Source organism: Eretmochelys imbricata, chromosome 6, assembly GCF_965152235.1.
Source record: "Eretmochelys imbricata isolate rEreImb1 chromosome 6, rEreImb1.hap1, whole genome shotgun sequence".
NCBI lineage: Eukaryota > Metazoa > Chordata > Testudines > Cheloniidae > Eretmochelys > Eretmochelys imbricata.
The window spans coordinates 22,472,916-22,742,135 of record NC_135577.1 but is presented as its reverse complement, the minus strand read 5'-3'; the positions used below and the strand labels follow the sequence as shown (position 1 = coordinate 22,742,135).

The 269,220-nt window shown below is 45.5% G+C and overlaps 4 protein-coding genes across 7 annotated transcripts; 2 read left to right on the top strand and 2 right to left on the bottom strand.

The window, feature by feature from the left end:
• The first annotated feature begins 35,201 nt into the window (after positions 1 to 35,201).
• CEND1 (cell cycle exit and neuronal differentiation 1) lies at positions 35,202 to 35,597 on the top strand. Its single transcript, XM_077818929.1, has one exon. It carries the CDS (start codon positions 35,202 to 35,204, stop codon positions 35,595 to 35,597), a length of 396 nt encoding a protein of 131 aa, XP_077675055.1.
• Positions 35,598 to 70,126: 34,529 nt separating this feature from the next.
• Positions 70,127 to 84,958, top strand: GATD1 (glutamine amidotransferase class 1 domain containing 1). 3 transcript variants are annotated; one of them, XM_077818228.1, is made up of 9 exons: positions 70,379 to 71,059; positions 71,183 to 71,252; positions 71,831 to 71,907; positions 75,782 to 75,887; positions 77,206 to 77,313; positions 77,988 to 78,082; positions 80,602 to 80,695; positions 82,570 to 82,681; positions 84,005 to 84,958. In XM_077818228.1, the coding sequence occupies exons 1-9, from the start codon at positions 71,006 to 71,008 to the stop codon at positions 84,012 to 84,014; spliced, it is 726 nt and encodes a 241-aa protein (XP_077674354.1). In that variant the 5' UTR covers positions 70,379 to 71,005; the 3' UTR covers positions 84,015 to 84,958. The 3 variants fall into 3 exon arrangements, with proteins under 3 accessions (XP_077674357.1, XP_077674354.1, XP_077674356.1); XM_077818230.1 differs by having other exon boundaries at positions 70,380 to 71,059; positions 84,008 to 84,958; XM_077818231.1 differs by lacking the exons at positions 70,379 to 71,059; positions 71,183 to 71,252 and adding an exon at positions 70,127 to 70,319.
• Positions 84,959 to 127,935: 42,977 nt separating this feature from the next.
• On the bottom strand, positions 127,936 to 140,012 carry TALDO1 (transaldolase 1). 2 transcript variants are annotated; one of them, XM_077818226.1, is made up of 8 exons: positions 139,769 to 140,004; positions 133,193 to 133,316; positions 132,182 to 132,289; positions 131,241 to 131,372; positions 130,736 to 130,911; positions 130,368 to 130,565; positions 128,953 to 129,098; positions 127,936 to 128,166 (listed from the first exon to the last, which is right to left on the bottom strand). In XM_077818226.1, the coding sequence occupies exons 1-8, from the start codon at positions 139,863 to 139,865 to the stop codon at positions 128,134 to 128,136; spliced, it is 1,014 nt and encodes a 337-aa protein (XP_077674352.1). In that variant the 5' UTR covers positions 139,866 to 140,004; the 3' UTR covers positions 127,936 to 128,133. The 2 variants fall into 2 exon arrangements, with proteins under 2 accessions (XP_077674352.1, XP_077674353.1); XM_077818227.1 differs by lacking the exon at positions 127,936 to 128,166 and having other exon boundaries at positions 128,965 to 129,098; positions 130,266 to 130,565; positions 139,769 to 140,012.
• Positions 140,013 to 149,899: 9,887 nt separating this feature from the next.
• On the bottom strand, positions 149,900 to 258,555 carry EPS8L2 (EPS8 signaling adaptor L2). Its single transcript, XM_077819875.1, has 21 exons — positions 258,310 to 258,555; positions 228,454 to 228,517; positions 226,649 to 226,704; positions 191,916 to 191,980; positions 182,185 to 182,346; positions 180,976 to 181,125; positions 179,743 to 179,822; positions 177,798 to 177,943; positions 172,151 to 172,230; positions 171,434 to 171,560; positions 170,958 to 171,046; positions 165,399 to 165,473; positions 164,383 to 164,531; positions 163,956 to 164,082; positions 162,622 to 162,737; positions 158,950 to 159,061; positions 157,451 to 157,570; positions 154,597 to 154,729; positions 152,226 to 152,409; positions 151,082 to 151,211; positions 149,900 to 150,725 (listed from the first exon to the last, which is right to left on the bottom strand). The coding sequence occupies exons 2-21, from the start codon at positions 228,495 to 228,497 to the stop codon at positions 150,654 to 150,656; spliced, it is 2,217 nt and encodes a 738-aa protein (XP_077676001.1). The 5' UTR covers positions 228,498 to 228,517; positions 258,310 to 258,555; the 3' UTR covers positions 149,900 to 150,653.
• Between the last annotated feature and the right edge of the window lie 10,665 nt (positions 258,556 to 269,220).

Here is a 269,220-nt window from a genome sequence, read left to right as displayed (position 1 = left end):
ACCCAGCAAAGCATGTGTCTGGCACCATCATTGTACCAGTGTGTGAGCGCTCCAGCTTTCAGCAGTGTGTTCTGTCTGTTGGATGGAGTGGCTTGGGGCAGGGCCTGAGACTGGTACAGGGGAGGGAAGACTCTTTAAAATGTATTTAATGCTGTATGTTAAAAGTGTGTCACTTTCCTGTTTCCCTGGAGATTATCTCCGGTCACTCCAGCAGTGGAGGCCTGGAATGCAGAAATGCTGATGTGTTTTTTTTCTGCATGGGAAAGAGATCTATTTCCCACAATCCCTTGATTTTATTTCCTGATGATTCTGCCAGCGACTGCTGTTCTGTTTGGGAACTTGATTTGAGATTGCAACACTGGCTGGCTCAGGGGCTCAAACAGAAGCACACTACTGTGTTGAAGCTGAATGCTCCGAAAAGGATTACCTGTTGCAAGAGGGAGGTCAGTGTCTGTGATAATTAGACCTACAAATGGATTCCCTGGAACAACCTCTTGAAGATTCCAAGGGTGTTTTAAACCTCGGATACTGGTGTTTCTGTAGAATATGCCTGTGTGTGTGCATAGAATGCCCAGCCTGTTGCTTTTGTAGGATATGCCTGCTGTTGTCCCTTTCTGATATGATCTGCACCTGCAGGTTTGTTTGGGGTGCACCATGAGTCCTTTTAGTTTTGTTTCTTTCCATCTCAGAAACAGGAAGGCTAAAATTTTCAGAAGTGGCCTCTGATTTTGGCTGTGCCCAATCTCAGGTGCTTTGGGCCTGAGGCTTTTGGAAGAGCTGAGCACCCCAAATTCTAATTGAAGTGAGTAGTGTTTGGTGCCTCTGAAAATCTGGCTAATGACATCTCAAAGTAGGCACCTAAAATCAGGCTACTTTTGGAAATGTTGGTCCTAAGTTTATAACTCATAGACCTGGCTGGGATCCTGACAGCCAAGACTTTGGCTTGGGACCCCATCAACAAAAGCCAGTGTTTAGACCTAGAAATTTTGAGTATTTCCCTTGCAGAGGTCTGAGTAGCTAAGAGATGGTGGAAAAAACACGGACACAGAAATAATTTAGTCTCTCAAAATGCAGACTTACCCAGACAGAGCTGTGAGGAGCATCCTGCAGGCTAAGCTGTCTGGTAATTGCGATGCTCCTAGGAGATCTGACACTGTCCTCGCCATTTGGTGTTCCTGTAGTCAGCAGGAAAAGAGTCTCCATGGTAGGGGAAGATGAAAAGCATGATGTGTGGACCAGTTCTAGTGATCAGCAAGAACTTAAGTTTTGAGGTGGTGCTTTGACATGGATTTCTGCTCCCTTTAACTGCTTTGTTGTGGCCCATGATCGAGGGTGCCTGTGGCTTTTCCAAATAGCTTTTGGGAGCGCTAGTTGCTGATTACCTAGCTGTGTATGCATGCGGAATCTCTCGCCACACGATACTCTGCTTCGGGTGCTTTGTTGGAACGGGGACCCATGGATGTCCCAGTGTCTGCCCGAAGCCTCGCAGTAGAGGCCACGGGGTTTGGCCCATCAGGACACAATTACAAAATCCAAAGGCAAACGTGAGGCCATTGGCTCCAAAAACCTCTATGAGCCAAGATCTGTAGTCTGAGTCTACTGCTCCTTCGTTCCACCACAGTGACCTTTTGCGGAGCATGCAGCACTAGGAGTCTGTCAGGCTGCCTTTGCCATCCAGCTGTGCCTGTGGCTCACCCCACAAGGCCTGTCTACACTGGAGAAATTGTCTAACCAGTTCTGCTAGACTTTTTTTTTTTTTTTCTGAAATAGCTGAGAACTATTGCATAGCTCTAGACTGAAGCAGTTAAGGCAGCCTGACCCAGTTGGAAGGCCAAGTGGTCAAGGCTGTTGCTCTGATTGGGTTTTAAAACCGATTTAGCTGTGCCAGCTTGAAACCACTTACCAAATCTGCCCAATGTAGACAGGCCCTTAATGCCAAGCTTTGTAAGATCCTTGCTGTTCAATGAATCATTGAAGGCCAGAATCCCACGTCAAGTGGAAAAACAAAGCAGAGGTCACAGCATTACAGTGGCTGAATGCTTCAGTTTCCATCATCTGTGGCCACTGCAACAGTCATTGTAGCTTCCTTGTATACAGTTCATCTGCATGATGTGCCCTGAGCAAAGGCATCTTGACCACAGATTACAGCCTCCTTTGTCAATCGACTTTTTAGACTAGACGATAGAATCAGGTGAGGTTGTTTGTAACTGACCCTAAGGGAAGGGAGTGAGTGTGGTGTAGTGGTTAGATCACACGAATGGGAGATGGGAATTCTGGAATCCACCTGGCTCTGCTGCTAACTCAGTGCCTCAGTGAGATGGGGAAAATCCTACTTGTCTACCTCGCAGAAATGGCAAGGCTTAATCCATTTGCATTTGTCTCTTGAGATCATCAGCTGGAAGGTACTACAGAATGCAGCTTATGGGTATTATAAGAAGGGTTGACTGTTTTTCAGATATGGAATGGACAGCACCTTCGGGCCCAATTAAATAATATGGATTAACGTGTCTTGGGGAAACCTGGCCGGATGCAAGAATGGTAATGTGATAGCCAGAATGGAGCCATGCTAATTTACATCAGCTGAGGATCTGGTCTTTACTTTGCAATTAACATGCACAAGGCAGAAATAATATTTTAAAAAGAAATCTGCAATATGTAACCACTGCTCCTTCTGGATGTACGGGTTGCTTGCAATAGGTTCTCTAAGTCACCGTAATGAGACCAGATGGGATGTTCCACTCTAGCCTGATGTTCACTTGTCCTTAGTCTCATCCATTCCTAACCAATCAGATGTACAGCGTGTGAAATCTCTTGCATTCCTGCAACATTCAGGGAGAGCAGAGCAAACTGTTGCCCAGCCTGCAAATAGTGCTGATGCTTTTGGGAACCTAAGGCTGTTTATGGGCTTCTGTAGGATGTGTGTGCTGTTGTCCCCAATGGACTTTGTGAGGCGTGTGACACGTTAAACTTGTGTTTTGTTGTTGTGCACTCACCAAACAGGGAGCCATTGGCTTGATTGGTTTTTACAGCAGCCCCATGAGTGCTGGTTAATAACAAACTGAGGCCATCGTACATGGCATGTGAGCAGGAACTGGAAGAGGCACAGAGAAAATTGGAGAGGGGGGCAGTCATGGGGCTTGAGTCTGGTGGTGGTAGAAAAGGGTTTTTTTTGGAGAGTAGGGGATGGGGAGTGGCTACAGAAGGGTTCTGATGATCAGTGGCACTTGGTACCTGCCATTCCCATTAACTCCGCCCAAGGTTGAAGGTTCAGCACTAGAGCTGGTTAGAATGGGCTTTTTGCCCATGGAAAATGTAGACCTTTTTAGGGGAAAAACCAAAATATTTTGGTTTGTAAATGTTGCCATGGTGCCTCATGTGAGTCCTAGTTTGAGTGCCTGGTGCTCCCATTGTCCTGTAGAGACTAGGCGTCTTGGTCACACTGCATCTCCCAAGATGCACAGCAGTCTCTCCTCAAGGTGAGGAGATTTGAGTGCATCATAGGAGCCCTGGACCAGGGTACATCATGGGAGATGTAGTATGGCTGAAGAGCCAGACTCACCGGGGAGAAGGGGGACATGAGGAAATCAAACTACAGCTCCATGAGGCACCATGGCAGCATACCCGAACTGAAATGTTTTCTTCTTTGGATGAAATAGTTAGATTGGAGGGCATTTATTTTATTTTTTACAAAATGATTAAATTTTCCATGGACACTTAGTGAAAAACTTTGTTTTTGTGGTTTGGGTGGGTTGTGTTGTGTGTGTTTTTTCCATCAAAAACAAAAAAACAACAACTTTTGACCAGCCCTATTCAGCCTCTCTGAAAATGAGGCCCATAGAAGCTGGGGGAGTCCATGAAAGCTTCTGATGGAAAGAGGGGAGTAGTGAATACAAGGGCGCTGGGAGAGAGAAGTAAAGTGCGGGGATTGTGTGGAAGGGACCTGATGGGGGTTGGCAGAGAGAATGAGGAGGAAGTATGTAACGTGGCACAGGGGAGCGGAAACAAGAGGGGATCTGCAGAAGAGACCCAGCACAGGGAGGAGGAGGACTGGCTATACTTCAGGTACCAGACATGGGAGCGGAGGTGTATAGAAAGGACTAAAAAGATCTGACTGTGAAGAAGCCTTTGCTATAGCACCCCAGGGTTTGATCCTGCCAACACTGGGGAGTGGCAAAGCTTGTGTTGACTGGTCCAGGCTTGAGGGTCAGATGCCCTGTGTTCTTTCCTGCTCCTGGATGTTTTGCCTTTGGTTTCTGTAGGTGCAGGAGCAGCCCCTTTATCTTCCATCAGACGGTGCAGTACCCAGTTACCATACTGACACGAGCTCTGCAGACAAACAGGAACGGAGTGGAGGCCCAATGCTGTTTCAGCGAGCACAACTTCCACATGAGGGGGACACCTCTAGGAAGCTCTGCTTTGGTGCTGATTGATCCTAGGGACCGGAGCATGACAGGAAGCAACAGGGGCAGGTACAAAGGCTTTCACCAAATGGACCCCTCAAAGGATAATCTGTCTTCCCCTTGCACGTGTGTGGGGGAAGCAGGCGGGCACAAGAGAAGGGAATGTTTTCCCGTACAACTTTAGCATGGGGTGAACTATGCTATCAATGTAGGTTTGTGTGCAGCGAAAGACCTTTTTCCTCGAGTTACTCTTACGTCATAATCTACTATGAATATTTTGGGGGTCACTGATAGGTGGTCTCGCCCACGAGCGAGAGGGTCTGGATTTCTATTCAGTGTATTGCTACCTTACGTGGATTGTGTAATCTGTGCTATGATTGACTGTTACCTATGCTCATCCCTGACTGAGCCTGGAGTCCGCTGTCGGAATCCACCTCATCACAGAAAGGACCTGTGTGTGTTTGGATTCACTTTTCTCCCTCCTACAGCTTGATTCTCCCTGACTCATGCTTTGGTGTGGAAGGGGGCCTGCCCTTCTCCCATTTTCATGGCTTTTGGGGACCATGTTGAGCCTCAGGAGAAGGTGACTAACGTGACACCTGGAATGATACCCTGGGCTCCGTGAGCTTTCCACCCTGCAGGCTTGGCCTCCACTAAGGTGACAGTAAAAAATGAGCTCCAAAGCTGCCTTTGAGGAACGCTGTGGCTGGCCCCAGAAGAATTTACTAAGCCAGGCACAAAATGCGTTCTGGTTCAGAGTAGAATTGATTTCTCTCAGGAACGGGAGCAGACTCCCGTTTCCATGGAAACAGGACTTCACTCCCTCCTACCCTACTGTATGTGCCATGCACTAAGCTCGTTGAGGCAAGCCCATTTGTTTCCTAAGAATCAGGGACTGCAACAAAATGTCCTGTACCTTGTGTGTGCAGTTGTGCCTGAGGGACGGCAGAAGTGCTGCTGCCCTTGGTATCTGGAGCAAATATTTTGAATGAGGGTGTGCGAAGCAGGCCGGGGATACTTGGAGTCCTCTCCCCCCACACCCATGTGCTCCATTCTCTGACAAGCTGTTCAAGAGTCTGTATGCTTCTGATCTGGAGCACAAGGCCTCTGGAGAGACACTGCTTCCTCTGGACAGTTCAGTTTGTTTAGAGTCAGCCTGTGGCTGCTCTAGAGTTGCAATTCTGGAAGGGAAGCAGGGAGTCCTGAGACTATCATTTAAAGGCGCAACTGTATCACAGCCTTTTCTGGAGACTAATATCAGTGGGTCTTTAATTTCTTCAGAGAAAAAATTTGTTCCCACACAAATTTGGCCCTGTCACACTCTTCATTCCTGGATCCTACAAACACTGGAAAATGCCCATTGATGAAGGTACAATTAAAGAAAACCACTGTCACACAAAGCCAGTGTTTTGTGTGTCCCTGTTTGTGTGTGGTCACCTTTCCTGAAAAGTGCTAGACATCCCACCGTTGCTTCGGACAGTTTGGGAGGCAAGGGGTGGTCTGAGCATTGGCCCAAGAACCAGGAATTTAACAACTGTAATCTCAGCTCTGACACTTCCCTCCCTTGGTGATCTTGGTCAGGTCACTTAAACTTGCTGCCTCCCCTTTTCCATTGGTAAAATAGATCATTTCTCCTACCCCACAGGATGTTGAGACTGAATTAGCTTCTGTTTAGAAAGTACTGCCTACAAGCGCTAAGTGTTGCTGTTCCTAGACTAGACTGAGAAGAGGCAGGCTTGGGATTTACTATAGTGGAGGGATCTGTAAAAAGCTGGAAAAACATGATTGTTCTTGACAAAAACTAGACACTCAGCAAATCAGGAATAGGCCGGATGGTCACTTGGGTGCAGGGCACAAATTGGGAGGCCTCATTCAAAGCCTGCTGCAGTCCCTGGAGAGACTCCCACCGACGACAATGGGCTTTGGATCAAACCCATGTGGGAGAAAGGAAGGGATATTTTCCTTGCTGAAATAAAGTAATGACATGAGCAAATCCAAGGAGAGGATGTGCCAGACAAGCGTGCCTTTGGTTAGAAACTTTTCCTTTGGCCCTGCTTGTGCCTGGAAGGTTCTCCTATCCCTTGCAGTGATCCAAGCACAGGGCACACATCCACTTCATGCACATTAGATGCATCCAATGAACGGGAGGTGCAAGGGTATGTGCAAGAGCAGAATTGGCCGGCTGTGTGCGGGTACAACCTGCATGCAAGTTTTGTGCATGTGTCAGGGTTTGCACAGCTCTGCACTGTATTTACTGTGTGTGTGTGTGTTTGATGTCTTCTCTTTTTGTTCTATGATATTTCTCCCCCCACCCCCTGCCCCTTGGAAGGGAAAGCTGAACACGTGATCCTTCCAAAGCCCACTGAAGTCCATGAGAGTCCTTCCATTGTCTTGACTGGGCATTGCACAGCACCAAGGGGACTAGCAGCATAAAATCCCCCTTCTGTTTGCATCACCCGTCTTTCCTCCCCAAATGTGGCCCTCTGTGTGATGTCCCAGTTCTTGCAGTGATGAAGTGAATGATCCCTGCTGTACAGTGCACTGTTGGTGTCTGTGGTTTGGTGTCTGAGGTTCTATCTGCTGCTCCTGAGGCATTAAGGGAGCCAAGCTATGAAATCAGGCTTCTTTGTCGTTCCCCAATTTGCTAATATTTGCTGTTCTATGCTAGGTACTTGTCAAGTCTTGGCATTCCCAATGCTGGCATGATTCCGTGCTGTTCTGAGTGTGCCCTGGGACCTTCTACTAATGAAACGCTCATCTTCTCATTTCCAGTTCTCTTTATTTTCTTGATGTAGTTCTTGAGCAGTAGCTCATCAGAACATGGAAAAGACCAATAGATCCCCGTGTAACCGATCCCATTCAGCAACACTAATCACGGTTAACAGTGTTTTGACTGACTGGACTATTTTCTGTGTAGATTTATTATTTATTTCTTGGTGTTAAAAGGGGGAGACCCACATTCCATCCTTTAAAACCCAGCTGGTTCAGTTCCATGTTCTGTGTAGTAATGTTTGACCATTACATGTGTGTTTAAACTTTTTTGCTGTTCTCTTCAATGCATACAGTCCTTGACTGTTGGTGATTTTTCAATAACACCGTATAACATTGTATCCCGTTGCTGTAGGGTCCTGGGCAATACCTGTACTGTTTAAAAACTGCTGCTTTAAAGGGGGGGGGTATTTTTTTTCCTATTTGAAGAGTTTTTAAAAATATTGTAATTTTTTTGTGTATTGTCTTGTAAAATAAATATTCTAAATATAACTATATTTCCTCTGTTGCTTCGGGGGGGATGTGCCATCTGTCTGCTTATCTGGCCCATTTGCCGTAGTATCTGAGTGTTTCCAGTTGGTAATCAGCTTTGAGGCACACCTCTGAGGTAGGAAAGTATATTCTCATTTAACAGATAGGGAAGTGAGGCATGGGGGTAGTAGAGCCAGGAGCTGATACCAAATCTTCTGAGTCCCAGCTCAGTGCCCCATTTGCTAGCCCACCTTTCGTATCCCGATTGGTGCTACCTTTTAATAAGGTGTTTGTATTTCTTTTTATGCTGTTTCTTTTGTTTCGTGTGTGTGTGTGTGTGTGTGTGTGTGTGTGTCCAGGAAGGCCAACTGGGGGATACAGAAGTAGGGATTTGAACAACTGTAGCTAATAGAAATGTTTGGGACATACCTGCTGTGCGAGGAGTGTGGTGCCTCTGTCTAGTTCGTTATAGAGGTTTGGCCATATCACAATCATTCCACAGGTCATAGAATAGAATCCTAGAATATCAAGGTTGGAAGGGACCTCAGGAGGTCATCTAGTCCAACCCCCTGCTCAAAGCAGGACCAATCCCCAGCTAAATCATCCCAGCCAGGCTTTTGTCAAGGCTGACCTTAAAAACCTCAAAGGAAGGAGATTCCACCACCTCCCTAGGTAACCCATACCAGTGCTTCACCACCCTCTTAGTGAAAAAGTTTTTCCTAATATTCAACCTAAACCTACCCCACTGCAACTTGAAACCATTACTGCTTGTTCTATCATCTGGTACCACTGAGAACAGTCTAGATCCATCGTCTTTGGAACCCCCTTTCAGGTAGTTGAAAGCAGCTATCAAATCCCCCCTCATTCTTCTCTTCTGCAGACTAAATAATCCCAGTTCCCTCAGCCTCTCCTTGTAAATCATGTGCTCCAGCCCTCTAATGATTTTTCTTGCCCTCTGATAGACTCTTTCCAAATTTTCCACATCCTTCTTGTAGTATGGGGCCCAAAACTGGACACACTACTCCAATGAGCCCTCACCAATGCCTCACGTCCCTCAATCTGTTGGCAATGCTCCTACTTATACAGCCCAAAATGCTATTAGCCTTCTTGGCAACAAGGGCACGCCGTTGACGCATATCCAGCTTCTCGTCCACCTCAACCCCTAGGTCCTTTTCTGCAGAACTGCTGCCTCACCACTCGGTCCCTAGTCTGTAGCAGTGCATGGAATTCTTCCTAGGTTCCTAAGTGCAGGTAGGTATGATCTTAGTTGATGCTAGGGAGGAGACTAGGTGGAGAGGGAGTGTTGTCTAGTGGACAGGACACAAGCCTGGGTGTTAGGGGAGACTGGTTCTGTTCTTGCCTCTGCCCCTGATCTAGTGTGTGACCCTGGGCAAGGTATAGCTGTGCCTCTGTTTCCCCCTCAAACCTCTTGCCTGTCTTGTCTACAAGGATTGTAAATTCGTCAGGGCAGAGGCCGTCTCTCACTGTGCATAGCACCTTGCACAATGGGCCCTGACCTCAGCTGGGGCATCTCCGTACTACCCTAATATTACTAATAAAAGGGGATGCTGTTGATCATGGGCCAAATTCTGGTCTCTGTTACCCTGGTGTAAATTGAGAATCGCTTCATTTGAAAAAAAAAAAGTGGGACTGTAACTGGGATCAGAAGCTGAACCCAAAAATGAGATGCATTAGCCTTGCCCAGTAGTGCACTGTTAGGGGGTGCTTTGGGTCAAGAATCCGGGGGGGGGGGGAGGGGCAAAAGTCAGGCTAAAGGGGAAAGGAGGCAGGACAAGGAAAACAGGAGTCTTTGCAGATCCATGATTGGAGAGGATTAAGCCTAGAGATGACCTACTGGTAGTAATAATAATACCACCACACTGGAATAGCAGGAGGTGGTGCAGTTTGTGACAAGTGCATTTCCAAACCTACGCAGGGATATTCCGCATAGCCCTGCCCTGCACGCAGCATGCCTCCAGGTGGCGCTATAGTCCCTCACCTTCAAGAGAACTAAAAATCCACTAGAAAAAATGACATCTCCCTTGTCACCCTGGCCATGAAGTTACTGTAACCCACTGTGTGTGTGTGTGTGGGGCAGGGCAGGCCGTAAACACGTGTGATGTGGTGCCTTACAAAACTGTACCGCGTGAAACAAGATTTGTTCCGCTTCTACGGAAACATGACGGTCTCCAGAGAGATGGGACCATGTCCCAGATGGCGGCCTGTGCTTCCCCTGTGGGAGACTCCCTCGCCATCACCTTGCCTCCCGGTGGGACTGTGACATAGTACGACTGTGACACCCAAGGCAAATCAGCTTCTTAATTTTAAGGCCCTGAGCCTTCTCCTCCTATTTACCCTAGTGGAAATCAGGAGTAGCTTCTAGAAGCCAGCGGGGCTACAGCGGCATGAGGCCAGAGTCCAATCTCTCTCCCTCCTCTTGTGATGGCCTCTGCAGCTCTCCCCTAAAGCAGCCAAGCCACCTTGTACATTCTCTGACAAAAATTCCCTCCTTCTGTCCCTTGTCTGTGTGGCTGTCATCTTCTGGCCAGCTGCAGAATAGCAGGTTTGCAATCCTAGCCCCTTGGCAGAGGGTAGGGATTTCAGGTTTCTCTAGCTGGGGAAGGGGCATAACTATAGCAGTCTAATAATACAGCTGTAGATATATGGGTATAAATCCTTGTGTGGACACTTAATCAGGAATTAAGTTGGTATAACTTTACCTGGTTAATTAGACGGCTTCAACAAACAGCTAAATTGCCCTGTTGGCAAGCCTTTCTATTCAGCCCATCCTTGTACCAGCTGGGCACATGTTACAGAAACGTCAAGCAAATTCCACCCCACGATTGGTAGGAGTCACTCCTCCCAATGGCTGAGGCTCCAGAAGTGACATCCGGTGAAGTGGGCTGCAGCCTACGAAAGCTTATGCTCAAATAAATTTGTTCGTCTCTAAGGTTCCACAAGTACTCCTGTTCTTTTTTTTTACAGACTAACACAGCTGCTACTCTGAAACCTGTCATTAATTAAAAGCTACAGTGAGCCAAGGATGGCAATGGCCAAATTCCCATTATCTTCAGTGGAGCAGGATTAAGCTCCACCTAGCCTCATGCAGCTCATAGCAATTTGCCAAGGTGCTAGAACGTTTAAAAACAGCCTTCCGCTGTCTGAATGGTGCCTGAAAAATGCACTCTGCACAAGCTACTGTGGGAACACTGTAATGCCTTGTGTTCTCTCCGACAACCACATCTATATAGCTGTTGTCCCTTCTAACATGGTGAAGGCAGGGCTGCTTCCCCGCCCCCCGAAGCAGGACCATGTCAAAACTGAGTTTCCTGGTTAGAAGCAGCAGGAGTCCTATGCAGGCAAGAGGCAGGTGCTTTTACAGATTGATCAGCCATAGTGCATGCGGAGGGGAAGGAGGGGGTCACCATTCTCCAGGACCCCAACCCCCTAGTACCCGCCACCCCTCCCCACCTTGCTTCTAACCAATCATCTGAGATTTTGTGCCTCATTCTGCTGTGAATGTAGATTTCATAGACCATAATTAAGATACATTTTAAGCTCAGGGGGCTTTCTCCTTTGCTGACCTTGAGGGGAGTACTGGCTTCGCCTTGCCCCTTCTCGATCTGAATCAGTACTCCTGGGCTCCACCCTGCTTTGCTGTTTTGCACTTAGCAAGCACTGTATTAGCAAGGCATGACCCACTTATGGCTACTCTCAGAACAGCCGGAAATGGATCCAATTTATAGAGGCTCTTCCATACTTCATGGTACAAGGATGGATTTTCTAAATGCAAATGAAGCAAACACTGTTCAAACTATTCTCCCTCTCGTGTTCAGCACTCAATCTTCCTCTTAGATTTATCAATAACAATATTTATAACAAACTCCAAAACAGAGTAAGAAAACTGCAAGCCAAATGAACTTGCTCACTATATTCTATAGGTATCTCCTATGAAAGAGCGAGAGAGAATGAATACTGGGCACTAACCACCATAGATCTATGCACAGGCAGGCCAACAAGGGGCCATTGATGGGCCTGACAGATTCTCAGATATTCTAAGGCTCCTTTATGCTGAAAAGGAGCCTGAAAGGGGATAGAAATGTGCCCCTGTTGATACTTCCAGCTGATGTAGAGCTAGTATAAGGGCTCTATACTGGGACCAGAACTGGTCAAGAGTCATGGCCAGGTTGCACTGCACTACAGCTCATCTCTGCTTCCTGCACGCTGGGGCTGCTCTAACTTACCCGGGGAGCCAGGCAGGCCCCAGAATACAGTGGGTACAAAGATGGCTTAAAAGCATCTTCATCCACCTCTCCACCCCTGTGCCTGGCCCAAGTGTAGGAATGGAGGATGGGAATCCAGCACGATACAATGTAGATTCAGCAAACACATTCTCTTTGTTGAGGGCTGGGGTTTCACTTTCAAGCCACTGATGTTTTATATGTTTCTAGTAGGTTTCATTTATGTGGGTTTGTACGTTCAGTAAAATATACTGCAGGAGTTGATGCTTTATATTGAAGTCAATGGAGCAATGCTGCTTTAGCATTACAGAACTGAGGATCTGGTGCACCTCATTCACTCTTTGTCCATCATCTCGTGGCCCTTTTCCTTGCTGTTCCACTACTCAGCTGCCCTGTATAAGAGGAGAAAACAGTATGAACTTGAAAGTAAAGTTTTAAACAGCCTCAGTTGCCCCTGGAGCTGCCTGACACCGTGCGGTGGTTAACGAAAGACTTTAAAGTGATGGTTTTGTTTTATGACTTGATTTCAGTGGTGTCTATGCCTGGGATGAGTTTTGTCCATTTTGAGGGTGAGCACTTTGGAAGGAGAAGGAAATGTTCCCTGATGCTTATCTGAGATGGCAGGCACTATTCCTGCTGGAGCTCCCCTATTGGCTGAGAAAGAGTGACACCAGTGAACAAGGAAGCCAAGTAGAACCAGTAAGCAGCAGAGTTTCCATTTCCCAGCTGCTGGGAGCGACCAGTTCTGTGCATTATTCGTCTGGAATACAGCAAGACCCACGTTTTCCAGTTGGGCTGCCTGTGGTTAATTGCCTAAATCTGTATGTACGTGTCTCATGCAGTGAGCTGACACTCCAAGATGTTGAGCACTTGTGGTTCCCGTTGAAATGTTGACCCAGCTCTTTAAGACTCCCACCATGCTCCATGCCATCACATCACAGCAGGAATCCCATGCTCAGTTTCATGCTTATTAAAGCAAACAACCACAGTATCCCCACACAACGCACTGTGTGCCAGGGCCCCGGGAGCTTTTTAAATTAACACAGTGAGAATCAATTGTCAGGGTAAGGAACTAGCAGCCTTACTGAATCCAGCGGGCCTGGCTGGAGGTCTAGGAAAGGACTAGCAAAATGCTCAGCAGAGTGTCTTGTGGAAAACCCGGAACTGGTTTGTTCTGGACTCTCTGCTTTTGCCAGGAAGGTGGGAACAGGCTACTCCCCGCAAAACTTGTATTACTGCACGTGGGTCAGGCTCAGGCTCTCGGGGTGAAGGGGGTGAGGGTGAGGGAGTTGGGTTAAGAGGCCTGGACACAGAATAAATCCAGCATGAGGAGTGCACAGCAATCCCACGTGATTTCTTCTTCCTTCCCCAGAGTAAACAAAAACACATGCACCTGCACAGATGTGCAATGGGGGGTTACTCGCACACGCATGTGGTGAGCTTTGATCCATCCTTCCTTAACAAATGGACTTCTACACACACAGCCACTCCCTTGGCAATCTTTCTTCCCTTGATACCCCCACCCCCACGCACGCTGTCCCTCTGGAATCCAGTTTTATATGACAATCCATATTGCAATGCATCCCCCGCCCCCAGCATGCATACATGCTTGGGAATCCATTTTTTGGGGATGGGGAGATCCAGTTTTGATAATCTGGATTAACCTCCCTTTCCCCTTCTCTCACACACACACATTCACCATGAGGGGTCCTGTTTTACTGAGCAATCCAGAATAACACTCCCCATGTACCCTCCACCACCACCACACCTCGGTGCTCTTCCTCACGAGGAATCCAGTTTGCTGCAAGCACGCTCAGGATTCCAAACGGAGAGAGAGAATGCAGCAGATGCTGCTCCTCATGGCAGGCAGGAGCTCAGTGCTGTGCTCTGGGGAGAGTCCCCAGCCACAGAGCCCGTCCCAGCTGTGAGCAATCAGCTGGTCTGAGAGAGAAAAGGATTCCTGGGGCAGTGACCCAGATTCCACTTTCCTGGGGGAGTAATGAGGACCCAGGAGACTGACATGACCCACTCTTAACCTCCCCTTTCGCCCCCCTCTTGGCCAGTCCTCAGTATCCTTTCTTCCTCCAGCATCCTGGCCCCTCTCTCCTGATTGCACCGCCCACTCTCCCTCCCATCTCCTCTCCTCAGCTTTATGCGGACTGCAGCGATGCATTGTGGGAAACTCCCAGTGTGGGGTTTTTTTTTTTTTTTTTGCCTCTTCCGTCCTCCCTCCCTCCTCTCTGCAGAACATCCAGCTTCCAAGGTGTGACTTGTGCGAACAACAGTCTGGGGAGAGAAGGTAGGGGCTGCTGCTTTTCTTACCTGCCCTTCCATACATACCAGACCCAAGGAGGGAAAGAGGAGCACACAGGCCTGAGTCTGTGGAAGGCTGTGTGGGTGGGTGGGTGAATAGTGGTTGCATGCAGGTGAATAGAGAGAGAGAGAGATCTGGATCTGCCTGTTAAAGGTGTGTGTGCTCATTTCTGCAGCTCTCTGTGTGAGAGAGGTCATGGGACTGCCATGCCAAATGTGTTTGGACTGCCAGTAATTGTCTCTATTGATGCATTGGTCTCTGCCCACACAAGCAGGGCAGTCTGGCCAAAACAACAGTGAATGCAGAGGAGAGCTCACTTTGAATGCCTTCTGTTCAAAAGCCCGCTCTCCTGTGTCATGCCTTGCTCCCTGAAGGTCAGATAGTGAGGGGGAAACATTCACACAAGTGTAAGCACTGCATGTGCCTAAAATCCAGATGGACAAACTGCATGGCTCTGTGTCACTTGCTTATTTCCTTTGCTTGCTTGGTTTGCAGGAGGTACCGCTGTTGCATAATTATTGCTGCGGATGCTCCTGAGAATCTCCGCTGTGATTTCTGGGGGGGCACGTTTAGAATTCATCCTAAAACCGGATTAGAAAGGGAGAGCGGCAGCAGCATGCTGGAAATACAGAAGTGGTTTTAACGAAATAAAACCACAGATGGCTAGATTAGGAAATCCATTTCTTTTTGAAACTGCATCATCAGCTAAAATCTTTTCACTAGAAACGGGGCCTTTAAAAAACAAATCGCCAGCCTTTGTTTTGGATTCTAGCTGTACATTTTTTTTTTCAGTCTTGAATGGATTATTTTGTTCGTTCTCATTTACATTCTGCATTGACGGTTTCATTTCTCTGTTTAATTAGTCATTAATCCTGCAGGCAGGATGCTAAACAAACAAGTACACTTTGAAATTCCCATCAACCCAATTAGTTGCTATTGACATTTTCCTGCTCAAAGGATTTGTCATCTTTTTCGGGGGTGGGTGGGGGGTGGAGGGAATCCTTTGGATTCTTCCCCCTCCACTTCCCCCCCAATCCCCGCCCCCCCCCCCCGTATTGTGCTAGAAACAGCTGTGTGTCAGAGTCTGCCAAAGAAAAGGAGATGGACTACAGATATACAGGTTTCAGAGTAGCAGCCTGTTAGTCTGTATTCGCAAAAAGAAAAGGAGGACTTGTGGCACCTTAGAGACTAACCAATTTATTTGAGCATAAGCTTTCATGAGCTACAGCTCACTTCATCGGATGCATTCAGTGGAAAATAAATATAAACATCTCCCCTAAAACACTCCAGAAACTGTACATTAGGAATCAGATGGTAAGAATAATGTGTGTTTAAAGAGAGTGACATTTCCCTACAATGATCAATGTACCGGTGCCTCTTTGCAGCCAAAAGGCTAGGTGATTCCAACTTTGTCTGTGTCCTTGCTACGTCCCCCTCATTTGTTATAACCCACTACGACAGCTTAAAGAGAGCTATATGGTCTGTAGCTGTCGTAGTGGGTTATAACAAATGAGGGGGACATAGCAAGGACACAGACAAAGTTGAAATCACCTAGCCTTTTGGCTGTAAAGAGGCACCGATATATTGATCATTGTAGGCACCGATACATTGATCACTCTCTTTAAACAAAAAGAAAAGGAGTACTTGTGGCACCTTAGAGACTAACAGATTTATGCTCAGATAAATTTGTTAGTCTCTAAGGTGCCACAAGTCCTCCTTTTCTTTTTGCAAATTACAGACTAACACGGCTACTACTCTGAAACCTCTGTTTAAACACACATTATTCTTACCATCTGATTCCTAATGTACAGTTTCTGGAGTGTTTTAGGGGAGATGTTTATATCTATTCAGATGCTTTTGCTTCCTCTTTTTGTCTGTGTATCTTCACAAAAGACGTGTGAATATGCCTGTTGATTTGGTCTCTTTGCTCCTAATTAAGCTGTATATACATATCCGTGTGATCCTGGTTCTGATGCAGCCCAGGGGTAGGTAGGTAGGGTGACCAGATAGCAAGTGTAAAAAATAAGGACAGGGGGTGACAGGTAAATAGGTGCCTATCTAAGAAAAAGCCCCCAAAATCGGGACTGTCCCTATAAAATCGGGACTTCTGGTCACCCTATAGGTAGGGGACAGTTGTTATCCATGACTCGATGCCATCCTGTGCAAACTTCTCCAGCACAGAGGTAGCAGGGGGCAAGAGCATGGGTCTGCCCTCGGCTTTTCCATCTAAAGGGGTGGGGTTGGTGTAGAGATAGCATAAGGAGACAGAGGAGGCATTGAGATGACTTGATCTGTTTGGCCCTCAGTATTCACCATCTAGAAGTTTGACCTTCATGGTTTTGACCTTCAATATTTTCTTTCTTCCTTTCTGGGTGAGGGGCATGGGCCAGGCTCCCACACGATTATTCTTTTAACCCCGTTGTATGGTAGAGAAGTGCCAAGGACAATCCCATGCTCTCATAGACATGCACATTCTTTGGGAGTCTTGTTTCTTTATTACCACGCACTCCTCTGGCTGTCTGCAAGGGCCACAGTTCGGCTCGCATTCTGGCACGATGGCATCTATTCTGTTTGGTCAAGCCTCTGGCTGGGAGTTGGGAAAATCAGTGCAGCCAGGAGCGGGGATGTTTTATAGACAAGTGTTTGTTGTGTGGGTTATAATTAACATAGAGTGAAGAGGCAATGGAGGCTGGTAATGTGCTCTTCAGTAGAGCCTTTATTGGCATTAGCACTGTGTCAGAGAGAGAGAGTGCAAATCTTTTGTTGCTTAGCTTGGTAAATCACAGGTGTGCATCGCCCAGGGCCCTCCCCGGGGCATGTGTGCTGTTCTCAGCTATCAGTCCCAGCCTCAATCTCAATCTGTATCCGCAGTGCATTCATTGATTTCAAATGTAGAGCGACGGATTTAGGCCTGTGTCTGTAATCCACAGAGTGTAAAATTTGGTATCTTGTTTTGTGCATTCAAAATCGCTCGTCTAATCTTTCTGTCTGCCATAGCACAGCTAATCGGGGAATTGCTCATGACACAGACTGGGAATTATAAAGTCCAGAACTCAATTAGGGGAGAACAGAAGGGACTAGTTATTAGGAACATTAATAAGCTAAACAGAGCTGTCAGAGGCATTTTGTATTATTATTATTATTATTATTTTCCAGTATCCGAGATTATCCTTCCCCTTTCTCTTGCCTGTGATTCACTGTACTTGAGAGGGAGAAGAGTCTGCTGATTTACAATCAAGAAGCAGACTTGGGGGCTAGGAAAAGTGTTGTCAATCCCCTGGAAATCACAATCCCCATTCAGGGTTGAGCACACAGGAAAAATCTCATGAGATCAGTCAGAGAAGTGGCATACAGGTGATACTGCAAGCCTGACACGTAGATCGTAATGCACTTGGCAGTTTGTTCAACAAAAACTGAATCCCATTCTTGCTGAGTTTTGCCATTGATTTCAAAGGGAGCAGGATTCCAATTTCTGGGGCACCCACAAGGGTGTGGGAACAATTCATATAGTGGGGGTGCTGAGAGCCAGTGAACCCTGTAAACACTGTATCTGATCAAAACCAAGCACCCTCAGTTCTAGCACCTATGGACACCCACCATCTTGGCTGATGCACCAGAGACCTCCCAGAGCTAGCAGGAGTGTTTACAGCTGAAGCTAAAAAGCCAGACACTGTAGCAGGGAGCCGTAATACATTCATATGCTCTGTGAACCGAATGCTGGTGGGGATGCGTAACACACACTGACCCTGGCTGGTCGGTTACAATTGCATCAGCACTGCAAACCCATTACTGAGCAGAAAGTCTCAAGGGATTGCCCCCATCAGGCTCATGTATTGTAAGAGAGGCTGGTTATTCCCTTCTGAAGCTGCCAAAGGAGACTCCGAAGCAGGTAACATAGACACTGGTGAGCAGAGGTGAGCTTTTCCTGGGACTCTCTGAGCACCTAGCTTCCTGCACTGAGCAGGCAGCCCTTGTGGAAACACTGAGTGGAGTCAGACGCAATATGGCATGAGGCTAAAAACATGAAGGGGGAATCATAGGCTATAAAGGAGGCTTTGCAATTGACATTGATCTATGGTTGAAAGAACATAAAGGGCCTCTAATGTGCAACAGCAAAGAAACGCTGTTGAGGTAACTCCTAAATGGGCTTTAAGACACTGGTGGCTTCTCCATCCTCCTCTGTCAATTATACCTTTATGCAGATCTCCTAAAAATCAAGAGCACGTCCTCAGAAACATTAGCAGCCTTGTTCTCCAGGCGTGCAAGCCTCAGAGGCTAGCGTCGTCTGACTGGCTCTGGGGAGTGCTGGGGAAATGGTTGGGTGTCATCAAAGAAATAAAGAGGGTACGTCTGTTAAATGTGCAGGAGCAATCACAGTGCACAATGAAGCCTGCCAGGTAACAAGGGAACAGGAAAAGCTCTGGGGGATGAGAATATTGTCAGGATGTGGGGATGGCTCAATGGTCTAAGCCTCCGGTTTCCATTACCCAGGCTGTGACCAGAGGTGCAGGGCCCATCCAGTTCCTCCAGTGTCCCAGGTAAATAAATGGAGATCCCTGAGAGTGAAGCCTTCAAGGTGAGATGGTAAGAACAAAGGTTCCATCTCTGCCTTGACCATGAAGGTCTTCATAGCAGTTTTCATATCAGAGTGTGATCTGGTAAAACTTCCGTCCCCTCCTCACCCATACTGCTGTGTAGCATGGTGGTAGTCTGGACTGCAGTAGCTCTGTTGAAGGGATCCATTGTATGTCCATATGCCACATTTCTGGGGTTGATATCCCTGTGGTAAATATTCTTGGTCATGTGCCTTTGACTGCCTTACCTGCACTCTGCCTGCTAATCCATCTCCTCCGGGATTACTTCCAACATTCCAGATCCCTGCACTCTCTAAGACCGCCACAATTTTCAAACAAATCAACCTGGACACCGTTTCCTTCTTTCCTCAAAATACTACAGTGATTCAAGGCCCAGAGGAGCAATATTCAGTCCTGGTCCAGGGACAGGTTTAAGGTCCAATATCTCATGACCCTGAAGGTCTAGAAACCAGAGATTTATGCCATTAGAAAGGGAGATTTCCAGCTTTCCAAGGTGAGATGAAGCCACTGATTCTATTTGTGAGAGGCTCCAGGATATCAGATTTTAAAGTGATGACTTTTTTAAGCATAGGTTTCAGAGTAGCAGCCGTGTTAGTCTGTATTCACAAAAAGAAAAGGAGGACTTGTGGCACATTAGAGACTAACAAATTTATTTGAGCATAAGCTTTCATGAGCTACAGCTCACTTCATCGGATGCATTCAGTGGAAAATACAGTGGGGAGATTTATATACACAGAGAACATGAAACAATGGGTGTTACCATACACACTGTAAGGAGAGTGATCACTTAAGATGAGCTATTACCAGCAGGAGAGCGGGGGTGGGGTGGGGTGCGGTGCCACAAGTACTCCTATTTTTAAGCATAGAAAACTTATGGGGGATTTTTACATCCACATTGCATAAATGACTCCCCAAGTACATGGCAGCAGTGAATTGGGTCCCTTCTGTAGAATTTGGAACATGCTTAAGGATTCTGCATGGTGAATGGTGCTATAGAAATCTAAAATATTGGGTTGGTTGAGGTTTTGTTATCGTCACTTTCCTTCCTACACCTGTGGAAAAAAAAGTAAGTTGAGCTGAGGCCGCTTTTTGGCATAACTAGCCACATGGCAAATATACATTTCGTGTCCTTGGGAGACCTGGAGGGACTATTTACTGCTGATATGATAGGAAATATCCAGCTTGTGTTTCCTGTTCCAGTCTCCCAAATGGCAGAGTATTAAAGAAGTGAAACCCTGAGTCTTCTCCTCAGATTAGCAGAGCTAGACTAAGAGCTTCTTTATTGCTTCTTGACGCAAGGCTATAACAAGATGGTGGAGGTGGAATTCTGCTTTTCTATACACAAAGAGCACCCAAATATGTCAGTCAGAAGAAACTATATTTTAGAATTTAAAAAAACACGCACACAAAACCATCAAACCAAGAAAACAACAGAAGTAAAATCTCCATGAGAGCACAGTGTGTCCCTCTTCTGTACAGACTGTAGCCATTCTGAAAACAAAATGGCTATTGTTTCAACTCACAGAGAGAGTGCTTGAATATAAGGGTAACCACACTTGGTCAGCATATAAGAACATGAGAACATAAGAATAGCCAAACTGGGTCAGACAACAGTCCATGTAACCCAGTATCCTGTCTTCTGACACTGGCCAATGCCAGATGCTTCAAAGGGAATGAACAAAACACGGCAATTATCAAGTGATCCATCCCCTGTCATCCAGTCCCTGTCATCTCATCTGGAAGTGAGAGGCTTAGGGATACCCAGAGCATGGGGTTGCATCCCTGACCATCTTGGCTAATAGCCATTGATGGACCTGTCCACCATGAACTTATCTCGTTCTTTTATGAACCCAGTTATACTTTTGGCCTTCGCAATATGTCCTGGTAATGAGTTCCACAGGTTAACTACATGTTGTGGGAAGAAGTGCTTCCTTTTCTTTATTTTAAACCTGCTGCCTATTCATTTCATTGAGTGACCCCTGGTTTTTGTTTTATGTGAATGGGTAAATAAAACTTCCCCATTCATTTTCTCCACACTGTTCAGGATTTTATAGACCTCTACCATACCCCCTCTTAGTCGTCTCTTTTCCAAGCAGAACAGCCCCAGTCTTTTTAATCTCTCCTCAGATGGAAGCTGTTCCAGACCCTTAATTATTTCTGTTGCCCTTCTCTGTACATTTTCCAATTCCAGTATATCTTTGAGGTGGGTTGACCAGAACTGCACGCAGTATTCAGGGTGTGGGCATACCATGGCTTTATATAGTGGCATTATTATTTACTGTCTTATTATCTATCCCTTTCCTAATGGTTCCTAACATTGTGTTAGCTTTTTTGCTGTACATTGAGCAGATGTTTGCAGAGACCTATCTGCAGTAGCAACATACAGCATACATCCGTGATGAGACCTTGTATCTGTGAATGCCCCAGGCAGCCCCTGCTGAAATGGCAGCCCGTGCTATAAAAGGGCAGCTACTTCCAAGCTGGACATGAACTAATGAGGGTGCTCATTGCACCAATGCTGTTCTAATGACCTTGGGTCTGCTCTCAATGGGCCTGCATTATGAAGTGGGTGGAAAAGCATACTCAAAAGTGCTGCATCACCAGACCTGGGACCGCTGACCTGACAGACTTAAAGCAGCATGCTTCCCCATAGACTTCCAGTGGATTGAAATTGAGCTGCTCAGAGATAACATGCTAGGAGTCGAGTTGGCTCAAAGGGTCTCCCCAGCTGCCAATCCATGAAGGCTCAACAGTGATGTCAGCTACTCCTTGGGTTGGGGGAAAATCCCCCTCAGAAATGGCTGCAGAAAGGGAAGTCAGCTTTATGTAACAGCCCGAGCCCTTTCCCTTGCCAGGGCCCTGCCTGACTGCCATGTATGGAAATCAGCCTGACGTGAGGGTAGGGCAAATGGCCTGCACTGTCACTGAACATCCTCAGTGCATCAATCCAGGATATAAAAGCATTGGTAACTCCCTGTGGCAGAGGGAATAAGAAGCAAGGACAGAAAGGTCCTGCAGGAAGCCATCCTAGGAACCACTAAGCTCTGGCAGGAAGTAAACATGCTCATTTTTATCACAGTTAACAACACAGCACCTCAGGAAGGAAGGAGGTAAGTTTGAACCCGGTGTGTTTACTGTACTAGGAGCAGGGTAGGAACTCCGCCTCCTCCCAGTTAGCAGGGATTATTCATTCATACATACACTTAAGGAAACTAGGTTTGCACAATCAGAACATTTCTAGTGTGATTAAGCAACTCAACTTTCGCATTGACAGAGAAGTTGCTTTAGAAGGACCTGGCTGTACGATATTCAAATGTAAAAACTCCTCTGGCAGGTTCTTATTGGGGTCTGAACTAAGGATCTCCAGGACCAAAAGCATGAATCACTCCGGCTTGAGTGTATATAGGACAAACTCCCCGGACTGGTAGCTGTGGTAACCTCTGTGAGCCAGCCACTACATGACAGGTTTCAGAGTAACAGCCGTGTTAGTCTGTATTCGCAAAAAGAAAAGGAGGACTTGTGGCACCTTAGAGACTAACCAATTTATTTGAGCATGAGCTTTCGTGAGCTACAGCTCAGTGAGCTGTAGCTCACGAAAGCTCATGCTCAAATAAATTGGTTAGTCTCTAAGGTGCCACAAGTACTCCTTTTCTTTTAGCCACTACATGGGGACTCATAACAATGGTGGGGGCCCCGGGGAAGATGCTGGGATTGCATGGGGCAACTATATACTAAACAAAGTCCCTTTCAGAGTTTGAGAGTCTGGCGTGAGTGTCCCAATGCAGCATTATTGTTAGCGCAACTGTGACATGGAGGTTTCTTTGGTGAATCTCTCTCTTTGGCTAGGACATGAAATGGCTGTCACTTATTAAAGCAATTGCTAACATCCAACATTCAATATGGCAAGATTCAAAGAACTCGCTTGAGATGTCAAGGAAGGGGGTGGATGGCAATGGCAGATTGGCAAAGGGAACCATAAATAGCTCTTCAGAGAAAACTGCGTCAGCAGTGTTTGCTGTGTCTCCCGTCCTGGTACTGCTGATTGTGAGCCTCACCCAACCAACTTGGGTAAGGCTGGCAAATACACAGCTGTAAGTGTGTGCAGGATAGGCATGTGCTGCTGAGGCCTTTAAAAGAGAGCTGTGAACAGAGACATCTGACGTATGTTATATTTCAATTTATTGCTTTTACTGTCCAAAGGACAGGAGGTCATTAAAAATGGATGGGGGTTTAAGCAACCTCCTTTTGGGAAGATGGGCCATTAACCAGTGCATTAAATGCAAACTCTTTACATGCAGTTTTTATCATATTTACAGTAACTCAACATCACCACACAAACATTAACGGCGTAATCCTCAGAAATACCCTTGTGAGACAGGTAAGGGTTAGTTTCTCTGGTTTGTAGCTCCCCCCATCAGTGCAGTATCTGAGCACCTGTTGACCTTCAATGTATTTATCCTCACAACAGTCCCATGAGGTGGGGAAGTGTCCAATCCCCTTTTGCAAACGGGGACCTGAGCCACAGAGCGACTAAGTGTCTTCCCCATAGTCACACAGGAAGTCTGTGACACAGTAGGAATCTGAACCTGTGTCTCTCCAGTTGCAGGCTAGTACCTCAATCACTGGACCATCCTTCCTCTCTGTGGCACAGAGATTTTAAGTGACTTTCCCAAGGCCGTGACGGATGTCCATGCTAGACCCAGTTTGTTCCTGGAGCCCTGTCTTCTGCTCAGTCCTCTCAGCTGTCACCTATGGGCTAAGATAAGAATAACAAGGTCCCAAACTACCCCTATTGAAGCTAATGGCAAATTTCCCATTAACTTCAATGGGAGCAGAGTTAAGCCCTCACTTGCCTTTGGCCCTTTTCAGCCATATTAAATTCAGGCCTTCTCTCTTCTGGGGATGACTCCCTGATTTCAGCAAGCCATGGCCAGCAGCTAGTGTAGCTGAATCAGTCAAACCCCTGGTTTTCCACAATGGCCAGCACAGGTGAATTACAGCATGGTGTAAATTGTGGCTTTCTGGAGCTGTTAGGGGCACGCACCTGTGCGGCTGGTTACTAATCACTACAACCAAGGCTAATCCCCAGTGCAAACAAAGCCTCCAAGAGGAATCGCTATTGAGGCATGGTTGAGGTGAGGGAATCCTCTTTCTATAGGCAGAGCAAAGGTCTATTTGTTTTGCACACAGGGTAATGGACACAGTGGGGAATGAGGCCATCTCTTTTTCCACCGAGCACAGCTGCTGCGTGAGCTCAGCTCCTGCACAAATCAATTACTCTGCTCATTTCTCCCCAGTGCAATGCGATCCGTCTGTCCCCCTTCTCTGTGTAACGGATGTTCACATTGCCTTAAGGAACGGGAGGGGCACCACACAGTGCTAAGGACAGTTTCAAGGATGCTGAGGGAGGGCATGCGGGCAGAACACTTGGCATCTAAGCCTGGGCTGGGTGGGATCACAATCCTCTCCTAAAAACCCTGAGGGATGAGCACATGAATGCAAGATGACGACACGAGGGGAGACCATGAAACAGCATGGACTGAAATGACAGCAAGATGCAGATGACACCCAGCCTGGAGTTATCTTTACATCAGATGCAAACACCAATGTCTCCCAGCTCTCCAGCGGCCCAGATGGGAGCAGGACTGAGGGGGAGATGCTGGGCCAAGGGCAGCACTTCAAAGAACTCATCGTCTCCAGCACAGCACTGTCTGGTAAGGACCCTGCTTCAGTGAGGATGTGCCCTCAGACCTCTGACCACCAAGAGAACCTCAGTGGTCACCTGGTCATCTCATTGCTTCTGCACACCCAACGAGCCACACCTGCAAAATCTGTCCTTTCCCATCTACAGCTCGCAGTCTGAGGTGAACAGTTAGATGACTGACTGATAATGACATGCTTGGCACCTGTCAGCTGTAGCTCTCAAAATGTTTTACAAATGTGGGTGTACATCATTATCCCCATTTTGCAGTGGGGGAAACTGAGGTACAGAGAAATGAAGTGACTTGCCCAAAGTCCCACAGTGACTTCATGGCGGGGCTGGGACTAGAACTCAGGTGTTCAGACTTTTATGCTGTTGCCCTACCTATTTGACCCCTAGTGACATACGAGCAAAGGTGTCTGCAGGAGGGAAGGAATAACGTCACAAGGTGAAGGAAAAAGGAGGCAGATTCTTGGAAAAACACCAGTTGCTTTGGTTTCTCATGATATGATCAATCTCTGTCTTTTCCCAGAAGGGCCCTGGAGCTTTTTGACACAGCCTTGTGTCACCAAATCTCTAGTTCCTGGCACTGTGTAAAGCTTGGTGTTATCATGGAAATGTTTGCTGGGGGCTCCATTTGCTGGGTTCACATCCCCAAGTTTTGGGATGAGCTTAAGTTTTGATCCAACTGTAAAATCTCAAAGCAAAACTCAGTGGAAGCCTTGAACACACCATCGTTTCTCAGAAGTCACGTGTGCTTGCCAGATTCACATGGTTTCTCTTTGAAATCTTAACTCTGCCCCAGGTTAGTTTGAAATTGGGTCGGGTTTGCCTGAAAGGTCAGTGACCCTCTATTTCCCTTTCAGCCAGCCTGAGCTTAGTCTCCTATTTGCTACAAAACTGAACCCAGGTAGTTTCAGATTTCGTTGCAAACATTTGGCCCAGGTTCACTTGCTCCCCTCACATGGCAAAATGAAACAGCATCGCCCCCCGGCACAGCACTTGGTTCAAATCACTTTAGAGACATCTAGTGTTGCAAGGAGGGCCACGTTTTGTTCGCTATATTCCTCAGTACCTTCTGCAGTTATATTGATCAAATGCTATAAACAGTTTTCAGTCTTCCACTGGCTCCTCAGAAAATACCTCTTTGATGATGGTAATAATTCATCATGATTGCTATTTATTGTTTGTATTACTGTAGCACTTAGGAGTCCTCTGCTTTGTACTTCTATGGTATCTTCCATCTGCGGTTCTTAAAGCCTTTATACACATCAGAGTTAGCCTTGCCAAACCCCAGTGAGGTAGGTAGTAGTATTCTCATTTTTCACGTGGGGGAAACTGAGACAGAGAGGTTACGTGATTTGCTGACAGTCACACCGGAAGTCAGTGGCAGAGAGAGGTTTCCCCAGTTACTGGCCCATTCCCTAACAACTCGACCATGCTTTGCTTTTTAGCTCATGAGCAACCTATCTTTTCTTGCAAAGCTGACATGACGTCTGCAGGAAGTTGTTCTCTTTGGGGTGCTTTTTCAAAGGGGATGAGTCCCAACCTCCCTGCTGTGGGAACAAAATCTGAATACTTTCACATTAAATCCCCTGACTTGCACCTACCAAGTGGAGCAAGTACTTGGATTTTTGGGTACCAACTTTTGCATGTGCAAATGTCATCCTCAAAATTGAGACAGCCCATTTGAAAATGTGGCCCTTTGTGTCATAGAAGGTTAGCTTTGATTTAGATGATGGCGACTGATTTTCAAAGCCACCTACAGGATTTGGGAAGCCATTGAAATTAATTGACATTGGGCATCTATATTCCCCATGGCAACTGAAAAACGCAGCCTAAATTGGTATAAGAGTGAAGGACGTGGCAATGGCTTACTTATTTTGAAAACTACATATTGGTAACCGAGCTATTGTGAGGAGAATAAAGCTCTGTTCTCGGTAATCAGGCTATCGCATAAGCCATAGATATAGATGGCCCAATACTGCTGAGCACTCTCAATTGTCATTGACTTCAAACAATGAGAAATAAGCAATTTCAATGGGAGTTGTCAATGCTCACAAACTCCATGGAGACCCTCAAGGTTAGGGCCATAGTATTATGTATTTACCTATTTCCCTAAGAGATCACCACCTTCCCTGAACCATGCCGCCCCAGCTGAGGGCTGGAGCCCCATTGACATGAATGAGAAGGGGCTACTGGCTGGGCATTCTCCAGGGGGAGCCCTGCACTTCTGTCATTTCTTCCACTCCTCTTTGTCTGAAAAAGCCAAATCCAATGATCTTCAGGACATGTCTTCTTTCCCAGGCATTTGGAAACAGGCTGTAAAGGCAAGAAACTTGGTGAGGAAGGAGGGTGAGTTGAGTGGGTAAGTGGCCTTATCCATTGGCTGTGGGTCACACTGAATGGTATTACCATGTTTCTGTAATGGTTGATGGTTATTCTGGGGTACTTTAATGTGATGTTGAGGATACTTGCAGTGCACTTTTCTAGAATGTGTCTAAATCCAGATAAATAAATCATTGTACAGCTCACACTCATGCTAGAGAATTCCTGATGCTATGGAGAGCAATACGTTTGGGGAAAGATTCTTGATGTAAGCAATCTGGGTGAAATAATGAGGCGTGGTTCTGCGTCACAGCGTCTCTTAAGCCTATGCCCAGGGAGCAGCCACACTTGCTCGCAGCTGCGCTTAAAGGCACAATGTAGCTCATAGGTAGCATTAATAACAAAACAATATCAGACACTCATACAGCACCCTTCATCCCAAGCTATGGTCCACCTGACCCTGCTGTGTGTAGCCCAGGGGGACAGCAGTCCTCCCCACATTGCACCATAGGGGATCAAGGCCTTGATAGTGCAGTCAGCTGCTGCACAGGGTACTACATAGTATTGGAAGAAAGGGGTATTTTGGTGCCACTTAAGCCCTATTTTCAAAGCTTAAGTGGTGCATGGCTCTCTGCACAGAAGTGAATTTCACTTTTAAGGCTCAGACTTCCTACTTCAGGTCTTTAGCGAAGGGTAAAGGTGCTGGCTGAAGAGGGTGCCCCTTGGGTGTTAAATATTGGGATTTTCTGGAACTGTAGGTTCAGATCTTAGCAGCATTGATTTAGCATTTCATCCTTCCATGGAAGATAACTTGATTTCCATGCATCTTAATATAGGGATTTTAGGGCTAGATCTGCAAAACCTAGGTCCTGCCTACTCTGCATGAAGACTGATGATCCTATGAGACTTTATAGGAAGAGTACGGGTTTGCCCTGTTGTGCTTAGCCCAGGTTCCCTCCTTTTTCCAGTGCTGTACCACACACTGTGCATTGGTTGGCTGCTGTGTTTCAGAGGTACTGTGTGTACCCAGGCCCCGATCCTGGATTGTGCAGTGTGCAGACAAACTGGTGCACCAACACATCACACAATGCAGAGTGAGGGCCGTAGCTGATCTACTATTCGGAATGAAGGTTATTGTTCTATTATTAATACCAGTGAACTAAATTGTGCCTTTAGATGCAGCCCTGAGCAGCCTCCCAGGAAAAGCCACAAGGGACTGTGACTCAGAGACACCCCACTAAGGCACAATTCCTCCCCGGCTTCTTCCCTCTGGGATCATGATTTATTGCTGGTCTATATGGGCAGGAAATTACTATATTGAACAGGAGGTTGGACTAGATGACCTCCTGAGGTCCCTTCCAACCCTGATATTCTATGATTCTATATTCCTTCAGTGCTGACTCAGTTACTCTGGCCAGTGAATGGGGGTTTGGCACCAAGGCCTCACTCATTCCTTGCCCACCTGCTCCAGGGCATGACGAAAAGGTTTAGTAGCTTCTGACTCCCATGTGCCTGAAACTGAGGTCTGGGAAGCCCAAGTAGGGAGGTAAGGTGGGGGCTCTTACTCCCTTGTGCTGGTGCATAATCCGAGTCAGCGCCAAAGATGATTTTTAAGGATTCCATTCGATTATTAATAGCCCACTGCAATGGCTATACTCTCTCTCCCATGCTAATGTGACACCATAGCCTACACTAATATGGAAGTTGGGGCTATATGGAATTGTGGTGTATTGAAAATTGTAGGTGATCATTTTCAATTTCAGGAGGTTTTCCTGGTCCTGCTTACAGATAGGGGGCTCTGTAGGGAAGTGTGTGATCTGGGCCTAGCAGCGATTAGTCAGCAGCCTGCTTTGTCTCTCTCTGTTTTAGAGTTCTCATGTGTTGTTCTGAATGCTAAGGCCTGGTCTACACTTAATTAAATCAACCTAACTATACCACTCAGGACTGCGAAAAAAATTGTGCCCTGAGCACCACTAGAATGACCTAACCCCTGGTGTAGATGTGGTTGAGTTGGTGGAAGGATTCTTCCATTGACCTAGCTACAGCCTCTCTGAGAGGTGGATTAACTATGTCAACAGAAAAATCCCTTCCATCAAGGTAGGAAGCATCTACACAACAGTGCTATAGTGTAGACGTAACCTAAGAAATAAAGTAGTGTTACATTGCAACCTTCCTGCAAGCGTATTTTATGTTTAGCTAATTTCTCTGGTTGTATGCTGTGATTATAGCAAGAATGGAAACAAAATCCATGCATTTAGCAATGTACTACCAGGGAGTCCACACAACCTGTACTCCATTCACACAGCCCCATCAGCACACTGCAACAGAAATCCCCACATGAGCCTGAGCACGTTAGATATTGCAGTGTCTCCTCTTCCCTGCAATTACGCCTGCCTTTATTTCGAACCTGAAATCAGCAAGGAGAGGATAATAAGGCTTGGGGGTGGAGGGTTGAGAAACAGGCCTTTTATAATTCTGGCACATTACAGTAAAGCAAATGGTGACTCATCCATTCTGTTTGGTGCAGGATGGATGCATCTTTCATCTGCGCAGGCAGGGGAGGCAGGAATAGATTTAGTTTCTAATCCTCTGGGGGCTCAGATGTAATTCTGTGAGCAGGTGGGGTGCTGGGGAGAGCTTCATTCCCGATACGGGCCCTGTTCTATTGGCTGGGGTTGGTGGTTACATCAGTAGCACTGCATGACTTCTACTGCACTGACCTTGGAGAAGCTGCAGCATCAAGGACTGATGCTGAAGACTTTCCAGAGAGGCAGAAATTTGGAAGCGTTTTGTTTTTTCTTTGTCATCGGTGTCATTATCTCATTTCCCTCTTTGCAGACCCGTTTCCCAAAGAAAGAGCTGGGAAGCTGCATTCTTGGCAGGCCAGCCCCCTTGAAACAGCTCTGGTTGTTAAACAAAGAAGTAATAAGGAGAGAACCCCGTGCCTTTTGTGCAACCTGTTCGCAAGCACAGTCAGCTGTGTAGGAGGCAGAGAGAGAGAGAGAGAGAGAGAGATGGAAGGAGGAGGAATGGGCGGAGAAGCAGAGAGAGAGAGAAATAAATGTCTATAATAAGGGATAAGGAAAAAAAAGGAAGATGGAGGAACAGGTAGTTGGAGAGAAACAATCTGGCAGGGGGGAAAGAAGAAAGCCAAAGGCAGCTTAAGAGATAAAGGCCCCGAGTTTTTCTCCTTTAGGTTCTTGCTTAAATTTAAGCCCATTGACTTCAGCTGGACAGCACAGCTGCTTAAAGTGAAGCAGGTGCTGAAGTGCTTTGCTGGAGTGGGAACAAAAGAGGAGGAGAGCGAGCTAGTTGGAAGGATTCAGAGAGGGTTTAAGCCAGCTCAGAGGATGGCAGGGAGCCTGCTACCCAGAAGGTTGGAGAGCATTAAAGAAGGGGGGTTAAATTCTTTGCTGGTGAGCAAGGAGCACGTGGAGGGCTGGTGTTCTAGGCTTGGAGAGAGAAGGGTAGCCCAGGTGCCTGTAAGTGAATACGCAGCTGACTCCTCTACAAACTACCCACCCTGTCTGCTCTGCCACAGCCATCACCTGGGGTCCCTGCCCTCTGCAGGGATAAAGGGCGTTTCAATCTCCCAGCTGCTCCACTCACCCAGCTGAGCCCAAGGTCTGAAATGACACAGGGCAGTTCTGTGATGTGGGGCCTTCTAGCATATTGTGAAGACAGAGTGAAAAATGTCTGCAGGTTGCCTTAGTCAAGGAGAGGGCGACAGGAATAACAAGAGTGAATATTTTATTCATATTACGTATAGTACAGTAATGCCTCCAGGGTCCAGCTGAGGTCAGGGGCCCATTGTACTAGGCCCAAGTGAGACTCAGACATCGCAAAGAGCTTACAGTCTAAATAGACAAGGCAGATAAAGGGTGGAAGACAGGACAGACGGGGCACTGAAGCACAGAGATTAGGTGATTTACCCCAGGTCACACAGGGAATGGGGCAGAGCTGGGGACTGAATACAGGTCTCCTGAGTCCCAGTCCAGTCAGCCTCATGATACTTTTCAAACATTGTCAAATGAATGACCCTCTTCTTTGCTGAAATTCAAGAGTGGAGCGATTCCAAAGGGCCCTAGTGAGAGTGACTCTGTTGACTGAAACCATCACATAGTCACGTCCCTTGGTGCTAGTCATTCCACGCAGGCTGGTTTTCCAGCAGGAGAGTAGGTTTCTCTCTTTGTAATGAGTGCAGCTGGTTAGAACATTTCTAACTGCATGTCTTTTTGTTGAAATATGCTGTTCTGTCAAAGCCAAAATGTGTCATGGAAACGGATAGATTTCAGCATTGTTTTTGACCAGAGGTTCCAGGGCTCTCTGGTCACAGAGACAGAGAGAGAGACCCGAACTGAAAAACTGAGCTTTTCAATCCAAATTAGCCACTTCAACACAATTCTGTTCTGCAAAAACATTTGCAAAGCTTTGAGGTCCTTGTTTTCCAATCTACCTGAGGGCGGGGTGCATCAGGTGAGTGGTTCTGGCCTTTTGAGTTCGGAGTGGAAATCTTAACTTTTATATTTTCAATAGTACGAGTGATCATCATTTGCTCGTTTTGTGTCTAGAACAACATTTAATATTGTGGGCTAGCTCCTCCGACAACGTCAATCTGTGTAGATCAATTACAGTTAGAGAAACTATGCCAATTGACGACACCAGGTGAGGATCCGGCCCATATATAACTGTTAGTCCAGTTTGGTAGCTGGATTTGATATACACTGAAAGATTATTGCGTTTTATTCCTTGATTAAGGAGCCTGGGACTAGAGTGGGTTGGGAAATTAATAGAAGAACACCAATTATTCTGAACGTGGCTGGAACGGCTGTGGAGACTGACAGTTGCATATGGAGCCTTTCACTTCTGTATCACCACCAGCGTGGAAACAAGCAGAGTGGCCGTGGCCAACAATTGTACCATCTCATGGCCGCTTGTTGACTTTATATGAAGTGCGTTTGGGGGTTTCACTCTAGTTCCTGTAGGCCGGGTGTCCACAGCATGGCTAAGAGCCTTAGCAGGGCCTCATGATTGAATTTGCATGAAGCCTGCATTACATATGAACCAACTGTGCTGACCACACAAGTGGCCCTTCTAGATCTGAGCTGAGGTAGGGCAGGGTGGGAGAAGGTTACATTGCTGCAGCCTGTGCTGTACTTATTCCTTGGAAAAATAGATGTCCGACTCCAGGGCCGTCACTCTGGCATCTTTCATAGCGCATTGAATTCACTTCAGAAATGGCACTTGTGTTGATGCTACATTCTTGGTGTTGTATTTTTAGCTACTTGCATCCTTTGTTTTTGCTTATACTATGGTTAGACCTCAGAATTCGGATCTGCATTCAGATCCAGATCTTAAATGGCCCAAAATTTTTGTGGGGTTGATTCAGCCCGTTATAAGAACACAGGGATTGCAGGACCAGAGCAGTGGTCCATCTAAACCGGGCCCCCTGGACATTTCATGAAACTAAAAAGGCAGCAAATGTAAGAATGATAAAAGGAATTTTTTTTTTTCACAATGCAGAATTAGTCTGTGGAACTCATTGCCATACGACATCATTGAGCCCATGAGTTTAGCAGGATTCAAAAATGGATACAGATAACAAGAATATCCAGAGTAAGGATTATGAAAAAGAGGGGGGAAATGGAAGGGATAAAAGCCCTCATGTTCTAGGGCATAAACCAACCTCTAATTTAGGGGGGGGGACAAGAAGAAATTTCTTTTATGGACAGTTTATTGTTTTATCGGCCATTTTAGGGTCTCTCGCACCTTCCTCTGAAGTAGCTGGTACTTGCCATTGTCAGAAACAGGATTCTGGACTTAGATGGAGTACCAGTATGGCAATTCCTATATTCATATGTCTCTGACAGCAGCCAGTACCAAATACTTCAGAGGTTGGTGAAAGTTTGACCCCACTGGTCAGTGTATATTATGTGTCCCCCTCCGTGCCTGATCCACAGAGGGTATGGGTCTATTACAGGCTTCTGCTTGAGAAGTTTGCTTTTTAGCTCAAGCTGTAGACTTCTGCTTTCAGCTCCGGAGCTCCCTGGTTCAGTCCCTGGTGTTGGCCAAGTCGATGGTTGTCTGGGATTTGAGATGCTCAGTGGGCTTTGGCTGCACAGGAGAAGCTGCTTCTCTCTGGAAGAAGCATGTAAGCAGCTGGTGTTATGCCTCCTGCTCTGTACCTGATCCACTGAGAATGTGTGCCTGTTATAGAATTCAAGCTACAAAGACCCAGACATGCCTGGTTCAATGTCTGGTGTTGGGCAAAATGATGGCCACTACACAAGAAACCGCATAGTGGACAGCTATGGAATAGGAGGTTTCTACCTAAAACCAGATGACAAGTAGTTGGCTTATTTCCCTTTGTTGAACCGAGCCCCTGCACCCCCCCCCATGTAGCTTTATTCCAACCCAGCCTCACTTTGGGGTGGGGGGGACGAGGGGAGAGGTAAAGTGCTAATTATTCTAAATGTTTCCCAGAGAGGGGGAAGCACATTGAACATTGCACAGAAATGTCACCACTTGCTGCAACCCCTTATAAACAGGAGAATTAGAGGGTTTTTAACCCCCCCACAAACCATCATTCGATGAGATTTTTGAAGTCGGTGGGTCATCTCGGAACAAAAGTGCAACAAACGAAGCCCTCTGGCTGGGGAGGTTTCCATGCGAGCCTCCTCTTCTAAGCTGTTAATAAGCTCATATTTCACTTAGCTGGCAGAAAGCTCTCCACAGGACCCTGGAAGCGCTGAAGGTCAGCAGGGAGATAATGAAGAAGGCTGCTCAGATCTGACGGTTGCCTCCTGTTTACTCATTATTTCCCAGATGCATCACTGACACCAGACATCCCCAGTGCAGCTCTGGCAGAGAGCTGGCTGGCAGCAGCTTCTCTTTTCTTTCCATCACATGGAAGCTGTAACACCAGCCTGAGTCCCTGTTGATCCCTCTCATGCTCCATCCACTTGTCATTTATGCCTCATGGGTCGGGCAGTACCAAATTCGTGGCCGTAAAAAACGTGTCATGGACCGTGAAATGTGATGTCCCACCGCGAAATCTGGTCATTTGTGCCCTTTTACTCCATACTATACAGATTTTATAGGGGAGACCAGTGTTTCTCAAATTGGGGGGTTCTGACCCAAAAGGGAGTTGTAGGGGGGTTGCAAGGTTATTTTAAGGAGTCACGGTATTGCCACCCTTACTTCTGCGCTGCCTTCAGAGCTGGGCAGCCAGAGAGTGGCGGCTGTTGGCTGGGCGCCCAGCTCTGGCAGGCAGTGCAGAAGTAAAGGGTAGCAATACCATACCAGGCCTTCCTTACTTCTGCGCTGCTGCTGGCGACGGCTCTGCCTTCAGAGCTGGGCTCCCGGCCAGCAGCCGCCGCTCTCCAGCTGCCCAGCTCTGAAGGCAGCAGAGCCATCGCCAGCAGCAGCGCAGAAGTAAGGGTAGAAGTACCGCAATCTGCCCCCTACAAAATACCTACAACCCCCCACAACTGCTTTTCGCATCAGGACCCCTGCAATTACAAAACTGTGACATTTCAGATTTAAATAGCTGACATCATGAAATGTACTGGTTTTAAAATCCTATGACTCTGAAATTGACCAAAATGGTTAGCTGTTTTTTTCCTGGCAGGACTAACTATTATCAAGACCATCCCTGACAGGTGTTTGTCTAACCTGCTCTTAAAAACCTCCAATGATGGAGATTCCACAACCTCCCTAGGCAATTTATTCCAGTGCTTCACCACCCTGACAGGAAGTTTTTCCTGAAGTCCAACCTAAGGTACCCCTGCTGCAATTTAAGCCCATTGCTTCTACCCTCAGAGGTTGGGAACAATTTTTCTCCCTTCTCCTTGAGAACAGTAAGTTCTCAAGTAGCATTTTTCTTCCTTTGCCTATCTGTAAATTTCGCTGATTATAGATGGAAATATTTTTGTAGTCCGTTTGTATGTATGTGGTGAAATCAATGTTTATTGACCTTTACTGATAAAAGATCTAATCCTTCAAAGCCCACATATACTAAAAGGACAATCACTGCCCCGATCTGTACAGCTTGTCTACAGTTCCACTGCAACCTACAAGTAGAGTGGCTCTGACTGTAAAACGTGCTCTCGGTGGCTCTTGTATCTATCACTCTGTGCATCCTCTTCACTCACCTCTCATTTTCTGTTTGTTCTTCCAGGTTCCGTGTCATGTCCTGGTGAAATATTGGCAGAGTGAGAAGGTTGCTGGGACGACGGCTACCAGGGGATCCATTTGAGGTCAATTCATCAGCCTGCCTACACCAGGTGAAAGCAACGTGGGTACATATAGCTGGTAGTAATATCCTGAGAGCCGGCCCTGTGAAGGTCAGGCCACCCCCACCCCCCGACTGCACTCATAGGGATGGAATCTAAAGGAAGCACCCGAAGTGGAAGCAAACCTGATGCCAAGGCCGCCAGCTCAGGAAAGCCAGAGAAGCCCAACCCCGGGCCTGCTATGAACGCAGACAAGAAGGAAACCCCCTCCAAGGAGCAGCCCGCCCCTGTGGCCACAACGAAGAAGGCAGCCAGCGAGGCAGCTGCACTGAATAACCACAGCAATCTGAAATCCAGCCCTGCGGCCCCGGAGGTGCAAGAGGCCACCGGCCAGTCCCCTGACTCTGAGCACAAGGAAAACGGCGCAGAGGAATCCTCAGGCAGTGTCTTCGACAACGTGAAGCCACTGGCCATTGTTGGAGGTGTGGTGGTGGCTGCCATTGCTATAATTCTGGGAGTGGCATTCCTAGCCCGGAAAAAATGAAGACCGAGAAAGGGTTGGGGGAGAGAAATATAATCAACTGTACAGTTCCTTTTGAAACACATGCATGCAGTAAATTCTATACATATCTATACATATATAGAGAGAGCGCTAGATAGGGTAACTACAGCACCAACAACTACTCCAAAAGTCTTGTTCCAAAGGAGCTGTGCCAGTTTGACCAGTATGGGTACTCCGTGCACTCAATATGCGCTTTCATGTAATATAACTTGGCTTGTACAACCATGTATAGATTACAGCTTCTCCTGATCAGTGTAAATGCCAGTGTCCCCTCCCCCACGCTCCTCCCCAGGAGACTCCCCACTTTCCCATAGTCCCAGCATTTCCAAGCAGAGGTGTTCTACATCCCATCCTGAGACCCTGCTCTATTTATTTTGATTTTTTTTAAATTGGGTTGTGGTAGAGAAGAGGAAAGGGAGAAAAGGAACAGTAATAAGACCCAGTTCATCAATTATTGTGGTTTATTATTAATATCATACCCCAGCTTGTGCTGGGCGCTTTGCAGACATGTAAGATGGCAGCTCCGAGCTTCTGGCCTAATATGTACATTATGTTCCTAATGCTTATCACCCAACCTTTAAAAACAAACAGACAAGACAGGAGTAACCTATAGCCGGAGGTGAGCTGACTGTGTGATATAGAAGAGTGTGGATCATATGGCGTTATGTCTGAGATGCAAACCAGTAGCTACAGTGAAGCTCAAGGGGCAAATATGTCTCACTGAGCTCTACAGTGCAGTTTGCAGCCCATGGAGACAACATACAAGGCTTGGAGTCCCATCCCATCTTTAGTCATACAGAGGACAGTTTCAATCTGCTCCATTTTATGTATATTGGGGGCAGCCCCAGGCACCCAGCCATTTGCCAATGCAGATAAGGCCATTGGGACAGAGTTTGGGCATTCCTGCCCTAGAGGGTGAGAGACTGTTTTGGACATAATACAGTATTTGATAAACTTAAACTGGCCTCAGCAGAGCACTTAGGGCTCAATCCAAACTGCACTGATGTCCGCTGGAGGTTTTCCGTTGACTTCAGTGGGCTTTGGCTCAGGCCCTTAATCCTGGTGCTTTTCCATAAAAGGTTGATCTCTCCTTGCATGCGGCAAAGGTAGAAGAAAAGGCAGGCAAGAACTGGGCTTTAAGGGCAAGTAGCACATGGAGCACTATGGGAATGATATACATGATCCCCTTTATGCTGGGAAAACCATGTGCAAAAGTGATGAAAACAGATTTTGTTTGGAGAGATCTTCTACCGCCTGATTTGAGTCTACCAGGAAAATGTGAAATGCCCATGTCTTGAAAGTGGAAACAATTTCCCAAAGCTTGGAAACAGCCTGGTTTCTTTGCTGGGGCGCAGGGAAGGAGGTGAGATCTAAAACCAGATCGTGGGTAGGAAGGGAGAAGTAAGGGAGGGGATAGATGGAGGCTCCATTTACTACATTCACTGAAGCCTTTCCCATGACACTGTGAAGATGGGACACCCAACTCTTCTGAGGATGAGTGACCTTTCCAGACTCAGAACTTCCATTACGACCCCTATTTGCTGCTGCTGCTATTGTATGGAAAGGATTCTTTATCCAATGTTTTGTTTTAAACAGAGCCAGAATTGAAACAGAATAACCCAAAGAGTCATTGGAACTCAGCAGTAGTACTTGCTAACTGGTGAGTGATACACAGGAGTGTCACAGTTTTGCAGCGATGATTGGCAAAGATACTTTTCAAAAGCCAGAGAAACCGGTCCAAATTCAGAGGAAATGTAGAAGCGGGGTGTAAGTTACATGTCTGGAAGGGAGCCTGAGCACCTAGGCATATAAACCAGTATAAGGGCTAGATGAAGCATCAATTATGCCAAGTCTCTTAGTTTCTTACACCAGATATCTTGCATCTTCCACTGACACATCTAGTATTGGCCACTCTTGGTTGACAGGATACTGGACTGAATGGACCACATATCTGATCCAGTCTGGCAATTCCTAGATGTCTAACTCAGAGTCCTTTAAGAATTTGTCCTACTGAGTGCATGTGGATCAACAGAATATTTGGGCACAGTTTATTTACAAATTCCCTTCTCTTCCTGCAGTTAGATTTTTCACCATCTTTTCTATGAGGCTCTTAAAATATTCTCAGACATATGTGGCCTCTTTGGGTATAAAATTCTATCTCCTGGTTTCCAAACTATTATGTGCTTCCGAGTTTTAACCTGCATATGTTCTTTTCCATTGCACAGACTGATGCAATCTGATCAGGTTTGCCCCATTGTTGAAACAAGTGCTAACAACCACCATGCTTAAACTTGATAGGTGCTAGCACTGTTTCACCTGTATTGTGGACAGGATTTATAACTCCACCTTGTAATACACTCCCTCCTGTACTGAGAAGGCTATGGGAAAACCTTAGTAAGAATAGGTTAACTACATCATGGGGGATTCCTTGTTATTATCTACCCAGAAGGCTGTTTGGCTGCTTGTTTCTTTAATAACCTTTCCTTGTTGGGGAGCTAATGTGTCCCCATGATGTTTTGCAGATGATGAGATGTTAATTTATAATTGTAAGCTGGGGTGAGGATAGGGTGAAAAGAGGGAAGTGCAAAGTATTGACCCCTGAGATGGAGAAGAAATCATAACTGTCTAGCCTGTCTCCTGCCAAGGCAGGGTCAGTGACTCCTAGAACTTATGAAGCAGAGATTTGATTTCTAGTTTCAAGTGTAAGTTACTTCAAGAGATGCTTCCCTATTTGTTGCCCTCCCATTTAGTTCTGGCAGATGTGTTTTCCAGTGGAGTGTGTGATAAAAATCACAGATCTAGCTCCTTTCTGTTCTGAACTAACCAGGGTAGACAGAAATTCAAGGAGGAAAAGGAAACATTGGATGCTTCGCAGGAGCCCTCCTCTCTTTCTCTTTTTAAAAGTATTTTAACTTGATTGCATTCATCTTTGGAAAACTGAGAAAAAAAGTTCTGAGCTGGGAGGGGCCTAACTGCAAAACTTCCATCCAGATTTGAACTGTTCCCCAAAGCAATAAGATACGTGATTTGGATGCAGGGCCATCTCTAGTTCTAAGCCAATAATTTCCTCCTGAAATAGGCCAGGGAGGTTATTGAGACACGGGAGACGGTGATGGTGGGAGGACTAGAACTCGTCATCTTGAAAAATAACCTTGCCCTCAATCATATTTATGGCCGTGAAGAAATAGGTTAGGTCTCTAGGGGAATCATTCACTTACTGTAATTGCTCGGTACTGTGGTCCACTGTCATGACTCATTCTCCAGAACCCAGCACATTTGCTGGTCTGAAAACACCCATTTTTGTGTGGATGTGTACAAACCCACCGCCTGCTTGAAGAATATTACATGTATATATTACAGTTTACTGCAGTCTTTGTAAAGCTACACAACCCATATTTTTTGTAAAGAAAAATATTGAGACCACCCTTTATTTGTGCACCTGCATTCACACAAAGTGTCCATGTTTTCGTTTTTGTACCATTTGCATTCTGCCCAAAGCAACGTTTTTGGTCACGGTTTCTTACCACTAAGAGAATGTCTGGCTAGGAAACTCCCGAATGTATAGCGTCCCCATTGTGCTACAAGCTAATAATTACTGTCTCCCCACCTTCCCCAAATAGTCACGTGGGCTACTTTGCTTTTAAAAAGGTACTTCCTCTTTTCAAGTATTTTGGAATGTGTCGTGTTGTGTTGTAGTGGAATTAGTGCTGATTTGAGTCTGGTATATCACAAGGAGGTGCCATGCAAGCTTCCTAAACACAGGGTTTCGGTGCCCTTCAGTCCTGACTTGCAACTACCTTTGAGCAGATGCTGTCTGTTATACCTTTGTGCTGCACTGCATGGTGGTTTCCTGTTGAGCACAGAAGGCCAGTGAGAACTAGACTGAGAAGAGCAAATGATCTCTCTGTTGGAACCTACGACAGATTGAAACCCCATTTGTCATGAGGCAAAAGGCTAACGAATGAACTTGCTGTGCTAAATAAATAGTTGTCCTGTTTTGTGGCAGCACTGAGCACATGCCTTTATTTGCTTGATGTTTTGTGTTGTGTTTGCTGTGATATGAGGTCCTCTTAGTGACGTCTCCTCAATGAGAATGAATTAAAGCTTGAAACGGGTAAGATTCCGGCTTGGGGGTTTGTAGGGATCTAGATTGCTAGTTTACTCTTATTGATGCTGTTTATAAATTAGAAATTTGATAGATTAACTATACAAACACTGCAGTGGAAAATGCAGCTTATCTTTAAAACAACAGATTCAATTACTACATTTGTTCTATTTTGAAGAAGCCACCCCTCTCGACCTAATGCAAGTTACATGTCTGGAAGGGGTTTCCCCTGTCCCTAGCTCTGTAAAGCTGACATTGGCCACCTTTCCTCTGGTGGGGCCTTCTTTTGATTCCAATGGGCTTTGGATCAGGCCCAGGCCTCTTAATAGTTCTGCTGTGGGATAGAATCACATCTGAGTGTGAGGGATGCTCCAACAGCGTTTTCAGCATCGTGAGAATGTGTTCTGCTTTCTATCTCATGTAGGCCCTGATTCACCAAAAGCACTTAAGCACATACTTAACTTTAAGTAAACCCGCTGCCCTTCAATGTTACATGCCTAAGTGCTCTGCTGAATCAGGGCTTTGGGGGCTGATCCAAAAAACATGAAGGGGAGTCTTTCCACTAATTTCAGTAGGCTGTGGATTAGGCCGTTAGAGCTACTTTCCCATTTTCTCTTCTTCTTCTTCTTCTTTATTTGTATTGTGGTAATGCCTGGCATGGTCCCTCTGTGCTGGGTTAATTTCGCTCACAGGGAATGGGGAAAACAATCATTAGGTTTGATCTTAAAGGGTTCCACGTGTGGAGCTCTCACATACTTCAGGTTCTATCCTTTGATCTCATGGACCGCCAGGGAAACCATAAGCAGAGACTATGAAGAGTGTCCTTCTCACACGGTGCATCCAAACCTACTGCTCCATTTACATCTAGTGAATTACTCCTAGCCCCAAAATATAATGTATTTTAAAACAATTCTTAAATAATTTAAGGACTTGGATCATCAAGAAATGACTTTTCTTGGCCCATTGATTTTCAAAACTCTTCCAACCCAATCTTGATTTTAGTTTAATCCTTCACCAAAGTCCATCTGTTGCACATACTGCTTATTACTTTTAACAGCATGTCCAATTGTATTAAGGGCATTGAGTGTAGGCTGATAAACGTTAGCTATTATGTTTAGTTTGTGGCAGATGATGAGGTGATACCTAAATTAGACTATCAAATGACATAAATTATATTTAATGTTCCTCTCCTCAGGCTAGACTGTCATAGCCTTGATCACACTCAGCAGCACCTTATTTCCCATTGACTTCAGAGGGACTAATCATGTAAGGTACTATGTAGCCTAAAGATATTGTAATCTGGCCCATAGACAGGAGACCCACTGAAGGCCACATGTGTCATTCAGTCCAACGTCTTCACAGGACTACTCACTATGTCATTCCATAATGATGGTGCTTTGACCATGTGCCATTGAGACGATCATTTCATTGCACAATTTTCTCATGCAGTTAAGAACTTTTCCTCATTAGCTGCAGGTTTTTGCCCTTTTTCCAGCCATCATCGGAGAATAAATTCTGCACTTCCATTAACTGTTAGGTATTCATAGGCTATGACCAAGTTCCCTCCATCACTCCAAAACTCATTTCTAGTTTATATGGGCCAGATCCTCAGCTGGAATAAATTGGCATATCCCCATTGACTTGAATGGTGTTACACTGATTTACGTCAGCTGAGAATCTGATCTGGGACATTTGTTTCCTTACACTTAATGGCTTATCCTCCAATTTTGGAATAATACTTGCTTCCCTTCTTTGCATTTTATTTAGCATTCCTATAATCTTCCCAAGCAATTTTCCAAGTGTGCTCTCGCCAGGGCTATGCGGAAACCAGATTTATGTGACTGTCACAAATGCAGGAGTAGATTTTTAACAGTCCAAAGAATAGCAAAAGTTATGCCATTTAATATATAGATGGCATACTCAGGGGCTATATGTCCCAGGCGGGGAAGGAGGTGCACAAGCTTTTAATCTGCTATAGTTACCCAAGTCACAAGTAAATATTACGGCCCAAGTCTGCAAAGTGACGAGTTTCCTCAATTTCCATTGAAGTCAATGGAAGTTGGGGACATTCAGCACCTCACAGTATTAGACCCTTAATTTGCTAGTCTCATTCTAGTCCTCATTATTGCACATCAGTGACTCACTACATGATTGGCACTCTGTTCAAGGGAGGCCCCCAACTGAAGCACTGAGGAATGATTGCAGGTCAGGGTTGAGAGGCACTGGCAAAGCTGCGTGAGGGAAGCTACCACAGTATTTGCATGCACTTTGCATGGCTCAAGCCAGTGCTATTGATCCTTCAGTTATCTGAGTGCAGAGATGAAAGAAATTAAATATATTTCGTTGGACAAAAGACTTGAGGCCTGATTTTGAACTAGGTCCATGGCATGGATCATAGTGGGCCTTGGAAATCTGCTAATGTGCATGGCACATGCTGTATTTCCCCCGCCACAAAAGAACAGGTTTGAAGTCGGTGCATCAGCTGGGCACAGAAAAGTTTGCAAGCTTTGTTTCCATGTTGGTGGGCTGTTCAGATTGTGTTGTCCCATGGGGCTAGGTTAGTGTGAAGATGCGCTCATCACATGGCAAGTTCACATTGCCTTGAAACGGCAGCTTTCCCAATCAGATGAATCTCAGAGCAGGCAAACACTATGGAAGACCACAGGTTACTGGTCTTAGCTATTCACAGATGTGGCTCTACCTTCCACTGCTGCATTGCCCCCATCTTAAAATCTCCATTGAGTGCAAACGCTGTCAGTGACTCACCTGATATGTAGTGATGTGACCGAGTTTACCACGAGCAGTGAGAGCAGAATCTGCTGTTCTACACTACTTTTCAATGATAAAATAGAACTGGTTAAGATCTACAACATATTCACATGCCATGCCTGTTCCTACTTCCCCCACGTGAACTAGCTCCTACCCTGGAGTCTGCAATCTTCCCTGCATAGCCATCTTCCCATTCCACCCCATCTTGGTTTTCACAGTTGGATCTGGCCCACTTAGGGATCTGGGCCAGGATCCCAAGAATCAAAGTTTTTGCCTTGATCTGCCCTTGCACGTTGATGCTACGGTGCAACAATGCCCAGCAGTGAGAAAGAAACTTTCTGCCTATCTTCATCAAGCCCTGCAGTATGTGCCAGACTCTAACGCTGTAGCTTCAAACAGTCCAAAGTTTCTAGGGCAAATCAACAAGGACAGCATATTTCCCCACCTCCTTTCTTTTTTTAAAAAAGGAAATTGTTTGACTTTATTAAGTTTTGAGCAGCCCCTCTTAACCCTGGTGCCTTTTCCTGAATCACTGGTTAGGAACCTTTCTAAAGAAATCTCTAAAACATGCAATTCCAGCTATCCAAAGACACTCCACCATCTGCTAAGGTAGGTTTAGGTTCTTTATGAGGTATCGGAGAAACTAAAGGTATATAAAGGAAACTTGCTGGTCTGATTAAAGGGGATTTTTTTTTAAACTAGTAATTCTTAAGAGCCTGATCCAAAGCCCATTGAAGTCAATGGAAAGAGTCCAGCACATTACTGGGTGAAGCCACGTTAGTTTGCAACCATATTTGAAGTCAGTGGGAGTCTTTCCATTGGCTTTGGATCAAGCCCTAAAAGTTTTCCAACTAATAGTAATTATCAGAGTGACACCTTGATTTTTTTTCCCTATACAGACCTACTGGTCACGCACATAATTACCTGTGTTTAACATACAGGTTTGATTTTTTTTTTGCTTTCAGAGACAGTATGCTGCTGGGTACGTTTCCCAGGGAAAATGGACACCTACCTACACACAAAAGCTATACAGCTAATTTATACCTTTTTGAATTTATAATCTTGTCTATGCTTCTATGGACACTTTGTATGGGCTGCAGCTCAAATCCTAAAATAGTAAAGAATTTTTCCTTTCCCATATAGTATTCTCTTTACTTTGACTTTAAAAAAAAAAGCGTATAAATGCAATAATGCAGGTAGACTAGAAATACTAGATTGAAAATTAAAGTAGTTTAGCTTGTCCCATTGTGACTTACAGTGTTGTATGACACCCAACGCTGTATCCTAGCATTCTCAAGGCTTCCTACGTAGCTGAATCTAGTATTAGCTTTGAAACCCATTGTGTGAATGGTGGGTGGGTGGATTGGAAATGTGTACTCTCTACACACTGTATGTTACTCACATCAGAAGCTGTATGGCCACTCCATATGCTGTGAAACTGTAAATGATTCCAAATACACCTGTAACTCTTATCAGGATTGTGTGAAATAAATTATATATATATATATACACATACTGTATAATGCTAACGTGACCATCTTTGTGTATTTGGGTATGTGAGTGAAACCAGCCATTCCTTCTCTCGCTCCTGAGTGATAAATACCCATCTCTAGGGTTAATATTGTTAGTCATGCCTAAAGACCCCCAACTGAGCTCAGGGGCCCATAGTGCAAGGTGCTATATATACATATTGTATGAGACTGCCCTGAAGCACTTACAATCTACATAAGACAGATGGACAGAGGAAGCATTCTTAGCCCCATTTTATAATTAAGGAACTGAGGTGCAGACCCCAAAATCACAACAGAAATCCATGAACCCAAGTCTCCCGCATCACTGTCTGTTGCCTTAACTAAAAGGCCATCTTTCCCCTCCTGCTAGTAGCTGTTTGTCAGGGTTCCTTTCCCACTCTGAACTCTAGGGTACAGATGTGGGGACCCACATGAATGACTCCCTAAGCTTATTCTTACCAGCTTAGGTTAAAAACTTCCCCAAGGTACAAACTTTGCCTCGTCCTTGAACAGTATGCTGCCACCACCAAGCGTTTTAAACAAAGAACAGGGAAAGAGACCACTTGGAGACGTCTTCCCGCAAAATATCCCCCCAAGCCCTACACACCCCTTTTCCTGGGGAGGCTTGAGAATAATATCTTAACCAATTGGTTACAAAATCATCAAAGACCCAAACCCCTCGGTCTTGGAACAATGGAAAAATCAGTCAGGTTCTTAAAAGAGGGATTTTATTTGAAAAAAAAAAGGTAAAAATCATCTCTGTAAAATCAGGATGGAAATTACTTTATAGGGTATTCAGAGTCAAAACACAGAGGATTCCCCTCTGGGCAAAACCTTAAAGTTACAGAAAACAGGAATAAACCTCCCTCTTAGCACGGAAAATTCACATAAAACAAAAGATAAACTAATCCACCTTGCCTGGCTTATCTATACTGGTTGCAATATTGGAGACTTGGATTAGGATGGGTTGGAGAAGGTGGATTTCTGTCTGGCCTCTCTCAGTCCCAAGAGAGAACAACCACGTACACAAAGAGCACAAAACAAAAGCCTTCCCAAAGCTTCGAAAGTATCTTGTCCTCTTATTGGTCCTTTGGGTCAGGTGCCAGTCAGGTTACCTGAGCTTCTTAACCCTTTACAGGTAACAGGATGTTGCCTCTGGCCAGAGGAATTTTATAGCACTGTATACAGAAAGGTGATTACCCTTCCCTTTATATTTATGACACTGTTAAATCTTGACTTTTTACCCACCTGCAGTGTGAAGTTTTCCTGAGCATATAATCGAATTTCCTTCAAGCTTGGTTGTAGCACCTTCACCTCTCTCACCTTACTGCCACTGATGAAAAATTACTCACCTGAGTTGTCCCCTTGATTTCACTCTGATTACTCCCAGGAGTAGCTGCTCACCAACGGAAGCAAGGAGTTCACAATCTGGCCCACAGGAAGCAAAGAGAGAACTTCAGAAGCTTAAGTCATTATTGATGAGACTAACATCATCCATGGCAGCATCAGGAGGCACCAAAGAACCTTGATCGGGAGCCTCTGTAAAAATCTAATTGCTTTTGGGCAGGAGTCTACCAGAAGAGGGAAATCAGGTACTGGATTCCCCTGGGACCAGGTGAAAGGCCGAGGGATAATCTTTGGCTGGAGAAGCCTTATTAAATTCAACATGTAAGAGGAGCCTTGCTGAGCACTCCAAAACTTCAGCTATAAGGAAGCCTTTATTATTTACAAGCTTGTCTGCCACTAAGTCACATTCTTCCTGTGTGGGGCTGAATCTTGCTTATGAAAAGCCATTTACCTGGTGTTTGACTGGAGTGGGGGGAAGCCTGGCTTTACCCACCATCCCTGGTTAGAGAGTATAAGCCAATATGGACACTTAGCCAAAGAGGAGGTGACTTGCCCTTTGATTATCCAGCTTGAACAGTCTACTACCTGCAGTAGGGTGGGGGATAACATTGTCAAAGAGGAAATAGAAATGCAGCCCTCACATGGCTACTTGCAGAGTAACAGAAGCAACATGACTTCAGTGGAGCTAGGAGTTAAAAGTAAAGATAATGTAGTGGGAGGCAGTGTTTCAACCTGGAAGGTTCGCTTATAGTTTGGAGGAGATGGGATGGGGGACAGACTCCTGCACAAATTATCCCCTTTAGCCTGGGGTAAGCCAGGATTGTGCCTCCTGCAGAGAGGAGGCGGAGTGAAGGTCTGGGGAATCCGTTCAGTTGTTTTCTCATTTAAACGAAAATGCTTTCTTAGAAGCAACATCACTTAGCGAACAAACTGCGGGTGAGTGCCTTTCCTAGGAGGGCTCTTGTTTGTCCCTGAGAATGCTAGTGAGTATGTTTATTATGGAAATATATATATGCTGAGTCTGTGTGCTATATTGAGCATACACAATACACCGAGTGCTGACAGTGTATAGGCATATGGAGTGGGGCGTACAGTGATCTGGGGAATCCTCCTCTTGGTGCCTTTGTTGAAAATGCCTTTGATCTCAGGAGAGCGTGTGGCAGAGGCTAAAGAAATGTGCTGCTCAGAAGTATGTTTTAGAAGGAATAAAAGACCTCTCTGGGAGGGGTGATTTATCAATATCCATAGAGAAAGTGAACTCCATTTGAGACCGAGAAATCCTCCCTTTAGCTTTGTGGCTGAACGTTAATAAAGGAACCCCCAAGAATCAAATTGAAACCAATGTCGCTCGTAACCATGTTTGAAAATGCAAGGCCTTCTTATGAACTACAGGAGTAGATAAGGTTCTAGAGTAAACAGTTCTTGCTGCAGCATACATTAGTGTGCAACTTCGCAGAGCCACTGTTCCAGCTGGGATCCATCCGTGGCCGTGGAAAGTCACGTTAACTAAGCACTTTATTCTAGAAACAGGGTTCCAGGGTTTTTCATATAATTCACAGGAGCTGTTATTTAGAAATCAAAGCTGTTTCATCAGAGGAAATGGGCCAGATCTTGGTCCCTGCTCTGGTGACTTTGTGGTGATCCACTGGCACATTAGCAGTCACCAAGCCAGCTTAAATGTCTACTCAAGGACTTCCCCAGCATGAGGAAATTTCAAGATGGTGTTAAGACTGATACAGCAGCCCCCATTTTTCCCTTGGAAAAGTTGCGTAGCTTCTATGTTCAGTCAATTCCCAGCTGCTGTAACAGCTCTGGCGGGACTGTTACAAGATGTGTAACTTGGAGCAGACCTTATGCTACTCCAAATTGCACCTTGGGACCAGCCCAGTGCCTAGTGCCCCAGAATTGGGATGGGAGATAAAGATGCCTGAAAACCACTTTCGTGCTCATTTCCAGATCTGTCTCAGTTGCTGCCACACTAGTCCTAAAGGTCTGACCAAATCTGTTATTTAAAAGACCTCCAGGGCATACTGCAAGGCTCCTCTGTTTTCCCAAACTTTTGTCTGAGAGGTTGGCTGCATGGACCGTGCTTAATTTTATTTTGGGAGTTGGGTGGGTGTTCCACTTAAAACTGACATTTTGTCAACAAATTGCATATTCTGCTCCTAAGTGAAATGCAAGGGCTTGGAGCGGTTCGAAATCTCATGGAAAATCAAATGTTTCAACAGACAGAGAGTCTGCATCTTTAGAATGACACTGCTGTCTAGTCTTGTTGAGGTGGCCACAAACGTTCTCAATGCTACAGTGAAAGGCTGGAAAGCAGGAGTCAACTAGGATCTGATCTGGACAGTTGCTCCACCGGTGTATGACTTCAGGGTAATTTCTTCCCTGTACCTCAAGCCTTGTCTATACTTGAGTTTCAGCAACCACTGCCCAGCAATCAGTGTAGCTACATTGATGCAAACTGAAAGTGTAAGCAAGTAAAGCCAGTTTACACCAGTTACCCTGCCTGAAACTAGAATCAGCTCAGCTGGTGAAATTGCGATTTTCCTTGTCTATGCCTGAGGTTTACACCTGAGCAGGATGCTAGCTACCGGCTACTGAATCAGCGCTAATCCTAAATACAGTCCTTAATGCAAAACTGAATAGAAAGCAAGGGCTCATTGGAAAATCAGATTCTGAACTGAGCTATTCTGGATAGGTATCTCTTTAAAAAGTGTTCTCCACAGGTATTTCTCCTCAAAGATACATACGGGGCAGAAAACGCTTCTCTCTCAATTCAGGCTGCTTCTGTCTCCTCCATCTATTGACTTTCCTCAGTGTACCACACTTCTCAGTGTCACTGAACATAGCTTTTCATACATATGATTGAAGATCTCTCTGTACTTCTCCTGAATACATGACTGGCTGCTGTGCACTGGTAGAGGGAAGGAGATGGCCTAAAAACACAGGAGTAGGGATGGGTTGAGGACTACCCAAACCAAAGTTCTGAATATCTGTGTTACAGGCTGGCTAGTCCTTTAATGGGAGTTGGGCCCAGCCGCACCTATGATCCATCAGCTACCTTTCCAGTCGATCCCAATCATCTAGGGATCAGATGGCCCTGTTTAATTAGTAGACCCAATTAGGAAGGGGTCATGGTATAGCTACAGAGAGCTGTGAGCTCAGGAGGTGGAGATGCTGCAGAAGGTTGGTTAGCTCTTCTGGTAGGCCCTTGAGAAGGGTAACTGCCAGGCAGGTAGCCTGGAGGAGGACAGAGGCTAGCTTGCTTGCTTGCTTACTCACTTCTGTGACTGGCCCTGGAAGAAGACCCTTACAGTAGAAAAGCCTTGAGAGTCAGTGCTCTGTGGGAGAGTAGGAAGGAACTGACAGCTGAGTCCAGAAGGGGCAGAAAACCCTTTTGTTTGTGTTGCTCTTGGTACTATTGTCAAAGTTTGTTACCCGAACCTTGTTGAGTGGTGCTGATAAACTCTCCTATGCAGTAATACCTTCCCTGTGGGGAAAACTGAGACAGGGTGAACAATGCCATGGTGAGCCATGAGGGGGGTGCTGCAGAGACCAGCCCTGCCACAAGTTGGTGGAGAACGTGAGCACAGATCTAGCCCCTGCAGAAGGGAGCAAACTAGGATGGCAACACTGCCACACTCAGCTAGCACTAAATTTGCACTGTTTATTCACAGTGTAACTAAATTACTGGCTTTGGATCATCGTAATTCAAGGAAAAAGTAGTTTGTTTGTTTGGGGGGTTTTTTTGAGGAAACCATAAACTGTTACTCAGCTCCCGCAGCTTTCATCCTTCCTTTTCTTTTCTTCTTTTTCACACTTCCTAAATAGGAGTTAGAAACAATAACAACAACCAACGTTAATATCACACCTTGTTGTGTATCACCTTTTTTTGTTTAATATTTAGTTGACTCTAATTTCATCTCTTCCTTTTTCTGATGTCTGTTCTAACACAGCAGTTCTTCACCTTTTTTCATTTGCAGACCCCTAAACAATTTCAAACGGCAGTGCGGACCCCTTTGGAAACGTATTGTCTGTATATATAGTTGAGTTGAATAGTTCAGTCAGTTTTCAGTCTAAGTCTTTTGCAGACCTCTTAGACATAGTCCATGAACCCCCTGGGGTCCGCAAACCTCAGGTTGAAAACCAGTGTTCTAACAGATCATTAGACCAATTCCATTCTGCACAGTAGAAAAGTTCCACAGAGGAGCACAAAGCAGTCCAAAGCCAACAACCCCCTTTGCACCAGCTGATGGGGGGTATAAACAGGTGTGAATTCAATCACGGTCACTTTGGGCATCTAAGCACCTGACTTTCAGGCACAGTTGTGTACTTAAAAGTCTAAGTAACAGTAACTCTGCCCAGAATGATCCAAGTGAAGGATGGACCTAAAACGGCTGGCTTTTGCCCTTACTGCAATATCATTGTCTTTAGAGGGGGTTAACAGGATATAAATCAGGGATAATTTGACCCTTAAAGTCTAGCCTTAGAATGTACTAATCTCACAGCTAAATCTACCTCTAGTGATAGCTGTAGATCTATTTGGAATTGACGTAGGGGAAGCCCTGGAGCGCTGTAGCGCCAAGTTTAGCTGTTCTAGGTCACCAGCCCATTGCCTGGGGAGTCGACTGAGTACTATGGTGCTCCTGCTATTCATGGCTAGTAGAAAGGACCTTTGGGGACATCTGCAGCAAGGTGCACATTTGAGTAGCCCAGAAACTGCTCAGAGTTGTGCCAGGGGCCACACAGTTCCCGAGCCAGGCCCAGAATAGAAGAAGTGCCAATGTTCTGTACATTCCCTCCCGTCCACCCACACTCAGGTCCTGAGCCAAGGGCAGTTCAGCTCGGGAACTGGGTTCAATAATTGCCCTACTAGTAAAGTCACAGATACTGCTGTGTGCTCCTCAGCCCATCTGTGCCTGATCCACAGGGAACATGGATCTGCTAGCGCTCTTAGCTAGCAAGTGTTAGCTCAACCTATAGCAGCTCTCCCTTTAGCTCTGCAGGTCCCTGGCTCAGTCACCAGTGTGTCAGCCCAGATGGTGGCCGTCACCCCTGTAGTAGACTGCAGGTTCTGGATTCTATCGTTTACCCTGGAAATGTCTTAGCTATAAAAACCGAAAAATGTAGGTAATTTTTTCATGACATTGAAAGGGGCTCATCCTATTAGAAAGCATAGTTCTCAATGTAGCTACAAAATCAAGTCCATCATCAGCCAACGGATACAGGAAGGATAAAATCCATTACTTTGTCATTTCAAGATGGCTTTTCTATGAGCTAAAGCCGTGTGTATAATGATTTTGGATCACAGCAGTAATAAACGCAGCACTCCTGTCTTGTAGAGGAGCTATATACCTAAGCATGGATATATCAGACATGGTATGCTGGACAGTGACTGTATGGTGTAGATGCTGCCTAATGCATGCACCTCTGGCACCTAGCAAGCCTCATCGCTCCTAATCACCCAACAGCTGTAAATTAACTGGTATTATCACCCTGTTGGAAGGACATTATTGTGATTACACAATGGATATTCTTCCACACCATAAAATAATTCCTAGAGAAGTCTTTGAACATGCTATTATTCCTGGCACAGTAACATTCTGGTTTCTTTGATTACTTACTTTAAAGCTCTCTTTTTTTAAATTTCCACAGCTAAAACTGATCGCATGATGTGTAACACTTGTAGCACACTAGGCACTTACCATTTATAGAACCACATGAGTAACGCATACACCAAGCCCCAAAAAATGCATGCAGCAATAACAGCACCTAAAATGTACTTTCCAGCTGAAAACAACAACAACAAAAAAGACAAGGAAACGATTAGCTGCAGATTGGCCTTTCCACACACCTGTAAATACAAACCCCAACCTGTGTAGTATACGGCAATAAATTGCCAGTGTCAAAACTTGCTCTTTTTTAAGCATTTTTGCCTGCGCTTCATCCCCTTCCTTTCCAGGCCTGGCCAAATGCCTCTTTCAAGCCAGGAGAAATGTGTGAACTTTATACTGGGAGAGATCAGAATCTGGTCGTACACCATTATTATTTATATTACAATACTACCTAAAGACCCTAACCAAAACTAGGGCCCGACTGGGCTGAGCCCTGTGCACATACACAGTAACAGACCATCCTGGCCCCGAAGAGTTTGCAATCTAAACTGACAAGACAAAAGGTGGGAGAAAGGAAGCATTATTCCCATTTTATAGCTGGGGAACTGAGACACAGAGTAAGGCCTGGTCTACACTAAAAAGTTAGGTTGAAGGAAGCGGCCTTAAGTCAACCTGTTTATGTACGTGTCTACACTAGCAGGTCCTTTATGCCGACCTAAGTTGCCTCTAATGTTGACATCTGTAATCCACCTCTGCGAGAGGCGTAGCACTTAATTTGATTTTCATGGGTCGACTGCAAGGTAGTGCAGACACAGCATTGCGTAATTCGATTTAATTGGCCTCCAGGTGGTGTCCCACAATGCTCATCTGTGACCGCTCTGGAGATCATTCTCAACTCTGCTGCACTGCAGCCAGGTACACAGGAAACAGCCCCTCCCTTGCTAAACCCCAGGAATTTTTGATTTCCCATTTCCTGTTTGATCAGGATTGGGAACATGCAAGCTTGAGCACAGCTGATCATGGAGACTACATGCCCCAAACGCGCTCCAGCCTGGTCTGCACAGGAGGTGGTGGGTCTCATCCGTGTGTGGGGAGAAGAGTCTGTGCAGGCAGAGCTCCGATCCAGCAGAAGAAAGGCTGACATCTGTGCAAAGATCACTCATGGAATGGGGGAGAAGGGCTACATGAGGGACACACTGCAGTGCCGTGTGAAAATAAAAACTTAACCAAGCACACCAGAAGGCAAGGGAGGCGAACATTTGTTCTGGTGCTGAACGCCGGCTTGGTTCTACAACGAGCTGCATGCGATTCTCGGGGGTGACCCTACTAGCACCCCCACAAGCAACATGGCTACCTCACAGTTGTGTGAGTCTAGGGACAACAGGGAAGATGATATGGTAGATGAGGAAGAGGAGGGGGAGGAGAATGGGAGACTGGCGAGCAGTGGATCTGTTCTCCCTGAGATCTAGGAAATATTTTTAACCCTGGATCCCTGTGGGTCACAGGACATCACGGTGGCCGACCGTGATGCCAGGGAAGGCACCTCGGGTGAGCATACAGTTACAATCAAAGTCCAGTTAAACTTTAGCGGGCACACACATTCGGTGGTATTGTATGTTTAGTGTGAAGAAAAAGCGAGGTGCTGTGGCTCTCTGCTTACAAGAGGCTGCTCCAGCTACGCAGAGGATGGCCCCTGGAAAAGACTGTTTATGTGGACTTGGATAGCCTGGGAATCCTCCATGGATATCTCGAGGAAACTTTCATGGAGGTACTCTGCAATCCTTTGCAGAAGGTTCCTGGGCAGGGCAGTCTTATTTATTTCACCGTGGCAGGACACTTTCCCACACAACTCCTGAATTAATTCTGCTGGCATCATTGAGGTACACAGCATAACAACATAAGGACCGGGTCTATACCCAGACGCTTGCAGCATCTCCTTCATTTCCACCTCTGTTACCCTCAGGAGACTGATATCACATAGGGTCCCCTAGGGGAAATGGGGGAAGTTCTCATTAAAAGTGCTCTTACGAGAAAAAAAAGGGCATGTAGACCCCCACACACATTCCGGATCGCCAAACCACATGGCCGCTAATGTGGCTTTACTGTGCTCGGCATGGGTTGGCAAGCTGTTTAAAGTGGCTGATAGGGAACTCGGGCTCCATGTGTGAGATTCCGCAATTTGGGATTGAAAACGTTCCCCCCCATGCCCCGTTTGTAAACAGCTTCCCGTGGGAAGGGCCATTGTTTGACTAGCTACCTCTGCTTCCAACACAAGCCTGCCATAAACTTCATTAAAAGTGCGGTCACCCATGACCCGGGGGGCAGGGGCACACTCACCATGGCTGGAACAGCAAAACGGCGCAGTGAACAGTTACGGATTCTGATTACGTTATGGCTTGCACCTAGTGTAATAAGGATTTTTTTTTTTTTAATGAAAACGGCCTTACTATGGAAACATTTTATATTACATGACTGACAGCTGGAAATGTGTCCTTCAGTGTGTCAACACCTGAAAGCAGACTTTCGCTGATTAGAAGGAGGAGAAAGAGAATGCGGGAGGACATGTTCACTGAGATAATGAAGGCTTCTGGGACGGCTGACACAGAGCTGAGAGCATGGAGGATTTCACTGTCCAAGAAGTTAGACGTTGACATGGAGAGCAGGAAAGCTTCCAATGAGCAAGAGCGTGCAGCACAGGATGAAATGCTTCGGATTATGAGGGACCAAGCAGACATGTTGAGGCATCTGGTTGAACTGCAGGAACAGAAGCAGGAGGGTAGAGTCCCTCTGCAGACCCTGGTGGACAGCCAGCCAGCATCGCCTGGCGCAGAATCATCCTCCCCAAAGTGTTCCATGAGGGGTGGGTGAAAAGTCCATTATCCCTTCCACTTAACACAGGGGGAGGGTACAAGGAACAGAAGGTGCACATTCACAGATCTTTGATGGTCTGGAATGTGGTGTTATGTTACACAGCTGAACTGTTCTTCCCGTTCCAACTTTACAACCCCCTTTCTCCAAGGTTACCTTTTTTTTCTGTTCTCCCTCTTTACTTATGTTTGTTAAATAAAGTAAATGGATTGGAGAAATAAATGTTCTTTATTGAGTAGAAGCAGTGGGCTTGGTGGGGGGGCTGGCTTTACAGGGACAGTGATACAAGGCAGGCGAAGGTTTGGGAAAGCACAATGCAGACAAGCAGCTCACATTACTGTGACTCATTATTGAAATGGCTTTTCAGAGCCTCACAGATATGCAGCACCCCTTGCTGTGCTCTACTTATTGCCCTGGTATCTGGCTGCTCAAAAATGGATGCTATGTGATCTGTCTCAACTGCCCACCCCTGCGGAAAATTTCCCCCCTTTTTTTCACAGATATTATGGAGCACAGAGCAGGCAGCTATAACCATGGGGATGTTCTCTTCACTAAGGTCCAACCTTGTCAATAAACTTCTCCAGCGCCCTTTTAAATGACCAAAAGCACATTCAACCACCATTTTGCACTTGCAGAGCCTATATTTGAACCGTTCTTTACTGCTGTCCAGACAGCCAGTGTATGGCTTCATGAGCCATGAGAGCAAGGGTTAGGCTGGGTCCCCTAGGATAACTACAAGCATCTCAACATCGTCAATGTTCATTTTGTGGTCTGGAAAGAAAGTCCCAGATTGCAGCTTTTTGAACAGACCCGAGTTCCTAAAGATGCACGTGTCATGAGCCTTCCCCAACCATCCTACGTTGATGTTGGTGAAACGTCCCTTGTGATCCACCAGCACTTGCAACACCATTGAATAGTATCCCTTTCGGTTTATGTACTCTTCGGCAAGGTGGTCTGGTGGCAAGATGGGAAAATGTGTGCCATCTATTGCCCCACCGCAATTAGGGAACCCCATTGCAGCAAAACCATTCACTATGTCCTGCACATTTCCCAGACTCACTACTCTTCATAGCAGAAGTCAATTAATGGCCCTGCACACTTGGAACACAGTAGTTCCCACAGTTGATTTACCTACTCCAAATTGATTCCCTAATGACCAGTAACTGTCTGCCATTGCAAGCTTCCAAATAACGATTGCCACTCGCTTCTCCACTGTCAGAGCAGCTCTCATTTTTGTGTTGCTGAACTGCAGGTCAGGGGAAAGCTCTGCACAAAGTTCCTGGAAGGTGGCCTTATGCATTCAAAAGTTCTGCAGCCACTGCTTATCATCCCATACCTGCAAAACGATGTGGTCCCACCAGTCAGTGTTTGTTTCATGGGACCAGAAACAGTGCTCAACAGAGTGCAGCTGCTCTGTGACTGCCCGCAGCAACTGTGAATTCTTTTTTCTCAATGGCTTGCAGCAAGGCTGCTTGCGGGACATCGCTATGTTCTGCATGGCGGGACCTACTTCGGCTCTGGAAATACTGCAGGAGAAGGCGCGAGGTGTTTAAAACGCTCACAGCAAGAGTGCACAACTGAGCAGGCTTCATGCTTCTGGGTTTATGGCGTACGCACGGCGGTTTTAAGGCGCAAAAACCACTGGGTTGTTTGCCGTTGATAAGAGGGAGGGAGCACAGCGCATCAAGGGATGTCAAGCAATGTTCCCATTTGCCCCTGCAACAATGTTTTGGTCCCATGAAGCATTGCACAAACTTCTCAAAACACACTGTGGCAAGTTGCACTTTGGGATAGCTACCCACAATGCACTGCTTTGTGCATTGACACAGGCGCTGCTAGTGAGGACGCACTTAATCGAGACAATGAGCATAGTGTGGCCACGCACAATCGACTTAATTAATTCGGAGGCTTGAGGTCGAATTAGATAAAGTCAACTTAATTTTGCAGTGTAGACAAGCCCTAAGTGACTTGCCCAAGGTCACACAGGGAGTCTATGACAGAGCTGGAGGCTGAATCCTGATGCCCTTAGTCCCAGTTTAGTGCCTTCTCTTAAGTAGAGGAAGGATGGCCTTGTAGTCATCTCAAAATGCTTTCCAAAGCTATCGGTTAGATATGAGTAGTATAGTGACCATGCAGGCAAGTGGGGCTGCCATGATGCCCTTGGCCATGGCTCCCAGACACAACCTTGGCTACAAGAACCTGTGCTAGTAACCGGAGGGATTGCAGAACTCGGTTTAGCATTTTGAATGATGGCATCCCCAGCACCTACACATTACTACCCACACTGCAGGCCCAGCACAGGGTGTGAGCTCTGTCCTGACTTGGGACTTGAATCCATTACTGTTTGGCCTAAAGGAGTGAGTGCTCCCAGCAGAGCTTGGCGCTGTCTATTGTACATTGTTCTACACAAAAGATTACATGAAAGCACTGTTAAGCAGGCAAAAGTCAATAAATGCAGAGTCAAGGTTGGGCTGAGCCAGAACCCTCAGCACATATGCATTACAGCTTGGACTCTAATTACCACACAATCTCATTGATATATTATTTGACACAGATTCACAAGGTCTAGTCTATGTCCCAGCTTGTCACCAGTCTCTTAGGAGTGACCTTTTTAGTGTGCTGGATTCCAAGGGTCCACAAGGGCAGGCCTGCAGCCTTCACATCTCCAGAACTGGGCATTTGGGCACGAGCTATCCCTATCTCTCCCTGTGGCTCCCTGCAGTGAATCCAGCCAAGCCAGATTCCTGCGGCAGGTTTGTGCTGTACTCCTTCAAGGTAAAATGCTGTCAGTGAGTATTTGCAGCTACACCAGGCAGCCTTTTCAAAACAAGGTAACAATTTATTTGTCACCTGGCACATAGAATCTGAAAGTCCTGAGATTAGGATAGAGAAGCAAAGGTAAAGACAAAGGGTTTTCAGTTGCAGCACAGACATACCCCTAGTGCTCTGTCTCAAGTACCTAGCCTGCTCTCCCATGTCCTAAGGAGAAAATGAATTCTTTCCCCCCAAATAGATAGTGATGCCTAGATAAGTACAGTCATACAGATAACTCATAAAATATTTCAGAAAATTGCCACATTTGTCTCATATACATCTATGAACACATCCAGTAACTAGATATATTTTGCTATATAGAGCTTGAGTTTGTTACACTAAGGCCCCTTTACACCACCCTGGCAGCATAAAGGGCCTTAAGCCCGGTCTACACTACAGAGTTAAGTTGACTCAAGTTAGCTTATGTCGACCTAACTCTGTAAGTGTCCACACTAAAATGTTGCTCCTGCCAATGCATAGCGGGCGAGTTACAGACTTAGTAACTCCACCTCCACAAGAGACATAACGCGTAGTATCAGTGTAGACACCGCGTTACTTACTTTGACTTTAGTGGCCTCCAGGAGGTATCCCACAATGCTTCACTGTGACCACTCTGGTCACCATCTTGAACTCTGTTGCCCAGTGGCCAGGTACACAGGTTTATGACCCTCCTCTCTAAAGCCCCGTGAATTTTTGCAATTCTGTTTTCTGTTTGCTCAGCATAGAGAACTCACCTAGCGACTACCCAGCTGACCAGGCCAGCTCTATGCTGCAGACATGCCCCTGCCTGGAGTACACAGGAGGTGGTGGATCTCCCGGGTCTGTGGGGAGAAGAAGCTGTGCAGGCAAAGCTCTGATCCAGCCATAGAAACATTGATCTGTATGAGCAGATCGCTTGGGACATGGGTAAAAGAGCTACAAGAGAGACCCATAGCAGTGCCACGTGAAAGCCAAGGAACTGTGGCAGGCATACCAAAAGGCAAGGGAACAGAGCAGCAGACATGCTGCTTTTACAAAGAGCAGCAAGCCATCCTCGGCAGAGACCTCCCCACCACCCCCAAGAGCCCCGTGAATACTTGGGAGGAGCCAGAGTCACAGGTCCCTGGCGTGAACAGTAAGGACGAGGTATTGGACAAGGAGGAGAAGGAGTATGGGGGGCCAGGTAACTGGGGGATCCCAGTGTTTTTATTCCAGAGCAGTCCAGCCAGTCCCTACAGTGCAGCATGGGAGAGCCTGACGCAGGGGCAGGAGCCTCTAGTAAGTATGCAATTTGCTTTGATATTGCAGGGACACATCTGTTCATTACTCTTTTTCTTAATCATACTAGAAGAGGCAGTGAAATAGCAACTCTACTTCTATTGGTTATCTGCTTCTCATTCCCCTGTACAGTTAGGCACAGGGGGCCGTGCAGAACAGTTTATTTATGTGCACTGGGATGTTCTGTGAATCCTCCATAGAGATCTTGAGGAAAGTTTCCTGAAAGTAGTCTGCAATCCTCTGCCGAAGGTTTCTGGTTTCTTCTGCCGCGGTAGGACTCTTTATCACACCACTCAGCAATTACTCCAGCAGGCACCATTGCACCACTCATGCTAGCAGCATATAGCCCCGGTCTGCAGCCAGAAGTGTGCAAGGGCTGTTACCCTCAGGAGTGAAATACCAGCTAAAGTCACCACTCCCAGAGGAAAATGGTGCCAGTATTCAGTTCATTTGCCCTATTTGCAGATACTCATTCTTGTGAACTAACCCCGCCATTATTGTCCCAACTCACTCCCTCTCCCCTCTGGGCCATATTAACCATGACTGGGACTGTAGCTGTGCTCTATGAATCCCAAGAAGAAGTGAGAATGTGGTGCTTGCAACTTGTGTGGCTTAAGAAGAGTGAGTTCAGTATTCCAAGTTTCCACGTATCTTGTACAATTGTGAATGTATTCACCGCTGTGCATTGTATCTCTTGCAACGGAAATGTGGTCTTGAGGGCTCTCCATCCACACCAGCAGAGTGGGCTCAGCAAGACAAGAGGTAGAAGGAAGAGGATGCATGACATGTTTCAAGAGATCCTACAAGCCTTTTGGTGCTTGGGCTACTGAGCACGGGGTTTGGAGGCTCACCCTTGTGGACAGAATAGACAGGGATAGTGCGGAGAGCACAGGAAAAGGGGAGAGACGTACAGCAGGAGATGCTAGCGCAGGGGTGGGCAAACTATGGCCCGTGGGCTGGATCCGGCCCACAAGCCATTTTAAGCCAGCCCGCTAGCTCCTGCTGGGGAATGGGATCAGGGGCCACACCACGCAGCTCAGCCCCACTCCAGCATTCCAGCCAGTTTGCTAAAGTTTGTCTTTATTTTGCTGTTCTCCCACCTACCATACCATTATAGCCCTGGTAGCTGGCTGCTCAAAATCAGCAGACAGCCATTTCACCGCCACCTCGGTGGAAACTTTCCCCCTTTGCTTCACAGATATTATGAAGCACACAGCAGGCAACTATAACCATGGGGACTCTTTTTTTTACGGAGGTCTCATCTTGTGAGTAGACAGCACCAGCGGCCTTTCAAATGTCCAGAGGCTCATTCTGCATCTGCTGAGTGTGTAGTTGCTGCTGGCAAGGTGGCTGGTGTATGGCTTCATAAGCCACAGGAGTGAAGAGTAGGCTGAGTCTTCCAGGATCACTAGTGGCATTTCAGCATCCCCCAGTGGTAATACTTTGGCCTGAAAAGAAAGTCCCTCCTTGCAGCTTTCTGAACAGGCCTGTGTTCTTAAAGATGTGTGACTCATGCACCTTCCCTGACCGTCCCGGTGATCCCCAGCGCTTGCAGAACCACAGAAAAGTAGCTCTTTCAGTTGATGTACTCTGTGGCAAGGTGATCTGGTGCCAAAATAGGGACATGCATGTCATCTATTGCTACACTGCAGTTCAGGAACCTCATTACTGCAAAACCATCCACTGTGTCCTGCACATTGCCCAGAGTCACACTCCTTCATAGCAGGACATGATTAATGGCCCAGCCCACTTACATCACAGCAACCCCCACAGTGGATTTCCCAACTCCAAACTGATTCCTGACTGATCGGTACGAATCTGGCACTGCAAGCTTCCACACAGCGATCGCCACTCATTTCTCCACTGTCAGTGCAGCTGTCATTCTGGAGTCGCTGCACTGGAGAGCTGGGGAAAGCTCTGCACATGCATCCAGGAATGCAGATTTGCACATCCAATAGTTCTGCAGCCACTGCTCATCATCCCATACATGCATAATGAGGCAATCCCACCAGTCAGTGCTTGTTTCTTAGGCTCAGAACCGATGCTCCACTGTCTGCAACTGCTCTGTGAATGTCAACCACCTTGAATTGTTTCTTTCTATGTCCCACAGCAAGTTAGCCTCCAAGTAACTGTTATGTTCCCAGTGACTCCTCTGATGGCTCTGCAAATACTGAAGGATCAGGTGCCGACACTCGCAACACTCATCACAACAGTGCAGAGCTGTGCCAGATTCATGCTTCTTACACGGGATAGCGGATGTGCGGGTTTGTGGGGCTTTTGAAAAGAGGCACGAAACATTATGGGATGCAGATAAAATTATAGGACGGAGAAAACTGCATCATGGAACATTGACCCATATTCCTAGTCACCCCTGCATGACTCATTTCCCCCTATGAAGCATTGCAAACCCTTCCCTAAACACCCTGTGTTAGCTGGTGGCAAGTTACACAGTGGAAGAGCCACCCATGGTGCACGGCTCTCTGCACCAATCAATGCAAGCACTGGTAGGGAGGACGCAGACCGCTGACACAAGGAGCATAGTGTGGCCATGCAAAAGCAATTTAATTCATGCAGCAGCTGTACACTGATGTAACTTAGGTCAACTTAATTTTGTAGTGTAGACTCGCCCTTAGTATAACTGAGAATTCAGGCCATAAAATATAATACTTGGTGTGACGGGTTCGGTCACAGAGACCCCCTTGGTACTGCCACCTGACGTGCTGAATTTACCTCTGAGCCCATTTTTCCTGGCAGCTTGGAACTCCACAACCCTGCCTCGTTGAGCCAGACACACAAGCCTGCTGCAACACAGACCCAGGTCTGGTCCACGCACCCAAAGCTGCAGACTTTAACCAAAAACTGCTCAGCAGGTCACCTATCTCCAGCACCCAGACACCCAGTTCCCAATGGGATCCAAACCCCAAATAAATCTGTTTTACTCTTTATAAAGCTTATACAGGGTAAATTCATAAATTGTCCGCCCTCTATAACACTGATATAACACTATGCACAACTGTTTGCTCTCCCAGGTATTAATCACTTGCTCTGCGTTTATCAATAAACAAAAGTGATTTTATTAAGTATAAAAAGTAGGATTTAAGTGGTTCCAAGTAATAACAGACAGAACAAAGTAAGTTACCACGCAAAATAAAACAAAACACGCAAGTCTAATCCTAATACATTAAGAAACTGATTACAGGTAAATCTCACCTTCAGAGATGTTCCAATAAGCTTCTTTCACGGACTAAAATAACGAGGAGTCCTTGTGGCACCTTAGAGACTAACAAATTTATTTGGGCATAAGCTTTCGTGGGCTATAACCCACTTCATCAGATGCACGGAGTGAAAAATACAGTAGGCAGGTATAAATATACAGCACATGAAAAGATGGGAGTCGCCTTACCAAGTTGGGGGTCAGTGCTAACAGAGGCCAATTCAATCAGGATGGATCAGGCCTTGTTAGCACTGACCCCCAAGAACTACTCGTTGTTTTTGCTGATAGAGACTAACATGGCTACCCCTCTGAAACCTTTCACAGACTAGACTCCTTCCTAGCCTGGGTCCAATCCTTTCCCCTGGCACAGTCCTTGTTAATTCCAGCAGGTATCTTAGGTGAAAAGCAGGGGCTTTCTCATGACTGGGAGCTCTTTGTTCTGCTCCACCCCCTTTTATAGCTTTGGCACAAGGCGGGAATCTTTTGTCTCTTCGGGTCCCCACCCCTCCTTCTAAATGGAAAAGTACCAAATTTAAGATGGATTCCAATATCATGTGACCTGGTCACATGTCCTGTGAGACCTCATTCTTCATTACCCATGGTCTGGTACACAGGAAGGTTTGCAAGTAAACAGAACCATTTACAACCAATTGTCCTTGTCAATGGGAGCCATCAAGATTCTAAATCACCATTAATGGCCCACACTTTGCATAATTACAATAGGACCTCAGAGTTATACTTCATATTTCTAGCTTCAGATACAAGGATGATACATGCATACAAATAGGAGGAATATATTCAGTAGGTTATAACCATTGTTATATCGTACAAGAGACTTTTGCATAAAGCATATTCCAGTTACATCATATTCACACTCATGAGCATATTTCCATAAAACATTATGGAGTGCAATGTCACACTTCGTATTTGTTTAGTTCTTCACATCTTCAAAACACTGTACAAATACTAAGAGTGAAATTCACCCTACTGTGGCACAAGAAACTAAGTGATACATAACCCTTGTTTTAGCCCTCTGAACGGGTGAATTCCCCCTTATCAGATTAATCCTCACCACGGTGCTATCAGATAGTTAGCAAGAAGGGACCTGAATGATCCAAAGCTTATGGAAGAAGTTTAGATTTTGCACTAATGGTTTTACCTTGTTCAAAGAATTCATCCCTCTTTACTCGCTGGAGTGTGGGGAAACTCACGAAATGCATTCTATGTGTGGGCTGAAATTGACCTCCTGTGTGGGGGATAACACACAATACACAAAGCTTAATAACTTCACTGAGTCATGTTTTCCAACTGTTCCTTTTAATCACTGGACTCAAAGGTCTATATGACTAACAGTTTTCAGAGTAGCAGCCGTGTTATTCTGTATCCGCAAAAAGAAAAGGAGGATTTGTGGCACCTTAGAGACTAATTTCAGAGTAACAGCCGTGTTAGTCTGTCTTCGCAAAAAGAAAAGGAGTACTTGTGGCACCTTAGAGACTAACAAATTTATTTGAGCATGAGCTTTCGTGAGCTACAGCTCACTTCATCGGATGCATACCGTGGAAACTGCAGAAGACATTATATACACACAGAGACCATGAAACAATACCTCCTCCCACCCCACTGTCCTGCTGGTAATAGCTTATCTAAAGTGATCATCAAGTTGGGCCATTTCCAGCACAAATCCAGGTTTTCTCACCCTCCGCCCCGCCCCACACAAACTCACTCTCCTGCTGGTAATAGCCCATCCAAAGTGACCACTCTCTTCACAATGTGTATGATAATCAAGGTGGGCCATTTGCTGCACAAACCTGCCCATCCGATGAAGTGAGCTGTAGCTCACGAAAGCTCATGCTCAAATAAATTGGTTAGTCTCTAAGGTGCCATAAGTACTCCTTTTCTTATTGTGAAGAGAGTGGTCACTTTGGATGGGCTATTACCAGCAGGAGAGTGAGTTTGTGTGTGGGGGGGCGGAGGGTGAGAAAACCTGGATTTGTGCTGGAAATGGCCCAACTTGATGATCACTTTAGATAAGCTATTACCAGCAGGACAGTGGGGTGGGAGGAGGTATTGTTTCATGGTCTCTGTGTGTATATAATGTCTTCTGCAGTTTCCACGGTATGCATCCGATGAAGTGAGCTGTAGCTCACGAAAGCTCATGCTCAAATAAATTGGTTAGTCTCTAAGGTGCCACAAGTACTCCTTTTCTTTTAGAGACTAACAAATTTATTTGCACATAAGCTTTCGTGAGCTACAGCTCACTTCATCGGATGCATGACTAACAGTGTGCTCAGCTTCCCCCAGAGAAAGGCTGATAGATAGCATTGCAGATGGCTATTATCTTGCTGGCTATATTTGCAAGAATAACTTGTTGAAGTGCAAATTTAAGCAGAAATTAAAAGTATGGGAAGGAATCCTTCCTATTTACCCCTCCTTTCTGGATACACAATGGCAGTGGCTAATGGGATAAGTGCAGAATGAGGCTTTCTGCTAAAGCATCAAGTATTGACCACTGCCAGAGGCAGGATACTGGATTTAATAGACCAATGTGCTCACCCTGTAGGGCAAATACTATACAATTGGTTTTATTCCCATTATTTTCAGAGGTTGACAAAACCTGGGATCTGAACTCACCCTGGAACTTTTGGAAAGTGTGAATTCAGATTCAGACTGGCCCCAAATCTTTATAATGAACTGAGGCAGGCTCAGCTCTAAACTTTGCGGCTTAGACCTGTCTCTGTAAACTCTTGAATAATAAATGCCTTTTACTTTGTTCCTTCTTCCAGTTGAATCAAAACGAACAATTATTTTATAAAAAAAATTAAATATTATGGGGTGCTCGGTTGCAAAGATATGATATAAATAAACACACATACATTCAGTTCTTGAGTGCTGAAGGAAATTGTCTTTTGACCTTGTGCCTCACAACACTACCACACGATATGGAGTCTAATATTTCTAGATTTCTAGTCCTGCTGGATTATTTTCTGAAATGAAAATATTAAGATTTAAAAGGTTCTTTCTTTCAGAAATCCAGATGCTACCCTTATGATTATTTTCTTACATGAAATAACCCTTTCACTGCTATCCCCAGCTCCAGCCACTGTTTGGCAGAAGAATGTGACATGACACACTGAAAGTGGATGACATACTGAAAGCGACGTACTGAGCTGCACTGCAGCTGTGTTTTGCTCAATGTGCCTGTTGAGGCAGCACCCAATTGCTTAAATAAAGCCATAACATCAAAACAACAATAAAAGGAATGGCCTCTCTGACATGGTACAGTAGTAGGTATGTTTCACAGTCATCTAGATACTTACAGAATGGCTTTACTCACAGTTTCTAACCAGCCAAATCCAGCATAGAGAAATCTAAATGTTGACCTAGAGCTTATTGGAAAGAGAAATCAACAGCAGATCATCTCCAGAACCAGCCAGTCATATGATCCAATAAAACTGATGCATTGGCACCCAGTGAACAATGGAACATCACAGACTGTGACATCACTGTGTGATTTAACCTCTTAGCAACTGGGGCTAACTAGATGCTGAACGAAAAGGAGTACTTGTGGCACCTTAGAGACTAACCAATTTATTTGACGAATGCTTATGCTCAAATAAATTGGTTAGTCTCTAAGGTGCCACAGTATTCCTTTTCTTTTTGCGAATACAGACTAACACGGCTGTTACTCTGAAACCTGTCGTAGATGCTGAACGAGTCTTTTTTTCAGAGAGACTAGGTGGGTGAGATAATATCTCTTATTGGACCAACTTCTATTGGTGAAAGAGACAAGCTTTTGAGCTTGAGATCTTCTTCAGGGCTGGGATGAACACAGCTACAATCACACCACAAACAAATTGTTTTTTTATACCCACCATGTAAACCATTACAGGACCATCTGTATTTTAGGCAGGTGAAGGGCTATATATGACTAATCAGTAGGAAAAAAGGCAGGGGAATCTAGGACTGTGGCCACCTTCATTTCATTGATAAATCTAGTCAGGCCACAATCTGATGTATCAGTTTGCACTCTGATTTTTGATTTTTAAAATCAGTAGATTAGCAAAGGATCAACTGAGCAGAAACAATGTGCCAGACTGTCTGCTCCATTAAGGCCACTCTGTCCTGTGGCCCATGCACAAAGCAACTGTCAAGCCAGCTTAATTGGTGGAAGATGACCTCCGTCTCAGATCCAGGCACAGTGAGCAGTCTGGAGTAGAGGGGAAGGAGTCTCCAGGGCATCTCTACGCTTTGGCAATTCCTGTCTTTCCCAACAGCTCCTTGAGGCTATAGTAGCTGGGTGTAACATAGAGCAGCCCTTTACTCTGGGACCTGCCCAGTGACCAGACAGCCCCAGGATCAGGGGACTGAAAGTCCCCTTTAAAGCCATTTTTGCCCCTGCAGTCCATGCTGAGCTGAGGGCAATTTAGCAGAACCAGAGCTTATCTGGCTCTATTTTACCAAACTGTGTGCTGGTTGTGAGATTGACACAAATTAGAAATTAGCATAAAACCCACCAAACTCATTTCACTTGTAGCCCAAGGCAAGATTTATGCACAAGGGTCAGATCATCAACTGGTATAAATTGATGGAAGTCAATGGAGCAATACTGATTGGGGATCTGGCCACATATCTAGTGGGCTCAAAGGCCAGTGTGTTAGGAATTAATGATCTTTTGTTTCAGAGGTGCTTAGCACCTGCAACTATAACTAAAATCCATGAGAGATGCAGGTGCTCAATGCCTCCACAAAATTAAGCTATAAGGAAGTATGTGAGAGAGAGAAGAGGTGAGAAAGTTAGGTGGGCTGGGAACCCTAGCCTAGTGGAAAGATATATATATGGCCATCAAGGAGGTAATGCAATAATTTAGGAATTAAATAATGATTGCAAAATTGTAAAGTAAAGAAACACAAAGAAAGAGTAAACTGAATTCAGACACGAGGATACTCCCTGCAAAGTCCCACTGGCAAACAAAAATTACATTTAGTGGCAGTTCAGGTTGCATCAAGACATATTCCACCCACCCAAAACCTTAAAAAAATGGAAATAAGAAGTAAGAAAAAGAGTTGTGCATTCTTTCCACTTTCGTATTTTGTACAGCACTATCAACACCATACTCCAATGAGGCTTTCAGGGTCCATCTTCAACAGATACGCATAACAAGCAACATGTATACCAACTTCATGAAACTTGTTTTTCTATCAAAGGCTCAGCACATCTGACTGTTGCACATTTCATGCCTTTGAGAAGCTATTATGCCTTAATACTGTTGAGAGGACTGTTAAGGTTTTGTGTTTAAGGGTTATAACCCTCTTAGGAAAAGAAGCAAACACGCCACATATCAGTCCTATAATGTCACAGAATGTGTCTGTGGCTACATCATGTTAGTGAATCCTGCTTTACAACTGGAAGCAGAAAATAATATATAACATTACAAAACAGGCTTCCTCAAATAAACAAAATAATAAAAGAAAATGATGTTGTCTCTCTCTCTCTCTTTTTCTTTTAAGCCCATGTGTATTGACACTGATGCTTTTATTTGCTCATGGAATATAGATGAGAATAAGCCTCATGCATGAACATAAATAATACTGAAAAAAAATGCAAATCTGGAAACTGTTACTGCACACGATTTATAGAAATTAGATTTTCTTTGGTGAGATATGCCACCAAAAAAAAAAAAGATTTTTACAATAAATGAACATCTTCCTCAAAGACTAACAAGTCATTAAAAATTAAAAGCATACAGTACACAAGTGAGGCAATACAGCAGTAGATATGAAGAATGGGAAATATGGTTCTAGGACAAATATTTGTTTAATTAGTTTACAATTCTGATGTTTGTTTTATTGGCTCAATGTAATCACTCAAGTCCTGGGTCCATAAATTTCAGTCTTCACCCTTTCAGCTGCCATAGCAACTTGATAGGTTAGTTCTCTGAGATCTTTTATAATCTCATTATTGTGAAATGTTGATAGCAGCTGCAGCTTCTTAAAGGATGCAGGGAGAGCAAAATGGCTGTTCCTTTCTGTCCCTGTCCCGCCACCCTCCCCTCCAAGAGGTTAATTGGAATATATTAGGAATAAAATACGAGTCAAATTCCAATAAATGAAAAATAGCTTTGGGTCAAGAAAGTGATATTGTTTCCTCCTTGCCTGAGTGTGTGAGATGCACTGCATGATTGACATGATAAAAGATGATAGAGTAATGGTTGCTACGTGCCTTATGGTGCATAATAAGGTATTTGAGTTCAGTCAGATTTGGTGTCCACCATTTAAACAGGACTATTCCAGACTTTCCAAACCTGAGTCTGGAGAATATCAGCACCAGGAGAATTTCAAATTAAAAGCAAATGATTCTTCAAATTCAAGTACGCAATCCTGAAAGAATTTTGCTCTTGAGGTTAGAGCAAGGGAATGGGAATCCCACACTTGTGGGTTCAATTGCTAGCTGTATCTCTTTCGGTGAGACACTTAGGTTAAATACTTTCATATGTGGGTGTCTAAAGGTAGATGTCTAAATCCATATTTAGACATTTAAATAATGTTTCTGATTTTTGAAGAGGCCAAGCACCCACAACTTCCACACAGTTGCAGAAGGGAAAAACTCCAGAGGGTTTGAAACAAGGCTGGCCCTTGGTGTTTTGCTGCCCAAGGTGGAAAACGTTTTTGGTGCCCCCCGAGTGAAGCAGATAAGCAAAAAACAAAAACAAAGTGGACAAGCGGGGGACAAGCAATGTAGCGCCCTGGAGGTCGATTTGTAGCCCCCCTGAAGTTGGAATCCAGAAGGACTGCCCTGATCACCTGCCTCTAAGGCTTTGAAATGGAGAATGCAAATACCTTGGTGATCAGCAATGCTGGGAGAAGACATACAGAGTTAATGACAATTTTTAAAGGGCTTTTAGCAAAGTATCTTAGCTTTGGATTTTAAAACTTGATGCCTAAAGTTAGGCACCTAAATCCATATTTAAACTTTAGGCACCTATATAATTGGCCTGATTTTCAGAGGAATTGACCATCTATAGCTCCTAATGACTTAAACTGGAGTTGTGGATGCTTGGTACTTCAGAAAATCTGGCCCCAGGACACTTATTTAGAGGCCTAAATATGGATTTAGGTGCCTAGCCTTAAGCACCTATGTTTGAAAATGTAAGCTTATGTTATTACAGGGGTGCAGGTAGTGCTGCCTACAGATAAGATTATCTGATACTTTCTATTTTAAGACCCTCTTTAAAATTACTTATAACTTTGCCAAATTTTAACTGTTTGGGCTGAAATTTTCCTGCTGGGTGTCTGCCTCGGGCTGAATTTATTTCTGGAAATTTTCAGCAAAAATAGTTTAGCTGTTTCCAAAGAAAAGGCTAGGGAAAATACCTTGTTTTGTCCATGTTAAAAAATCCTAACAATCATTTCACTGAGAAGCTCTAGCACCTCTTATGTTTTGAAGTAGAAACTGGATGTGGGAAGGGGAGTAGCTCATATCAGATATGTACTTTTTGCCATTCCTGTGAAAGTATGCCCAAAATTCGACCAAGTGAAGCGGCTCTCAAAATCTCAGTTTGCACCTGCCTCCTAGAGACTTTAGAGTTTGCTAAATTCTCTGCAGATTCCATCTGCACCGACTATGCTCCAGACTCCCCATTACAGCTTCTACCTATGATGGGACTCTGCTTGCGGCTGCACCAATCTGTCCCCACACAATGACTGAGCATGCTCCTACCAAGGACTGTAGATGCTCACCAGGATTGTGGCTGCAAATTGCTGTGGCTACTCTTGGCAGCTAAAGGTTGATAATGGTGCTGGGCAGAGGAACTGAGAGTCAGCCTTTCCTGTTCTTGAGCGTGTTTCCCCTTCCGATGTCCCCCCCCCCCCCCAGGCAGTGAAGGAGGAAGTTGTCTGACAGTAGGGTGACCAGATGTCCCGATTTTATAGGGACAGTCCTGATATTCTGGGCTTTTTCTTACATAGGTGCCTATTACCCCCCACCCGGTCCTGATTTTTCATATAAGCTATCTGGTCACCCTGTCTGACAGGAACGCAGAGGGGAGAGGAGCTGGGCCTAGTGTTAGGGGGAAGACTGGGCTGAGAAGCCAAGGGGTGGACTGGAACTGGGATTTGGAACCACAATATTGGGAGTGGGATGAGAAGCCAGGATACAGTGGGGGTTTGGGATGAGCAGCTGGATTAAGAGGTGGGGCTGAGGTGTGGAAGGACTGGAACAAGAGGCCCAGAAAAGGCAGCTGCGGGGAGACTGGGACAAGGATCCATGGGGCGTGGATTCTACAGGGTGGAGTTACTGTTTTTTCACTTTGCTTTTTTAAAACCTAGGAAATTACATAACAAACAAAACAAGAACAGCCCCACTTAAAAAGAACATTAAATTTGCAAAATCAAGCCCCTGCAAGTTGGGAAATGCAAAAATTAAGAAACGGAGGACTTGTGGCACCTTAGAGACTAACAAATTTATAAATTGGTTAGTCTCTAAGGTGCCACAAGTCCTCCTTTTCTTTTTGCGGATACAGACTAACACTGCTGCTACTCTGAAACCTGCCAAAATTAAGATTATCGTTGTGCAGCCTTAATTTTGTCCCCTAGCGTGTTTGCCTTAGGCTACTGAACTCATTAATTACATGATCACTGGGTTTTTGTTCCCCCCCAGGACCCCAACCCCTGAGCGCACAGGCTGCCCCTGCTCTGGGGCTGAACCAGAGTTGTGTAGTGATGTACGGGGTATGTGTGTGTGAGTGAGTGTGAGTAAAGGTTCACTTGCGTGAGGAGCGGCTGTGACACGTCCATTGTGAGTGGGGCTCACTATGGCAAGGGGGCTCCCGCCTTTGTATGGCCCCCACACCTTAGGCCACAGCTCCCCCTGCCCAAGCCCCACAAAACCCTGCCAATGACACCCTCTTGTCTCCCTCCCCCCGGCCAATGACACCCCCTCTCGGCCCCGCCCCTTTGCCCCGTGGGCCCAGGCGCTGACGGGGGCGGGAACAGCCGTGCGGAGCCGAGCGAGGCCCCCTCCCCCTCCCCTAACGGGTGCCGCCGCCGCGGCGCCTGCGCGGTGCGGCCCGGCAACCGTCACTGGGGCCGTCGCCCGGGTCCGTCCGTATGAGGAGGCAGCCGCCGCCGCCGGGCCCCGCCAGCGCCATGTCGGAGCGGCCCGGCAAGCCCGCCTGCCTCATCATCGCCAGCGCGGCCTCCGGGGGTGAGTCGCGGCCTGGGCCGCCCCTGCCCCACTGGGCCCCCCCCGCCGCGGCCCCGCACGGTGCGGCGCGGCCCCGGAAGGGGACCGAGAGCTGGGCCGCCCCTGCGGAGGGAGGGGGGCCGCCCCGACGCCGGTTTTCTCTGCCCCGGCCTCCTTCAGCCCCGCCGCGGGACCCGCCTCTGGCCCGCCCGCCTTGGCCGCGCCCGTCGCAGCGCGGTGACCGCGGGATCGGCCGGAGCAGGGGCGCGCTGCTGCGAGGGCCGGGGGGGGTCAGGGCCCGGCTCTGCCGCCTCCTTCCCAGGCCGGAAACCGCCTTCAGGCCGCTGGCGAGTGTGGCCCGTGGGGTACTTGCCCAGGGGGAGCCCGCGGCGCTCGCTGTCCCCGCGCTGCGCTGGGATGGGGGCAGGGGCAGCGGCGGGGTCCGGCCAGCCCCCGAGTCCCCCACCTTGTGTTCATGAGGGGATCCAGGCTGTCCAGGAGTAAATGAAGATGCTGGGTGGCAGACCTGGCTGGCAAACTGAGCTTGCCCACGCAGCCTGATTGGAGAGCGATTTGTATGAATCGCTTCCAGCAGAAGAAAGACAGGAACGACGCTAATGCTTCAGAGGAAGGTTGGTTTGGTAGTTCAGGTGCTGAAATAAGGCTCATGAGATGGGTTCAATAATCGGCTGGGTCAGACGTGCTGTATGACCGGGTCCACCCTGATTCAATTGGCCTCGATAGTACTGACCCCCCACTTGGTAAGGCAACACCCATCTTTTCACGTGCTGTATATTTATACCTACCTACTGTATTTTTCACTTCATGCATCTGATGAAGTGGGTTTTAGCCTACGAAAGCTTATGCTCAAATAATTTTGTTAGTCTCTAAAGTGCCACAAGGACTCCTCATTGTTCTTCTCTGTGAAAGAAGCTTATTGGAACCTCTCTGAAGGTGAGATATACCTGAGTTCATTAAAGTTTGTGAAAGGCTCAGCTACTGTGCTGATGCAGATTGTAAAAATACCTCACTGTCTAGAACTGGCTTTGAGCAGAACTTAGTATTTCTATAATTAGAAATACTTGTACAGGCATGATCCTTTCCCATAGTTCTTTATCCTGCTACGTCAGATGCCAGGGAGTCATTCTTTTAGAAATTTCTGAAGATGGCACAGTCAGTGCTGTTCCTTTTTTGGAGACTGTTTCAACTAATTTTTCATTGGTCTGGGACTTCGAATTTTGCTGCTCTCTCTAATTCCTTGAACACTGACTCTGCCTGTACTGTTCCTATTTCTCAAAGCATTACATTTGCTAATGCTGTTATTAGAATACTAACATCAAATATAGAGTGTGAAAATATGATGCATTATCTTTGTGAATATTTCTCCTTGCGTTTTTAAAAATGCCCCTAGGCCATGGGAGCTTTTAAGTGACCCGAAGATTCATTTAATGCTAGTTGGTGAAATATGTACAGTGTAGCTGGGTTTAAGGTATGATGATTCTTTCTTTAAGTTGTCCAACTCTGTTTTCCAGGTGTGTCTGCCCAATCCTTTCTTCATTCTTTTACACTGGCTAGTGCTGCTTTTAATCTACAAGTTGCCACTCCAGGGGTAAGTGTGAGAGAACAGGAATTGACATCAGTACATACTATGATGATCTGAAAACAACCAGTTCTGCATTAATGTATAAACTAGTAATAATGAAAAAGTATGGTAACCCTTCGTTGAGAGAATTCTAATAATCTTTACAGATGAAGGCCCTTGATCTTTAAACTCTTACATACATGCTTAACTTCAGTGAGAATACTCATGTGCATAGAGGTAAACCTATGCATAAGTGTTTGTAGGGTTGGGATCTATGCTGGTACACTTGAAGAGATTCTGTATTGCAGTTCTTATTTAATAATAATTATAAAGTCCTTTTGATTTTTACGTTCTAAAGCGGGGTGGGCAAACTACGGCCCGGGGGCTGCATCCGGCCCTCTGGACATTTTAATCTGGCCCTCGAGCTTCAGCCGGGGAGCAGAGTCCAGGGCTTGCCCTGCTTCAGCCAGGGAGCAGGGTTGGGGGCTTGCCCCTCTCCGCGCGGCCGCTGAAAGCAGCGGCATGATCCCCCTGTGGTACCTATGCGTAGGGGCAGCCAGGGGGCTCTGCACACTGCCCCTGGCCCAAGTGCTGCCCCCGCAGCTCCCAGTGGCTGGGAACCACGGCCAATGGGAGCTGCAGGGGTGGCACCTGCGGACGGGGCAGTCCGCAGAGCTGCTTTGCCGCGTCTCCGCATAGGAGTCAGAGGGGGGACATGCCACTGCTTCTGGGAGCTGCTTGAGGTAAGCGCCACCTGGAGCCTGCGCCCCTGACTCCCTCCTGTGCTCCAACCCTCTGCCCCAGCCCTGATCCCCCTCCTGTCCTCCGACCCCCTCTGCCCCAGCTCGGAGCACCCTCCTGTGCGCCCCAGCCCCACCCTGGAGCCCGCATCGCCAACTGGAGCCCTCACCCCCTTCCGCACCCCAGTCCCCAATTTCACAAGCATTCATGGCTTGCCATACAATTTCCATACCCAGATGTGGCCCTTGAGCCAAAAAGTTTGTCCACCGCTGTTCTAAAGGATGTTTCCTGAAATACTGCAAGAATTTTAAAGGGGATTTACAAAGGGAAAAAAACATGGAGATTGTGTTCTCTTTTGCTTCTTTATGTTGTATAAGGGAGGTTTGAAAAGTCAACTTCCTTTTCCCCTTCTCATCCCCTCAAAAAACCCCATTAAAATCTTTTGTTGCTTGTTTTGTGTATGACATTTTGGTCTTTCCTGCTCTGGAAGATTCTGACTAGAGAACTAGGAAAATGATGACATCATAAGAATCAAGATAGTAAAAATTGAGCAATAGAAATGGGAAGGGGTTTTTATCAAACTTTAAAAAACTGTTTGACCCAGATTCTCTGCTGCACCTAGTTTCTGCTTAGTACGGCCAGGGGAAGCCCTCAGGGAACCTGTTGCATCTCCCTGATTCTCAGGGTTGAACTGTGCCTGTCCTGGTGTAACTTAGAGCAACGGCAGCTCTAACTCGCATTACCTGGCAACAGTCCACTGTGTTTACTAACCCAGCTGGGTACAGCCATATGATACCAGCTCTGGCTATGCTCCTCTGCTTCTGTCCCTAACCTGGGGCGACAGGAGTGAGTGAGTGTGTGTGTTTGTTTGTGTTTAGCATAGGAGGCAGGTATACCAGGTTTGCACCAGCTGAGAGTTCCTGTGCAACAGAGGAATTCTCAGTTGTCAGATCTGGCTGTTTTCTAGATGGCGCACAGCGATTGGAATTCCTACAGAAAATCTGACCCTTTGTGGTTTTTGCTAACACTTTGACCATGTTAGTCATTGAAGTTAAAGGACGTCTTCATTAAAGATTCTTCACTTTCATTTAAGGTGTTAAAACCTTTAATAAAAACATTGTGTATGCCTGCGCAGGAGCAAGGCCTTAAGTTCTGATATTCAGTCTAATATTTCCCTAGCTCAGTTGTGTGAATTATTGGAAAAACAAACATGCATGTGATTGATTGCAAAGTACCCACTCAAATGGATCATAAAAGGACAAATAAGCAACTTTTACATTTAGTGTGGCAAAAAAGTACCAATGTAACACTTCCGTTCAGTTGCAAACAATGAAAAGTTGCTTTCCTGCAAAGTTAGTAAGAAAATGACTCACTTTCATTCTGCACTGAGATTTTTGTCTTATTGCCTCAGATACAAACAATTAAACCAAAATAAAATGTGCTGATCCAACTATCTCTAAATGCATGTATAAAAACTAATAACACAGAACTGATTAATATTAAACTAAAGGGACGCTTTCCCCAATACTGTTCCATCCCTGTGCTATGTTTACCTTGCTCATCAGGCAAAACCTGGAGTGGATAGTTGAGCCTTATGTAATGTCCTTTGGGCTTATTTAAAAATTTTGTATTCATATAACTTATTTTGATTAGCAAGTTTTTCAGAAATTTCTAGATGGGTTTACCGTAAAATACATCAAAATGGATAACTACATACGTCAGGAGATTGATACTAGGAAGTAAATCTGCTCACCTCTGGGTCAGTAGTTCAAATTTACTGCAGGCTAACAGCTTAAAAATTACCATCTGACAAATGTTTGATGTTTTCTCTGTTTCTAACAGGCTGGAATTCAAATTTCTGACATCACTCTTGAGAGATTAGTAGTTGTTAAGTCTAGTTGCTTGTTGTGGCTTCCTCCCAACAAACAAATGCAACATGTACAATTGTAGTTTAAACATAATTTTCCAATAGTTTTAAAAGCATATAAACATGACTCACTACAAAAATTAAAAAGACCCAATTGTGTAGAAATTCATGGAAGAGTTTTTGTTCTGTAATAGACAGAATAGATTGAAAAAGACTTTTCATGGAAAAATTCACATAATTTGTCAAATTGACAAATATACAGACATAGTACTGGGAGAAGCCTTTGTCTCTGGATCACCAGTTAAAATCCTGTCCAGGACAGAAGTGACTGAAAATTATTACCATTTTATTACTGAAACAAGTTCATTTCTAAAAGGTCACACAAATCTGCCTCACAGTTTGGCACTAAACAGTGCTCTAATTTGTGCCTCTAAAAGGCCAGGGATTAACTTGGCCCTGGAAGATGAAATATCCTCTTCTCAAATAGAGGCCAGGTCTACACTAATAATACTTTGCCAGTATACCAGGTTTTGCCAGTATAGCTTATTTCAGCCACCCTGAGCAAAATAAACAATACTGGCAAAAACATGTCTACATTAGAGGCTTTTGCTGGCATAGCACTCCTGACAGATACATCTGTTCCAACAAAGGTAGTTTAGACAGGGGTGAAAGTAATATTAAATTCTTACCAGTACGGAGGCCTGTTGCTGGGCCCATGGAAGGGGCAGAGCCTCAGGCAGAAGAGGCAGGGCTGGGGGTCAACCTCCCACAGCTAGCCCATCTGGGCTGTGCCACCTGGGGCTCCAGCTGCTGCCACGGTAGCGGCGGCGGTGACTGGGAGCTCTGGGCCCTTTTAAATCGCCGGTCCTGGGGCAGCTGCCCCTTTTGCCCCTTCCCACTCCTCCCCTCACCTCCCATTGGTGACCCTGCTGGTAGGGTCCCTACCGGCAGGGCCGCTGACGGGGGCAAAAGGGGCAGCGATGTTAAAGCGCTGCCGTGGCTGCGTACAGGCCGGTATCGGCTTCTTACCGGTATACGATACCGGCCTACTTTCACCTCTGAGTATAGATCTCATGTTAGATATGGCTTCTTGATTTCAGGATTAAGTCATCTTGGAGAGAGAAATACCTTTTCTGTGGACAAAGAAAGAACTTTTGGTTGCAATGAGCACTAAAGTCCCTGTTTAAAAAAAAAAAAAAAAGAAAGAAAAAAAAGAAACTCCACACTTAAACAAACTAGACAAAAAACTGTGCACTGAGATTAATCACTGTCTTTGAACAATGATTCAACTAGGGGAAGTTAATTGACTTTGCTGATGTGAATGAGAGCAACATGCGTTGGATACAGGACTTCCGTATGAAATCTTATGCAAATCCTGCAAAGTTGGAGTCAATTGATGGTGAGTATCTTACATGTCTTCCCCTCTATATTGTGAAAACAAATGCTTCTGACTGTTAAATCTTTGGGAAGAAGAGAGCAAAAAAAGTAATGTTTTTGGAGTCTGTCTTTATGCATAATGGGCATCACTGTTGTCTTCCCACCCTAATTGCTCAGGCTATTCCCCCTTATAGCTTCCTGGAGAAGCTGCATCATCTGTTCCAAACAGACTGCGTAAGTAATCACTGAGACACAAACTACAGGACGAGATGCAACTATAAAATGTATTTTCTTCTGTTTTTATTGACATGTGTACTGAGCACTGTTCAGGCAGAATATGCCTAACAGAGTACCTTCCCCCAAGCACTTACAATAGCAAGGCATGTGGATGCAATCCAGTAGAATACAGGAAAATTATTGTGTGTTGTAGCTAGATGAACTGGGTCTTAAGAAAATTTAGTAAGGAAGAGTGGGAAAAGGCTTATCGTATGCTAAATGATAGGGTTGTTCATGAAAGAAGGTGCAAAGTCAGGAGTGGGCAAAGAAGTCAAAAGGATCAATAAGAAGAGAAGCTCAGACACTGTGGAAGGAGCATGAGGGGCTGTAAAGTCAGACTGAGGAACTGATGTAGGGAAGAAGTGAGATGGGGCAGAGCCTTGTTGGAAATGAGGACCAGGAGCTTGAATTTGTCTTTCTTATCATGGATGTTGCCATGCATTTCAGCCAAGATATGGGGTCTGTCTAGGTATTGCAGTGGGCCTCTACTCCCTAGTGGAGATTGGGAAGAAGCATTAGGCTTGAGATGTCTTTCCCTTGATTGAATCAAAGTTGTGCTAAAAAATTCTCGCTCTTAAACAGAGGTGGGTGGGGTTTTTTTTTGCATCTTAATGTTTTTCCTAGCATGTCATGAGCAAGCAGTCAGAATGTTAGACTGATAAAAAGCCAATATTTTGGCGAGATACATTTGCTCCTGGAGAAAGGGTATACTAAACTAGGCATACTGTTAACTGTGGGGTCGATTAAAGGGCTTCTGCTATAGTAGAAGGAAGAACGGTAAATCTTTGGCTTGTTAGGAATATCTCTTTAGAAGCTTCTGATCTTTGTAGGCCTATATACCACAATATAGCTTTCTCCTTCCTGAGCGCTGGACTTTATAATAGGTATTTTATTTTTATTTAATTTCTTTGGTTTGTTTTTTTACATATTGTAGTATGTGACTGACTTCTTTTGTGGAGTATTTTTTGCTTTGTCAAATAAATTTTGAAAAGAAATCATGCTCAGATACTTTTGCCCGTTAATGTTTATAGTCCAAACTTGTATTATTCTCTCTTCCTGACTAGGTGCTAGATACCATGCCCTGTTGATTCCTAACTGTCCTGGGGCTTTGACTGACCTTGCAAACAGTGGATACCTAGCTAGGATATTGCAGCACTTCAGCAATGAGAACAGTAGGTAAACCCTATTGGGGATCTTTATTTTGTTTTAATAAAATCCAGAGTCTGTACGTAATTCATTACTTCATTGCTGGTCCATACAAAAGTCTATTTATCTTGCAGTGAACACTTGTAGGCATTGTAATGGAAGAAGTGGTGATGTGGCTAGCAAACTTCAAATTATTTACACAGCTGGAAGAGTGCAGCAGCATCAGAACTTTAAAAAATAACAAAACCTTCCTTGTGGAAAGAGATTAAAAATAAGATCTTTTGAGAGAGAGAAGAGAATTCCTCTGCCTTACCAATGTCCAAAACTGGAGTGATGCTCCCTGTGAGTCAGATGGAACTCTTAGTTCATAGCCAGTTACACAGTATTATAGAGTCCTCTTCAATAAGATCCTGATCCTGCAAAGATCCTCGCATGTGTACTTTAATTTAAGCACTTGAGCGTGAATAGTCCTGTTGGAACTACCTGTGTTAAGCACATGTGTAACTCTGAAGGATTGGGCCCTAATCTTGTAAATTGGTGCACAGAGAAAACAGTAAAGCCAGAGTCAATGCAAACAATGTCTCATAACATTATTTTCAGAAAGGTAATATACAGTAACTTAAAGGATATTATTTTGGCTGTTGTAACTTTCAGGGTATTTATAATTAAATTTAATTTCTTAAATCTGTTTGTTTTTTAGAGCCTATTTGTGCTGTGGGACATGGAGTTGCTGCTTTATGTTGTGCCACAAATGAGGATAAATCCTGGGTATTTCAGGGATACAGCCTGACAGGGGTAGGTACCGTGAAGCAAACTTCTCCCAAAGTGAGGATTTCACTGTGCGTGGGGCAGTGTAATTCAGTGTGGTAGTGCCAGGGATTTTGGCGTCATCATAGGTCTTAAGAGACTTTGGTCCAAATCAAAATAATCAATCTGATAAGTTCAACAACTTGTTACTCAGGAGCTGAAGGTCTGTCATTGGCAAAGGGTGCTGTAGGCCAGAATGGTGAGCTGTGTAGGGGCCCATGACTGCATATGAGGGCTCTGCTGTAATTCAGCCTTGTTCTGGTGAGTGCTGTCAGTCTCAGTATTTTATAAGTACCAAATGAAGGTGATAAAACCTCTAAACAAATTTGCCATAGTGTGTCTGGCTGATAGTTCATGGCTTTAAACGTCCCTAGATACTATGGTTATTCAATTTGGTGCCATAACACTGCTTGTGAATTTTATTTCTATGAATGATTTTTAAATGTTAAAGGAATCTAATTCAGAAAAGAGCTATTTGTACAAACTAAAAGAAATTCAAACTCAGGCTGCTGCTATTGATCTCTTATCCTGTTGTGCCGCTAGTCTGTAATGTCTCAGATCACCCACAGACTGTCACGGATTTATGCAGGATCTATACTCATTTATCAATAAAATGCATAATAAACATTCTTAATGCAACTTTTGTAGTTGAAAATTTACACACAGAGTCAGGAAATTTAAAGTTATGGTTTCCACAGAAGGTGTAACACAGACTCCTTGTGCATATGTATTTGATATCACAGCATATGCTGATACTTTTAATGTAATATGTGCATTGTGGCCTAGTTATGGTCATTAAAGATGCAGATTTGTTTAAATTGATGATGCAGTTGTACACTGAAATGTGCAATCAGACACAAACACCGTGTCCTGCACGGAATCCAAGTAACTGGGCTCTGCGGTATGGAGATCACGACTAGGTGACATTTCAGTGGGCTTAATCTCTTGCATGTTATTTACTGGATTCAGGCATATATTTTCTGCTGTTAAATTAGTTGTCAGTATCATGCTCTTGTGTGAATGGAGAAGTGGGAAGTTCCTTTATATCATGGTTGAATGGGCGGACCCCAAAAGCAGCACAGTGGAGAGCTATCTTTTTACATCCCTTTAGCCAGCACTGCAGGTAAAAGTGCCACAGCAGTAGCTAACAGAAGGTAGATCGCTCATGGGACAGGGCAAAAGGGCTTGTCCAATAATCTAGGTTTTTCATTTAAGAAAAAATGTCTTATGTGTGATGATTTTGTATGCATGAATGGTTGAGTGTGAATAAGGAACTGAAGGTCAGGCTGTGTTTTATTTGAAAGGTAATTTTTCTCACATTTGCACTGAGGTCTTGGATTGGTTCTGTGACCCCCAATGTCATGGTTTGAGAATTGTTAATATACCTGCCTGCCCATAGTGGGTTACTTTCTCGTTAGTGTGGTGTATTTGTTTTAACTTTATGAAGTTCTAGGTTTCAAAAATATTCTCATGTGGGTTCCATTAAGATACAAAATGATAGGAAAACTAACTTACCCGTGTGAGTAAGCAAGCAGATGTAATGTACAATGTGTCAGATTGGAATAGCACCAGGCTTTGTGGTGTTACAAATCATGAGGTGGTGTTCAATGCCTTTTAGCCAGAATTACAGAATCCCAGCTAAACATCCTAGTGAAGAATTTCACTGTAGCTATAAAATGGCCCCAAGCATTTCTAGCTTTTTACAAAACAGAGTCTGTAATTCCATTCTGACTTATCATGCTTTGTGGGTACAAAGCTTTGCTTATCTCTTCATGTAGGTGATTATGCTGGATTTAATGCTGATGGAGGTCAAGTAACAAACTTTTATCAGAGAGAGCTTGCTGTTACCATTATTGCAAAACAACTTGAAAGTAATCGATTGGAAATTTAATTAAGTGGAATTATATTTATAATTAGAGAGCTTGAGGGTGCATTGGTATAATGCAGTTCTCAGTCAACTATTGTTTTCTCAGAAGCTTCTCTCCTGGTTTCTGGGCATGATGTTCTACTCTTTCCCTGACACTGGAAGACTGTTTTCACCTCTCATTATTTAAGATTTGCAGAGACTGCAGAATCAGAGAAAGGGAGAAGAGCAGAAAAACCCAGGACATCCTCTAGGGACATTGCTTTGCTATTCTGATTAAGTGTGAGGTTCTCAGATGGTGCCAGCACCAAATCCTAAAATAGAAGCCCCAAATTCTTAGTCATGTACTGTTAGTGCCACTATGAGGTACTTGTGTGCTTAACCTTCCTATGCAGACTGAGATTGACTCCCATGAGAATTTCCAGTTTGCGCCCTAATTTGGATATCTGTAGGAAATTGGATATTTTGGGGGTTTTTTTTAAGTACTCCAAAAATAACTTCAGTTGCATGTTTTTATTAAAATTTTTGGAAGAAGGAAGTGGGTAGAAGAATAGATTGTGACAGAATATTTTCCTCATTGGTTTTGCTTGGATCTATCTTAGGTAAAAGCTAAGCAGACTTATCTCGTTCTCCTGTTTTTCAGCCCTCTGTGTATGAGCTGATAAGGCAGCCCAGTTTTGCCAGTTTGTCCATTATTGTGGAGGACTTTGTGAAAGATTCTGGAGCTACCTTTAGTGGTACGTCACTTTCTGATTGTTAGCCCTTCATGTCTTATGAATGATTGGTGGTGGTGAAATAGCTTTTATTCCTTTGCCACACATGTGAGAAGGACCATTGCAGAATCTGCTCTGTTACACTCTGTTAAATTACAATGCAACACATGCTAAAAGACCCTGGAAAGTTAAAAATGTTTTAAATCCAAATTACTTACCAACGTTAGTAATAATATCTAGCAGGCTGGATTGTGACAGAGCCCTATGTGACTGCACAGGAAAGTTAGTACCATAGCATCCACCTACACAGCCGTATTAACACCCCTCTGATCTTGGGTCCAGTTTACATTATTCAAGCTTAGTTATGTATAAAATTGGTTTATTGACTGTTTTGATTTATTGCTTGTGGGCTGTCTTTGAACAAAATACCAAATCAGTTTTATCATTAAATAATATAGTCTTTTTTCCAAGTAATATGTTTTTGTGAATTGCAATGTAACAATTTGACTTTCAGTTGCAAAGCCTCAACTTCTGTAATTTGTGAGCACCAAAATGCATTAACACACAAAATTCTGAGCTGAGTCTGCCACTCTATCTTGAATGCTGTAATTCTGCTTCGTTATTGCTGAAGGCTCAGAAGAGTGTTTCGTTTTGCTGAATATGCCATATTTATTGTTATACCCAAGATCCATGGGGAGAATGAAATAATACACTGTAGAAGGTTCCAGTCCTCTGTTACAATTAAGCATCTGTCACATTCACCTTTGGTATCTGAAACTAGGGAAGAAGCAGGAGAGAGAGAGGTATAATTTTTTGAATTCTATACATGAAAAATAATTGAGAAACCCACAATATTTAAGCCACTGGGTTTATTTGTAAACAAAACTGCCAAGCTTTGGGCTGATGCAGTTGAAACAGCTGAGTTAGAAATTGTACAAAAGGGATTTATAATGGAAACAGTGACAGACCCTTAAAGAACAAACACTGCGTGCACTCTTTAACAAGAAAAAAAGAGATGCCAATGTCTCTTTGAACTGCCATGTACAATATGGTTATTTTTTTTCCATTGCTGCTGCTAATCAAGCTTTTTGTGTGTTTAAATAGCAGCTTTCCCCTTTCTAATTAGCTGCCTCTTCCAGATTAGTTCAGTAATGATATTCCAGCATCTGATGTCACAGTCACTTCCATGGTGATTACTTGTGATGTCATACAGATTTGGCTGAAGCTTTTACTGAGTGGATTGAGCAGCAGGAGGAGTATGTTCCGAGATAAGCCATTTATTCCTATCCACGCATTTGGATTATCATCATCAGTTGTCAGGTAGGGGGTGGAATACAGAAAAAGAATGACAGGTTAATGGAATTTCATAAAATAGTACTTTAAAAAGTTTGATCAAGGACAAAAGACCAAAGTGGTTGGTGAAATACCAACATGTTACTAATGAATACCAGTATATCAGGGTATTTTCACTGGACAGAAAATCTGTATCATTGCAGGCTCTTTGTAAGGCAGTGATTGCTAACCTTGGTTTCTTACATGAGGGGTATTTATAATGCATTGCATGGGTGAATGGAAGTTAAAGAAATGCACTTCAAAATTTGTTTCCCAGGATAGCCTCGTGAAATACATAGGGAACTTGGTAGAGGACTGGTACAAATAAAGGGCCAATCTGACAATCATTCCATGCAGGGAATTCTTGTTGAAATCCTCAGGAAGCTTTGATGGTAGGTCAGGTTTATCTCTACCTTGTAAACAGCTCAGCATATCAGTTAGTCACCAAACACTATGTCTATTTGAAATAGTTAACCTCTGTACTGCAGTCTCATTGGATGTGTGAAATCGAAATTATGAAGCAGTGTCCACTGACATCAGTATTTGAATATTTTTCTCTGATTCAGCCAGCAAGCCAGATGCTGTACACATAGTTCTGGACAGGCACCTTGTTACAGGACAGAATGAGAATTCCACTGTTGTAGCTGTCCAGAACCTTATTCTTCTCTTCAATGGCAGGTGAGGAAATATGCGTAAAGCACCATGGGAATGGATTCTTTGATCAGAAATATTTACGTTTCAGGAATAACTCTGAATAGTGCCACAAAGAAGACCATTTTTCTGATATAACAGGAGAAGTACGAGTCTTTTTAAATTGCAATTTGCTTAACTACATGTTTTGTCTCTTGTGTCTTTTAATTTCCTTTTACTAACAGCATTTTTGACTTACAGTTATTGGGTTTGAAATGCACAGCTACACACACAGACTGATAAAGGGAAATATGGAATTTGGGATCACTCAGTCTTTTCATTAGGATAAATTAATCTTTTATGTGTAAATTCTTAGTGTCACAGTTTCAGGGGAACATCATCTGTATTCTTCTCCCCCCACCCCCACCCCCCATGGTCCGCTCCAGGAGTTCCCAGTTGGGTATCGCATTTCCAGCTGCCACTTGTGTCTGGGCAGGGACCCTTGTACCACTGCCTTCTGACCAGGGGGTTTTAAGGCTGCATAGCTCCCCCACCTGACACTGTGATATCACGAGCTAGCCAGTATGTCTAAAAGCCAACACCTGTGCTTTGCTTTCCCTCTGAGGGCTATGAATGGTATATTGACAGCAATTAGAAATTATCACACAGCTCTTGCTAAGCAAGCACCTTTATTATTAAGGTAAAAGCATTACAGTCAAAACATAATAAAAACAATACACAGATTTAAACATACCAGGAGTCACCCAGGGACCCTTGTAGACCAAAATCATTCCAATCCTTTCACAAGGGTTGGGGGTTCCCCATGGAGAGAAGCTCCTGTCCATTTGCTGAATCAGAAAGAAACCCAGTGTTGGTTCAAGCTCATCCTTTTATACCAAAAGCCATTTCTTTGTCTCTTAGTCTCTGGAAAACTCATTATAAACCAGGATATGCAAACCACCATTGGGACAGTACTTTTCTAAAGTTTAGTCTCAGTGACTCCACTAAATCACCACCCACTATCCTTAGTTTCCGTAGGAGTAGAACACAATCATGCATAAACGATTTGTAAATTTACTACAATGTCCTGCAAAATACTGCATGGGATTGCAATATCTGTCACACTTAGTACACTTTGAGCTATGATAAGTTAGTATTTGGGCAACTCCATATATTTTGTATAGTAGGAATGAACAGATTTCAGATATTTGTTGTTTATAGGTTGGTGGTTTAATTTGTTTCTTGGATTTGCCAATATGAAAGACGGCTAATAAGAAAAATCTGAGTGGGATTAGTTGAATATTGGTGAGAAGTTCCTTTCCAGCTGTGGGCTAGCTAGCCATGTCATGCTGTTGGATGTGTTTCATTCAGCAGGAAATGAAGGAGCAGGCCTCCTTGTAGCTGGGATAGATGAAGAGCCAGAGAGACTGAAGACTTTGTCTGTGAATGGGATGTCTTGCTGATGGAGAGGGCCATCAGCACTTCTGTTGACTCTGTGATCGTGAAGAGGAAGTACCAATGTACGTGCAGAGTGGATAAAACTTGTGAACAAGAAAGCATTTACGTGTATCACTCCTTAAAGATGATCCTGAAATAGTCTCACTTCACTTTCTGGTAGTGAAACTTTTCTTTCAGAATTTCTCCCCCCTGCCCTTGAAAAAAGAAGTTTCCTACATTTTACATGGGAAAACATCCTAAAAAGAGCATTTATATTTATAATACCAACACTTCTCCTTGCGCTAAAGGGCGGAGACCCCACTCTAGGGCGATATAATGTCAGCCCTTAGTTGGGAACCTTGTAATTCAGCTCCATAGCAAAACAGTTCTGGAATGCTCTCAATTTAGGTCCATTCATTTATCAGCTGGTGCCTGTGGTTCAGATCTCAAACTCCACAATTAATGCTGCATTGAATTGCAGTTTGAAATCTATTCTAGCCCTCTGTCCAATGAGTCATAAAGTTGGCTCCAGACTCTCTAAATGGATTTTTGAAAGTGAGACAAATTTGAGATATAAAGGAAAATGCTTAGATAAATCCTGCATGAGTGCAACTGAACAACTGAGTCTGAAGCAGCTCACCTTGGCGATACCATTGACATAATGTGCTCTTTTCTCATTGTGCACTTCTGTAAAAAAATCTGCTCAAAGGTTGTTTTAAAGGACCCTCTAAAAAGTCCTTTGCAGTACTGTTGTGTGCAGCATGTATTATGAATTTGTATTGTTTGGATTGTTAGAAATATTGATCTCTGGCAAATACAGTGCAATTGTCTGTTCTTGGAATTAATTTTATTACAGAAGTAAAAATGAATTTACTTGGACCAAATAGATTTCATCCTGTATGTAGTTTCTTAGCAGATCAATGACTCATTCTCTTTGCATTTCATATTGAGCATATCATTTGTTCCTTTCCATCCATTTAAAAAATGAAAGGGGACAGTCAGACCACAAAGAAGGGTTTTCCCTCCACCTTAGTCCTAACTATGCGAAAGCTGTTGCCGGAAGGTGGATGCATTCATGGGTGGCTTTTTTTTTTATGACTGAAATTGAGACCACCCTTTTCTGCAGTATTCTCTAGGGAGCCGAACTCATAAAGTTTCTCCTGGTTATGTTCTTCCTTAAAGGGAGCATCAGATGCTGTAATCATAGTCATCTGGCAGACCAGCCTTGTTCCCTTTTCTGAGGGGAAATGTTTATTAGCTGTACTTCCTCTCAAAACTGCTGTGTGAGCTTAAATAATTTGCCATGGGGTTTCTAGGATTTCTGGCTGCGTTATAAACTGAATCCCTGTTTTCAGATTTGCACTTGTGATGGAAATGTTGGTTAAATCTTCATCCCTGTCAGCTTCTGTCAAGGATTTTCTTTTAGTTTTTTCTCTGCTGCCAGAACATACGTCTCAGCTGCAGTTTCAGTGGACCATCCAGTGAAATGATGTGGAACATCTATTTCAGTAGCATGTAGAGGCTCAGACAGAGGCCATGTCTAGACTACAAAATTAAGCCGACCTAAATTACATCAGCATACAGTCGTTGTAGTAATTATATCGCTTGTGCATGTTTACACTTTGCTACTTAATGTCAGCGGTGCATGTCCTCACCAGCAGCACTTGCACCAATTGAACTATCCTTGTGGGACAGCTTCTGAAAGCCAGCAACAGTTGATGTAAGCAACACAGTGTCTACACTCACACTGTGTCAGCCTAACTACATCAACATTGACTCTACGCCTCTCGTGAAGGTAGAGTTAAGTTGATGTAGCAGGCCAGTTACGTCTGTGGGAGCAAAATTTTAGTGTAGATGTTTACATAGGTCAATGTCAGCTGTTTTGTGTCTACCTAACTCTGCAGAATAGACCAGGACTGAGATTGGGGCCCCACTGTGCCGGGTGACATACTCTCACAGAGTAAGAGATAGGTTCTGCCCCAAAGAATTTACAGTCTAAATAGACAAAAACAAAGCCCTATCCACTAGACCAGAGGTTCTAAAACTGGGAGGCGGGCCCCTAGGAGGGGGGTGTGCATGAGCAGCTTTCGTGGGGAAAAAAATTTACTGTGCACACTTTACCCACAGCAGTGAATAATTAGCAAAGCTGATTCCTCCAGACATCATAGTTCCTCAGATGGCGCTGTGCATATTGATGGATTTCTGTTAACCTTGTATTATACAAAGTCGTTGCCATCTGTATGTTAATCTGTTTGCTACAACACGGCATGCACGTTTCATTGTAAGCATCGACCACAATCACTGTTTTGCTTTTGCTCTTATTACAATGGATCGTTGGCTCTGTTTGGATCAAAGCCTTAATGCTTTTAATATTTAAATGAGAGCTGCATATTAGGTGTGGTGGTGGTGTTTTTTTTATTGATATGTGTATTGTATACTTGTGTGGTGAGAGGAGGGGGCATAAACTACTACAGACACAAAGAAGGGCGCGATCAAACAAGTTTGAGAAATACTGCGCCAGCCTACGCCGCCTCCCATCTCTCTCTAGAATGTTCCCAGCTTTGATAGTCCATATTCCTGCCTCTTCCTTCATTCCCCCACCCCCATTTAAAAGCAGTTGAGAGAAATCTAGTTCTCCAAGGGCAGGAAACTGAAAGTTGCTCTCAAGACTGCCAATCTTTTCTGCTTTTATTTTTCTGAATTGAAACATTTAGGGGCCAGGAGAGAAGACTTGTAATTTCACCAAGTCTGATTTCACCCAAAATTAGAGTCCCAAGTACTATTTTTTCCCCAATGGCAGCTTGAACTACAAGTGTGATGGCAATAACTTGTGGTTTTGAAAGCAGAAAGTGAAACATAATTTAATTCAAAATAGTTTTTGATTGGATTTGGGTAATAAACTGGTTCTATTTCAAGCTGTGCCTTGGGCTTCCTACCTGATTTTGTGCAAACTTATTAACATCTCCGTTCCCCATCTGGAACAAGGGACTTGTTGCCATCTCATGGGAGTGCTGAGGCTTGATTCCTAATTGGCAATGTGTTTGGTGAACCTTGGATTGAAGATGCTAGATGAGCTCAAAGTATTAAAAAGGTAACTCTCCATCATAACACTTTCTGTTGTAACTGCTTATGTATTTCTTTTGCCTCTTGTGACTATCTACTAAACCTTGTATGCACCTGTACAAAGAAGTTTTCCAGGTTAATCATTGTAAAAAATATGTATATGTTAAATGTACTACCTAATATTTTTGATGGGACTAGATGAAGAGGTGTCTTCCCTATTTTTCATTATTCCCTCTTGTGTGCCCTTTTTCTTTCTGATCTAAATAGTCCCCATACTGGAGCCATTTTTATTGCAAAACAGGGAGTAGGCATTTCGTGCCCTAGCAAGAAGTGGCCCGATAGGTGATGCATAATGTCTGTTTGCACTGTCTGATGAAAAAAGAACATTGGCTGTTTGTTAGTGACCTGATTTCTAAAAGCAAAGCAAGTAAGTGATTTTGAAAGGAAACCCTCACCCTAATGTACATGGTGGACGAGCAAGTGACAGCCTTAGAAATTATAGTGACAAATAGTGAACAACTGATGCTGATGCTGTTTTTAAAAAATATAGTTTTCATACAATGTGAACAGTTTAAACTCAGGGCTGGTCTACACTAGAAAGGTTGACCCATCTACATTGCTCAGGGGTGTGAAAAATTCACACCTCTTGAGGGATGTAGTTAAGCTGATGGACGGCCCAGTGTAGACAGTGCTAGGTTGACGGAAGAATTCTTCCGTCAACCTCGCTACCGCCTCTCAGGGAGGTGGATTTACTACTACAGTGATGGAAGAACCCCTCCTGTCACTAGTGAGTGTCTACACTGGGGTGGAAAGAATGTCAGGCTGTCTTACAAAACCTGTCCAGAGAGCATGTTAGCTTTGGGAGGAGCCTTCCTGTTCTTTGGTCACTGGATAAAAGTGCAAGGACACTTGTGTCTGCTGAGTGGAGCAATGAAAGGGGTAACAGGATGAAAAAGGGGGTAAAGGTAACTCTACAAAGGAAGTTGTAGATAATGTTTGCTTCAGACTTTTTTAAATTTTGGAAGAAATCCTGGACTGAGAGAACATTGCAGTGATTTCAGACGGTGAAATATATTTGATTTATATAGAAATGGGGCTCCTGTATCATTGCATTACTAAAGTACGTTGGGGTGAACATTGTTACGAAAGTTAGTGCCATCTATCCCCTCCTCTCCCTCACACATGCCAGAGCACAGAGAGCTGATGTCACTTTTAATCGGCTTCTGTCTCATGACACGCTATCTGGTCCCCTCGCCCGGACTGGCTGATAGTCTCAAAGTTACAGTTTTCATAATCAAAGAACTATTGGAAAATGTTTTCAACACATCAATACGTCTCTTGAATTTGCTTCTCAAATGCATATATATGTTATGTTCTTGGCACCAAAACTACTGTCATGTTTAACACTCCCTTCATTTTGAAATTAGTTAAATGCAAACAAAGTTGAAGTACCGGCACAGAGAAAAAAATGAAAGGTTAAGTCATTGTTATGTGCCCAGCTGTTGGAGCATCTCTCAGCTGTCACTCATTTAGTCCCAAAGTTAATCACGTTCCACACAAATTTGACATCCGCCTCATTTTATTGTTGAAAGTGTATTTACATCAGACATGAATAATCATGAAACTGAGGTTGTGGAAAGAGTCTCTAAAAAAAAAATCCCATGACATTTTAAGTTTCCTGTCTGAATAATTTTTGTCCCTTTTTGAATCTGCCACACATTGTGTTATGCAGAGTATTGTTCTGTGTTTGGGTCTTGGCAGATTGAGAAGTATGCATAGTAGGCATCTCAGCTCTCGCATCCAAGCAGACCTTTATTATGTGTGTCAAGTTTCCCTCAGTGGAGACTTAAGTTTGTCCCTATGCTTCACAAATGGCAAGTGTACTTTTAATGTTGTAAAATGTCATAAAACCGTGCCAGTGTCACTCTAAAGAAAAGGCTCTCACATTCTGAACATTTCTGCTGTTTTTTCTTTCTTATTTCTTAGAGTGGGTCTTGTTCTTACACTTGGACTTCACCAAATTGAGAGGTGGATACTACATAATAACCTTCAGTGTGTATTTCCTCCTTTTTCTCAGTTTAAAATTAGACTTGTAATGCCTCTTAAAATCCAGTTTTCTTTTGGCTTAATGGCATAGTAAAACACAGCTGCAGACATTGTAGCAGCTCTGCAAATGTAGCAGATACTTCCTTTGGCCAAGGCAGTGCCTCACCTGAACACAGAAGCTTTTATGATTCCACTGCAATGGTAGTTGAGACATCTGCTAACACTGTAACTGGCCCTTTGTGGGGTGAAGAAAACTGAAATCTTCCATAGCCATTTTATTGCTTCTTTGGATCTGGTATGGGGTTAGTTATCAAGTGGCTTTAGAATTCTGGCCATAATGAGAGTATTCTGGCTACTACAGGTGTGGAATATGCCCAGGGAATACACAGCCCTGACGGGGTTCTTTCATACGAACATTATATTTCATAAATGCATTGTCACCCTGCAGGAAGTACATTTCTGGATCATGAGTCATTTAGCTTTCACCCTGTAACATTGCCAGATGCTTGTATCAATTGTTTAAAATTCCTGTTCTCTTTTCTCTGATTTATCATTTGTAATACACTGGTCTCCCAATATGTTAGGCCCTATATAAACATATAGGAAGGCACTGTCCCTGCCACAAGGAGTTTACAATTTAACATGACACTGAAGGGTGAGAGAAATGATCAAACTGGGAATTGGCCATGGGTAAAATTATCAAAAGCTCCCAAGTCACTTAAGAGTTGAAGTTCATTTTCAAAAAGTGACTCAGGGCTTCTCTACACCCACAAGTTGTACTGCTCTCTAGCGTGGAGACAGTCGGACCAGAATAGAGGAGCTTTATACCAATATAGCTGTTTCTGTATGAGAATAGCTTAAGCTCTCCTGGTATAAGGCACTTTTATACTGGTATAACTCCAGCCACACTCGAGGTTGTACCGGTAAACTGGAATCACAGGAAACTATATCAGTTAACTATTCCAGTTAAGGGAGCGATTTTTTTTTATGCCACTACAAAGACTGGATAGACCAGGCTTTGGGCACTGGGGCACCCAAGTGCCTAAGTCACTTTTGAAAATGGGACTTTGGTGCTTTTGAAAAGTTTACCCTATGCTTTAATACAATCCCAGGTTATATTTTAATTATAAACTCTCCCAGTCTGCCCCTTCTGCCTAAACCCTTTTTAATTGGATTATTTCTTGTAGGTGGTACGTTAGAAGTGCCTCTTCAGGAAGGATTTAAATAGAGTGTAGTGGCCTTACAGAGCAGCTGAGGAAGTGTGCTCTGCACAGGGTGACATGGCAGAGAACTGGTCGTGGGAGTAAACAAATGGAGCACTGAGGCTGGCATTGGTGGAACGGAGAGCTCTAGAATAAGAGAGAGAGGTGGCTGCATAAAAAGGGGTAGGTTAATGCCGAGCCTTGATTAAAGAACTTCGTATTTGAAATGGTGGAGGAGGGGAGGCCAGGGAAGGATTACAAGAGGTGGTGACAGGATGGGGGTGCGGGGGGGAAGGAAGCTGATCTTACCAGCTGTGATTTGTGGGAACTGGAGGTGCGTGATGCCCCCCTCGTGGAGCAGGAGGTTTCAATAATTGAGGGAGAGATACTGACTTCATGAAGCAATTGACTTAAGATACTGTAATGGCTTGTCATTAAGAATTGTTGAGATATGAGGCCTTGTCTTCACAGGACAGTAAAAGGTGTGTTAACTTGAGTTGACTAACTTGAGATAAAATGCTAGCAAAGACGGCAGTCTGTAGTTTCCACCTAAGTTAGAAGGTCACGTTAAAGAATGCTGCTGTAAAAATCATTTTCCTAGCCTGTTGCTTTGACTGTGTCACTCCTCTCTGTTCAGCTCTCCATTGCCTCTCTGTCCCCCCTCTATCACAGGAAACGGAAGTTGCTTGTCTTCACTTTCAAGGCCTATCCCTAGACCTATCCACTTTTAATCACAATCAAGATGTCAACTCCTTTGATTAGCCAATGATGCCAACCTCCATTGCCCACTTACTACAATTTTTCAGATGCACCTTCTGCTTTCTCCCGTGCCGGCCTTCACACTTGGGAAGAACTCCCCATAAACATCCACAAAGTTACTGATTATCCTCCCTCAAATCCCTCCTTAAAGCTCTCCTTTACCATGGTGCTTACAAAAGACTTGACAAGGGGTAGGCCACTTGTGTGCTGATACCCCTGCCTGTCATACTGACCAGAATAGCCTCATTGTTTCCTCATACTCCCCCATCTGTCTCTCTACCCATTTGTGGTCTCTTGCCTTATATTTTGCTAGTAAACTCTTTGTGGGGAGGGACTGTCTTTTTGTTCTCTTTGTATAGCACCTGGCACAATGGGGTACTGATCTATAATTAGGGCTCCTAGGCCCTATGGTAATACAAATAATAATTACAAAGTGTCTTGTCTTCTCGAGGATTTTACCTTGAGTTAGCTAACTCAAATCAAGAATGCACCTTTTTTTCATCGTGGAGACAAGGCCTGAGAAGTTCCTCATAGAAATGGTGGATACAAGCAGGTAATCAGACAGAGGGTCATTGAGAAATATTGTGGGGCTTATGGTCCAGGCTCAGAGGCCAGCCCATGATGCTACAGCTGAGAGGTTTGGAGCTAACAGATTTTCTGGAGCCCTGAACTCAGGTTAGATTCTTGTTGTCTGTGGAGGTGGGGCTGGGAGTGAGCAGTTGGAATGAGTGAAGAGAAACAGAAGGCCGGCAACTTGGTACAGGGCTGGAGTGGCTCACTTGAGATTTCTGCAAAAGAGTGCTGTCTGTGTGTGGTTTGTTCGTACCACTCATCAAAGAAACTGAACCCTGTGTACATTTTATCAATAAACAGACTACAGCTAGAAAATACCCTGACCCTGATTCTCATCCACATGGGCTTGTCTTTAGGCGACCTGTTGGCCCTAGAGCTGACAATACTGTATACATGAAGTAGCTCATGCTGTCAGGGTGGGACTCTGGGGTCTGTAGATGCAGCACATGCTAGTGTAATTGTCTCACTGTGGCACAGCTGAATTCACATTGCTTGAAAAATGGAATATGTGATGGACAAAGCAGTTGCCCACTCTTTCCTTTGCGAGCCTGTGGCTTGGAGTATCTTGGTTTTATATTTTCTGCAGCTGATAACTCTCTCTCTTTCTCTCTTTGCATTTTGATACAATCATGGATCCCTTGATATGTATGTTGATGTTTTTTAAAACTTCTGATTTTTTAAAATGTTCTCATGGAGAAAAGGGGGAAAATCCCCAAACTGATCAACTCATAATACCTGAGTCCCTACACAACATGCAGGGTGGACCAATAGGGATGGGAGGAAAACCATGTTAGCAAGGTTTATCCATCGCTGAGTTCCTAGCTCTCATCCTCTTACTGAAAAACAATTTACAAATAAAAATTAAATTGTCAGTGGATGACTGTAATCTTTATCAATCTGGATGAAAATAGACCTAGCTATATTCTCTGTAAAAGCCTGCCTTGTAAGGTTTTTGAGTGAGAGAGAGAGAAATAAATGATATCAGTGAGCCTCACTGATTTCTTTCCAAAATGAGTAGGTACTCGTTGAACTCACTGCAAAATCCAACAGCTTTGAAGATCTTTCTTGCTTTGGTCCAAGCTTACATGTATTTTGTATAAGCTTATGTAGCCCTGCATGTTAATTTCACCATTGGTTCTCCAGCTCTTCTTAAGCATATCACTTCAGAAAAGAGTATCTTTCATAAAGCACCTTCCTTCCTAACAGCTAAATCTTGGTTCTACTTGGTACTCAAAATACTACATGCCCACCAGGAAGTGCTCCAGACCACTAAGCCCTGGATTGTAGTTCGAGAGCAGCTTGTTTATATAAGATGTTTCCTGTAAGTCATCAGTTCTTAGAGGTTAAGACTGAAGGTTTGTCTTCACGGCAGTGTTAGCTTGAGGTATAACTCAAGTATTGCTCCCAACCTGAGAGCTGTCCTCACACACAAATCTCTAGCTTGTTAGGTGATACTTTAAACCCTAGCTAGCTGGTCCGTTAGGGGGTGTAGTTTGAAGCTCTAGTGCGTCTGTTGCTCAAGCTAGCAATGCATTGGGGATGCAACTCAAGTTAACACAATTCATTAGATGCTAATCCAATCTTCTGTGTAGCTTGAGTGTTTTTTCACAGTGTGGTTGCACTTACTTGAGCTAGGCGAACTTCAGAGGAATAACTTAAGCTATCTGTTGCAGTGAAGACAAGTCCTTAAGCAAACCACATCTAAAAGTCACAAGCATCCGGTGTTTTCCACATTCTTTTTTTAATCAGTGTCATAGTGGATCCTAGAAACACCCATACACTTGATTGTGGACTTAGTGCCACCAGTGGTACCCGTACCAAACTCAGAAATGCTGCAATAAGCAATCTGCTCAGCATCGGATTCCCACAAATTTTGATGTTGCTCTCTCTCGGAATTTTCAGTTGTGTCCTTCAAGTGCAGTAATCTTCCCAACCATCTGACTTCCTTAAATGCCCTTTGCAGTGATAGTCTCATATTCTTAGGGATACATTCCTGTATGGCACCCCCACAAAGGACTTCTTCACCAGCAGAAAGACGACACACACCACTGTGCAGCCCAGCACTATCCCAACCACTAAGGCAGTGTAGTTGGTACCTGCAGGGAGGAGGGAGAGGAGGCAGATGTGATAAATGTATTCAGGAGCCTCTAGGGGAGAACCATCAGAGATTTTAAGTGCTGGAAGCTGCTGTTTCACCCTGTGAAATCTTCTAAACACCAAAGTGCTAACCACTGGTTTATTTTGATACCCTGTCTCTATCTCGAAAAGAAACATGAAGAGGCAAAAATCCAATAAGCTGCCAACAAGCTCTAGTGTTCAAATGGTATTTTTGGGTGCATTGTGGTATTCATGAAAGTGAGGCACCAGTGTTAGCTTGAGGTATAACTCAAGTGTTGCTCCCAACCTGACAGCTGTCTGCACACAAAAATCTCTAGCTTGAGTTAGGTGGTACTTTAAACCCTAACTAGCTGGTCTGTCAGAGGGTGTAGGTTGAAGCTCTCGTGTAGGTGGAAGCTCTTTTCTTTTGAGAAGAGGCTGCTCTCCTTTTATAGATGTTCGTTGCTGTTGTTGAGGCACCTTTTTGTTTTGGCCCAGTTAGAATTTTCCCTAATAAGGTTGTCCCATGCCCTCACACACATGCAATAAGGCCTTCCATACCCCACCAATGGATATCATTATTTGTATTAACATCTCTCTATATTTAAAGATGTACAGGTTTACCTGGAGTATCCAAAGCAGCAGCTAAAGGAAAAGGATGTTAATATGGCAGTTTGTGCTTCATTGGTAGTGGGTGGCATGTAAGTTTTGCCATCTCACTACATCGACGGTCTGGAGCCATACCAAACTCTGCTGCTGCTTCTCAGGTGGCTAAGAAAGGGGTGGCTTTTCTTCAGTAATTGATGGAATGATCCCTATATATCCCTTCCTTACCTCTATAGTGCTACCGGGAGGCTTCAGGACTGTTATCTGGCTACAGCATCCCCTGTAGCTTGAGTACTGATGTACTCAGCATTGATTACTATGGCTTGTAGAAGCTTTTTGTCAGATAAGATGACTGATATGGGGAGTATTTGGTACTTGGTACTGCTCTGCTCAGTGGTATAGAGTCAGCTAGCCCATTCCCCTCTGAGTTTTATATTTTCACGTTCTGACCTTGCAGCATCACGGACTTATCTAGTATCTTGATGAGATTACGCAACATTGTGATGCTACCGATGAACACAAAATCACAATGCTGCAATGCTCAAAACAATCCGGGGGACTCTTTGCCGTGTAAACCTGATTCACACATTGATGGACATCGGGATGATCCCATTTTTGTTAAAAAAACAAAACAAAACAAAAAACAAAACTAAAATGAGGAATATCTAATATTTTACAAGAGGCAAGCTCCCTCCAATTTTGAGGGGTTGTCTGCACTATTGCCTATGGCTCTCCCATTACTGTGGAGATTACGATGCCTAAAGATTGCACAGCTTGGAAGTCTAAACGTAGAGTGACCGCTAACTCAGACAGGTCCAAATGCCACTATTCTATATTCTGGGCATAAGCCCACTCTGCCATTTTTGTAAAATCATGTTCTTGGCGATCATTGCAGTCCTCAAAAACCAAAGTCTTTGTGGTGGCGTGAAACCCTGTGCAAAAGGTGCACTCCTAGAGCGAGCTGCTGCTTGTTTCTGTTACATAAGGGCTATGAGATCTACAGTCCTATATTCTCAGTGGTGAGGTTGGTGCTTTGGGATAATACACCAACTGCCCCCAGCCTTCCCTCTAGCAGCCTGTTTTAGAAGAGACTATTAAGAGACAAATGCCTCAGAAATTGAATGACCTCTTACCACTGGAAGGGCCCTTGGTGATCCGGATTGGCCCAGCAGTGATCCGATGGATCTTTGTTTCTAGTATCTTCCATGGCGAATCATTGCTTTGGAAGGACCTGCACCGTGAAGGGCATAGCCTGGACCTGCTCAAGCTGCGACACAGCTTCACGTCACAAGTTACAAACACCTAGAAACAAGGACAGCTGGCTTTAAGTCCTAGCAGCCTACGCCAACTCTCAGTCAGCAATGTAGCTCCAAGCCTCCTCTACCACAGCCTGGGAATTTTGACTATTCATGGTTCTGTGGCAGAATTTTCCCCTTGGATACACACTGCAGTTTTGCCATTTGTGTCACTCACTCTCCTGCATACTCCTGTATTTTGGGTGTGTATGAAACAAAGACCATTTTTGTGAAAAGGTTGTCCCGTTTTTCAACCAATGCTGCTGCAGATGTTTCTGTGCGGCACTGTTTGTGCCTGTATTTCTGTGCATGTGCAGGGTGGGGAGTGACTTGTAGGCATAGAGGAGTTAATTTTCAGGAGCTGGATGGAGGAGAGTTTCTTTCATGTTTTACATCCTCTGTGGGAGGAGGAAGCTAGAAACCAGGTCACACATTTTTCAGAAGTGTATGGGGTGTGAGAACTTACATTAGCACCATGCATGTATGGCTGTGTGCCTGCGGGAGCTCTCTGGGTATGTAGGAAGAGGCATGGATGTGTATTCTTTTTCTCTGTGTCAGTGAGGGAACTATCTCTGTATTAATTTGTAGGAGGTGGATGGGAGAAGGTGTGTCCTTCATGTTTCTAATGTGTCCATTCTGGAGGAACCTTTATACCCTATTTGCCCAGTATCAAGGCCTGTGGAACACCCTGGGTTCTCATCCCAATATCTCCCAAGAGCCCAGGGGTGTGGCAGTACTGAGCTGTCAGCTGTAGTCATATAAGAAGGAGCAAAGTGGTGAATCACCTCAGGAACGGTGTCGGCTACTGAGGAGAGCCTGAGGCTGTACACCTTGTCCTTGGAATCTTCCAGAATCACTTCTTTGGCTGCCTTGTAATTCAAGCATCTGCAAGGAAAAAGTACCATGAATAACTTTGCGACCAGTGTGGTCATTAACAATTGGTACCTCAAACCAGGGATTAATCAGTCTTGACTTTTCTATTTCTATATACATATGCAGGGAATGCACAGCCCAGATTCTGTGCTGTGCAGCTGAGAGGTGTGTCCGCCAGCCAGGGAGCTGTATTCTCTAGCTCAGAGGTGGGCAAACTGTGGCCCGCGGGACCGTCCTGCCTGGCCCTTGAGCTCCTCGCCGGGGAGGCTAGCCAGGGAGCTCCTGGCTGGCCCCTCCCTTGCTGTCTCCCCCTCCCCCGCAGTCATGCCGCCGGGCAGTGGGTCTTTGAGCTCCTGCTGCTCTGAGCGGCATGGTAAGGGGTGGGTGGGGGTTGGATAAGGGGCAGGAGGTCCTGGGGGGGTGGGGCAGTTAGGAGACAGAGAGCAGGGGGCGGTTGGATACGGCGGAGGTTTGTGGGGGCAGTCAGGGGATGGGGAACAGGGGTGGTTGGATAGGGGTGGGGTCATGGGAGGCCTGTCGGGGGCGGGGGTGTGGATGGGGTCGGGGGGGCAGACAGGGAGCGGGGGGGGTGGCTGGGGCGGGGGGCAGTCAGGGACAGGGAGCAGGGGGGTTGGATGGGGGTGGGGTCCCAGAGGGGCTGTTAGGGGCGGGGGGTCCAGGGAGGGGGCAGATGGGGGGGGTTGGATGGGTTGGGGGTTTTGAGAGGGGCTGTCAGGAGGTGGGAGGGGGCGGGGACCAGGCTGTTTGGGGAGGCATAGCTTTCCCTACCCAGCCCTCCATACAGTTTCGCACCCCGATGTGCCCCTCATGCCAAAAAGTTTGCCCATCCCTGCTCTAGCTTGTTGCATTCTGGCCAGAGTACTGGCTTGCTCTAACCTTCAACATCTGGTTACAGACTGTCAGGGACCATCTGCCAGCTGCAGATACACTCTAGTCACACCCATACTGCCCTGATACATCCCCCGTGCCAATGGGAGTACAGGCTTCATATGTCATGGGGGGACCAATATTAGGGCAAGAGGGGAGGAGTGCTGTCTGCCTGGCCCTGTCAGTCCTTAGCACCTCTACTGAGCCTGACAGTGCCAACAGTGAAGGTGGTTTTTGGTGGTACAGATGGAAGTGGACTGAGACAACCAACTCTTCTCACAAAGGCCACTGATAGACCTCGGAGATGGTCATGAAGGCACTTAGTGACTTAGGCTGGATTTGAACTAGTGATGTGGAGGTGAAAGGCTCTTACCCTTTTTGTATGATGAAGATGCCATTGGAAGAGTCCTGGCTGCCTAGCACCTGACAGGATTGCACCACCAACTGGGCATCAGCCAGGTCGCTCTTGGCCGACACGCTGATAAATAACTGGTCATTGACACTGGCATTAATGGAAGCCCCCTGTTCTAATGACCTCATCCCACCTGCAGTCTGTGTGCTGAATCTAATATCAAAGCTGAAGTTGCCAAAGCCTTTATCTGTGGGGCCCACAAAAGGGCAGTAGTTGCTGCCAGCTCCCTCCTCCTGTTTGGTGTATTTGCAGCTCACTGGGATGGCCAGGGTTTTCTTGAATGGACTGGACAATGCTCCTTGGTGTTCACCAATTATTTTGTTGGTGAAGATGAAGAAAGGTGGATCTTCCTGCAAAAACAGGAAGGGACAGAGATGTCAGAGTAAGAGTGAGGGGTTGAATGTTAATGCCCCAAAGACTTGGGGGAACACTTTCTCTGATGCAGAAGGGATTTCCCCAGGGAATTCCCATTAGCGTTTACAGAAATCTCAACAGCATTCATGGTGTAGAGGGTTTCAGAGGAAGGATGGTCTCATGGCTACGGCGCTGGGCTAGGATTCAATCTGGAGTTCTGGGCTCTGCCACAAGTTTTCTGTGTGACCTTGGGCAAGTCATTTAAACTCTGTGCCCTAGTCCCCCCTGCCCCTTGTATAATAGGAATAATACTACTCCAGTTCTTTCAGATTTTGTCTGTCTTGTCTATTTACGCTGTATGTTCTTTAGGACAGGGACTGCCTCTGTGTCTGTGTCTGTGTGTGTACGTGTACACACACCCATACAGAACCTAGTGCAATCCAGCCAGCAGCTGGGGGGTCTGACATATGTCGTTTTGCTGGTTATGCGCTTTGTCTCTCCAGTGCTTACTGGCTTGGCCGTGGCTAGTGCTTCTGCTGGTGCAGAAGCTTTGTTTGGTACCAGTGTAGCAGACTTAACTCCATGCACCCATGGACTATTGCTGTATTCCACCAAATCCTCTCCCCACCCTGGGCTACTCACCCATGGTGAACACAGATATCAGACAATTGTAAACCCCCAGCAGAGTGCTCTGGCAATCAGTACCTTCACCCTGGTTCCACACACATCAAGTGGGATCTTGACCAGAAGGTGCGTGCTGTTGCTGCTGATCAGGCATTCAGGGTTATTCTTCTGAAGATCACTTTCCTGCACATCTCCTAAACTAGATCGGGGAACAGAGAGCTGCATTCGATCCTCAAGACACAGCAGAACTGAGAAAAGGAGGTGCCAAACAAGGAGAGAAAAAGCTTTCAAAAGGGAGAAAGTCCACTGCTGAAACAAGGAGGAGGGCGTAGCAGTTTTCATTTATGAGATCCACTGCGTTCTTCTGCTGTCAATAGGCATTCACAATTTTTTAAAAATGGGAACAGAGGTGCACTAAATAGTGGAGGACTTTAGATTCTGTTAAAGTTTCATTCTTTAATTGTTCTGAAGGCGATGCAATGGGCCACACCTCAGCTGCTGGAAATCAGTGTCGTTTTGCTGAAGTCAATGGAACCATGCTAATTCACACTAACTGAGGATGTGGGCCATTTAATCTACTTCAGTACTATTAAACAGAGGGAAACTTTAGCATGATTCTCTCAGTCTCCCCCTTTCTTGACTCTCTGCACTGGTTCTTTGACATTAAGGACTGGCTAACCTCGGCCCAGTGTCGTTTTTGGAGACATTCCACATTTTCAGGAAAGGAAGAAATATTTCTCTGCTGGGTTTTTTGTTTGTTTTTTTTTTAATGGCAGCTGTATGAAGGTGCTTGGAGGTTTGGGCTATTACACTTTGTCCTGGGGATGGGCTAGTGATCTTCTTCCTTGGGAACAGAACGCAAAATAGGAATAGCCATATTGAATCAGCAGTGGGCCCTCTAGTCTTGTATCCTGGCAGTTCTGCCTTTCCCCCAGCACTGTTGTGGTAGGTGGCCTCTTCCCAGAAAGCCTAGTGGGACTGAAACCAATACCATGTACCAGCAACTCTATTCCCTCAATGGATTGTGCTCAGCCCCTTTCCTCGGGACGCAATGGGGGGAGGTTTCCTGCACCGTCTTCCTTCCTTCCTTGCACATCAACACAGGGCTGGGCACAATCTAGCAAAATCTGAGCTTTCTGCAAACATGAGAGAAAGGTGAAACCTCGGATTTTGGATTACTACTTTTAAATAGACAGAGCAGCTGTCTGTGGCCTGGAGCATCTATAGGAAAGGCAGACTGGGATTTTTCAAACACCCCACAAGCTGGCGCTCTTGCACCACAAAAACCTCTACATTTATAGTCAGCCAGTGCCGTACTTGATTAATAAAAGATGAAATGCAGAAGCAAAGTGTTAGGGGTTGCAAGTAAACTTCTCTCTACTAATTCCTAGCGTGTTAAATGCTACTTTTATTTACCTGTGCCCTGTGGGTAATCAGCAGCTTCTGCAAGAGAGGAAGATGAAAAACCTATTAAAGAACCCCCTTTGGCAATAGTATGCAATAGATATTCATTTGCAATTAATATTAAACTCAGTTGGTGAGCGGGGGGTTGCAGACACAGCTGGCCCTTGCCATGTGCTATGGCTGCTGCTGCATTAAGTCCCACTTTCCAGAACCACAGGGAAGAGGAGGGCAGGCTCACTAGCCATGAAGTCAACTGCCTACGCTTTTCTTATGCCCACCTTTCAAACCTTCAGCCAGTGACAGAAGCCTTGGCTTCCCTACCCCAGTGCCCTATAATAACATGTACCCAGCCCCGCTGACACTCCCCCGCCCCCCCCCCCCCCGCTGACACAGTTAGCCTGCATGCGTCGCCTTAATGGCAAGCCCCCCCAACCCTGACCTACCCAGCTAAACTGCTAAATACGCCCTCTCCCGTGGGTTACATATGTCTGCCTGCCTGCCACCCGCACCTCTTTCTGTGCACAAAACCTAGAGCCAGCATATCTGGGCTAGTCACTCGCTCGCAACCCTTGTGGGTAAGGGGCCAGGTCAGCAGTTTAGTTTAGTTTGATGAGTTCCTAGTTTTATGGTGAATCAGCTTGAAGGTTATACAGATCTCCTGCTGTCCTAGACAAACGTGCAACCAGCAATGAGGTGGTCACGGCACTAGGGGAAAGGAGTTCACTGGAGCGACAAGTCACCTGGAGCTAAGGAATGTGATTTTACACTGACCCAGGGGAGAAAGCTCCTATTCATCCCTGCAATGTAACATCACACTGAACATCCAGCGGTGTCTTATGATTGAAATGGGCTCAAGCTGCAGCAAGCTCAGGATATACCGTGCTTCCTGTGAAATCTGCATTTCTGCATGTAGAACTGACCCAGACTGCTGCCCTAATGACGAGGGATTTGCAATTATCACACAGACTGATGGGAAAATATGAGAGATGACAGAAAACAACCCTTCTCAGATACTCACTCTGCACAATCCAAATGCATCTGAGCTCAGACTGTAATCTAGACACCAAAGAAGAAGCAAAGAGGATAAAGTCACATGCCAAGCAGAGCAGGTCAGACCTTAAGCCACCCTAGTTACCCTGAAATTAATGCAGAACAGCTGTGCTCACAATGGCCTTTGACAGTTCTCACCCAGACAATGTGCTGGCCACAAAACATACAGGAACCTGGCGCAATCTCACAGGGTTCGTGCTCTCCCAGGTGATATTCACAGACACAGTGCAGAGATCGTCTGCCATCCACAGACCCAATGTGTGCAGCCCATAAGGACCCAGAACCTGCAAGTCCGCCATCCTGCAGGAAAAGATCAAGGGGTTGCGTTTCAAGCCCTGAGGATCATCCAAATGTGAGCCTGGCACTGAGCTGAGAGGGCAGATCACGTCAGCGCAGATAATGACATAGATGCAGTATTGATTGTCATCAGGCTGGATTTATTAATTCAGCTGCACACCTGTACCTTCTATGCAGGGTCATGAATAATGCTGTGCAAGACCTGTCTGCACTGGTACTGCCGATATCCTACAGGTCACTATCATGGGCATAAAATACCAGGTGTGCCTAGTTTATCTTGCAGCCCAGGCACTGGGTAAGGTATGGTTTGCTTTTCAATAAGTGCTAGAGAATATAATTTTTAGCGGCCTTTCGAAGGCATTCAGAGTAAAGTTACAGAACCCAACAGTCCTCTGCAGAACGGAATAAAAAAAGAATGGGAGCTTCCACTGCAGTCAACGCTGGCTGATCCACTGCCCCAGCTCTGCCCACACAGCACCTATAATCCCGCAGGGTAAGACATGCCGTTATATGCAATCCAATTGCTGCCACAGCAGATGCAGAACAAGAAAGAGAGAGCTCTAACAGCGTGTTACTAACGGGCCTGATGAAGAACTAATAGTCTGGGCAACACGCCACAAGAAACGTACCCAGGAAATTTAGGGCCTGATCTAAAGCCCCCTGAAGTCAGTGGAGAGACTCCCATTGACCAGTGGGCTTTGGATCAGGCCCTACAGTTGCATAATGTCTGTCTATGCTCAACCGATAGGAAATACAAAGGTGATCAATTTATTGTCAGTGTATTGGATCAGTAATGGTTAGAGAAGGAAAAGGCCAATTAGATCATCCTTCTAAATTGTCGGCCAGGGCACAATATAGTCCCTGTATTAAGTAGACATCAGATATTGAACTGATACTGCATGTTGTCCTACAGGCATTACAAACCAGAAATCAAGTTGGCGCATAAGTGCATGACATTTATTTATCCTCTCATTGCAGAACAACTGGTGCTGTGGAAGGTACCAAGTTGCTAGCCTTGGAGAATGAAGTCCTCCTCTACTACCCACAGAACAGGTGGCTGCAGTGCAGTTTTCCCCAGTCTGAGCCATGCTTTAACATGCGTTAACTCACAACACGAAATTCTGGTGCAGACCTGCCACACACATTGGTTTGCTGATTGTGGCTGCAGATCCTGTAAGGTTCTGGTGCCTGCTGAGCCAGTGGGACTTAAGGACACTCAGTGCCTTGCAGGATCAAGCTCTGAATGAGCATCATGTTAGCAATGATGAAGCCTGCAAGGACTGGCATTGTGTTCTCTGGGCTTGGTAGGCCTTGGTCCTGTTGTGGGGTTCAGTTTAACTGTGCGGCCTCTCTTCCATTTCAGTCACCTTTCTCCTGCGCTGACAGCCATCACTGTGAAGGAAACGTCCTCATAGGGCAGCACACTGATCCTGTCCCCATCGCTTGGTGTTGGGCTGATAAATATTGGCCTTCTAATTCCAAAGGCACAGTCATCTACTGGCTTCTCCACTGGGAAACAAAACAGGAGCATGTTGTCTTAAAGCCAGTTCCTTTCGTCTACTGAGACCCTTTTTATCCCCCTCCCTACACACACACATCCCAATAATACCTGTGATGGCTTATAGGGGAGGACATCTACGTCTTCCCAACCCCCATCCTCAAAGGTATATTCCCTTACTATATCATGGGAGCTGTCAGAGTAGCAGCCATGTTAATCTGTATCTGCAAAAAGAAAAGGAGGACTTGTGGCACCTTAGAGACTAACAAATGTATTTGAGCATAAGCTTTTGTGAGCTACAGCTCACTTCATCGGATGCATTCAGTGGAAAATACAGTGGGGAGATTTATATACACAGAGAACATGAAACAATGGGTGTTACCATACACACTGTAATGAGAGTGATCAGGTAAGGTGAGCTATTACCAGCAGGAGAGCGGGGGGGGGAATACCTTTTGTAGTGATAATCAAGGTGGGCCATTTCCAGCAGTTGACAAGAACCGTCTGAGGAACAGCGGGGGGGGGGGGCGGGGGGGGGACCCATGGAAAAGAAGCCCTGGAGGAATTCCACCATGATTTCAACAATTTCCATCCCACCATCAACCTCAGCCTGGACCAGTCCACACAAGAGATCCACTTCCTGGACACTACGGTGCTAATAAGCGATGGTCACATAAACGCCACCCTATACCGGAAATCTACTGACCGCTATGCTTACCTACGTGCCTCCAGCTTTCATCCAGACCACACCACACGATCCATTGTCTACAGTCAAGCTCTACGTTACAACCGCATTTGCTCCAACCCCTCAGACAGAGACAAACACCTACAAGATCTCTATCAAGCGTTCTTACAACTACAATACCCACCTGCTGAAGTGAAGAAACAGATTGACAGAGCCAGAAGAGTACCCAGAAGTCAGCTACTACAGGACAGGCCCAACAAAGAAAATAACAGAACGCCACTAGCCGTCACCTTCAGCCCCCAACTAAAACCTCTCCAACGCATCATCAAGGATCTACAAGCTATCCTGAAGGACGACCCATCACTCTCACAGATCTTGGGAGACAGGCCAGTCCTTGCTTACAGACAGCCCCCCAGCCTGAAGCAAATACTCACCAGCAACCACACACCACACAACAGAACCACTAACCCAGGAACCTATCCTTGCAACAAAGCCCGTTGCCAACTGTGTCTACATATCTATTCAGGGGACACCATCATAGGGCCTGATCACATCAGCCACACTATCAGAGGCTCGTTCACCTGCACATCCACCAATGTGATATATGCCATCATGTGCCAGCAATGCCCCTCTGCCATGTACATTGGCCAAACTGGACAGTCTCTACATAAAAGAATAAATGGACACAAATCAGACGTCAAGAATAATAACATTCAAAAACCAGTCGGAGAACACTTCAATCTCTTTGGTCACTCGATTACAGACCTAAAAGTGGCAATTCTTCAAAAAAAAAACTTCAAAAACAGACTCCGAGAGACTGCTGAATTGGAATTAATTTGCAAACTGAATACAATTAACTTAGGCTTGAATAAAGATTGGGAGTGGATGTGTCATTACACAAAGTAAAACTATTTCCGCATGTTTATTTCCTCCCCCACTGTTCCTCAGCGTTCTTGTCAACTGCTGGAAATGGCCCACCTTGATTACCACTACAAAAGGTATTTTCTCCCCCGCTCTCCTGCTGGTAATAGCTCACCTTAAGTGATCACTCTGAGCTATAGCTCACGAAAGCTTATGCTCAAATAAATTGGTTAGTCTCTAAGGTGCCACAAGTACTCCTTTTCTCTTGTTACAGTGTGTATGGTAACACCCATTGTTTCATGTTCTCTGTGTATATAAATCTCCCCACTGTATTTTCCACTGAATGCATCCGATGAAGTGAGCTGTAGCTCACAAGAGCTTATGCTCAAATACATTTGTTAGTCTCTAAGGTGCCACAAGTCCTCCTTTTCTTTTTATATCATGGGAGTTAGGCACCTAAATGCCTTTGAGGACCTGGGACCCCCTACCTACAGTAATACAGCCATCTCCAGTGTCCTCCTTTCATTCTCCATCCTGATGGGCATCCTGGCTCATCTGAATATAATTCAGGATGAACACCAGAGGATACCTCTGACAGAGGATATAGGCTGACAGGAATGCTGAGCTATTGCTCCAAGTTATAACAGAAATAGTTTTATTTCTATTTCAGTTATTTTAGTACACAGTTGATCTCCCGAAGATCCAGTAACTGATTTGATGTTTGTTCCTCCAATCATTAAACTAGTTTGTGGGATGAATGGCACATTTTGATTCCCCCCACTCCCTGCACATACACATATATATTTTCTCCTCTTGTTTAGAAAACTGAAGTGGGCAAACCTGTGACAATGCACCATCAGGTGTTAATAGTAACATATAATGTCATAGGTAGAAGGTGATGACATCATAACCGATTACTACAATAACTAAGATACCATGAATGTAAAATTTTGATACCACAGCTCTGCTAATAGTTCTGATGTCATACAAAGAAGGTGTGACATCACATTGTGAGGTAGGCAGAAGGAACCAATCGTTAGGGAGACAAATTCTGCTTCCGTATAAGATTTCCCAATAAGTCAATGTTTGTCTGAGAAAATTCCCAATAGATAGACACAGGAATGGCGTATAAATATTTATTTTTTTCATAATTTTGATAAGTCATGGAAGTTAATTGGGGAAGAAGTTCCCTGGGCTGACACTTCAGTCCTTATAGTGCACATACTTGGGACTGGCACTGTTACCTGTTAAGGTGAACTGAAGTGGGACAGAACTTAGGGCTTCATTCCAGCCCTGTCCTGAAGCATTGTATGGATGAATCTCATGCATCCCATCCTCAAATTTCAGGACCACCGTTTTCCTGGGGAAATCCTCCACCATCAGCTCCACTGGGTAGGTGCCTTCGGAGCCCATTCCGTCGTACATAAGGGTGCATCCATCCTGAAGCCAAAAGAAAGATCAGTCAGAAGCTGTGCAGGTTACAGGGCCTCAATTTTATCCTTCGATGCCAATCTCAGCTCACTGTCTCAAACCCATATTTCGCAATCTACACGATGGATTGGAGCAGGAGCACTGTGGCTTCAGCGCCTTGTGTTCAGCTCTGCAATGGAGCCCAATTCAAAGACATGCGGACTAGAGCAGGAGGCCCAAAAACAAGGCTCCCAGTGTGAATTCGGACAGGTGAGAACCTGATGGAGTGGTTAGATGTTGGGTGCTGTGCAGCTGGCATTAGAGTAAATGCTTTGGGGTGGGAAGAATCTTTGTGTTCTATTTGTACAGGGCCTATCACAATAGGGTCCTGTTCCATGGCTGGGGCTATTTGGTGCACTGTAATAAAAAATTAATAATAGTAATAATAATAATAGGAGCGCCTCAGGCAGGATCTCCTAAGCAAAGGACTTGACTACTTTTTATTGAGTATATTAAAAGGCTAGTGCTATTTCCTGATGGGCTTTTTTTTTTTAATCATATTACTATCAAATATTTAACTGCCTGAGAACTGCAATTAAAATAGCATTTTAAAATGTGCATGTAGATAAAAAACAAATATTAGGTTATCAGATTATTATTGTATTTTTTGTTTTTATTTTTATTTTTGTTTTGCAAAAACACTCAAAGGCCCCCGTCAAGATCAGGGCCTTGTTGTAGTAGGTACTGCACGTGTTGTAGGTAGGAAGGCACAGCCACCTGCTTCTGCTTGGTACTTGTCACTTGAATGAAGATACCAAGAAAATCTTCCCCAGTTCCAGCTTTACATTTTCGCCACACTTTGCCAGAATTGGCATGGAGATCTCTGGGACATATTTCTGCTCTCCAGATGTTTACAGGGGTGCCTCTTAGACTTGCCAAATGAGCTGCCACATTGAGATGTTGTCTCTGTTCAGAACGTGGACTCATCCAGCTGAGAGATGGAGAAGACCAACATGCACTTGGTGTGTTCCAACAGGAACAATACCTATTGCTGTTAGAAGGAGTGAACAGGCTCAGAAAGAAAACTAAACGGGATCTGCTCTGAAATCTCAAACCAAGCCTCTTTTGAGATTTAAACAAAGTTAAGGAAGGACCCAGGAGAACTGAGTATGGTTAAGGCACTGTGGTAGGACCCACAAAATTGGGGTTCAATTCCTGGTTCTGTCACCGGACTCCCAGAATGACCTTGGACAAGTCTCTTAGAGCCAGATTTGTCAAAAGTACTTAGTCATCTAAAGTTGTAGACGGATGCCTAGTAAGGTTTTCAACAGTGATTTCAAGTGACTCGGCAGTGGTTGTGTGCCGTCTCTGTGTGCAGGGCATGCCCTACATTTCCCCAAAAACGGGGTCCAACTGGCAGCCCTGAGGACAATCCTGTCTGGCCCCCCAAAGTGCATTGTAGAACAAAATGGTGTCCTCTGCTCAGCATGACTTCCCATCCCATGCACCATTCATGTGAGGTCGTAGCGCATGGAGAACGCTATTTTGGACTCCCAATAAAGCATGTAGATGCTGGAACTAGGGGTGTGTGTGTGTGTGGGGGGGTGCTGCTGCACCCTGTGGCTTGAAGTAGTTTCCATTATATACAGGGTTTACAGTTTGGTTCAATGGCTCTCAGCTCCCCCACTACACAAATGGTTCCAGCGCCCCTGCTAGGGCATGCAAATGTAGCATTGCATGCCTTCCTGAAATGTCACGGCACTCCACTGCTGAGCATTTTGAAAATCCCATCTATCGGCACCACTGGGCATCTAAACACCTCTAAAAACCTGGCCCTTAATCTCTCGGCACCTCAGCTCCCCAGGTGTAAAACAGGGATGATGACAAGGCTTCCTTTGCCTGGGTTGTCTATTTAGATCACACACTTTGGAGCAGGGACTGTCTCTTACTCTGTGTGTGTACAGCACCCAGCAGCATGGGGCCCTGACATAGGCTGAGGCCTTTCAGTGCTACTGTGCCTAAGGCAGTAATGATAATGTTTTGGCTAAGTGTGACAGCAGGAGCTGGCCTTTTAAGAGCAGGAGCTCCACTAGTGTTTGGTTTTCTCATGGGACTTGGGATGGAGTCCCCAGGTGATGCCACTGTTCAAAGCGAGCAAGCTGATTGAGCAGGCTCATGGACTGGGGTCATGTGACTGCAGGCTAGAGGCAGGGCCTGCTATAAAAGCAGATGCCTTCCTTTCACCCTCAGTATGTGTAGGGGTGAAGTAGGGTCAGTGGTGGGGCTTGCAATAGAGTCTAGGCAGTATTGCTAACCCCAAACATTCAAAAATCCTGAGATTGGTTTAAAAGTTATAATTCTGGGGTGTTGTTAATTTCCCTTCTGGCTTGTGAGCCTGCAAGGTGCTTCCTTCACATTGCCGAGCGCTTCTGCACAGCTATGAAGGCTAGAAATTTACCCTTTTTTTTAAAAAAAAAAATGAAAACTGAGAGTCTCCCCTAATCACATGATTCCAGGGGGCTGGGGCTTCCGAAAAACCACCAAATACTGTGAGAGTTAGCAGCACTGCAGGAAGCCTGGGAAATGGCTGGGAGCGTCTTCCAGGCTGATTTCAGAAGGACCCAGGGGGCTGGAGGAAGAGATAGGGGCAGTATTATGCAGTGTGGGGTTGAGACCTGAGTGGATGCCTGTAGGTAGTGGCCTAGGCTGGGGTTTCCTGTATTGGTGGGAAGAAGCCCTTTTTCGTCCTGTCCTGAGTCAACAGGACTGGGAAGGTCTGGGGAACAGCAAGAGGCTGGGCAGAAGATTGCTTTTTGGTGGACTTCTTGCCCCATCTCAGATGGGGTGGACTTTGTGACTTAGCTAGGTCACCTCCCTGCTCCAAGTGCACTGAAGATAGCAGCCTATAAGACAACCCAAGGTGCTGGCAGAGGGAAACTGAGGTAGCAATGAACGAAGGTAAGGGAACTTGTTACAATGAGTACTCAAACTTCAAGTAAATCCTGCTCACCCTGCACATTCTTGACTCCTCTCAAGATGGACGGCTTGTCTGTTAGTAAGAGGAGTTGGAGTTGACCATTTATATTGTCTAAGCTGAGACAAACCTGTGTGGTTTTTGTTGCTTGCCTATTACTAACTACTGTGGGCTTTTACTACTGGTTAAACAAGGTTTCAGCTGCATTTGTGTAAGGCTGTAATGACATCTCACTACTGACCACTGCAAATTCTGTTATAAGTATATGACGTAACTGGTCCCACTATTGCCTGGTTGCTTCTGCTGCTGGGTGTGAGAGCACAGGACCTACATACTTGCCTCATCCAAATGCAGAAAAGGGTACTTCTTGCAGAAAGCACAGGCAAGCTCCTCTCGATGCCCATATCGGCACCTCACTACATCCCCATCTTGGTCTGAGACGCTCAGATTATACAATGTAGCACAGTTTTGGGGAACTCTGTGAAAACAAACACCATGGTTTTGAAGAACTCTCTCTAGCTGATTTTGTATTTAGTTCTCCATTGAGCCCTTTCTTTCTTGCATGGCTGCTTGTGTTGGGTTTTTGGGTTTGGTTTTTTGAAAGTGAACGCTTTCAATGACCCTTTTTCAAAAATGGTCCCCGTTATCTGACTAGCTGTAGTTACGTGTGCTTGAATGTGTGATGTTGATGTGCACTGTTAAATACTTGCCACTTCAACTCCCTCCCCCAGAAGTGGCTGCATTTCAGGGTGACTGGCATGATAGCTCTGTGTATAGTTTATAGAAAAACTTAGTAAAGCTCTTTGGGATCCTTTGAAATGGAAAGTATTATATGAATATGAGCTATCAACATTCTAGGTTTATGTGCCAGCCTGTCTGCCTTCATTTTACAGTTGGGAAAACCGAGGCACAGGGAGGTGAAGTGACTTGCTCAAGGTCATGCAGCAGGCTAGTGACAGAGCTGGAAATAGAACCCAGGTCTCCTGAGTACCCGTCCAGTGCTCTATTAACTAGGCCACCCTGCCTCACTATGAGCACTGGTGCCTTCTATGGGGTGAAATATCAGATTTGATCAGGTATGTCATGTCTCCCTCTACTGGCTAAATACTGCTCCCTATTCTCCAGTGCTGACATATCTACCGTGTGTGTGCGCATATGTGTGAAATCTTGCCACTAGTGCTTCAGCCTACAGAGGATACGCACCCTAATGCTACTACACAAATGTGAGAGCTTTGTGGAGTATTGGCAGCTTGTCATGATTAATGCTGCTGCCAGTGTCCTGTGCTGAGATCAGAATTTCTAACCCTACTGTGTGTTTATAGGAAGGGGCGTGTCACAGTTCAGGGCAACTGCACCTGTATTCCCCCTCCATGGTCTACCAAAGGCACCCACTCCAGGCTCCCTGCTCCTCAGCTGTCATCTCTCTTGGGCAGAGACTTGCCTCTCCCCTCTTGACTGAGGGTTTTCAGGGCTACACAGTTCTCTGCCTACACTGGTATCCCCAGCAAGTCAGGCTGCCTGAGTAGACCAGTGTCTGTGCTTTGGTTTCTCTTCAATGGCTATGAACAGTGTAGTTGCCAGTAGTTCTGAATAACCACACAGCTCTTTCTAAGCAAGCATATTTATTCTTAAGGTGAAAGCATACAAAGAAAACATACTAAAAACAATAAATATGGATGCCAAAAAGCTTACCAGAGATCACCCCAACTCCAACCTTGGGCTTGGGTACATATCAGTCCTTCGATACCCACAGCTGAGTTTTTGCTGTGGTACAAGTTCATAACTGTCTCAGATTCAGAACAGAACAGGCTGAACTATCCATGATTTTCCTTTATACAGCTTGGGCCTCTGATCTTGGCTTGATGTAACGGGATCAGCAGACAAAGGCCCACACCTCAGGGCATAGCTTCAAAAGACTGAATTTTCCATAACAGAAGGTGGGGGATTGCATTAACTTCACCTGAGATATTTTGTAGAAAATCCATTTCACACGCATTATCCCAAAAGTCCACTTGTGCCTGGCACACTGTTCAATACAGTCCTTTGAACATCCAGGCCTTATATCCTATCACCTGCCTAGAGAGCTTACATGCAATCCTGGCCCATAATGATACATAAACTTTGCTTTTAGTACAATGGACCCCAAAGAGGCCTCAACTTAATTCCATAAGTTATTTCCAGGGATATGGCAGGAAACTGCCTTTTCTGTCACAGGGCACAGCTGAGTACAGCATTCATTAGCTGGACTCTGCTCTTCTTATTACCTCTTGTAGCTGACATGCTGTGTACTGAATGGAAGGGAGTTACCTGAGAGGAGGCGGCAGCGGCGTCTGCGGAGCGGTGTTTGTCGATCCTGTATCAGAGCGAGCACCCAGGGTATAAGTCATCACAATCTCAAACTGGACACTGGAGTTGTTATCCTCATTGGGAGGGAGCACAGTCTGGGACCAGCAGCAGCTGGAGAGTCTAGAGGAACACACGGGAATGCACAAGAGGGAATATTTGAAAGCATCTGCATGATTAGCTGTAAATCAAACAAGAGTTTGACTTGGCCATTCCTGAGAAGTGATTTTTTTCCAACTACTACTGTGTCCAAACTCTTCCTCATCATCATCATTGAACCCCTAGAAAAGCTGTCTAGATTCGAGAAAACCAATGTAAAATCTAGTTCAACGATGTTTCCATTTCCTGTTAGGGCAAATTCTCTACAACCCTACTGACTTCAGTGGGTTAAAATATGTGCAAAATTTGACCCTTCCTTTGAAAAGGAGATTTGACCTACTTTAATATTGTTTGAGTGTAGTGAGTTCTCTAGATTCACTATAGTTTCTTTTCTTATTGCATTCCCATGTCTCACTGCTGAGATGGTGCGAGCTGCTTTTGTGATGGGTCCTACAAAAACCCATCTTTCTCTGCGGCCTCTTCAGCAGCAATGCACTAACAGGGCAGTTCTGGGAACAGCAGAAGTTAACAGGATGGGGTACAAACTAAGTTGTTTTGAGGTGAGATGGCTGCGGCATATGCTGGCTCCACAACAGATTGGCTATGTTAATTTCAGCTTCATTGTAAATGAAGGGAAAAGAAACTAGGGATCTTTTGACAAATGAAAAGGGATGTGATGTTTTTGTTTTGTTTGAGTTCCCTAGAGAGAGGATTAAAATCAGCTGAGCGCTCAGTTCAGTGCTACTTTAAAAATACTCAGCTATGCCCATTTTCTTCCTACGATACTAGGGCCTGATCCTGCAAGCTGCTAAGGCCCAGATATTTAAAGGTATTTAGGCTTTGCTCTGCTTTTGAAAAATTGGACTTTGCCATCTAAGTCTCTTAGGTCCGAGGATCTGGACCTTTCGCCGTGCAACGCTGAATGGAGAAATGTCCAAATACCTTTTAAAAATCTGGGCCTAAGAGCCCGCAACCCTCACTGAGGGTTGGGAACCCAGCACTTTGCATGGAATGCTTAGCACTTCACAGCATCAGGCCCCTAGCACATAACTGCATTAGAAATACTGGTCTCAGCGCAAGACATTTCCTGGGGAATTAATATGTGATGGGCTGAGTGGTACTTCGTTTCATTTCAAGCTATCCTGACTTCCAGGCAGCCATTAGCCACCAGGAAGTGCTTTGGGCCCAGGGCTATTAAATGGCCATTACTTAGACTTCATCCGTATTAGAGGCGATATCTATTTAGAGGAGGATCATTTTTTATAATTTTATTTCTTTATTTAGCATCGTCTGCTATCAATTAGCTAGGGAGTCTGTCTGCGTTATTGTTTTAGAGTAGCCTTATCATATAATAGCTTTACTTTATTATTATTATTATTATTATTGCTGGTGAAAGAGGCCAGCTCTGGAGGAGGATGTCTGCTGAGTCCCAGAACAGGCAACAGCATGGGCAACAGCAGGGCAAGCATCTCCCAGTGGTACCCTGTCATCGAGTCCCATCGGTGCCTAAGGAGGTTGGAGCAGGAGAGGGAGCGCCCTTGGCCACACCCAAAGAAGCAGGGGTGGGTGGGAGCGTGGGGGGTGTGCTGGGGACCCAAGCCAGGGAGTGGAGGGGGAGCTGTGCTGTCTTCAGTTCTCCCTCACTGTATCCCTTGCCTGCGGCCCATTGCTTCCCTGGGTGGCTGGTTCAGTCTCTAGATACTTGCTGATTCTTGGCATCCGAGCTAAGGCTGCTCGTTAGAGCCAGCTGTGGTAGTGGGGCTGGGGCTCCTTGACGCGAGGGCAATATCGCTGAAGGCCTGGCCTGAGATCATGAGCTTGCTTCATGTGGGTCCCGGCATGCCATTGGTCAATAGTGACTTGCAGACGCTGGACCCTTGTACTGCTAGGGCACTGGCAAAGTGGCTGTTGACCACCACTTGAGCACTGTTGTTTTGGGTGTCTCACACTCCTTTAACACTGAGGATCTGGAAACCCCTGTCTGGGGGCTGGAGGCAGTTAGTAAGCCATTTAGATTTGTCCGGTGTTAGGAGCCTTTCAGGGTGTTTCCTGGGGGGCGGAGGGGAGCAAGTGCTCTGACACTGGATTGGAGAGAGCAGGTGATTCTGAACTGGAAATGGTTAATTTTGGTCTTGGACATTTGGAAAGCAGCTGGGAGTCTGGGGTGTGGAGATGAGAATGCTAAGATGTCACCCAAGGTTAGATCAATAGTCAACGATATCCTTCCAAGGTACATTTTTTTTGTTCCTTCTGTATTTCTCATAGATTCTAAGGCCAGAAAGGACTATCAGTCCGCCTAGTCTGGCCTTCTGTGCAACGCAGGCCAGAGAACTTCACCCTGCCCCTCCTGTACTGAACGCAGTCACTTATTTGGCTAAAGCCCATCTTCCAGGAAGGTACCAACTCCTGATTTGAAGATGACCGAAGGGGAGGGGGTGGGGAGAAGCCTAGGGCTAGCTCCCCAGTTGCTGTAAGTCTGTGCAGCTCCACTGACTTTAGCAGAGGCAGGATGACTGAAACCAGTGGAGGATCTGGCCCGCGCTGTCGGAACCCCTGTTACATGCAAATCACCCCACCTCGCTCTTTAATCCTGCCACACAGTTGTACCGAGAAGAAGTGATACACATTTGGCAGGTTTCAGAGTAACAGCCGTGTTAGTCTGTATTCGCAAAAAGAAAAGGAGTACTTGTGGCACCTTAGAGACTAACCAGTTTATTTGAGCATGAGCTTTCGTGAGCTACAGCTCACTTCATCAGATACATACCGTGGAAACTGCAGCAGACTTTTTTTGGCATTAATCCCTGCCTGAGAGCCCCTCACACCAATTTCCAGAGAAGCTGTCTGCTTCAGCTAGTCCTCATTAAGATAGTTACTAGGGACCTTGACTTAAACTTTACTTCAAATACGAGCGACGTTAAACAGAGGTGGTCCAAGTGCCAAACCCTTCCAGAGTAGCTAAAATAAAAAGTCAGGACAAGAAACACAGTGAATCTGAACAGCCAACAGTACCCATCATGCCTTGGGACAAATATGCAAATGACAATGGGCCTGCCTTGGAACAGCTAATCAGTATAATGCCCCTTGTGGCTGCAGTTAGCTGTCACTCTGTGGGAGTAGAGTGGCAGTTTCATGGGAATCCCATGGGCGGATCATATTGTCAGTTGTCCAAGAGACCCTGTAAGTGAATGTGCAGTAGTGACCTTTGTTGCCTTGTGGTCACTGTGCCGCAATTCGGTGTCTCCGGGGATATAGGATTTGCCATTCTGAGACTGGGGAGCAGTGCCTGATGCACCAGAAGAAGGTAGTTTGGGGAAGGAAGGAGGAGGCATAGTGCTTGATATCACTGTAGTAGAATGCTGTGCACTGCTGTTTGTATTACAATAGCACCTCCAGGCCCCAGCTGAGATCAGAGCCCCGTTGTGCTTGGCTCTGTACATGAACCTAGTAGGAGAAGGGCTTACCGTTTAAATAGGCAAGATGGATGGTGGGAGAAAGGGAGTATTATCACTTCCATTTAACTGGTGAGGAACTGAGGAATGGAGAGGGGCTAGACTCATAAAGACACTGAGGTGTGGTGGTGCTCAGCGTCGCCATGCCAAACTTTTAGGCCCCTGGAAAATCACTGGGATTCACAAAGGGGGTTAGGCGCCCAGGCTCCCTATGCAATGACAGGGGACTGATAGAATGGGATTGATAAAAGCCAGCATGCTAGGGTGCTCCTTGCCTAAGATAACCCATGGGAAGAGTGCTAAGCCCTGTCCCTCTCACAGAGATAGGTACCCTAAGTCCTGACTGCCAGGAGGCACCTCCCTCTACTTGGGATTCTCAGTTGCAAACCCTCACTTGGAGATAGGGGCCTGTTTTTGCAAGAAGCCAGACAGGTGCAGTGGGCCCAGGGGAGGCCCTCCCTTGTAACTTTTAGCCCAGTGGTTAGGGTACTCACTTAGGATGTGAGAGACCCCTAGTTCAAGTCCCCCCTTCACCTGAGGGGGAGAAGGGATTTGAACAAAAAGTCTCCCGCCTCTCAGGCGGGTGCTCTAACCTCTGAGGTATTCTGATATAGCCTCCCTCGACTGTTGAAGCTTTTCCACTGAGTGGCAGAATGATTGGACCACACAGAGAGAGAGAGAGAGAGAGAGCAAGCTTGAGAAGGACTCTGTAGCCTGCTGATCAGAGCACTCACCTGCAGCATGGGATATGCACAATCCAGTCCCCTGCTCCAATGACTGTTTACATTATTTATTCAAAGTGGAATGGCTTCAACAGGAGAGACTGAGGGAGCGGTACTATATCCTTCATCATCTTTGTTGCCCTTCACTGAACCTTTTCTAGTTCCACTATATCCTTTTGAGGTGGGGCTCAAAACACAGTATTCAAGGTGTGGGCTTTGGGCACCATGGATTTATATAGTATTTTCTACCCCCTTCTAATAGTTCCTGCCAAACTGTTTGCCTTTTTTACTACTGATGCTATGCATTGAGTGGAAGTTTTCAGAGAACTATCTACAGCAGTGGTGGGTAACCTGCGGCCCATCGGGGTGATCTGCTGGTGGGCCATGAGACAGTATTTACATTGACAGTGCACAGGCATGGCCGCCCGCAGCTCCCATTGGCCGGGAACGGCGAACCATGGCCACTGGGAGCTGCGGGCAGCCGTGCCTGCAGACGATCAATGTAAATATTGTCTCACAGCCCGCCAGCAGATTACCCTGATGGGCTGCACTGCCCACCACTGATCTACAGTGATCCCAAGATCTTTCTTGGGTGATAACAGCTAATTTAGAACCCATCATTGTATATGTATAATTGGAATTATTTTTTCCAATGTGCATTACTTTGCACTTTTCAGTGTTGAATTTCATCTGCTATGTTGTAGCCTGGTAGCCCAGTTGTCTGAGATCCCTCTGTAACTCAGTCTGCTTTGAACTTCACTATCTTTGCATCGTCTGCAAGCTTTGCCACTTCACCATTGACCCCCTTTTCCAGATCATTAATTAATATTTTGAACAGCACAGATTCTTGGGGGACCATGCTGTTCACCTCGCCATTTATTCCTTTCCTTTGTTTCCTGTCTTTCAACCAGTTACTGATTCCTAAGAGGGCCTTCCCTCTTATCCCATGGCTACCTAGTTTCCTTAAGAGTCTTTGGTGAGGGACCTTTTCAAAGGCTTTCTGAAAATCCAGATACACTATATCAACTGGATCACCCATATCCATGTGCTTTTTGACTCCCTCAAAGAATTCTAATAGATTGGTGAGACATGATTTCCCTTTTCAAAAGACGCGTTGACTCTTCCCTCGACATATCATGTTCAAGTATGTGTCTGATAATTCTGTTCTGTACTATAGTTTCAATCAATTTGCCTGATACTAAAGTTAGGCTTACTGGCCTGTAATTGTCAAGATCTCCTTTGGACCCTTTTTTTAAAAAAATTGGTGGTACATTAGCTATCCTCCAATCGTCTGGTACAGAGGCCGATTTAAGTTACATACCACAGTTAGTAGTTCTGCAATTTCATATCTGAGTTCTTTCAGAACTCTTGGGTGAATACCAGCTGGTCCTGGTGACTTATTACTATTATTACTACTTATTATTGTTAAATTAATCAGTTTGTTCCAAAACCTCTTCTACTGACACATCAGTTTGGGACAATACTTCAGGCTCGCTGCGCCAAAAATAGCTCTGATGTGGCTATCTCCCCCCACATCCTCTGCAAGGAAGGCAAAGGCTGTTCCTGACTAGCATCGCAAACCCACCTCCCCACCACAATCATCACCCTTGTTTGCAGTCTGAGCAGAGAAGCGAACGGCTGGATTTGGCTTTTCCAACCCTCGAAGGGTTGCCTGCAGGTCTGGCTGAGGCATGCTAGTGGGGCAGTGCGTGAGGCAGCTGGAGCTTCCATGCTCTGTGCCTGTCAGCCAAGCACTTTTCACCAGGGCCACATTCACTGAAGAGGTTAACAAACACCACCCACCTTACCTCATGGGGAAGGATCCTGGGGAAGCAGGGAAGATGGCCGCCTCTCCCTCTAGCTGGCACGGGACTGTGGAGTTCTGAAAACCTGCGGCGGGGATCCTGGAAGTGCAGTTCATAGCCCTGCAAATCCCATCTTCGGTACTGGAACAAGGAGAAGCAATCCCTCGGTAATATAAAAGTACCTGACAATGGCATGTGAACAATTAATACCACATCCCCTGGCAGCATGAGAGACTCTTACAGCACTTCATTCCTTTGCTTCCAATCTCAGAGGAATGTTTGCAGAGTGGGATCCCTGCCCTATGTGCAATTAGCCAGCTATGAATTCAGAGATCTGCTATAGCTGCCATGTAGCTGAATTTTGGCTAGCAGCAGGTTGTAGATTCAGGGCTGAATTTTCCAAGCCAGAGGGCAGAGACTGGCATGTGCAAATATCAATAACTGGTTGCATCTGGGGCAAACGCACAGGCATTTGGCCTGCAAGATGCCCACCTGGCTGTTGGCATGGGCTGGTGCCCAATGCACGCCTGCACTTGTGGTAGCAAATGCAATTGCCCATGCAAATGGGCTTCTACCTTTTGGAGATCTGGCGCACACTATACAGTCAAATGTTCATGAGATCTTTAAAGCAGAGGCCCCAAAGTGTGGGGCACACCCCCTAGGGGGGCACGGAGGAACATCGGGGTGGGGGTACAGCCGGGAAGGAGCACCACCCAGCCCTTCTCCGCCCCCAGTTCTGCTCTAGTCCCTCCCGCAGCCGCGCCTCCGGCTCCCAGCCCTGCGCCTGGCCCAGTCCCCAGCCTTGGTGTGGCTCCGCTCCTGGCCCCATGCCAGCCCCCAGCCACAGCCGCTGGCCACAGCTCCATTTCAGGCCCAGGGCTGAGGCTGGGGGAAAGGCCGGGAGCAGATCCACACCTGGCCGCAGGCCCGGCCGCCAACCCCAGACCCATCCCCCTTGCTCCTGTCTGTATCCCCCCCAAGCTGTGGCCCCATTCCTGGCCCCAGCTCCGGGGGGGTGGGGATGGGGAAGGGTGAGGGGGCAAGAACCTCAAAAGTTTGGGGATCACTGCTTTAAAGTCATGCCATGTGCACTGGAAAGGTTGATACATGTTCTGCAAAATCATCCTGCAACTATGAATAATCCCCTCTGGTCACACACTTACCCCATCCCCTCCACAAGCCCAGTGGGCACTGAGGCTGAGGACCTGGTCCAGTATATTCACTGGTGCTTCATGCATAATGTGATTTCTCTTGGTTTCTGTGCTTCATAAGCACAGGCATCAGTTAATATACCCACTGCAGCAGGAGATGTGACAGAGCCCTGCACTATTTAAAACATAGGGTTGGATGCTCAGCTGTTGGAAAATGGCTTTGCTTCACTGAGACCCATTTTCATCTGGCCTAGAGCTTGTAACTCTTAAATAGTTCAGCTCTTTTCTCCTTTAAAATGACCCCTCCTGCTCTTGTGAGCCCTTTAACACGGTCAAGATGGTGGCTGTGTCTCTTCCAGACTGGAAGAAGAGAATAAAATAACACTCATGAAAATATAAATCAGTCAGGAATGCTTCCATCCTGTTCAATGTTCCCAGATGTTTTTTTCTAGCAGCTTATGTGACATGTGGGCGTGTAGCTGGGTGAAATTCTGGAGGATTGAGGTGAGCCTATTTTTTTCCCCCTGTAAACGGCGCTGTACACAAGTATAAGACAAGGTGTAGAAGTGGAACAGAGGGACTCCTTTAGGATCGGTAACTAGACTGATGGGTAAATAAAGAAGACAAAGACTCCGTTGGCTCAATAGAAGAAGCCTGTAGTAACGAGAGCTGGCTAAAGACAAATTGGGGCATGCCAGGACTGTGTGAGAGAGCCTTGGGAAGATGGGACCTAATCCACATGCTCTTTTTTAGGGCTGGGAGAATTTGATTAAGTTCTAGATCTAGCTGCAAAATTCGGCAAAGCGGATTTGAACCCTGCCATGGCGCACTCATCATTACATTACATCACAGCACTACATTGTGGTGACAGTACCCCAGCCCAGCCGAGTCTGTGCTCTGGGGTTGGGCGCCAGGAGCAGAGGGTTCTCCTTGAGTTTCCTCATATGGTCAGCCCAGACGGGCTGGGAGACTCTTGAGTCTGGATTCCTAAGTAGTTGCTACATTCTTCCGACTCAAAACACTTCAGAGCTGTGGGAGCAGCACAATGCAGCTCTGTAATTAGACTTCCAGGGGCTGGGTCTTTTAAATCTATTGCATCATTTGCCTAAAAACTGCAGTCTTACCAGGTGTGCAGCCTGCTCCTGCCACCCATGCTCTGGGAATGGAAGACATCAGCTGACATTACATACTTTGTAGCACAGTATTCGCTGCATAACTATTACAATTACGGATGGGGCTTTTGAAATCCAGACCCTAGCAATGTGTATCAAAGGGGATGAAATCTCAATGGAACTTGAGCTCCTAAGTCATTTTGGGTGCTCTTGAAAATCCCACCCTAAAGCTCTATGTACCAGCAAAACACAGGGTTTGATTAGGCAGCCAGTTAAATAGTAACATCATAGTATAAAGTCCAGGGAACTCACACTGGGCTTCCGTTTAGTAACAAAAGATGCAAAATGCACTAAATGAGAAGAAACCCACCTGTGTTGTGTTGTCCTCCTGGAAGGAGGACTGCAGGCTCAGGGAGGATCCCAGGTAAGAGAAATCCACGGAGAGAACCCTTCCAAAGGACAACACAGTTATCCAGAGGGAAAAGGACTCACACCTTCCCAGAATCTCCATGCTCTGTGCTGTTCGCGTGCTGGCCAGAGATATCGAGCATACAGCTCCCAGATGAAAACGACAGGGATCAAATGCCTCTGGTGAAGAGTATCACTGCTGTGAAAGCAGGAGGAGAGAAAGGGGTCTGGCAGGTGAGCTTATGGCAGCATCTCTGATCCATGGACCTTAACAGCTGTTTCCTCATCACAGAGCTATTTAAGGGCTCGAGCTCAGCTCCAGCACATGGAGGCTTTCGAGTTCTGATTGGAGCAGAGGTGGTGCACGCAGCTGTGGGAAGTGGGGAAAGGAGACTGGATGCCAGCCAAGCTCAACTTATGATTTTGTTTACTTGTAAATGAGAGACGATCCAGACAGCCCCAGGCTGCACCAGGGCTCAACAAAAGAGTCCTGGTGCTGTCTATGGTCATTATCAAAAGGCAGGCTAAAGATTTTTGTGTGTGCTGTATGATGGATGTAGCTCATGCAGCGGTGGCTTTCATGTGCCCTGGTACTTCAAAGGAGGGAGGAGGCAGAGAGAGGACACAGTCCATGGTGTTTATTCCCTTACAGTGCCAGTTCCACAGTGCACGTGGTACATTGGAATAAGTATATAACAAATCTGAGAGCAGCTTCCAGAAATCCACACTAGTAGAAGAGGGCCTGGAGTTTTGTAGGGAAAAAGAAAAGAATTGACTAGAGATGAGCCCAACCCAGATGCTAGAAATGTGGCTCTAGGGCCAAACATCACAGCTCATGTTTAGCTTCACAACAGGCATGTACGGGTTAGCTGTCATGGTCATTTGATTACCTGCCATATGATACAGTGACTTTGAAAAAGCTAAATTAATTGTAATGGAAAAAACATTCCTCACACTGTTTGAAAGGACAGCAGCAATCCATCTGCAGGCTGCAGGTCAGATTTGTCACTTGAGATTTTTCTGTTCAATGTCTATTTCCTAATTCTGTTTGAAAGAAGGACTTAGTCACGTCCATGTGAATCCCCCATCCTACTTTACAATTACATTAACCCTTCTCATTCTGAAGAGCTGCATGTGATTCGATAAATGGACCCAGTGTTCAGCAAGTTTAAATTGTAATCACTACATTGACTTCCATGGAGTTCTACCAGTTTTCACCAGCTGAGCCCAGGGAATGTTACCAAGGCCATTCAGTGCTCCTATTTACCCTGTCCTACAATGCAAGGATGGTCAATGAAATAGAAATGCAATACGCTGTAAACAGGGAAGAAAGAGGGAGGGGACCGGATTGCTAAAGTTTATGGGTAACAGGATTTCTCTCTCGATTACTTGAACTCTGGCCCAGTTTGACAATGACCAAATGTTGATTCTACATGATGACTCTGGTCTAGATGAAACACATGGGTGATTTTAGTCCTGTTCTCAGTGGTAAGATGCCATACAAACCATGATGCTAGCTGGTCCTGGCAGCAGAGAACCAAAGCATGGGGTGGATGTGGAGAAAGGACTACCCTTTTGTCCCTAGAGATGATCAAGAACGAAGAGCATTGTTGTGGCAGGGCCAGGAAACTTGCATTGCAGCTGTTCATGCTGTACCTCTTCTGCAGCGAGAGGCTGTCAGGCCCCAGGGCTCAATCCCATTTTAAATTCATTTATACGTTTCTTTAAAACCATGTAAGTAACCTGTGGAACCCACTGGGACAGGAACACCAAACAGGGCCTGATCCCCAGCTCAGTGTAATCAGTGGTACGATTCCTGTTAACATCAGTGGGGTTCAGATCAGGCCCATGGTGAGCTAGGTTCAGAGATGGATTACCCTGTTTTATGGGCATGAATAAAAGCTTCTTACCAGAGGAGGTAAGCTGATTGCTTGTGGAGGGCTCAGAAGGGAACTCTTTCTTCTCTCCTTGATACTGCTGCAAAAATGTCCATGTGCTTTATACAGAACATTACTGGAGACAGGATACTAGATTAGCTGGACCAGTGGTCTCTTCTAGTGCAGCAATGTCTCTATCCTTAGTGACTTCAGAGGTAACAAAAAGGCCTTATCTTGTATGCCTTGCATCCCCAAACCTCCCACTGCGTTCAAGGGTGTTAAGGCCGGTCAGATTGCATTGTGATAGTGTTCCACTTTGCCCATTGGTAGGAACTGATGGTGTCTTACTGCTGTGGTGCCATTAGTTCCCATCGTTTAGATTTGTAGAAGGAACATAGAGGAATAACAGCACCATAATGTCAAGTCCTTAAACCACTACTCCCAAATTCTAAACGCCCCCCCCAGCATGGGATTTCTGGTTTGCTACGAATGGCTTGTATTGCCACTGCTTTGCTTTATGTAAATAAGACCCCCCCCCCCCCCACAGCAAACACTGGTGGCTCTCAGGAGGAAGCAAGAGGAAAAGCACAACCGTGGCTATCTATTCGCACACATCTAGCTTTTAACATCTGCGGCCAAATCGTCAGTTTTGCTGAGCTCACTGCTAAGAAGAAAAGTAAGTGTGTGTTGGTTGGTGAGTGGAAGGGGGGGGGTTAAATGGGGCAGCGGGAGCAAAATGGGGTAGAGAGGTTACTGTAAACCACCTTTCTACACCAATCCTAGCATCACTGAGGCCGAAATGGCCCTCGGTCTCAGAACAGCCAAGGATCAGCTGGAGTCACGGTATACGCCAACCTTGCCTTGGACACATCCCTGCCATGCCCCCTATACAGAGACGTGGGAGTAGATAGAGTATAACAGGGGTTCTCAAACTGGGGGTCGTGAGATTATTACATGGGGGATTGCGAGCTGTCAGTCTCCACCCCAAATCCTGCTTTGCCTCCAACATTTATAATAGTGTTAAATATATTAAAACGTGTTTTTAATTTATAAGGGGGGATTGCACACAGAGGATTCCTATGTGAAAGGGGTCACCAGCACAAAAGTTCGAGAACCTCTGGTATATATTATGGAAGCGTTTGTCATAGCCATGTTTGTTGTAGTATTGTTAATACATAGCATTTTAACTAATTAGTATGTTCAGCGGGCTGCTTGTTATGTCCTGTAAATGGCTTCCTGGATCCAGCTCTTAACAAGGTAGAGCAACACAGATAATCAGACTAGAAGCCAAGGATCTGGTTCCTGCCCCATACTCTCGGTTCTGTTAATTGACAGTAATATATAGAACCACATTCTTAAAAATATCTCATAGTTACATCCCTGCTCTTGCTTTATGTGCTCTAAGAGGTCTCCAGTTAATTTGGCTAGTCCCTTGGCAGCTGTACCCCTTGCCAGCTCAGACATGCCTGCAGCTCTCATGTATGGTGCAATGCAGCCGTTGGATGACAGCGATCACACACAATAGTAGGTTTCAGAGTAGCAGCTGTGTTAGTCTGTATTCGCAAAAAGAAAAGGAGGACTTGTGGCACCTTAGAGACTAACCAATTTATTTCCATTCAGTGGAAAATACTCACGAAAGCTTATGCTCAAATAAATTGGTTAGTCTCTAAGGTGCCACTAGTACTCCTTTTTCCACAATAGTAGTTTATCCTCACTGAACAAAGGCCTCTGTCTCTTGTTGGAAGAAATCATAACTTACTGTATACTTCACTTAACATGTAGACTAAGGTTGCATGTTTTGGAATTTCAGAGTTTACAAAGTAGCTTAGTAGGAACTGAGCATTACCCCCTCAATGTATATTCTAGAACTGAAGTAAAAAACCAGAGAACCTACAGAGTTGTTTTCTGAAGACTCTCCCTCACTATAATTTAGATTCAGCTCACTTCTTAGCAGAGGATAAACACTCCACAGGTTTGCAGATGCCTAAAACCTGTGCTAGCACTCAGAAAGTTGTCTGCTTTTTGACCTGCCCTGCCCTGGCTTTGGTAGGCAGTTGGTTCAAGATTGGTGCCTCTTGAGGTGTGGGCTGGTTCAGAAAAGGCCTGAAAGTTGTAAGCGTGTCTTGACTCTAAGGAAAACCTCACTGTCCTGTTTTCTTTGAAAGACCTTGCTGCAGTGACCTCCATTTCCAGAAGTATTTCTATTGTTGTATTGTGGTACTGTTTAGGAGCCTGAGTTATGGACCAGGACCCTACTGTGCTAGCTAGGTGCTCTACAGAGAGACACCAAAAAGGTGGACCCTACCCCAAAGAGCTCATGTTCTGAAGAGACAAGATGGAAAAACAATCGGTTTTACACAGGAAACAAAAATTAAGTGGCTTGCCCAAGGTCATCCAAGGGAGGGAGGGGAATGTCTTTGGCAGAGATTGACAATGGTTCTGGGGCTAGGGAAGCTTCTTAGTGCAGTGCTGCTTACTGCCCTGTGGGAGAGCTAAATTCCTGAGCCTTGGCTCTTGCTTGCAGGTGTCTGCCATTCTGAAATCTATGGGACTGTCCTGATTCTGAGTACAGCCTGCAACCCTAATGCCTGCATGATGAGTCCTACATGTATTTTTACTGTTTAACTACAGGCAGTTTGCAAACTCTCCTTTAAAAGCTTGGCTAGGCCTTCAGTTGGGAAAACCAGTAGGATTTTGCCTTTCAGGGGCTTGGTTTTTCTCTTTTTAAGGTGCTGGCTTTTGACCTCTGGAGGCTATTTATCCATGGAAAGTTAAGCTTGCCTTGCTGTATCTTATGCCTAGAATGAAGTTGGGATACTTGATCCTCCATCTTATGCTGAAGGGCGGCTGAGAAGGAATGCAGTTTTCCCATGCAGCTCTATATATCCTCAGTATGGGCATGTGGATGCCTAGGCTGAGCAGACACTGCTTACTGAAAAGTCTCTGATCAAAGGCACAGATGCACCTGAAGTGGAGTACCCCTAGGGACACTGTTTGAACACTTGACTACCCATTCTATGCACCCAAATTCATTTAAGTTACTATTAGGTTTTAGTGGGAATTGGAGCTGCCTCTAAAAACATTAATGGAGATCAGCAAAGGCTCTATGATTCTGAGTGTGACTGAATTACAGAATGCAAGGGAAAGTGAAAATTACCAGTCAGCCGCCTTCTTCCATGGTGCTAGCACCTGAATGCAGACAAGGCTTGCTGAACCAAATTCTGCTCTCAGGGCCCAGTAAAGTTAGTGAGTTACATGTACACATTCAAGGGAAAAATTTGGCCCCTTGTGTCTTGTGCTGTTGGGGTGCTTGAGCATTTTCTTCTCTAGCAGAATTGTGCTAACACCAACATAAGAGGAGCATTCCCCCCTCTGGCCTTAGCTAAATTAGGTTGCCAACGTTCTGCACAGTTACCTACTGACAATGATGACTAGTCCTGTTACTTGTTGGGTTTTTTCCTAGTACTGTTCAGTGTGAATGCATGGGTATAACAGAGCAGATGTTCTTGATGTACAAGTTTAGTGCTGCTTTTTAGGAGGCTGAAAGTTCAGATATAATTTACTGAGTTAACATCAATTTAATCAGGAAACCGTTAATTGTGTCAACCTAGGGCCACATCCTCCTGACATATAATTGGACCCCTATAAGCTAATAAGACAGGAGGCAGATTTAATTATGAACCAGAAAAGAAAATACAGCAAAAAGGACAGAAGCAGCCAAGCACTGATTGAGCTCCACTGAGCATTCTGCACCAGAGAAAGAGAACTCACTGAGTTTAACAAGTGTTTTAGGAGGAATAGCCCTTTCTTTAGAGGAATGGGAGTATATGCTCTCATGCTACAAAGGCTTCATTTTTTGGAAGGGGAGGAAGCTATAACAGGGAGCTGTTGAGATGGGACTAGTTGGAACTGGTCACTTACTAGGCAATAACAATGGAGTAGTTTGTTCCAGAATTTCAAGTTAATGTAAAGTGACCAGGTTAGAGTGATGGTTCAATAATTTCAGCTGCTTGATTGTTTAGAGTTGCAGGGATTTTGAGTGTCAAGTCAAGGTTTTGATGCACTTCCATAAAATGCCTTTAAATGTTTTAGGCTTTATGCAGCATGGACTGATTATTTTGTCTGATTTTTGGTCATTAAGTGGTAGAACATGATTAAACATTTGTGCTAGAATCTTTGCAGTATTCTCAGGACAAGTAGAAATTTTTTCCAACTTTTTTTTTTGTCTACTTGTTTCACAACCAAAGCAGCAATGCCTTTGGTACATAGATGAAACTAGTTGGTCTCAGTCTACCATTGCAGAGGAATAGTGGCTGGCCTCCTGAGTGGCAGTTCAATAGGTTTGACATGGTATCTATAGGGGTAGACCTCTTCTACCAGGTACAGGGTGGTAGAGTATGGGGAAGCTGCACCACAGGAACCAGAGATTAGAGGCCTCAGCTGAAGCAATGGAGCTAGAAGCTGAAACTAAGTTACTACTGCACAAAACCAAAGGCAGCAGGAGAAAAAGAACCATCAACTTGTTCTGCTGTTCACTGCAGAACTTCTAGTCTAGGCCTGAAGGGAATGGTAGGGTTTAAGCTTGGAGTCTGCAGCAACACTGGACTGTCTCTGAATTCTACAGCCAGGCAGCATTATCTAGCTGTTAGAACAGGTATAGAAGCTCTGCAGCAGAATGGGGGTTGTCTGGCTCCTTAGACAAAACATTTATGCCATTTACCTTGTGAGGAGTTTTCCTGACACTCTACTGTCCCTCTCCTCTTTCCTTCCTTCCCCAATATCCAACCTCCTTAGGAAAATGTTTGAATGTGTATTATATAAGAAATCAAGCTTGGCAACTTTGATTTAACAGACTTTCAGGGCCTTGTACCATCAAATGCTGGCTTTCTTTCTGCAGGCTTCTGTCTTCTAGTTCCTTTACTGGTGTAAGTTAGAGTTCTGTGTAAGCTCAAAAGCTTGTCTCTTTGAGCAACAATTAGTCCAATACATAAGGAAATGGGGTGGGGTAGTGGAGTCAACTGAAAATAGCAAGTCTGTAAAGCCACTGGTAAGATTTAACACCAAGTGGGGAAAAGGTCTGAAATCTGCACTCATATGGTGGTGTGTGTCCTGGCCCTGTAAAATGAGGGTCCCAAACCACTGGACAGGCTGCCTCAAATGTTTGCTAGAGCTAGGGCATATGTGCACACACAATGCAAGTGAACACTGGTAATCTCAAACTACCCCCAGGGAATAAAATACTTGCTCTTACTTCAGAAATGAAGTATGACCAAGGCAGGACTCTAACCTTCTATACCTAGCTCAACTGCTAAATCATTGTGTAGGTCTGAGCAAGTCTTAACCTTATTCTTCAGCTATAAAATGGGGTTGCACCTAGAAGCGTAAAGTAACAGTTCTGAGATCAGTGAAAGGAGTGAGGAAAACCCATGGGCTCAACTGCTACACAATTTGTAAGCTGCTATTCCATGCTTTTACAGCCACAACATCTAAAAGAAACAAACCAAGAAATGTATTAAGTCCACTTACAATAAATGAGGTATTTTGACAGGCTGCTGGCCTGGGATTCAGGAAACACAGCTACAAGTGACAACTTCACCCCACTTCCAGAATACAAAAGTCTGTAGCTTTTTTTCAGTAAAATCACATCCATACTCATAATAGATTAAAAAGCTTGACAAATCTTCCTAGCCTGGAGAAGTTATTTTAATGGAAAGGTACTCACATATGTACTGTGGTTTTGGAGGCTGTGTAAGTATCTCCAGGATAAAATACTTTGTTTCCCTAGTATCATCTGGAGGTACATTTAAGGGTTTAAGAATAGTTAGCTACTTGTTGAGATAATTCTAGTGAAAGTGAGTGGCTAAGTTGAAAAGAGGTGGCAAGGAGTACAGCAATATGTAAATATTGATCTAAACAAGTGCACAATAGTGAAACTTTACACAAACTATTTTAATACATTGCTAAAATTGCTACAAAGTGAAGTCTGTCCCTTTGCAAGTTGATAAAAAAAGCATGGAAAACAGAAAACTCTCCACACATAGCATAAGACTTTACAGGTATTTGTACATCCATTTTTAATAATCCCACTCATTCAGCCATCACAATCCAGCAGGAACTTTGGTTTGTCTACTTTCCATTTTTAGTACTGAACATTCGTTCCTAGGAAAAAAAGAATCTGCAGTTAGCATTTCCAATAGGAGTCCTAGATAAGTCTGGAAACTGCAGTGCTTTGATACCAGACTAAGCCCGTACAATAGTAATTATGCAGTCAACATGAGCAGTGTCTACAACTGATATGAAAATATACATGCAGATTTAGTACAGTCAAGATACTATTAGTTCACCTAATTATTTCAACTGGCATTTTAAAATAGTGGACTATAAAAATGGCACCTTACTCAACATTTTCCCCCATGCATCCTGTGTTTTACTGCCAAAGTTGGACCTAAGTACTGAATTTTAGTGTGCCTCAGACACAAATACTGATTTGAGGTGGAAACTTAATTTTCAGATTCTATGTCAGGAATTTGACAGCCATACCAACTCCTCAATGTCACCTGCTGACTCACATCTAGCTGTAGTGCAGTCTTGATTAGCTACTAGATAAATACTGCTTTGCACTTGGGATAACATTCATGTTGGTTTACATCTTGTATTAGTCAGTGTTCACAGGAGGCACAACAACAAGACAATTACATATACACTGGAAGGAAGACGCCCAGTATGCATTTCATATGCTATCTAGGCAGCTAACCCTCTTTGCACATAGGAATGGTGACCTAATGCAAATTGTGATAAATATGGTTTGTATACAAGCCTAGCTACCAGAATAAACACTGCTTTAAATCAAGACAGCATCACACCTTATGTGTGGATCAGCTGGTGTCATTCTGAGGGGTCTGGAATATAGGCATATACAAGTTCAGCATAGAATTCAGCAATTACCTTTAACATTCTCTCCAATTTAACTGCATCAGCAGCAAATTTCCTGATCCCATCTGATAATTTCTCCACAGCCATTTGGTCTTCATTATGTTCCCAGCGGAATGTCTTCTCATCCATGTGGATCTTCTCAAGGTTAGATGTCTGAGCTATACAAAGGGAATTGTAATAGATAATCTATAAAATATTCTAATTCAAATACAAAAGATTGTGATCCAAAAATAAAATGCTCCTTTAACTCCCTTATATAGCCCCCTCCACATTAGCTGAAGTTTAAAAGGTTTTTCCAAACACTGCTGATAAGGTGGTCAGACTTACTGTGTGACCACATTTGGGGGAATAAGTGCAGATATTGTTGATTCTGAACTGCTACCTTAGGGGAAGTTATCCAGTTAGTCTAAGTTTTAGGCTAAGGCATTGATGTTTATAATGTTTGTATCTGGCTCCTAAATGGCACTAAACTTTCAGCCCACAGTACAAAAAAAATTACACAAAATATTCTGTAGGAGTGAGCAAGGACTCAAGCAAACAATTGGTTCTGATTATTCAGCAGATGCCTAACAAAAGCTCAATTGATAACAAGCCTGCCAACTGCTTAGAGCCTTAAGTAATAGAGCTCATGATTGCAGCTGTGCATAATTCCCATTCTGAATTTTGTAATTTAACATTTGTTTATAAAGCTAAGAGGAAGGAAAGAATGGTACAGCTACCAGGACCACATGCAAGAACCACCACAGCGAAACATTGCTAAACCAAACAAGTTGCAACACTTTAGTACCATTTCAAAAGAGACCAGTTTTTAAAAACTCGTTTCAAATGTTGACTGTTGTATAGGTGTATGATCTCTTCTAGCCTTGTCTGAAGTCCCTTAGAGGACTTACATTCTTGCAAAATTAGTGTTCAGCTAAGTTTCTTGCTCCAAAGGATTTTGTAAGAACTGTCAAGTCCCAGGATACAAATTAGAGGTGTTTTCTCCCTTCCACCCCATTGTTATTTAATAGAAGTATCGCTGTTTAAACTGAATCTGTCTTTTTGACTTGAATCTGGGTTAGTTACTGGCTAATGCATTCAAAAGGACCCAAGATAGTAAATAAATGGAATATAACTGGTTACATACTAGATCAAAGGTATGGAGAATACTGGATTCCCTCAACAGCAGTGCCACAAGGACTGCTGATGGCCACTGTGGTCATGAAGACAGTACAAGGCAATTACTGTATCTCTTAAGTAGATCAGCCAAGCCTTACCCCTTTAAAAAAGTTTGGATGGAGGCAAGAAGCACTAAGTTTAAGCTGAAGCTACGTACAACCACTTACCAAAGCTGGCTTCTTCCATATATCAGCTATGTTCAGTAGTAAAGAGGAGTCTCAGGATTATGGAACAAATCTGTATTCTACAAGGAAAGAAAACTAACTTACCATCTTTAGCACTGAGTGTGGGAGTTAGCTTGGTGTTCTCTTTACTGAGCTCTCCCAGAAGCTTAGGTGAAATGGTAAGATAGTCACAGCCTGTCAGCGCTTTAATCTCCCCAGTGTTTCGGAATGAAGCACCCATCACAATAGTTTTGTAGCCAAACTTTTTGTAGTAATTATAGATTTTAGTGACACTCTTCACCCCTATGAAGAAAACACTGGTGATTTTCAAGACAATGTTTTAAAATGCAAAGATTCTTCATTGTAAATTTTAGTACCCAAATACTGTATTTTCTAGAGTAGTGTTCATAAGAGAAGATTTAAAAAAATAACTTGTAGTGAACTTTTTCAATTATATTCAAAGGCAAGCTTACCTGGGTCCTCTGAGGGCTCATAAGTCTTCTTGTCTGTGTTTGCAACATGCCAATCCAGGATACGACCTACAAATGGGGAAATTAGGGTGACCCCAGCTTCAGCACAGGCCACTGCCTGAGCAAAGGAGAAGAGTAAGGTCATGTTGCAATGGATCCCATACTCCTCTTCCAGAACCCTGCAAAAAAAAGGGTCATCTTAGAATGGAGTCTGTCCTCCCCCTCCATTCAGTCTACAATCAAATAGTTTAATAAACTTCATAAATAAATCTGTCACTAGTTACTGAACTATAACATTGAGCTCTAAAGCAATGATCTAGCACTAATAGGAGTATCTTTGTCCCACAACTCAAATAAAAAAAAGGCTTGCTCATGTTAGATTTAACCGCACTAACTGAATTTACTGGTGAATGGTTCTCAAAACAGCCAACACATTGAGAGGATTTTTTTAAAAATGTATGACCAGCCATTAGAAGCATTAAAGTAAATACCAGCTACAGACACTTACTTGCCTGCCTGAATCCCCTCCCACGTCGATGACAGTTTTATGAGGATGCGATCTTTACCAATTCCTGCTTCCTTATAAAGGTCAATGAGGCGCTTAGCTCTCTTAATCATTCCTTCCTTATCAAAGGACAACCTTTGAAACAAGAAAGGGATTGAACCAAGTTACAAACATTTGTTTTAAGTCTATATCCCAGATCCATCTTTGTCTAGCTTCCACCAACAGATAATGGTAGACTGATACATGTTCTCACATTGAGAGATAGTGGCTATTAGAGTGGCTCTAATTTAGCCATAATAATCTGAAGAACTCTCCTGCACCCTGTATTAAAATTTAACACCCAATAATAGCTTTTTTTACTTGGTGCTGTAGTTAAAAATCTACCAAAGCATTAAAAAAATTGTAAAACATTCTCTAGGATTGAGTGGGCCCAGAGCTCAAGAAAACCCAAGGATGTTTCTCAGGGAAAGATTAAAAGTTATTGCTTTAATTTTCATACAGAATTTAGATTCTGAAAAAGTAGAAAAGAATCAAGGAAGTTAACAGGCCTTATCCCAGGTACTGTTAAAGCAAAACCACAGTGTACCATTTTGTAAGTTTTGGTGGGAGAAGGGCAAAGAAAAGAAACTCAACTCTTAAGTTTAAATCAAGTAAATTGAAAGCCTGAATTTCTTTAAGTCAGAAGAATGGTAGACAGATTGAGAATGTGCTCTGTGCCTTAACTATGCTGAAGGTGAATCCTATTTACAACTGCCTTGAAGAGTAACCCTATTTCACACTTAGTTTAGTCTAGCATGCAGTAAAAACCTAGATAGGCAAATTGTGACTTCACAGTTCAATTAAAACAGAAAAGGTAGTAATTTAATCTCTGAACATTTCACTGTTACAAGATCAGAAGATTAGGAACACCTTGGTTACAAATTGCATACAACATGCCTACAAACCTTGCATCTACTTCTGTGGACACACGACCTGGTATCCTCTTCAGTATTTCTGCCCCAAACACCACAAAAAGTTTGTCGCTTGCATTTTGGACCTGTTCATCATCTGACCTGAAAGAATGAAAATTTAATGAGTGAAATGTATGAAAGACTGCAGCTAGTATCCTAAATCTCTTTGGCTCCCTCCACATACAGTTCAAGCCTTTAAAATCACTGAGTAATTCTCCCATTCCCTATTTATCCACTCTGGTCTTTTGTCCCATCTATGTTTCACCAATACTACCAGAGTCCATACGCCATTTCTTCCTCCCATAAACATCTGTGCTTTCCTTCATGATGCTGCCTATTCATGGAATGCTTTCCCTGAGCAAGCCCACAAAGCTACTTCAAAAGGGATCTGAATTAGAATGAAGACTCACTTCTCTTCACGGAATATGTCTGCACAGCATCTAGACACCCACGGCTGGCCCATGCCAGCCAATAGGCTCACACTGCAGGGCTGTTTCATTGCTATGTAGGCTTCTCAGCTCAGGCTGGAGCCTGGCCTTCAGGACCCTGTGCATCCCCCTCACCTTTCAGGTTCCTGGAGCCCCTGGGCTCCAGCCTGAGCCTAGAAGTCTACACAGCAATGAAACATCTCCATAACCTGAGCCCCAGGAGCCAGAGTTAACTGGCACAGGCAAGCCATGGGTTTTTCTTTGCTAGGTAGATACACGCATAATGTTTACCAGAAACTACTCATCAGGGATAGTCTTTACAGTGCTAAGGACAAAACCTCACACTGGATTATACACCTATCACATGTGGCCTGTCACCATCTTCGCTGATTTGTAAGTTGCATCCCTTCACCCACACTTTGTTAGCCAGTCTTCTAGACTGCGTGTTTTAAGGAGTAAAACTCATGTTTGCTTAAGTTATAAAAAGGCCACAGAACACTGTGGATGCTATTGCAAATAGTTACATAAGGCATCAGCTGTCATAACTAAGCCTAATTAAATTAATGGTCTTACTTACCCACCAAGTTTTTTTCCATACTCAATAGCATCCTCTACTAATTCCTGGTAAGCTGGCATTTGAGCAGCAGCTAGTATCAAGGATGGATTTGTAGTGGCATCCAGAGGCTTGTACTGATCAATTGCTACAAAAATAAAGATTCCTAGTTTAAAACAGGTTACCCAGCCTGACCAATGAAGTATTATGTTACAGTAGTAGGATCAGTTAACATGCCTCTTAAGCAATAAAATCTATATCAGAGTTAAGTGTTTTCTTGAGGCAGGAATGGTGCAGTAAGAGGCTGTCTGCAAGTCCGGGGAATGGTGCCAAAAGGGTCTATACCAGAGGTTCTCAAACTCAGAGGCTTGCTCTGTGAAAGGGGTCACCAATACAAAAAGTTTGAGACCTACAGGACAAAGTGGTGACTGAAAGCTATAGTGATAAGATCAAGCAAGTTTTATTTAGTACTTAAGCTCTAGTGTTTCCAAAGAGGAACAAAGCATTGGTCAAGATTCTGTAGGAGTTACTCATCTATCTTATATAGGTCCTTATTGTGTCCATCACTGCTGCAAGCAGGTTTTGGGGGGTCACCAAGCAGGGCCAGCATTAGACTCACTGGTGCCCAGGGCAGAAAGCCAAAGCCTGAGATTGAAGCCAGGGCCCTGAGCCCTGCCACCCAAGGCTGAAGCCAAAGCCTGAGCAATGTAGCTTTGAGGGGGCTCCTGTGGTATGAGGACCCCTAATGCTGTCCCTGGCTTTTATATGCAGAAAAGCAGTTTGACACAGGTGGGCCATGGAGTTTAACAGCATGTGGGGGGGGGGTTGGGGGGGGGGGGGAAGACCTCAAAGAAAAAAGTTGAGAATCCGTTTCAGGTGACACTAGATGTTTACCACAAAGTGGTTCTTACTGTACTCTGTCTGGTTCTAACATGTCTGAGTAGCTGAGCAGCCTGGCATGCAATGTTTGACTCAGCAAATAGTTTTATAAGCAGGGGTCACTGTAGAGGACATAAGGTATCTTGAAAGAGCTAAATGTCAAAATTATGAAAAATTACCAATTCATTTTTCTGAATGCTTTGCACTCTAGGAGGGAGATTTCATTTTAGAAAATTCTACTTAATTTTGATAGATCATGTTTGGATACACTGTACAGAAAGCTACACTTTCCTAGCAGCTTCCTTTAAGTAAAGATCCTGGTTCTCTGGACACGTTCATCTTAACCATAGGTCCTTCAGATAAACTGGAAAGAATAAGTTTTCATTCACTCTCCATGTTTTATCTGACAACACAATGCAACTCCAAGATGGGTAAGTACTGATAAAGCTCATTTGCAATACACATCTGGGTAAAGTATCTTCTAGGACTAACATATATACTGCATGTCATGTGTTACTGAAGTCTGCAAAATTCAATTATGCTAAAGATAAAAAGCAAATGTATGACACTTCTGATGTGTCATGTGGGTATATGATAAGGACTGACTTTTACGGTATCCCCTCCCTCTAGAAGCATAGTGTCATTCAGCACTTTCCAGTCACTAATTATGATGTCACAGTTGAAGGTAGAGTTCAAAAGTTAGCTCCCTAAAGTAAGGGGCTACATTTCAGCCTTCCAGAAAAAGTTTTCAGCAAAGGTTTAACTAGGGATTCTGAATCCTGCTCACTGCTACAGCATCTGTTTAATGTTGACTGGCTGGAGAAATGTGCAGAAGAATAAGTACATGCTGGTCTGGCCCATACTGCTGCACCAACAAGAGCAGCAGACTGAAACTAACAGTTTAATAATTTATCAGGTGTTCTTCGCTTTTGCTGGGAACATCACTTTTCTGCAGATGGAGACAAGAGGCACCTGGCCCAATGTTTCAGTGGAAACACACTGGTCAGGACTAGACTGTCCTTTGCTCCTTACACCAGCAATTTCCCCTACTATATAAGGCAATAAATATTTGTCAACACTTGAAAAAACACAATGCTGGTGACTGGTGTCAACAGCTACAGCTGAACCAGTCCCAAACGCTAACCGCAGATGTAGCCAAGCACAAACTATGTTCAGAATGGTTTTAAAGTGCATGGTTAAAATTTGCAGCTAGACAGTGCTCAGCACCTGTTGCTAACAGATAATAGGTATTTCATACTGTAGACAAGGCTACAGAGTCAATGTTTTAAATTCCCATACGCTCAGACATGAGGTCCTAGAAGTTCTGTTAAGGGCCACCACTAGCCATACTTGAAGATTCAGAAATCGACACCTTATGCAAGTTAATATATGAATAATTCATGTATTGACAAAATAAATGGGTTACATCTGGGTTCAGGACACAGCACCATTATAAGAACTAATTTTTCTTTGTACAAAAGTTATGAGACTGACTTGAAAGGTAGCCAATGCTCAGGAGAGTTAATCCCTTTGTCCCCATAGCAGCTGGACATCTCCTGTGAGGACTGTGGCTTGCACAAAACACAAATTGGTTCAAAATTTTTACATGCATTAAATTTTGTTGTCCAATTAGCTAAAACCAAGATATTGGGGTGGGGGGGTTTAAAGATCTCATGTGGCTCTTGATGATCACCTCTGCCCAAGGATCAGAGTGTGGACTTGTGTCCTGGCCAAATCAGAGCTTGAGACATTCTCCCTTAAAATTCCTGTGGTTTCCACAGTAGTTGCCTTCCCCCAAAAATTCTTATGATCCTGTTGTTCCACTTAAATCTCTATTGCTCCCTGCTGGTACTTGTATCCACTGTTCACTGCTTGTATTTATTTACCTTTAGTAACCATTCCCATCAGCAAGGCCTGCTCTCTCAGCTACCTTCAGCACAACTGAGTTCATGCTGCAGGAACCTTGCTGTGAACCTTAGATGAAGCCCAAGTACTGTACCAAAACTACTGTACTATACTCTTGGTCTTAACAGAAGTCACTAAATAGGAAACTCCCATTACTAAAAGCCTTTGGACACAAAACTAAAACATAATTCAAGACTAAGTTAACTGAGCCTGCATATAGTTCACTGAAGCTGGTGAAGCAAATCCTCAATTTTAAGTGTATTGAGCACACTGTGTATTGCTACAGGATTTAAAGAAAAGGAGTACTAGTGGCACCTTAGAGACTAACCAATTTATTTGAGCATAAGCTTTCGTGAGCTACAGCTCACTTCCACTGAATGCATCCGATGAAGTGAGCTGTAGCTCACGAAAGCTTACGCTCAAATAAATTGGTTAGTCTAAGGTGCCACTAGTACTCCTTTTCTTTTTGCGAATACAGACTAACACGGATTTAAAGAGTACTGTATAAAGTCATTTGTGTTTAAGATCTCTTGTACAGAAAAAAATCTAGCCCCACCCTTTTTAAATTAACAAAAGGGCTTACTCATTTTCATGCTAAAGTAAACAAAATTCCTCTTACATTAACTCCTGTGCCTCTCAACTGTTTTGCTTCACCATGAGAAAACTATACAAGCCATTAAAAAAACAAAACCATCTGAGTAAAATTTATTTCCAGTGAATTTACCAAACCCTGATTTGATCAGGATGAAATATTTGAATCAGAATCAGGGTGTTAAGAGTACCAAGGGCCATTAGTTTCCCAAATGGATAATTTAAATAAGATTTATGGTACATATACTTGTTGATGGTAATAAATGCTAGCTCAGAGCCCTTCACTTGTTTCCATTATCAATATAGGTGCACTCAAGAGTTCTGGTACTAACAGTAACTAGAAGAGTAGGGCTACAATAGTTTCATGCACTTTGAAACAACCATCCTTAGATTTTAATAATGCAAACAATTTTTCAAGATCTCAGTTCAAAAGTCAGTGCTGGTAGGTCATACTTATACATTTGTTTATAGGCGCATTACACAGGTTATTGCAGTGAGGCCACACTTCCACGTGTACCCACACATGCCAGGCTAACAATTTCATATTACTACTTTGGATTTCTATGGTCCCTTCCATCCAGAGAGCTAGAATTATTTTACAAAACTAATCAGCATGAGACAGATATTATCCTCATTTTATACCTGAAGCAACTGAATCATAGGACAGCTGACTTCCCAAGTGAGTCACAAAGGAAGTGTGTAGAAAAGATGGTATTATGTATGTGTGATTCCTGCTAGTGGGCCTTCACCACAATACCAGCCTCTCTCCTGTTGAAGTCTTTTCAGTTCTTGATGCATTTATATAGTTTTATTCAGTGTTCTTGTGTTGAGTCCAACTCTTCTCTGTACTAGCAAATTGCACTTCCATATAACCATAGGATCCCACTGTGTCCTGCAAGACTGACCACAATTTGCAGAAGGCACTTATTCTCTCCATCTGCAGACTCACCACCCCTCAATAGGTGCAATCCCACATTAAGCAACTGGGACATTTCAATCTTTCATAACAGCACACAAGTGACAAAACAGCTTTAGGCAAATAACTCTTAGCCAAGTTTAACAAAGGGGTTTCTTTTTATTACAAGGTTATGTTCTCCAAGTAGATTACAACTTAGGCCAAAGTTTGCCCAGCCCTGGTCTGCAGGCCACATGGGGATTCCGAAACCGTATGGAGGGCCAGGTAAGGAAGGCTCTGCCTCCCCAAACAACCTGGCCCCCTCCCCTGACTGCCCCCTCCCAGGACCCCACCTCCACCCCCCCCCCGTCCCTGACTGCCTAGACCCCTATCCACACCCCTGCCCCTTGACAGGCACCCCGGGACTCCCACACCTAGCCAACCTCCCCTGTTCCTCATCCCCTGACTGCTCCCCTCCTCACGACCTCTGCCCCATCCAACCACCCCTTGCTCCCTGTCCCCTGACTGCTGCCCCCCACCCAGGACCGCTTGCCCCTGATCCAACCCCCCCACCCCCTTTCCATGCCGCTCAGAGCGGCAGGACTGGCAGCCATGCCACCTGGCAGGAGCTTGCAGCGCCACCACCCAGAGCGCTGGCAGCACAGTAAGCTGAGGCTGGGGGTGGGGTGGGGGGGTGAGACAGACAGCAGGGGAGGAGCCGGGGGCTAGCCTCCCCAGCCAGGAGCTCAAGGGCCAGGAAGGATGGTCCAGCAGGCCAGATGTGGCCCACGGGCCATAGTTTGCCCACCTCTGCCTTAAACCAAAATACTTAGGCTGTCTACTCTAGAGAGCTCCCAGTGGCACTGCTGTACCAATACTGTAAGATCTCTTGTGTAGCTGCTCCCAGTGACATAATTAATCCACCCCAAAAAAGAAGCAGTACTGTAGTAGCTATGCCAGAAGTAGAAGCGCTCCCGCTTACATAGCACTGTGCACGCTACCACTTATGCGGGTGTAACTTATGTTGCTCAGGGAAGTGGGATATTCAGACCCCTGAGCAACATACGTTCTGCTACCATAAACTTGGAGAGTGGTCAGTTTGGATGAGCTATTACCAGCAGGAGAGTGAGTTTGTGTGTGTATGGGGGTAGGTTTTTGGAGGGGGGTGAGGGAGTGAGAGAACCTGGATTTGTGCAGGAAATGGCCCAACTTGATTATTATGCACATTGTGTAAAGAGTTGTCACTTTGGATGGGCTATCACCAGCAGGAGAGTGAATTTGTGTGGGGGGGTGGAGGGTGAGAAAACCTGGATTTGTGCTGGAAATGGCCTAACCTGATGATCACTTTAGATAAGCTATTACCAGCAGGACAGTGGGGTGGGAGGAGGTATTGTTTCATATTCTCGGTGTATATATAAAGTCTGCTGCAGTTTCCAAGGTATGCATCTGATGAAGTGAGCTGTAGCTCACGAAAGCTCATGCTCAAATAAATTGGTTAGTCTCTAAGGTGCCACAAGTACTCCTTTTCTTTTTGCGAATACAGACTAACACGGCTGTTACTCTGAAACCTACCATAAGTGGTAGTGTAGATATAGCCTATCCTAACTCTTCCCTTCCATCAGGGAATGGATAATTCCCACTACAGATTATCTCCCATGGTGAACGTTCACAGTGTTTCATTCACGTTTTTCTCAGTTAACACGTGAGAAGGTTCGTGTATGTGGGAAACACTGAGCCCACCCACGAAGACCCCAAAGCTCGCTAGCATGGTTACACTTCACCAAACAGGAAGTCATTGCAAGGAAGAGGATGTTAGCAGCAAGTGGCCAGACCTTGCTTCCCCTTACAAGCAGCTTCCCCACCCCCACGCCGGGAGGTATCCCCTGCCCTGCTGCTGCTGGACCCCACGAGCTGAGTGGCAAAGCCGCCCCCCCCCCCCGGGGAACGGGGGAGGGAATGAGCCGGAGGGCTCGGCCCTTACAGGGCGGGCGGCAGCCGCCCGCGGCCGCAGAGGAAGGACCGGGCCCCCAGCCGCCTGCTGCGGGAAGGGCGGCGGCACCCAGGGGTTACAGCGAGCCGGGGAGCCCGCACGTCCCGCCCAGCGCTCAGACCCCTGGAGCAGCCGCCCCACCAGAGCCGAGCCCGCCAGAACTCCGGGCTCCCCTCCCCCACACCCTCTGCGCGTGCGCGTGACCGGTGGGGGGGCGGCCTCGCCCATTGTCCCTGTAAGTGGCGGGAGGGAAGCAGCCACGGGGGACTGGGACCGCCCCCTACCCTAACGGGGGTAACGGACCCCTCATGCCTCGGGGGGGGGCGGGGTGTGACCTCACCGTGGAAGTCGCCGGTGTCCGCGACCACCGTGGTGTGCTGCTTGAGCTGCTCCAGCGCCGACTCCATCTTCGGCCGCTTCACGGGGGACACGGACATAATCCGTTAGGGGCGCTGGCCCAGAGACCCTTTATATACCTGCCGAGGGGCCGCCCCGCGCGCGCTCGCCGCAGCAGCAGACGCACAACAGCAGCGCCAGGGGCAGGAGGCGGGACCCACGAAGCGCGAGACCGGCGCGGTAGGCAAAAGCGACTCCTGCGGCGGCGCGCGCTTCCTTCCCTGACAGCCAATCACGGCCGTGGGGGGAGGAGGCGACAGCCAATCAACAGCGAGGCGAGAGGGAGCTAGCCAATCAGGACGGGGGTGGGAGAAGAAGGCCTCTGATTGGGTGAGTAGGTGGCGTGTGGGAGTTAATACTTCCTGAAGGCGCCTGAGCAGGAGCGTGGTGCCTGATCGCCTCATCCCGGGGGGTGGGGGGGACTTCTCCCCTGCTGTGGGGGCGGAGCGCGGGGAGAGACACCCCACGCCTCAGGGGAGGACGCAGCCGGTCACAGCGGCGCGCAGGGCCTGGGTGGGTCCGGCTCCTCTGCGGCTGGGGCCCGAGCAGTGGCGGAGCTGCCCCGGGGAAGCAGGTTTCCTGTCAGACGAGGAAGGTTCCCCTGGCGGGCTGTTGACGTGGACATTCAGGATTGCGTGTTTCGCAATGGGGCTCTGCTCGCCAGCCCGGCCTGGGCGCGGATGAAGGGCTGTGGAAACTTCAAAGAGGGAACAGGAAGAACTAACCGAGGGGAGGGGGGGAAACCCGAGCTTGAGATGGGCGTCAGAAGGTTTCATGTAGTGGGGGGGACAAAGAAGACACCCTGGCGTCCCTCGCCTCCGACAGTATGGTTTTCAACCTGTGGATCCCGCAGTCTATGTCTAAGATTTCCAACAAGAAAAGGAGGACTTGTGGCACCTTAGAGACTAACCAATTTATTTGAGTATGCCTCCGATGAAGTGAGCTGTAGCTCACGGAAGCTTGTGCTCAGATAAATTGGTTAGTCTCTAAGGTGCCACAAGTCCTCCTTTTCTTTTTGCGAATACAGACTAACACGGCTGTTACTCTGAAACCTAAGATTTCCAACGGGCTCTGCACCTCTATCTGAAAAAAAAATTTAGGGGGGGGTTTGCAAATGAAAAAAGGTTGTAACCCATGGCCCTGGGAAGTAAACAGTAAGTTTACTTCATGAATGAAGGGGGGGGCCTCAGCCAGCGTTGGTGGAAAATTTTGGAAAGAACTCTGCGTGAAATGAGATCCTTTAGCCAGGAGGATCGCTTGTTAGTCTCTAGAAAGCGTGTTATGACTTTGTTGTAGAGGTAATCCTTTGTTTCCAATATTCCTGCAATCACTTGGATCGCTATTCTTTGACAATAAACTTACTCTTTCTTTTCATTATAAATATAACACTGTGCTGCGGCGTTAAGTGGTGATCCCGAGTTGAATCTTACAAACTGGTCTGCACTGTTCCTTTGGGAACAGCAGGGCTGGCAATTTTGTGAGTGTTCAGTGGATAAGGGGCTGGATGCTGCCAGGAATGCTCCAAGGACTTGGGGGCTGGGGCGTACTTATCATTGGCTGGGGTGTGCTTATCGCTACCTGTGCAGCAAGAGGGAGGCCTGGAAGGCAGTGCTTGTACTGCCAGAGGCTTGTGGTTTCAGGAAGCTGATCCACTGCAGTCATGGACAGGACTTATACTAAAGGCAGGCGGTGGTGAGTGTTACAAACCCTCTCTGTTTTACTGAGGTGTGAAAGCAGATGCTCCTCTCCATAGAGAAATGGGGAGTTTGGCTTCCCATTGATGTGGAGGGAAAGGTGGTACTCCTCCCTTCCGTGGTACCAGGGTGTTTGGATGCCCTTTTATAGGACAGGACAAGATGCCCCTTCGTTGGGGAAGATAGCACCCCTGCCCTGTTGCTGGGAGAATGCTGGTACGTCCATGTTAGTGGGTAGCTAATGCTTTAGGGGATGTATGGGGAAAGAATAAAGACCCAGAGTTACTATGCTGTTTTAGCAGCTGTGTTAGTCTGTATTCACAAAAAGAAAAGGAGGACTTGTGGCACTTTAGAGACTAACCAATTTATTTGAGCGTAAGCTTTCGAGAGCTACAGCTCACTTCATCGGATGCATACTGTGGAAAGTACAGAAGATCTTTTTATACACGCAAACCATGAAAAAAATGGGTGTTTACCACTACAAAAGGTTTTCTCTCCCCCCACCCCACTCTCCTGCTGGTAATAGCTAATCTAAAGTGATCACTCTCCTTACAATGTGTATGATAATCAAGGTGGGCCATTTCCAGCACAAATCCAGGGTTTAACAAGAACATCTGAGGAACAGTGCGGGTGAGGGGGTAGGAAAAAACAAGGGGAAATAGGTTACCTTGCATAATGACTTAGCCACTCCCAGTCTCTATTCAAGCCTAAGTTAATTGTATCCAATTTGCAAATGAATTCCAATTCAGCAGTCTCTCGATGGAGTCTGGTTTTGAAGTTTTTCTGTTGTAATATCGCAACTTTCATGTCTGTAATCGCGTGACCAGAGAGATTGAAGTGTTCTCCGACCGGTTTTTGAATGTTATTAACTTAGGCTTGAATAGAGACTGGGAGTGGCTAAGTCATTATGCAAGGTAACCTATTTCCCCTTGTTTTTTCCTACTCCCTCACCCCCACTGTTCCTCAGATGTTCTTGTTAAATCCTGGATTTGTGCTGGAAATGGCCCACCTTGATTATCATACACGTTGTAAGGAGAGTGATCACTTTAGATAATCTATTACCAGCAGGAGAGTGGGGTGGGGGGAGAGAATCATAGAATATCAGGGTTGGAAGGGACCCCTGAAGGTCATCTAGTCCAACCCCCTGCTCGAAGCAGGACCAATTCCCAGTTAAATCATCCCAGCCAGGGCTTTGTCAAGCCTGACCTTAAAAACCTCTAAGGAAGGAGATTCTACCACCTCCCTAGGTAACGCATTCCAGTGTTTCACCACCCTCTTAGTGAAAAAGTTTTTCCTAATATCCAATCTAAACCTCCCCCACTGCAACTTGAGACCATTACTCCTCGTTCTGTCATCTGCTACCATTGAGAACAGTCTAGAGCCATCCTCTTTGGAACCCCCTTTCAGGTAGTTGAAAGCAGCTATCAAATCCCCCCTCATTCTTCTCTTCTGCAGGCTAAACAATCCCAGCTCCCTCAGCCTCTCCTCATAAGTCATGTGTTCTAGACCCCTAATCATTTTTGTTGCCCTTCGCTGGACTCTCTCCAATTTATCCACATCCTTCTTGTAGTGTGGGGCCCAAAACTGGACACAGTACTCCAGATGAGGCCTCACCAATGTCGAATAGAGGGGAACGATCACGTCCCTCGATCTGCTCGCTATGCCCCTACTTATACATCCCAAAATGCCATTGGCCTTCTTGGCAACAAGGGCACACTGCTGACTCATATCCAGCTTCTCGTCCACTGTCACCCCTAGGTCCTTTTCCACAGAACTGCTGCCTAGCCATTCGGTCCCTAGTCTGTAGCGGTGCATTGGATTCTTCCATCCTAAGTGCAGGACCCTGCACTTATCCTTATTGAACCTCATCAGATTTCTTTTGGCCCAATCCTCCAATTTGTCTAGGTCCTTCTGTATCCTATCCCTCCCCTCCAGCGTATCTACCACTCCTCCCAGTTTAGTATCATCCGCAAATTTGCTGAGAGTGCAATCCACACCATCCTCCAGATCATTTATGAAGATATTGAACAAAACCGGCCCCAGGACCGACCCTTGGGGCACTCCACTTGATACCAGCTGCCAACTAGACATGGAGCCATTGATCACTACCCGTTGAGCCCGACAATCTAGCCAGCTTTCTACCCACCTTATCGTGCATTCATCCAGCCCATACTTCCTTAACTTGCTAACAAGAATACTGTGGGAGACCGTGTCAAAAGCTTTGCTAAAGTCAAGAAACAATACATCCACTGCTTTCCCTTCATCCACAGAACCAGTAATCTCATGATAAAAGGCGATTAGATTAGTCAGGCATGACCTTCCCTTGGTGAATCCATGCTGGCTGTTCCTGATCACTTTCCTCTCATGCAAGTGCATCAGGATTGATTCTTTGAGGACCTGCTCCATGATTTTTCCAGGGACTGAGGTGAGGCTGACTGGCCTGTAGTTCCCAGGATCCTCCTCCTTCCCTTTTTTAAAGATTGGCACTACATTAGCCTTTTTCCAGTCATCCGGGACTTCCCCGGTTCGCCACGAATTTTCAAAGATAATGGCCAATGGCTCTGCAATCACAGCCGCCAATTCCTTCAGCACTCTCGGATGCAACTCGTCCGGCCCCATGGACTTGTGCACGTCCAGCTTTTCTAAATAGTCCCTAACCACCTCTATCTCCACAGAGGGCTGGCCATCTCTTCCCCATTTTGTGATGCCCAGCGCAGCAGTCTGGGAGCTGACCTTGTCAGTGAAAACAGAGGCAAAAAAAGCATTGAGTACATTAGCTTTTTCCACATCCTCTGTCACTAGGTTGCCTCCCTCATTCACTAAGGGGCCCACACTTTCCTTGGCTTTCTTCTTGTTGCCAACATACCTGAAAAAACCCTTCTTGTTACTCTTGACATCTCTCGCTAGCTGCAGCTCCAGGTGCGATTTGGCCCTCCTGATTTCATTCCTACATGCCCGAGCAATATTTTTATACTCTTCCCTGGTCATATGTCCAACCTTCCACTTCTTGTAAGCTTCTTTTTTATGTTTAAGATCCGCTAGGATTTCACCATTAAGCCAAGCTGGTCGCCTGCCATATTTACTATTCTTTTGACTCATTGGGATGGTTTGTCCCTGTAACCTCAACAGGGATTCCTTGAAATACAGCCAGCTCTCCTGGACTCCTTTCCCCTTCAAGTTAGTCCCCCAGGGGATCCTGGCCATCCGTTCCCTGAGGGAGTCGAAGTCTGCTTTCCTGAAGTCCAGGGTCCGTATCCTGCTGCTTACCTTTCTTCCCTGCGTCAGGATCCTGAACTCAACCAACTCATGGTCACTGCCTCCCAGATTCCCATCCACTTTTGCTTCCCCCACTAATTCTACCCGGTTTGTGAGCAGCAGGTCAAGAAAAGCCCCCCCCCAGTTGGCTCCTCTAGCACTTGCGCCAGGAAATTGTCCCCTATGCTTTCCAAAAACTTCCTGGATTGTCTATGCACCACAGTATTACTCTCCCAGCAGATATCAGGAAAATTAAAGTCACCCATGAGAATCAGGGCATGCGATCTAGTAGCTTCCGTGAGCTGCCGGAAGAAAGCCTCATCTACCTCATCCCCCTGGTCCGGTGGTCTATAGCAGACTCCCACCACTACATCACTCTTGTTGCACACACTTCTAAACTTAATCCAGAGACACTCAGAGAAAACCTTTTGAAGTGATAAACACTCATTTTTTCATGGTCTGTGTGTGTAAAACATCCTCACTGCATTTTCCACTTTATGCATCCGATGAAATGAGCTGTAGCTCACGAAAGCTTATGCTCAGATAAATTGGTTAGTCTCTAAGGTGCCACAAGTACTGCTTTTCTTTATGCTGTTAATAACAGGTGCACTCAACTGCCCAAGCCAACTTTACCTGTGTGTCTGGTAACTTCAGGTACTGAGTGAACTGGCATGGTGAAAGGAGGCAGATTGTAGGGAAGGCCTGTTTAAGGCGTCTGCCCCGTTTACAGCTGGCCCTTTCTGTCTGGCTCTGTGAGTTTGGAGCATTGCCACAATGCAGATGTAGTTGCTTTTTTTTTCCCCCCTCATGCTGGAGCAGGCTGCATATTGAACAAAAAGATAGGTGTACGATGTATGTGGGCTGCATTTATTTGTTTAGTACCTATGAAGCGAGATTCAGGCTGTACCTGCTGGCCCAAGACATTCAACATACCCATTTTCCCCCTTCACAACTGTAGGCAGGGATGTATTTGCCCTGCTTGTGGATCCCTTGGTACTGTGCACTGGACCACTCTGGGGGTTTTGCATCCCTCCAAACAAAGAGACGCTAAGAATAGCTGCCAGTATGCCCACTAATTTTAACAAAATTCTCCCGTTTTTAGACATGTTGCTACTCTCTGTTAGATGATTAAAGGACCTGTTCACGGTGCTGTGTTGCTTGAATAGTTGAATAAAAAGGTGTTGGGAATGTTCCACAGCCTGTCGACTGGCCTTTGAACAGGCAAAACATGTCATGGAGGTAATGGATTCCGTGACTTCTGCAGCGGCTGGCCCAGGGATGCCTGAGCAGTTCGGGCAGCCCCTGGGCCAGCCACACTAGCTGCTGCTGGGGCAGTCTCAGGCCATTGCGCCCCTCCCCCCCCCAAGCAGCAGCAGGAGTTGGGGGGGGCCTCAGGGCTGGGGCAGGGGGTTGGGGCACAGGTGAGGGCTCCAAGCAGCGCTTATCTCGGGGGGGGGTTGCCCCAGAAGTGCCAACATGTCCTTTGGCACCTAGGCAGAGGCGTGGCCAGGTGGCTCTGTGCGCTGCCTCTGCCTGCAGGTGCTGCCCAGCAGTTCCCATTGGCTGCTGTTCCCAGCCAATGGGAGTTGCAGGGACAGCGTGCGGAGCCCCCTGGCCATGCCTCCACCTAGGAGCCTAGGCACATGTCGCCGCTTCTGGGGAGCCATCCAGAGCTGGGTAGGAAGCCTGCCAAACCCCTCCCTCCCCAGCAGCAGCAGGGGTCCTGGGCTGTGCGCTGCCCTCCCTAGCACCAGGGGGGGTCCCAGGCCGCCCCCCCCGAGCACCTGTGGTGCCCCCAGGCTGCCCCCGAGCATTCAAGTTTTAGTTAGGGGTATATAGTACAAGTCATGGACTGGTCATGGGCCGTGAATTTTTGTTTACTGCCTGTGACCTGTCCATGACTTTTACTCAAAATACCCGTGACTAAAACATAGCCTTAGCTATGGAGGTTTCAGAGTAGCAGCCATATTAGTCTGTATTTGCAAAAAGAAAAGGAGTACTTGTGGCACCTTAGAGACTAACAAATTTATTTGAGCATAAGCTTTCGTGAGCTACAGCTCACTTCATCGGACGCAGCTATGGAGCTTATCTTAGATACTTTGATCATACCTTTCCCTTGATTTTATCTTGTAATGCCTCATCTGTGACAGTGATTTCCCATAATCTGCTTGATGTGTCAGAATACTCTGCTGCATAAACCTCCCACTCCTTGCCCAAGACAGAAAACATTAGTGAAAGAAACGTTAGTGTTTTGGGATTCTCAAATTTCATGATTATTGGTAGGAAACTTATACTCCTAATTGACCAGAACCTCTTTGTCAGAATCTGCAGGTTCAGTACAGGGATACCTCCATTGGCTGCCATGCTCCTCTAGGTTTGGGCATCATTAGTGTCAGCCTGCTTGTATGAAATGCAGTACATTTGAAGCTCTGCACTTACAAATACAGCTATACTCTCCAAATTGCCTCTTCCAGAGGTGAAAGAGGTTCCTCCCTCAAAGTATCAAAGAATGCGAAGTTTGGATCCAGAGCCTAATTTTCCCAGAGTTTGGGCTCTTTCAGAACTAGGTTTTGCACCATTTTTAATTTTGAATGATCATTATGCTGAAGTGGTCTCACTTTTGAACATTACTTGCTGACAAACAAGAAGAAATAGGCTCCCCAAAGCTCTACTGTTGCTGTACATTGACAGGCCCGCTGCAACAAAACATTTGAAAAACCAGCCATCTGCTCCCAAATTCTCTTGTTTTCGCTCATATCCAATTAAGAGCAAGAAAGTGTTATAATTTAACTATTTTAATAAATCTTAAACAGTGCATGGTTATATCATTATCCTTAGTTGAATTACATTCATGTACATTATAGTTTTATCTGCAGACAGTACAAATATATCAGATGCATAGCTCATTCATATGGATACTAAACCTATGATGTGGTTTAGTAAAGCGTATATTTTAATAGATGCTCTCAGCTTTGGCAACAATTCTTTACAGAACTGTTGAAGGAATGGCTAATATAAATCCAAATAGTTGTAATCGTGGGCGATTTTGTTTCCTTTATACATAAAGACAAAAACGGTGTGTTATGCTTCTTAGCTCACCTTTTGGTTTATTTTTGTTTTTTTAGAATTCATTTAACCCGCCATCTTTATACCACTGTTATCATTTTCCAGTATTAATGCTTGATTTCACTCTACCCCAATCAAAAGCTGATGGTTCTCCAGAAGATTGATCTCCTTCATTCCTCCCTGAGCCAAACCAGTGCCCTTTTCAAATTCCAGCTACCCTGGTAAGTAAGTGCTGATGTGGGAAAGAATATTATCCTCACAATCTAGTGCCTTGTCTGCATTGATGATTTTCTCTAACTGTTGCTCAGTCATCATTTTAGCTCCACTGGTGCTAATGATGGCCTTGTCTAAGGCTTTATTTTTAAAAAATCATCCATTCAGAAACGTTTTAGAAAAAACAAATAATGCATCGGTATTTTTTAATATAGAAACCAACTCCCACACCTATTCCTCCATTTACAGGTGCATACAGTTCAGTATGATGAATCATGCTGTATTTGATTAAATATACAAGCCTGGGCCCCCTTCCTCCAAAGGCTTATGCGTGTGCTTAACTTAGTGCACAGTGAGTACTCCCACTGAAGTCAATGTGTGTAAACTCCGTGTAAAGTAAACACAAGTAAGTCTTTGCAAGATCAGGGCCAGAATTTCCATTGACATTAACCAAAGTGAACATGGATAAAGGAGAGAACAGATTAAAGTTACTCCAGTTTTATTACTACCATCTCAGACAATGAGCAGTACCTGTAAATTTATTTGTCCTTTGCACTCTGTAAGGTTGGTGGAAGAAGTCAAGAAAAGGTGTATCTGTTCTGTTGGCACTGGAATCACTGGAAACGTGCCAATTTCACTGTGCATGCTAAAATCCAGGAAATATATTTTATACTTGTTTTGATTTTAAAAATATGTTAATAAATTATCACTTCACAATTACTTGATTCTATGTTACTTTGGGCAGGGACCTTGTCTTCATCATTTATATATACATAATCTTGAACCCTGTCAGTGCTATCTAGATATTTAACAACATTAGAAAAAACAGGAAGTAAAGTACTGATAAATGTATTTGCTAAATTACAGTAAGTAATTTTTCAGACTTTTTTTCAAAGATTTTTTTTAATTGTGTGTGAAATGGCCATCCCAATTTCCATTTAATTTCCTGTATGTTCACTATTTGTCTCAGATTGCTAACTGCTGCAACACTGTTATATTATTAAAGCAGGGCCTAAGGCTACATGCATAGGGAATGGTTACGTGTGTGTTTGTGTGTTTCAGATTGGGAGTAAGTTTTATGGGTTTATCTTCTGATTGTTGAAGTCTTGGGTTTGACAATACTGTGGTTTGCCAGTCGGGATCAATGCCAAGTCAAACTGCTGCATAGTCGCATTAGGCCCCATCCACTGGTAGCCATTGTGTGGGTGACTATAGTTGGACATTGCTTCCCAATTGGCAAATTCAAATAATTTCAGGATATTACTCACTGCTCTTTATTGGTTAATTAAAACACTCCCTGCCCCTCAAAGAAAGCAGTAGCATTGTATATATATTTAAACAGGGTGCTCCAACCCTAAAATCTGTTACACACACTATTGTAAAAAGAAAAGGAGTACTTGTGGCACCTTAGAGACTAACCAATTTATTTGAGCATAAGCTTTCGTGAGCTATTGCTCACTTCATCGGATGCATACTGTGGAAAATACAGAAGATCTTTTTATACACACAAACCATGAAAAAAAATGGGTGTTTACCCACTACAAAAGGTTTTCTCTCCCCCCACCCCACTCTCCTGCTGGTAATAGCTTATCTAAAGTGATCACTCTCCTTACAATGTGTATGATAATCAAGTTGGGCCATTTCCAGCACAAATCCAGGTTTTCTCCCCATCCCCCCCCCACAAACCCACTCTCCTGTTGGTAATAGCTTTTGTAGTGGTAAACACCCATTTTTTTCATGGTTTGTGTGTATAAAAAGATCTTCTGTACTTTCCACAGTATGCATCCGATGAAGTGAGCTGTAGCTCACGAAAGCTTATGCTCAAATAAATTGATTAGTCTCTAAGGTGCCACAAGTCCTCCTTTTCTTTTTGCGAATACAGACTAACATGGCTGTTACTCTGAAACACACACTATTGTAATTTCATCTTCACACACTATTGTAATTTCATCTTCAGGCACAGACAGGCCCAGCCCTTGTTTTAAAATGTTTAAGGCTTGGGAGGAGCCCAGGGGTAGAACAGAAAGAGGAAACTTAACTGCTGCTGGGCCTTCATGAACAGGGAAACCCAGGATACTGTTGCTTAGTGTCTCTGTCACAGACAAGAAGGAAACAAGGGGGGGGAAAACTCTAGTGTTTATGGTACAGAAACTCTAAGCAATTCGTGCAGTCCTTTGTTGGGAGAATTATTTCTAGCCTTCTTTTTAGAGCTTTATCAGATCAATGGAGAGCCATATAGCAGTATATTATAAGGTTCTGGGTGTGGTTTAACTTGAATCCAGCCTTGCCTCATACATTTAGAATCCCATGAATTCAGATCCTGCTCATGCTCTGGACTGCATAAACATAAAATTTCTGTATAAAATATATAGATATAAAAATAATATTTCATGCAATACTAAAACTTCTCTCTCAGCATGATAGCATATTGGTGAATGAGTATCCTCCTTATCAACAGTGTTCCAGCAATTGTCAGTTTGATGGCAGTTACACTGGTAGGTGATGGTCTCTGTAGTCTCTTTCATTTTGATCGGGGATCGGTGCTGTTATTCCCTTTTTCTGCACTACTATGATAAATAGTTGAAAAAAGCAGATAGAATTTTAAAGAGCAGAATCACTCCTCTCATGGCGACGTTTCATAATTTCTTGGAGCTCTGAATCCCCTCCACATTTCTGGAATGGCAACAAAACATAAAGAGTTTGAACTTCAAAACTGCTTACAGCTTAACCTAAATAAGCTATATAGAATGCTGTCAAGGTGGAACTGCTTTCAAGGAGATAGGGAATAAGTTAATAGGCCAGATCTTTCCATTAAACTAGGTTGATTTGCACCAGCTGAGGATCTGGCCCAATTTCTAAATTGTAGTTTTCACAAGATTTCTATTAGTTTTCATGCTAAAACAAGTGTTCAGCAGGACTCTTATCATGGTTAATATAACTGTGTTTCTTAAAATGCCTGTTCAATAGAGCTTGCTAGTATTTTGTGCTACTGGCTTCCATACTAATAGGATTTTGTGAAAACTTCTTACCTCCAGGAGAGATTTTTGCACTGTAATTTTACTGTATACCCTGGCTCCTTCGTTACACACTTTCTTCAATTCCTCCTTATTCAGAGAGAAAAGCTGGGCCCCTGTAAGTATGCCAAGATGTTCCACGGTCCTAGAAAAACACAAGTAATGAAAGGCATGTGATACAAATGGGTCAGAAGAAGGAGAAAAATGGAGTGAGAAGTCTATGAAGGTTTGCCCTCTTATGGCAGTGTCCACTCAATGAGCAGTCAACATATGAGATTAGGCTTTGTCTCCATATATATTTAATATTATTAAGAAAAGTTAGCAGCCCATATTTAGTTATTATACTTAATTATAATCTCTAGGTAAGAGGTGTTTAGGAATTACAGCCCAGACATGGGATCCAGTTCTAACCCTAATTCTCATATTGACTCTCTCTGCAGTCTTGAGCAAGTCACTTAGGGCCAGATTTTTAAAGGTACTTAGGTGCCTAAAGATATAGATAGGATTTAGTGAGATTTTCAAGAAGTGCCTAAGCTACCAACTCCTATTGATATTAAACAGAGTTAGGCACCTGAACTTTTTCAGTATCTCACCAGGTGCCTCACTATCTCTAGGCATCTAAACACCTCTAAAAATCTGGCCCTTAGCCTTTCGGTGCCCCAGTGTTCCCATCTGTGAAATAACTACTTTTGCAAAGTGCTTTGGGATTCTCAGCAGTAAGGTGTTTTTCTGTGAATTAACCCTGTCATCCAGGGTTGATCCTACTGGGAGATGCTAACTGGGTTCTGCTGACCACTGGGTCCTGCTTGCTCGCTCCATCTTGGATATAAGGGAGGTGGGAGTGCTCCCCTGAAGAGGTGGTGTAGAGATTGAACAGTCCTCAGGGAGGAACTGTAGGAGTAGCCACACCTAGAGAGAAGACACCGGCTGGTATTTGTGTTACATTGATTGTCTCTTTGTCAGTAAACCAAAAGCCCTAGGAGTAGTTTGGACTCTGTACTTGCTGTGCATACTGTGTTAAGAGCAGGGTAGAAATGTCACCTGCTCACAGGTTTTATATTAAACAAATATAAACATCCTGTAATCCAATAAAAATGTCAAAAGCTGCCTCCTTTTCAATAAAAGTTCAGCATCTCACATAGCAGCTGTGCAGATTTACCCTTTGCTGAAGGAATTTGCTTCCAGCCACGCTTTGACCTCTTCAGCGCTTGATTCAAACATCAGGGGCACAGCAACTTGCTGAGTCTTCTCCACCTTAAAGTTTCTCTGGGAGGGCTGAACTTTACTATTAGTGATCTTCTTCAGCAGCTCATCGTTCACCTCATCCATATGATGGATAAGTTCTGGAAAATGGAGCACACTTTCAGGTGACAAATTAGAGACCGGAGATGAAATTCTGTCTTAAGTCACAACCAGTGAAAATCAGTGAGGTTGCATAAGGTGTAAGTAAAGGCAGAATTTGACTCTGCAGCTCTATTAACTCTGTAAAAAAACACACTCAAGAGAGGAAATCAAGGAAGCTTAATCATGTGGTTAACTTTAAAGACGGTGCTTAAGTGCTTTGCGGGATGGGTGAGACATGACATTTTGACCATGAAACCTGCTTCAGGAACAAAGTGTAAAGGAAACATATAATGTGCCATCACCTTAGTAGCAACATGCTGAACAAACTAGGATTCTCTCATGTCCCACAGGCCCCAAAGCTAGCGCCCATCTTTTCAAATTCCTTTTTCAGCTTTTGAGGTCTGAAAACTTCCTTTCATGCTTTAAATGCTGTATTTCCACAATACCTCTTCCGATGGAGGGAATGCAAAATAACAGCCAGACACAAGTGCCTGTAGCAGAGTTTTAGGCTGATTTTAGTTTTCAAAAAGCTAGGTGAGAATCAGTCCTGGGGTGACTTGCTCCTAAGATGAGTGAGTGGTTGGGTGCAGGTATTGTGTCCCTGAGTCCTGCAATGCAAGATCCTAGCCTAAGTTCTAAAGCAACTCCTGCAGGGCTAATTGGAGAATCTTGGAATAGTTGTTGGTGATCCTGTGAGCAAGGAGACAGATAGCAGAGACGGCATTGTGTTATGTAGTTACTAGCCACCATATCAGGACTGGACAGTACTGACATATGGACACAGGGTAAATCCCTCCTCCTGTGTCTTACCTCTCTAACTAATACCTGAGGGATCTGTCTCTTTTTTTTTTTTACATGGTGGTAATGATTGAATGGTTGTGTATTCAGTTCTCAGTGAAATGAATTGTTGCAATGGGATTTCTAGTTCACAAAATGATTATAACTATTAAAGCTGTATAATTTCCAGTTGGTAAAGAAACCCTTCTCTATCATGGTGCACAATGGCAAACTTTATGGGGCATGATTAAATTTCATTTAATAAACGTGTATTCTACGGGGCACTATTAACCAAACCATGATTTGTAAGGTGTGAGAAAAATGAACACATACCTATAGACCGCCTTACTTTTAGCTGGCTGGATCTTTACTAAAGTCAGAGCTGGTTGGGAAACTATTACTGAAAAGTGCTTGGTGACCCAAAGAGCTGGGTGATTTCTTTTGGAGCCAGAAGTCTAGCACACTTTTAAAGTGAAGACATTATAAATATATGACAATTAAAAAAGATAAGGGGTTGTTTATTTTGCAATAACCATCCACACAATGCATTGGAGTGTGCTGAGTACTACAGGTTTTGTACAGTAGAGAATAGGTAAAAGAAAAACTAAAGAAAAAATTGTGGGGGAAGACATGGTTGCTGCAACATATAGTAGTAGGTGCCTGAATAGCCACTTAGTAGGCGGCTAAACACAGGGGGAGTGAGATTGGTGCAGCACACACCTTGCAGCTCATGGGGAGGAGAGGTTAAGGTGTTTTTAAGCTGCTCCTGATTCTGGGCTGCTGTGGGGCCTACAATGCAGTTTGCGCAGCCCTGCGGGCCGTGTAAGTTGCAGCAGCTTCCTCAGGGCTGCTCTGTGGAGCATAGCCCAGAATCTTAATAGTGCTGCAACCCTGCCTCATTGTGCCTCTTATGGCCCTAGCCCTGGCATGCCCCCTAGACCAGGCTTTGCACAGGGAGTCTCGGAAAGCAGCTTCCTGGCTGTCTTCCATAGTGACTGCACTGGGGGAATCCTCCCCTGGCCAGAACCACAGTTCTTACAGCCCCTGTGTGCTGCACTGGCCCTTTTATATGGCATAAAGAGGCCTGAGTGGGGGGTGAAGATCTTTCCCGTTTTTCTGCTGCCTATGTCATATTTAGGTACTTAAATATGGATTTAGGTACATAGATTTAGGCCCATATACACAGTGACTAAGGAAACAAACAGATGAACAGTTTTTAGAAAAGGAAATAAAGAAGAAATCCACTAGCACCCAATACAAACAAAGGAAAGAACACTCTGGTGGAAGCTTCTCAGTTTAAATCTAAGTTCCAGAACTGCAGTGCCAAGTTGTTTGGACTGTGTATTGTGAAACAATATCGCATGTCTGAGTTGTGGTGAACGGTAAGAACCCTGGTACTATGCACCTACGTTCTTTGGCATTGTGAGGAGAGTTCCCGGCTAACATTTCACTTCCCCATTTATCACCAGCATAGCTACCAGGAATCCTGTGAGTAGGGCTGGCAGGGCCAATTCCTCTCGGACTCAAGTCTCCTTTGTACTTCTGGTTAGAATAAAAAATAAAAGGGATTTTATTAAGTAAAATATTTTTTCAGCATTATTAAATATTTGTCCCCCCACAACCATAGTAGATTAGAGCGCAGTGGGCCACGTCCTCAGCTGTTCTGTAAACTGGTCTAGCTCTATTGAAATTAACATGTAATGATGAGAAACTGTACTTGACCAGCTGCCATTTAATTCTGTGTTTTACACCATCCAGTGAAATTGAATCAAGGGTCTCCATTAGCTGAGGCATGAATATTCACACGCTGTTGCCACCTGCTATCTCAGGTTGCATGAAGGCCTCACCGTTGTGTTGTTGAAATCATGCCAAGCTAAATGTGATCATACACAGTTGGCCCTGCAAAGTCCAAAGCTCATTGCTTAATGACTTGCCACAGGGCTTTTTAAAAGATACTAATTTACAGCGCTGCCAGCTCCCAGGATTTTATCAGGAACTTTGCAGTAATGAGGGATTTTCTGAAAGTCCCCAGTCCAGCTGTCAAGTGGTTTTGTGAGGATCTCAGTTTTTTTAAATGAAAGGTTAGCCTCCTGCACTTATGACTGTTGAAAAGCCAGAAAATGTGACATGAGTGGCCCCTAAGCCTCAGAATCCATACGGCAAAGGAATTGTATGATATCTTTAATGGCTCGTACTTTTTAAATCAATCTCACTCCACTCCAGTCTATCTCCTCTTGCACTCCAGGGTTTTTAAATACCTGGGGCTGACAATACTGAATTTGTCTTCTGCCTACCTGCCTGTAGGTGACGTTTCACTGCCATTTTAAATCAATAATTCATCATTTACACTAGCTTGGCAAGAGCCTTTCATCAGTACATGAAGTTTTCAATGGCTTGGCCATATAATCACAGAACAAAAAATCATTATGCTTAAAATTGTGAAATTCGACTGCCACCCACTTGTAAGAGATGCGATTAGATGAGGTAGGCAGGTGGCAATTTGTGACTACTGACCGGCTAAGAATTGCGTGTCTCCTATTCTCTTTATTATCCTATTTCCATCAACCCTGACTCGCTTGCTTGTGTCACCCACCTGTTCAATCTTGTAAACTCTTTGGGACAGGGACTGTCATTTTACTATGTATTTATACAGTGCCTAGCACAACAGAGCCCTGACATGGTTGCTTTCTAGTGGTTACCACAGTATAAAAGTTAATTAATAATTAGTAATAACAGAAAAGAGAACAGATGACCATGAGGCTATCTTGACGGGGGTGATGTAATCTCATGGTTAAGCCATAGGACTAGGACGTTGGAGAGGTAGATTTTATTCGCAGCTCTGTCACTGACTTGGTGAGTGACTTCTTCCTTTCCATGGGACTACTCACAGTAGTAAAGTTAAGCACCTGCGTAAGTGTTTGCAGGATTGGGGCCTTAAGACCTGATTCTCAGAAGTGCTGAGCACCCACCACTCCATGTCAAATCAATGGGAGCTGCAGGGGCTTAGTCCCCATGACATCAGACCCTTAATCACCTTGGCCCAGATCCTTAATGGTATTTAGGCACCTAACTCCCACCGATTTCAATGAGAGTTGGGTGCCTAAATCCCTCTGTGAATCTGGAGTTTTGTGCCTGTTTCCTCATATGTCATTATGCCTGTGGTGATCATGATAATGACCCACCCTCCCAGCAACGCTACAAGGGCTAGTTCATTAACAGCTCTACATTACTTTGAGATCCTTGAATGGAAGGCTAGAGATGTGCCAAATGCCTGCAAGCTGGTGGAGGGGGCTAGCTGGCTCAGGAACAAAACCAAAGGCCTGATTTCTATTGCCCTGCAGCTTGCACAGGGATTTCAACCAGTGCACAGTGGTTGTGAAATGCCAATGAGTCAGAGCTGGTAGTATTTACTCCCGCATTGCAATGGAGTCAGTGACAACATAGTGCAGAGCAATGATGACTCAGGCCTTTTGGTAAGCGAGTATGGCTTCTCTGAGGTCTTTCTTGGTGGTGTGGGGCAGTGGTTCTCAACTAGGGACCTGGGGTTTATGGGGGGCCTCCAAGCAGGGCCAGCATTAGACTCACTGGGGCCCAGGGCAGAAAGCTGAAGCCCCACCGCATGAGGCTGAAGCCCAGGTCCCTGAGCCCCGCCACCCAGGACGGAAGCTGAAGCCTGAGCCATGTAGCTTTGTGGGGCAGGCAAATAACCTGCTTGCTACCCCTGAACACCGACCCTGGCTTTTATAGGCAGAAAACCAGTTTACTGTGGCACAGGTGGGCTGTGGAGTTTTTATAGCATGTTGGGGTGGAGGGGGAGCTTAGAAAGAAAAAGATTGAGAACCTCTGGTGTAGGGCACATCTATGAAAACAAAGAAACTACAGGACTGTACATAAAGCAGAAAATCCCATCTCAAGCGATAACCTTATCCTCTAGCAACTGGGTGTGGAGCTGTATCTCCTCCAAGTGCCCAGCAGCTGTTTTCACAGAGCTTTCTGCTGAAAGCCTAATTGGGTCTTCATTGTGGAGCTTTACTTCATCACTCCACCCCCTACACCAGCTGTGAGGTGTCTACGTAGGGCATTGACTCCCTAATAACGCTTAGGTGCGAGGACAGCAGAACTCATGAAAATCTATACAGTCCGGGAGAGGGTGTCTTAAAAGGTCTACAAGTATCCCCCCACCCCTTTTTTTTAATGCCTACTGAAGCTGGCCATAAGCAGAGGCTGATTATGCACCGCAGCTGATCACCGATGAAACATCACCTGACTATAGAGCTGTTCATAATCTTCCAGTTTCACCACGTCCAGGATGTTATAGGGGACATAACCAGCCTGCCCGCTCCGGTTTAGCAGTTTCCACCACTGCTTATTATCTTCCAACACCTGGGAGGGAGAAAATGTAATTCAGCCATTGAGACCATCAGGCATTCATGACACATGCAAGGTAACAAAAATTTCACATCTTTGCATGGGCTTGCAGTGGAAAAAACACACAATTATATGGGAGCTTTGTAATGCAGGCAAGGAAACTGCAACAGCTTCGTGTAACATTAAATTCCAATGTCGCCTTAATAAACACTCCCTGAAAAGGATTGATAAAACAATCGTAATAGTGGCCTATTGGGCAACAGCTCTGAGGAAAAATGTATCTAGTGTCCTTAGGAACCCCCAGCTCCCGCTTAATTTGCATGTTGTTTTTTAAAGCTTTAGTTGATGAGAGAGATCATGTCTAGAAATGCTTGCCTTGCTTTTGCATTTAAAAAAAACCCCAAAAACTCTTTAACAGTGACTCCTGCCAGAGGTGGAAAAAGTGCTTGCAGGATTTTCTTATAACCTAATGACAGCCCATCCATTACATAAACAGGACATGGAAAAGATGGTGTATTGGTAGCCGAATATCTTCCTCTTGGCATCATCACCTGTCTCTTCTTACAGGCTTTTTCTATTTTGAACTCCGATTAAAAATGGTGTGTGAAAGCTGTCCTTAACCCAAAGATTTTGGAAACACATGCCTGGGCTTCAGTGTTTATTTGCATTAAGATTTTAATATAATTATATTTGACAAACCAAATGTCAGGTTTCCTACTCTACAGATTTGCGAACCCAATGTGATGCAACCGTACAATTATTCCAGATACATATTTAACAGAAGTCTGTCTCTTAATCCAATGTAGCCTTAACATGTAGACTAAAGTCATATCATGTATTTTGTGACAACAAAGTGTGTTACAATGAGAGAGACTGGTGTTGGTTAAAAATTTTGTATCACATTTTAGTGGAAAATAGTCCCTGAGTTCACCATCATACTGAAATTTAAGGCAGAAAGACCCTTCTTGCACCAAACAATGAATTTTAGTGGGGCTACTCACATGCTTAAAGGTGAGCATATTAAGCAAAGGTTTAAGTGCTTTGCTGCATTCAGGCCAGAGTGCTCAGTGCTGCAAGACTGAGCCTTCTGCTTGGAAATTGGGCTCAGTATGTTGTCAGACACTGTATTATAATATGGTTTTCTTTGCTGCTATTTTTTTCAACCGGAGTGTGGTCTCAAATCTCAGCTTAGCCCATGTGCTAAGGCACTGGAAAAGTACCAGCCTTCCTTTTCTTACTCAAATTTAAAGCTTACTATCCGAATGAAATTTCGTGTTGCTATTCAGAACTTCCAGAGGAAAACTATTTGGGATTTTTCAGTCTCTTGGTGCATCATCTTTCCCTCTCTAGAAAGCAGGGACTACAAAGATTTGCTCCTGAGTTTATTAATTTACCTCCAGGACTTCATCCTTCAGCACTGAGAGTTCATTGGCATTTCGAGCAGTGAAATCGTAGCGGATTTTGGCATATTTCTTCGGCAGGGCCATCCCTTGTGCCTCAAAATTCCTTCAAGAGACAAAATGAGGTTATAATCAGGGCTCCTCTGACAGCCATGTCAGTAAAGCCAGTGCTGGAGGAACTGGTATTTGTAGTAACTATGTTAGCATGCAGCTAAAGAGACTGCAGATTGTTAATGGGGCAAAGGCCCTGGACAAGTCCCCTTTCCTTGTGACCAGGAAGTGAAAAGATTTTCATCACATTCCAGTAAAAAGTCCTACACAAATGGAAAGTGCAGGCTCTTCAACCAATGACCAGAGCATAGCTGTGAGGTTGATGTAAGCAGACCATACAAAAAGACAGATTTGTTCTCCATTTAGTAGTTTCTATGCTGAAATGAGGACTAAGACAATTTTGTGAGACACAGAAAACCCTTGAATTTACTGTACTGAAACAAAGTTATAGTAGCCAGCTAACCAGAGCATGTTAGCTGTTCATGCCATAAATCTGAGCAGACTTCATGGGCCTGATTCTATTGTGCCTTGGCACCCTGGGTAGCCATTTACACAGGTGCAAAATGGTTGTGAAACACTACCACTCTGCACGGGGTAAATGACTTCTCAAGAGAGAAGCAGGCTCCTTATCTTGGGGAAGGGGAAGCTACCATGTTTAAATGGTGTAAACTAGAACCAGGGAGATGTTTTCTCTATGGATCTTCACGTCTGTGTGGCTATGCATTGCAGATGGCTGGGAGCTTTCTGTCTTTATAGCGAGTGTAAAATGAGCAGGCCAAATTCTCCTCTGGTGGAGCTATGCTGGTGTAGCTCCATTGATGAATGCCAGCTGAGAATCTGGCCCAACCTTGCTAATGTCGTCCAAATATTATTTTAGCTTTGCATCCCTGGAATACACACACTCACATTCTTGATCTGTTTGTCTAGCTATTGACCCCCAGCCCATTGTGTGGTTTTGGAGTGTCTAGTAATAGTTCTTCCCCAAAAGGTGTGTTTCCCCCACAGTCCTAACTTTTGATTGGCTTATAACCAGCACGTTGTTATGGGAACACATCCTCAGTGTCATGATTTTTTTAATTCTTATTATTCTAGTATGTCCTAAACCACCCTCTCCCCACCCAAAAACTGGCAACTGGGAGGTCTATGCCAAGTACAAAAGATGATGACTCTTAAACATATATTAATATATGCTCCATTTTATGTGAGCAGTGGCCTACAGAGAACCAGCTGTGAGGTCTGCCATAAGATGTTGCCTCTAGTCTTCCTGGCTTGGGAGAACTTGTGTTCCAGGCAATAAATTGTCATAATAATTATAGCCTTGTACAGTATGTCAATAGCAAGTCTATGGTGCTGGCTGTGGTTTGGAATCGATTCACTGGCAGCCTGAATCTACTAGACAGGAAAGGGAGTGGTAACCTTTCCCAGCAGTTGCCCTGAAGGCAGGGAGAGGGAGGAATGTCTGAGTTGTATTTTTGTAGCATGCCCGCAGCAAAGTGAGTCACTAGGGGAAGGGCTGGCACTTGAGGAGTTTAACTGCAGAGAAACCTGCAGCAGGTTTTTTGCCCACCATTACTAAGACCAGGTCTACACTAGAACTTTTGCTGGTATAGCAGTGCCAGCTAAGTGGGCAGAGGGGTGGTGTTTGGGTGTGTGTGACACACACACACACACTTTTATACTAGCAAAAACCGTAGTGCTTTTGCTTGTATAGCTTATTTTGCTCAGGGTATTTGCATAAAACTTTTTTTGCCAGAACAAGCTGTGTTTACACTAGGAGGATTATACCAGCAAACCCTTTTTAGTGTAGACCTGGCCCTGATTCCGGAAAGTACTTAAGCATGTGCTTAACTGGAATCAAGGCCTATATGACTACAGCTGTGTCATGGATGCTGCTAAACATAATCCTATCTGAAAGGTGGATAAGCTGGTAAAACGAGAAACATAAGGACAGCAAAGCCTGCTTGTGGGAATTTACTGATAAAAGAACTAAATGTCTGTAAGAATAAATTCTTCATGCACCAAAACTTTTTGAGAGAGATTTCTTTTATAACTGTGGCTGCTGCAAATTGATGTTACATCGATAAAACACTGCAAAATAAAAATTATTCAGATACTTAACTGATTTTTAATTCCTACCAAAGAACTCCCCATTCTGGCTATAAAAGGTGGAATGCAGTGGGCCACATGGTTTTCTTGAATATGGGCTTGTCTTCACACGCAGCGAAGATGCTTACAAGAAGATGCTTTTGTGGTGATGGGAGAGCTTCTCCTATTGGCGTACTTAATCCACCTCCTCGAGAGACGGTAGCAATGTCGATGGGAGAAGCTTTCCCGTCAACATAGTGCTGTGTACATGGGGGGCTAGTTCGGTATAACTGCATTGCTCAGGAATGTGGATTTTTCAAACCCCCGAGCGAGGTAGTTATACTGATATAGATCTGCAGTGTAGTCCTGGCCTCAGTCTACACCAGAGTTTATAATGTGTTCATTGATTTCCAATTAACTGGAACTGGCTAACATAGTTGATGGCATTTGAATTTTCCCAGACTCCTGCGTGTGGGCTGGGAGGGGGCACAGGAGGAGGGAGAGGGGGATATCACATCTGGCGCTCTGCTTTGGCTCATTAGAAAGAATTCTGAATCCTGAAGTTTAGATCTGATTCACATCTGAGCTTTTTGGGAGTTTGGATCTGGGGGTTTCAGCTCTGGAGTTGGCCCATCCTCATCTCCATGACAGTTTTTTAAATCACAACAGATACTAGAATAAGATGTTTTGGTAATAATAATAATGATAAATGCCTAGCTGTTATATAGAGCTGGTTGAATTTTTTTTTTTTTTTGAACAAAACTACTTCATTTAGAATATTTTGGGGAAAGTTTCAATTTGTTGAGGAGGAAGGAGGAATCTGAAACAATTTTGTTTAAAATGGGAATTTTCATTTTGATTTTTGACAAACCGAAACATTTTTTATTTAGAATTTTTCATTAAAAATCAAAAATGTTGTTGAAATCACACTTTTTTTTTGCAAAATACTGCATTGTTCAACAACAGAAATCTCAGCAGAAAACTCTTGACCAGCTGTAGGTTTTAGCATGTATTCTATCCTTAAAGTGTGTTTCCCTAAACACGTAATACTAGGGGGAATGAACATAAAGGAGCAACCTAACTTCTGTAGCCATACAACTGTTCCACTTGAACAAACATTGCAACAGAGTATCCCAAACACCGGATAATTTGCAGGGAAACAGAACCTCCACCAACTTCTTAATGTCAGCACGATGGTCTGAAAATAAAAGTATATTGACTGACTGACAAAATCAGCTGATAATTCTTCCAAAGATGAAATACACTTGGGGGTAACCCATTTCCTTTCATATGTGCTGATTAAAATGCTTTTCAGGCAGGCAGTACATGCATGAATAATTATTTGACTGGTCTTTGGCATCTCTGGATGTAGACAACTAGCATGAATTAATGATAGCAAAGACATACCAAAGGGGGTGGGGGGTGGGAGGACAAATATCTTAGTATTTAGTTTTGTATTGTGATAATGCCTGGAGCCACCAATCAAGGATCACGGCTCCATTGTGCTAAGCACCGGGACTAGTACATTACCTATTTACATGTTGAGTAACACCTTGTTTAAAGGCATCCACTGCTTGTGTTTGCTCAGGCGTCTGGCCACGTTTTATTGATGAGTTACGATAGGGATATCCATTGGCTGATGACAGCTGGAAACGTAAAATGGAGTCATAGTGTTACTGAGAGAGCGTAAATCTGCATCGGATACAGGAAGGTGGTAGTTGTAAACTTATCATCGCCTGGAGTCTTTAAATCAAGATGGGCTGTCTTTCAAAAACAGATCCTCTAGTTGAAGCACAAGTTATTTTGCTTGTTTGTGGCTTGCTTACATTGTAGGGATTGGGAAGAATAATTCCCTCCGCTGGGTGAAATGCTAAGGTCTGTGTCATACAGGTCAGGCTGGCTGATCACAGTGTTCCCTTCTGGCCTTAAAATCCATGAATGTGTTTCCGAGTTTCTATAGTTTCTTCAGATTAGTAAACATAAATTCCGCTCTTGATCGACCCCTTTACTGTATTTCAGACTCCATCACAAACTCCATTGTAGCTCAGTTAGGTCAAAGGATATTTTGTATATTTGGGAAGCCCCTGATGGCACCACCACCCCTGAAGTATGGTGTGATTTTTGGGCTACTGCTGAAGAGGCCAGGATGCTGTAGATGGTAACTAGATTTCTGGATTTCTGGCCTCTGCTCTGTACAGTGTATATGCTATGGGTAAGTCTACACTGCAGAAAAACACCCACTGTTGTGCATCTCAGAGCCCAGGTCTACAGACTCAGGCTTGCACTACAGCCATAAAAATAGCACTAGATGTTCCTGCTTGAGTTCTGAAACCCAGCAATGAGGGTGGGTCTCGGAGCCCGAGTTGGAACATCTGCACTGCCAGTTTTAGCACCAGAGTGTAACCCTGAATCTATAGAGCCAGGCTCTGAGGTTCACAGCTGCAGGTTTTTGGGTGTTGGGTTTTTTTTGCAGTGCAGACCTGCCCTATGAGATTTAGTACTGGCAACAGAGAGCTCGGAACCTGGGTTCTAACCCAACCAACCCACTCACTCTTTGCACCTGATTCCCCGTTCACACCAGCATAAAACTGGTGAACTCCATTGAATTCAATGGCATTTCACTGCAGTAATGGAGTGGAGAATAAAGCCCATTGCCTCATCTCAAGAAAGTCAGTAGATATCACGTCTGCATCAATGCAGCGGAAAAACAGCAAGGCTCTTGCTGTGATCCTGGCATTTGTCCCTGACAGCTTGGAAATACAGGACCAGATCTGTAGCTGGTGTAAACTGGGATAGCAGAGGATCTGGCCTGCTGGCCGAGTAAGTTGGTAGAAAAGGAAGATGACTTGCGTCATGAGACCTACCTCTTCTTGTAAATGTCCAATGTCTATTTCCCATGGGGCTCCGCGGAAGATTTCCTGGGGCGGCTCCCATCCATTGCGGAACTTTGGGATGTAGGTTGGGACAACAGCCTCTCTAGGCCATTCCGCTCTTAGAAGATGGGAGGGAAAAATTATATGCAGAGTGAGATCCTCAAATGATACATTTCTAGGACCCAAGTCCCCATTGCCCTGCACCCGCTGACATTTCTTACATCAGTGCAGAGGGTGTAAATAGCCACACAGGTGCAGAACAACAGTGAATCAGGCCCCTAGTTTTTCAACCTATTGGATGAAATCCTGCCCTCATGCTCAGCCCCCCTGAACGGGCTACAGAAGTGAAATGCTGCTCTGAATTGTTCTTAGAACTTGGAAATCTGCTGATTGTCCCTTTACCCAGACTAACTCTCACCTGGATCTGGTCCACGTCTCGCCCATGGACTCCCAGAGCATCATCTCTTTTGGTGTCAGGTGTCCTCTCAGGAAATCTATGGTGTCTTTAGAGAGAAGCGGGCTGAGGATAGACCTTGCGAGTTCAGGGCCTCCACAGCTATGGACGATCTAGGTCACATACACACAATGCCAGTTACAAACTTTCACTTCATGAACAAATCCCACAATCTCAAACTGAAAATCAATTTCTCTGAGCTTCTCATTGAAACTGGGAATCTCTCATAGTATTTCAGGGCAAATATTGAGTAATATTTGCTTGAAACTGGGGCCCAGGGCCACTCCAAATTGAAACCATATTTTGTTCTCACTACTGTAGGCCCTAAATCTGAAAAGGCTCGCAACCCTAGTTAATAGTTTGAGCCACATTCAAGTTTGTAATTAAACCTGAACCCAGATGAGTGTTACGCTGTTTCAAGGTTTGGCTGTGAATTCGTCGTGCAGTTTTGCACAGTAGTCTGAATTCCCATATGCTCCCTGCAAGTGCTCCGGATAAAAATAGGGGTGGGTGTCTGAGGGTTTCAGAGCTGTCCTAATCTAACAAGTGAGGTGCTTGGCTATGTACTGCCCCTCTGACTTTCTGCAATGGCTGCCATCTTGGTTATGATCAGGGACGGCCAATGCTAAGAACACAAGACTCTATAGTTTGAACTAAAGGACTAAATCTTGTGAGCAGGAACTGTACTAGACTGTGAGGAACACACAACATGCCCCAAACATTGGTTACAGTTGCACCTGCTAGCATTCTGGGATAATTTGGGGAGCTACATGCCCACGGTTGGCGTTGCTACAATGCTGATCACTAATGCAGGATCAGCTTCTGTGCTCCCTTCTTACCTTGCACTTGTACAGCAAATACTGGCACGCCTGCCCTTAGCTGGGTCATGTCCAGTATCTTTCTGTCTCTCTTATTCTCTGCTGGTGCTGCCTTTTATACAGGCACATTAGTAAGAATAAGAATTGTATTTAAAGGGTTACCAGTTCCAGTGGCCCAAACAGGAAATGCACTAGTTCTGAAGCACTTGGGTTCTGGATATGCTTTCTCAGTTTGGCCTGAAAAGAGAAGAATCCCAGATTGATCCAAACCTGGCTTTTGGTTCCTGTCTTCTGTGATACAGAGAGATTACTGTTTTCTGGTACTTTCCCTTACTGTAGGAGACTGAGAACTAAAAAAAATAAATGGTTAGCTTCCAATCATGAGACCTAGCCCAAGTGACGCAATGATTTTGGGTGTCTCAATTCTTTTTTCTTTTTTTCCTTTGGTGTCCATTTTGAAACACCATAAAGAGGCCTGATTTTTCAGAAAGTGCCAAGCATCTGCCCTCTGAAAATCAAAACCTTTCAAGGTGTTTTGAGTTGGGAACCCAAAAGCACTGGTCATTTTTGAAAACCTGGACCATAAAGTTCTGGGTAGAGAGAAGGGTCTAGAACTTCAGGGGTATTTAGACATTGACCCCATTGTGAGCTAGGTGCCCAGCAAATGTATTCAGCAAATTACCAACAGGGAAAATTCTTCAGTAAGGCCTGGGTTACACCTAAAACTTAGGTCGACCTAGCTGCATTGTTCAAGGCTGTGTGTGACATCATTAAGTTGACCTAAATCCCACTGTAGACATGCAGCTAACTTGACGGAAAAAAATTCTTCTGTCAACCTAGCTACCACTTCTTGGAGAGGTGGATTTACTACAGTGATGGAAAAACCCCTTCCATCGATTTGGGAAGCATCTATGCTACAGTGGCACAGCTGCACCACTGTAGTGTAGACAGGGCCGAAGGCCTTGTGTATATTTGGGGGTTTGTACCAATGTATCTAGAGAAGTTGTTGGCCACTGATTGCGGAATCCCAGGCACAGTCAAGGCTTAAATGCTCTGCCTTTTGAAATGGGCTGTGTTGCAAAGGAAGAACAAATGCCTCGGATTATATTATGATAATCAAGTGTATTTTTACAGCAATCAATGGGAGATGTAGTGACACCACTTCAGTCTATGCCTCCTTTATTTTCTCTCACTGTCACAAATTGTTGGCATTGCTACAATGGAAAATTAGATCTCTCACTGGATCTACAAGGTACTGCGGCTGTGCATGTGCTAAAATCCTTATTTTTGTGCCTTAATTATTTCCGCCGCATGCATCCTGTTGTGAGAGACAGGTGAGGTCATCTGAGCACAGCCCTAGGAGCCAGGAACGGCTGCCTTTAGTCCCAGCTCTAGCACCGAATCCCACTCTGTGGTCTTGGGTAAATCACTTAACCTCTCTGCTTCAGTGGTTCCATATGCAAAGTGGAGCTGCCCAATTCCCAAGCGTGATGCAAGGACGGATTCCTGCTGGGGAAGTGCTACATAGGTTCTAAGTAACGTTGGGCTGATGGTGTGTGTTTTAAATATTAATGTGGAGAAGAAAATGTAAAAAAGAATTGATGTACATAAGCCTACTAAGTGAAGTGACCCCTCCTAAGGTGTGTGCAGTTACACAACCTGGGATTCTGCAAATGCTGTGTTTCTATTGGGGCTAGTTTAATTTATTAATATTGTCGTTGCTACTTCCCCTTTATGTTCCCTCAGGGCAGCAGTTTGTGTCTATGACTAAGGACTCATCTAAACCCACAAGATGTACGGAACTAACCATGACAGTATAGTTAAGGTGGTACAAACCTCCTAGTGTGGATGAAGTTATACCGGTATAAAGGCACTTTTATATCAGTATAACTATTTCCATATGGGAAGAGGAATAAGCTCTACCGGTTTAAGGCACCTGTGACAGAGATGGCAATTTCCTTCAATATCTTTGGGAGATCTTATTGAATTAAGTTTCAGTAGATTTGGACTCCATTGTATTGTAAATGCAAAATTTATATGTGGATGTGGGATTGTATGCAACTTCTCTAGGAGGCAGACATGGCCAGTGTAAACTCTGGGAAGTGTTATGAGCTTCAAAGGACTATTTTAAACAATCAAGACACGAAAGAATTTTTGGAACAAAGAAAGTTAAGTGGGTTTCCTAGAAAACACCTGGAGGGAGGTGAATGAAAATTCCCACCTCCAGACTCAACCTTTTGAAGCTACTCCCTGAAGAGAGAGCCATTGTCTGACTGATTCATGGGCTCTGAAAATCAAAGACCCACACTGTATACAGGAAAGGCAAACCTATGCATATGTGTGCTTATTCTGCACGAAAAGCTGTTACAAACTTGTAGCCAAAGAAAAACTCCTATGAGGGGTTTGAAGGACTGATTACCTACCAGAGCCCTTGCTGGAATTGGGGGTGAGCTCTGGTAAGTTTATTAGCACATGTGTAGGGTTTTTATTGTCCATAATATGTTTTCTCTGTAATGCTTTCACCGTAAGAATAACTGGGCTTGTTTAGAAAGAGCTGTGCCATAACATATAATTGTGGGCAATTTCTGTTTATTGCCTCTGAGGAATACGCAATGCATGGATCCAAGCTGTCTTAGGCAGTCTGACTTGCTGGGGAATTCACAGTCTAGGCAGGGAACTGTGTAGACTGGAAAAACCCCTGTCAGGAGGCGAGAGATGCAGGTGTCCTCCCAAGAGAAGTGACGATTGAAGAGCTAGGACCCTGGAGTGGGTGCCCTGGCTGGAACACAAGTGGGCAATACAGGAAGACCTGCCCTGATCTGTGACAGCACCTTTATGCTGGTATAACTTCATCGATCCTGTGAGTTGTACCAGCATAACCATTCTGTTGGGTTTTTTTAAATTCACACTCCTATCATGCTTATCCCATAGAAAATCTGTGTGTAGAACCAGCCTTTATGGATTTATGCTGAGGCAAGAGCTATTTAAAGGGAAATTAAGATCAACATTGTGCCGCCTTTACATACACATTTCAAACTTTCATGTGGCCCAGTGTGAATGTATAATAATGTGCCCCACTCCTAATTGTAACATGCAACAGCTGAGTTTTGTCTAGGACAAAGTTTTAAGCAAGTCACCATATTAACTTTCCAAAGAAGCTGGTTGTAAATCTTCCACTGAAATAATTTTTTCCAACAGAAAAAGGGTTTTCCATTAAATAGGAATTTTTGCCAAAAATCCCATATTTATCAAACCAAACGTTTTTTTTTAATTACAATCTGAAATGTTGCTAACATGAACCTTTTGTTTAGATGAAAACAAACTTTTTTAGGGAAAAATCCTCTCGCAGCCAGCTCTAGTCTTAAAGCTGTTAGTTTTATAGTATTAATTATTTGTAGTGCTGTAACACCTAGACACTCTAGCCCCACTGTGCTAGGCACTGTAGAAATGCCTAACAGAGCTGACCCTGGTCCCAAACTGTTTCCTTTCTAACTGGAACACCTCAATGCTTCCTCCAACGAGGCAAAGTTGAAGAGCCAGAGTGATTCTTTCTATCAGAGTCAGAAAAATTAGCAATGGGAAAGACTTACTAGGTCACTCCTAGAGAACTGGTGCAGGACTGTTCCCTACAATATCCTCCAGTCCAGACCACTTTTTAAAATGACTCAAGAGATGGTACTTCCACCACTTCCCTTAGGTGATCATTCCCCGGTCTCACAGAACCTGTAGCTTGGTGTTTTCCCCTGGTATTTAGCCTACATTTTGCTTCACTTAATTACATCCCATTTTCCTAACCTGAGCCCTCACCCTCTGGAGAAAACTACATAACTCCTCCTCCTCTTTGTGGTTTAATCCTAGAGGCAGGGGTGGAGCAAAGGTGGCTCTAAACCTCCCCTGATTGTGGGCTGGCCTCCAGCATCAAGTTAACAGTAGCTGTGGGGCTGATTTAACTTGTGACAGCTAGAACAGAATTCTGCCCCGGTCATGCTCCCTCCCCATCCCCTGTTGGCTGAGGGAATCAGGAAGGATTGGGGTAAATCCAGCCATGCCAACTAAGGATTCCTGCACTCCAGGTGAATCCTCGGCCACCTCTTTAGGACAGTTTTTAAGGACACTTCTTGCTGCCCTGGATGCTGCCTTTGTGGTGGGGTTCATAATCTGGCCTCTGGTGGTAGTTATCCTATCAGAGCTTGCCCCAGGTCTCTTCCCTGTGAGTAATGGTCACTATGGGGAGGAGTGGTAGGGTTTGCTGGCACTGCCAGCTCATTTCCTGGTGGGTTAATATTCAGTTGCAGTAGAAAAGTCTGGAGTTGGTCTGCTAGTTGCCCTAGATTTGTTTACAGTCTGTGGTTTCTCTGCCACTAACTTCCTTAAAACGAATCTTGCTAGATCTGGTTCATTGGGCAAGCTTGGTTAGAGTGCTGTGAAATGACAGAATTCATTCAAACAGAGTCATTACCCTGCTTTTCTAATATGTATAGTTAAGCCGAATCAACAGCATTTGGTACATCTTCACGCTTGGTAGTACCTCGCTGTACTGTTTGTAATAGGGCAACTTATCCAGAGGAGAAATGGAAAGTAAGAGCTATATAGAGCATTTGGGGGGAAGAATTAGAAGCATGGGCATGCTCACTTCACGTGGGCCAGTATTTTAGGAGCTCATACAAAGTAACGCTGTATATAAAGTGTCCGATGTGAATCGTGTTCAAGCACAATGGTTCTTTCTTTCCTATTTACAACCTTTTTCCTTTCCTGCCCCCCATCGAAACAGAGAAGTAGAAAGATTGCATAACTAGTCAGATTTCTTTTAAAGGCAGCAAGTGGAAGGGTATGTGCAAAAATACTGACTTGTGCCCAAATGAGTATCTAGATGTCTAACGGCCCATTTGCGTGCACAGCTATGATAATTGTGCTCACACAAATGTTGGCCTGCAAATATGAGGGCTGGGTTAAACCTCATTTAAACTGTTGTGATCTCCACCCTTCATTTAATATAGTTTTGAGAGACAACTGAGCCATCCTGCCTAAGACTAAAGGGGGTACGTGAGCCTGCTCAGTAACTCTGACCATCTGGGCGGTGGGCTCCACAGGTCATTGCCCTTGGGTAAGGGGGTGTGTGTGTGTGGATGGAGAAGCGAGACAGACAGCGGCCTAGCAAGCAGCTGGTAGCACAATCCTGGGAAAAGCCAAGAGAGAGCGAGGGCACCGTTGGGGGGTGCCAGCTGAAAGAAGTCTGGTGCTGTGAGCAAGGACACTGTCTCCTGTTGTTTGGTTCCTACTGTTTTCAGGGAACCAGACTTTTTTCTGTGTAAATAAACACAATTGCCTCAAAGGTACCAGACTCCATCCTTCAATTCTCCTCCCTACCAGAACAACCTCCAGGGCTGAACTTTGACTAGAAGGTCGGGTCAAAAGTGGTAACAATATTTTTGTGCCTGGACCTTCCACCTTTTAGAAACCTGCCTCAGGAAACATTATATAAAAGCCTTAACCAGCATTTTGTCAACAAGTGACTATGACGTGGGAGTCTCGAATATGTCCCACCCCACCCCCGCAGTAAAATAACCAGGAGGAAATAAAGCAGGTGCTTCAGTATTATTTTCTGTTGGTTTTGAGAGATCACAGTTCTTTTCCAATGTACATGCCTAGTAGTTGTGTCCTACAGTTATACAGCACTCTTCGTGCAGCATAGAAAGGGAATGAAATACATTTGCACCTTACCAGGAGGTTGAGAGCCAGCTTGGTTTTCTGGAAGCAGTCGATGAACTCTGCCTCCATTGGAGGTCTTGCTCTAAGAGTCAGTACCCCCTCTGAAAAGAAGTTGGGAAGAAAGATTATTTGAGCAAAGCATGGTTGCAAATTTCCAGTGAATTAAAGGAATTGGCTTTAATGACAAGGGGATATTTGGCCCATTGGATTTCAGGAGCCCTAGTAGTGCAGCACGTACATAATAAAGACAATGCAAACATCTTTTCTCTATGCTGCAATCTTTGCTGTACTCCAGGAATGGGTTCCCAGAGGGAAGGGCTTACTGAGCTGGGTCATAGACTGGTGCTGAATGTATTGTTATGTCACTCAACCTGAACTTGAAGGCTTCAGGAAGACACCAATTTGTTCCTGCTTAGATTTCTTCCCAAGTCATTAACTCAGTCCTCTTGTTTACCCACTTGCTTATTATGCTGGTTGATGGAATATACCTGCTGGCGCTTTCTTCTTGTTCTTCTTCCCTTTCTTCCGTTGGTTCAGCTGTTTGAATGCCTCTGCCGCTTTCTGAAGCCGAGCGACAAACACCTCAATGTCATCCAGGGTGCTGTTCAGGATTTGCTGTGAATGGAGCAAAGAAACAAAAATGCTGAACCCAGGGCCAAAGAGCAGCTACTGCATCAGACTTAGGAGCCCAAGCGTTGAAGTATAACTTCCATCAGGACCTCAGTCCCAGGGTCTAGTGATCACTTTCGTAGAGCCCCTGGAGGAGCTGTTTATCAAGGCATGAAATAAAGTGGAATTGATCTTTTTCTAACAGTGTGATTTCCAGGCACAAAATTCTGTGTTTAGGCACTTCTACTGCATTCATCAATGTGGTATCTGACCACCTGTGAATGGGACTGCATGGCAACTGGAAAAAATAAACTGCATAAATAGCATCTCTGAGCCTAATCAGGGCACTCTTTTCCATATCAAGTTAGTACCTCACTCTTTTTGAAAAGTCCCATCTACTCAAGGAGTAAGGCACGTACAAATGGCACAATCTGACCTATGCATTATCGTCTCTCTTGTCCATCTCCTCTTGGTGGGTATCTAGGTGCCAGTTTTAAATGATTAAATTTCATGCAATTTGTCCATGAAGGACAAACTTCTTCCCTTTCTCCCCACATCTCTCTGCCTGTTATGGATGCCCAACTCCTGCTACCAACCGTTTCTTTTTCGATCTTCTGTGCTAAGATCGCTCGGGACTCTTCATGCTCCTGGGAGCTGGAGCTGCTTTGTTCAAATTCTGCCAAGCAAGCAAACGGCAAGGTGTTAACAATCAGAAGGATGAAAATGGGGGTGCACTCCCAACAAATAATAAAGGCATTGTACCCAACTGAGTGATAAAACTTGATTGGTTTTGTATGTTAATTTATGCTGGGTTACAAAAATGTGTCTATGGGAATGCAGAGAACATTCAGCTAGGATGAGATCAATGTTGCTAATTAAGCTCTTCAGAGGTGTAGCACCTGTCTGCAATGTCTGTGTATTGATTTACTGTCCGCTTGCAAATGCAAACAGTGCATGAATCATAAGAAACAACAACCAGTTAGTTGTAGCTACTGAAAGCAATATGCAGGGCCAGATCCTCAGCTGTAGCTCTATTGACTTCAGTGTTGCTAGGCTGGTCTGCTGGAGATCTGACCGGCAGTCTCTTGACACCTCGAAGCAACACAATGTGAGCTGCCACGTGCGCTCTTAGGTCAAGGTTGACTGAAATACACATACACACCATCCATCAGCAGAAGCTTCTAGTGTCACATGGGCAAAAGATCAAAAATACAAGGGATGACTGAAGAAAAGAGAGAATAAAAGACACAAATAAATGCAAAAGCTCGTCTGCTAGCCCCAGGGTGCCAGGATTTCTGCTTGACTGATATTTTATACATGCTTGTACAAAGATCAGAGGAGCTCTGTGCAGACTTGTACGTGCTGCCTCATGATGTAATTCTGTTTAATTTGCATAAGCTCACCCTGAGTAAATAAAAACAAAGACACAGGTAGTCCATAGGCTTTCAAATGACAGACTGGTCAATGACATATCGGTATTTCAGAATAAGCAGGTTCTGGGTCAGCTTTTCGTTAAAAGAATAACAACTAAGTTCAGGAAATAAGAGTTCAAAGTCCCAGGAGTCTCCTTTAGCAAGTGCCATAGGAGTTCAGACAAATGCACAGAATATATAATACAGGAGCATTGGGAGATTGGTTTGGCAGAGAACCACAAAACCTGCCTGCATATCATCCCTAATTGAGGGGATTAGGTGACAAGTTTGGACAGGTGTTCAGAGAAAGCACTGAATTATGTCTGAATGGTGAACTGACTCAGTGAGGCGTCTACATTCAAGGTATTGTACTGTCCCACTGATACACGCTGGACTCCATTTTATCTGGACATGGTCCCTGAACTTAAGCAGTGCCAGCCCTGTTGATGTAGTGGGCAGATTTAGAGAATTCCATAAAGCATTTGGAACATACTGTGAAGAGCAGAGTTAAGGGTGTGTAGGTCTTGGCCATTTTATGATGATGTTGTGCACCAGAAGTGTTGCCTATAAAAAATACAGGAGGCTTAACTCTAAAATGTCCAGCCCTGTACAATGGGTCTCAGATACTAAGTGGGCCCCAGGGTGTTACTGTAAAGCAAATAATAAACAAAAGTGTTCAGTGAGAGACCTAGTAGTGCATTGTCTAGAGTCTGTACAGCACTGTCCTTGGGTGGATAGAATGGCAGACCTGCTCAAGTGTGACTATCTTGCCCCCTAATGGCTGCAGCCTGTGTTGTGTAAACCCTAATAACAGCTGTTAAAGATCCTGCTTCAGCTGCAGGGACCAGAGCTTATACTTTTGGAGAAGGTGCACAGTTCTAACCTCCTTTATGAAGGTAGGATAAGACATACACTTGACTACGCTGCGTGGTGTAGCTGGTGACTGTAATCCAGAGAGGCCATGGAACAGTCCCAGTCTGACCATGAACATGAAGGTATCGATCAGCAGGGAGAGTTCAGACACAGCTGTGCTTGTGGCTGGGGAGGGGATACCATGCTTCTTAGTGAAGTCGGTATTGGAAAAATAGTAAAGGAAGTAATTTGTGGAACCAAAAACAAAATGCCAGTAAGTGCCCTTCAGATCCCGTTAACGGGACTTGGTACATCATAGATATTAGATGTAGGGGTGGGGAAACCAGAGAGATTGGTTTCATGCCAAGTATACAGTGAGTGATAGAAAAATCTTCCTTGGTATTTATGAAGTCCCATTGAGATATCTCATTGAAAGAGACTGTCCCAGAAGAGGTCAGTTGCCAACATATTCCAAAGTCTTGTCTCTGCAAACTGTGGCCAATGCTAACTATTTAGGATTGTGGCCATGCCCTCTTTGCACATGGCAGTCTGCCAGGATGCATGTTTGCAGGTTTGTAATGAGCTAGTGATCTCTACAGTTTAAGGCCCCATTGATTTCACTGATCATGGGCAGACCGCTGCACACGCTGACTTAATCCACCTGCATAGAGCTCTTTGCAGGATTGAGGCCTATGTCTTCACAATGGTCTATCGCGCTAGTCACGTAGCTGAGGATTACACCTGGGAAGGGGACATAACTGGCTGGAGTCACATTACAGCAGTGAAGCCAGCTAGATGAGAAATGTAGTGTAATAAAAAATTATGTCCTGGGCCTATCATTGTGCTCCTTGTTGTGGAAGATGGATCGGGTTGGTGGTTTGGAGGGTGAATGGCAACCTCTGTTTAAACTATAGCTTGGATGATATTTTCTGGTCTTGTGCTACTTGGTTTCTTTTAATGGCAGTGCCCGTGCTATGGAATAGCAACAGCAAGTCATTTGAATTTTCAGCTCCAGTTTGCTCATGTGTAAATGGCCTTGGTTGTGAATCCTGAACAGAGAGTTCTCTGTGATGACCATACTGCTAGGCAGATGAAAATATAACAGCAGTATGATGTACAGTTACAGCGGCTGGGGCTACACTTGTAAGTTCTATGTTTCTGTGCATATGTTGGGGCACCAACACCAGCTATATCATCCAAGTGTGTAATTTACATATGTGGTCTGAGAGAGCAGGAAAAAATACACCATGATAGCTTAGGATCATAGAAATGAGTGCTGGAAAAGACCTACTAGATTACCAGGTAACGGAGATAGTAATGCTTTCTTTTTCTGTCTTGTCTATTTTGATTGTAAAGCTCTCTGGGGCAGGTACTGTCTCTTAGTGAGTGTTTATACAGCATCTGCCACGAGACTCTGATATTGACTGAAGCCACTAGGCATTGCAATAATACAAGTAATAAATATTATTTTCCTTTTCATCCTGGAGACGTTTCTGAATCCAGGAACAAGACATTCTAAATCTAGTATGTATTGTGTGTACCTCAGTTTCTTAAAAAAATAATCAAATTTCTATCTTCTAATCCCAGCTGTATATTATTTTCATTATGCAAAGCGGATTCTAAAACAGCATTTCTCTACACAGAAGAACAGATCAGCTGTTTCCCAAGGACGGACAGTAGACGACAAAGAGTATTTCCTCTCCTCAGGACCTTGATAAATTGGAGAATTGGTCAATGATGAAATTCAGTGAAGACAAGTGCAAAGTACTGCGCTGAGGAAGAAAAAAAATCAAATGCTCAGGTACAAAATGGGGAATAACTGGCTAAGTAGTATTGCAGAAAGGATATGGGGGATCTAGTGGATCACAGACTGAATATGAATCAACAACGTGATGCAGTTGTGAAAATGGCAAATATTGTTCTGGGGTGTCTGAAAAGGAGTGTCACATATAAGACATGGGAGGTAATTGTCCTGCTCTACTTGCTATGGCCAGTTTTGGGCGCCAAACTTTAGAAAGATTGGAGAGAGTCCAGAGGAGGGCAACAAAAATGATAAAAGATTTAGAAAAAGTGACCTATGAGGAAAGGTTAAAAATACAGGGTATATTTAGTCTTGAGAAAAGAAGTCAGGGAAAAGAACCCTCAGGCTGTTATAAAAAGGACAATGATTGATTGTTCTCCATGTCCTCTGAAGGTAGGAGAAGAAGTAATCGTCTTAGTCTGCAGCAAGGGAGATTTAGGTTAGGTATTAGGAAAAACCTTCTAACTATAAGGATAGTTAAGTACTAGAATAGGCTTTCAAGGGAGGTTGTGGAATCCCCATCATTGGGGGTTTTAAGAACAGGTTAGACAAACACCTGTGAGGGTTGCACTGGGTTTACTTGGTTCTGTCTCAGCACATAGGGGGATGGACTATGTGACCTCTCAAGGTCCCTTCCAGACCTACATTTCTACGATTCTATGTGCAGTGACAGCTTTATCAGGCATGTTGGGGGTGCCAGTAAGTCAAAAATTCTGGTTAACTAAAAAGGAGACAGTTTGGGTGCGGGAGGGGGCTCAGGGCCGGGGTTGGGGTGCAGGGCACGGGCTCTGGGAGGGAGTTTGGGTGTGGGAGGGAGCTCAGGGAAGAGGGTAAGGGCATGGGAGGGGTTTTGGGGTGCTGGATCTGGGCGACGCTCACCTCAGGCGGCTCCCAGAAAGTGGTGACACTTTTCTGCTGCTCTTAGGCAGAGGCACGGCCAGGCGGCTCTGCGCACTGCCTCCACCTGCAGGTGCCACCTCCAGCCAATGGGAGCTGTGGAGTCAGCACGTGAGGTGGGGCAGGGGCAGCACTCGGAGCCCCCATGGCCCTTCCTCAATCTAGGAGCAGCAGGGACATGTTGCTGCTTCAGGGGAGCCATGCGTAGCCAAGTAGGGAGCCTGCCAGCCCCACGCCAACCAGACTTTTAATGGCCCAGTCAGTGGTGCTCGCCGGAGCCACCTGGGTACCTTTTCGACCAGGCGTTCAGGTAGAAAACGGGACACCTGGCAACCCCATTGAAGATCAGAAATGCCAGTTTATAGAGTTTGCCAGATAACACAGCTTTTACTGTATTTGGAGTTTCATGTTGTACCCTGGTTACGTTGGCTTTTCTTGAGCCTAGAAAAAGAGCAGGTAGAATGCAAACCTCATAGTGTTAGCAACTTATGTAACTGTAATAAAGGCGTGTAAAATCTGTTGGCCATTTTACCCCACCCGTGCTTTTTCAAAGAAAGAAATTGGGAACTTCTTTCTGGGAGGAAAAATAAACAACTTTCTGATCAAAGTGAAACAAAATATCAGGACTAATGAAGGAAGGATAGTCTTGTGTTTAAGGCACTAGCCTGGTACTTAGGAGACCTTAGTTCTATCCCAGGCTCTTCTGCAGACCCCCTGTAGGATCTTTGGCCAGTCACTGAGTCTCTCTGGGTGAAATCCTGGCTCCATTGAGTCTTTAATGGGGCCAGGAATTCAGTTCCTGATCTTCTACTTGTCTGTTGTATCCCCTTTGTCTTGTCTATTTATACTGTAAAGTCATTAGGGCAAGAACTGTCCCTTACTATGTGTTTGCACACTGCCTAGTAGGGCCCTCATCTCTGTTGGGACCTCTAGGTGCTACCACAATACAAATGATAATAACATGACCTCAAAAGCAGCTTCCAGGCTTTGATTCATTGAGCCCACTCACATTGCTCAGGTTACCAGTTGCTAGCCTGGCAGGTAGAAATATGTACTGTTGGTTGCATTTTTGAAATGCATAAACAAAGGGTGTTTGTTTTCCAGTTCTACAGTAACCACTTTGCAACTCCATGAAATGACATTTGCTTTCTTGTGTTATGATGACGTCAGATCCAAAATGAGTTCAGTGCAGTTCCAGAGGTCCAGGATGGGAGTCAGCCTGCGTAACTGTTTGCATTAGTCACACATTCCTATTACAGAGCCATTGAAGGTCTCCAGTACCTGGTCCATTATGCTCTGGAGTGGGAGCCACACGGTTCCTGTGGTCCTGTGGTGAGCCTCGCATCTCATGCTGGATAGGGATAGGAGCTGGCCCTTGGGGCGGTGGGAGTATAGATTGTCGCTGCTTTATTTTCTCTTGGTTTACTCTGCAGGGTAAAGAACACAAAAGCAATTCATCCTACCACCAATAGCAGCCTTTCCTGTTCTCAGGAGAGTGGCCAGTTGGAGCAGGGAAGGGAAACTCAGTGTGTGCTACTTTGTTTTGGCTGAAATTCACCCTTGTGCACAGGGCTTGTGCAATGTCACACCCCTGGATAGGCCATCAGCAGTGAGGATCAAACCTGAAATGTCTGGATCTTAACACGTGAGTCTCTCTACTGCTTGAGCTAAAAGACTCACTCGGTTAGTCAAGGCTGTAGCAGGTCCTTCAGCCTCATCTGCGACCCAGCCATCACTAGAGGGAGACAGAGCACCACACTGAGTGGTGTGGGTTAATCTGAACCGCCTCCTGCACTAGATATATGCAGCTCTTTCAGGGTTTGAGAAACACTAACCATCTCAGTACAAAGCATTTTGCTGGCACACATCACCTCCCATTTTAATTAGCATTTGGAGTTTGCAATATAACAACATTAAAAGAGAACACATTGCCATGTGCATTTCTGGTAAGTTTCTATGAGTAAAAGAACAGATGTTAACTGATTACACTGAATTCCCTCCTGTTTGGTCTATAGCAGTGGTTCTCAACCAGGGGTATTGTACCCCCAGGGGTACACAGAGGTCTTCCAGGGGTACATCAACTCATCTAGATATTTGCCTAGTTTTACAATAAGTTACATAAAAAGCACTAGGGAAGTCAGTATAAACTAAAATTTCATACAGACAACAACTTGTTCATACTGTTCTATATACTACACACTGAAATAAGTGGAATATAAATATTGTCAATGATTTGTTTTATAATTATGGTAAAAATGAGAAAGTCAGCCATTTTTCAGGAATAGTGTGCTGTGACACTTTTTTGTATTTCTATGTCTGATTTTGTAAGCAAGTAGTTTTTAAGTGAGATGAAACTTGGGGGTACACAAGACAAATCAAATTTCTGAAAGGGGTACAGTAGTCTGGAAAGGTTGAGAGCCACTGGTCTATAGGGTCCATATTTTCAGAAAAGTCTGACTGATATCGGTGTAGGCAGTTTCATCTGGTGTCTTGAAGCAGCAGAATATTTTATGATGCTAGTGGGATTCCTCATGTGGAGCAGAGAAGGAACTAGAGCCCGCTATTGTATCACTGCAGCCAGAATATCACTTGTGATTCACCAAAGAGTATTGCTGTAAAATGGCATTTTGGACAGAAGGTGACGGAACCCCAGTGAACATTTATCTATCAAAGTGCCCGCAGTTCCCATTTCCAGACAGCACAAGGAGGGCTAAACTTCGAGTGAAGACATTCAGACCCTTTGTCAATTGCAATGGAACTGAGCCAGCTCACACCGGGTCTGACTTTAGCCTTTTACCTGTGTCCTCCTAAACATATTAACTGTAGGCGGACCTAAAGCAGAGCATCTAATTCAAAGCCCTTTGAGGTTTTGTTTTTAATGGAGGTGTGTGATAAACCTGAACTGTTGGATTTGAACCTCCCCTTTTAGTTTCATTTCTGGGTTCGATCCAAAACCAGGAGGGGGCCTATTTTCCTGCTCTCGTTCAGATGTGAACAAAATCTCCCGAGAATAGTGCGCAAGATTTCGTTGCCAACAAACTCCAGCTCTCATTTGGCCTTGAACCCGAATCTCAAATCCCAGCCTGACCTTAACCTGTCTCTGGATTCAAACTAATCCAGGAGAGCCTGGTCCACCTTTGTACTCTGTCTTCTATGTAGCCGATGAGAGCAGAGGGCATTTGTTCCCTCACTGCACATTGGGAACCCATCTGTCTGCGGCACTTACTTGAGCGTCTGCGGCCGTATCTTCTTTCCCTGCTTGTGATCGGCGAGTGCACTTTCTATGTCCTCGTGGACCATCTCCGCCTTAAACACAAAACAGTGATCTCATAAAGGCTTTGCTTTGAATGAACTAGAGGATGCAGGTAGCGTGATGGGGAAATAGCTGGCTGAGAATGTCACTGGCTACAGGCTCATATTGCATTACAAGTGAACTTGGCAGTTTCACTGTGTAGTGCTCTCCCTACCTCTAGCTGAGCAGCCAGTGAGAACACTGGTGCAAGTGAAAGGACCCAGTTCTCAAGCAGGAGGACTAGTTTCAAGTGACTAGCTATGAAGCAGCAGGATTTTGACAGTCTTGGGCATCCTATGTCCTAGGATTTCAGCCACTGGTGTCTGTGCAAACCGCGAGGGTAGTTATGTGCTTACACTGGTGATTTGCACCTTTGATTTGGAACTGGGATACAAATTGTGTTGCCCTAGGGTAAACTGAGCTTACACTAGGGGTTTGCTCACTGGCAGTTGCAGTCTCAGTGGGGCTGAAATCTCAGCGTAGATAAGGAGAGAGCTTCCTGGCTGCACTCCTGACTGTGTGCCTGATGACAAAGCTACACAGCCGCATACTGGCTCTCTGGAAGAGAAAGGGATAGGATTGAAAGAGGCAACTGAGGGTCCAGAATGGACAGGGCTGCAGGGAAAACCTCCCAGTAATTCCAGATGTATTGACGTAATTCTTTTGCGTGCCAGTTGCACTGATTTCAGTGGAGCTGCACCAATTTACACCGCTCTGACTGAGAAGGGGATCTCCAGCAGCAGTAAATGCCAGGCCAGGCATTGCAGTTAAGGCCGGCAGAATGCTCTCCAGTGCTACCAGCTAAAAGGAGGGATGGGAAGCATTGCCGCTGTAATTCGTACTCTGGTGAAATCTCTCTGCTCTGGGTCTATGTTAGACAGGGTGGAACGAAAGGCAGTGTTCAGTGCAAAGTACCCTGGCATGACAATATTCATTGCTCTGCACCCTTACTTGAGCCAGCTTAGGATAAGCTCATGCAGACTGTGCGTCTGTGCATCCACTCTGCATTCGCTCCCGCACATGGAGGCTTGCATCGTCATTTCCATATGGTTCTGGTTTGGTTTTTAATCTTGACGTGCCCAAGCAGGGGGAAGGTTTGAAAATCTAGCCCCAAGCAGTAATGAGTTCTCTCTCCTAGAGCTCCTCTCACTTTCCCTCCCTGCTCACCTCCACCTCGTCGCAGTTGAAGAAGTGGATGTCGGGCTTGTGCTGCTCCGAGTCCTGGCACACCAGCAGGAGGATGGAGGTGTAGCGCATCTGATTCAGCACAGTTTGGCAGAGCTGGACCGTCATCAGGGGAAAGTCCTCCAGTTCCTCCTGTGAAACATCAGGGAGGGGGTTATGCACCCGGGAGTGGTGTTAAAAGAACACCTAGACATCCCCTGCATTGCCTTACGCAGTCACTGTTGCAGGGAGTAGGAGACCTCACTGGGCAGGAGCCTCCCGGCAGTACATGTCCCTGAAGCTCTGTGTCGGACACTGAAGACAGTTCCCGTCAGTGTCTGGGGACGATGAATGAGCCTGGGAATTCGGGACCAACTAGGAGGAGGGGGAGTTTCCCACCTTGCTTTCTGGGGATGGGGTCCCAGAGCACAGGCTGCTTCTTGGGCTTGCAGCACGATGCATTGGTGTTAGTGCTACAGAGGTCGCCCCCTTGCCACGCTCCACCTGCAGCAGTGACCTAGCAGCGCTGGGCTTGCGTTAACACAGGCAAGCGGGGCTGGGCGGGGAGCACCGAGAGGAAGGGTGCGGTTGTGGTTGAGGCACCGGACTGGGACTCAGGACAGCTGGGCTCTATTCGTGGCATTGCCACACACTCCCTGGGCAAGTATGTCCGTGCCTCAGTTCCCTGTTATTAAACTGGGGATAATGAGACTTTCCTCCCACCCTTTGGCTTGGCTATTTAGCTTGTACACCCTTTGGGGCAGGAACTGTCTGTGTGTGTACACATGTGCACAGCAGGGCATCAATCTGTGTTGGGGGCTCCTAGAGCCACAGAAATACAAATAATTAATAGTGATGAATTCCACCCAAACCGTTTTGTGGACTCCTGACTGGACCCATCAATCTCCACCTGTCACTTCCACCGAGGTCTGACTTATCGTTCACCCCTGAGCATAGCAGCAAGGAGCTGAGAGTTTGGTTAGTTAGTTCAGTCCCACCTTGCTGTGCACTCAAACTCTAGAGGAAACCCTTCTGTCCTACAGGTTAAAATCAGTCAATCCCTGTTGCAGTTTTTTGGATCAATTTTTTTCAGTTTAGTAGCCCCAGAAAAGCATGTTACCCCTCCCCAGCCAACTGGAAAGTGGCATACTTTTGAATGCAGTCTATTGCCCATTTTGCATATTGCCCTGGAGGAGAAAGGTCACGACCTACCTGTGATTCGCAGTCTAGCAGTCGGATGGACTTGTCATTCACCTGCAGCAGCATCTCCTGGGCCCAGATCTTCTCTTTAGAATTGAGCTGCATCAGCTTCCTGATGGCGTCGTCCACTGTCACAATGGCTTCACTCTTATCCATGATGAATGTGGCTAAGTGCTGCGGGGGCAGGGGGGAGAATACACACAGGAGAGGTGTCAGGCTAATAAGAGTGAGGGTGACCTCAAGTCAGCTTAGCTCATTTCAATCATGTAGCACAGAATAAAGTTTACCAAGAGGGGGACTGTGTGGATCAGAGGCAAGCCTGCCCCTCAGCAGCATTGGCATCGTAGGTATATAATTCTTAACTCCCTCCCCCCATCTCGCTGGGCTCCCATTCCAGCTACCCTTAAAGAGACAGTATCCAGTGTAGCAATTCTAACCGGCTAGTCGTGAAGACTCCATGCTTTGTCACAATACCTCCTAGATATGGCGCTCTGAACCGTAGATTTTTAACCCCAAGCTGTGTGTGAACTGGTCCAGGTTGAGGCACAATCCCCCTCCCTTTCTTTATGGCTCAATGGGAGGGGAATCGTGAGTGTATTTATTTATTTTTAATAACATGGAGTCACAGTATGGAAAAAGGTGAGACCAACTGGCCTCTAGGCAGCCGCTTATACTGCTTATAAAGCTGGCCCTACACAGGGGAATGATGAAGGAATATAGAGCTCTTCACCTCCAGCTCACCCCTCCGTACCAAGGTAATTGGTAACTCTTCTATGTATAAAGGTAGTTAGAATGAGAGCGAGAGGAGGGGGTCACAAGTAATTATCTTGGATGCCAGTGGTGCTGAGGGGCCTCTGATCTGCACAGTTCTCCTTGGTAACCTTGTTCGGAATAACATTAGCTGATGAACAATGGATGATCCAACTCAAAGGCCTAGAAAATAAAATCCACTGTCACTTACGGATGCTTCACGAGCAGATAAGGTGCAATTGCAGCACAGGAAGAGCATTGGGAAACTCCTGGGCTAATGTTGTTTGACTGCAGAGAATGTAGCAGTGACACACATGAATTCTATAGTTACTGGATAATACTGTCTGGCATTCTACAATGATTCCAGTGAAAGCCATGTAACCTTCTGACCTTTCACAAGAGGCATACAAATAAATCAGATCTGTAGCTGTAACCTGGTATCACATCAAGAGCTAGAAAAACCAGTAACATTTTTAAAGCAATGGTCTATTTAAGCTGTAAGGCAGAAAATAGGTTGTCACTGCTGGATAGGCTCCCAGCAGAGTGGTGAATCTCACCGTAAGAGAAAACAACGAGGAGTCCCTGTGGCACCTTAGAGACTAACAAATTTATTTGGGCATAAGCTTTCGTGGGCTAGAACCCACTTAATCAGATGCATGGAGTGGAAAATACAGGCGCAGGTATAAATACATGAAAAGGTGCGAATTGCCTTACCAAGGGTGAGGTTAATCTAACGAGACCATTCAATTGACAGCAGGGTACAAAGGGAGGAAAAATAACTTTTGAAGTGATAACGAGAGTGGCAGGTTCTTGCCCACGAAAGCTTATGCCCAAATAAATTTGTTAGTCTCTAAGGTGCCACAAGGACTCCTCGTTGTTTTTGCTAATACAGACTAACACAGCTACTGCTCTGAACCCTAAGAGAAGAAAGCGTGCATTGTTCCTTGTTCTCCTTTTCCCCTGTCCTTTGTCTGCCAGGGGTAGAATGTCAGCTCTTTTCGAAGTAGACATCATTTCATATTATTATTGCTTATATTTACAGTGGTGGTGAGGGGCCTCAATCAATGATAAGGGGCCAATTGGTCCAGGCACTGTACTAAACGTTCCTACCCCAGAGTGTTCATAGTCTAGAATTATGATGGAACACCACAGGTGAATAAAATAGACAAATAGAGGTGCCTGGGGAGGATGAGGATGATCATAATACAGATGGGTGGCATGAAACATAACTAATGGGGGCTGAAGTTTGTGTCACTGTTTAAAGTCCCTTCTCCGTGACTTCCTTTTGGTACGTGGGAAGTACCTCTTGGTACACTATGGGGCTTCTAATAATAGCTTAAATAGCATAATATGTAGCAGTCACCACCTGCTTGACTAGCCATTGTCAGCCATGTTCTGTAGGCATCGTGATAGAGGTGTTGCATTTAAGTTGATAGCTAGACATCCATGAAGAGATGTGAGAAAGACAGGCCAAGATGTGGGATTGGATGGAGGGAGGAAAGTGTGTAAAATGCCTAGCACTGAATAGGCGCCCATTTCAACACCCATCAAAGGCAAGGAAAAGACTCCCATTGACTTCACTGGGCACTGAATCATACGTAAACAAAACCATGGCAGGTGTGCTCTGAGCAGCTGTGCTGAAAGCCGGAACTGGCCATGCAGTCAGGTGAGAATTAACACACCCAGGTGTTTTATGGTAATTAAAATGTTATACCACAAATGTTATTTCATAAAGGCAATAATATTATCTATATTTATGTTCCTGAGGTGACAAAACTGAATTCCGAACAGTGAATTGCATTGTTTTACAGTCACTGCCTGGAATTCTAATCAGCTCTATGGCATTCATCTACCTGTTTTACAGTCTTCATAAATTCCTCTGCTATTTGCTGTTGGTTATATTAATATTTATAGGGGTAATAGTTGCTCACATGACTGTCATAACATGTATTGGTAGATTAACTCCCCCCCACCCTTGCCTCCTCTCCTCCCCCCTGTCATTCACTCTTATCTAGATACTGGACCAATTTTTTTTTAAGCTACCAGGGAAGGGGGACATTTGCTACTGTCTTGTATTTATCTCATTTTAAGAAAACTTGAAAGCCTAAAAGCAAAATGTAATCTATTTCACCCGTAAAGTGATTCAGATCCAATATATACTGTAAGAATGGACCATGAATGCAATTTAGTAACAAGTTTTATCATTATACAAATCGCTGTTCTGCATATAAAAGGCCAACTCATTTTTTATGAAAACACATACACCTTGCAGGATGGCAATGAAAACGTATTTGCTCTGATCAGAGTTCAAGTGGAGCCTCACGGATGGGTGGCATGAAACATAACTAATGGGGGTTGAAGTGTGTGTCACTGTTTAAAGTCCCTTCTCTGTCACCGTGACTTCCTTTTGGTACGTAACACTATGGGGCTTCTAATGATAGCTTAAAATAAAAATCAGATTGAAAATACGGTATCTGAGATCTAGGAAAAGGGATGTGAAGAAAAATGAGCCTTTAGTCATTCAGCTTATGATGTGTAGCATGTGTCTATACAAGTGTGCATATAAAAATGACAGGCCAGCGGGAAATGAAGCCATTTAAAGGTTTTATTATATTCTCATTCAGGACAATATGGACAATACAAAGTTTATACACCTCTGGTGCAGTTATACAGCACACTTTTTCTAGAGTAAGGTCTAATTGAAATAGTGGTTTAATACTCTTGTCACATGTTAGGGATCTTTTCTTAAGTGAAAATCAAGATGCACATCAGTGACCAACAGCAAAAGTGGGGCTCTTAGCCATCAAGTTACTTATTCTGAACTTTAATTATACAAGACAAAAGAGTCCCAATCCAACAGAGCACTTAAGACTGAGCTTAACTTTAAGCAGCTGAGTAGTCCCACTGAAATCAATGGGACTGCTCAGGTACCTGCTTAAAGTTAAGCAGGTGCTTAAGTGCTTTGCTGGATCAGGTCTCTACAGCAGACAGAAGGATACTTCTTTTAGTATATAAGAACCTCTGATAAGAAAGAATTTATCTCAAAAATTCATCTTCCTATTTTTCCTGCCTCGTGCATTTAAAATATATGACAAGTGACCAACTGGTTTTAGATACCTTTTTATTTCTTGTGGACTGGAAACGGTCCATGGGAATCAACCCATTTCCTCCTCCACCTGACAGCCTCTGGCCAGAAGATGCTCATTACAAACCAAAGCAGGGCTAGATGCTCAATGCCACTTCTGCATCAAGCAGAAGGTGTTGCCCCAGCACAGCAAGAGATGCATCCTCTACACTGCCTGCTGACTGTGTTGCTTCTGTAATACCATTCCACCTCAGGGAGCGAAGCAGGAAGCACAGACCTTTCACTTGGATCCACACATCCCATGAGAGGCCATTGGCAGCCTGCCCTTGCTTCAGCCTCCAATACCCAATGCAATGTTAATCTGTGGCAGTGATACCTTCTGATGCAACAGTCTCCCTAGAGTCCCCCTAGAACAGTATTGTTGTGAGGCCTAGCTACTGCACACAGCAGAGGAGGGCTGCTCGCCGTTCCGCAAACTTTGCCGTCCATGCAGCATAAGATTTTGCTACCTCCTCTAGCTCTTCAGTTCACGTCTATGGTTTTCCTAATTTTCAGCAAGTTAGAAAAGAATTCTTTAAAATGCAGCTTGATAGCCGCGAGATGGCTGAACCAAACACACCTGTGTTAGGCTCTCCATGTCCTCTGACTCAGGGGTTCTCTACCTTTTCCACACGGTTGATGCCATTTTGCAACAAACGTTTTTCAGGATGCTCCCATCCCCCTTTTTCGTCTAGCCATATAAAGGAGGGTGGCCATGATCCCCCACAACCTATTAATGGGCCCCAGATGGGGTCATGACCCCGCACAGAATGCTTTTCCTCCCCAGTGCACCCCTTCAAAGAGTCCCATGTAGTGACGGGCAAAGAAGAGCAGTGAGGCCGTTATTCTCATGTTGCCTGTAGATTCTGACCCTCTGCCTAGCAGATGGAGTCGTGGCTGGGTGAAGCTCAGTGGCTGGTGTTCTGTAGAAGGTCAGACTAAATGATCATCGTGGTCTCTTTGGGCTTTAAAATCTGACATGACAGGGAGACCAAATCTTGGTGTTACGGAGAAATTGCCTGATGTTCCCTGACAGGATCACCACCAAAATGCTACATTTCAGGGCTCAGCGGAGCAAGGATCCTCTCTCCGATGAGGCTGGCTCCTCATTTGGAAGTGGGATGTCTGTAACAATGGAAGATGGGAGTGCTGCTACCTTGATGTCGAGCAGGCCACAGCAGGGTCAAGCAACAACAGCTGGAGAGGGAGCCCCTTTACCTCTCTTGGTGGGAGGTCACGTTCAGTGGGGTCCTCTTGTTCTGGCAGATGGATTTCAGCAACCACTGTAGGACTCTCCTTTAATTTATAAGCTTGTGCCAATCAACCAGAGTTTAAATTCGGGGGTCACATGGGGGAGCACATGCTTAAAGCAGAGAGAGCAAGAGCGTTTGCCTTTTCTCTTCTAGGCTTAGGAGAACTCGGCTCTCCCAGAGCTCCCCTTCCTCCTGCCTCTTCACTGGCTGGTGATGTCAGGGAGAATCTGAAGTGGGAGCAGCAGGAGGGACTGGTGCCTGGCTGGGGAGTTGATGAATCTCTGAGTTTTTCCTGCCACTAGGCAGAGCAGCAGCATCCCATCTGGTGTAGGAGGAGGATTGTCCAAGTTGGGAGGCCCCAGTCTGCCTCCTCCTGATGCCTTGCTGGTTCCTCCTGTGCCCTTGGGCACAGACATGGGGGAAAGGCAGATCCTGCTTCACTCAGCTCTCCCTCCCCTTGGGGAGCAGGGAAGGGAGACCCTGCTGCTGACTTCCCCTCCCTTAGACAGAGCGGCCCTGTCAGCTGCCTCTCCCCTCCTGGCACTACAGAGTAGAAAGAAAGGATGGGAGCACAAGTGTTTCTCTCTCTCTCTCACACACACACACACTCACTCTCTCTCTCTCCCTCCCACCCCCTCTCCCCCCCCGGCCCAGGCCTACTTGGGGACATGGATTCCTTTCAGGTATGCTGATTCCTTTGTCCCATTCTCTTCCACGTGCCATGTCCCATCACATGAGATGACACAACATCCTCTCATAATGTGATGTCAATACCTATGAGCCAAGGCGCGTGAGTTAATATATTTATTGGACCAGCTCCTACAATGCCTCACCCACCTTGTGTCTCTGATCTCCTGGGACCAACATAGCTATAACAACACTGCGAACCTCAATACCTATAACAATCTACAACCACCACAATGGTTGCACTCCCCTCACCTGTGTGGACCTATTTTTAACCACTGCTGCTGTGGCTGTGACTTTCACAGAGGCTTACTTGGCTTCAGACCAGTACACAAAAGCTGCTGAGCCAGCAAGCTCCAAGAGGCCCAGTCTTTGCCTTGACATCAGCCTGCCAGCCAAATGCTGATAGAGTTGTCTTACAGAACTGAGGGTCTCTAGATAAGCTCAGGGGGCTCAAGGTGCTGTGACTGACCTCACACAGGCCTGGACCTTGGTAACAGCCTACCGTGCTAAAACTGCTGAGTTAGTTGCCACCAGTGCTTTGGCATCATCTGGGCAAGCTAGAGAAACTGATCCAGAGAACTTAGCAGTGCATGCTTGGTATTGACCCAGAATGCTATGGCTGTGACGGGGCACATCAACCCTGCACTGGCGACGCAGGATTTAAAAACTGGCTTTGGGCCATGCTCCCAGTGGAGGGAGAATATAAAAGGAAGCACCTCAGCTCAGTGTGGATGGCTGAGGAGGAGAATGGATGTGTGCTGCCTGCTGAGACGCCACCAGGACTCCAACCCATGAAGGCAGCACACCTTAGCCGTGCAGCAGGAAGCCTTTCAACCGCGGGGACCAAAGGAGACAATGCGTCAGAGGGGATCCCAGAGACAGAGCAAAGGGCAGGAAGCGACGCAGGGAATGCATCTGGAGATATGGAGCCCTGAGCCCTGTACCAGGGTAGCTGGTTTTGAAAGGCCCTAGGTCGGAAGCAGCTGGAATAGGGTGGGCTGGAGTTCCTCTACCCTCGCCACACTCACCACTAGGCACCCTAGCCAGTAGGGAAAGCAGCCTACTTGGACTCTCACCATTGGGAAATACAGCCGCTGGCTGCAGTGACTACTGGACCCTGGCCACGAGGTATTACTGCTGCCAGAGGGAGGGCAGCACCTTGGACCCTGGCCACTAGGCATTACCGCCACCAGAGAGAGGGCGGTGCCTTGGACCCTGGCCACGAGGCATTACCGCTGCCAGAGAGAGGGTGGTGCCTTGGGACCCCCGCTGACCCTTTGACAATGGTTCTTGAGCAAGTAGCCCACAAGGAGGTCTCTGCCGTGATGTTAGCTCAGCAGGCTATAGCTGATGAGCTAATCACCTTGCAGAGAACTTTGCCTTCATATCAGCCCTGTAAGCTAGAGATGCTGGGCCAGTGAGCTGCCAAAGGCAGTTGTCCTGACATCAGCCAAGCAAGTGAACCCTAATTTCACAAAAGCGGGAACTTGACATTCTCTCAGCAAGCTAGAGACCGCACTGGGTGTGTCTACACGGCAGCTGAAAGGGTGCTTCCCGGATCAGTTTGAGCTAGCGCAGTAAAATTGGTGACGTGGGCAGTGGCTCAGGCTAGCCACATGAGTTCAATCGTGCCTGACCCACTGGGGACATATTCAGACAGCTATAGCTATTTTTAACAAGGTAATGTTGGGCCCATGAGTCCAAGTCGGTTGACCTGGGCTCAGAGGCTTGCTGCTACTGGCTGTGTGGATGTATCACTGGAGATCTGAGCCTTGACGTTAGTTCAGCATGTTAGAATTGCTGCCTCCCGGAGATCTGTGATGTGTCAGATCAGCAAGCTAGGCCTCACAAAGGCCTGGGTCTTGATCTCAGCCCAACAAGGCAGAGGTGGTGAGCCTGTAACCCTCTCAGGGTATGTCTATGAAGCTGGGAGGTGTAATTCCCAGCGTGGGTAGACATACACTTGCTAGCTCTGCTTTAGCTAGTGCCTAGCTAGAACTGTGTGTTCGTGATGGCATGGGTGTCAGCTCAGCCTAGCTGCCCACTGACATACCCAGAGGAGTCAGGTGGGATTGTACTCAGACAGCTGAACTGAGCCACTGGCAATGCTGCTGCGGGCTGCAGCCATGCTGCTATTCTTAGGCATTAGTTTGAGCAGAACATCTACCTAAACTGGGAATTGCACCTCCGAGTTGCTGTGTAGATGTACCCTCAGAGGCCTATGTCTTCACTGCAGAACAGCTAGCTAGAGGTGCTGAACCCAGGAGCTTAGAAAGACTGTTGTCCTGACATCACAAGGCTTTGTGAATTGCGTCAACACCTTGGTGGCTTTCACAACCTCTCTCTCCACAACACCAAAATGCAAGGGCTACAAACAAGGGATGTATTGTTGAATTTATAATGTATGTGCAGCAGAGTGGGATAGGTAAGTATCAAATTATGGCCTCCATTTTGTACTGTGTTGAACAGAAGCGTAAACATGCCCAAAGACAACCTATTGTACTGTTTCCACACAGCTGCTCTGCCATGCCCGGGAAAGCAGATACCTCAATGAAGCACTATCACTGAGAGTCACCTGGTGCTACTGACTTTGAGTGACTCTCAACTCCTGGCCAACCCCCATGGCATAAGGTCTTTTTCTACACAGCTGGGTCAAGCATGATTGTGGGAGAGGCTGGAGCTTTGCACTGGAACACTTGGCAGAGAGACGGGGTATCTCGACATTGCACGCTCAGGCTGGACTCTGATGCAGTTTGAGCCCAACTCCCCGCTTCCATCCACTCACAAATCAGTCTGACACAGATCAGCATGCATGCAGGACCTGGGTCCTAGGACCCTGTTGGGGGGTGGAGCCAAGTCCTGCTGAGACACTGGTCCAGCCCTGTCATTGTGCAGTTCAAGCTGCAGATGCAAGTCAGAAGGTCTGTGGCATGCAGTATGGACTCATTAGCATAAACCCAGGCTTACAATGCAGTATGGATGCTCAAGCACAGGCTTGGAAACACCAAGTCCACATGCCCGGGTCCCACAGACCTGGGTTTACGATGAAGTGTAGACCTATGCCCGGAGGCCTACTTAAGAGGGGGTGCAGCTCTGTGGAGGAGCCAATCTTCACCACATGTAAGAAGGACTGGGGAGGGCAGGAGGAACCCTGCCCAGCCTGAAACATAGACAACCCATGGAATCACAGAAGGGGTGAGATCAGATGAGGGAAGGATGTGTCTTAGGACTCGTGTTAGTTTCAAAGATCTCGATCTGTTGGGTGCTTTAAGAGTAAAATCACGGTGGTTAAGAAATTCCTTTGCTGTGTTCCTTGCTTTCCTGCCACATTGTCCCTGAAGGGTTTAAACTGGAAGCCCAAAGCCTGGGTGGAATGCTGGGGGAGCAGGTATCTGTGACTGGGGAGCCTGGGAAGTCTTGAACGCTGGATTCAGGGTAGCTGGATGGCAGCACCTCCCTGTCCCAAGGAAGAGTATCAGGCAAGAGGTCTGAGCCCAGGAATGTGTCCTAAGAAACAGTGACTAGACTCTCTGCCCAGACCTGGTTGGCTTGGAAGCACAAGTCCACTGTCAACAGACTGGTGACTGCATGGAGTGGGCCAGGTTGTAACAGTACGTTTACATTAGCCCTCAAAAGGCATTGGGAATGGGAAAAGGAAGAAAGAACTAGCAGACTAAACACTGGCGAAAGGAGCACGCGGTTCAAGAGGTTTCATTATCAGCCACTATCAATGACTTCCTGTGGGTAGGGTGACCTTTGCTCATTCGTAGAAAGGCTTCTAATTGGCCTCTGAACTAATTAGGTTCCATGATGTGTCATGCATAGTGAATTAAGCAAGGGTCATGATACAAATGAATCACGTTCGTTATCAGCACCCATCGCTGACGCAGTTTACTGCTCATTCCCGTAAAGGCTGTTTGCAAACTCACCTGTACATGGTACTGCGATGTCTCATGCATAATTACATTAGAGTTGGAGTATTTCTTCCTTTGTTCTGAAAAAAGAAGAAAACAAGCCTTGCATTTAATGTTCATTTATCAGTGAAATAGGATCCAAGGACCGTAGCTCACATGACTGGCTCTACTGCCTTTCTCAATCCCTCTGAATGTATTGGATTAATCAAATCCATTGGAAACAGCGCATGTGTAGAAAAATATATTAACCTTTATTACAAAGACTCGCAAACAACACGTCTGGATTTTCATATTACCGGTAACTTGATTTCTGGAAGCTTGTTTGTCAAAGAAATGAAACTTAAAAAGCCAGATAAACTATGAGGTTATCAGAAGAGAGAGAGTGAGGTATGGCTCCCCTGCCTGAGAAACCTGGCTCAGGGCCACAAAGCAAAATTTCTCTGAAAGGGAAATTATGAACACCCACCACGCTGCACAAAAGCTCTACATTAAAGCTGGGCAAAATGTCTGACAAAACTTTTTTTTTTTAAATGCAGATTCAGGTCAAATTTACCAAATTGTTTCTGCCCAAATTAAAAAACCAAACAAACGGGGAAAAAAATCAATTTTTTTTCTTTTGATATTTTCAAAACCATCCATAATACTTTCAATAACATTTTGGAAAACTGAAAATAGCGTTTTTTTTTAAACTCTGAAAAGTGTATTGGGAGGGGATTTGCAAAAAAAAAAATTGAAATATCAATTTTTTGAGTGGCATTAATCATCACTTTTAGGGGTTAACCTTGAGAACTACAATAGTTACATCAAAAAGTCTTGATGCCTGATGATGCTCACATCCTCTCAATGCAATCTCGTAGTGTATAAAGGAGTGGGTTTATTTCTCTCCCCCCGCCCCATCAGACTAAATTGGTGTGCTTCGGATCCTTTAAGCTACTCTGACAGGCAGTGTGTGTGCATGGGCTTCATCTCCCACACTTCCATTCCTAGCAGCCGTTTTTCCCTATTGTATAATCCCAAGAATTGTGGTCTACAGGAAAGAGCGTAACTCTAGGAGTTGAGAGATCTTGACTTTGAATCTTGGCTCTGCCACTGCTTGCTGTATGGCCATGGGTGAGTCACTTTACCTCTCAGTCTCAGTTTTCCCCATCTGTGAAATGGGGATATCACTACTTATGCACCACATAGGGCTGTTTTGAAAGTTAATTATTTCGTATCTGTCCCTTGCATTAAATATGTCCAGAAGTATATGAATGCTAAAATCACTACTTTCTAGAGCTTACCTTCCTGCTGCTGCTGTTTATTTAGTGTCACAAGGGTGCATGGGGCTTTACAAATCTAAAAAAAACCACAAGCTCCCCACCCTGAGGAACTTGTTATCCAAGAATCCTGTCCAGCTCCTACTAAAGTCAACAGTAAAACTCCTATTGTCTTCAGTGGGAACGGACTCAGACCATAAACTAAGGCGATGGCTACACTACAGCGCTTACAGTGGGGCAGCTGCACCAGTGCAGACGCTCTAAGCTGAGGGGAGAGAGCTCTCCCGTCCCAGTGCGCGGCATTGCGCTGTCCACACCCGCGCTTCGGGTAACGTACGTCACTCGGGGAGTGCTTTAGTCACACCCCTGTGTGACATCATTTATACCAGGGGTCAGTAACCTTTCCGAAGTGGCGTGCCGCGTCTTCATTTATTCACTCTAATTTAAGGTTTCGCGTGCCAGTCATACGTTTTAACGTTTTTTAGAAGGTCTCGCTCTAGAAGTCTATATATTATATAACTAAACTATTGTCGTATGTAAAGTAAACAAGGTTTTCAAAATGTTTAAGAAGCTTCCTTTAAAATTAAATTAAAATGCTGATCTTATGCCACTGGCCCGCTGCCAGCCTGGGGTTCCATTCACCTAGGCCGGCAGCAGGCTGAGCGGGGCCTGCGGCCGGGACCCCGGCTGGCAAGGGGCCGGCAGTCAGAACTCCAGACTGGCAGTGGGCTGAGCGGCTCAGCCCGCTGCCGGTCTGGGGTTCCATCCACTAGCTCCTGCCAGCCAGGGTCCTGGCTGTCGGCCCCTCTCAGCCCGCTGCTGGTCTGGGATCCCAGCCCTGCCCATGTAGAGTGGGTACCTACCTTCTCCCTGGTTCTAGCCCATTCTCTTCCTGTCTCTCTGCACTGAGCTGAGGGTGGGAGTGCACTGAGCACAGGGCTGGGGGTGAAGGAGCAGGCTGGGGGTTGGGGTGCAGGGTCTGGCGAAGAGCTAGAATGAGGGAGGGGGCTCAGGGTTGGGGCAGGAGGTTTGGGTGTGGAGTTCTTACCTGGGCAGCTCCCATTTGGTGTGAGGGGTGCAGATGGGAATGTGGGGGGGGCAGGAGCTCCTGTTTGGTGCTCAGGGTGGGGGTGGGAATGTGGGGGGTGCAAGAGTCAAGGCATGGGGTGTGGGGGGGTACAGGAGCCAGAGCAGGGAGCTGCGGGTGTGTGAGGAGGGTGCAGGAGTCAGGGCAGAGGGCTGGGGGCATGTGAGGGGGGTGCTGGAGTCAGGGCTGGGGTCGTGGGGGGTGCAGGGGTCAGGGCAGAGGGCTGGGAGTGTGGGGGTGTGTGCAGGGGTCAGGGCAGGGGGCTGGGATGCGTGTGGGGGGGTGTAGGGGTCAGGGCAGAGGGCTGGGGGTGTGGGCTAGGGTCATGGGGGTGCTCCCAGCCCCCTGCCCAGAGCGGCTCACGGCAGGGGGCTGGAGGGGATATGCCCTGATTCCACCCCACTTCCCCAAGACGCCATCCCCACCTCTTCTCCGCCTCCCCCCGAGAGCAGCAAGCGCACTGTGGCTCCGCTTCTCCCCCTCGGCGCAAGGGCCATCAGCTGATCGGCTGCAGGGAGGGAGAGGAGGAGGGGCAGGAACCCAGCGCGCTGGGGGAAGAGGCAGGGGTGGGGGGACCTTGCCTGCCCTGCAGTAGCAGCAGCCGCCGCCGGCAGGACCAAGCTTCTTCACCCTGCTCCTGCGGGGTGGGCGGGGAAGGGGCGGAGAAGAGTGGGCTGGGGCAGGCAGGATTTTTAAGACACGCTGCTGCCTGCCGGGGTCCCGGCCTGAGTTCGGCAGCGGGCTGAGCGGGGCCGGCGGCTGGGACCCGGCAGACAGCAGCGTGCCATTAAAAATCGGCTCGCCTGCCATCTTTGGCACGCGTGCCATAGGTTGCCAACCCCTGATTTATACCAACGTAATCTGTGGTGTGTATGTAGCCTAAAAGATAATAGAAGGGTGAGTATCAAATGTGGAGAAAGAAGGAGGGGATGGGATAGGGAGAGGGATGCCCAGACAAGAGGAAGGGGAGAATCATGTGCAGAGCATCTGGCTTGCTTTCACACGACAAGCTTTTGTAACAGGAATTGTTGCTTCATATGTTTATTAATAGACACGCATGCACGTATCTTATCATGATCAGGTGCGGCAGTGGCCATAAGGAACACCCAAGCAGAGATTAGCAGTGGAAAGCAGGCAGGGTGTTGGAGGAAGCACTGAAAAGAGGAGAGGGAGAGCGCTTGGTGCCCAGGAGTAAGGAGGCGGCTCCAAGAATGGGCAGGAAATGGCAGTGGGAGGAGACAGCAAGGTATAGTGGTCTGAGCAATGCATTGAGTGACAAGACAGAGGAGGAAATGAGAGCTGAGAGGCAGGCAAGAGCAGAACTCTGCAGAACCCTGAAGTGAGGAGAAGAAATCTGAATATGATGCAGAAGGAGGCAGGAGAATGGTGCAGAGATTTGGAGAGGGACATGGGCGGCAGGTTACATAGGCTGGGCGAGGCTGGGCGTCTCCAAACAGCCAGGTGTGGCCCCGCCCCCTGCTTACCACCACTCCCTGCATGCGGCTCCAGTCCTCCAGCCCCCAGTGCTCCGGCTGGGGCGGCAGGGGCCACACACCACCCACTCTCCCGCACTCTGAGGTTGTGGGAGTTGCAGCCGCATGCCACCCGTGCTCCCAGCACTCCTTTGGGGGTGGGGGGTTAGCCTGGGCCAGGACTGGGCCAGTGGCCGTGGTGGTGTGGGGGCTCTGGGCTCCAGGGGGCAGAAGGGGTGGGGCCTCGAGTAGAAGGGGCGGGGTTGGGGGCTAGCCTCCCGCAGCCGGCAGTTCACATGCTGCCCATGAGGAGGGGGTTATACAGAAAGTCCAGCAGGAGAAGATAAATTGGAATGGACACAGGTGAAAAAAGTAGGGAGGCCAATAGGACAAAGGTCCCGTGGTCAAAGCAATTCATGTCCAAAGCTACTAATGAGGAACTGCTTCAATGTGGACATGAGCTAATCTTGCCCTTCCCTTTCTGATGACTGAGAGAAGTGCCAAGCAATGCTCTCAAACCCCATCAGCCTGGGAAACCCCAATCCCATGGCATCTCCCAATTCATGTGGTTGTACGCTACAGTATCTACCAAGTTAGCAGGCCAGTCACTTCTTTAGATGTTTTCAAACTATGTCAATAGTTGAGTGCTAGCAAGAAAGTGATTCAGCAGGTTCTTCAGGCCATCCTTGCTCTCCACCCATACATTACTCACAAAGAGCAACAAACAGAGTTCCAGCAAACAACCCACAAGGGGAGAAGCAATTCTTCTTTTAATGCTAAGTGGGGTACAAGTGCTGGTCCAAGAGGTGAATATAGCTGGACCACTTGGTAACAGCAACCATATAGTAATTAAATTTAACATCCTTGTGGTGGGGAAGATGCCAAAGAAGCCCACCACAGTAGCATTTAACTTCAAAAAGGGGAACAACACAAAAATGAGGAAGCTAGTTAAACAGAAATTAAAAGGAACAGTCATAAGAGTGAAATGCCTGCAAGCTGCATGGACACTTTTTAAAAACATCACAATGGAGGCTCAAATTAAATGTATATACCAAATAAAGCAAATTGATAAATTTGCAATCCTTGAAATTACAGGCTGGTAAACCTAATTTCAGTACCATGCAAATTGGCTGACACTATAATAAAGAATAGAATTCTCAGACACATGGGTGAACGTGATTTGTTGGGGAAGAGTCAACACAGCTTTTGTAAATGGAAATCATGCTTCACCTATTAGATTTGAGGATCTCAACAAACATGTGGAGAAGGGTGATCCAGTGTATATAGCGTACTTGGACTTTCAGAAAGCTTTTGACAAGGTCATTCACCTAAGGCTGTTAAGCAAAGTTTGCAATCATAAAATAAGAGGGAAGGTACTCTTGTGAATCAATAATTGGCTACTAAAAGACAGGAAACAAAGGGGAGGAGTAAATGATCAGTTTTCACTGTGGAGAGAGATAAATAGCAGGGTCCCCCAGGAATCAGTACTTGGACCATGCTGTTCAACATATTCATAAATGATCTGGGAAAAGGGGTAACGAGTGGGGTGAAAAAGTTTGCAGATGATACAAAATTACTCAAGATTGTAACTCTTTGCTTTGGACTTAACTAAGGGATCTCACAAAACTGGGTGTCTGGACAATAAATGGCAGGTGAAATTCAGTGTTGATAAATGCAAAGTTATGCACATTGGAAAACATAATCCCAACTATATATTCAAAATGATGGTGTCTAAATGAGCTGCTACCACTCAAGAAAGAGATCTTGGAGTCATTGTGGATAGTTCTCTGAAAATATTGGCTCAATGTGCAGTGGCAGTCAAAAAATCTAGCAGAATATTAGAAACCATTAGGAAAGGGAAAGATAATAAGACAGAAAATAGCATAATGTCACTATATAAAATCCATGGTACGCCCACACTTTGAATACTGTGTGCAGATGTGGTCGCTCCATCTCAAAAAAGATCTATTAGAATTGGAAAAGGTACAGAGAAAGGCAACAGAAATTATTAGGGGGATGGAACAGCTTCCATATGAGGAAAGTTAAAAAGACTGGGACTGTTCATCTTGGAAAAGAGATGACTCAGTGGGGGATATGACCAAGGTCTGTAAAATCGTGAATGGAGTGGAGAAAGTGAATAAGAAAGTATTATTTACTCTTTCACATAACTCAAGAACCAGAGGTCCCCAATGAAAATTAATAGGCAGCAGGTTTAAAAGGAACATAAGGAAGTATTCTTCACACAATGCACTGTTAACCTGTGGATGGGATGTTGTGAAGGCCAAAAGTATAAATGGGTTAAAAAAAGATAAGAGATATGTTCCTGGAGGACAGGTCAATCAATGGCTATTAGCCAAGATGGTCAGGGATGTAACCCCAAGCTCTGGCTGCCAGATGATGGGAGTGGATGACAGGGGATGGATCACTCAATAATTTCCCTGTTCTGTGCCAACTGCCAGTGTAACAAACAGCAAAGGCACAGTCTGGGCCTTTGTCTCAGCCCTACGATACGTGGGTGTGCGTCCTCCTTTCCACCAAAGCCTCCTTCCCCTCTCTCTCCCAAGCAGCCACTCTGCAAAGGGAGGGGAAGCTGCTGGTCTGGACTTTCAATGACCAGGTGGTGCCCTGGTACCTTGCCCCGTGAGTTTATATGTTAAAATCTATTGTTGGGATTTCTGCTGTACCTGGGACCTTGGTACCCAAGTGCCATGACTTTCAGAAATACGACTTGTGTCCTTCCACATCTGTGCATGTGCTACCAGCCCTGTGGCCAGAGGCACCTGTGTGCTCAGGGATATCTTACCTGTGACTGGTTGCTTGTGCCTAATACACAAATGGAGCTGACCAATGCCACCACCTGCAGGCCTCTCTTACTGCCAGTCCAAATCACTTCTATGCTGTGATAGGTCGCTGCAGACTTAGCTGCCAGGGCTGGTTCAGCAAACAGAGAATGGGTCTCTCTTACTGCATTGTGTATCTCCCCTTTTCTCCTGGACAACTAAACTGTGCCCTATGTTATCACAATACACTGTACTCCATCTTGGTGGTATCTGAGCGATATTATTGGTCAAGCACCAACAGTGTATGCTAATCTGCGGAAGACACTAAATGAAGTGTCCCTGCCCCAAAGGGCCAGCAGGCAGAGCTAGTCCAAAATATTTTTGATGGAACAATTTTTCATTGGAAAATGCAGTTCTGTCAAAATCTAAATGTTTTGTGGGAACATGGCAATTCTCAGGAAATTTTCGATGGGGACAAAGTCTAAATGAATCATTGACTTTCTCATTTCAATAGTGTTGTAACATTTTGTTTTGATTAACATTTCAGTTCATTTCAGTTTGATTATTAGAATTACAATTATATTTATATAATCCAATATGTAATATTTCATATTGCAGAAATAAAACAATTTACTGGTTCCAAATAAAATTTTAGGGGGGGAATGCTTGTTCCGATGGAAATTTTGACTCTTTGTGCTGATTTGGAATGAAAAGATATCTTGGAATTTCTCGCAAAAAGGAAATTCTGTTTTCTGACCAGCTCTACTTACAGGTCAAATATGAGTTTCCAATCCACAAAAAGTACTGATGAAAAATGACCATAATTTATCAGTTAGAACCTAATCTAATCTACAGTGTTTCTAATGCACCCATCACTACTCTGTCTAGGCACCCTGTATGAAGAATCTTGTGGTTTTAACCATTTGAAAATATTAATCAACGTCTATCCTGTGCCAGTGTGTTCCCTCCCTCATATGACCTCGGGCCCTTATGGGTGGGAGACAAGCAAAAGACAACTCAGGAACTTGGTAATGGGCAGTGGAGAAATCTGTGTTCATATGTTTGTTGTTTCTAAATTCAGATAATGAGGCTATTGATGTTTTAGCACTATTCCCCTTTGGGAAGCTGGGATTTGCAAATGAAAAGGCAGTGGGAAAGCTGGTAAAAGTACAGACTTCACAACAAGCTTCTGGAACGAGAGCAAGGGTAGTCTTATGGCATTGAAATAGCATGCAGGAGACCTGGGTTCAATCCCCTGCTTTTGCCAGAGGACTGACGCTGGGCAAGTCATTTACTGTGTCTATTCCTCCATTCCCATCTGTAGCAGAGGGTTAACACTTCTATCTCCCACCCTGTCCTGTCTATTAAGACCAGTCTGCATGAGAAAGCTGCACCAGTTTTTAAACCACTTTAGTTACACCCGTGTGAAAGGCTGTGTGGACCCTCTTATTTCAGTTTATTTTGGTTTAGCGTAAGGCAGTTATCAGATGGGTTAAGTAACCAAAATAAGCCACACTTAAACCAAAATAAGTGTCCACGTGGGAGCTTAAAAACTGTTTCAAGTTAAAGCAGTGTTAACTTTCTCATGCAGACAAGACCTTAGATTGTAAACTTTTCAGGACAGTCACTTATTATGCGTTAGGCACTGCACTGTACAAACACAAGGAGACCTCAGATCTCAGCTGGAGCTTCGAACAACAAAATCCAGGGCTTAGATGGTGCAGGTCAAACCTGAGCTTTCAACGCCATTTTTGTTCTTTGTCTCCCCTCTAGTTTTAGTTGGGGATCATAGAAACATAGAATATCAGGGTTGGAAGAGACCTCAGGAGGTCATCTAGTCCAACCCCCTGCTCAAAGCAGGACCAATCCCCAACTAAATCATCCCAGCCAGGGCTTTGTCAAGCCTGGCTTAAAAATATCTAAGGAAGGAGATTCCACCACCTCTCTAGGTAACACATTCCAGTGTTTTACCACCCTCCTAGTGAAACGGTTTTTCCTAATATCCAACGTAAACCTCCCCCACTGCAACTTAAGACCATTACTCCTTGTTCTGTCATCAGCTACCACTGAGAACAGTCTAGATCCATCCTCTTTGGAACCCCCTTTCAGGTAGTTGAAAGCAGCTATCAAAACCCCCCTCATTCTTCTCTTCCGCAGACTAAACAATCCCAGTTCCCTCAGCCTCTCCTCATAAGTCAGGTGTTCCAGTCCCCTAATCATTTTTGTTGCCCTCCGCTGGACTCTTTTCAATTTTTCCACATCCTTCTTGTAGTGTGGGGCCCAAAACTGGACACAGTACTCCAGATGAGGCCTCACCAATGTCGAATAGAGGGGAACGATCACGTCCCTCGATCTGCTGGCAATGCCCCTACCTATACATCCCAAAATGCCATTGGCCTTCTTGGCAACAAGGGCACACTGTTGACTCATATCCAGCTTCTCGTCCACTGTAACCCCTAGGTCCTTTTCTGCAGAACTGCTGCCGAGCCATTCGGTCCCTAGTCTGTAGCGGTGCATGGGATTCTTCCGTCCTAAGTGCAGGACTCTGCACTTGTCCTTGTTGAACCTCATCAGATTTCTTTTGGCCCAATCCTCTAATTTGTCTAGGTCCCTCTGTATCCTATCCCTACCCTCCAGTGTATCTACCTCTCCTCCCAGTTTAGTGTCATCTGCAAACTTGCTGAGGGTGCAATCCACACCATCCTCCAGATCATTTATGAAGATATTGAACAAAACCAGCCTCAGGGCCGACCCCTGGGGCACTCCACTTGATACCGGCTGCCAACTAGATATGGAGCCATTGATCACTACCCGCTGAGCCCGACAATCTAGCCAACTTTCTATCCACCTTATAGTCCATTCATCCAGCCCATACTTCTTTAACTTGCTGCCAAGAATACTGTGGGAGACCGTGTCAAAAGCTTTGCTAAAGTCAAAGAACAACACGTCCACCGCTTTCCCCTCATCCACAGAGCCAGTTATCTCGTCACAGAAGGCAATTAGATTAGTGAGGCATGACTTGCCCTTGGTGAATCCATACTGACTGTTCCTGATCACTTTCCTCTAAGTGCTTCAGAATTGATTCCTTGATTACCTGCTCCATGATTTTTCCAGGGATTGAGGTGAGGCTGACTGGCCTGTAGTTCCCAGGATCCTCCTTCTTCCCTTTTTTAAAGATAGGCACTACATTAGCCTTTTTCCAGTCGTCCGGGACTTCCCCGGATCGCCATGAGTTTTCAAAGATAATGGCCAATGGCTCTGCAATCACATCCGCCAACTCCTTTAGCACTCTCGGATGCAGCGTATCCGGCCCCATGCATTTGTGCATGTCCAGCTTTTCTAAACAGTCCTGAACCACTTCTTTCTCCACAGGGGGCTGGTCACCTCCTCCCCATGCTGTGCTGCCCAGTGCAGCAGTCTGGGAGCTGACCTTGTTCGTGAAGACAGAGGCAAAAAAAGCATTGAGTACATTAGCTTTTTCCACATCCTCTGTCACTAGGTTGCCTCCCTCATTCAGTAAGGGGCCCACACTTCCCTTGACTTTCTTCTTGTTGCTAACATACCTGAAGAAACCCTTCTTGTTACTCTTAACATCTCTTGCTAGCTGCAACTCCAGGTGTGATTTGGCCTTCCTGATTTCACTCCTGCATCTCCGAGCAATATTTTTATACTCTTCACTGGTCATTTGTCCAATCTTCCACTTCTTGTAAGCTTCTTTTTTGTGTTCAAGATCAGCAAGGATTTCACTGTTAAGCCAAGCTGGTCGCCTGCCATATTAACTATTCTTTCTACACATTGGGATGGTTTGTCCCTGTAACCTCAATAAGGATTCTTTAAAATACAGCCAGCACTCCTGGACTCCTTTCCCCGTCATGTTATTCTCCCAGGGGATCCTGCCCATCAGTTCCCTGAGGGAATCAAAGTCTGCTTTTCTGAAGTCCAGGGTCCGTATTCTGCTGCTCTCCTTTCTTCCCTATGTCAGGATCCTGAACTCGACCATCTCATGGTCACTGCCTCCCAGGTTCCCATCCGCTTTTGCTTCCCCTACTAATTCTTCCCGGTTTGTGAGCAGCAGGTCAAGAAGAGCTCTGTCCCTAGTTGGTTCCTTCAGCACTTGCACCAGGAAATTGTCCCCTACACTTTCCAAAAACTTCCTGGATTGTCTGTGCACCGCTGTATTGATCTCCCAGCAGATATTGGGGTGACTGAAGTCTCCCATGAGAACCAGGGCCTGCGATCTAGTAACTTCTGTGAGTTGCCGGAAGAAAGCCTCGTTCACCTCATCCCCCTGGTCCGGTGGTCTATAGCAGACTCCTGTGTAAACCTTTTCCCTAATTCACCTCAAAAAAACTTTTTCTCCAGCCTGCCAGGCAGGACTGAGTTCACTTCAGAGCTTGGATCATGCTGTTTGAGAATGGCCAGCAGGTGGCTCTCTACAGCAACATTAGCTTCACCCACGCTGCCTTCTCTAGGCGCTAACCGCATCAACTCTGCTGAGGCTGGGGCTCTCAGCTTACTGTGGGGTGAGGGACTGAAGACCTCTTCTTGCCATCATGCTGAAGGATTTAGCTAGCTTTGCATCACTGCTTAGCCAGGGTGGGTTGGTAGTCTAATCTGGTTCCCTATAGTCCATCCCACAAAGCTGAGTTGGCAGTTGACAGTCATTCCTCAAAAAGAAAAGGAGGACTTGTGGCACCTTAGAGACTAACCAATTTATTTGAGCATAAGCTTTCGTGAGCTACAGCTCACTTCATCGGATGCGTACTGTGGAAAGTGTAGAAGATCTTTTTATATACACACAAAGCATGAAAAAATACCTCCTCCCACCCCACTCTCCTGCTGGTAATAGCTTATCTAAAGTGACCACTCTCCTTACAATGTGTATGATAATCAAGGTGGGCCATTTCCAGCACAAATCCAGGGTTTAACAAGAACGTCTGCGGGGGGGGGGGGGGGGGGGGTTGGAAAAAACAAGGGGAAATAGGTTACCTTGCATAATGACTTAGCCACTCCCAGTCTCTATTCAAGCCTAAGTTAATTGTATCCAATTTGCAAATGAATTCCAATTCAACAGTTTCTCGCTGGAGTCTGGATTTGAAGTTTTTTTGTTGTAATATAGCAACTTTCATGTCTGTAATCGCGTGACGAGAGAGATTGAAGTGTTCTCCGACTGGTTTATGAATGCCAGTCCTTGCCTACAGACAGCCCCCCAATCTGAAGCAAATACTCACCAGCAACCACATACCACACAACAGAACCACTAACCCAGAAACCTATCCTTGCAACAAAGCCCGTTGCCAACTGTGCCCACATATCTATTCAGGGGACACCATCACAGGGCCTAATAACATCAGCCACACCATCAGAGGCTCATTCACCTGCACATCCACCAATGTGATATATGCCATCATGTGCCAGCAATGCCCCTCTGCCATGTACATTGGTCAAACTGGACAGTCTCTACGTAAAAGAATAAATGGACACAAATCAGATGTCAAGAATTATAACATTCATAAACCAGTCAGAGAACACTTCAATCTCTCTGGTCACGCGATTACAGACATGAAAGTCGCTATATTACAACAAAAAAACTTCAAATCCAGACTCCAGCGAGAAACTGTTGAATTGGAATTCATTTGCAAATTGGATACAATTAACTTAGGCTTGAATAGAGACTGGGAGTGGCTAAGTCATTATGCAAGGTAACCTATTTCCCCTTGTTTTTTCCTACCCCCCCCCCCCAGGACGTTCTCGTTAAACCCTGGATTTGTGCTGGAAATGGCCCACCTTGATTATCATACACATTGTAAGAAGAGTGGTCACTTTAGATAACCTATTACCAGCAGGAGAGTGGGGTGGGAGGAGGTATTTTTTCATGCTTTGTGTGTATATAAAAAAGATCTTCTACACTTTCCACAGTATGCATCCGATGAAGTGAGCTGTAGCTCACGAAAACTTATGCTCAGATAAATTGGTTAGTCTCTAAGGTGCCACAAGTACTCCTTTTCTTTTTGCGAATACAGACTAACACGGCTGTTACTCTGAAACCAGTCATTCCTCACTAGATCTTGGTTGGGCTGGTTGTCAGGGAACCACAGCCTGATGTTTCTGGCTGCTTGGCCAGAGGAAGAACACTTTTAGTCTTTATTAACAACAAAGCTAACTGGTGGTGCTAGGACATCCTAAACATCCCAAGGAAGGAACATGGAGGTGGAAATAGAACAAGATGTATCGTCTTTCAATCATACCCTTGTGTGGGTTGGTGGAAGCTGATTTTTAATGACTTTTTTTATTTTGAGTCTGGGAGTTGACCCATAAACCTACATTACACATATTTCCATGTGCTTTGTCTATGGAGCTACTTAACAGAGCAACAGCAGCTCCTAGTAGTCCCTAACTGGTAGGTGTACACAATATAAGCGTTTATTATGGATACACTGGCAAAAGCATAAATGAGTAAGACTATAAACTTCAGACTCAGTATTGTTTTTATAATGTTAGCTCTGTGCCAGAGGTTTACGGGAGGAAGAATGTTTTTGTGATTAAGGTGCTGATTAAGGAGAGCTGGGTTCAATTCCCAGCTCTGACATCCAGTATGACCTTGGATAAAACAGTTAATCTCTCTGTGTCCCTGTTCCCCATTTCAGTGTCCTACATCTATAGAAACTTTCTGTTTCTATTCTCTCTTCATTTTAATCACAACCTGCCCCAGCTTGGATGGAAAGGCACTCAAGTGTTTGTGCACAAAGTTACTGGGCTGTGGGATTAATGTCTAACCTGAATAAGACTTTTCCATAGTGGCAGTTGTATAATTCATCATTTCTGACCTAAATAATTTCACTAATAAAAATGAGAACACCAAGTCTGTGTGGGATAAAGATCAATTTGGATCTTGGGACATTGGGTGCCTTCCTTTTAAAGTGAATTTACTACTGGTGAAACAGGCCAAATTGTCAGGTCTGGAAACTAAAACTTTTCAACATTGGAACAGGTTTATCTCAAATTTCCCCCTATCTGTAAAGGTGCTTGTTGAATTGAATAAGGGCCTAGCAACGGAATAGCAGGGGGTGTTACATAAGAGGACTGAGGTGCATTGACAGAGCTGTGGTAGGGCAAGTTTAGAACAGGATGGGCTGTTGTAGCTCAGGGAGGAGGTACATGGGCAGAGCTGTGTGGGAAAGCTTGTACAGTGCCTGTCTTCACTATGCATGGTTCTACATACTACCAGCTCTCCTTGTGCAAGTACGCTCATCCTCTCCTCCCTTTTATTTTCTCATAGTTGTTCATTATATAGCAGGGACCCCAAAACCCATTTCCAAGGACAATGGTTGATCTCTGCTGTTTCATGTGCCATGTAATACGAGCTGTTCAATATGAGAGAACTCCATGTTTCAAAAACTAAACTAGGTCTTTATTAAGGGGACTATTTACAGAGTTGCCATAACTGCAGCTAGCTTTCCAGCCATGTGCACACAGACTGGCTTCTTGGTGCCTCCTTCAAATTTTTCCCTCCTGCAACCTGTGCTCCTCCTCCAAGTTTCATGCAGGTTGCTACAGCTGCCCTAGAGAGAGGAGTACTTGGAACTCATCATTTAGAACTTAATGAGCTATGGAATCCCAAGTCTCTGAAGGGTCTGCTGTATTTGGGAAGTGGGGCAAGGCAAATCGATTATCTCACCCTCTCAAAACAAAATTTTGAAATATTTTGAGAAATCTGTAGAACTTCCTGAAAAGTTCTAGGGCTGTGGTGAAACCTCAAATTTTTCTATGTTCTCCCTTTCCTTCACTTATGCCATCTGATTACTATACATATAGATTTCAGAGTAGCAGCCGTGTTAGTCTGTATCTGCAAAATGAAAAGGAGTACTTGTGGCCCCTTAGAGACTAACAAATTTATTTGAGCATAAGCTTTCGTGAGCTATAGCTCACGAAAGCTTATACATATAGAGATGCACCAAAGCCCGCTGCAATCAGTGGCTGAGTTTTCCTTTGACTTCAGCTGGCTTTGCATCAGGTCCTATGCCCTGATCAGGTCAGACATGCTGCTCTAGGACTAGCTCCACCTCTCTGCCGGCATCTCCAGCAGGGATGGATTGCTGACCAGGCTCATCTCTCATTGGAGAGGCTTTTCTTTGTAAGTACAAAGCTGTCACTTTGATAATTTATGCAGGTGCTGAACAACTCCAGGGGGCCTCTTCTGCTGTCTAATCAGTGCTGCATCTCCACTGCTCTGCTCACAATACCAAGTAGCTGCAAAAATAAAATCAAAGGAAAGCCAAAACTTCCTAGCTCCTTTTGTTGATTCTCCAGGGCGGTATGTTTGTGTTATCTTTAAGGTCCAAAGAACAAGGACAACCTGGCTTTGTCACCGTGAGATGCTGTCCTTAGATGTCATTCAAATGAGGATCTTCTAAAACCAACACTTTGGCCTTTGGCAGCTGCTCAGTGGGTGGATTGCAGTGTGTGTTGTATGTACATTTGTCTGGCTCTTTACCTTAGGTTTCTGTTTACTTCTCTTCCGGGATCCCCTTCCATCTTCCTGTTGATCCCGCCCAACCCCTCCCAATCTCAAAGCATAACTAATCTGCCTGAAAACAGACACACTTAATGAGGAGGATGCCGATATGTTTAGTACTGGATAATTGCAAAGCTCCCATTTGGGGCATTCTTGAGTACTTCACTTCTGTTTAATCACAGACAGAAGATTCTAAGCAGCAAGACGGCAGTAGACTGTAGTAGCCTCACCGTCACAGGCCCTGTCTACATAGGAAAGGTGCATCAGTTTAATATGGGAATAGGGGGGGTTAAACCAATATACTTAATCTGATGCAAACCCCTGTGTGGATACTCTGATTTTGGTTTAGCATAAACTTGTTCTCAGTCATCTTATGCTGAGCCGAAATAAGCATCTCTTAAACCAAAATAGTGTCCACACAGGGACTTAGACTGGCTTAACTATGATGGTTTAAATTCATACTTTTAGGTTAAACCAGTAACAAGGCTTTGAAGCCAGCAACTTTCTCATTAGTGTCTCCCAAGCAACTGTTTGACACAGCTCCATCCTCAACTTTATTTTATACAGGGGAAAGCTGGACTATCAGTAACATTAGCTAATTTATCTGTGTCCTTCTGGGTTATCAGACACCTCTAATAACAGAATCCTTTGTCTTCCTCCAGCACCTTCCACTGGAGAAGCTCAAAAATCTTTACAAACATTATCCAGTCCTTACAATGTCTCTAGGAGGTGAAGTAGTTACATTTTCCCATCTGATAAGCTGGGGAAAAGTAATGGATATGTAAGTGACTTTCCCAAAGTTACATGGTAGCTCACTGTCACAGTCGGGATCAGACTCTAAGATTATGTCTTTGCTGCAGAGATAACCTGGGTTCTTACTCCTGTGTTGCCCCAACCCCCTCCCGGCCACACACAAAATCATCTCACTGGATTTAATGGTGCTTTCAACCCTTGCTAGCTGGCCTGGCTGGGGCTATGAAATAGACCCCAAGTGCCACTATCACTTGATCTTGTAACCCACCTACTTTGCAATGATAGCGCAGGCTGAGCCTCTCGAGTACTGCTGCCCTTCCCACAATGCTCTCTCTGTGCCCAGAAGGACAGACAAGTTCTTCCACAATTCGGAGTAGCTCATGGTACCGCAGTGCTAAGAACCATAGGATGTGCCCCCAAACGCCCTAGCAACACATACAGGTGACGGCAGCACCAGTGAGGACACAGTGACTGAGGTAGGGCTTTGCAATGTGGCTGCTCACCCCACAGGTGCTAGTCACCTGGGTTCTGATCACCAGAGTTAACTCTGCAGTGAAGGTGTACCCTACATCTGCTGCCTTCCAGACTGTTGCTTTTACCCTTGCTCTCTATCTGCTAGGGCAATGGTGGACTCATGGCATTGCAACCAACCCATGTGCAATACTCAAAAATTATTCCTTTCAGTGCTGAAGTAAAGTATTGTGCAATATCTAACCAACAGCTTGATGGCCAATAGCTTTGCTTTAAATTGCCGTTTGGGATGCTTTGGTTGCACACATGGTCTGTTGTTTCCTGAAACACTCCAGCCTACACGTGCTGCAGAGACAGTACAACCCAGAGGAAGGAATTCTTTACATTACTGGTACCCTCTTGCTGACTGGACAGAGGTGCATGGATTGGCTCCAAAGAAGTTCTCCTGTATTCTTTGACTTGAAAGATTATAGCTCTGATACACTATGGGGGGTGTGAAGTGTTAGTGTGGCAAAAGGGGAAGGAAAGTCTCAGGGCTACGGCAAACCCCACAGGGGAAAGGAGCATTTTGATAAAAGCTGGCAGTGCATAATCTGTGGTCCACTCAGCATAAACCTGCAGTAACCACTGCTCTGTTTTTTCCCTTCTCTTCCTTGCTCATGGCTACAAACTGGCAGCATGCCCTGACATTTTTAGTCAGGCATGCAGTTCAACACTTTCATGGAAAATGGCGTCCTCTGTGCGGAGTGACCTGGCATATATGGTGTGTGCAAGGTCACACTGTGCAGAGAATGCCATTTTGTAGAACAAAACATGCTCCTTGCATGTTGGAGCTTGACCAAATCATCCTTCAGGCACAGCCGGTCCGGGGCATGCCATGTGTGTGTGTTGCACACTCAGCCGATGCCGCTGTAACACACACAAAACCAGAGAGAGACAGTAAAACAATTGAGCTGGTATAAATCCAGAGTAACTTCATTGAAGTCAATGGAATTGCTTAGGCTTTACATCACTGTGAGAGCAGAATTTGATCCGTCCTCTTTTATTGGATGACTCCTGCTGTTCATAGCAGGTACAGCGTCCAGACAAAATGCAGGAGAGGAAGGATGGCCGCATGGTTAAGGCACTGGACTGGGTTCAATTTCCAGCTCAGACACAGTGTTACTGCGTAGCCTGGGGCAAGTCACTGAAGCCTCCTGGGCATCTGTGGGGATAATTAGACTTCCATTCCCCCACCTTTTGTCTTCTTACTCTTTAAGCTCTTTCAGGCAGGGATCTCTCTTCCGATGTGTACACACAGCACCTAGCGCAACAGGGCCCTGATCGCACTTGGAGCCTCTAGGTGCTATTGTAATAGGAATAATTATTAATCTGGCATAGACTGGGTGTGTCCCAACAACCTCATTGATTCCAAAAGGACGTTAATGGATGATACAGCACAGTGGAGCAAAAAAGACTGCTATTTATTTTAACTTGTTTTGCCTTTTCTGAACGGTACCACTTTGGGCTTCTACAGCATTCATGCTGGTATGCCACTGACCCTATTTCCCCTCTGCCTCCTGATATGGGGCATATATTTTGAAGCCCTCTGAAGAGTAAGGAATTTCAGAAGCCAGAGAGCAGCGTGCTATCGACAGGATCCAAAGAGATGAGCGGTTCCCAGATATCATCTCCTTCCATTCCATTTGCATTTGTGCCATTGCTATAAACAGAAACTTAACGGCAAAGTGGCTGTACACAAGGGGCCACACTCAGTCTTGGTGCCAGTTACATTTGTCCCCAGTCACACCTGAGATGAATGCACCCCACGCTCTCTATCCCCCACCTCCGAATCTGGTTAATTTGAATATTCCATCACAAAGGAGGCTCCCTGTTTCTTCTCTCACATTGGATTTTGCTGCTACTAGCAGAAGGCATTGAGGAGGAGAGGGAATAATATGGGGCAGTCACAGGTGCAGAAGCATAGAGGACTGACTATTGGGTCAACTAAGTGACACTTGCAATGCAGCCTAACCAGTAATCATATTTACCTTGCGCCTTTCATCCTGCAGCACTTTGCAAACTAGGTACGCAAAGAACCACTAATAGGCAGCCACCTCTAAGGCAGGGGACAGTGATGGAAATTTTAGCCACAGATACAGAGGAAATCCCTGGAAGGTTTTGAAGCCCGCTTGATGAGCAGCTTCTCATGCTGATTGCAGAGGCCTTCCCAGTGACCAGAAAATGGTCCTTGCAGAGCCTCTGAGCTCAGCCGACACAGTAGGAACCAATGAGTTCCACACCTATCCTTAAGGAGTTTAGAAATATCCTAGGGACTTGAGGCCATGGCAGAGCTGCTGAGCTCTGTGTCTGTCCCTGCACTACTTCTAAACTCTGGAGAGACATGCGCAGAACTGAGAAGTTCTGCTGAGGATAACCAGGAACTCAGTGCCATGGACTTCAGAGAGAGCCCCAGCGTTCTGATCCGGCAGTGATTCACACTCCCTTTGCACAGGTGTAAATGATGATACAAGGCAGTGGAAGGCCAGGTTCAGAGTGCGCATCTCAGGCAACAGGCTGTGACTTTAGTATTAGGGGCAGGGAGCAGGGCAGCTTCTCCAGGCTATCTGAACTACACTCACTAGCTGTGGAGACAGAATAGGCAGCTGTACTGCCAACCCCACAAAAGCCAAAGTCAGGAGTCAGGCCCCTGAGACAGGCTTAACAATCACGAGATTTTTAACAAGCGTGAAGTTCGGGTTTCTTGTATTTGCCTTCTGCTTTTTGAGCATGGACTCTCCCAAGCTCTCCTCCCATATTTTTGTTTTAAGTGAAAGCTGTGATTCTCCCATGACTCCAGGAGCTGGGCCTTTAAGGAAAAACACACCGAGATTTGTGATTAAAACCGTGGAAAATGGCAGCAAGAGGGTGGGAATGACCTCTGAGCTCCTCTGTATTCTGGGGTCTGCTAGAAGCCTGCCTAGCCTCCAGCATAAATCAGGCAACTTTTGGAAGCAGTCTTTTGGAACGTGAAGTTTTGAGACTTTACCAGCATACACACTTTGTGGTAACATGAGCGTTTAGCATGGTTCTTAGCATTTGTGCCAAAACAACAGGTCGGGGCACAGTCTTTCCAAGGAGGCTCATAGAGACGAAGCAAGACAACAAATGCCTCTGCATAATATTAAAACTACCATGGAGCTGGATTTGCAGAGCTGGATTGTTAAAGATACTGATGACATTGAATCTACTGCTAGTAACTGATTACTGGGTCAGAAAAGCAATCCAGTTACATGTCACTAAATAGTGCTGCCTCACACATATAACAGGTTAGTGGTTACTCCTAGGCCAGGTTTACACAACAAATTTCTGTCAGCTTAGCTCCAGGTGTGTGAAAAGGTGTGATCTGCAAGTGACATAGCTATGCCAGCAGAAGTCCCTAGTGTAGACACAGTATATGAGCAAAACTGCACTTTTGCTGGTATAGCTTATTTGCTCAGGAGGGATAGAATAAGCACTACTGGCAAAAGCTGAGTCCACACGAAGAGTGCTTTGGTAGACTGGTATAGCTACACCAGCAAAGCCTTCCAAGTATAGATGTAACACACAGGAGCAGGACACAGTATGTGTGGCTGTACTGCATGCTGTGACATCATCAGTGCTCACCCGCGGGACAGATGAAATCTGGGATTGCTCAAACATGTCATGAAAAGTAAATCCATGGGTGGTACCATTTTTAGGCAGGTCCACTTACATTTTATCAAGGTACCTTTTAAAGGGGAAAGAGAAAGAAAAATATTCCCTACAATGCATTGCACCTTCTTGGAAGCAGCTCTGCAGCACCTTTTAAATGCATCAACTCACATCTTTGTTTAGGGCACCAATACATCTTGAGCTGGCCCTAACAATTCTGTGTGAGAGATCGTATGTCTCTGCTCCGGCCATGCTGGGGAGCTGTGCCTGGTGAAGCTATCACTTTTAGTTGGTAATGAAAGGCCTGTGCCGAAACCCACTGGAAATCAATGGGAATACTCCCGTTGACTGCAGTGGGTTTTGGATGACGCCCAAAGGTATGAAAGCTCTATAACAATAATGGGGTCTGTGTTATAGACAGCATGTCAGTAGCTGTTAGTTGGAGTTGCATAACTAAATTCCAGTTCCTCATGCTTCATGTTTATCACCAAAGCAATTCCAAGGGCTCATATTCCTTTTTTATTAGGTGCAGATATAACCCACTCTATGAGAGCAAAAAAAAAAACACAGCCAATCTCCTGATTGTGCAAGGGCTTCATGCAATCAATAACACCAAATGTCTGCCTCTAACTCGTCACAGCATGCAAGGATGGAAGGCAGTATTTACAGTAGCACCCCATGCTGTGGCCTGGGGACAAGAAACCAAATGGGGGGAAATAACTTACTAGAGAATAATCAACCCAGTGGAAAAAAAATCCTTGGTCATGTAAGCTTAGATACAGAGACAGCCGCCTGTCTTATAAGTAGAGCTTAATGAAAAATGCCAGGTATTTTTTTTTGGCAAGAAAATTCAAAATATTATTTTTTCTAAATTTCCCACAAACATTTTTCAGGGATTATAGGGGGAAAATGAAACAGAAATATTTTTTTATTTTGAAAACCATTTTCAGTATATTTTGGGGGTAAAAAAATTACCAAAATATTGGTAAAAATTTTCAAAAACTGAAAGTTTTTTACCCAAATCAAAAATTTTAATTGAAAAAATGTTTTTTCAAAATAACAGAAGGAAATTTTTTACCAAAATGGATATTTTCCCAGAACTTTTCATTCCAGTAAAAAAGCCAGTGTTTGTTTTTTAAAAGTTACAATGAGAAAAAATTCTTGATTGTAAGATTATAAAACCTTGGAAAGAAATCCTGTCTACTCCCCTTTGAACTGTGCAGAAGAGAAGCCTGGGGATGAAGGTTGGGTGTTGCAAGAGTCAAAACTACTTCACAGGTCCACCCTCACCAATATTCATCACCTGAATTTCTGTGATGTTGTCACAATGGTCCCTTGGGGACCACTGCCAGCTGATGAGGGGCTTCTCTAGCCTGTGTCAGGGTAGTGATCAGGGCAAATCTGGGCAAAGAATTAGGGAGCTCCCCAACCTGTTGTGCTGAGCAGATCTCGGCCACAGCAGCAAGTCTGACCTAGTATCATCCAACTGTGGCTTCAAGTTGAAACAATAGGATGGATGGACTGGCTTGAAAAAAATCAGAGCTAGAGTAATACTTTCTGGGGTTCACATCAGCTTGGATAGCTGTCCCACCACAACCACCAGCCTTGAGAGGTCTCAGCAGATCTCAGGAGCATCTCGAGAGACAAGCAGCAATGGGCTGTGGAACATGGCTGAATGCACACAGGTTGAAGAAAGCAGCCAGCCAGAGGCCAGGAGAAGGGGGTTAGAACCCAGACCCCTCTCTCCCGCTAGGGAGTATTAACAGCAGGCCAGCTTCTGCCCTTGTCTACACCTGCAACTCAGTGGGATTTGGGTTTGTGTAACCAAGGGCAGAATTTGGATCGTAGGGAAGTGAACAGCATTGTATTTGGCTAGAGACATTAGGCTCTCTAGGGAGGGCATACAGAGCCAGAAAACTACCCATGTCCATTCTAAAAAGGGAGCACATTGGAGAGGGACATGAGGGAGCAGCAGGGACCTGTTTGCAATTGGGGAAGCTAGAGAAAGGTATCAGGGGCGGGGGGAGTGGGAGAGCAGAAAGAAGGGAGAAGGCTGGGAAGCACAGAAAGCTCTTTAATGTCCTAGACCAGCGGTTCTTAAACTTTTGTACTGGTGACCCCTTTCACATAGCAAGCCTGTGTGTGTGACCCCGCTTATAAATTAAAAATACTTTAAAACATATTTAACACCATTATAAATGCTAGAGGCAAAGCGGGGTTGGGGGTGGAGGCTGACAGCTCACAACCCCCCATGTAAGAACCTCGTGACCCCCTGAGGGGTCCCAACCCCCAGTTTGAGAACCCCTGTCCTAGACTGTGTGGTGCTCTCCCTATTAATGTAAGGAGAACATGGGCCAAATAAATACACACTTTGCTTCTACCTAGCAGCACAGAAACCAGAGTCTACTCCTGTCTGCAGCAGGCAGCTCTCTGCTTTGTTCAGCATTCAGGCCTGGTCGACCCCGGGGGGAAGGGGCGAGCTAAGTTGGCCTAAGTTATGCAACTTCAGCTACGAAAATAGCGTAGCTGAAGTCGACGTACTTAGAGCTACTCACCACGGTGTCTTCACTGCGGTAGGTCGACTGCTGCTGCTCCCCCGTCGACTCCGCCTGCGCCTCTCGCTCTGGTGGAGTACCGCAGTCGATCGGAGATGGGGACCCCCGCTGGATTGATCGCTCCGAAAGTAAGTGTAGACATACCTTTCAGAGCCCTGCATTGCTGTCTGAATTCTCCCGCCATTTCCCACAACCTTACTTCACAACAGCAGCTACTCAGCTGCTTCCCATAGTGAGATCTCTGGGACAGAGGCTGTTTTCTTGTTCCCTGTCTGTCCCTAGCACAGTGGGGGCCTCACCCTTGGTTGGGGCCCCTAGAGATGCTACTGTCATACCAATAATGGGGCAGCAGGGTGATGACCATGGATTTGGCTGCATTCAGACACCTATCCAAGCCTAATGGAGCTGAACTGAATACACACACTGCCCAAAGGATGCTGCCCTCTTCTTCCAAAGAGCTCCGTTTTCAGATGGCGCAGGGAAAAAGGAAAGGGTGAGTGGGGCTTTAAGAAGAAAGGTCGCCAGTAAGAGGAGAGCTGCACTGCAGTGGGGAAAAGCGAGGGGTAACGTGAAGCTGGGATCTGTGGTAGGAAAGGAACGCGAAGAGAGACACTGCAGTCGCCCAGCCGGAGACATTGATCTGAACAATGTAGTCATTCAAAGCTAGTGGGGAAAGACGGAATTAGCGTGCCTCAGGTATTCCAGTGGCACAGCTCCATGAAACCAGATAAGCTCCACCACCAACTTCCACAGGGGCATAAACACACAGCAACCAGGCGCTGGGAACGTTTAAGTGGCCCAGCTTCAAAAGGCTGTCCTCTTGATTAGTATTTACACACAGTAGAGCAGTGGTGGGCAACCTGCGGCCTCAGCCTACCATCCCCAAATGAAATGAGAGCCCCATTGGGACGGGCACTGCACAAACGCAGTATAGAGACAATCCCTGCCCTGAAGCTGTTTGCACTCTAAATAGCAGGGCGGGTGGGAGGGAAGCACAAAGGGCAGGGCGGGAGGGAAGCGCAAAGAGCTGAAGTGACTTGGCCAAGCAATTCAGGGCTCTGAATGCTGATCAAAGCAGAAAGCTGCCTGCTGCAGATAGGAGCAGACTCTGTACTGCCAAGTGGATGCAAACAGGTTGGTAAAATGCATCCCAGGTCTCCTGGTTCCCAGACCAGTGCACTAGCCATTGGACTCCTGATCAGAGCTGGAGGTAGGAATTGCATGGCCAGCAGGTGGGAGAATGCTGCATTAATCCTGCTGAGTACAGTGTTCTTCCTGCTGAGTATTGTTCTTAATGGGCTAGGCAGAAATTATCATAGCGAGACTAAAATATTCAGACCCATAAAGGTGAACATGAACAGCATCTTATTGGCTAGAGACGTTAGGCACTGGGGTGGGGAGGGGCACATATGGAGCCAGAAAACTACCCATGTCAACCATAACGATAGGGTAGGGAACCACTGGAGACAATGTTGTTACTTTCATTGTGCCCTGTGCCCAAGGGTCTCAAAGCACGTCCCAGACATTAAGGGCCAGATTTAGCCACAGCCCTGCACTGGGGGCAGCGTGGAGTGGCTCTGCCCCAGTGGGAGAGTCAGGGCATCAAGTGAGACGTGTAAGCCCCATGGCCCTGCCCCCTCCCAGCCTCCCGTGGGTTGACTGGCACCCCAGGGGTCACATTCAGGAAGCAGTCCCTGTGCTCAGCCTGGCCACACTCGGGGACAGATATTTACAACACCCTGTAATGTAACTTAGTGATGGTATTACACATGAGAAAATCCTGGCTTGCAATTGGCTGAGAAAAGTCATGTGAAGACAGTCAGTTCCTATTGGGCAATAATACTGACCAACCACATTACATACACATAAAGGCTGTCTGCTGATACGCTGCAATGGAATCCGAGGGCAGCAATTCTTCCCCGCTGCAGAAGTGACGATTATTTTTTTTCTGGACCTCTGACATCACTCCTTTCAAATGATCGTTTCCATGGAGAGCCTCTCCTGGCAGTCTGTGCAGTCACTCCAGCCTGAATTGTAGCCCAGTTCTTTCAATGATGATGACAGCAGTATGCAGCAGTGTGTACACTGACTTTTTTTTCATAGAAATTCCACCCCTTCCCCACCCTGCCCCAGTCGAGTTAATGAATTGTGACAGTCACCTCTATGGATGTCAATATTTTCTTACAGCCTTTTCTGTGGATGGGGAAACAGGCACACAGAAAGGTTAAGTGACTTGCCCAAGTCCAGTGACAGAAAGGGAAACTGAATCCTGGAATCTTGACCTAGGTGCTGGAATGAGAGGTGCTGCCACACCCCTGGCTTGAAGTGGTTTCCATTATATAACCGGTTTACACTTTGGTTCAATGGCTCTGGTTCATTGTACCCTGAGTCTTGATTCCCTTTCCAGTGCTCCTCCCACTAGACATGCTGCTGAACAGGAAGTGCACAAATCCTCTCATAAGCGGATGATCACAAAGAGACATGTTTTTCTTTCTTCCTCGTACCTATTGGAAGCAAACTTAAGCATGCACTTAACGGACACCTCCCCACCCATCACCATTCAGGGCAAATAACCATGAAAGAAGGGGCCCGAGGAGATAAATGAGCTGGAGTGAGAAATTAGGTTAAGTCTCCAAGGCTCTTAATAGCCAGTGTACTTTTGTGAGTGCTGTGTTCATTTTCTGGGATGGGGAGAGATTTCTTGCTAATGTGAATAGCTGTAACTTATCAAAGTCTGCTCTTTGGTGGTCTCTGGGACAGAGTTCTGCTTTCGTCCCCAAAATTGGGAGCCAAATTAAGGCCTTGATTCAGAAAAGCATCCCGATTCAAGACAGGGCTTAAGCCTGTGGTTTACTTTTAAACATGAGCTTAAGTTCAAGTAGTGCACGTATCGGTTATGTCCTGAACTGGGATGGCCTTATGCTTGTGCTTAGGTGTTTCCCTGAATCAAGGCCTAAATCCACTAAACAAAATAGTTGGTTGAGCTCTGTTTATTGAATCAATTCTCTTTGAAGTTTTACATTGCAGACATTAGCTACACATGTTAAACCAGTAAAAAGAAAAGGAGTACTAGTGGCACCTTAGAGACTAACCAATTTATTTGAGCATAAGCTTTCGTGAGCTACAACTCACTTCATCGGATGCCTCATTGGTTAGTCTCTAAGGTGCCACTAGTACGCCTTTTCTTTTTGCGAATACAGACTAACACGGCTGCTACTCTGAAACCTGTTAAACCAGTGTGAAAGATGTGGAATTTTCTGGCGGGGGAGGAAATATTTCATGTGCGCAGTTACAGTGTATCCATTTATCTTCATGTGAATGTCACATGTAGCTCAGCTGGAATAATTAACAAGCCCATGGTTCTATACAGGAGATTACCAGTAACTAATGCTGAATAATCACCCTTGTTGTTGTCCAGCATGCTAATGAATCAATAACTAAGGGCTATTTTCTACCCAGCTCTATGAAAAAGAGTCTCAAGGCAATTTTTAGAGCTTTGTGTTTTTGGAGCCAGATCTTTGGCTGGTGTGAATGCACGTAGCACCATGGATGTCAGTGGATCTGTGCCAATTTATACCAGCTGAGGGATCACCTGGGCCCTTTATTTTCATTTATGCTGCTGTTTATCAGCCCCTGTTAGAAGTTAGAAAGCGACATTTCTTTTATGGCCTGTTTGTTCAGTTCCACCAGTTGAACACTGATTCTCGTCCCAACGCCATATTTACAGCAGAGCTGGAACTGACATTATTTTTGAGTATCTGATAGCATGCTAGGTTCCTCAAGAGAACAAATAAAGAGGCAATCCCTGAGCAGAGGAAAGTACAAGGTAAATTCACAGAAGACACAAAGAGCATGCCTACATTGCAATCCAAAGTGAGGTTGCAGCATGGGAAGACATCCCAGCGCTCACGTGGCTCAAACCAGCAGCGTAGATGCAGCACTGTGGGCCCATGGAGATGTACTCACATTGCTAGACTCTGCTGAAGCAGGCACATCTACCAGTGCTGCAGTCACACCTCAGATTGCGGTGTAGACACACTCAAAGTGAGAGGCAAAACAAGTCAAAATTGGGGTAGGGAGAGGACACGGGTTAGGACTGTAGGACTGTGCGGTTATTCAGTAGAACCCTGATCCTGAAAGCTGGTCCACGCAAATGGACGCCTGGGCTCCGCCTGGGCACAGGGCTCTGCATGTGGGCAGCCAGTTGCAGAATCACAATCTTGATGAGTCCATTAAGCGTTTTGTTCTGTTCTTGAGAACCAGCAACTGCCACTTATCTAGCACTTTGCTGCGTTCTGTTTAGGGAGAGAGAGGCAAGTCAGCTTGGGAAAAATATGGACTGAGCTGACCCTTACCTCATGCACACCCAGTTCAACCAAACCTTCTTTCCAGTTCAGATTACTCACTTCCCTCTGCAGAGCTCCCAGCCCATGTAACTATATGCTAGGCTCAGATATTGAACCCAAGTCTCCCAAAGAACTCGGGCTGTTGGATAACTGAAATCAGCTTCGCTCTGGATACTGTGGCTGTGTAACTGTGGAAACCAGTCTGTGATCAGCCGGGTTGTAATTTAATCTTTGACCTGTAGTACATTCCACTCAGCCAATGAGGTCATGAGGTCTCTTATGTGCCAAGGATCCTACAGTGGCATTTCTCCATGGAGACTGTGCTGCCAATGGATCACCATAGGTTGGGTGCAGACTGCCCCTTTTAAGAGTCTCCTGGCTACAGCACATCAACTGCCTTAAGCCAGTGGTTCTCAATCAGGAGTCCAGGGCCCCCTGGGGGGCCGCGAGCAGGTTTCAGGGGGGCCGCAAAGCAGGGCCAGCATTAGACTCGCTGGGGGTCAGGGCAGAAAGCCGAAGCCCCACCGCATGGGGCTGAAGCCCAGGGCCCTGAGCCCTGCCACTCGAGAGCTGAAGCCGAAGCCTGAGCAACTTAGCTTCAAGGGGGCCCCTGTGGCATGGGGCCCCAGGCAATTGTCCTGTTTGCTACCCCCTAATGCCGGCCATGGGTTTTATTTGCAGAAAACCAGCTATTGTGGCACAGGTGGGCCGTGGAGTTTTTATAGCATGTTAGGGGGGCCTTGGAAAGAAAAAAATTGAGTACCCCTGCTTGAAGCAAAGCACCTCCAGGCAGATGGCATCATTTGCCTAAGCCAGGCAGGTGGGAATGACTGGGCCCATCGTGCCCAATGTTCTGTTACAGCGTAGAAACCTTTCTTCAGTTACAAACTGCTTTTGGTATCGAGTGATCACGGCTGCCAGGCTGTCACTCCTTAAGTTAACTGTTTCATCAGCTGCTTAATCTGCAGCAGGCAAAGTGCTCAGCACTCTCAGAGTTTGGGCTCCATGATAAGACAGCACAACTACTTCTTGCTGTGAGCTCAGTTACAGGCTGTGAAATCCCCCTTCCATTTTGTAGGCATCAGTCTTAGTTCTTCCCTAGGCACAAGTAAATTAGTATGGCGTACAGACAACCGGGAAGGGGTGATTGAGGTGAGTCATGCTGCTGAATGTACTACTGGAAGGCACTCAGATGATCACAGTATAAGTACTTATACAGACTAGAATATTGCTGGTGTGTAATATCTCTTATGGCCTGATTCAAAGCCCACTGAAGTAAATAGAGAGACCCCCTCCCCCCCCTTAGTTTCAGTTATCTTAGGATCAGTCCCTTTTCCCCCTGGGTTCAGTGGATAACCCTTGAATGGGTACAGTATTATTTATTAAGCCTTGAAAACAGTTTAGATCAGTAGGAGGCTGCCGGCTAATGCAACCACAAAGACAGCAATAAGCCTGTTGTGTAAACTACTAATTATGTTAAAGTACTTCCTTCCCAGCCTTTCTCTTGGGATTGCTAAGAATACAATGGATTTCCCTCAATGTCCTTTCATCTAGGTTCAGAACAGAAGCCAGTAAGCAGAGAAGCAGCTTTATTTATTCATGGTGCACACTAACATTTATTCAGCTGGCTGCCCTGTGCGTTGAATAAGTCAGGAACATGATAGCTACCTGTCGTTCTACCTGCTGTCTGGCTAGGCATGGTACTTTCTATAAATGCGGCCAGAGACCCTTCCAGAACTTGGGGCTGAGCAAAGGAGAGACTGTATTTTACTTTTTAAGGGTGATGACCCTATATACCCATGATGACCTGGAGGTAAGCTCACCAACAGCTGGGTGCAACCCATTCACCCTCTGTTCATGCAAACTGGGTGAGGGATCATTCATTTGTTTGTGGCCCAGCCATGCTAGTTGACTCTGAAGGAGATGCTGACCATATACTGTTCACACACAAGGCACATACACAGGGCCAGGTTTGCTAGTATACTCTGGATGCCTGGTGATGCAAAGCAGCCAGATTGTACCAGTGATTCTGCCCATGGTATTCTCTTTTCCTATCCTTCTTGTTAAATGTAAACCTATGTGTAGGAATTCATACTAGGCAGACAGGATGAACAGGTGGCCAACTTTACATTGCAGGAGAAAATGTAACTTTCAGAATTTCCTCACTTTTGAGTGTTTGATTTTACAACAGAAGCTGGGAATGAGCAACAGGAATGGATCATTTAGTGATTACCTGTTCTGTTCATTCCCTCTGAAGTACCTGGCACTGGCCACTGTCAGAAGACAAGATACTGGGCTAGATGGGCCTTTGGTCTGACCCAGTATGGCCATTCTTATGTTCTAACATTTAATGTTGCATTAACCTCAGGGTTTTTTTGTTTGTTTTTTGCATTATTATTATTATTATTATTTTATTATTGTTGTTATTTCATCAGTGAATGGGGTATGAGGATGGATGTGTGGGAGAAATTCCCCTTAGTGCTAATGGAATCAGCCTATTTAAACCCCATCAGATTGAGGGTAACTAAATGCAAAAAGAAAGAGGGTTAATGCAACGTTTGCCTCCTTTGTAAAGTGTTTTGAGATCTACTGATAAACAGTGATTTACAAAGAAGGTCCGTGTCATTATCCCCATTTCACAGGTAGGGAAACTGAGGCACAGTGCAGTAATGTGATTTTCCCAAGATGATCTAGCAGGCTGCTGGCCAAGCCATGAATAGCATCTAGGTCTCCCAAATCTGAGTTCAATGCTCTATTTACTGGGGTACTGCACCTCTGACATCCTAAATGACATTTATAAAATGTTGCCTATACAGGTCAATAAAGTGGGAGAGACTGATAGGTGTCCAACCACTGAGGGTTTTTCGGCAGAAAAGTAAGCACACAGAAGGCTTACCTCATTCATATAGAAGCAGTGTAGTCTAGCATGGGGCTGGGAGAGTGGACCCTGGGTTCCTATTCCCAGCTCCTGCCACAGACCTTCTGTGGGATGCCAGTACTTGTCATTTAGCCCCTCTGTGCCTCAGTTTCCCCATTAGTGACATGGGGATGGTAATGAAGCTGGACCTTTTTTCATTTCGACACTGATAACACATCTCATTCTCGGTTGCCTGTGGACCTGAAAGGGAAAAAAGCACTATTCCTTTGTGCTTCTTTTGGCTGAATCATTGAGAACATTAATTCTCTAAAGCTGTCTGTAGTAATTTTCCACCGTGTGCAGCCATAGCTGATGGTAAGGGCAGATTTTATCAGCCATTGGTTCCTATACTGTTGAATTTGGGATCCATCTGGACTTCCCACTGTACTTGGAAGCTCAGATAGCCACAGTTTCCAAGAACACTTCTTCCATCTGCCGCTAGCCAGGAGGCTGCATCCTGTATTGACCTATATGACCTGGCCACTGTGAATCATGCCTTCCTGACCTCCATGCTAAATTATTGCAACTCACCGGGCCAGAGCCTCAGCTGGGGTAAATTGGTGTAGCTCCATCAGCTTCAAAGGCACTACACAGACTTATACCAGCTGAAGAGCCTTAGGACTGAGCATGCCAACTTTTAAAAGGCTTTGTTTGGCTCAGAACACTGTCAGGAATGATATGGTCTAGTCCAGATCCCTGCCACTTTGTGTTACAATCCCATAAGATTGGACAAGTTAAGCAGAATCAGGCCAGTTAGTACTTGGATGGGAAACCACCACAGAAGCCCCAGGTACTGGTGATAATAATTGAATGGGTGGCACGCTGCAGTGTGTTAAAAAGGCACAGTGCTGCTGGAGGGGCTGTTTTTGGAAGAGACATAAAACTAAGGCCTTGCTCACTTAAGAATAATGCTTTGTGTTTGTACATGTATCCTAACCCAGGAGCTCAAAATGGGACAGATTCTCAGCTGATATAAATCTGGAGGGGTTCCATTGGCCCCAGTGGAGCTTTGATCATTTACATCAACAAATGTACCTGGTGTGTGTGTGTAAATAAAAGTGCATTTCCAAGGTTCTAAGCACCTGACATTCCCTGGCTGCTTCATAGTCATATAATTGAGGCCACTTCAGATTTATTTTATTTGCATTTTTAACTGTAATTCTTTACACAATTTTAATTTTTCTCCCCGCTTGTGAGCTTTGCAGAAGTGAACTGTTGGGAGGGATTTGAAGAAGGGAGGCTGGAGGCCTAGCACCCTAGGACTGGGAAATCACTCCATGCAGAGGGATATTTGGAGGAGCCTTGAAAAAATTACCTACGGGAGTTTCATGTGCCCCTAGGCATGAGAGATGCCACATACACACCTCTGTGCAATATTGGGCCAGATCCAGAGCTGCTGTAAATCAGCAGAGCTGCCTTGAAGTCAATGATGGTATACCAGTTTACACCCACTGAGAATATGGCCCACAGCCTAATGCTGCTTGCTTACTATTCACTGGAGCTGTGTGGAAAAGCTCTCAGTGTCGGTGAATTTGTAACAACTGCTTTTGGGGCAGCTTCACCAAAAAGCAAGGCACTTTTTACCTAAGTGTTGTGATTGACTTTTGTTTTTGAGAACAAATTTGTTTTACAGAGAATATGGGTGCTTTGGGAGTGTTTGCCAAACCATTGGCTACTTATTTTCCATTTCCAGTTTTGGGTAGTAAAGCTATTTTAGAGCTGCCAGTGTCCCTATGGAGAGGCACAAAGCCAGTATTTTAACACCCACATGTTGATTACCTAATAACAAGTCTCAGTTCTGTGATGCGTTCACATGGTTGGTGGATATCTGTCTTAAGGGAAGTGGCCTTAGTACATGAGATGTTTAAAATACTTTATTTTCAACTTTCGGTTTAATTTTTATTTTGCCCAACCTTCGGAGGAGACTAAAATACGATCAAGGTATTTACTGAAGGAGGCTTTTAGACTGAAATCTTTGCACCACGAAAACCTGCCCTCCCCTAGCCAAGCTCTGGGTACCTTCAACATACAGTTAAAAACAGAATTACATAGGAGTTACAAAACATAACAGGCCTGGTTCCCATTTGCACTATGGCCCCCTTACACTGTGTAATGGCACCTTAGTGCAAATGAGAATATGGTCCAACTAGTCCAATGCATCAGCACTTCTTTTTCCCACTCAAACACATGTTATTTAGTCACCAGACAAGTGACCAATAGAATAACCGGTGCACGTTCTCCCCAGACAGAAATTAGACCACAAATAGTCAGTGAGTGGTGCAAATAGCACTGAATTATCTCCTCCCTTTATTTGTGTGTATTGGTCTTTGCAGCTAATCTAAATGATTAATGATTACTTTGTTCGACACTTTATCCACTAAGCTAAGTACTCAGCCCTTCAGCCAAGAAGGTCACTCACGGTGATACTATCCCAGGCTGAGGTCACTTTACAGTGACAAATCTCCAGGCAACCAGGCTGCAATGGAGGACACTCTAGAGAGACAAATATCCCAGACACCCCACCTGTGACCACGATCACCTTACAGTTACTATAAGGTGGGTGCATAAATGGTTGAAAAATCATTCCCAGAGAGTAGTTATCAGTGGTTCACAGTCATGCTGGAAGGGCATAACGAGTGGGGTCTCTGAGGGATCGGTTCTGGGTCTGGTTCTGTTCAATATCTTCATCAGTGATTTAGATAATGGTATAGAGAGTACACTTATAAAGTTTGCAGACGATACCAAGCTGGAAGGGGTTGCAAGTGCTTTGGAGGATAGGATTAAAGTTCAAAATGATCTGGACAAATTGGAGCAATGGTCTGAAGTAAACAGGATGAAATTCAATAAGGACAAATGCAAAGTACTCCACTTAGAAAGGAACAATCAACTGCACACATACAAAATGGGAAATGACTGCCTAGGAAGGAGTACTGTGGAAAGGGATCTGGGGGTCATAGTGGATCACAAGCTAAATATGAGTCAGTCGTGTAATGCCGTTACAAAAAAAGCAAATATCACTTTGGGATGTATTAGCAGGGGTAATGTAAGCAAGACACAAGAAGTAATTCTTCCAGTCTACTCCACGCTGATTAGGCCTCAACTGGAGTATTGTGTCCAGTTCTGGGTGCCACATTTCAGGAAAGATGTGGACAAAATGGAGAAAGTCCAGAGAAGAGCAACAAAAATGATTAAAGGGCTATAAAACATGACCTATGAGGAAAGATTGAAAAAATTGGGTTTGTTTAGTCTGGAGAAGAGAAGTCTAAGAGGGGACATGATAACAGTTTTTAAGTACATAAAAGGTTATTACAAGGAGGAGGGAGAAAAATTGTTCTTCTTAACCTCTGAGGATAGGACAAGAAGCAATGGGCTTAAATTGCAGCAAGGGAAGTTTAGGTTGGACATTAGGAAAAACTTCCTACCTGTCAGAGTGGTTAAGCACTGGAATAAATTGCCTCGGGAGGTTGTGGAATCTCCATCATTGGGGATTTTTAAGAGCGGGTTAGACAAACACCTGTCAGGGATGGTCTAGATAATACTACCAAGTCCTGCCATGAGTGCAAGGGACTGGACTAGATGACCTCTTGAGGTCCCTTCCAGTTCTATGATTCTATGATACAGTGAAAATATCTCAGGCAACCAATAGGCAAAGGCAAGTTTGTAATCAAGTCTGAACAACTCATTGAATTGCTGCTGGAATGCTTTGATAGTCTACAAAAACCCAGACAAATTGCCAGCATTCCACAAAGTTGTTTAGTAATTTTGCAGCTGGAAAGCAAAATCAGAAAAGCCCTGTTCTGTTCAGTTCTGGCTTTTATATCTGCACCCATCACGTTGCACTCACAAAACTAACATTATGTATCTGTGGCCGGATCCTGCTAATGAAGTCAATGAGAATTCTACACACAGAAGGCTTTCCAGATCACAACTAGAGTACACCAAACTAAGGATCTTTTATCTTCCTAGCTGAACTGGGTGGTGGAGAAGACTTCTCTTCTCACCCCCTCCCCTTGCTTGTTCAGGCCATCTCTACATAGTGTGGACCAGATCCTCAGCTAGTGTAAATCAGCTGAGATCCATCAGTAATGTTGACGATTATTAATATCTATCTCTGATACGATGCTTTTGTATGTAAGTCCATTGACCTCAATGTGGCTACATCAATTTACACCAGCTGAGGATGTGGCCCCGCATGTTCATCTGAAGCTCTTCTTGCCATCTAGAAAATGATTTCTTGTAAACTCTCTCTTCTTTGAAAGCTTCAGAGGACATTGACTTTTCATGGTATATGGAATAATTAATGAGTATAATCATTAACCTGCTCACAACAGTCTTTTTTAGCTTCACACTTTTGAGAACCTGGTTGTCTGGCTAAATCAACCAGAGAACGTTAGGGATTCCTGTGGACTTGTGTCTGTTTTGCACAGGCTTGTAACACTAGCAAAATTAATACAGGAGTGGTAGCCCCTATCAGGTGGCTGCACTAAGTGATTGCAATGGCATGACCACTAGTGCAGAGAGGACATTTGCCTTTCTGTTACCATGTCATGAAAACCTGCTGTAAGCATGGTGTATAGGAAAACAGATGTTGTTTGCCTGTCTCCTGCCACATAGCACCTCAGCAGGGAGAAATATAGGAAACAGTATTGGAACAGACCCGTGGCTTGTCTAGTCTGACGTCCTGTCTGCAATAGCCTCTGCTACTGGATGCTTCATTAGAAAGTGAGAAGCCCCCTAAAGGAGAATTGTGACGTGTCCATGTCAGTTCATCTCACAACTGCCCCACGCTGTCCCACCATGAGATACGAACAGGAAGCCATGCAATAAAGATGCCTTCGGCTTTCCCTGCTACCAGTTTGAACCTGGCAGTCTTTACTCACACAAATCTCAGCAGCAGCCTAGTGTATCCGTGGTGGTGACTTACCATATAAATCTTTTGCACTCATTCTCGAAGCACCATCTGCTTTGCCCAGACTGCTGCTGCAAAAGGAAAGAAAAGGAGCAAATAAACAACAAATCTCAGAAAGTTTTTTGTTGTGTGTTTTTTTTTTTTACTGGCTTCATTATGTGATTCAGTTGAGCAACACAGATAGTAACCAATTAATCTGGTCTAGTGCTTGAATGGCAAATGGCAGTGGGCTTTTCAAACCAGCTTAATGGCAAAGGGCAATGGGTTTTTCACACCAACTTGTGTTAGTGTGGAAGTGAAGTAGTTATCAGCACCCTGCCTGGTGAGCTGGAGGAGTATCAGTCACTGACACCAATTCTCCAGTGACACCTCCGACTGCAACAAGCCGGGGAGCCTGGCAGGAAGCTGGAATAGTCTGTTGGAGAGCTTTACTTTTGGTGAGGGGAGGGGATCTGACCTACTCCTGTTTGAGGTTTCGCTCACTCCAAGGCATAGCCCACTGGCTTTCCCTTCAGGCAGGTCAGACCTAGAAAGGGCAGAGGACTCTCTGCCTCAGACAACAGATGTATGGATCTTCCATCACTGACCATCACCCATTTTTCTTTCTTTGTTCTCTCAGAATCTGCTGGTCCCTTCTAGTCTGTAGGGCCTTGTCACAGGCTGGCTGGCCCTTTAAGGCAAGCAAGGCTCAGCCTTGCCTGTGACCAGACAGCTATCCCCCAGCTGAATGTGATGGAGACTTAATTATAATGCCTGATCCCAGCTGTGAGGGATCAGAGAGAGGACTGTGTAAACAGAGCCGTGAACTTAGTTCAGAGAGGAGCCAGCAGAGTCCCCTTTCTCAGAAGAGCCTGGGGAAGTCAGGCTGGAGGATACAACTCAGGGAGCAGGTCAGGTTCCTGTGGGGGACCCTGAGGTAGGGCCTGTGAGGAGCAGGGAGATCCCTGAGGGAAGCTGCTGGGGTTCCTGGGGAGGGGAGGCAGTGGAGGAGACCTGTGGTGGGGAGGAAGCAGCAAAGGAGAAACTCTGCCAGGGCCAGGTGTTGGGGTGGGGAGTAGAGAACTTCAGGGTTGCTTGAGAGGGGCAGAAGAACTATTAGTTTGGGTATTTATTTGGACTTACAGTTGGATTTCTGTTACCCTGGAAGGGGCCTGAATTTGAGGGGGTGATGGCCACAGAAAATCCAAACAGCAACAGGCCATTGTGAGGCCAGCACAGGTGGTCAACAGGGGGCATAAGCAGCAAAGTACCCTGCAATGCCATGTCCTGATGCCAGGGGGTGCTATAGCAATGGGGCCAGTCAGGATAGTGAGCTGTGTCCTGGTTTCCCCCTCCTGGGGCAGGCAGCAGCTCAGAGTTGTGTCGTGTACTGCCACGTGCACCCTGCTGTCCAGGGTTGGCTGAAGCTTTCAGGGAGAGAAGGGAGTGATTTTGTGTATCCAGGCCAAGTATAATTTGAATCTGCCCTATAGAAATTGTGGGCACCTGAATGAACCCTAGAACTACAGAAACAGGGCAACCAGACATAGGTTTCTTTTCCCTCTAGAGTGTCAATCAAACCACATGGCACTTTGTGGCAAAGCCTTGATACATGATGGCATGCGTGAGCATGTTCGGTTAGACTGCATTGGGACATGGCAAGGTGGAATCTTCCCTGGCCCCAACTGAGGAGACCCAAGTAAGTGAGCAGGAGAAAGCAGAGTCTCGCCCTTACGGGAGAACCCGGAGTGGAAGGAAATGTGTTTGTGGTGGAAGGTAGTAATCTATTGCAGTTCTTGGGGATGAGCCATTCAGTCAAACTTTGTCATTCAGGTTCTTACTTTGCAGAGCCAGGCTGGCTGCTGGTAGATCCTTTGAGACTCATGTTGCTGTCAAGACATTAAACTGTAACAGAAACAAAGGAGTTGTGATTAGCACATTCTACTTGTTTGACCTGATGAAATATTTGCCTGGGTGTGCACCACATTTCATAATCGGACTTCACTCGGCATCCAGGGCTCCAGCTTTTGATTCTGTGTCCACAGTCAATAGTGTGTGCAAATAATCGTATTTAGTTGCACCTAATGTGCAGCGGGGAGAGGTCATGGAAGCACATCTGTTTGCATTGCTATATCTCCCTATATGAAACACCTAATGTGTGCACACAGGCAGACAAAAGTCCTGGATTCAAGTTCCACAGCAGGTTGTGGGCCCATTCCTAACCGAATGCTTTCAGTTTGTCCTATGTTGTCGTTTTATGACTTGACGCTGGCATTACAGCAGGATCATTAAAGGCTGCTGCAGTGTTAGAGGCGCGTCATTTAGGTGACAGATTAACCCAAGGTTCCCTCTGTTCATCTTTGCCCAGGTAGAAGGTAAAGCCTTTTAAAGCCAGTTCCAGTGCCTGAGGCTTTGTGTGTGAATTGCTGCTGAGCTCAAAATTGCTGCTTTCTCTTTATAATCCCCACACTGCTGATGGATCTCTTTGTGCAGCACTTTAGGATTGCTGGAGAATGGACTGTGCTCTATAAACCCCAGTTGTGCTCTGTTCACTTTAGGGCTGTTTTATGTGCAGTTCATACCTCCCCTTAAACCACTGCACTATGGTTGCAATCTCTCTGAAGTCCAAAGTGTTGCATGGGCATAAATGAGAGCAGGATTTGGCCCAGGGAGTTGGCAGTTTACCTCCAGCATCCCAGAACAGAAAGCTCTAACTGGGGAGGTGACTGACGGAGCGGCCATCTTGAAAACCGTAGCACTTGTGTTGCTTCACACGCTCTGTCAGAAAGCGTTATGCTGTGAGATCTACCTCCCTTTCTCCTCCCGTTATAGGGCTAGGTTCAATCAAACCCCATCTGGTTTCTGAGATAGCAGCCCCTGCATGCTGCCCCATCAGCAAATCCATTATTGTGGAGGGATGACAGAGCTTTATACAAGCTCCCATAGAGAAGCTGCGTGGAGTCCTACTGAGTCTGTATAAGCCATAAAATGAAGTGACATTGATAACAATGGAGCACCAGGGGAATAAGCCATTGCACCCAGGAGAACAGCCAAAAAATGTATCCTGCATAATGGTCTAGCACAGGGCTGGGCAAACATTTTGGCCCGAGGGCCACATCGGGATGCGAAACTGTATGGAGGGTCCAGTAGGGAAGGCTGTGCCTCCCCAAACAGCCTGGCCCCTGCCCCATATTTGCCCCCTCCCACTTCCTGCCCCCTGACTGTCCCCCTCAGAACCCCTGGCCCATCCAACCCCCCCTGCTCCTTGTCTCCTGACTGCTCCCTCCTGGGACCCCCCCAACCCCCCCCCCAGGATCCCACCCCCATCCAACCCCCTCGTCCTCTGACTGCCCCGACCCATCCACACACCCGACCCCTGACTGCCCCCCAGGACCCCCTGCCCCTAACCACTCCCTGTCCCCTGACTGCCCCCCCCCGGGACCCCCTACCCAACCCCTCCACTGCAGCGCGAGTGCGCTGCCGCCACCCCCTTACCATGCTGCTCAGAGCAGCAGGAGCTCACAGCCCTGCTGCTGGCGTGGCTGCATGGGAGGGGGAACAGCCGGGGGGGGCTGGAGGTGAGCCTCCCGGGCCAGGAGCTCAGGGGCCGGGAAGGACGGTTCCGCGGGCTGGATGTGGCCCGCGGACCGTAGTTTGCCCACCTCTGGTCTAGCAAGAGCCTCAAAGGAAGTCAGAGCCGTCTGTCACCTATTAAAACTTGCTGTTTGAAATGTGACACACCATCCACATAGATACAGTCCCTCTCCTAGTGCTGCTAGGGTTGCCAACTCTCCAGGATTGGCCTGGAGTCCCCAGGAATTAAAGATTCATCTTTCATTAAAGATTGTCATGTGATGAAACCTTCAGGACTACATCCAACTAAAATTGGCAACCCTAATTTGCGGTAAGCTCCATGTGCACATGAAGGCTTCATAAAGTCTCATCTGGCCAAGTGTGGGATTCACATGCATGGGCATTGCTGGCATTTCGGTGGGAGTGTCGCATGTAAATTCCCCACATTTATCTAGAGTAGAAAGCTGCCACTGACTTAAAGGTGAGTCATCGTACTGCGACAGCCACTTCAGTAAGAGAGTCCAGTTACAGTAGAATGAGTGGCACATGCTAAGGGCCTGATCCAGAACTCACTGAAGTCGGTGGAAGGCTGCCCATCAGGAATCAGGGCCCCATTGTGCTAGGTACTGTATGTACACACCCACACACAGAGAAGTTGAGCTCTGCTTGAAAGAGCTTACGGTCTAACTGTGTGAAGCGAGGCAACAGGTGGATTCAGCAAGCAGACATGGGGAGCATGCGGTGACAGTGAGATTACTGACTAGTGTACTAAGCAGCAGTCACAGCATACCAGGTACCTAGCCACGCTCAGGTATTTGTGCGTGTAGGCCACACTACTATGGAGTGGTGCTTTGTCTCCCTCTAGTGGCTAATGAGAGTGCTACCACCTCTCAGAATCTGCTCAAGCTCCTGTAATTCGAGCAGTAGGGGTCCTGCTTTTTAGGTCCAAGGGTCAGTCCCTGCAGATCGATAGAAGGGCTGGTGTTATATTAGGTTAATTAATACAGATCATAGAGCTACCCCGGAAGTGACTTCACTAGTTGTTGAATGATTCCCTGTATCTATGTGGGGAGCATAATCAACTGAGTATGAGCTCCCAAAGTATATCTGGGGCCAAAAGTGCTAATGCGATCCTAAAATGCATAAACAGGAGAATCTTGAGTAGGAGCAGAGAGGTTATGTTCCCTCTGTATTTGGCACTGGTATGAGAGCTGCTGGAATACTATCTCCAGCTCTGGTGCCCACAAATCAAGAAGGTTGGATAAATTGGAGACAGTTCAGAAAAGAGCCACAAGAATGATTAGAGGATTAGAGAACATGCCTTACAGTGATAGACTCAAGGAGTTCAATCTATTTAGCTTAACAAAGAAGATGAAGGGGTGGCTTGATTACAGTCTATAAGTATCTATATGGGGAACAAATATTTAATAACTGGTTCTTCAGTCTAGCAGGCAGAGGCAATCCAAAGGCTAGAAGTTGAAGCTAGACAAATTCAGACTAGATATACGATGTAAAATTTTCAACCGTGAGAGTAATTAACCATTGGAACAATTTATTAAGGGTCATGGTGATTTCTCCATCGCTGACAATTGTTAAATCAAGATTGGATGCTTTTCTAAAAGATACACTCTAGGAATCATTTTGGGGAAGGCCTGAGTTATACGGGGGGGGGCAAACTAGATGATCATGTTGGATCATATTAAAGAAGTTCTGTATTAAAATCACAAATGAGTTTGATTCCCCACAGTTTAAATTCCAGGGTATTACTAATTAAGAGGTCTCTTGATTTTTGGTACTGTTTCTCTCCCTCTATGTATGAAACTTGCAAGCTGCTAATTGTGTTAGTACATTCTAAGACAGAGTCTGTTCTCAAAGCAATTCTTTGTAACAACAACTACTCACGCAGAGAGAGACTCAAAGCACTACTCTGTAACAACAGAAACAGCACCCAGAGACTCCCCGCCCTTTTGTTGTATTCATCTCGCTTTGTTAACAATTGTGATTAAAGATAGAGGATGTATGTGGATGGATGCTTGGTGTGGATAATAACTGAATGATCAGGGAGGTGCCAGCCTAAGAATCCAGTGTCCATCGGCTGAAGAAGGCGTCAAGTGGAAATAACCAGAGGGCCCCCAGGAGGGCAGACTGGAATCCACCCAACAGCCTCAAGAATGGGAGAACCAAAGAACAAGATAACATCTGGCAGCACGGAGCCGTCAGGAATGTGCCATCTGCTGATTGATCCAGCAACAGCATGATGAAGCAATTCCCATAGACTGGCATAGGAAGAAATTCCTATAAAAGTGGACTCTAGAAAGTAGAACTTTGGGGTCTGATTCTGCAAACCAACTTCCAGGAGCATCAGATGAGCATCTGACAAGGCCCTGCTCCCTCCTCGTGTCCAGGCCACCTGGCCAGTGGCTTGGCATGAGCAACTCTAAGGCTGGTAACTATGATAACAACCTTGCAGAACCTGTGTGTGTGTGAGAATAAATATGAGATTGAATGGAATGTTATAGCTATAACTAACTGCTTACTATGATTCTTTCTGTATTCACAATAAATGTGGCATTTTGCCTTTTTCCCCTTTAATAAGATCCTGCTGGGTTTTATTTTATTGGTATAACAATCAAAGTGGTCCCTTCTGGCCTTGGAATCTATGAATCTATCTGTTATCATCAGATAGCTGTGGTAGCTGTCAATAGCCCCAGTGCTAGGTAGATTGAGAGAGAGCCCTCGCCCCAATGAGCTTACAGTATCAAAAGAAAACACAAAACAGGAAACACGCAAGGAGCCCAGGGAGCTAGCAGGCACGTGTTTCAGTACTTCTATCCCTCTCATTTAGTCAGCATTATTATTACTGTTTGTTAGTAGTATTTAACCCTTGCCTGATTTTCCCCCTTCCACCCTGAACTATTTCATTATGATAAAGTCTCATGTGATTATGCAGCTAATACTTCTCACCAATAGGTCTTGTCTATATGTAACTGAGGGTGTGATGTCTAACTGATTTAGTTAAATCTGTGCAAAATCTTCTTTTGTGAACGCTCTGAATTTGATTTTAAACCTGGCTTAAATCAGTTAAACTCAATTCCTTATCGACAGATCTGTAGCCGAAAAGCACTACACAAGAGTTAGGGGGTGGTGGTATTATTATTAAGCTAAATTGCGATAGACCAAGTTTAAGCGGGTTTTAAATAGATTGACAGTTAAACTGTTTCAACTTTGAATATAGACATGGACCAAAGAAAATGTGTGAGCGCTAAGGCCTGTGATCAACCCCACCATCCCGGGTTCTTTCCTCTCTGTGGGGCATCACCGCAGCCTCCAGCGCTCACTCTGGGTTCCGCTTGCTTTCACTTGGTTTCTTACTCATGCATTCCTGATGAAAGAGTTCCTGAAATCTCTTTATCTTCCTGATGGGCGCAGTTGTTTGCTTTGTATTTCATGGGGCACTAAGAGTGTGCATTTTAAAAATAAACAAGAGGCAGATTTAGCAATATGATTATTAGAACACTGTGTATCAGGATCGCTTTGTCTCTGCCACTATTTGCTTCTCTTCTCATCCCCCTCAGTAGGAAATTTGCCTTTGTTTAAATCAGTATTTAAAGTAGCAGTAGATGTGATATATCTGGACTTTAGTAAGGCTTTTGACACATTATATTCTTTAAGCAAACTAGGGAAATGAGGACTGGATGAAATTACTATTAGATGGGTGTACAACTGGTTGCAAAACTGCACTCAAAAAGTAGTTATCAATGGTTTGCTGTCAAACTGGGAGGATATATCCAGTGGGCTCCCACAGGGGTCTGTCTTGGGATCAGTACTAGTCAATATTTTCATTAATAATTTGGAGGATGGGGCTGGGGAGAGTACGCTTATAAAATTTACAGATGCCACCAAGCTGGAAGGGATTGCAAGCACTTTGAGGGACAGGATTGTAATTCAGAATAATCGTGATATACTGGAGAATTGGTCTGACATCAACAAGATGAAATTCAATAAAGACAAGTGCAAAGTACTACACTTAGACAAAATCAAATGCAAAAAACAAAATAAGGAATAAGTGGCTAGGCAGCAGTACTGCAGGATCTGGCGGTTATAGTGGATCACTGAGTTGACAGTGTGATGCTGTTGCTTAAAAGGCAACTGTCATTCTGGGATGCATTAGCGGGAGTGTCATATGTAAGACACGGGAGGTGTCCCGCTCTGCTCAGCACTGGTGAGGTCTCAGCTGGAGTACCGTGTCCAGTTTTGGGCACCATGCTTTAAGAAAGATGTGAACAAATTGGAGAGAGTCCAGAGGAGAACAAAAATGATAGAAGATTTAGAAAACATGGCTGTCAGGAAAGGTTGAAAGAATTGGGCAGGTTTAGTCTTGAGACAAGAAGACTGAAGGGGGGGACATAACTTCAAATATGTAAAAAGTTGTCATACAGAGGAGAGAGAGATCAATTGTTCTGTGTCTCCTGGCTTAGTTTGCCACTGTGGAGAGTTAAGTTAGATATTAGGAAAAAAATTCTAACTATACAAATAGTTAAGCACTGGAACTGGTTCGTACGGAGGTTGCACAATTACTGTCTTTGAAGGTTTTTAAGAACAGGTTAGACAAATACCTGTCTTAGATGGTCTAGGTATATTGAATCCTAACTCAGGAGAGGGTGATGGATTAGTTTCATTGCACCATGACCCACTTCTGACAACAAAAATTACTACACGACCCCAGGAGCGGGGACAAAACCTGAGCCCTGCTGCCCCGGGTGCGGGGACCAAAGCCCAAGGGCTTCAGCCCCAGGTTGGGGGCCTGTAACCTGAGCCCCACCGCCCAAGGCTGAAGCCCTCAGGCTTTGGACCCAGGTGGTGGGGCTTGGGCTTGGGTGCTAGGACCCAGCAAGTCTAATGCCAGCTCTGACGACCCCATTAAAACGGGGTCGAGACCCACTTTGGGGTCCCAACCCACAGTTTGAGAACTGCTGGATTAGATGACCTCTTGAGGTCCCTTCCAGCCCTACATTTCTGTGATTCTATTATTCTGTTCTGGTGACCAGTCTCAGAACTATCCCAGGTTGATTTATCTGATGGTGTAGTGCAGTGTTTGTCAAAGCCCATGGATTTTGACTGCCAAGGGGGGGCCACAAAAGGCAATCATGGGGGTTGTGAGGCATTGAATATTAATACTTTTTTACTCTTACTTTTATCATAAATGTGAGAGGATCATGAAAAATTTTGACTTCGAATAAAGGCTTGCCAACGAGGAAAGGCTGAGCAATGCTGGTGTAGTGTTAGGAATAGTAATAACACCTCGTTCTTATATAGCGTGTTTCATCTCAAAGTGCTTTGTAAAGGGGGTACATGTTAAAGCTGGACGGAGAAACTTCTACAGAAGCATATTCCATCAAAATATTCAGTTCCAACGCAATCGAAATGCTTCATGAAATTGGGTTGATTTAGCCAGAATTTCCTTTCTGAAGAAAACTGGAATAAAAAGTTCTGACAGTATTGAAACCCTCCATTTCAACGTTTTTGGAATGAAATGATTTTTCGTTTTGAAGTTACTTTCTAAAAAAAGTCAAAACTTAAACAACACATTTCAGTCTTTTCAAAACAAAAGACTTTGGTCAACCCATAATACATTTTGTTTGGAATTTTCTTTCCTGGAAAATTTTTGAAATTTTTGTTTTTTCATTCCAATTTGCGAGGAAGCCAAATTTCGAAATGTCAGACGCCTTCATGAAATGGAGTTCTGTCCTCCGCATGGCACTCGTCAGTATCATCCATCCCCATTTGACAGATGGGGAAACAGAGGCATGGAGAGTCATTTGTCCAGGATCACACACAGGCCAGTGACAGAGCTGGGAGCAGAATGAAGGTTTCCTGAGTTTCAGTCCAGTGCTCTAGCCACTAGAGGCCATACTGCCTGGCACAGTATTGCTATCTAGGGTAGTATCTCTCTAAATAGGAATATCCCTATATAGCTCAGATGGGATGGCCTCCCTAAAATAAGGCTCATCATAAGCAGAGCAAACAGTCAAATGAAATTGAACTGAATATATAGCCATGTTACTGGAGCATGAGATGAAGCCACTCCAGCCAAACATGCTAATCCCACCTCCTGTATAGTCCTACAGCAGAAATGGGTTGGCAGGAAGTCAATCCATTGGTTAAAAATGGCTACAAAACCTACAGATCTGCTATAGATTGGCCAAAGCTGCAACATTTGAATAAATATCTTAATTCCTATTCGTTATTTGGATTACAATTGTGTTCAGAGGGACCCACAGAGATTAGGGTCCCTTTGGGCTAGTCTCTGTACACACACGCAGTCTCCGCCCCAAAGAGTTTACAACCTAAATAGACAAGGCAGATGGGTGAAGTGACTTCTCCCAGATCACCCCCAGCAGGTCAGCAGCAAAGCTGAGGTCTCCCGGGTCCCAGTTCAGTGCCCTATCCACTAGTCCACACTGCCTTAATGTACAGGGTTGATTGCCACTCGGAGTTTTGCTTCAGTCCTATCTCTAAAATGTAGAGGAACAAAACGTGAGCTAGCTAAGGAGTAATGCTGAGAGCTTCACATTGGGGTTTAACCCTTTCGCCGCCAACAGACCATGTCCTTGTCTTCATCAGCCTTGTCACTGGAATGTCTGTCTGTGTGGCTGGCATGACGGCGCCTATCTGATGGATTGGCCCCTAGGGCGGATCATGTTTTCCTAAGTGGAGCTGGCATATCATATTCAGCATGGACTGGGTTAACTGGAGCAAACACAAAAAGGGGTTAATTAGGCAACTGTGCCTATCTGATGCCCTTCTTTGTGTATTTTCTGGCCCAGGAGATGTTGAATTGTCCCTAGGAGATGATGCATTTTCTAAAGTCTCACCAAACGGTAGGACTGAAATGTAATGGAATCTGAATGGAATCCTAGTCAGGGAGGAGCTTTAGCACATTAGCCACGGCCATGTGATCACTCCAGCTGACATGGAACCTGTGGGTGTCAGCAGGAGCGAAGGGAGCCTGGCATGACATGGGCCAGCTCTCGTGTTGCTGTCAATGCCAGGTTCCGTCCCTCTCTTCCTTCAAAGCGGATGAAGGAGACAACGGGCACAAGCAGGAGAGCGGTCTGGGCAGGGAGAGCAGGGCTGGCACCTCCCATGGATGCTGTCAGGCATAATTAATGAATGCATAGGAAATGCATCCTGATCCTGAGAGAGAAGACCCTGCACAAGGACCAAATGTTGTTAGTGGAAAGGGGTTGGCGATGATGAGATGTTTGTGACAGAAACACTGCCCTTGCGGGGGCCCACGCAGGAGGCAGATCTGACCTTATTCTGCCTTTGGCGGCCACACTTGCGGTCAGTGCCGACAGAAAGGGTCACACAAGAATGCTAGATTAGGGAAAGCCTGAGCAAATAACACCAGGCTCCAGTTAGAAACATTAGCTGTTGATCACATGACGTTATCTCTTAAAGTGCCCAGGATAACAAAGCTCCATCTGTTCATGTTGTTGGACAGTTTTGGAAGTGTATGTAGTGCTGGGGAAAGGTGCCTAAAAGGTGCCTAAGTCTGCCTGTGCCCATGAGAACAGGTACAGCACAGCCAGCAGCTGTACCAGATGCCCTACGCTGCTCTGCCAGCGCACATCTACCACAGCCTGGGCTGCCCACCTCCAGAGGCGAGAGTGTCGTCCTGTCTTCCATGGCCTGTTATGTCCCCCCCCGGCCCCCACCCCGCTGTTACTAGGCTCCTGGAAAACATTAATGTGTTCATCCTCACAGCACTCCTGGGCGGGAAGTATTAGCCTTGTTTTACAGGTGGGGGGTGAGGCATTGAATAACTTGTCAAATCACATAGGGAGTTCGTTGCAGAGCCAGGAATTTAACCCAGCTCTCCTGAGCCTCCATCGAATGCCTTCGTGATAGAACCATCCTCAGTTGTTTCCCCAGCGTGGCTCTGCTGGGTTTGCCAATGAGGGTGCCTGTTAGGGCCAACTGCAGTGTGGTTTCTTTGTCATTGACACCAATCCACTAGGTACTGGTCTGAGATCACTGGTTTATTTCACACAGGCTGCCTAACAGCTATTTGATGGCAATGAATTTCCACCACTACCAACCTAAACTGGATTTGAACATGTGAAGTAGAAGTGAAGGGCTCTGTCGCCTACCACAAAAAAAATCCATCTGTCTCTAAACAGAAACAAATTAAGAAAAAGAAAATGGTTCACACTCAAAGGTCTGTATTGTTTTAGTTGGAAGGGAAGTTAACTGTTGCAAGGGAGACCAGCACTTGTTGTTAATCCTCTCTGTAACATTAGGGTCAAGTTTTTCAAAAATTGTTTTCCGAAATGTGCCCCCCCACATTTTGTTTGTTTCACATGAGCAAATCTGGGGGGTTGGTGCTTGTTTTGGATGGATATTTTTTTTTTAAAAACTGGTGCTGATGGCTCCTGCTTTCAAATGAGGGGAAGACTGGCCAGCCTGTTTTAAGGAGCTAGTGATTTGGTGTGCCTCAATTGTGTGCCTTAAAGGGTCCAGATTTTCCCAAAGTGCCGCATTCCCAGCCTGTGAAAATCAGGCCAATGCGAGGAGTCTATAACTGGATACCTGAAGACCGAGGCACTCACAATTGTTAGTTGTTTTTGGAAGATCTTGGCCTATTGCTTGTGTGAGAACACACCCAGGTGAGTGTGAGAGTGCAGGCAGAGCTGTGTGTGTGGCACTGGGGCATGCTGTGGTGACTAGAGGAGTGAGTGGGTCCTGCTAGGAATCTGAAACAAACACTCCCTGTTCTCCAAATTAAATATTTCACATATCAGAGATTCTACAGAAGATACACACAGCTAAAAATAATCCAAGCTGGTGGGGAGGTGACCGCAGTCGCTGGCAACCACTGGCTCTGGATTTAGCCAAAGCTAACTGGGCAGGTAGTCAGAATGGGACAGGTGTGTCTGAAAGAACCCTAAGGCTGAGGAGGAGACGTCTCTGGGTGTCTAGTTTGAATGCAGGAAGCGTTCCTTTCATGCTGACCGTTCCTTTCATGCTGACAATCCTCAGAACCCCACCCAGTTACCTCCTGGGGCTGTTCCTTGCAGTTCAGAACCAGGGGCAGGATAGTAGGCTGTATTTGGCGGGGGGGGGGGGAACAGTAGAGGATCAAGACTCTGTGATGGTCCAGGTTTGTCCCATGTTAAACCTCTCCCCCCTCCTCCAGGGATCAGTCCATCTTCACAGGACTGGAGCAGCTCCTTGTCCCACCCCATCACACTCACTCCCCTGGGCTCTGCTGCCCAGCAGTACTCAGCACTGACACCTCCAATGGGAGCCTCTTCAGCCCTCTCTGTGTCATATCTCCCCTGCCCTACGTACCTACCCATGTCATAGGTATATTGCAGAGCATCAGATCTTCCTACTGACTGCAGAGTGTGAGTTGGATCAGAAACCAAGGCTGGTTTCCCCTTTACTGCACATGGTGGGGTAAATCTGCAGCCACAAAAATGTCTCTTCCACAGTTAACCCATATTGTTATAGTACCAGAGTGGAAGAATTCTCCAAAGAACCCAATACTCTGTTATCTAAACTCCTCAGAAACAATAATAAACTCAGGATTTGTACTAAAATAAAAAAAGGTTTCCTGAGAAAAGGCTTAGGTGGGGTGAACTTCCCAGCATTGAAAGTAAACCACCCATGTGTTTCTCCTGAGACTGGGCTTGGCATGGATTGCTCCCTTGGAGGGAGGACTGCAAGGTCACTGCCAGATTGGATTAGAGCTCAGACAGGGACTGCCTCTGCGGCTACCCTCCTTACTGTGGATCAACAGAAGGGGTTAGAGCAGAGGTGGGCAAACTACGGCCCTCAGGCCGCATCTGGCCCACGGGACCATCCTGCCCGGCCCCTGAGCTCCCAGCCAGGGAGGCTAGCCCGCAGCCCCTCCGCCGCTGTCCCCCCCTCCCCCGCAGCCTGAGCATGCTGCACCATGCCACCAGCGCTCAGGCCCGCTGCTCTTCCCAGGCAGTGTGATGGCGTGGCTGGCTCCGGCATGGTAAGGGGGCGGGGAGTGGGGGATCCTGGGGCGGCAGTCAGGTGACAGGGAGCAGGAGGCGGTTGGATGGGTCGGAGGTTCTCGGAGGGGATCAGGGGATGGGGAACAGAGGGGGTTTGATAGGGCGTGGGAGTCCCAGGGGGACTGTCAGGGGTGTGGATAGGGGTTGGGGCAGTCAGGCGACAGGGAGCAGAGGGGGTTGGATAGAGGGTGGGGTCCCGGGGGGGCGGTCAGGGGACAAAGAGCAGGGGGGTTGGATGGGTCAGGAATTCTGAAGGGGGCAGTCAGAGGGCGGGAAGTGGGAGAGGGCAGATAGGGGGCAGAGGCCAGGGAGTTTGGGGAGGTACAGCCTTCCCTACATGGCCCTCCATATAGTTTTGCAACCCCGATGTTGCCCTCGGGCCAAAAAGTTTGCCCACCCCTGGGTTAGAGACTAAAGCCTGATCTTGCAAGCTGCATTCAAAACATAAAACTGATACCACAAAGCACCACCGCTGAGAACATGCTGGTATTTGCAGAATCTTTATACAAAATTCACAAACCGCTTGGAAGGAGCTCATGAAATGGGGGCTATTTCCCCTCCCTTGTCAACCTGCAAGCCACATTTAATCTAGACAGATATAGCTCAAGAGTCCATTCCTGCAGAGCGCTGGAAGCTCTCAATGCCCAGTGGGGTCAGTGGGAGTTGAGGGCCCTCAGCAGCTCACAGGATCGGGCCCAATGCTAGTGAAGAGACCCAAATAATAGCATCATGTATACTACTGCTGCTACCAAAAGAATATTCCTGCTAGAAGATGAATCTGTCCTCAAGAACATGAGAGAACTGGCTGCGTGCAAGTTCCCGTCAGCATCGCTGATCTATAAATATCTGGGGAAAGTGCAGAATCTAAAAGCTCTTGGGAGAAGTTTGGAGGTTGACTTCAGTGTCCGTCTGAAGGGAGAATTAGCAGAGGGCAGACTCTCCAGTCTCTGAGCTGATTTATATCATGTGAATTTACCTTGTGCTTCTGTATTGACAGCCCTGTCAAATCCAAGTTTAGGAAAAACACAGAGCAGGTTTCAGCTTGTCGTGTCTCCGCTGATCACATACCTTGCCAAGGATGCCATGCTGCTCATGATCTGTGCTTCTATCATGAGTAAACAGTTGTGGCTCAGAACTGGGCACTTTCTTTCCTGGCTTTTGAAATTCCCTCCTATTCTTACTCTTCTTTTGCTTTCTCTCTCCAGGCACCAGGCAGAAATGCTAAGGGTGAGGAAAACCTGGTAGCCACGCTGGGCCTGACTGTCCATTGCCTGGCACCTTGAGGAGGTGCTTAACCCAGAGCAAAGTGGGTATGGAGCACGGCCATTCTGATCTGGTGGCATTCTACACTCATTGTGCACTGGTGTGACTACACACGGTGCAGGCCAATGGTGAATCAGGCCCTCTAGTTGCAAAGGCCCGAAGGTGATTTTAAATAACTGGAAGGGAACAACTCCGATTTCATATGGCGTCTGATTTAAACATATCCCTTCCCTCAAGCCCCTCTGATAACGTCTTGTTTCCTTCCATTCCTAAGTCTTCCTGCCAAGGGAAGCAGTCCACAGATAGCAGCGGTCATCCCTGCACTGCATTACTGCCTTCTCTGACTCACTGCTGCTTCCGGGATCCCTGGGAATGCAGGTTTTGGAGCCTCAGGATCCTGCCTTAATCAGTTCCTAAGGATCTAATAAGGGCTTGATGCAGGAATCTCTGGGTGGTATGGTCTGCCTGTGTTATGGAGAACATCCGCTAGAGGAACACAATGATCCCTTCTAAAATCCTGACTGCCTTAATATCTGTTACTCTATAATAATGAGAACTAAGGGCTAAATTTTCACTGCTTTAGGGTGCCCCCTTGTGAGCCCAGGGGCCTGATTTGAGTCTGAGCCCCTACATTCCAGCTGAAGTTAATGGGAGCTGTGAGTGCTCTGAAAATCAGGCCCTAGGTGCCTCAAGATGGAGACCCCAAAATGGAGACACCCAAAATCAGGGGAGCCTTTTGGGAATGCAGGCACAGGTAAATAAACGGGCATTGTATAGAAAAGCTCATACAATCTTTTAAAAAGACCCAAATCAAAAGCGTCAGAAGGGCGGGTCTGTAATATGAGTCATTGATATGGAAAAACAGCTCCAGATTCCCCAGGCTCCCTGGGAATGGCTCAGTGCCCGTGTTTGTGGAGACTTCTGTAGCTTTTTCCTCTTGCCCAAAGCCTTGAAATGTTGGCTAGTTTTGGTTTTCCGCTCTCCCATTCTGCAGTCAGTAAAACCTGCCACCTTGCCCTATAATTAGCACAGAATCCACAACACATGGGAACAGACCAAGAGATTCTGGAAACATTTCTAATCTCAGCAGCAAGTCTGACTCAGGTGGCTGGGAGAAAGCGAGGGCCTGATTCAAAGCCCATCCAAGTCGGTGGGAATCTTTCCTTTGACTTTACTGGGCTTTGGATCCTGACCCCTTAGCGCCAGATAGGGCAGATGCTTGCTTAGGAGGTGCATTGGTGGCTTCAGAGTGAAATGCTCTCAGATCCGAATAGCACAAATGGGAATATTTCTCCCTCCTCCATTCCTGACTCAGGACCATGAATCCAGTACAGTTAGTGTATAATGCCAGGTTGGAAAGAGTGAACTAAGGGCTGGCTCATCGGAGAAGTCAGTGGGAGTGGGAGTGGAAGTAGTCTCAATGGGAGCAGCATCTGACCTGAAGTCTCAAGATGAAAAGAATCCTATGCCCCCCCCTCCCTTTTTTTTTTCCTCTGGTGCACCTTGTGATTACATTATAAATCAGAGACTGGGCCAATCAAAATAGGGAATTATATTGCATGGGAAGCCTGGCCAATCAAAATAGGGAATGGCTGTGTGTGTGAGACTCGTATTCTAATGAGTAGAGCACTGTCTACCTCCTGAGTAGCAAGAAAAACTCCAGGGGAACATAATGTTCTACTCCAGCCAAACTCCTAACATGGCACTGAATGAGGGGCTCTGTGTCTGTGCAAAGTGTGGAGGGTGTCTGTATGAATGGTAGCGTGTCCATTTCTCCTGGCTGAGCGCTCGCATTTGAAGAGCTTTACCTCACACGCACACCTCCCCCAGGAGCCAGAACTGCACATCTGCCTTCTCCAAGCTAGCAGGCACTTGACTTCTGAAGCAGCCAGTGGCATGTATGTGCTGGTGTGGCCTAGTGGCTGGAGTGGAAGACAGAATGTCAGGACTCCCAGCTCTGTCACTGACTCACTGTATAACATTGGGTAAGTTGCTTGAAGGCTCTATGCCTCCATTTTAAGAAAAGGGTACAGTATACTGATCTACCTAATAGTGGGGGCTGTGAGCCTTTGTAAAGGAATGTTCAAGAGCTCAGATCCTCGCTTGAAATGGGGTGGAATATACCCACGATGCATTGTTATTTAATACCCCAAACTACACTATTTAAGCACATCAATCAGAAAATGCAAAACCTTGCTTCCTTCAGCAGCTTTACTCTCAAGCAGGCTGCACATCAGTGAGAATACTTGTCATTTAAAAGCCCACACTCGCTGCACAGTGACATGACAGATCACAGCTCTTTTCTTATACTGAGAGTAATAACTGTTACCGCAGCTATAACATATGGTAGCCAGGTCAGTGATTGGCTTCTTAGTGACGGTTATTTTAAGCTAATCATTTACCTGCATAAATATTTAATTAAAACCACTATTTAACACACGTGCTGGGTGGCCAAGTTAACATGTTAACACAATACAATAATCTCTAGCTTGCCCTTACAAGATTCCCTTGTTTATAAGATACCTCTGGCCCTCAACACCAATTTGTTATCTGATTTTATAAGTGACCCATAAAGCTGCTCTTAATAGAGCTGGCAGGCAAATGCACTGCAGCGTTCTGCTTCCCAGCAAAGGCCCTGTCTACACTAGTGACCACAGTGACAGCTGTACTTCACTGTGGTCACTAGTGTTATTATGGTACCAGTCTGAACTAGGCCAAAATCTTTCGAGAAAGAAGACCTGCCATAATGGCTTGCTTCACACCACCCAGCAGGAAATGCTGAGGCGTGTTCCTCTTTAAGAGCCTTTCTCAGCCTCTGCAGCCCCCTCCCGCTTTCCCCGCCCATGAGATGATTTATTGAAGGGGTTGAGGTCAGTGAGCTGTGTGTGTGACTGGGAGGCTGTTGTAATTCTTTTCCACCAGCTCCACCTGAGAGAGTGGCTGCTAAGGGTGTTTTTGACACTCCCCAAAGGTGGATGTTAAAGCTGGACTCACTTGCTGGCTGATATTCAGGCTTGCAAAGGGATAAAGTCACTCCATCAAAGACTGAAACCAGGGCTTTACACCCGTTGGTTAACAGAAGAATGCCCTCTGCAAGGAGGGGCAGTAAATGCAAGGCATGGGGCTTAGCATTAAGAATTTACAAGTGCCTGCTGGCCAGCCTGCCTCCCAAAGGAGGATGGACTCTCTGGACCAGGTTCAGTGCTGATTCACATGCCCTGATTGATATCAATGGGACTGCAGTTGGGTGCAAATCCAGATTGGTGAATCTGACCCCTCCCACTTCAGGAGATGTTCTCCATTTCTTAGGGTCCCTTTCCTGTTAAACTGCTGGCATCTTCATTCTGTTGAGTCAAGAAGCCTCTGTCAGGCTCCCCTAATGCCCTGAGAGGAATAAAGCTGCAAATATTCCCATGTCTAACCCCACAAGTGAGTAGCTGCGTCACCTGCCCTAGAGTCACTCTCCTCCCCTTTCCAGGGGGCCTGAAGCAGTTCACAGATGCCTTCAGTTGGGATAAACTGTTGCATCAGTAAATTCCATTGACAACTGTGGGGAATTTTGAGGGTTTTTTTGCTGGGCGATGGAGGATTTAGACGTTTCATCTGCTGAAATCGTGTCTGACACTTTAGGGCTTTTTTCAGTCTGTAAACTAACTATTGCTGCTTTCATCTCCCTCTCCTCCTGCTCGGTTTCTATTTCTTACTCACGTCCTGTCTGTATATTTTTGGACACTTGCTAACAATTCACTTTGGGCTGAAACTTGGCACTTAGGAACTCAGCCGGGAGTGTCCCTATAAAACAAACAGATATTGTTTGAGCCGGTCTGGTGGCAGCACAACCACATGGCGGGAGGGCGTGAGTCTCCAGCCCTAGGCCTGGCAGGGGCTGGGACTGCTACTGAAGCAGCCCATTCAGCCCCTGGACAATATGTGGAGTGGCACTGATGAGCTCTGGAAACCCTACTCCCCAGAACCCTTCTGGGGATCAGTAGACTTGGGAGCCATCCATGGCTTGGGCTTCTATTTGACAGTAGTGAGTTGGAGGAAGTCTTGAACAGAGGGCTTGCTGGGGCTGATCAACAGTATGCCATGCCCCGCATGTACCTGGAGGGTAGTGTGGCTCTGAATGATGTGGCATTTCTGTAAGGTGATATCCCTGCAGCTGCTCCTCCTGTGTGCCCGACACACTTCTGCTGTTAATATTTCATGCCTGCTAGTCTTCCTTGCACCGCTGCACAATAGGTGCCTATGACAGCCAGCTCCATTTACAGCTGCAGCCAGAGAGAATGAATGGATTTTTGTTTGGAGTGGTGTTAGGTTTCCTCACCCCTTGTGGTCAGAGTTGTCCTATGGGGGTAGATGGCTCTGCAAGGGGTAGGGGAGCTGGTCTGGCCAGACTGATTTGGCTGGCAGGATCAAAAGGCAGTGGGAGTCTGTTGGATGTAGACTGATATTTGTTTACAGGATGCAATGTGTCTATGGGCCAAATTAGCAGCTGGCATAATTCCACAGACCTAATCCATTGACTTCTCCGCTGATGTAATTCCACTGAACTTGGCCCTGAGCATCCACAGGAGAAGAAAGTCCCAGTGTTCATGCTTGACTGTGTGGTAGATATGTGCGGGGATCCCAGTCAACATAGGAGCATAAGAATTACCATATTGGATCAGACATGTGGTCCATCTAGTTCACTATCCTGTTTCTGACAATAATCAGCAGTAGACAGTGCAGGAAACTCCACAATAGGCAGAAGTAGTATAAACCCCCAGGAAGGTCTCTCCTTAATCCCTAATGGTTAGAGGTTGGTTTAAACCCTGCAGCATGGGGTTCTGTTAGCATTAACTATTATAACTTTGTGTTATCCCATGTAAATGTACAATCTCTCTTTGAATGGTGCCAAATTCTTGGCCTCAACAACAAGCTAAACTGCACTGCCCATTTTACTGTACAAATACATGTCTTTCACTGCATTTGTACATCAGTTTTCTGTATTCCGGCACCTTCTTTACTATGTCCTTTTGTGCACTTTTTGCCTGATTCTCTGTTGCTTTACACCAGTACAAAGGGGGTATACGATGCTATTAAGTCAAAATAAAACTGTACTGAATCCAGATCTTCTGAGTTCCAGTCTTAATCACACCACCATCATTCCTCTCGGGTTTTGTAAGGAGTCTCTACAAATATTGCTGGCGGCAGAACCCCAGTAATCTGGCTCTGTGGTCATGACTCGAGCTGGTCGAAACTCAGAATTTCCATTCTGCAAGAAACTTTTTGAAATTTGTTTTTATTCCGAAACAAAATGACGGCAAAAAAAATCTCGCCAAATGCAGTTTTCGAAAAGCTGTCATTTTGGATCAATTAAAATGTTCCATTTCGATCAAATCAGAAAGTTGTGTTCCGCTTTCAACAGGTTTTATTTTTTTAATTTGTAATATCAATTTTTAAATGAAGAGTCGTTTTGAAACAAAAATCAAAATATTCCATTCTGTTAACGTCAAAAGAGAACGTTTTGACCTTAGCAAAATGCTTTTTTTGTTGTTGTTCTTCGGTTTCTTTCCTTGACAAAATTTTGTCACACACAACATGTTTCCATGAAAACTTTCAATTTTGATAAAATGGCATTTGTCAGTGGAAAGCTTGTGGCCATCTCTATTCATGACGTCCTCTTCCAAGTGAGAGCTCCAGGAATAACAACCTTTGTTTGTTTGCAAACAAAGGAATAAGGGCAACAGACTGTTGACTGAAAATGACTATAAGTGAAGGTTTTGGTTTTCAAAGTGCCTTGGAAGAAGAGTGCTGGCTTTCAGTCAGGTAAGCCCTATTTTATTTCATTGAAGTCATTTTATTTCGTCAGTCGCCACTTCCAGCTATTGATAAAGAAACACCATCCGCCAAAGGCGCAAACACAGAGGCACTGTGGTACCAGCCAGCTATGTCTGAATCATAGATCATCCCTATATGGTTCTTGTTTCTGTCTCTCTGATGACAGGAGTTGGGATTACAACCAGTATGTGGAACAGGGATCCCATTTTCTGAAATCCTGAATTACCTTTAAATGCTTCAATATAGCTCTACAAGGGTTGCCCTCAACTATTGCAGCCTGCCATAGCACTGTGCCACATCTCTGTTAATATACAAGGTGCATATACTCAATAGACATGATGGTGGAGACCTAGTTCAGTTTGCCATTTGAAAAGGTGCTAAGGCAAGAAGAATGGGTCAGGGGTTCAGTTCAGAAGTCCACCACAGACTTCTTAATGTGACCTTAGGCAAGTCACTTAGCCACTCTGCCTCAGTTGCCATCTGTAAAATGGAGATAATGTAACTTCCCTACCTCACAGGGTTATTGTGAGGATAATTACATTAAAGATTGTGAGGTGCTTGGATATTATGGTAATGTGGGCCATACCTGGAGGGGGGAGATGGTGGGTCCAAGACACACAGTTTGAATCTGGATCTCAACACTCCCGAAACCAAAGTGTGTCAGAGATTGGGCTGAACCCTAATCCCAGATTCCAGTACTGGCTGATGCATTGCCTGCCTTTGTTCCAAGCCTATTGTATGGTTCTGCAGGTAGTTTCTGGCCACATTTTAGTATTTGGCTCATTCTGTTAAGGAGAGTTTTCAGAGATGTGGTTTATGTTCACATCAACTGTCACCATAAGCTGGAATGATGTTCTAATGAGACCCCCCCATTTAGTTCACATTTGAATTTGAACTCTGCAATCTGGTCTGCTTAAAAGACAGGCCAAAGCTCTGAATTCTCTCTAGTAGCTTGAATCTAGTGTGCAGTTGGAATGAGTGGCATTTTAGTCAGCACTAAGGACTAAACCCTGGACATACACAGCTAAGAGCATGAGCCTCTACAATTAATTACAATTAGAGCTAAAGCAGAACTAGTTCCTCTATCTAGGAGCTGTCGGAAACATATCCTCTGCGGATCAGACACACGGGGATGTACAACACGTGCTGCACGGTGAGTTACACAGTAACCAGAATGATCCCCCCCAAGAGACGTTCCAAATGAAGTCTGTTCGCTTTGCCCTTTGTTTCATTTCCAATGGAAGAAAGTGTGTCGCTGGATTTGTCCAGGCAGCTTAAAAGGGCCATTTCTAATCTTAATGATGCAGAAGCATTTTAACAACCTCAGCACAAATAATTAACCTGGCACAAGGGGAAAAAAAGCTGTCATTGTATTTGAGCTCTGGACCCATGTTGGGGATCTTGTTCTGGGTCACAGAACATCAGCCATGTGATTTCTCCTGGCTCCTTATCAGAGCTTTTGTTCTAGGGCCAAACAGCAGAAGTTGTGGCAGGTGCCTGCTGCAACATGCCAGCTGGCAGAGGAGGAACCCAGCGGAGTAGTCAATGGTGCTGAGAAGGGAAGGGGTGGAAAAGTCATCTGTGCAACACAAACCTACCTCACAGATGTAGGATGCACCAAACCCCCTGCGATCAATGAACCCATCAGGCCTTTACCAGTTTCCCCCAAGTTGTCCCCTCTGAGCTACGAGGTCTCTTGTATGTCTGTGCAGAGGCTTGGCCCTGATTTCCAGCCCTGAAGGGTGTCACAGGTAAAACTTTGCCTGTGGGCACAAAGGAGGAGCACCCTTGTTCGACACCCTTGTGCTAGTTCCCAGGGGACAGGTGGGGAGGGAACGAGGGGATCAGGACTGGTGCTCATCTAACGGAAAGGCACTTTTAAAACCATGCAGGGAAGCAGGGTGAGCACGATTGGTCTTTGTGAGCTCCTGGCAACGCCAGGGGAGAGCCTGGCAACAGAGACACCTGTTAGCCTCAGACTGATGGGCTCCTGGAGCTGAAGGGAGAGTTAGTGGTGGCTGTTTTAAGGGCACAGTAACCTAGGCCAGTTAATATAGCCTGTGCAGCCTGAGGCTAAATAGCAGTGGAGAATCTGGCTCAGTGAGAACTGTCAGGTGGTGGAATGGCCTCCCAAGGGAAGAGGCAGAAACGTGGGGCACTTCAGAGTAGACAGTACAAAGCCCTTCAGGGCAGGGACTGATTCATGTAGATTTTCCAGACTGCAATTAAACTCACCCTACCTTCTCTTTGATTGAATAGTAATCAGGACCACTGTTCTTCTGCACCCCATCTGCTGGCTAAGGGGAGCTGTTAATAAGGACACACAGCCATGGACAGCTGCCTGTACACGTTTTTAGTGCTCCATTTTCTAGATCACTGTTTTGGCCAACTCCAGCTCGGATGACAAGTTATTCACTTTGGGTGTTCACATTTTAATAAGTAATTAAATCACAGTCACATGGACACGCAGCAGGAAAAGGGTCCTCCCATCTATCCCACATGTGACAGGATCACCAAATCAGCTGGGCACTCCCAAGGTATCATATGCACACACTGGCAAGAGATAGCTATGATCACAACACAAGTGCATTTTGGTCTCTCTATCCTGCTGAATCTGTTCCTGCCCAGTTTTAATTCTCTTGAGTCTCAGCTGGCTGGGTTGCTGCTTATTGCAGCTAATTAAGCTTTTTTGTTTTTGTTTTGTTTTGTTTTTTTAAAAGCAGCTGTGACCGGCAGCAGTAATTAACCTTTGGATGTTTTCTTCAGCGTTCAGCCCCAACTGAGATTGGTCAGTGAACTGAAATCAGTGCCCTGAGCCTTTTGTGACATGTTTACTCTTCCCTCCTCATCTCCAGGGCAAAAAAACACTTTATTCACATTCCTTACATGCCAGCCTACTTCAGGTTTAATTTGAATCACAAGGGGTGCCTGGGACTCCAAGATACTGCCTGATTACAGCAAATCTGGATCTGGATACCAGCCCCGACTCTCCTCTCACTAGCACTGGTTTTGCACGGATGTAAAACTATAAGGCCAGATCTTCAGCTGGCATCAGTTGGTGCAGTTCCCTTGGAGCCATGCTGAGGCTCTGATGCATAGATTTCAACGAATTACTCCTGGTTTATATCACAGTGAAAGAGAGGGGATCAGCCTGCTGATTACACCCCCCATGACATTTTGAAGGTGTGCTGATATGGGATTTTCAATCAGCCCGTTATAGAAACAGGGACCATCCAGTTGTGGGTCTGGATTTGGGGACAGATTTCAAACCCTCCTGTAAGTCAATGGAACTACTCACACACTAAAAGTTAAGAACATGCTTCAGTGCTTTTCTGGATCAAGGCCTAATTCCCCAGGCAACCACACTGACATCTATGGACCTGATCTGAATCTCACATTGGTGTAAATCTGGATCAACTCCACTGAAGTCCGTGTAACTGAGATCAGAATCTGGTCCTTTGGAGTTGCACTGGGCGTAAATCAGCATAGACTGTGCCCACAATATTGATCAGAGAGTCCTTGACTACGCTAAGCACCAGCATCCACCATCAGTATGTGAATTCCTTAGTTCCATCAGGTTAGTATCAGAAATATTAAAGTGAGGCCGTGAAGGGATCCCAGAGAAGTCCCACTTGCAGCAATGATCAAGCAGGTAGTGAATACAGTAACTTCTTGCTTAATGTTGTAGTTATGTTCCTGAAAAATGTGACTTAAAGCGAAACAATGTTAACTGAATCCAATTTCCTCATAAGAATTAATGTAAATGAGGGGGGTAGGTTCCAGGGAAATTTTTTTCACCAGGCAAAAGACCATATTATGTAAATATATGTATACACAGTAAGTTTTAAACAAACAATTTAATACTGTACACAGCAATGATGATTGTGATGCTTGGCTGAGGTGGTGGAGTCAGAGGGTGGGATATTTCCCAGGGAATGCCTTACTGCTAAATGATGAATTAGAACTCAGCAGAGCCCTCAAGGGTTAACACATTGTTGTTAATGTAGCCTCACACTCTACAAGGCAGCACAAATGGAGGGAGGGGAGACAACACGGCAGACAGAGGAACACACCCTGTGTGAGAGAGAGAGATGCGCATTGCCCCTTTAAGTATGCTAACCGCATTCTAAGTACATTGCCTTTTTAAGTAAATCCAGAAGTTGAGTCAGCAGCTGCTGCCTGTAAGCTCCCTCGGTCCTGAGCCCTGTTATGTCCCCTTCTCCCCTCCCTCCCTCCCTGCTCTATGGAGATAGGGTAAGCAGGTGGCAGGAGCAGGGAGACACCCTGATATTAGCCCCTCTCTTACCCCACCCCAGCCCGCACCGCAAGCAGGAGGCTGCCGGGAGCAGCTCCAAGGCAGAGGGCAGGAGGGACAGCTGAACTGCTGGCAATGGGCCATGGGGGGAGGGACAGCTGAACTGCCGGCAATTGATAGCCTGCTGGGCGGCTGCCACACAGGGAACTTAGGGGAGCGGGGAGCTGATGGGGGGGCTGCCAGTCCACCCTGGTTCCAAGCCCCCACCACTAGCTCCAACAGGCTGCTCTTCCTGCAAGCAGTGGACAAGGCAGGCGGCTGCCAAACAACGTTATAAGTGACCATTGCGCAACTTTAAACAAGCATGTTCCTGAATTGATCAGCAACGAAACAAGATTAACCGGGACGACTTTAAGTGAGGAGTTACTGTAGTCTGATGGGTTTCAAGTAGCAGCTGTTTTAGTCTGTATCCATCAAAAAAAAAAGGAGGACTTGTGGCACCTTAGAGACGAACAAATTTATTTGAGCATAAGCTTTCGTGAGCTACAGCTCACTTCAAGAAAATCCACTCATGAAGTCAGTAGAGCTGGGCTGATGAGGCAGGATCCAGATTGTTTCGGACATTGTTTGGGTTGAAGGCTGACTTGGGGAAGAGTTAAGGTTTGGAGTCACTAACCCAGAAACCCTGTGAGATCAATTATTTGTGTGAGAGTTCTCCCACCTAGGGCAAAAGATTCACGATAGCAGGAGATTTAAGCTGCATCCGAATGGGATCATTACAGTGGCTCTGGCTTTGGATCTAAACAAGAACCAAAACCACTGGGGTACATTTGGAGGCTGGGCTCTCACTCCAAACCTCCTATCACCCAACTTCCATAAAATTCAAAGAGGTTCCAGCTTTGGCCCGTGTCAATCGTTCATAAACACAGCACTTTTGTTCCTTATACCAATGAAAACCATCGTAATGATTGTCTGAGTTGTAACGTAGTCCTTGCTACAAGGTGTGACTCAGGGACTCTTATAGGCTCCAAGACCATTCCCATTCAGCTGTCCTTGGCAAAAGGAAGGTTGTCTGGGGTAGGATGTAAACTGTGCTGGTTACGGGGAGTGTTGGTCTGGAGGACTGTGCCTTTCTTCCTATGGAGTGTATTTCTCTTTCAGAGTTACACAGCGCTGGTGAATTTCACTGCTGGATGGATGGTACTTTGGTTTACTGCCATGCAAATGGACTGCACTTTAGCCCTTGCGGGATATAAATCTGGACAATTTGAGACTGATAAGGCAATAAACAACCAAGAAAAAGAAAATAGGAAGAAATAATTCAGAGAAAATAAAATAGAGACTGTTTTGAGCTGATAACAGAATTAGGATCCAGAATGAAGGAGAAATTTGCTGTCTCCCTTGAGAATTTGCATTGAAAGAACAAATCCAAATGAAGTTTGTAATATTCTTATTAGTGCCATATCCAGTTGGGTGCGTTTTTCATTAGCTCTAGTGGGAGTTGCACTCTTATGCAAAGGCTGTAATTGGTCCCTGTAGTTTAAAATCCAGATCTTCCGCTGTGTCAAAGCAGCTGTAAGCTGCTCCCACAGGGCAAAACTGCCCTAAAGCCTCTTTAACTGGCCACAGAAGGATTCCACCCTCTGCAAGATAGGAGAAATCTTGCCAACTCCTCCATGCAACCCTTGTGGGGAGATGGTTGGGGGAAAAGGAGCATGGCTAGGACACCCCTTCACCCTTAATGATCCCTAGTTGCCATAACAACAGCTGTTGTAATTCACACCTGCGGGCCAGTGCAGAGCAGCCCCCCTCCCCCCCCCTTTTGCACCTCTCCTAACGTATGCCAAGGGCTGGATCCTAAGGAATCCAGGGTTAGATGCACTACTCTAATACATGGTTTAAGCAAAGGTAGGGTCAAGACAGTTTGCCTGGCTGCTGGGGAGAGCAGAGCTGCTCCCAGAGACAGACCGAGCATGTGGCAGGCAGCCCCCAGCATTCGAAGCAGGGAGGCTGAGAGCTGCAGCAAAGAAGTCATTATTTTTCTTTTTCAGCCAGTGAGAAGGCGGAGGAGTGGGAGCAGCTGGAGTTGAGTGACCCCATTTTCACAGTGGAAAGTCCCAGCCAGCTGTAGCTGGCGTGGGGGCAGGGCATGGTTCTGGTGAGGTGTCCGGAAAGCGCAGGCAGGAGGATTTTGGCAGCTGGGAGTTTGCTAGAGTGCCTCAGAGAGGACAGCATGATAAGTCTGATTGCAGGACATCCTTGAGGTACAGATGCACTCCGCCTGCCAGAGGTCAATTTCACTGGCTTAACTAGCTAGAGGTTCCGCCACACAAGTATGTAAGTGTTTGAAACAAGTGGGACAAAACACCTCTTGTAGAATAACCAGGATATCTGGACAAGCCTGAAAGTGAGGGCCATTCCCAGCTCTCAGGGATACATCGTCCACCTGTGTGGGAGAACAATAGGACCTGACCTCAAGTCCATGGAAGTCAAATGGAGTCTTTCCATGTGGAAGCAACAGGAGCCTGCTGGTGGGAGGAGCAGACTGAGGAAACTGCTGTCCCTAACCAAGAACTGTATTTCCTCTGAAAACATCTGGTGAGGAGAGCATCACAGGATGAGCAGCCTCCTTTGCCTCAGGAAATACACCCATTGCTCTTTCTAGGTGACTTTTGCTAGCAGGGTGTTCACATGGCTGGTGTGGACAGGAACAGTTTTTCTGAGACTCATGGTATGGAATAGTGATCCCTTACCCTGTAGTCCAGAGCATGGTTTATAACGAGGTTGTTAGAAAAAATATTCCCATCCCCACAAGCTAAGGAAATTTCACTAGAGCCCTGCTAGAAACGAGCCTGTTTCAGCGGTGGTGTTGTGAGCACTGATGAGCTGTAGCATGGATGGAGCCTAAGTGCATTCATTGGGAAATCATTGTGCAACCAAAACTAACTGTGTGAGGCTTCCAAATTGTTGCGCTACATGGACACTTTCAGGGCAGATTATTTCTCTTTTTTTAGTTGTGATTCCTACTCATTTATCCAGATTACCGGCGGAAGAAAACAGGTCATCTTATCCTCGGCATCATGCGTTTCATCAAAAGAGGATTACAAATCACTCTGCCACCGAAGAACTGCATAATGTGAATGGAAACCTTTTGCTTCCCTTCAAAAGGAAAAGCTTTCCATTTGCATACAAACCTGCCTAGCAAAAGGGGCCTTTTCTGTGCAATATCAGGGCAATCAGAGTTCCATGCATTACCGGCTGCCTAAGGTGCTCCAGTTGAAAGTTAAACTCCCTGTTTGTAGTGACCAGCTGTTCTAGGGATTGGTAATAGGATAAATTTGCCCTAAGGTTGTCTGTTCAAATCCAGTGCAGGTAGGGTGAATTGTTGTCACCCCCTTAAAGGTATATGAAAGACACATGGAATGTCTCAGCCCAGTTTACAGTGAACAAGTGTCCACCCTACCACCACTGACCCTAAAATGCATCTCGACAGAAAGGCCAATGATTGAACGGGTCTGGAGACTCAAACTCCCCTCTATCCTCTAACAATGGCACCTCCAAGAGGTAAGATAAATAGACCACATGGTCATGTGGGTGGGGTACTGGGCTGGGAGTCCGGAGCCAAAGTTTGTTCCCACCTTGGCCTCGGATTGCATAAGGTCTAGCTCATTCTTGGCTGGGGTCCAGAGTCCCTGCTGTAATATAGGTGGGGTAGTGTTTGGAAACTTCCACTACCTATTCTGTGGCTAGAGAATTTCAGATTAGCAGTAGCATAATCACATGCATGTTGTTTATGAAAGCTCTTCAATGAGGCTTCTTATGACAGATGAGTACAATGGGAGCGGAAGAAAGAGGTATCTCAGAGATCAGGTGAGAGGTTTTGAAGGACCTTAGCTAGTAATGTGGGCACTTTGCTAGCTATCTAATGTTGAACATAGGTCAAACGAGACCTGATGTGGATACCTTGGCAAAGGAGTGATGTTGCAGTGCCATTGTGACATCATTCCAGGAGGAACAGTTGCAAAGGTTGGGCCACTTGGGTGTGTTTTATTGCGGGATGGGAAATAATCCCTGGCCCTGATGTTATTCCAGGAAGTCCATGGTCTTTCAAAGGCACAGCCTCTGGGGACGGTCTCTCAGAGAGGATGTTTGGAAGGCTGGCAGGTTTGTGTATATTTGGGTAGAATCAGCAGGTAGTGGGGTAGCTTTATTACAGATCACGCTGAAATTATAAATTTATGCAAGGTGTGAGTCAGGGCAGAATTTGGCCCTGTGCTAGGAGAAAATGGTTGTCATCAAAACCACTTAACCTTCCCAGAATCAGTATTCACGAAAGAGAGAGAGAGACTGATGTGGGGGAGAGAGGAAGCAGAGAGAGAGAAAGGAAGAGGGACAGACAGGAGGACATAGCTGAGGGATCCAGCCCTAAAAGAATCATCCAGGCAATAATTCTGTGAGATTACACTTGCACTCCCTCCTCCCCCTCCCACACACACATTCCAATGTGGGATTTTTTTCATGCCCCAGAATAGTTAATTGATCACATGTGGTGCTCTGAGTTGTTTCCTATGGACATTCCTCAACCCCATCGCTACACACACTGGCAATACATAGATATATTTCACTTTTTCCTTAATCTGACAAAACCTCTGGAATATTTTTGGGAGCATTTGGGGCTTTTAGAACTGCGGGGCCTCTTAAATTTCCCACATCCCTAATAAGGAACCTGGACAGTCACAAGCCTATCTGAAGGGCACTCACCTTTGCAATGCACAAAGGAAAGTGATCTGTCCGATCCAGGGGTCAGATCCTCAGATGGAGCAAATTGGCATAACTCAATTTGCTACCACAGCTGATTTATTGCTACCACAGCTGACTTATACCCATAGCAGATTCTGCCTAATCTGTTCCTTTAGCATGGGTTCAGCTTTCAAGTGCTATACTACAAAACCTAATGATCAGAGCTTTAATATGTCAGACAAATAATCATGCACCTGCATTAAGCAGCACCTGGCACTAGCAAGGAAACCCTCATCCCAAGCAATCACTTTAAAGTTTCCAGTGCAGTTTGGTTCCACTTTATCATAAAGACCAACCTATACTAGGCAACCAGTTTTGGACACCAGCTGAGGATCAGGATCAGGTCGGACCGCAAATCTAGGATGGTAAATAAATAATTTATATTACTCTAAATGCCTCTTGTTTAAATGAGAACATTATGCCGCCCGGTGTGACAGTTTTTACTGCATTTATTTGCATTTCCATAGCAAAGTCTGTGGCTTTCAATCTCCCTTTTTATGACAGAGCCTTTTAAAAGGCCTATACCTCCAAAGAGCTTAGCTGTCAGGGTCTCTTTTTCTACTGAGCCATTCTTTTCTGTGCCCAAGCAAATCACTTGATTACACAACTAAATGGAACCTTGGACACATAACTGCAAGCTTTGAATTCTTGGAGCCCATATTAGCTGTATTTTGTTTGGCACCAAGAAGGCTCCCAGATAGCTTCGCAGGTGGTGGACAGCCGTGTAGCTCCATTGACTTCTAGGCAGGTAGGACAGTTTACACCAGTCGAGGAGCTGGCCCTCTCACTGCAACTGCTTTCCCTGACATAGAAACTGGCCCCACTGCAAGGCAAACCCTGCAGGGGCAGCTCAGTGACTGCAACAGGCTTTTTGAATGAGCAAGAACTGAAGGATCTGGCCCTGTTTAATCTTCCAGACAGTTCTTGGAACATTTTCAAAACAGCCCAGCAGAGGCAGAATCACACGGAATGGCCCTAATTATAGGAGACGTAGCATCATATTTTACTGCCTGATTGTTTCACAATATGAGGAATAGCATCAGAGGGGTAGCCGTGTTAGTCTGGATCTGTAAAAGTGGCAAAGAGTCCTGTGGCACCTAATAGACTAACAGACGTATTGGAGCATGAGCTTTCATGGGTGAATACCCACTTTGTTGGATGCATGCATATATTCACCCACGAAAGCTCATGCTCCAATACGTCTGTTAGTCTAAAAGGTGCCACAGGACTCTTTGCCAATATGAGGAATAATTCCCAGAGTTTAAAAATACCATCAGTCAACACTTCAAAGAAATCTGGTCTAGCCAAATGTCCCCCTGAGGAATTTGCTCCAGTATTTAACATCCAAATAAGCAAAAGGGGGAAAGCATACAGACAATGTCTCTTGCTACAGGTATAAAATGAAAGATTTCAGGGAGTCTGCACAGTCATGGGTCAGCTCTGCAGCTCAGAAATTACTCCCACTAGATTTTTAAGTACGGTCTAAACTTGTGTGCTGTGGGATGACCCAGCAAACCAGCAAGTAAGAAAGGATCCAGATCTGAAACAGGAGAAATTCCTTCCAACTTCTCCAGAGAGGAGGAAACCCCAATGTTTGTTTGCAAACAAACAGAGCTGACATAAAAATACAAACTTCAGACTTCATTAAAAAGCCTCTTCTCTGCCAAACGGCCGTCCCCTGCCAAGAAAGTGCCACCTACTGGAGGTAGGACACTGGGCAGGAAAGGGAGAGAAAAGGAAAACACTGTGAAAATTGCTGCTTTTTCCTTCTTTAGAGAAATCCCTCTCTTTAACGTCTCCCAGCACTAAATTCTTACCACCCTTCCCCGCACCGAACGCACACGCTTCCCCAGCTGCATGGCCCCGTTCTCTGAAGTAGGCACATGTCACAGAGAATAATGGACTGTGGAGAACTAAGAGGTGAGACTTACCGGTGCTGAGAAGCCTCTGCTGTTTGTTTCCTGGTCTCTATTTCCTCTCCCAGTTAGCTGTGCCCTGTTAGGGAAGTCCTGCTGCCATTCTCAGTACACCAGGCGTCCCTGTGCTTTTTCCCTCAGCAAATTGCTTTGGCTGATGTGAATACAGCCCCAGTGTCCCGGAGGCTTTTAGTTGAATAGTTTAATGGGGAGGGAGGAACCCACCTAATATTCCAGGGTGGCTCCTTTTTATATTCGCTCTGCCCCGTCTTCCACTTCAGTCTCCCCAGTGTCTCTGAGAGCAGGTGACAGGCGGCTGGGTAGTGGAGGAACAGCATGGGGAGGGGAGGGGAGGGCTGGGAGGCAGGGAGAGGTGGAGCCGCAACCAGACAACAGGTTACTGTGTAACTAGGAGCTCGAGGCCCTGGCTGGCAGGCGGCATCCCTGGAGCGGCCTCCAGTGCTGGGCGCCTCTGCTGACACGGGGTGGGGAGCGGGGGAGCAGAGCTTCATGCTGCCTGGGCTAGGGGCAGGGAGGGCTCTGGGGCGGGCGTTATTTCTGTTTTCTGTCATCTGGGAAGATTTGGGCAGCGGGGGCGGGAGAGAACGAGGAGGGAAAATTACTGACCTGGCTGTTCGGGGGCCGGGGGGGGGGGGGGTTGGGGGTGGAGAACAGGGCGTCTTTTGTGAAGCAGGAGTCACCTCTCCCAAGCTTTCCATTGGCTCACAGGCTCACTCTGTCTCCCTGGGTGTTTTTTCCTGCTTGGGTAATTAAGGGCCTCCCTGTCTTGGCATCTTCAATGTGGAAATTCACCGTGAGGCAGAGGATGTGGACAAATAGCCTCTGTCTTGGGCAAATGCACACAGGGCCCGATGCGAAGCCTACTGAAGTCATGGGGTAGATATGAAGTGCAGGGGAGGAATTCTCGGTGTTACGCTAGTTTTGTGCATTGAAATCAATGGCTTTACACGGGCGGCTTGGGCTCCCAGTCGCTGTGCCAGCTTCACGGCTGGGGTAGCGTCCCATACAAGATGAACAAGCACTAATAATAGCCCCTCTTCCTGAGCATAGGGGAGCCAGCTGGGGCCTGATCCCAGTCCTGGCACACCTCTCTCAAACCACCTAGAGGCACATTCTGCTCTCACTTTGCATTTGCTCTGGCATAACTAACTTCAGCGGAGTTACTGCAGATTTACACCTGTGTAAATGAGAGTGGGATCAGGCCCCCATTGAGTTCAGTGGGAATTCTGGGTGAACAAGGAATGCCAGATCAGGCCAGGAGAGAGTTTTCGGAGCCATGCGATACCCTCAACTCCTATTCTGTGGACACAGAGGATCCACCATGGCTGTTGAAGGGCTGATGGCATCAAGCAGAGCACTTGAGAAGACCAGTTTAGTAACTGTTCTGCTTATAGGTGACTATTTTCAGGGTTCATTAAATCTCTGGTTGGAAGAAAGGGAAATGAAACACTTGGCTGGACACATGAGGGACTTTTTTTTTTAAGTGTTTACTGGGCAAGATTTTGAGCGTGTCAGGGTATATATTACTGCACCATTGGGAAGTTTGTGTATTCTCATGCTTCGGAAGTGGCATCTCCTCAGGCTCTCATCCTGGAAACTCTTCCACACATCCTAATCTTTAGGCCTGGTTTACATCTAAAACTTAGGTCAAACTAGCTACATCTCTCAGGAGTGTGAAAATTTTTTCACACCCCTGAGCAGCACAGTTAAGTTGACCTAAGCCCCCATATAGACACCGCTAGGCTGACTGAACAATTCATCTGTTGACCTAGCTACCACCTCTTGAGGGGGTAGATTTACGACAGCAACAGAAAACACCCCTTCTGTTGCTGTAGCAAGTGCGTACGTACAGGGCTACAGCAGCACAGCTTGTAGACATGGCCTGAGTCCCATGAGAAGTCCCATTGATTTAAATATAGTTAGAGCTTAAATAGCCGACTTTACAAAGAATGGGACATATTCCTGTCTCCATCTGTCTGGTGGGGAGAGAGTAGTTGCCAAAGGTTATATAATGAGTCAGTAGCAGAGGTGGGACTAGAACCCAGGTCTCCATACTGCAGGTAGAACTTTTCTTATGTTCCGGGAGAGGGATTCCTTTGGAAACCAAAAAGTCCCTTCAAATTTTCCAATGTTCCTCCTCTTCTTCAAAGGCCAGGGGAGACCCTTAAACGATGGTACAAGACACTCCCTTCCCATCCTGGGCAGACAAAGCTTACCCTGAAACTGTGCGTCTGTTACTGGGCTATTCTGATGTATCTTTTTAGGAAGAGAGGACGTGTGAATTGTGCTTTGGGGTCCTCGGAGAGAAGGTGCCAACCCTGCAAGCTGAGCTCTTTTTGGAAAATCTGGGCACTTATTTTGGCGTCTGAATGGGAACTGAACTCTTTGGGAAATCTGGCCCAAACCAGTTGGAGAACACTTCAATCTCTTTGGTCACTCGATTACAGACCTAAAAGTTGCAATTCTTCAACAAAAAAACTTCAGAAACAGACTCCAACAAGAGACTGCTGAATTGGAATTAATTTGCAAACTGGATACAATTAACTTAGGCTTGAATAGAGACTGGGAGTGGATGGGTCATTACACAGAGTAAAACTATCTCCCCGTGTTTATTCCACCCCCAACCATTCTTCAGACGTTCTTGTCAGCTGCTGGAAATGGCCAACCTTGATTATCACTACAAAAGGTCCCCCCCCGGCCCCCCTCCCCCGCTCTCCTGCTGGTAATATCTCACCTTAAGTGATCACTCTCCTTACAGTGCATATGGTAACACCCATTGTTTCATGTTCTCTATGTATATAAACCTCCCCACTGTATTTTCCACTGAATGCATCCGATGAAGTGAGCTGTAGCTCACGAAAGTTTATGCTCAAATAAATTTTAGTCTCTAAGGTGCCACAAGTCCTCCTTTTCTTTTTATGTGTAAACTATGATTACTTTAAAAGAAGTGTCTCTGTGCCTTTTCTACCAAGTCTTTCATTTCAGCTATGCAATAACACACTATTTTAAGATTGTGCCTCCAGCTGAAGGGTTGGTCAGTTCATACTGGCGTCTTACCCAAACCATGTATAATGAGGGCCAAGTGTTGACACGAATGCCATGATACCACACACCTTTCTTGCAGTCAGGAAATAGATGAGCAAAGGATTTGTGCCAATTCACAAGTCTGGTAGTAACAGCCTTATCTCCTGGGGTCCAATCTTGTCTCACAGTATTTTCCTGCCCTGCATGTTACGGGAGGGGACTTGATTTTCGGCTTTCTACCTTGCATATGCATAGTACTACCTGGAGAGGAAACGCCCCTGCTGAGTTCTCACCAGTGGAATGTTTCAGGAGGCTGGACTGATAGAGATCTATTTTACTGAGTGACAGTTTTTGTTTTAGAAGCCCAGCTTTAGCAGAAGAATATTCTCTTTCACCACCAATACAAATAGTGATACATACCTTGTGTATGTATATAAGACACAAATGATTCCTTTATTTTCCTAAAAAATGCTTCATAAACCCTGTATGTATTACAACACCATTAAAATGAAGCCACCCCTAGGGTCGAGGGCAAGAGGCAGATAATAACCACCAAATATAACAGGGAGGAGAAGGCTTAGCCAGCTCACTGGAAAGCTCCTCTACTCTTTTATGAAAAGCATGTTGGGATCTTTAATCTCGCCTAGAAAGCGAATAGGACCTCCTGGTTTACGTAAAAGAATAAATGGACACAAATCAGACGTCAAGAATTATAACATTCAAAAACCAGTTGGAGAACACTTCAATCTCTTTGGTCACTCGATTACAGACTTAAAAGTTGCAATTCTTCAACAACAAAAACTTCAAAAACAGACTCCAACGAGAGACTGCTGAATTGGAATTAATTTGCAAACTGGATACAATTAATTTAGGCTTGAATAGAGACTGGGAGTGGATGGGTCATTACACAAAGTAAAACTATTTCCCCATGTTTATTCCCCCCCTCCACCCCCCACTGTTCCTCAGACATTCTTGTCAACTGCTGGAAATGGCCCACCTTGATTATCCCTGCAAAAGGTTCCCCTCTCTCCTGCTGGTAATATCTCACCTTAAGTGATCACTCTCTTGTTACAGTGTCTATGGTAACACCCATTGTTTCATGTTCTCTATGTATATAAATCTCCCCACTGTGTTTTCCACTGAATGCATCCGGTGAAGTGAGCTGTAGCTCATGAAAGCTTATGCTCAAATAAATTTGTTAGTCTCTAAGGTGCCACAAGTCCTCCTTTTCTTTTTCCAAATACAGACTAACACGGCTGCTACTCTGAAATCTGGTTTAAGATTTCACACACAAGGTCCTTTCTCAGTATCCTGTATTATGTACCTTTGACATACTTCAGAGTGATTAATGGCTGAGTTGACCTTCCCAGGATGCACACCTGTAGTTTCAGGGATTCTAGGGACAACACATCTTAAGTTTAACGCACTAAAATATCCCATTCTGGCTGCCTATGCTACACATAAATTATGGAGATAGCCACATGGTCCATTGTGAAATGCTATATCCTATGGCTGTGGTACTCAGCCAGGGGTCTGGGGCCCCCATGAGGGCTGTGAGCAGGTTTCAGGGGGTCCGCCAAACAGGGCTGGCATTAGACTTGCTGGGGTCCAGGGCAGAAACCTGAAGCCCCACCTCATGGGGCTGAAGCCTGGGGCCCCAAGCCTTGCCACCCCGGGGCTGAAGCTGAAGCTTGAGCAACTTAGCTTCATGGGGCCACCTGTGGCACGGGGCTCCAGGCAGATGTCCCACTTGCTACCCCCTAACACTGGGCCTGGTTTTATATGAAGAAAAACAGCTGCTGTGGCACAAGTGGGTCGTGGAGTTTTTATAGCATGTTGGGGGGACCTCAGAAAAAGTTTGGGAACCCCTGTCCTATGGGAAAAGGTACACGGCTTTAGGCTATCAGTATAGACTCCTGAGAGTGCCACTGCCCTGGTAAGTAATGAGTGGTTAGCCTCAAGGAAAAGGAAAGGGATAGAAAACTGGAAGGGCAGGGAGCAACTTAGAGGATTAGGAAGTAGTCTAAGGGCCTGATCTAACCTCAGTTGAAGTCAGTGGAAATCTTTCCACAATTTCAGTGGGCTTTGGATTGGGCCCTAATGCCAGAGCTGGAAATAGTCAGCATGTTGTGTATCAGCAAAGTCAAGACTGTGGCAGCTTTGACTGCCCACCCAATGGTATAAACCAGAAAATGATCACTAAGCATGGAGGAGAGTTTGGGGCTGGAGGGGTAGGCAGTTCACGCCTGCATGAAATGAAATGAGCTCCTGTTAAGCATGAAGGGGGAAGAGGGTAATGTGAACCCGTATCAGATAATTATATAGAAAAGGTAGAGAGGGCGAATTGCAGTGGCCATTCTCTTATTACAAGGGGACATTCAATTAAACAAAAGGCACCAAATTTAAATTGAATAAAAGAGAGGATTTTCCATACAATCAACAGTTAAGCTGTGGAATTGACTGCCACAAACCATTGAGGCCAAGTTCTTGGTGAGACTCAAAAAGGGATTAAAGACTTATAGGACTAACCAGAACGTCCAGAGTTAGAATAGTAAATATTTAAAAAACAAACAAGAGTTTGGGCAGGGATAGAAATCCTCCTGCTTTATGGCAGAAGCCATCCTTGAACTATTAGAGCTTAGGAGGGAACAGTCCCACTTGGGGCAGGTTATCCCATAACTCCTGAGTGCAGGGTTTCCTGCACCTTCCTCTGAAGTAACTGGTGCTGTCTACTGTCAAAGCATGTCTGCACTGGAAAGTAAAGGTGTGTTTGTAGTGTAGGTAGGCTTACCCATGCTGGCTTTAATCTAGCGAGCTTGGCTACTTGATGGCAGCATGGGTTTTAGCATAGGCTAGCAACCAGGGCCCTGGCAGGCTTCTTAGGTTGCTAGCCCATGCTGTAGCCCGAGCTGCTGCATTTTCACTACTATTGTTACCCCTGCTAGCTAGTTTAACAGGGTTTTGGTAGATTGGCCCTCGTCTGATCTGATCTGGCAATTCCTATGTTCCTACAAATAAAGTTTACTGAATTCCCACAGGCAGATTAAACACACACACACATTCTCCCTAAACACAAATCTTGCTTTGTTGTGGATAAAGCAGCTGATGAGTTCTTGAGGAATGCGGAGCTTTGTTTGTATTTCAGTTTTCAGTTTTGTTATTGCTTGCAAATGAAGGCAGCCCATGAAACAATAAGGCCCGAAATATCTCTCCAAAATATCTCTCAGTGCTAAACCCCTGGCGGCTAACTTGCTTCTAGGTATTGGTTGTTTCATGCTGGCAGCAAACACCCCAAGATGGCTCGACAACAAAGGCCTTTTCCCTGCAGCATAAACAACACCCAACACTCGATCTAAGCATTTTAAAATACACGTTCCTCTTCCTTTTTACAGGCAGTTTTCACCACACTTGCTCAGCCTGTTTCAGAAGGGCTGGCCCTTATAATTATACACGCCAGCAGGCTTGTACATTTGCAAATATTATCAGTGGCTTGATTATGCCATGCCCAGGCTCCAAACAGTGAGGCCAGATCTCAAAGGGTGTTACTGCTTAGAAAGATGTTTTGAGGTGAGGGGCCTGATCCTCAATAGTCATTTAGATGAGTGCAAAGAGGGTATAAAATGCCAGCATGTCAGAATGGTAGCATTTTACACCCAATTTGCATTGGTGTAAATGAGACAGCGCAAGGGCAGTGGAGAATCAAGGCCTAGGAGTATGTAGGAAGGCATAGACTACAGTGGCCTACACTGTAGGATACAGTCTTCTTCCTTAAGCTGATTTCCTTGATGAGGCGGAATCATGGCATGAGACAGGCTGCCTGAATCAGGAAAGGAGTTTAACTACCACTGTGGATTGCTTTGTTGCAAAATAGCAAAGTAACTGGGAACGTCCTGACTCTTCAAGGGCTAAACAGAAGCAGAGCCATGTCTATGAGTGCTACAGTGACACAGCTGCGGTGCTGTAGTCATGCCACTGTAGCTCCCGTAATGTAGACGCTTCCTATGCTGAAAGATGGTGGTTCTCCATCACTGTAGGACAGTAATCTACCTCCCTGAATGGCTGTAATTAGGTTGGCAGATGAATTCTCCCTTTGACCTACCCACGTCTACGCAGGGGGTTAGCTTGGCTTAGCTACAGCACTCAGGGATTTTTCACACCCAAGAACTATAGCTATGTCGACCTAACTTTTAAATGTAGACCAGTCCTGTTACTGGGTTTTCTGCAACCAAAGTAAAGGTATAAAGCACAGCTCGTGAGCCCAGTCCAGAGAAGAGATCTAAAGTATAGCTCCCTGCAGCTAGGGGCCAGAGAATCAGAGACACCCATCTGTGTTCTCCTGGTTCTCCACTCATCTCTAGCCTTCTCCTTAGAGTTCATTCCTCCCTAATTCTCAGTCAGACTCTGCTCTCAACTCCTTACAGCATGTCCGCCATGTATTGTGCTAGAGGGGGTGTGATCCAAGGACTCATTGGCAGAGGGCACAGGAATACAAAGGGGCACAGGGATCCCATGGGTTCATCAAAAGGGGCCATGTAAGGTCTCTACTGAAAGCTTGTGTTACACCAGTCATCATAATCATTGCACAGAAAATATGTGAGGAGCTAAATGGGTATATACAAAAATTAAGTTCTCTAGGTCTGTAGTTAAAAGCAGGTTACTCAAATGTAGATTGTCTTGAGACAAACTTCTCTCAGCAGGGCATGGGAGACACTTATCTCCATGATGGACCACTGTGAATTGTATATCATACAGTAGGAGTCTATTAGCATACTAAAAATGCTAATGAAGAGCTGGTGGAGACTTCAGAAGGAAATTAAGCAGGAAGAGGTAAACGGCAGGTGAAAAGATCCTAGTTTAAGGTGAACATCAAAGGTCTGTTCTGGTATATTTGGCAGTGCAGAGAGACACTCTGGCATCCTTCAGCTAGGAAGTAACCTGACAGTGGGTTTGCTTTATGAAAAAGAGATCTCAGCTAGGCTTGGCTGAAAACACTGGGAAGAAGTTTGGGAGAAGGAATCTGCTTCAGACAGGTTAGCTTGGTTAGGTTTAGTCTCTAGAATGAGTGGTATGATTTTGTTTTATATGTAACCATTTGTTCCCATCTCTCACTTCGTTTTTTATTTGAATCTCTATTCTTTCTTAAACAAACTTCCTTTTGTTTTATAATTGAACTTGAGTGCTGTGCACAGTGGTATAAGGTAAAGTGGTGAACTGTGGTACGCTGTTCCTTTGGGAACAGAGGATGTGGGATTTCTGAGGGTATACCGTGATCAGGGGCTGGAGACCACACGGACACTTTGAAGGGACCTGGGGGCTGAAGTGCATCTCTTGTCAACCTCCAAAGTGAAGACAGGGTTGTGTAGCCCAAGGGAGAGTGCCTGAGTGGCTGACAGGCTGGTTGTGGAAGGGAGCTAACACCCATCTAGCACAGGTCAGACTCCATCATGCTGGAGGCAGGTGGTAACAAGGTGACTCTCAGCCCTGGGTATCCTGAGAAGCGCCACTGGGGGGTATAAAATGAATTCCCTCAGCTGGAGCAGCCCAGCTACCCTGTAAATCCCTGCACGCAGGGAAGGCAACTGTTCTTCCTCTAGGTGGAGAGGGCCAATCGCCTCCCTGCCAACATCTGAATGGGGTTTATATAACCTTTGGATCTTTTCCTCCTTTCCTTAACACTGCTCTTGGTCATTGCTGCATCCTCCTCCTTTCTGGCACTGAAACATCAGAGGGAAACAAGCTAACAGATGACCTCAAGAGACTAACAGCTCTGACTAATGCCAGGCACAGTGCAGGTACAGAGTAAGCTTTCCCACCCAGCTCTGCTCGTGCACCTACTATATAACCTACGCCAGTCAGTTCCTAGACTTCTCCTGAGCAGACAGTGCCAATTGTATGGTGATTTTGTGACATGAAGAGAGATCCACTAGGGATTAGGGGCCTGATCCAAAGCCCCTTGGTGCCAATGGGAAGACTCCCATTGACTTCCAGGGGGCTTTGGATTAGGTCCTATTTTGAAACCACCAGCCGCATTTGAAATATTGACCTAAACAAGAAGATGTGAACTTTGAACTCCAACACTGAACGCTAGTGAATTAAACCATTGTCTCCCCCAGTCCCTAAGATCAGTCCCTTTTAAAGGTGCCTTGCAAAGGGGAAAACAGTTGGGCTTGCACACTCCTTTCTACCAAGTAGAAACCTTTTTTAAAAAACCCTTTCAGCTCCATAAAGAATATGAAAATAGCACAAGTGTCATTTCATCCTTTACAGGGCACCTTTAAATCAGCAGAAATAAAGTCAAATATAGGAACCCTGCCGGCCTTTTTCCTATATTTTTCTCCACTGACTCAGAGAAAGGACTTGCAGAGCCTGAGACCTTGTCTGTCAGTATTATTTTTAACTGCAAATAAGAGATATTAATCAAAACTTGGCTCCATCTAGTGAAAGACAGTATTGACTTGTCCACCACCGTTTCTGTTTAACAGGATATTCCTGTTTTGCTGTTGCTGGGATACTAGAGGAAATCCAAAATATTCTCTTACAATATAACTGTACTTCGTGCTGTACAGCAGGTACAATATACCAAATAAAGTTAACAAATTTCTGTCCCAAAGAGTTTAGTCTATGGCCCTGATCCTGAAAGAAGCTCCACACACAGGCAGTGATCTGCTTGGACAGAGCTCGTTGCAGGATTGAGTTTAACTATAGGAACGGGCATAGTAGCAATGGCAAACAGAGAGATGAGTGTGAGCATTATGGCTTGCTGGCTTCATGGAACCCATGAATTTTCTGAAGTGTGAGAGGGAGAGTGCTTGGCACATGCTAACCAGGAGATTGTTCAAAGCATAGGGGTGGCATACAAGAGGGCATAAAAGCATAACTACTTAACATTCCATGGATGGTATAAATCCTCTAGTTCAGTGGTTCTCAAAGCCGGTCCGCCGCTTGTTCAGGGAAAGCCCCTGGCGGGCCGGACTGGTTTGTTTACCTGCAGTGTCCACAGGTTTGGCCGATCGTGGCTCCCACTGGCCACGGTTCGCCGCTCCAGGCCAATGGGGGCTGTGGGAAGGGCGGCCAGCATGTCCCTTGGCCTGCACCGCTTCCCGCGGCCCCCATTGGCCTGGAGCGGCGAACCGCGGCCAGTGGGAGCCGCGATCGGCCGAACCTGTGGACGCGGCAGGTAAACAAACCAGTCCGGCCCGCCAGGGGCTTTCCCTGAACAAAAGGCGGACTGGCTTTGAGAACCACTGCTCCAGTTCATATTTGTCATCCAGAAACCCTGGTAATTTCACGGTCCCCTGGTACCAAAACTTTGCCCTGCCCATATGCAATTGAGGAGAAGCCTGGCTCTCAGCACTCCAGCACTTCTGTTTAAACATGCTCAAGCAATAACACACAATTTATGGAGAGAATGTCCCCCCCTTGCTCTAGGCATCCACGATTTTCTCATCCACAAATGAGTGAATGAGATCAGGTAAAAGATGAGCTGTGACAACTGCCTAATCATGAACATGGGCAGTGGATTGAGGCTGCACTAGCAAGACAGCAGAAAAGAGGCTGTCGGACTTTTAACTCTGTGGTCACTAGCCTCCCACTTCTACAATCTCATTTCTTCTCTCTCCACCTACTGCCAATATAATCAGTGAGATCAGCCTCTGACCCAGAGAGTTGGGTGTGCCAAGCTAATATTATTAATAGTGCAGTAGGGCTCAGATTCCTCTCTGGAACATTAGACCCTGCTCTGATTATTTGATGCTGCTTGAGAGTTTAGGGCTTACCTACAAGGATAGTCACACTGGCTTAACTAACGGTGTGAATTTAAATCAGTTTAGTTAAACTCCCATGTAGTTACTTATTTTGATTTAAGAATGGCTTCAATTCGCC

What these genes read in the sequence shown, in the direction of transcription:
- EPS8L2 (XM_077819875.1), bottom strand. Translation starts at nt 228,497, where the DNA reads ATGAGTCTCAAAGGATCTACCAGCAGCCAGCCTGGCTCTGCAAA. An exon ending in GAGTGCAAAAGATTTATATG is followed by an intron (nt 191,981 to 226,648) that starts GTAAGTCACCAC and finishes TTCTTTTTTCAG; the next exon opens with AACAAAGGAAGAAATACTCC. An exon ending in TCAACTGCGACGAGGTGGAG is followed by an intron (nt 179,823 to 180,975) that starts GTGAGCAGGGAG and finishes TTTGTGTTTAAG; the next exon opens with GCGGAGATGGTCCACGAGGA.
- CEND1 (XM_077818929.1), top strand. Translation starts at nt 35,202, where the DNA reads ATGGAATCTAAAGGAAGCACCCGAAGTGGAAGCAAACCTGATGCCAAG.
- GATD1 (XM_077818228.1), top strand. Translation starts at nt 71,006, where the DNA reads ATGACCGGGTCCACCCTGATTCAATTGGCCTCGATAGTACTGACCCCC. An exon ending in TAGTACTGACCCCCCACTTG is followed by an intron (nt 71,060 to 71,182) that starts GTAAGGCAACAC and finishes TAATTTTGTTAG; the next exon opens with TCTCTAAAGTGCCACAAGGA. An exon ending in AGGGATACAGCCTGACAGGG is followed by an intron (nt 78,083 to 80,601) that starts GTAGGTACCGTG and finishes CCTGTTTTTCAG; the next exon opens with CCCTCTGTGTATGAGCTGAT.
- TALDO1 (XM_077818226.1), bottom strand. Translation starts at nt 139,865, where the DNA reads ATGTCCGTGTCCCCCGTGAAGCGGCCGAAGATGGAGTCGGCGCTGGAG. An exon ending in TATGGAAAAAAACTTGGTGG is followed by an intron (nt 132,290 to 133,192) that starts GTAAGTAAGACC and finishes TCATTCTTTCAG; the next exon opens with GTCAGATGATGAACAGGTCC. An exon ending in AATTGGAGAGAATGTTAAAG is followed by an intron (nt 128,167 to 128,952) that starts GTAATTGCTGAA and finishes TTTTTTTCCTAG; the next exon opens with GAACGAATGTTCAGTACTAA.